This window comes from Emys orbicularis, chromosome 7 (genome assembly GCF_028017835.1).
Source record: "Emys orbicularis isolate rEmyOrb1 chromosome 7, rEmyOrb1.hap1, whole genome shotgun sequence".
NCBI lineage: Eukaryota > Metazoa > Chordata > Testudines > Emydidae > Emys > Emys orbicularis.
Window position 1 is genome coordinate 14,740,007 of NC_088689.1, and position 288,358 is coordinate 15,028,364.

Here is a 288,358-nt window from a genome sequence, read left to right on the forward strand (position 1 = left end):
GGTCAATGGATTAAGATCTTTCCTCTCCTAATCTCGAAACTGTGCACTTACATGAAACTGCTTTCTTCTGTTCATGCTTTCCATAATTATTTATTGAGACCACGAGTGACCTTAGCACAGTGTAAACATACAAATATTCATGGATCCTGTTCTACAGAGCATACAATCTAGTATAGACAGAGAGGGATTTTCAAAAACACTTAATAATAGTAGACTAACTACCACCCATTGGGGGGCCGCAAGCAGGTTTCAGTGGGTCCGCCAAAATAAGCCAGAGAGCAGGGCCAGCGTTAGACTAACTGGGGCCCAGGGATGAAGCCAAAGCCCGAGCCCCATCGCCCTGGGCTGAAACTGAAGCCCAAGCAACTTCGCTTTGCGGGGCCTCCTGTGGCAGGGGCCCCCAGCAATTGCCCTGCTTCCTACCCCCTAAGGCCAGCCCTGGCTTTGAATCTACTGGATATGCAGCGAAAGCGTTGTTGTGGCACAGGCGGGCTGTGGAGTTTTAGCATGTTGGGAGGGGCCTCAGAAAGAAAAAGGTTGAGAACCCCTGGAATAGGGAACTGGGGACAACAAAATCTGGCATGTGGCCAGGAGAGGAGTTGTGCAGAGCTTTGAAGGAAAGGACCAGAAGCCTGAACCTAATGCAGCAGGAGAGGTGAAGCCCATAATGGGAATCAAAGTTGACACCAACATGCCCAAACAACGAGGAGAAGCTGACTTTGGCAAGTCACATGAGGACCTCAACTGAGGAAATCTGTGATCATGCAAAACAAGCATTCAACAGAAAATGATGGGGGTGATGCATTTCGTTAAAATCTTCTAAAATGTATTATCCTAATTTCAATAAAAATGACGTTGTGAGAGAACTGAATGGATTCAAATGCCACCTTTTACAGTTATGGGGCCAGATTTGATGCACCTGAGGCGACAGTCCTGTCCTCCTGCATAAAACTGAGCAGCATAAAGGCTGCTCTAACATGCAGTGACTGTCCATGTCCCAAAGCAGTCACGCCAGCTCCTGGTGATAGCTGTGGTGTAGGGATACCTTAGCCACAGTCGCTACATTGGCTCAGAGTGTGGGGAATAGGAGCTGTTACATTAGCTCTATGCCACCTGAATATGCCCCTATGTTTATAGATTCCAAAGCCAGAAGGGACCATTGTGATCATCTAGTCTGACCTCCTGCATAACAGGCCATAGAACTTCCCCACCAAAATTCTTTTGAACGACAGCATAGCTGGAAAAAAAAAAAATCCAATCTTGATTTTAAAACTGCCCATGAAGAGCCCATTATTAAATATTTGTTCCCCATAAAAGTACTTATAGGCTGTGATCAAGTGACCCCTTAACCGTCTCTTTAAGATAAATAGGTTGAACTCCTTGGGTCTATCACTATAAGGCATGTTTTCAAATCCTTTCATCATTCTTGTTGCTCTTCTCCAATTTATCAACATTCTTCTTGAACTGTGGACACCAGAACTGGACACAGTATTCCAGCAGTGGTCACCCCAGTGCCAAATATTTAAGTAAAATAACCTCTACTCCTATTTAGGATTCCCCTATTTATGCATCCAAGGATACCATTAGCCCTTCCGGCCAGTGTCACACTGGGAGCTCATGTTCACCTGACTATCCACCACAACCCCCAAATGATTTTCAGAGTCACTGATTCCCAGGATAGAGTCCCCCATCCTGTAAGTATGGCTTACCTTCTTTGTTCCTAGATGTATACATTTATATTTAGTGTATCCAAATGCATATAGTTTTCTCATACCCAACTTACCAAACGATTCTGATTGCTCTGTAACAGTGACCTGTCCTCTTCATTACTTACTTCTCTCTAATCTTTGTGCCATCTGCAAACTTTATTACTGATGATTTTATATTCTCTTCCAGGTCACTGATAAAAAATGTTTAATAGGGTAGGGCCAAGAACCGATCTCTGAGGGACCTCATTAGAAACATAACTGCTTGATGATGATTCCACATTTACAATTACATATTGAGACCTATCAGCTAGCCAGTTTTTAATCCATTTAATGAGTGCCTTGTTAATTTTGTATCATTCTAGCTTTTTAATCAAAATGTTGTACTAAGTCAAATACTTTAAAAAGTCTAAATATATAACATCAAAACGATTACCTTTATTAATCAAACTTGTAACCCCATAAAAAAATTAAGTTAGTTTGACAGGACCTATTTTCCATAAACCCAGTGTAGGACAGATCCTCTGGGGCCTGATAGGCTTTAGGGAAACTTTGCATCAGTGGAGAAGCAAAATGTTGCCCTAGCACAGGGCAGGGTCTGGTTCAGGGGCTAAAATGTGCTAGACATTCAGATTAAAAGCTTATCACGCTGTGTACTGTAAAAAAAAAAAAAAAACTAAACAAAAAACAAACTTATCTGCTAAATTGGTGTCATTCAAATATGAGCCAATGGTTTATATTTCTTTAAGATAGTATTATTAAAGCTTTAACACAACAGTTCTATGAATAAAATTAGTCATGCTCATGCTGGCCAAACTGCAAATACTGCAGTGCCGTGGTACTTGTAGCCATAAAAATGATTAACAGCTGGCGCATACAGCATTTTGCTATTTTACATAGGTGTGTGTCATTTTTGCACCACACTACCCTGCTATACATTTTTGCAGCCCCAACACTACCAATATACGTACTCTCATTTAGCAATATATTTTTTTTCAGATTCCTTTTTCTCCAACTGTTTCAGCGCTCCATAGACTACAAAAGATGTAAGCATTCCTGGTATGACAAATCATTACTTTGCTACATCATATTCCTTCTTATAGTGGAATCCTTCCTGCTTAGGTTCTTCCTCGGAACATTTAATTTAAATGTTGCAATACACCAGATTTGCAACTAACTATGTGTAAAAATATGTAATATACTGTCATCTAACAGATGGGTGAATCTGCTTTCTACTCTTCCCTTTGTCAGCTGTCTGCTATAACAGCATTATAGTTAACTTCATCAAGCCAGAGAGACAAATCATTACAGCCTTTATTTAAAAAAATAATAATTTACATGAGGGGAAGGAGAGTATTGGAGTTCCCAGCAACTCTTGGCAAGCAAAGCAACAAAAGAGCAAAGCAGATATCTTTAAGATTCAACTAGTTTTTCAAACGATGTTCTCTTCAAGAGTTTTCAAAATGGATGCTCTTGGACATTCCCATTTAAGGTGCACTGCAGATGAACTATTTTATTCAGGAATATACTCCTCTAAACCACATGCTAATCCCATATAAACCCAGACCTTTATTTTTCTCTACATCATCATCTAGAATTTCATTTGTGCAGAGACTGGGATTCAAAGTTACAATGTTTTCAAACCTCTGCAGCACCCACATGGAGAGGAAGCAAGTACATCACACTGGCTATATTTTATTCCTCTATAATTATTATTTGCATTCTGGTAATACCCATACTGTGCTGGCACCCTTCACAGACATATGCATACACATTGTAGTTCCTGCCCCCCAAAACATCATTGTTTTATTCCTATGCACTGTAATTACAAATGGACCTTTATTTTTATTTTTTTTAATTATTAGAATCCTCCTGAGCTGGATAAAAGGAGACCCAGAACAGCTCCTGCTTTTGATTTTACAAAGTCAAAACCCCATGTTCAAGGTTGTGCAAAACTGCCTCTGGTTTTATCCCATCTCTGAGACTCCTTAGATTCGGAGCTATCTGGCTGCTCCAGGATGCTGAAGATATGATGTGATCCAAAGGGGGGGAAAAGGTGATTCTTATCACAAATCCCAGGGTAGATTGATGCACTGACAGGCCTGCCTCTCTATTAGTCTAAGATGCTGCTTTCCTTTATTTCAATCGCAGCAGCACCTGACTTGAACTACAAAGCGTGCCCTTGCCCAGAGTCTGACCCCGTCCTGGGAGAGGAAACTGGCCAGTGGGAGACACGGGGAGAGAGGCCTGGGCTAGCTGGGTGCTGTACTAGCCTTTGGGAAACAGCTGCTGCATTGGCAGCTTTGTCGGGGTCCGATCGCCGCTGGCCCAGCCGCGCCCCACCGAGCCGTATGTGCAGTGGCTCCGGGGGGCAGCCCGGGGACAGAGAGGAGATGGGCAAGCGGGGGCATCACGTTCCTCCGCATTGTTTTGTCACCTGGCTCCCACCATCAGCCCCCTCCGAGTCCCAGCCTGCTGCACTGATTCCCCTCGGAGACAGCGCGGGATGAGCAGCAGCGGCCCCTCCAGGGGTCACGTCAGGCTAAAACTCTCGGGAAATGCCTGGCCACCCCGCCCAGGAGAGCCCGGCTGCCCGGGGGAAACCGCTCGGCTCCACGACGCGACTGTATGTGAGCATCGATCCAGCCCCAGGCCAGTATCCCCTCCCCCTGCCGGGAGCGGAGCGCTCCCCTGACTCAGCAGCGCGGCACTGGCCTGCGCCCCCGCGCAGCCCTGCCCCGCACCGTCCCGGGGACCTCTGCGCTGAGCCACGCGGAGGGCTCGATCCAGCTGCCCGCGCGCGCCGCGCACCCAGCCGGCGTCCGAGCGGTGGCTCGGCGGGACGGGTCTGGCCCGGCCCTGCCCGGGGCGCTACATGAGACAGGGTCGGTCGGGGCTAGCGCCAGCTCCGCACAGAGCCATTTCTGCCCCGCGTAGCGCGTGTGACGCCTCCCGCCGCCGGTGTCCTTCAGCGGCAGGGAGCCCGCTGCACACGCCGAGCGTAGCGCACTCCCTGGCGGGACACGGCTGCCCCAGAGCCACACTCGTGCCCGGCCCCTTGCTGCAGAGGCTGAGGTGAGCCACAGCCCCAGGCGCATTCCCGGGGAGCTTTCCTGCATTGCGGAGGGGCTGGTCCGTGCCCGGCCGGCAGGGGCTTCCGCGCTGCAGGCACAAGGGAACGCGGCTCCTCTTACCTGCGGTGCCGCCCTCCGTCTCGGACATGGCTGGAGCCGCCTCTCGCCCCTCTCCGTCCTGCAGCCAGAGCCCAGCAGCCGCACGCGGGGCGCCCCTCACTCTGCAGCCGGAGCCATCGCCGGCTGCTGCTTCCTCCTCAGCAGGCTGGAGCCCAGACGAGGCTTCGCTCCTTCCTCCCTCCCCCACCCTCGTAGCGCCTTCCCACAGATGGTGCAGGGAGCCAGAGGGACGGCGCAGCGTTTGACCCCTGTGCTTTCCTGCGGGCTGCAGGACTACGACTGCTCAGATTGCTGCAGAGCCCCTCCCCTGCAAGCGTGCGCTCGCCCTCCGCGTCCCCCTCAAACAGGGTACCCCAGGCTGCAACTGACAGAATCGCTTGTGGAGCTGCTAAAGGACGGAGAAGCTCAGGGGAGGGATCCAGGCTAGCTTTGAATGTGTGTTTCGTTGTCATTGCTATCGCTGTCGGTGCGCCAATGAAGCTGACAGCGTCATGAGGCTAGTTCTACACTAAGCACCCTGCACATGGCTGAGTGGTTGGACACTGGAGCATGCTGCTTATAGTATGGGCTGGCCTTTGTGCACAGAAAAACAACAACACTGCAATAGGGAGTTGGAGCTAGGGCAAACGTCATTTGCAAAAGATGCACTGGGTATTTGGCTTTGCATTTTCTGTGACGAACGGCATTGCCAGCCTTGAACGTTCAAACATCATGAGATTTTTAAAAAAGAATGTATTTGCTTTCGGGCTTTCAGGCCTTTAGCATGCACTCGAGACATCTTCAAACTCTTCTCCACAGCCATAAGGGCTAGAAAGTTTCATTAGGAAAATCTAAAAGTAAGCCAAGAAACTCAAATAATCACATCACTCCATGAGCTGGGGATTCAAAAAAATCATCAAATATTTCATGCCTCATGCTAAAATCATGAGTTGTCAACATTGGATAAGAGTCCCTTAAAAGCAAGAAAATAAAATGAGGGCTAATTTCCTACCACGAAAAATAAATCGTTTAGTAGAAGAAAAAGTTCTGAAACTCCATTAGCCTGATCCTCCAGTACCTTGTGTCCTGTGTGGTTATTCACACCCATAGAAAGTAAATCCAAAGTGGGTGTTAATGTTACCAATTTTGATTGTGCAGCAATTACATCTACTTGGCACTGGTATAAATGACCACACAAGATGCAAGGCAACGCAGAAACAGGTCCCCGGACCTTGGGTTTAGAGAGTGGGATCTGTAGAAACACTTTAGCCATTGGATGGGGTCAAGTATCAGAGGGATAGCCAATACTTCTGTTAGTCTTAAAGGTGCCACAGGACCCTCTGTTGCTTTTAGCCATTGGCTTATCTCTCCTCGTACTGACTTTAGGTCAATGACTGAATGCTTACAAAAATTCCACCCAGAGTTTCTACTGAATGATCCTCCCGTTAAAGCTGCCCCTCAGAGAAGGCAGGGTCCTTGTGAAACCCCAGAAGACAGCGCATCCTTAGGCAAACCGCACATATGGCAGGACACCTATGCAGCATGCCTGCTCCTTTCTGCTGCCAGGTCTTCCATACCTCCCCTGTAGCACGATTGTCACAGGAGCCTTCATGCCATTAGCTCTGAGCCCTGTGGCTATGCACTGTCCCCTCTGTGAAGGAGGAGCTGTGGCAGAAGATTTACAGATTTACAATAAACAGATTTACAATAAACATGTGCATCTGACAGTTATTATATTGATGAGCCCTTTATAAGCACCTAGAAAGACAGACTTCAGCCTAAAAATCCACTGTGTGGCTAGGGGAGAATGCAGCACAGTTACTGCTCCCGACCCTGCCGCCTCCTCCTCTGCAAAAGTCAACCATAAAAAGGAGCTTCCTGCACTGGCAGGAAGAAGAGAGGGAAGGAAGCATGCAGTATTCTCTCCTGAGCAAAGAATTGGAGCTAAAGAGTGTCTCACCCCAATACTTATACTAACCATCAGCTGACACTCTTGCAGAAGCCCCAACTGCTCCAGGTTCACATAAGGATCTCCCAGGGAGGTGAGTACACTATGCCACAGAGCTGCTGCTTCCCTCCCCCTTTCCTCTGCTCCACTCATGCAGCAGAGGAGAACATCTGGCCTTTAGTCTGCTTTAATTATATATTTAGAGTCTGGCTCAAAATTTGAACTGTTATTAATCAGCATAGGAAATAGGAAACAAAACAACTTTCATTTAATGTTATGGTTTCCTGACAAGCTAAAAATTTCACATACAATTAAATACACTTTAACTGCAACTGATCTGTGGCTTTACAATTATGTATTTAAAAAACAAACAAAAATCTGGCATTGCAGGGAAAATATGACATACAAGCAAGTTTTCCTGTTTTTCTTTATCTTTGAAGCAACCAAAATGCCCACATAAAAATAGCATTTGCTAGATACAAACATCTTTTTGAATGTCAAGGCAGTGACTACATTACTCAATATCCTGCCAGGTTGCCTAAGTTACAGACTCAGTTGTAGGTGTTGTGAATAATGCGGAAAGAGCATATCCGAATGTGTGTAGCAACTGGTTACAAAAATCAAATCTTTTTCTTGTACACTTAGCATCACTGTTAAAAATCTAATGAGTTGAACCATGTCAAGAAATCTACTTCAGCTAAAATATATGTCCCCAGTCCAGAGCAAAAAGCGTACACAAGACTGTGGCACCTTACTTTTTCTTGAGGCTTTATCAATAGAGAAAACTAGGTTATAGAAAAATAAAGGGGTGAAGGAAGGATCTTTTCCCTTTGCCATTTCTCTCCCTCGTGAACAAATAAAAAGAAACATTTTGCATGGTGGAATTAACTTCCACAGAAGGTCATTGAGCCTGATTTGGGGCTGGGAAGGTTTCTTTTCTTTTTTTTCTTCTTTTCTTTAGGAGGTTTGGCATTTTTATGGTCGTTTTGACATGCTGTTTAGAATTTGTGGTTTTAATGGCTGAGATTCTGATAAGCACAACCAGAAATTAGTCTAAATAAATAAATACAAACACAAAGATAAATATTGTGAATTGATTTCTAAAAAGACTGGTTAATTATATGACCAGCAATATCCTCTGTAGTTATGAAGTCTCAAATAAGGTAACCACCTTATGTCCTGATGCATGGGATTTGATCACTGCATGGGAAGAAATTCTTACCCTCTCCAGTACAGTACTGCACCAATTGCTGTGTGTTTTATGGGGGAGCAGAGATGGGGAGGGCAGGAGAGGAAAGGTTTGTTTCCCCCTGAAGCATCAGGTATTGGCCATTCTCAGAAGCATGATTCAGACTTGATGGACCATTGGTATTTCCAGGGCATCCATCAGCATAGAATCTAAGCACCAAATCCTGTAATTACAATTTACAGCTATCTGATCATAACTGATGCATCATCAACCTAATAATAGCTAGGCATGTGGGCTATGTTCCATCCCTGGTCCCTACTTGGAACTGGGACTTAATACATCATTTTTTTCACATTTACATAGCACCTTTCATCCCAAATGATCCCAAAGCACTATGCAAATTTAAATTGATACATAGATCAATTAATTCAGCCATACTGATATGTACCTACCTCTGGGGTGAAACACAGCAACTGTTCTCACAGCACACAGCAACTCTACACAGCACTTCAGGGCAGGGAGTGAAGAATATTCTACCAGCAGAATGCATTTAATGGAGCTGGATTATAAATGACCGATTCCAACTCAATACCCATTTCTCAGTCAGTCAGAAATGTTAAGCAATCTAATCTTCAACAATGCGCCTGCTGCATCAAGCCAGCTTTAAGTGACAGATTTTAGGGCATGCTTATACTAGCCTTTTGTGTCCCCAGTTTTTCACCATGACTGCCATCAGTTCAGTTCCACTGGTGGTAGCAATGGTGAGTGCACTAGTACAGCCAGGGTTCCAGGTGGCTGCTGACATTTTATGCCCTGTGTGATTTAACCCTGCTTACAGCATGTCTATCTGACATCATGCTTACATCACTAGGATGCCACGGCCTTATTTAAGCCAACACTCCCACGGTTGCTAACACTGGTGGAGCTGAACTGGTGGTAGCACTTGTGAGAAATTTGAAGCAAAAGAGCCAATTGCAGGCAAGACTTCAGACTGGGGCTAGCCTAGGAAAGTCATTGACGGTGGACCCAACCCTGTGTGGCCTCGGCACAGGAGAGATGACACTAAAACAAGAGGGACTTGGATTCATTGGCAGAAATGAATAAGAGTAATAACAACTCTTTCTAAACTATGACTTTAACAAGTGCTGTCAGTCTCTCACTCAAACACTAATGGCCATACACAACCCGCTATCCACACACACAACTCCTGTTAGCATCAACTGAAATTGCCTGAGCAAATCAAGGGCAGTATATAGCCCTTTTAGTGTTTGTGACAGCAAGACTGACAGAAGTTATTACAGTCAAACACTAAGGGCCATATAATACCCTGAAGTCTACCACACAGCTCCTATGGGTGTCAGTTGATTATATAAAGCCCAAAAAATACACTGAATTTAAAGGAAAGTTGCATACATTAAACCTGTCGAAAGTAATGACAGCATGACAATCCCTGACCTAGGGCATTGTCTACCTGCTCTCCTGGTATTCTGTAAGCAATGGATTCACAGTCCAAAGAGCCGTCACCGTACACTTTCTGGAACATATGACACATTCTCTGTCTGATTTTTTGGTTGGATTTTCACAACTATTATTTCAAATTCCCCATACTTTATGCTGACTGTAGATACTCTTCCCAGATCTCAAGACTTTTAAAATTCCCTCAGTTCCTCTTGGTTCACATACCAATCTCCTCCTCCTTCTAATATGTCTCTCCTCAAGAACAAGTAGGCATTGGAGAATCTTCTCCATTCCTAAAACCATTTCTTTGTATTGCTACTTGGTCCTTTGCAAAAGGTAAGAAAGCCTTGGATGAAAAGACTAAGTGGGCACATTGAGGCGGATGAGTGGTTTCTCCAAGAGGAGTATGTTCCTCTTATCCCCTTTCTCCAGTATCCGTCCGTCTGTTTTATAAAGTTACCTATCCCTGTGGTATCAGAGCTGTGTATGAAAGATGTACAATTCTGAATTCTTGGAACAGATTAACAGAGTAGGCTTTAGGGCAAATCTACTATGTTGAAGATATTATGAGAGTGTTTCCAGTGCTCATATGATACAGACTTCAACAGCACAGACCTTCTATCAAAAGGTTTATTCATTTTTAGGGAAATATTTTCAAAGGCACAAATGGTAACTAGGTGACTAACTTCCATTGCTTTTTCACTTTTTATTTTCCTTTTTTCCAATCTGTAACTTTTCAAAATGGCTCCAACTTTGAAAAAGTTGCAGTGGCCAAAGGAAAAATGATAACACTGCAACTTTGCCAACCTGTAGTTTTTCCAATATTGAGTTATTATTATGTATTAATTGTATTGTGGAGCATCTAGAAGCCCTAGTCATGGACTCATTGCGCTAGGTGCTGTACAAACACAGAACAAAAAGATGGTCCCTGTCCCAAAGAGCTTACAATCATGCTGTACCTGTTCGGTGGGGAAAAAATGGCTGTCAATCAAATCCAGTGCCTTTTGCCACCACTAACATTACTAAAAAAATTAAAAGAATTGGTGATAAGGGTGCAGTTTACATGCATTATATAACTTACTGTGAGCACATTATTCTATGAGCATACACACCCTATTGTGTATATATATATAGTGAAAAATTCAAGAGACGTTTCATATTATCTTTAAAAGGTCAACTTAATTTTGCCTCTGCAATGACTTCTTTTATAGCACATTTCTTATTGTAGCTCCTAACCGAAACAAAGCTGCGTATGTGTAGGGCACAATAGATAAACACAGTTTTGTTTACAGGATATGTAAGATGCACAAGAATTTGTATGCTGATTATAGAAGGGCTAAGCTCTGCAGCTCCCATTGAACTCAGGAGTTATGAGTGCTCAACACCTTTGAAAATTAGGCCACTCGACAGATAGGGCCAGATTCTGGCACCCTTACTCACTATGGCCTCCATTCAGGAAAACTCTCAAGCTTGTGCTTAAGTGCTGTGCTGAATAGGGGGTATTGTGCTGTATTTTCGTCTGCAAATAGTCTCACTGATTTGAATAAGACTACTCAAGTTGTAAAGTACTACCCGATGTAAGTAAGAGCAGCAGAATCTGGTCCTTTAAAAATATCCCCAGCAAGGAGTGACTTTAAAAAGGTAACATTGGGTGGTGTTGGGGGGGAGAGGATTCAGAAACTGAGCAACATCAACAAACATTTAGTCACACAGTTGTCATCACAGAAATACATAAAGCACCAGACTCTATCTAAGCATGTTTTCTGTGGTTCAGTTAAATACCAGAACAAAAAGCAGCAATGCTGCAAGTTAATCAGCACATGATGCTCAAAAAAAATTAAATAAAACTGGAAAATCTGCAACTTGGAGGGTATAAAATTTCCACAAACTGAATAATCTCAGAGAAAAATATTGTCCCAGATTTAGTTCCCAAGAACTGTTTTCCAAAGGCATGTGTCTGGTTACATTTTTTCAGATCATCTGAGAAGATGTGTTTAGAATATGCAAAAACAGTAGAAGAATGTATCCCACCAGAGCCTCAAGATTAATAGAGGATAAAAGAGAATAGTATATCATAGCCTTATAGTGTGCATTTCAAAGGTCATTAGATTTCACCTTCCCTGTCTCTGTCTCTGTATCACTGAATGAGTAGGAGGCAAGATAGATATCACAGTGAGATACACATTTTGTGTGGAGGAATAAAATAAGCTCAGAAGTCAACTGAAAAAGCAGCAAGTGACGTTCAATGGTGGTATTGGCAAGTAAGTGAAACAAAATGATTAATTTTAAAACAAGGTATTTACCCCATATAGTGAATCTTGCACCTCTGACCGAAGCTTGACCAAATCGGTTAATTAATGGAGGTGGTCTTCTAACAAAAGTAGGTGTGTATTTGATGATGCTTAATAAGGGTGGCCCTTTGTATAGTTTTCACTGTAGTTAAACTAGTAATAAAACATATTTGTAACTAGTTTAGAAGCTCTGATACAGGGTTTCTATATTGTCATTCAAAGAAGGGATATTACTTTTTAGCAAGGTGGTTGCCCCAAGTACTAAACTTAGAAATGACACTTGTAATTAAACATTTAAACATGGGTCTGAGTCACCACTGTTACTCTGGTTTTAAGATGGTGGAATGGGGTCCCCCTGGCAAAAAAAAAAAAAAAAATATGGAGCAATTCAGAGGTGAATCAAACCTTTATTCTCAAATAGAATTCGGTGTTTATTTCTGATTTGAATTGTATTTCACCATCCGTTGGGCTAAGCAAAAGTTATAGCTTTTCTCATAAGGATGAACTACAAATTTGGGTTTCTCAGAGCAAGGAGTTTCATGGGATAAATAAGATTACTCCTGCATCAAAAAATTAAAAATTCTGTGCACAATATTTTCAAATTCTGCAAAATTCTGCTTATTTTATTTGTCAAAATAACACAATTTAATCACACCAGTTTCAATTATCTTGAGTCATTTATTTCAAAATACCTGTCAGCAAGTATGTCTGTAACAATACAGACAACAAAAAAGATTCAGAAAATGTTTTTTGACAAATAGATTCCTTCCTAGGCATACAGAATTAATACAGAACTGCGTAATAATTCATTTAAACTACAATATAGAACCATATTTCCCGTACACACACACCAGAAGCAGTGTAAAGGCTCGGGGGAGTCAGGGATAATGGAAGAGCTAAGGGAGAGGGAAATAATTGCTGGGAAGGACCCTGGGTGTGAACTTGGAGGACTGTTGGGTATGGGTGGGAAAAAAGTATGGAACAGGTTTTTTGTGGGGCGGGGAGGGACTGTTAGGGAGCTTCCCCAGGAAAACCGTGGCTGACCCCTAGCCTCTCCCATTCAGTCAGGCATATGTGTCCCTCCACCCCCACTCAGACACCCACTCCCCATCCCTATGTAGCTCTGCACCCCCTCCCCCATCACCATGTGGCCCTGCACCTCCCTCCACCCTGTGGCCCTGTGCCTCCACTCCCATTCAGCCCTTACCCCAGTCTGTCCTCCCCCACTAGTCCTTATGAGCACCTGTCTGACCTCGCCCAACACCCCACGCTGTCTGTCTCCCCATATCCCTGTCTGCTGACATGGCCCGCTGTGAAGAAGGCTCTTTCTCTTCCCTAGCAGGCTGGGAGCTGCTGCTGTGTTCTATTGCCATTGCTATTGTTCCATATCTGCAGGAGATGATCTAAGTTTACTTGGTCCTGCCTCAGCACAGGGTGCTAGACTTTATTACCTCTTGAGGTGCCTTCCAGCCCTACAGTTCTATGATTACCTCTGAGGGAAAGAGAAGAGCTATTGGACCAAGTGTTGCTCTCATTTACACTGGTGAAAATCCAGAGTAATTCTATGGACCACACCAGTAACATGCAAACAGAACTTTAGTTAAACCAGTGCAATATAATTCTCTCTTATGTTGGTTCTGTTTACCTCTTTAGTGCATAGACAAGCCCTATATTAACTGGTGATGAGCAACACTCCATACTACACTGAAGGATACACCTCCCCCATTTTAATTCTGAATCACTGAATTCCCCAAGTGTCTGACTTAAAAGATGGAGAGTAATACTCTTTCATGTGGAAAGAAAATACATCAGTAAGATCCAAAGTCTGATAGTGCTCATTGAAAAGAGCACTGAATAAGGAGAGGGAATTTATAATGAATTCTACTGACCTCCAACAGACATTTGGCAGCATCAATAGGGCTTTAACTCTGGGAATTCTTATAGTTTATAGATGGAGATAGAGACTAATCAACCAAAAGCCAGTACCCAGGTCAGAAACAGAGCTGGACAAATATTGCAAAGAAGTATTTGTGAACATTAATCTGGCTACAGACTATAAGTTGGCATCAACAGGCTTTGCATCGTTTTAGATTTATTTTCTATGAACATTCATGCCCGTGATTTGTGTTTGTAAGAATGTTTTTAGAATGCAAAAGTGTAAGCTGTTTGTGGAACGTTATTCGCACAAAGGTTTGCGACAATTGTATTCATATAAAAAGTGTCATTTATCCAGTCAGGGAGTGGAAATATTGCCATGTGACTAAAGTGACCTATCACACACCATGAATCAGGAAAAACAAAATAGAGACTACTCTAATAGCAGAAGTGAATATTTGGGACTGAAATATGTTCACACAAAGTATTCAAACAATTTCAAATAATGAACAGATTTGTAAAAATCCAAGTTAAGGACAATTTGCTAACAGATAAAGGGCTAAAATCATCTGTAAATTAATAATTACAAATAATTTGCTCAATGCTATTCCGAAGTACTGAAATGGATAGTGTATTGATGATTGTTACCAGGGTTCCTCCAAAGTCCTTAACATGTAGCTTTGTCTTCATTTCCGATGACCACACATTTCCTCTCCCAAAATCCTCCCTCCCCCCACACTGACTCCAATTTCAAGAAGTCCAAAATAAACTTTGTTTAATATCTAAATTTCTCACACTCTAGGTGCCAGCCCTTGAGACCATCTGGTAGCTATCTTCTCCCTTGAGCACAATCTTTTCATGGAATTGGCATTTCATCAGAGACAGAAGACCAGATCACTCCACCACTAACTCCAATGGTCTGCCATTCTGAAATAACAGATCAATCCCAGTTTTCAGAGATCCCTAGATACAGCTGTCTAGAACTGAACCAAAAGACCTCACACCAACCAGAAAGCCAGTCCGTTCCTGTGAATTTAAGAATTTAACATGAATGGTTGCAAATAATAATCAAAAAGGCCATATTCTGCAACAGGAACAGTACTGTCAAAGATAAGTGGGACATGACAATCCTTTCTCTAAGGAACACTGTTCACCTTATTAGAATTAGTTTCACAGAATAATTTTTTATATAATTTTATATAAAGGCTGCCTAAAAATGAATACTGGAATGTGACACTACTGCTGCTTTTGCTACATAAACATAGAACAAAAAACCCACCTCTTTTTCTTTCTCTCTCTTTCTTTAACACTATTCAATGCAAAAGAATTACTAGGCTGAACCACAGATTCTGTTCTTGGTTACAATCGTGTAAATACAGAGATACTCCACTGACTTAAATGGGGTTACATAAGCATAACTGGGATTAGCCTCTCTCTCTGAAATACTTGTTTTGACAAAGTGCGGGTAATGCTATGATTGAGATAAATATGCTATGTATGTATCATCATTTAAATATAGCAAAATTGCACTAAAACATTTAAAGACCAGAAATGTCTTTCCCCACTGTTACATCCATTGGGTATGCTCACAGTACTCCCAATAAATATTTCTGATTTCAGTCATCCATGCCAGCAGAAAAGAATGTTGTTAATGTGTCTTCTAACATTTAGCCTAAACTGCTTTAGTCTGCTAATTTAATAAACCAAGAATTTATTCAGAAGAAAAACTAATACTCCCCTTAAAATGTTTGCCACAAACTACTTTTTCTTATTATCAGAAAGATGATGCTGAAGTTCCTATAGGAAATGCACTGACGTCATATTCATCCACATCTTCACTGATAAAAAGAGAAAAGTATCATATTGACATGACTAGCTGCAACAAAAGGCAAAAGGTCTGTTTCCTATTTCAGCTATGCGGGCAACCATCTTGCAAAAGATGCATCTGATTATTTTATACATTCTATATGGCCATATCTGAGATCAAACTGGGACTCATGGACCTACTCAGGTCTGCCTCATTATTCGAAGATCCACAGAAGGACTGTGATCACAACTTTAATACATGGCCTCATCCAAATCAATTGAAGGGCTCCAATTGACTTCAATGAACTTTGGCTCTGGCCCCAAAGCACTGGTGTTACAAGTACACTGATATCTGGACAAAATATGGTGGAGTTAACACAAGAACCTGTGTTTTCAATACAGTTACTATTTAGCTATCACTTTATTAATGCGTATTATTTCATAGTAACTGCAATTTTTTGTATCATCAGAATAATGGTCATACAATTTGTATTCACCAAAGGATGGGTTTTTTTTTTCATTTAAAGTATGCTGCCTGGTGGGACATTGTTCTAAGTCATTGTTAAAAGGGGAACGTAAGCTGAAAAGAGACAAGATTGACTTCAGGATCCTGCAAGCCCAGCTGATCTTAGCAAGGACACTTGGAAACCCAAGCAGATCAAATGCACAGAGATTTATGTGAGCAGTCCTTTGACTATCCTGCCTGATATAAGGTCGCCTGGCTTAAGAGGAAAGTGTTTTTAAAGTGAGTTTACATGTTTGTTAAAATAGTTTTTGTGGAAAAAAATATGTATGTTTGGACCAGCTGAAAGTCCAGTCAATAAGTCATTTCCAAAAATAACTGCTTGCTCGACCCAGTAGCTTGAACAGTCACAGGAAGAGGAATAGTTGGCACTATTTATAAATAGTCAAATGTGTGTGAAAACAATTTTTACAATACATTTGACATCTCTCAGCCTATTGCTGATGATAGCCATGTAGTTCAAAGCTGTGACATCAATTGTATTGTATGTGAGCCCCCCACCACAAAAAAGGATTATGAACAGTCTCTGGCTGCTTTTAGATTGCTGAGCATAATGGGCACAACCTTACATTACAAATTTAAACCGTGGGGGACTCTAGGAAGGAGAGGCCACCTTTAACAAATGCCAGGCAGTAGGAAGAATTTCACAGCAGAGTCAACCCTGGCTCTTACTTGGGTGTTGCTCCAACCCCCCTCCCATCCACATATACAACCTCTGAGCCAAATTTGTGGTGTTTTTAACCAGGGCTAGTTGGTCCATCCTGGGGTATAGGCTAACACCCAAGTGAGGCTTTCACTTGGGCTGGAACCTGCCCATTCTGCAGTGAGGATGCAAGCTAAAGCACTTTAGTGCTGATAGTCCTCCAATACCTTCCCACTGTTCCAATCGTGGGCCCAAAAGGACTGACAAGTTCTCCTACAATTCACTGGGAAAGAATCAGAGTGCCTCAGCTTACTGCAGGCACAAGATCAATGGGATGTGTGCCCTGAAGTCCTAGCAACACACACACGTGAGTGCAGCACCAGTGAGGACACAGTAACTTGGATACAACTTTGCAGTGCGGCTGCTCACATGAGTTAGCTCTGCAGTAAAAACATATCCTTCTTGCCTATCAGAGGCCAGGCAGCCCTTACTTGGGTAAACTTCCACTGACTTAAATGAAATGTGAAATATCTGATTTCAGTGGGAGCTTGTCTGAATAAGGATGTCAGGGTTTGAGAGCAAGAGTATAATTTGAAAGGCAAAGAAAGAAAACCACTCTCATTTAGTATCTGCTAGTGCAGTGCCTAGCACAATGGGGCCCCCACCTGGATAAGGCCTCCAGGCACAACTGTGGTGGTAAAGAAGAAAAAGAAACAAGAAATCAAGCGATTTCAATAGAATCCTTCTGCTGCCAGTTGAAGGAGTTTCCCAGCATATGTAAATTAAATGCAGAAGTTCAGCAAACTAAAAATACAAAAGCAGTCACTGTTTAAGAAAATGGAAATCGCACATGCTGAGGAACATACAGTGAGAAGTGACTGCACAGAGAATAGTGCCGAGAGATAAGAATACTGTTTTCTAAAACAAGGTCACTGCAGAAAAGGTTTCAGATTCCTGTCTGTGTTTATAGCCTTTGGTGTCAAGCTGTCCAAAAACAGATCCAAAAGGATTGACTTTGTAAAAGTAAATTTTATCTGTCATCCCCTCTCTCCCCCAAGGTGCTACTCTGTCAAGGCCTATAAACTTCAATGTGGATACATTATGTTGATGAGATGTGAAGTAAATAGCTATAGGGAAACAAGTTTGCTTATGTCTAATACTGCTTTCTGTTCACTGTGAGTTCTGAGGGGCTTTTTCCTTAGATAAATTAATCGGGAAAGATATTATTTATAAATTATATTCCAAGTTACAAACTGAACCTATAGACACCACTTGTGTGAGTGATGCAGCTGTTTCAATGCGTAATGAAATATGTTATCGTCACATATTATTCTAGGTATTTAAGAACTAGCTGAAGCAATTTTGGAACTATTATTAGCGATTATATTTGAGAACTCATGGAGGACAGGCAAGGTCCCAGACAACTACAGAAGGGCAAACATAGCACCTATCTGTAAAAAGGGGAACAAAGAGGATGCAGGGCATTATAGACCAGTCAGCCTAACTTTGATACCTGGAAAGGTACTGAAACAAATTAAACAATCAATTTGTAAGCACCTAGAGAATAATAGGATTATAAAGAATAGTCAACATGGGTTTGTCAAAAAAAAAAGCATGCAAAACCAACTTAATTTTCTTCTTGGACAGGGTTACTGGCCTACTGGAAGGGGGGGAAATAATAGATGTGATATATCTTGACTTCAGTAAGGGCTTTTTACACATTCTCATAAGCAAACTAGGGATATGTGGTCTAGATGAAATGTCTATAAGGTGGGTGCACAACTGGTTGACAGATGGACCTGAAAGAGTAGTCAGTGGTTTGCTGTCAAAGTGGGAGGACGTATCTAGTGGGGTCCCACAGGGGTCAGTCCTGGATCTGGTACTATTAAACATTTTCATTAATTATTTGGATAATGGAGTGGAGAGTATGCTTATAAAATTTGCTGATGACACCAAGCGGGGAGCAGTTGCAAGTACTTTGGAGGACAGGATTAGAATTCCAAATGACCTTGACAAATTGGAGAATAGATCTGAAATCAACAAGATGAAATTCAATAAAGACAAGGGAGAAGTACTTCACTTAAGAAGGAAAAACCAGATGCTCAAGTACAAAATGGGGAATAACTGGCTAGGTGGCAGTACTGCTGAAAAGGATCTGGGAGTTATAGTGGATCACAAATTGAATATCAGTCAACAATATGATGTAGTTGCGGAGGCATCTAATATTCTGGGGTGTAGTAACAGGAATGTTGTATATAAAACATGGAGGTAATTGTTCCACTTGGCACTGGAGAGGCCTCAGATGGAGTACTGTATCCAATTCTGGGTGCCTCACTTTAGGAAAGATGTGGACAAATTGGAGAGAGTCCAGATGAGAGCAACAAAAATGATAAAATATTTAGAAAACCTGACCTATGAGGAAATGTTAAAAAAACTGGGCATGTTTAATCCTGAGAAAAGAAGACTGAGGGGTGACCTGATAACAGTCTTCAAATATATTAAGGTCTGTTATAAAGAGAACGCTGATCAATTGTTCTCTATATCCACTGAAAATAGGACAAAAAGTAATGGGCTTAATCTGAAGCAAGGGAGATTTGGGGTAGATATTAGGAAAGCTTTCCAACTATAAGGGTAGTTAAATTCTGGACTAGGGTTCCAAAGGAGGTTGAGAAATCCCCATTATTGGAGGTTTTTTAGAACAGGTTGGACAAACACCCATCAGGGATGGGACTATGTTCACATGGTCCTGCCTCAGAGCTGGGGCTGAACTTAATGACCTCCTCTCAAGGTCCCTTTCCAGACCTACATTTCTATGATCATATTTAGGCTTGGAATGATTAAATTTTTATCGATAAATGTCTGTAAACATCAATTTCATCATACATACTCTGCTCAATGAAGGCAATGGCCTTCGCCCTGGTGGTCATGAAAGTGTTTGCCCAGGTGGAGATCCTTGGGAAATAATCACAGATCAGGGCACCAACTTTATGTCCCAAATTATGAGGGAACTGTGTAGCCTGTTGAAGATAAAAGCTTTAAGAATGTCCGTGTACCATCCCTAGTCCAATGGGCTGGTAGAGAGATTTAATAAGACTTTGAAAAGTATGTTGCAGAAGTTTGGAGCCTTGGAACCTCACCACTGGGACCAATTACTTCCATTACACCTGTTTACCATCTGCAAACTCCCTCATGCATTGACGGGGTTCTCTCCATTTGAATTACTATACAGGAGGCAGCTAAGAGCAATACTAGACTTTCTTTGGGAGACATGGATGGAATTATATTTCAAGGCCACAAACTTGGTACAGTATGTGCTATGGGTGAGAGAGAGGTGTGGTCCCCAGTTCTCACCAAGTCACAGTGGGAGAAGGCCTGCAGACATCGCAAAAGTGGCAGATCCAAAAATTCGTCCAGTTTTTCTACGTGGTGTTTTCTGCAGTTCCAGGGACTCACCTAGTGTTCCATCACAAAGAGACCGAAACAGGGAAAAGGTGAGAGAGAACTTTCAGCCATTGCCGAAGCACACCTGGGAAATGGTACAGCAGGAACTGCAAGCTATGTTAGACCTCGGGGTGGGGTCCAAGAGTCACATTGTGGTGAAGCCCTATAATGTTGGTACCTAAATAAGATGGGTTGACCACATTCTGCTTCCAGAACGTGGTGTCCAAATTTGATGTCTACCTGATGCTGTGGGTTGACAAATTGTTAGAGAGGTTGGGGCTGCCAGGTATATCACTACCCTTGACCTAACCATGGGTTACTGGCAGATCCCCTTGACTCCGGTGTCCCAAGAAAAGATGGTCTTCTACATGCCGTTTGGCCTATATCAATTTAAGAGGATGCTGTTTGACCTACATGGCGTGGCAGCCACCTTCCAAAAGCTGATGGACAAGGTGCTTTGGCCTCATGATCAGTGTACAGCCGTGTACATCGATGACTTCATCTATAGCAAGTCTTGGAATGAGCATTTAAAACATGTTACAACAGAGTCTTACAGGCCCTCAGAAGCTCTGGATTTGCAGCTAACCTTTCCATGTGCCACCTAACTAATCGAGAGGTGATGTACATGGGGTATAGAGTGGGGAAGCCTGCGCCCCTTGGTAGGAGAGGTCCCAAGCTTTGGTGCAATACCCTGAACCCACCACGAAGAGGCAGGTATGACATTTCCTTTGACTGGTGGGCTATTATAGGCATCCCAGATTTTGCCATGATTGCAGCCCTGCTGGTGGACCTGGTGAAATATGCAGCCTTCAAGAAATTAAAAGAGCAACCGATTCAGGAGCCTGTCCTGTTCCACCCTGATTTTTTCAAAATCTTTAGTCTTGCAGAAGGATGACTCTGATGTCAGCCTGGGAAGTGTCAGACTCAGTGACAGAGATGGAGGTGTTGGCTGTAAAATGGGCCATTAAAGCAGTCCACTATTACTTATGGGGATAGCCCTTTCAACTTGTGATGGATCATGCACCCCTCCAATGGCTAACCTCCATGAAAGACCATCACCTGCAAATTATGCGCTGGTACCTCTCACTGCAGTTGTATAAGCGTGAGGTACTGCATCAAGCCGGAGGTGACCACAAGAACGTGGACTTCTTTTCATGGGACAAAAGACCCAGCTGCACAGAATGAACCCGCGGTGCTCAGCCTGAGGGGAAGGGCGTATGATGGGATTTATAGACCTCACACTAAGGTAAAAGGAGTGATGGAACAGTATTGGGAGATGAAGCCCCACCCTTCAGCAGTTGCCAGGCATGCTGCCTATGGAGGATCTGCTTAAAAGGGAGCTTCAGCACTCTGGCTGGGGGAGTATGGAGGAGAGGTTGGGTGGCCAAGCCTCTAGGATTGTTCTGGAGTCTCCAGGAATTAAAGATGAATCTTTAATTAAAGATTCTATTATGTGATGAAACTTCCAGGAATACGTCCAACTAAATTTAGCAATCCTAAAGAGAGCTTGGCTAAAAGAAGGTGGGGGCAGGTTGCAGCCACTGAGGCACAAGCAGGGAAGGACAGGTACTGTCAGTAAGACTTGGCCAGAATCGCCCTTTCCCCGACTAAGGGGGGGGACAACTGGACTCTGAAGGTGAGCTGGGAAGCATCCCCCCTGCCCAGCAGGAGCCCTGAACTACTGAGATGGTGTAAGCAGTAGGCTGCAGCCATACCCCAAACGGAAGGGAAACAAGGAAGGTAGGAATTGGCCCAGGGAGGCTGATCTGGAGTGGCAGCCAGCAGGGACTGAGCCACCTTCGCCTCTCTCCCCTGAGGCCATGAGCTGTGACCTGGTGGAGAGAGAGGGTCTGGGTGCCCTTATCGTTCCCTCTTCTCCCTGGCCACCTGATAATCCCAGAGGACTCTGGCAGGGAAGACAAACTGTAGCTTTGCTGCCGGGCTCCCAGACTGCCTGGAAGAGGCGCCACAGGGCTTGGAGAGACTGATTGGCTGCGGCCTGACCACGAGGGCTGCCGACCCCTGAGAGAAGCCTGGTACACCATCCCTTTTCCTGATTCTCCTCTTCCCCAGTCCAAAAGAGGTCACCCGAGTCCTCCAACTCTTTCCCAATCACCCACAGCAACTCTTTATAATTGAATTCTTGCCTACAATTCAGTACATTGCAGTTAATACATTTGAATACAATACATCTCCCTAACACCAAGCAGAAATGACTCAATTGAAACCAATGGATTTTACATCCGCCACTCTGGTAGCCTAGTAATAGAGCGTTGTCTTGGGGGCCAAATCCTATGAGATGCTGAACCCCTGTGACTCCTAATGACTTCAGTGGGAATTTCATATTCTCAGCACACCTTAGGGTTTGGCCTTGGCTGGGGAGGATGTTCAGGGCTCTGGCAGACCTCCAGAGAGGCTTCTTCCCATCGCTCCTATCCCAAATTCTCCCATTCTTGGAGGTTTGGTAAATTTTTTGTTGTGTTTTTACACTGAATATGTAAAATTAGAGAGGAAGGATGGTGCAGTGGTTAGAACACAAGCCTGGGACTTGGGAGACTTGGGTTTAATTCCCTGCTCTGCTACAGATGTCCTATGTTACCTCGGGCAAGTCACTTCATCTCTTTGTGCCTCAGTTCCCCATCTGTACAACAGAGATAACAGTACTTCCCTACCTCACAGGAGTATTGTGAGAGTGAGTACATTAAAGATTGTGAGGTGTTCAGACAGCATAGTGATGTGGGGGCATAAATATCTAAGATAGATAGTAGAAAATCAGAGGGTACATGTACATTTCCATTTTTGCAAAACTGGGGGGAAAAGTAACTTACAGATTAGCTAGCCCTTCATCTAATTTTACAAACTGTGTTTCATTTGCTAGCAGTAGTGACCCACACAGAGTTTGGCCAAAAGATGTCAGTATCTTTCCAAGACATATGTATGTAAACTAGGAAGAGAGAGGGAAAACAATAATGTGAGCCTTTAACGGGATACATATCTGATTATTGTCTTTTTATGCAGGTTATGATCAGTTACTAGTCAGTCTGTCTCCCTGCCTTGGCTCTGCAGCATAATATAATCTTACACATACACTCCAATGCTGCAGAAATGCCAGATTTAATTTATATGCCTGAATCTGAATACACTTAGAATGCAAAGCTGATGCCAAACATGGATTTACAACTAAAATAACCAAAAAGGAATAATGCATTAGTATTCTATTTTTATACTGCAATGCAAAATGTTGTAATTGTCACGCTTACCTGTATGGCATCCATCCCAATGAACCTACACATACAGCCTATTAAAATATTAAGTCCAGATTCTCATACTCTAGCTCCTGCTGAGTAGTACTTTACTCCATCTAATCTACTTCTCAGCATGAGCATGGGTATCATAATCTAGCTCTTCTCCTAGCATCTCTTTTACATAACAGAAACTCACAACGCTATGTAATGCAATTCCAGCACCTTAACTGACACATATAACTAAGTCTACGTAACACATGTAGGTAAGACTGAATTGCAAAATCCCAATGCTAGGCCTGCAACAGCTGAGAGAGAAACCCAAAGTTGTGGGGCCACCAAATCTCAAACACAGTCTTTATTCACTGAATCTGATTTAAAATGTGAGGTATACATACAAAATTAATTAAAATCTATACACTGTACAATTGGGTCAACATTTAAAACTAAAATCCATGCTAAATCCTCACATCACCCCCTCTCCCTCATCCAATCATTTTCACAGGAAAACCTGGGAGAACATAAAAACTTTGTGGTGTGACCCAATAGATGTGGTGTGACCCAATCAATAGATGCTGGTGGATCAACAGGGGAACCAAGGGCCAAAGTCAAGAACCCCTCGCTAAAGACTCCGTCTCCAGCTCCCTCTTGTTTAAACCAGGGGGCTGTTAGTCCAAGCCTCTCGGGTTATCCCACCTGCTGTAGTGTGGGAGAAAGGTGCTTTCAGAATCAATCCGAACTAAAATCATGTAGAGCTTTATAGGATAAAATCAACATCTTTAAACAAGTGAGCAGCCACATTCCACACTAGCTGAAGTTTCCAAGTTATCTTGAAGTGCAAGACAATGTACAGTGCATTGCACTAATCTAATCTGGAGGCGACAAAGGAATAGAAAACTATGGCAAGGTCCATATGTGAAAGGAAAGATTGCAACCTCTTGGGCAAATACAGACGATAAAAACATTCTTGGCTACTGCTGCTATCTAAGCATTCCAAAGCAGCCAAGGACATCTTCAGAATAATGTGATGTGATCTTTAGAAACTCCTCTCCAACTATCTAATTTGTTCACACAGTGCTCAATTCGGCCCTCAGATAATTCTGCATAACTCCCTTTATTGTCAGTCAACTGAATTAAAAGTGTGTAACCAAAGGAAGAAATGGAAATCTCCTAATTACCAGATTACTGTAGACAGGCCTAAACTTGACTGTCAAATCTGAATCAGTTCACAGTTTTGCTGAGTGGTTTAGATTTGCATCTCCAGCTCCAGACACACCTGATGATTTTGGTTCCCTGGTGGACCCAAAACTGCCAGCACATTAATTTCTAGTTCCGATTTAGTGGCATCTAAAATCTCACAAGAATATCTGCCTCACAAGATTGTGAACCAACAAAGACAGACAAAAATCTTGTGATTATCACTGCTTTAATTACATTTAAACCACTCAAGATAACTGCAGTCTCCTGAGGTCAGCTGACCTTGTGAGATTTTTGCAAAATTGTCCCAAAACCTCACAAGGACATGTGAGATTTCTGCATTGTTGAATCCCTTATTCAGTCTGAAACCTGAATGCTATGTTAAACCTGGTTCCTAACACTACCTCCTCAGCCCACTGATGCACAAAGTGGCCTCCAGCTTTGTTTCAATGCCACGATCAAACCAGGTAAGCAGTCAATCCCCTGCTGTATATAACATGCTATGGTTAGTGCTTTTGTCACAGTGTCCATTTTATTATCATCCCCACTTATGATATCTGAAACATGGGGCACAGCTCATCATGGGAGTAGTAATAGTTAAAGATCAAAAGGATAAGCAGTCAATGCCCAATATATGCCTGAGAGGTGGTGAATGATGTGGTGGCTACCCATTATCTTGCTCAGTTAGATGTGCCTTTTTACCTTGACAAAGTCAAGATGGAAGCTTAGCTAATTTAGGGAATAGGCCAAAGTCTGCTGTCAGTTATATTGATGTAAATCACCAGCAATCTCATTGACTCCAAATTGACATCAGTATGAAGACAGAATTGGGCCCAGCGTTTGGGAGACAGCTGCACAGGTTGCCGAGATTTCAATTTAAGAGAATGAATCTTTCCAGAAGTCACCCAGGTTAGCAGGGGAATGTCTAGTTGGCATCTTCAAGACTAATACCAACTTAAATGCATGACTAAAGTAGCAGGTACTGCAATCTTCAGAAGGATATATTTTTGCATTAGCAGTCTTGCCCCATACTGTGCACAAACTGAAATTAGGAGTTTGATCTTCCAAAGCAAACAAATGCAAAAACATTGAAAGGTGTAATTTGAACCACTCACACTGCTGAATTCTAAATTAAGTTCAGTCATGCTGTTAGATGACCTTGGTGTCACTGTGGATAGCAAAATGTGCAGTAGTCACCAAATAAGCCAACAAAATGTTCAGCAGCCATCACAACAAACAAAATGGTAGACAGTATAAAGAACTGCATAGAAAATAATACAGAAAATATTATAAAGCCATTGTATTAACCAAGAGGACACCTTCACCTGGAATATTTTATTTGGTTTCACTCACCCTCACTTAAAAGATACATCAGAAACTGGTGTGGTACAGAGCTGTGTGACAAAAATACTTAGAGGTATGAAGAGTCTTCCATGTGAGGATCGATTGTAAAGATTGAGAATATAGAGGACACATTGCATACAAGTGGAGGACAATGCTCCAGTGATGCACGACACATTAAGTAGCTATATAACACATTGTAAATCACAGCTTGTGTGTTCCAGGATTTTAGATTAATTAATAATAGATAATGGACTACCATTTATGAGTGCCTCATTGCAGCAAATACCTTCAGTATATCAATTCAAGTACACCACATCAAGCCTTCACTCTGCTTAGTCAAATGGCTTAGCAGAAAAATCAGGACAAATAGTAAAGACAATTATAAACAAAACCCAAATGCTGGCAGAGTCAAGGGGTTTCTATTGTGAGAATATCACAAAACACCTCTCAATGGTTTATTAGAATCATTGACTCAGAGACTTGTGAACAGAAGGGGGAAAACCTTAATGCCAAAAGCTTATTGAGTCAGAGACAAATAAGCATGAAGTAGCTACAGAAGAGCCATAAAGCCAGGAAACTAGAAAAGAAAAAATGCTGTAAGAATGCCAAACAGTTACCCCCATTGCAAGTGGAAAAGAATGTTAGATTTCAACCAGAGAGTGGCTTGCAACCTACCAAGTTAACAATTATACCATACACATCAAGCTCATACATTATAATCACCCCTGAAGGTCAGTCCAATAAGAGGAACAGAATATGTGTCTAGACAAAATGAAGGAGGCCACTGGCTCTCTGGTTCTTGAGGACATCCAAGATGCTACTGGCAGTGTTCCTGTGCTGGCAGAAGTAATGCGTGACAATGAAACATACAGGAGCAGCAGACACAGGCTCCAGATGATGGATCCACCATCGCAGCTGAACAGCCACTGCAGAAGGTTTTGAGAACAAAAAGAACCCACATGATCAGAAAATCCTTGAGGTTCAGAGCTAGCAGCTACTGACAAAAAGGCAGAATGATCTCATCTGTTTAGAGGGCTCAGGTTGCCTATTCTGACCTTCCTTCTAGACCACTCAATTTCTGTGTTTGATTAAACAGTTTGAGATTATTGATGGTAGGTGATTTGTGTTTCATTTACATTTGATTTTTTTAAAATCAGGAGATGTAACAGTAGCTGCTGGAGTCTGTGGATACCAACCCCTGTCTACATGACATGATTATAACCTTTAGTTGCAACTATGATAGTGACTGGGAGCAGGGACAATAATAATAATATGTTCCAGTGGTTTCTAGGTCCTTGGGGAGCAAAGCAGGACATTATGTGATAGAAAATGGTCTCTGTAACACTTGATTGTCCAGTATCAGGTCAGACACACACCAAAAGGTACCTGCTGCTTTTGTCATCCCTCAGGTAACTCCCACTATAGGCAATGAATGAGCAGTCTCCAACTGAGGGTAGTGCTTTCAAAGAGCATTCTGCCCTTCCCTAGGCCAACCTAAAAGAGCCTTAAGGCTAATATGTGGCTATGTGCATGAGCAAATACCCAACTCAAGCCCCATCATAGACACTATTATTTAATCAGGGGAAGATTTTCAAAGACACCAAGACAACAAGGCTCCCAGCTCCCACTGAAAGTCAGTAAGAGCGAGTTGTCTAACTCCCCTTGAAAAACTCCCCCTAAATAAGTTCACTGGTGTCTACAGTAAGGAGTCCTAGATCTCGTTTACCTTAGATTTATCTTTTGCTCTTCACATTAGTTGTCTTGTATGATCTTGTAGGTTTCATTTGTTTAAAATGCTTCGATTTTTTCTGCTACTGAATGTTTTAACATTTGCCTTAGTTGTTTCTCAGAATAACTGGTTTAATGGTCTTTCTGCTGCCCTTTTGGCTTATTATTTATTTAGCCTATTCAGAATCATGCTGCTTATTTAATCTCTTGCTGGGCCTATTGTTCTCTTCATGTTACTGTATTATTTGTTCAGCTATATTAAGATGACTGAAATGGAGAAACAGGATTAAATCCTTGTTGTTAACCTTTAAGACTGTAACAAAGTCTAATGACAATTGGAGGGAGTTCGGAGAAGAGCAACAAAAACGATTAAGGTGCTGGAGGGACTGATTTACAAGGAACAATTAAACTACATATATTTAATTATTTTCCATAAGTGGTCGCTAAAGAATGTGGGGTTGCGGTGTGAAGATATATATGATACCATCTACAAATATTTGAGAGATGTAGAGCCAGATTCTCAGCTAATGTAAATCAATACAGCTTTATTGAATGCAGATTCTCAGTTGGTATAAATGAGTTTATCTGGCCCGTAAACTCTAAGGAATTATTTGGTGTCATTCAAGGAGTTATAACTATGAATAATGGGGTGAAATTAAGAAAATGAACATTTATGGTGACTATCAGGAATTTTCCAGAAAGTAAGATCTAGGCAATTGTCCGAAGTGAAGGTGCTTGCACAGTTACATGTCGTCACAACAAACCACTAGAAAATATCCTGTAAGGAACAATCTGACACTGGCAAAAACAGGGGACTACATGACCTCATTGGTCTCTTTCTTCTCTGTTTTGTAGGGTTCTATGGTATCCTTTTTTGGCCTGAGAGGTTTTCAGAGTCTTGTGGGTTGTATCCAGTAGGAGAAGAAATTGACAGGGGTGCAGGTATTTCTTTGGTGCAATCCTATTTATTTACAGAGAATGTACATAAAGTTCTGTTACCCAGAACACAGTGAGAATCAAACATCATGAGAGTTTATTTGCTCACAGTTCAAAGCCTCTTTTCAGACAGCACTTTTCTCATACAGCTCTCTCTCTCTCACCATCATTCTACAAATACTTCTGTCTGGTTGTCAGGCTTGCTGCCCTCTCTGTGTGCTTCTGTGGTATTTCTGCTGCTTCTCTGTCTCACACACACACACACAGCTGCAATCAAAAAATCCCCTGCCTCATACAAGTACTGTAGTGCAAGCTCTTTATCGTGAAAGTGCAACTTATAAGTGTAGATTTTTTTTTTTACATAACTGCACTTAAAAACAAAACAATGTAAAACTTTAGAGCCTACAAGTCCACTCAGTCCTACTTCTTGTTCAGCCAATCACTAAGACAAACAAGTTTGTTTACATTTACGGGAGATACTGCTGCCTGTTTCTTATTTACGTCACCTGAAACAGGTGAGAACAGGCATGGCACTTTTGTAGCCAGTGTTGCAAGGTATTTATGTGCCAGATATGCTAAACATTCATATGCCCCTTCATGCTTCGGCCACCATTCCAGAGGACATGTTTCCATGCTGATGATGCTCGTTAAAAAAATCATGCATTAATTAAATTTGTGACTGAACTCCTTGGGGAAGAATTGTATGTCTCCTGTCCTGTTTTACCTGCATTCTGCCATATATTTCATATATGATGACCCAGCACAAGTTCATTTTAAGAACACTTTCACAGCAGATTTGACAAAACGCAAAGAAGGTACCAATGTGAGATTTATAAAGATAGCTACAGCACTTGACCCAAGGTTTAAGCATCTGAAGTGCCTTCCAAAATCTGAGTGGGACAAGGTGTGGAGCACACTTTCAGAAGTCTTAAAAGAGCAACAGTCAGATGCAGAAACTACAGAACCCGAACCACCAAAAAGAAAATCAATCTTCTGCTGGTGGCATCTGACTAAGATGATGAAAATGAACATGCGTCGGTCCGCTCTGCTTTGGATCGTTATAGAGCAGAACCCATCATCAGCATGGACACATGTCCTCTGGTGTTGAAGCACGAAGGGACATATGAATCTTTAGCGCATTTGGCACGTAAATATCTTGCAATGCCGGCTACAACAGTGCCATGAGAACGCCTGTTCTCACTTTCAGATGGCATTGTAAACAAGAAGCAGGCAGCATTATCTCCTGCAAACTGTAACTAAACTTGTTTGTCTGAGCGATTAGCTGAAGTAGGACTGAGTGGACTTGTAGGACTTATTTTTTGTACATAATTCTACATTTGTAAATTCAATTTTCATGATAATGAGACTGCACTATAGTACTTATAATGGGGGAATGGAAAAATACAATTTCTTTTGTTTTTTTACAGTGCAAATATTTGTACACTTTGTATTCTGTGTTGTAATTGAAATCAATATATTTGAAAATGTAGAAAATATCCAAAAATATTTAAATAAATGGTATTCTATTATTAACAGCGCAATTTATCGCAATTAATTTTTTTAATCGCTTGACAGCCCTAGTTTGGAGGCATGGGGTTCTTAGTGAAGGATTCCTAATACTGGAATTTGCTTCTCTCTGTCTACCAGAACCCAAATGTATTGACCTTTGGATCATGCTGCAAAGCTCATCTTTTCCCCTGGGCTTTTTTCTGGAAGTGGATCAAACTGGATGGCAGAAGAATCCTGAGGAATGTGGGGCTGGTAGGATCTCTTATTTTAAACCCTTGTCCTAATTTGTATGTTACACTATTTAATTGTTTTGGACCCTTGTGCCAAGCTGCAGCTGAACATGTTTTAAAACAAACAGAAATAAATAAGTGGGATGGTGCTAATATGCCATATCATTTCTTTCCCTGTTTATATTTTCTTAGTTTAGAATAGCAGTGGTGATTAACGAAGAAGGCATTTCCTGACAGTTGATGCCCAAGGTAAAGGGTGACCTACTAGACATTAGCTGTCAGGAAGTGCTCTCCCCAGCAATTATTATTATCATCTAATCAATGCTAACAGAGATCATATTTCAAGCACTCAACCCATTCTTTTATCACTATCCTCTGGTTGTGATTTAATCAATACTCCTTCCTTTCTTCACCTCAACAGAACAACACTGGCCACAGAAGCACCCAGAATCCCCAACTGTTGAAGCAGAGCTATATGCAGGAATCTAGACCCACCCAATGATATTTTGGAGGATATCTTTAAAATACAGCATAATTGAGCTCTTTCCTTGCCCTCCCCCATCACAGGCCAGTCCAACTTCTCAATAAAGACAAGAGGAGTTGACTTCAATGGAAGCAGAAATATGGAACTATATTTGGCAGCCCCAAAAGTCTTCTAATGGTCATGGGATCAGAGATTCTGGACTTCAGAAGAAACTGTAGATTAAACCCCCCTGAAGTTGCTCTTATACTCCTGGATTTATAGGCTCTTTGTGCATCTATTTAACCAGATCCTCATTGTGAAAATTCTCATTTCTCAGTCAGTGGCCATGAGTTACAGTTTCTAAGAAATTAATAAAAGCACATTTTGTGAAGTCACATACAGAGACTGTGAAGCCGGCTCCTAGCCTATATCCTACAATACACTGCCATCATGTGGTGCAGTACATCAATTACAGGATTCTCATAATACACCAATGCATTAGCCCTAGTATATTTTCATAGGTCTTTCATATGTCTTATTTCTATTAATCCTCCCAATCTTCTAGTTTAAAATTACCTTACAAAACTTCCCCATTAAAAAGTAGTAGCACAATTTTTTTTTTTCTAAAATCATATGAAAGGTTTTTTTGCAAAATTAGACTATAAAAATATTTTTATTTGGTTTTAAAATTTGACTAACTCCAATTTCTGGGTATAACTAAATTTAGCTGATACCACATATACTTTGCTGAAACATGCAGCGTTGGCATAAGAATTATCCATCATGAAACCTAAATTACTGAGTTCGGCTATTTATACATAGTGAGTATGTCTGTCAAAAATAATCAGAATGAGTTAAAAATTACATGAACAACATTTCAAAGTGAGTATTCTTAAGGCTATGTCTACACTAAATCTTATGTTACCATAACTTTCGCCACTCAGGGGTGTGAATAAAATACCCCAGGTGACATAAATTACATCAACATTAGTGTTCCGGTGCACAGCGCTTTGTCGGCAGGAGAGCTTCCCATTGGCAGAGCATCTTCAGAAGACGTGGTGCAGCGCTGCCACTGCAGTGCTGTATGTGTAGAAATGCCCTAAGTATTACACCGGTTTCGGTCAATGCATATGTATGTGTTTCTACTTATCTAATAATGTTTCACAATTTTTTTAAACCTAAATGACAGTGATTGGCTTCCTTAGATATGCCCCATCTCCATTCTCTCCTGACATCTTGCTGTCCTACCACTTAAAGGACCGTGAACCCAAACAGCCTGCCCATGGAAATCAGTGGAAAGACTCATTAGCCTCAATGGGTTTTAGGTCAGGCCTGTAGGGCAGAGCAGAGATGTGCTAGTAAGGGGGAGCTCCGACAGACATTGTACCTGAACTCTACAGAATGTACGAGAAGGTGCAGCAAGAATGGCCCTTTGTACCTAATCAGTTTTGCTTGCCACTGTGGAGATGGGCAGGGGCAACAAATGTACTAACATGGGGGTAGGGCTTAACAGCCAGGAAGGCTCCTTGACCTTTCCTCTCCTTTGCATACTCAGGACCAGATTGTGCAAGTTCCATTAACAATCTGGTCCTAGGTGCTCTGCACACAGCCATGCATGATTTCATTTTGTTCTTTACGGTACTTAAGAGCCAAGACTGTATAAAAACTCCATCCAGCTTCTGCAATGCAGGGAAACCAATGACAACCGTGAAACATACTTTGTTTTTCACTTGTGGCACTGAAGTTAGAGTACTTATTAAATTGGTGCTAAGATGTCATACTGGTGCAGTCATAGCAGCACAGCCTTACTTACAAAGGGAACAAACCCTGAGAGTTTGTTTTAAAAAAAAATCTCTATATATTTTGGATTACACGGATTCTCATACAGATCCAAACCAACGGGAAGTTAATCTGGTATCTTTTCGTGTAGCAGAGACCAGTAACTTGCTTTGGAGGAGATGGAATTTAGACCCCATAATGGACACCAGTGTAATTACATGTCTATGGGAGAAGTTTCTTCCTAACACTTAATCCAAATACTATGTTCTGAAACAAATTGGGACTGATACTCCTTGTAACCTTTAGATAATTATACAAATATCAAATCCTGTGTTTTTCCTTTACTAGTACCTTGTGGCAATGAGTTCACATTTGTAAAACAAAATGTTCTTGTTTTAGTTTTAAATCTGTTGCTTTCTAATTTCATTGTGCGTCCCCGTGTTCTTGTATTATAAGAAAGAATACATAGGGATGCCCAAATGACCATCATTCATTATGTTGCATATCAGTATCTGTAGTCACTTCCTACTAAATAATCCTAATCTTTATAATCTCTTCATACAGAAGTCTTTCAAAGCCTCTAATCATTTTCACTGTCTTCTCTGGTCCTTTCCTATTTCTGCCATATCTGTTTTGAGACGGAGTGTCTGTAAGCGAACACAATATTCTAGGTGAGGGCATACCATATAATAGCACTTTATAGTCTCAGCATTATTCTTTATTCCTTTTTTGATACCATTTAAGATTTCCCCCCCTATCCATAGTGATGCCCAGGGCCAAGATTCTGTGCTCAGAGTCCCGGGGGAGGGATGTGCTAATCTGGCTTTAATTTGCCTTTGCACCCTCCTGGTTGGGGGCTGCTCTCGTGTGCACAACATAATTTAGACAGCTTTGGGAGCTAAGTTACAGCAGCCTTCTCATTCAAGCCCATGGGCTGCAGTGCTACCTCATATCTCTGCGGTGTCAGGTGCCATGGCGCTACCACCGGCCCATCATTCCTATTTTCCCTTCCCTCTCCGCCAGCATGCCAGGACGGTCCTTGGAGGCAGTTTTACAATGGTCCTACTCAGTGCCTGCTCTGGGGGAATCCTCCCAGGGCTGGAACCAAGACTTTCCGAGGGCCCTTTATTCCACTCCAACCCTTTTACAGTGTTGTAAAGGGGCTGAAGCAGGGTGAAGAGTTCACCCTGGTCTATTTTCCTGAGCAATTAATCACTAATCACTTTTGAAAATCTTGGCCTACCTTATTACAGACCTAACCCATGCTTACTATAGGGCCTACTCCTGCTTCCATGGGAACAGGACTCTGCGCTTCATGCAAGAAAAGTATTGTAGAGTCAGGCCTTTGGCCCTTATACTGCCATGAAGATCAGGAGTTCCTTCACAAACAGATGCTGTGAAAAGATGCATCATAAATTGTTAAGAAACTCCATTGCCCCCAGACAGCATTAACATTCCACCAGGGAACTCATTTACAACAAGAATTATAAACTCCCAAGAGTTCAGTACTTTTTGAAGGAATTATGAGAGACTTCTCTAATGCTGCCTTTGGGCAAACACCTAACAAATCATTTAAAAGTGAAAAGGAACCTTGTCTTTAAATCAGTTTTTTAATTTATGTTTTTAATTACAAAGCTTTGTTTTATTAAATTAACAGATTTTTTAATATTAAAGCATTGCTTTGCAAGGGAACAAATACTGTCTTACTAGTCAAAAAAATGCTTTTTTGACTTCTGGGAGAAGTATTTGTTCATTTAAAAACAGCACAAAAATATTTTAAGTCACTCAATGTTTCGGTCAAAAATGACTATATAGAGGTGAATTTCAAGCAACTGATATCTGTAAAATGTATGTTTACGTTTATTAGAGACAAGCACAAGGACTCGACTACAAATCTAGTTTCATTTGATTTTAGTGGCATTTGCAGTTCATAAATTAAATATGGTTTCAATCACTTCTTCATTTGTTAACTGTATACTCCCATCGTTAATAGGCTTAATGCTCATGAAGAACTTTTCTTCATAGAGCAGCTTTCAAAACCTCTACCAGTTTTCTCCACTGGAGATGGCGATATGTACCTTCAATATTTCCTACCTGTCAGATTTCTCTAGAGAACCTCTGTACTCGTCATGCTCTCCATTTTCTTACGATAGCCCTCTCATTTTCAAGGGCATGCAAAATCCTAATCTAGTTTGGAGGAGATAGCAGAAGCACAAATTCTACTCCAGGTTATCCATTGAGATATCATGAGATTTTCAATTAAACTTGATTCAGTCTGGATCTTTTCAGGCCTGATCCTACACCACAGACATACAGCTGATTTTTGCCATTGACTACAGTAAGTGCAGGACTTGGCCTTGTGACTCTGGTCAAAGGTAAGGAACTTAGCTTCTCTTTCATCAAGATGACCTCTTTTTTTGGATGACATGCCAAACAGAAGTCTTGACAACTTTTGGTCATTTAAAGACCACTCTGCAATTTTCACACGAGAAGGGGATATTCTATTCTGCTGCCTTGAAAATATCCCTCCATAGTTTCAGTTTGCTAAAGTATTCACTTCCTGTCATCAACTGTGTAATGTTGCTATGCACTGTTAAACAGTTGCTGTATTTCATTCCAGAAGTGGCTGCATTCCAGCAGAGGATGTAGCAATTCCTGTAGTATGTATAACACAATTTGCAAAGTGCTTTGGGTTCCTTCCACATGAAAGGTGCTTTAGATTTAAGATGATCATGTTGCTTGATATACAGGTCTTAGTAGAGCCAGTTTTGTTACACTGAATTTGATACAGTGGTGACCAATGAAAAATCCATCATGCTTTCTGCAAAATTCAGCAGGTTCTGTAATTCTCTCTTGGCAGGAGACAAAGTGTTAGGTTGCAGAACCCTTACAAATTCCCTGCTGGACTCTGAAAGTCCCGCCCTGCAGGGAATGCTACTTTCCAACAGTCTCTACACAGTCTCTGAAAGAGTTCAAATTCTTTACACCAATTGAAAGTATTTCTCATCTCATTTGAATGGCAGACTGAATGGAGATATTTGAGAGGTCTTTGTCTCCAGACATTTTAATTGACTTCTTGGCTGCAGTATACTGTAATTTGTATGGAAATCTGCATTTCTCAGTTTAGGCCGTCCTGCAGTGGTCTAAGCATAGTCATGTCACTTAAGAGGAACACTTTATGAACCACAATTTTCTCCCTTCAAATTATATCTTTTGATTTAGGAGGCCCATGAAGAACCTTTCCAAATACACACAGAGGTGAGGACCTGTCAGAACACAAAGCTTTGATAACAGTCTATATTGACTCAAAATATGAACACTTAAGAAGGGCTCCCAACAGAATAAATAGTTAATGGCCTGGAAAAAAAATTCTACACTAATGTACTTCCCATAGTATCCATGGGCCAAATTTAGCCTTGGAGTAAACAATGCAACTTTCATTAGGCTGCTAAGTTACATTGGCAGAAATGGTCTCCTAGGGTCTGTTCTGTTGGCAGGGGGACTGGTGGAGCCAGTGTTCATATTGGTGGAGCCAAGTGCGCTTCCCTCCTTATCCCTTATGCTGGGGGATCTCGGGAATTCCCCATTGTCCCATTATGTTAGAGTTCCCAGGTGATTTTTGTAGCACAAAACAGCTAGAAAGGAGTTGGAGATCTGGCCCATTTTTTCCTGGTAAGCAATTAATTTCATCAAGAGACGGACTCATCCGAGAGTTCTTTCCCCCTTATCTGCCCATGACTGATGGATACTTTTAATGTTCTTACTCTTTGATTTGCATTGACTGCTGCACAGAATGGGATTTGGTTTCTTCTTTTGTTTATGTTGGCAATATTTGTGACCCAGTCTTTGCCTGCTGATTGGTTTCTCTTTATGGGTATTAAATAATATTTTAAAATACATGTTTGAAGATAGTTACTTAAGATGAAAAGATGAGAACTACATTGCTGAGGCATTTAATGCCATCCACCTGAGCAGCACTATAAAATGCTCCAGCTATTCAATGTGGAAAAGATCAGTAGTTAAGTTGTCAAAGCCTTAGGGCTGCAGTTACTCCTGCACTCCAGTTTTCTGGATTCTTTTCTATGTTTCCTCCCCTGGCCCTCAGGCACTCTGCGCTTAGGTGCATTATCCACACTCCTGGTCATTCCTAACGCTCCTTTCGTGTCTGATTTTTCACCTCATTTAGAGTTATGCCAAGCAGAAGCAGGGGAAGCAATGTACTATGGGTGAAATTCACCCTTGTTCAGAGAGCCACCATTTACATCCCACTTCAGGACTTAAGTGGGATTCTAGCAGTGCACAGGGTCTCGTGGGGGTTTCCTGCAAAAGAGGTAATGTCACCGTGGATGAATAGAAGCATAATGAATGAGTACATTTTAGGGGTTTCTTTGCAAGCTAAAACAAAAAAAAAAATAGTAAGAAAAGTGCTGAGAAACATTTTTATAGACAGGGCTCTAAGGCCTGGTCCACACTACCCCCCCACTTCGGACTAAGGTACGCAAATTCAGCTACGTTAATAACGTAGCTGAATTCGAAGTACCTTAGTCCGAACTTACCGCGGGTCCAGACGCTGCAGGCAGGCTCCCCCGTCGATGCCGCGTACTCCTCTCGCCGAGCTGGAGTACCGGCGTCGACGGCGAGCACTTCCGGGATCGATCCGGGATCGATTTATCGCGTCTAGACAAGACGCGATAAATCGATCCTAGAACATTGATTGCCTGCCGTCGGACCCGGAGGTAAGTGTAGACGTACCCTAAGAAAACAATTCAGGTCTAGGGGCTTAACATAGCAGCAGAATTTCCTCACCTGAATCCCCATCTGCAACAACAAATTAGGTAATTTTCTCTGTCTAATTAACCCTTCACATATCACAGATGGCAGAATACAGATGGAGGTTTCTTTAAGGCACAACCTCTTACATCAAATGGGACCGTTCACCTTCCAACACAAACCTAGCCCTGCAGTCCTTACATCCAAGAGCAGAGTTTTGCCTGAGTAAGGAATGAAGGATCAGGCCTCAAGCTTTCCTGCATACTGCTTAGTCCTATGTCAGTAACACAGGACTGCACTCATGCTGTGTGATGTCCCTCTGAGCAATCACAAGGCTGAAAAATGTGCGACCCTGCCACATACTATTTTAATTTCATTCAGTCAAGAGATTGCATATGCTGAAGTATAAGGATTTAGGTCTATACATGGTCTAGCCTCTTACCTCCAATCAAGCAAACACTGAATTACATTTTCCTATTCATAATTATAAAAGTGTCCAGTAGACATTACAAATAACCAGTCTGCCTGAAAATCTAAAGTAATAATTCAGACTAACCCTTCTTTTAAACAACGTCTAAATATAAGTGTTGCCAACTTTGAAAATCCCAGTGCTGCCCAAAGGCAGCTACTGTTATATCATAGATATAACATTGAAAACAACAAAACAGAATCTAGAATATTTAGCTCTCCTAGCATGATTTTCATCCGTAGATCTCAAAGTGCTTTTCAAAGAAAGACAAGTATAATTATCCACAATTTGCAGATGGGAAAAGCAAAAGACAGAAGTGACAGGACTTGCCCAAGGCTTCATAGCATGTCAATGGCAGATTTTGGAACTGAACCCATATCCACTGGACCACACTAGCTCCCCATTTATATGTCAAATTAAATTCAGTTTCATGCAGATTTCACCACTTGGTCTCCTCCATATAAGAGCAGTGGAACGTGTAGCCTTATGTAATGACCCTGTGGCCACGTTTCTCTTTTGTCCATGGCCAAATGAACTAAGGCCATCCTAGCCAAAAGTACATGTGTCAAGTACATGATATCCATTGTATGGGCACCAGGCATTACTACCTGCTGTCCACATCCCTCTGTATTTATCAGTTCCAAAGTAGAAGGTCTGGTTCTCCAAAGTGCCACAATTCCTCACTTTTGTTTACTTCTCCTTGCCCACCATCATCAATTACCTTCCCTACTGGTGTTGCACTGACCTTTAAGAACCTGAATTCAGTCCTGAAACTTATCAGAATTCAAGAACCCGGGATAATGATTCATAAATTTCTAGTAGGAATATTTACCTGTGAATACAACCTGCTCCTTCTCCTTACTAGTGCTAAGCTGACTTATCCTCTATTAAACCTGATTCTAAAGCATTTCAGGAGAAAAAATACCAAACACTTTCTCTTGCTTCCAGCATTCACATACAACCAAGAACAAGATACCCAGTGGAATCTCTGCCAATACATATACCCCAAAATGAGAGGCCTTATTAGAACAACCAAAGTGGGAGCTACCCTCTGAGACTCTAATCTTCCTTCCCCCAGCTCTTTTCACTTGTGCACAGTAATTGTTAGATATCAACTCAGTACATTCAGGTAGCTGGTGGTAATGGAGAATTCTGGTTGGAATCACCACCTGACCAATGTATCTGTTTTAAGTCTGGCCAAGGTGCCTGGAGACAAACCCACCTTGGTTGTCCTGAACTCTCCAGTTAGAAACCTCCCTATTCATTTGATTATCCTTCCTTAGCCCATCTCAAACATTTTCTTCACACAGCACTAAGGGCCAGATCCTGCACAATGCCAAAGTACTTCAAAGTGAGCAGGAGCAGGCCCTAAATTTCCAATCTATGTCAGCAAGGCGCGCACACACAATTCTACATAGCTCTTTGGAGGAAAATTTTCTTAAATTATTTGCCAGCCATACGCCATGAGCTCATTTCTAGCCTAAACTACAAAGGCCAACTTCATGAGCTCCATTCCACACACATAGGAACTAAAATAACCCCCAAACCTCATCAGGTCATTCTAATCACAGAAAGACAGTCCATTCTCCCCCCCACCCCACACACACACTTTTGGGTAAACTAAAGGCTTCTGACAAACGCCTAACAGAGAGGACTCCAGGAACAGGCAAATTTCATTGTCACATTTGCAGCACAGTACAATGACAGGAGGAGTATTCCATTTTCCTTGGCGAGAATCCAGCCTACTCAACTGTGCATTCAGGAACCGGATTAATACTTTATAGAACAGATCACCATTTCTATTACTTTTCCTGCCAAATAAATGCAAAAGCAGCTCTCATGTAATACACCTGGGGTATAACTATGCAAGAGAAAATGCACAGAAAAATACAGGTTTTTCCTGTAGCCAGATCTCATTAGTCAAAAGTTGGGAGGCTGAAAATGCCTCCTAGTGGCAGATCTGCAGCTGTGTATTTTCCTCCAATTGATGCCTAGCAAACTAGAAATAGGCATAACCATACAAACTCTGTCCCTGCTGAAAAGTAATAAATACAACAGCCACCTCCAAATTCTCAGGTTTGGGCCATAGCTTCTCCTCTTCCCCAGATTAAATTAAACCCCAGACGTCTAAAACTTACTTTTTATTCCCACTTTAATAGAACGTTCAGCAAATTCCAGGAATAACTTTTTTTTTTTTAATACTGTAAAAGGCTGAACATTCAGCTAGTCTAATGTGTTTAGATCTCTCAAGTATTTCATGGAGATTTGTTAAGGATTTAAAGTAACATAGTGAACAATGAAAAAGCCCGCTTCCCATCCATATCTGTTGAAAGCTATTTTGCGTTGTTCCTATGCAACAAAAAATAAGTGTATGTGTAGGTGTTCCATGTTTTACAAACCCTACTCCTTGGTTGTTATAAGATTAAAACAATTTTCTCCCTTGGTAAATGCTTCCCTTGAAAACCACTGGAAGCACATAATTCATCTGTCCATTTATAGCTTCAATTTTCTTCCGGGCACTGAAGAACTCTTGATTGTGATTGTTGTTTTCCCTTCTAAGAAGCCAATGTTGAACAAGTGACAGATAACACAATTTAATATTTCAGTGACCAAACAGATCAATTTTTCATTTATTCTGAAGTTTAAAAAAAAAAAAAGATAGTTAAGCAACCAATGTACTACAGTGAGGATTTTGTTTGGCAAATTATTCTTCTCTATCCAGAAAATTTAACAGGCACTCATTAAACCTGCAGGGAGTTTAAAGGTAGCTTTAGTACTAATATATTTCAAAAAAATACATTCAAAGATTTCCCTCCCCCCCCCCCCAAATCATTTTCTTCTCTGTGCAATCTATCAAAACAGTTTGGAGATACAGTATGTCTTTAGCTAGGAGTAATAGAAAAAGAAAAACGCATTCCCACAAAACACTGTAGATTTCAATGAAAAAGAAAGAAAAGTGGAAAAGGTGAATAATGTACAGTACAGTTTAGGAGGGAGGGAAGATGCATCTGCCTTTGGAAGAAATAAGGTGTTCAAATTGACCAGCTATGGGTTGATGCCCCCTACTCGCATTTCGCATCCATAAGAGCAGCTCTATAGTGACAAGACATCCTATTTGGATGCCTGGTTTTCTCTCTCCATCCACTTCTGTTCTATTTTTTCTCCTTGTAGCCTCCTGGCTTCTCTCTGCAGGGCCCAAACACGCAGTCTGAAGTGCGACCATATAATAGGTTATGGAAAGCAAAATGGGATTATACCATTGCATACAAGCTGGCAGCGTATTTGGACCCAGCAGAGTCATAGCTGGGCCTCAGTTCCAAGATGGCAGTGCACTGCATCCAGGGCTCAGATTAGAAAAAAAAAGTCCACCCACAAGACACACTTCGCCCTCTCCTCATGCAAAATTAGATGCCAGTCCCAGCAAATTGTGCAAATCTTTACGCTATGATCCTTTTATTTCTGCATGACTTTATCAACAGTGAAATAGCTAATGCTGACACATTAAAATGTTATCAATAGGCTTCAGCATCAACAGACCATTGAAATGAAAGGAAGACATTTACAGATCTCAAAACTATTCTTACAAGCACTCCGCAGACTTCGGTAGACATCAGTGCATTGATTTATACTTACACGGTTCACATTACCTTTGCAACCATAAGCACTTGGGAGTACTTTAAAAAATTTAAAACTTTGATTTGGGAGTGCAAGAAGGCAGACACTCGGGAGAAGTGCTTGCTCACCCTTTATTTATTCATTCTAGTGTATAACATGAAAGCAACAGAAAAAATAGCAGCAAATTCTGCAGTCTTTATTCCTTATCCAGGCAAATTTCCTGTTGACTCTGGGCTAGAACCTGCTATCTTACTCTTCATGTGGAGTAGTCATGTTAACCTCAAAGAAGATGTTTGTGTAAATTCATCAGAATATGTTCCTTAAACATGCATTTTGCTTGAGTAAGGTCTACAAGATTTGATCTTGTATGTATAATCATTGGTCTTACTGTTTATTCTCCTGTTTAAAAACATTAAAATCTTAAACTATATTCATTACTATGTTTGTGTGTAATTTCCCCCAATATAGCAACATTAGCATAGTTACAACAAATGACTTTCAGGACTGGTTAAGGCAGCCATTTATTGCCTCATATACTACTGGCAACCACATGTCATCACTTAATTAACTGTCACGGAATCTAATTAATTAGACAACACAGACTCTAATCATTCTGGAATTTGATGCATTATGTTCAGCTGGAATACCCTCTGTTCACAATGCACCCCCTAAAGTTTAGATAAAGACAATGAGAAGTCCTGCTTCTACTCTTATCTTGCCAGATGATCTAAGATAGAGTGAGAATGTTGTAGAATAATTTCATTACAGATTTTCTGTATCAGTGACTTTTTGCAATATAGTGGATGTTTTTCAGGCTTTGAAAAAGGTTGTAGCTTGTTTCACTGTTTTTTAAACATCATTTTAATCTATTGGCCAAATACATAGCTGTCAAAAATCTTATTGCCACCATATGAAACAAGATATTTCAATGTTATAAATTATTACAGCTGGATTATATAAAGAAACACCTATCCACTCCTGAAAAACTATTTTTTGTTTGAACTTCTGTACCAGCCTAGATCCTTGGATTACAATTCTTCCCAACCAGCAGATGGAGACATACCTAAATCTTTTGAAGATGTGCCTTGCAAATAATTTTCTGTCCACTTCTCAAGGCTTGTCTACACTTAGTGCTCCAGTGGCACAGCAGTACTGCTTAGTGAAGACACTATCTACACTGATGAGTTTCTTTTGTCAGCATAGTCAGTACTCCACCTCCCCGAGAGGCAGTAGCTGTGTTGACAGGAGAAGCCCTCCCGTCAACATAGTGTTGTCTACACTGCGGATTAGGTAAGTATAACTACGTCACTTGCGGTTTGGATTTTCCACACCCCGAGCGACATAGTTATACCGACATAAGCGTGTAGTGTAGTCCAGGTTCCAAGGTGCAACTGTTTGTGCCTTCAGCAGGTGGATAAGCAACAGACTTTGCAGGCAGACTGAATAGAAGGGGAGGATGGAAGCATGCCACTGAGGCCTAGAAGAGATTTCACCTCATTACTGTGTGCAGCTGCATCAACTGCTTACAGGCCCTTGGGGTCATGCACATGGTGGAGTCCAGCAAGGGATTCAGGGCCTATTCCAAGACAATCAGCAGTGTGGGTGAGGGGTGGAATCAGACACTCTTCAGGGCAGGAATGGTCTCATTTTGCCTTGTACACTGCTGAGAACGTTGTCCGTACTTAAAAAGACAACAATAATAATCCAGCAAGTCAAACTCATTATTAATAATGGTATACTGCTGAAGTGTTACCACTTGTGCATCATATGCAGTAGCTCCTACTCTAAAATATTTATTTCATGTGGCAAATTATCAGTTGAGCTCTAAAGTCTTTTAAAAATGATTTTTAATGGGTTGATCTACAAAAGAAGTACCCAGTCTATAAAGTCAGATTGTGTATGGCAATAGAATGAAAGTACCAATGGCAGACATGCTGATGAATTGGTTTGCTTGATCATTAAAACCCATCTAGCATAATTGTTTTAGCTGATCTTGTTTAAATAATTCCGTGAAGCTGCCAAGAGAGTTCAGGGCCAGGTCGATCTTCTATTCACATCATGCAAAGATCAGGCAGATAAAATCCAATCAGTTACCTGAGGATTCTTGCATTTCCATGTAATTATTCCCTGTTGTTTAAAGCTTCCATCTGGAGGAAAGAAATCTGTTCCCCTTATGACCTTTCAGAACCTCATAACAGATTCTGCTGATTCCATACCAAAATGAAAATAAAATCTAAAACATGAAAAAAAAAAATGTAAATTCACTAAGGGCCTGAACCATTGCTGACTCAAGAGAGTGGGAGTATTCCCACTAACTTCAGCGGGAATTGGATCAGGCCCTCAGTGTTCAGTCCTGGCCTGTACTGCACAGAAGGTTATCTCCCCACAAAGCAGCTTGGCACCACCTTTCCACAGCATTCCAGACAGTGAGTGGATTGGCTAATGCACACTACATCCCCACGGGCCATGTCTAGCCCCACCAGATAGCTAGTGCATATGCTGCAGTCTATGGCAAGCATCAGGCTTGGGCTGTCCCAACCTCTATATTGGAGAAACAGCAAAATACTACCCTACCCCCCAGCAATAAGGATCTGTCCTGGCTAGAAAGATTCCTGTGGCAGAGGATGCTTCCAGCTGTGCACGGCTTTCCTTCCTTTCCCTCCACGTAACATGATTTAACCCTACACGTCTGCTTTGTTACGTTCATTTACAAAAGACCTTACTTTGAAAATGCTGACTGAAAGGGGCTTCTTTTTTATTTACACAGCAGAAATGGAGGAGAAATTGTTATACTGAAAAGCAATAGTAAATAATCAAATGACTTCCCAGACCAATGCACACATGAAATAGCTATCAACAGAGGAAAGCTATCAACTGCCTACTATTTGGAACAGTATATATGTAAGTATTTTCAAATTCAACTGGGACATGCAGTTAAATTTAAAGAGAAAACAGTTGAAGTAATGTCAAGGTTCTGTTTTGAACCCACAAATGGAAAGAAAATTCAATTAAAGGCTAGCACTCTGTCCTTAATACAGCCCATTGTGTTTAGTTTGTCCAAGGTTTTCAGCTTAAAACATGGTGACTAGATTTTTATATGCACCAACTTTACAAAAAGCTAACTATATTAGATTAGGCTGCAGCAGTGTGACCTTTTGTACAAATTCCCTGTAGGGTCTGGGGTCAAGACAATATGCTTCCTTGAACTCTCCACACATGGATCATACAAAAATAACATTGATGTTGATCTGTATTTTGCTAAATAAAAATTAAAGCCAACCTGAATCATCACCTAGAAAACGGTTTGCATGGCCACCGCTTCTCCTTCACATTGGTGTATGGATCTTGGACGTACCTGTTCAGCAACAAGCTCCTGTGTACTGTAAACACCTGGAAAGCACACAGCATGTTTTTCAGTGCTCATCAGATAAACCACCACATGTACCTTCCATTTCAGTTCAAGGAGTTAGGTATATGCCTGGAAGAGGAACTAACTCCAGCTGATGTTAACTAAGGTCACATGCACAAGCCTAGATATTGGTATTGCAAGTGAAGAAATCAGACAACATGCAGCTGGTTATGATGATTCAAACAAGTGGCCACCACTGTATTTAATTGAACATTTAACGGAGAAGAATCCATTGCTATTACTTTGCAGCTAACCAGTTCAATGCCATGTTTATCAACTGGCCAGAAGGCCCAAATCTATTGTGGGAAGGCTAAACCTCTATTCAGGATGCTGGAACAATGAATATTACAGTAATATTGAGCAGTCAGCTTCCTTGTCTTTGATTTCAATGCCCTCCAGGACACTGAGCACTACTGAAGTATTCCCACATCTACAACACAAGCAAAAATACTTTTCCAACATAGTCCAGTTGAAAGGAAAAAATCCCCTCTGCAAATTGCACCATGGCTCTCTCTTGCCTGAACTGCATCTGTTCTGCATGCTGGACCATTATTAATAGCAATGAAATGAATGTTGGATATTCACTAGAGACCCACTGTGTAAATCAGAGAATTTTTTCTAATGTGGCTGGATAAAACAACTCCTGAAATATGCAGATCTTGCAGTTACCTCTTCACGTTAATAACAATATCAACATCTCTTTTGCCAACACTGTAGTACAGTCCTGATAAAACGAATATATGAACCCTTGGCTTTCCTCATTTATAATTATCTTGCTGCTTTAAGGATAGTGCTCCTTATTGGAAGAGAGCATTTCATAGGGTACAAGAACTGAATTACTTTCAGGAGCAGAATGTTGGTGCTTCACTCCATAGACTTTGCTGCCATAAGAGACATTGGCCCTGCAAATCCATTTGGGTTATGGGTTTCAATTTCCCACTGTTTTACAGGTACAACTTTGTTACATACAATGGAGTTGTATTTGTTTTTCCCAGAGTTGAATTTGGCAGACTTGTCTTACCTCCTGTGGAGGGTGAGGAACCCTGGTGGGCCAACCTTTATTCCACCTTGGTCCCACGGCCCGCCGGGGACATCGGTTGGCGGCTCCTTCACGTAGTCGTGAGCACAGGCATGTATCTGGCGCGGTTCACCCCCATACCCGAGGCCTGCCCCTTCTGCGGCTTGAGGGAGAACCTGGCACACGCCTACCTCGAATGCACCAGGTTGCAGCCCCTATTCCGGCTCCCCCAGAACCTCTTGTTGAGGTTCTGGCTGCACTTTTCCCCACACCTGTTCATTTTCGCACACCCTATCCGTGGCCCCACGAAGTCGCGAGACCTCCCAGTCAACCTCCTCCTGGCTCTGGCCAAAGTTACCATCTATAATACCAGGAGGAGGATGTTGGACGAAGGGGTATTATGCGACTGTGGGGCCTATTTCCGTTCCTCCCTGGTCTCACGCCTCCGGGCAGAGTTCCACTGGGCAGCGTCTGCTGCCTCCCTAGACACCTTTGAGGAGCAGTGGGCGCTGTCCGGGGTTCTCTGCTCGGTGTCCCCATCCGGTACCCTTGTTTTGAACCTTTGACCGTCACTCCACTCCCGGTTTTCTCATTAGTTGTCCCATGCAATCAGTTGGTTCCTGGGTCCAGTGGTCCATCCCGCTAGGCTGGGGGAGGGGCCTTTAGAAGTGGGCGGGCGCACCTCCCGGATTTTCCAATAAGGCCTTTTGGATGGGAGAGGGAATTCAAGGGACATTTTTTTTAAAGGAGTAAAGATATAAAACTCAATGTTCTATCTAATTCCAATTACATTCTTCCTACCTAACATTTAAAAAAATCATTGCCGTTGTATATTATGCATGCAATTATCAACACAGAATATAGCTTTTTAAATCATTTCCAGTCCTAAATTATTGTGTGGTGTTGCTTTGTGCTGTTAAACAGTTTACCCCAGAGCTGGCTGCATTTCAGTAGTGTACACAGTTATTCCTACATGCAGTGAAGTTTGGATTTTTCAAACAGTGCGGGGGACATGAAATACAGTTTCTTCAATGGAAGAGTTTCCAATGCAAATCGTTAAGAAAATTGTGAAACTGGATAAGCAAGTTTAGGATAATCTGGGTTCTATTCTAATATTTTGTGCCATCAGTATCTTTCAGGGTTATTATTTATAAAATATCACTGTTGTGCCTTGTGCTTTCAAGATATAGGGCCAGATTCTCAGTTAATGCAGATCAGTGTAGCTCTACTGAACTCAAAGCACCAGTGATTTACACTAACACAAGGTAAGAAAGTTCATGCCCCCAATGAGTTTACAATCTAACACGTCAGGACATCTAAGAGACAGAGAAAGACAGAGAGAATATTCTAGCAGGAGGTGGAGGGATAAGAGTCTTGACAAAAGAATGGGAAGGTTTTATTTTGATTTCTGAAAGTAATATTGGGTTGCAGTTATTTGTGTGGTCTCAAAATGAAAGGTTATATAAATGCAAGATCATTATTCATGACTGTGACAGCCTTTAAACTGTACAGCATCCAGGGTGCCTTGGCAGAGGTATTTAATAAGTGCTGGTATTATTAATTATATCTATCTGTGATTTTTAAGGCATATCTATTAAAGATAAATCAGTAAGAGATTTTTTTTCTGGACATCTGCATTCATTCCTCTCACCTGTTTTTAGATTTAGACTATGCAGTGCCTGGTTTCTGGAGCCCATTTTGTTTCTGCACCAATACCCAAGGTTTATTTGGAGGGCTGCTAATGACCTCCCAGAGATAAACGAAATTGCCGATTTAGTCAAGCCCATTCTTGACCTTGACACGAGACGGGCCAGGCAAAGGGAAGAGCTCGAAATAGAGTGAGTAAAAGAAAGGGAGATCAAACAAGAGCTCAGGTCTGGCCAAGACCCCCCCACATTCAGCTAACACCTGGCTGAGTTGGAAAACATGACCGGCACAACCTTCCCGTTGGAGCCGATTGAAGCTGTCAGCTCCTGGCTTGTCACCCGCTGTATCAAGAGGCCCCCAGGCTCACACAAGAGCCCTAATTAGGCAGAAATGGCACTTCTGCAACTGACCCGCCAAGACCTTTGGCAAAGCATTTAACATCATTAGTTAAGATTTTTATTTTTAAAAGTGTGAATGTAAATGAACAGCCAGTGCATTTCAATAGGGTTTGTCGGTGGCATCCTCCCCCCCCACACACACACCCACTCACTCTTTTTTGCATGAATAGTTCTCTTGTTTTCTCCAAAGCTGGCTGGGGATGTAGGGAAGAGTTTCTCCAAGGGAACTAGATACATTCAAAGCATAAACAAGCCCTGAAATGATGAGACAATCTCTTACCTTTTCAGGGGAGGATGGGGGGGGAGGGTTTACAAACAGAACTAAACACAACCAACCTAGCCATGACACGCGAAAAGCAGTATCCCAGGCTGGCATAAACATAAAAAGAGAGAAAAAACAAATAGGTGCATGTGTGTTCATATGTCTGCATCTTTATGTATTTGTCCTTTTCAGTTGTATGTGCGCACACTGACTGGGGCCCCGATTCCTAATTGGAACATCTAGGTGCCCTAGCAATACAAATGGTGCGTATATACACGACATATGTATAATGGGTAGGTACATGGGATTCAATTTAAAATTTTATAGCTAGCCTATAACACTGAATTTTCTTGCCATTTACCCACAATCATCCTCTCCCCTCACTTTCTTATTGTTACAATTGTTACCTGTGTATGTAAAACAAGTTTGGGAATCTTATTTTTATATTACAATAGGGCCTAGAGTCCCCAATCAGAACCCAGTGTACTAAGCACAACTTTAATGAGCAAAGTTAACAAAGTGCAGAAGTGTTTGCAGCATCAGGCCTAATCTTCTTAGATTCTTAAGACTATAGGTTCTACTGCAATATACAAAAATAATAAGAGATTCCCAGACTTATTTATAGAAGCAGAGAGCATGGAAACATATACATATACACATAGACGCACACACACAATACTTTGCTCTTTTTATCCATAGATCACTTTATAAAGAAGGTATTTCACACATACACTATGTTTTCTAAAGGTTTTAGCAATATCTATCAATCAATATTTTTAGCCCCCCCCCCCTTTGGAAATATATACTAAATAATGTACATGTCTATTTCTTTAAAAAAATAAAATAATGCAACTCTGGAAATTCTTCTCTGTAGGTAGACCCAGCCAGCCTTGTTTGGTGTGTGCTTTGTAATCACGGTAAATCAAACAGGTAGCTTATTTTGACTAGTGTTCAAAATGCTCATATTTGATAAGAAGCTGAAGGAGGAAAAATTCCTACCTGCCTTCCCAGATTAGGAGTGTAAAGGGAGACAAAATGCTGCAAGAACTACTTACTGACAATAATCAGTGGGTAGGACAACTTGCCCATCATAATGGAGCATTTAGTGCTTTTAAGCTAAATACCTCAGCATATTAAGCAAACAGAAGAAAAGCACGTTAAGAGATGTCAGAAACCTGAACTGTACAGTGCTTAGAAAGTCGATAGTGCTAAGGTGCCCATGTTTGACCCCCTTTTCCCTCACATGCCCATTCCCAGTCTAGCTGTTCAGTGTGGCTTCTTCTCTCCAGCTGGGGAGCTCATTAAAAAGCTCTTGCTTCCCGCCTAGCTTTGTCACATTTTCTGCAGGTGCCTCCCACTGTGGCCACAATGAGCTCTGGAAGGGAGGATTCAGAGCTGTCAACAACTACAGGAGGAAACTTCACACAGCATTGTCTTAAAGGACCAGCCTCATTGTGTGCATCCCTGGACCCGGCAGCACAGACACCAGCTAATGAGATGAGACCCTTTTTCTCTGTGTGTGTATCCCTCTGTTTCTCTTGCCTTTGTGTAATGATTTAACTTGATCGCTTTGGTCCCTTTTGGGGGGGGCTTGCGCCAGTGATCAGATAAAGTAATTGCCTGTAAAACACTGCTCTGCAACAACTACTATGTCTTTGGCTGAAAATGTCACTGCAATTGAAAAGCTCTTAGCACAGTTCAAGAATGAGGTTGCAAAAGAGAAGCAGCTGATGCATATAGATGCATCTATGTCTATATATAATACGTCTACTGTGCACCCAGCTCCCCTGGTGTGTCATTCTGCTTTCTGAGGGCCACTTTCAACAAATTAGCAGTTTGCATGGGATTAAAAAAAGTTAATAAACACACACACAAATCCAGATATGGAAATATTCTTCTCAGTTTCTTTAGTCCCACATGTCATTTGCTCCCACAGACATGAATCCTGGGAGGAGAATATTATACAGCTATAAATGCCTAGTGTATTTATATTTTCTCCGTGTTTCCTGGTCCACTGCTTAAATAACAACATACTCACAAAAGGGCTAATCTGAATGCATAGCCTTGGAAGGTTGACTCTGTGCAGGTGGTGAGAGGGGAGGGTCTGGAGTGAGGTAGGAGGACAGGGGATTATTTGGATACTGCAGTTACAAACTGCTATGAGTTTTATGCCCTCCCAACCTGTCACTTGGCGGCAGCAGTGACACACAAAATGTTCAGATCAGAGCAAATCCACATTTTGTGAAGCTTTGCTCAATAATTTTAATAAATGACCACTTCCAAAAGAATGCTGTGGTAGAGAGCAGGTTATTTAAATAAAATAGAACTCTTGCTTCTTAACTAATTAGAGTAAAATCATGAAAGGAACAGAAATAGCTTGCTTCCAATATTCTATTCATCTCCCTGTCTCCCAATTGGTGACAGCATGAATTTCTGCTAAGAGTTTTTGCTAAGATACATGTTGTGCATTGATGTAATACCACACAATTTTAAGGGCACTCCCACTGGAGAAACATAATTTTGTATCATTAGTTTTTCAACAGACCTATAGTCTATAATAAAAGATGAGCATATTATATATATATAGCCCCTAGAGATCTTGCAGGAAGAGGAGACTTGAGCAGTAAATGGGCTTTTTGATATTATCTTTACCATCATTACTTGCAGATAAGTTTAAACAAGAGAAAGCAAGCACTTGTGTGTTAGTTTATTCAAAATATGATCAAACTAAGTTGAATGTCCCCTTCAAAAAGCAACTTTTCCCAACTTTGTATATTCCAATCTTTAATTTTCTGTTACATACACACAATCATTTATAATATTCATGAGTACAACTGTCCCAAACCCATGCTTGTAAAACTTTAAAAACTTTTATATGACACCAAACTACCATATATTCCCTATATAATGAATGACTGTTTGAAGCTACTCAGACAATTAGAATGTTAGAATAAATCCTTTGGAAATTTATCAGAAGGCAGAGTGCAGGTGAGACTGCCAGAAGTACAATGCAATTTACTATATGGTCCTACAATTTGTCATATGGATAGTGTCATATGTAAATACTAATTGTAGTGTTTAGTAAGACACTCAAGGGGTCAGGTGAGTTGATGATGCTCAGACTTCTAGAAACATCCCGGGACTGATTCTGCAGTCCATTACATCAGTTTTATTCTAGAGGAACTCTATTGACTTCAGTGGAAAGGCCCATAATCCACAGTGTATACTCAAAGACTTATTGTAGCTATTAGGAGTCACTAAATCTTATCTATCCTCACACTGTTCCTATTGTAAGGACAGTAACACAATTGGTGCCCCGGAGCCTTAATTTGTTAATTTTCCAGGTACATCACAAAACTCATCTTTTTGCAAGGCTTTAGGAAAGATGTGGATTTCTTAGTGGTGGGATTGTAGACAATAAAAAGATGTAGCGGGAGCCTTGTTTTTTCTCCTCCAATGGGGAGTCTACTGACAAACAAATTGTGGGCCTGTATATTGGAAAAACTGAACTATTGTTTACGATGTTTTGTTAAGTAATTGGAGCTGCCTGGAGATGAGGATAAATTGTAGTAAATCCCCAGATAAATCCTAGTAAATAAATATAGTGCATATACCCTATATTACATATATAATACACAACAGAGTTTAGATATCTCAGCTACATCTGGTCCTTCAGTATGATGAATGATGTTAAGACATTGTAATGGTAGTATTGCCATTCATTGGATGAATTTAATACACCATTGTTTCTTTGCAGTGGCGAGATAAAGAGGATTCGGTAGAAGAGGGGTGGAGAATACAGTTCCCTCATACAAATAATTCTGTCTGCTGATTCCCAGAACAAACCACTGATTTCAGTCTTGTGTCTGGAGAGCAGACAGACAGAAGGACCGGGAAGACTGGCTCTGGATCCCTTGATATAAGTGTGACACATCTTGAGTGGAGGTGGCAACTGCTACTTTTGCTTGTCCTTAAGCAATATGGCCTTTGAATGAACTCCCATGACTGGCTGAGCTGGTGCAAGCAGTTTAAACACCATTTTCTGGCAACCCCTGAAATTATTTTTTACAGGGAGGAAACACCAAAGAAAAAGCCCAGCCACCTCCTATGGAACAAAAGCACAAAAAATCTGACAGTAGCTAGGGAATATAACTTGCTCGTCTGGCCTTTACTTTCACCTCATTATAGGCAATACTCAGAGGGGACCCAAACAAGAATTATAAAACAGAGAAACCAATATAATGCGAAAGAGGTTAATTCAGAGCTATGCTGTGTATTATAAAGGCAAAATTTAATTTAGAGTTAAATCTTTAAGAAACTAATTTATACAATTTTGTACAAGAAGGTACAAATTAATTTTGAGTTAAATCTTTAAGGAACTAATTCATAGATCATCTGAAGAAATGCCAGGTTTGCCTTTATATTTAAAATTAAATAGCAACACTTTGCACGTCTATAAAAATATTAATAGCATAAGAAATGTGTATACAGTTGCTTTCCAATTGTTGCAATATACTAGTTTTATCTTTTGTATATTTTTAAAGGAGTGGGTGATAGTACATTAACTGTTGGCACTATCACTTTGACATAATGTTTTGATACTATCTCGGTAAATACAATTGTGTATATTTATTACTTATCTCAGTCTGGTCATGAAAAGTCAACAGATTACATGTCCTCTCTCCTTGCTGTTTAAAGTCGTGTGGGTGATTATTATGACAGATGTTTGGATATTTTAAGTACAGTGTAATTGTTTTCTGGCTGAAGCTGTGACTGCATGATTGGTTTGCTCCACATACACCCAACAGAACACTGACCAAATGCACTGTATCACTGCAAGAAAAGGGTTTCCTGTCAAAACATATTTTGCATCATTCTCAAGTTTTTTCACTCTGGTTTTCTGTTGATATTCATAATAAATGAGAACTAGAAAGTTGAAGTCCTGTCTCTAGTTTAAATAGTTACTTTGCTGTGGCAGTGCAGATCACTGTAAGTACTATTATTATATTTTCCATTTCAACAGCTTTTCAATGCGCTGCATATGGTTGTTCTTAAAACGATACATAAGCACTGACCACTGAAAATGTAAAGCTTGGCCCTGCGTTCATTTCTCAGGCAAAATTCTGAATATACTTTTTGCATCAGACTCTGATCTCTGTTACACTGAAATCAACAGAGTCACTAGATTTATACCATTGTAACTTCCATCATTATCTAGCCCAAGGACAGAAAGATCAGGTCCTTATGAAAATTTGTTATGAGATTACACATATCAATGTCTTTACCATTCTAGGAATCTAAAGCATCAGGTCAATAATCAGTAGAATTTTTTTCTGCAAGTTGCCATATTACATATTTTGTGGTCACTCACCTGGTGCAGTTTTCAGTCATTATGTAGCGCTGAAGAATATGCTGTAAAAATCACATTACTCTGCAGTTACAGGGTTTTACTTTTCCTAAAATCCACAGAAGCAAGTAAAAATTACTACAGCTATCCATATATCTGATTCTTGAGTTCTGGTTATTGTCAGTGTTTTAATCAGGAAATGAGAGAAGGCACCTGCTAACTTGTTACTCCCTCCCCACCTCAATGAAATTATGTATGAAAGGGGCAGAGGGATGACTGTCAGCCACTGCTAGGGACTCAGAAATTAGGAAACTTTAAAGTTAAAGTTGCAAATGCAACCTTAACTCTGTCCCTTTGTGCAACAGAAGTAATCACACAATTCCACATTATTTCTCAAATAATATCATAAACTATTTTTTCTAAAATCTTATATACACATCTTGTAATATTCACACCACTAATTTCACTGTTGTGGCATTCCAGTATATCTTAGATTTCAAGCCATCTTCTAAGAGAGGATGTAGACATGCAAATCCCACTGATTTCAACAGAAATTGAATGTGCTCAGCGCCACTCAAGATTTGGCCATCAGATAATTTACACATTAATATTGTCTTTAAATAAATGTTATCAGTACTTTTTTAAAAGGGGTTAAATGACATTTACCATCCTTCTATGAGGTTTCACTTAATAAGGGTTATCAAGTACAGGACATGATTAAAGGCAACAATGGAAGGAGTGGGTACATAATTCAGGACCTCTTCGCTCCAAGACTTGTACAGTACTTCCCTAGGCTAAAGGAAGCTATTTACATCTGACTTATAGCAGGTCATGAGTAGGATCACATTATAGTACTGTAATATTAATTTCATATCCTGTCTGAAAATTATATTCATGTTCTGTGAAAATTAGTAGTAGTGGAAAAGGGATTACGTGAAAATTGAGATAAATATGTATTGCAGAAATCTGAATTAGTGGAATGGAGAAAATAGTACATTTTAACTTTATGATCTTACGGGCTTATCCCAAAGTGATAGTCAAATTTTTGCTTCAGATGGTGCCATAGTGTTTGTGACATCCACTTTGAACTACAATCTAGTTGTGTGTCAAGTAGGATAGACCATCATTCACAGCATCAGAGCTTAGGAAAGAAGGTTAAAAGTTCAAGACATGCCCCAAGTGATTAAGGTTGTAAAAGTCAGGGATGTACCCTGGGAAACAATGTGATTTCAGAAGAAAACATGATTACTCATTTTGTCTCCAAAAAACCTATATATATATACATATATAGTATATATGTAAGAGAAAAATAATAGGAACTAATTCTGTGTAAAAATAACAATATTAAATTATCACCTTGCTTTTGAATTCCATAATCCAGAAGTTTCAGTTCTCTTGAGGAAAAAAGGGATAAAAACTGTTTTCCCATCAGTGATTTCCAAAAGCTGAACACCCAGCTAATAATTTTTCTCTATCATTATGATATTAACTTTAAAACACACTTGTAGTTAGCTGTAATTTAAAATTAGTTATTTTCAATATATAAAGGATAGTTATTTATAACTATTATATGGGTCACTGGCTCACCTGTAGTGACTGTGTCTCCATGTTCAGTCACACTGGTCACCAGTTCAAAAGCTTACAATGGAGATAACTCGCATATAAGTCTCCTTCACTAAAGGTATGCTTAGTTCAATGACAAGCCACTGGGTCAATAGAGCTCACTTAAGTGTAGGGAAGAATATTTCCTCTCCACTGCTTGAATTGCTATGTGAAATTTTGTGTCACACCAGAGATTGGTCAGGATAATCAGTGGTACATTCTGGCCCTAAAATCTACACGTGTTGGACCTATCTCCATGTAATTAATTAGAACTGTATGCTTGTAGAAGTGAAAAATTTGCTGAATATATCAGAGTCTGGACTCCATTTCAAAAGTGCTCTGAAAAAGAAGGATCAGCTGTCTCTAAGCCATTTTTTCCCCAGTAAAAATCTGATTAGTTCAGGGGAGGCCAGCTCACCCAAACCCTCCATTTACAAACTCAAATATATGTTCCGCTGTTTCTGCTCTACAGCTCTCTCACCTTAGTTGTGGGTTTCTGTGGGGATTTTTGTTCTGTTTTTAAATTTTTGTTAGTATATGCTCTTTGAATAGGTTGCAAGCTTATAAAGCTATCTTGCTCTTATTTTTGAAATAGTAACATCTTATTGCTACAAAGCATAACTGATTAATAAAGATATACATTTCTGTTTATTTCTTTTCTCATCTTAATAATATGCTTGAAATAAGAAATTTCACAAGGATCTTTAACATATAAGCTCTGTGTATGCTCACAAGTGCATTGCCTCAACAGACAACAACATTGCCAAGAGAGTCATGGTTTATTGTGTCAATGATCCTTGAACTAAGAAGCTGTTAAGTAGGCCTTGACATGATCGCCATAAATAGCCCCTTCATAACTTGTGTACAATGGAATCTTGTAGTAGGCCTTGAAATCATAAACTGAAACTGCTCCTTACTATATCAATAATCTGTATACTAAGGAAAATTAAAATCTACACATTAGAATCCACAAATAGATTAGAGAAATTTGAGGCCAGTTTTCTGTAAACTTAGAAGCTGCTCATGGTATGGGGAGCTAAACAATTTGGTGGAATATTTCATTTTGGATTCCAGTGCTCTAGAGCAGTGGTTCTCAAAGCCGGTCCGCCGCTTGTTCAGGGAAAGCCCCTGGCGGGCCGGGCCGGTTTGTTTACCTGCCGCGTCCGCAGGTTCGGCCGATCACGGCTCCCACTGGCCACGGTTCACTGCTCCAGGCCAATGGGGGCTGCGGGAAGGGTGGCCAGCACATCCCTCGGCCCACACCGCTTCCTGCAGCCTCCATTGGCCTGGAGCGGCGAACCGCGGCCAGTGGGAGCCGCGATCGGCTGAACCTGCGGACGCGGCAGGTAAACAAACCGGCCCAGACCGCCAGGGGCTTTCCCTGCACAAGCGGTGGCCCGACTTTGAGAAGCACTGGTCTAGAGCAGTTCAAAATTAGGGTTTAAAATACTCCTTTTATTAAAACATCTTTTGGAGAATGAGCATGCTAAATGAAAGGCTACTAACTCTCATATTTTAGTCCTAAAACCATCTTTTGAAAGGTCTGAGCTACTGCTGCCTTGGGCATACTGGTTCTGGCTTTGTAATATTGTTTTCTATTTGTATTATTTCGCTATGATACAAATATATACATACATCCTCTATCTGTATTAGGTGTTCGGTAAAGATGTAAATGATGCAATCAATTTCTGAAATATAAAGAGAAAAATCTTTTTAGGTATTCTTCTGAATTATGTGATGTATATGAGGAAACCTGATGATCCTATTAGACTATTATTTAGACACTGAAGATGGTCTAAGAGAAAGAAATTGTACCACATCCCTTCACTGCTATACATACTCAAACAAAAGTTATCCAGTCTGTGAACTTTTTAATCTTACATGTTTACTAAGGCATATAACTTTGTTGTAATGTAAATGGATTTTTACACACTGCAGTACTGATGGCAAACTTGCAATATGTGTGTTTCTGTAATTTTAATCCTTAAAATATTTTTTAAATTACAAAAATTTGAACTTCTCATTATGGAAGACCAAGAAAGAACTATGATATATGGAAATACAATAATGACAAGTGTAACAGGTGCCCAAATTCCTCCTCAGTTATAGGTGTGCAATCCAGTTAGCTTCAATAGGCTGAATTCATCCATGATATACCACCACTCAAATTCTACTGAGAAAGGAGGTGCCATTTGTACATAGTCATATATCAGAGCACAAATTTGTACAAGTGACATCTCTATCCTCAGCTGATCTTTTCCTCGCGGTATTTAGTCATATCTATTTACTTTAGTAACATATACAAGTTTTTTACTTACTTACAAGTGTTTTACTTCTCTTAGCATGGTAGAATCAACAAAGCTAAGAGAAAGAGTTGAATTCCTTTCAATTAACACAGCTGTTTACTGAGTCCCCATTAATTACACCAGTGCAAGCCTACTGACAATAATAGGGTTGCACAGGCATCACTGATAGCATGAAATGGCTTTATTCATCAGTTAACTACACAATAATAGGTAGGATCATAGAATAAATCCTCCTTTTACTACATACCTGCAACTACTATCAGTGTTAATGGAAATTACAAGGGAATAAAGAAAATAAAAATTAACATGATGTGTATCAGTAAACTAAAGTGATAAATATTTCTAAGAGAATTTTTACTATTATTTCAAATGGGTTATTCAATAAGAACTAGTAATTGTTAAAACTGCTTTCTATTCACTGCTTCCCTAAAGTTAACCAGCAGTGTTGGAAAAAAAGATCTCATCAAAGCTTTCGTTCAATCATAGGTAGCCTCAGAAGATGACTGGGGGCTTTATCACACCAATGCTTTATTTACAGCCTTATAGAAGGCATAAGGCAAGAAATTAACATTTTAGTCATCTGAAACGGAGTTTGAGGAATTTTATTTTCAATTTGTTAGATTGTAACAGTGGGAAAATCCAAATAGCTCTCACCATGGCACTTCCTTTAAGGAATGCCTGGGGTCGGTTCAGAAGATTCTTCTGAGAAAGCAGACATAGGAAGAGGGATTATGTTTTCAGAGAAGTACTGTGATATTTCAAAGGCAAAAGAAAATAACTGTGTAGGGATTTTTCTTCATTACCACCCACCCCAGAGAAGTGAATATACAATGAGCAAGGTCTATTGGTTTTAGAACTGAGGAAGTGTGCCGCTAATAGCATTTTAAGTATCTCCATTTTCAGTTACTTCAACAAAATTACCAACGAACTGGGCAACAAAGTGGAAGTTTTTTGGTGAGAAATTGTAGACTACAAATGATCATTCAGGCTGTGAAATGTTTCTTTTTTCATTGAATGTAAAGGATTTTTAAAAGCAGAAGTAAAGTTACTGGGGCACTTGGCAGCTTTGTCCTCACTAGATATTTCACAAGCTATAATCTGTGTCTCTTTCAGAATGTTAATCTTGCGCAATTTTGTTGTTCAAAGACTCTTTTACTACAAAAGGGAACTCGCTTGCAAGTGTCTAGCATTAAAGATCATAACCAACCCCTGGAAGAGTCTAAGAGAGAGCGCGGACCCTCCACCCCGAAAAAGAAGAGTTGTAAACATCTGACTCTCTAACCACAGCAAGCCCAGCAACGTGGCAGTTTATAGCCAGGGCAATTCCACTCCTCTTCCTTAATGCCCAGCTGTTCACACTGCCATGGCACCTGCCACCTCTATGCACTAGTCCCTGTAGCCCAAAGGCCACTTATGAGGCAGAGCAAATACCCTCATCCCCGTTTGGCTCCCGGGGAAAGCTGAAGGGCCGGTAGGTGACTTGCCCAGGGCCACAGAGCAGCTCACTGGCAGAGGCGGGGAGAGAACCCAGGAGTCCCGGCCCCCAGGCTGAGGGAGGCCGAGAGCTAGGAGAGCGTGGGGGAGGGGGAAGGGGTCCGACCCCCGACTCCTCCCAGAGGGCGCGCGGAAGGCAACCGCCCCGGCGGCAGCTGTCGCGCGAGAAGTCGGCGCTGAGGGGACGCGCTCCGTCTCCTAGCAACAGCTTCCTCAGCCCCATGGAGCCCGGCGGGGAACGCGAGCGGCGGCGGCGGGACCTCCCCGAGCTCAGGCACCAGGCGGCCGAGTATTATCGGAGCAACGAGGTCCCGCAACGGCTAGAGGAGGCGCTCAACGCCACGTTCTACCTGCGTCCTGCTGACCTCTACGGCCATCTGGTACCTACCGGGGGGGAGTAGTGCGCGGGGAGGGGGTGGCTAATGCGCAGGCGCTGCACTACCTCGCCCCGCCCCCCCTTGACAGATCCCATAATCCCCCGCGCAAATGGAAAGTGGGCGGGGTAAGGTTGAGGCTAGGACTTCTGCTCAGCGGGAGGGAGTGAGAACGAGGCTTACCCCCTGTAGCAGGGGTGGAGGGATGAGGCAGGTGGTCCTGGGGGTACCCAGCCTCCTGGCCTGGGCTGCTGCGGCCCTGCTGCAGCATCACCCAGTGGGCACTCCAGCCTCCACCTGGCTGACCTTCCCGTGAGATGGTGCTCGAGCCTAAGGGTACCAGCTCACATCACATTATCGCCAGGCTCAGCTCTTTGCTATTTTTCATAAAGCCTCAGCTCCTGGATTCTCGGGATTAGGTGACAATTTCAATTTTTCACCAAAAGAGTTATCAGCCCTTCTGGTTGTGGAGCAAAGCTTAATAATGAGACCTACCTACCTGCACCCTAGCAGCCCAGAAACCAGAGGACAAAATGACCCTTCCTTTTATTTAGCTTACAACAGATTTGTCACAGTTTGAGGCCTGGGGCATGGTTTTTGCACGCTTGGGTTTGTCACTGCTGGAACGGCAGCATTAGGTGGTCCCTTAACAGAACTATTCAATCATGTTAAACTAGCTCGATTGAATTTTGAACTAACAAGAGATTGCAAAGGATTTTTTTCTGAGACTGCAGGCAGACGCTCCCACAGCCACAACTGTTGTGCAAACCTCTGCCAAACATCATAAGAATGAAGATAAAGGGAATCTGGTTAGTTTTCACACTGCTATTGGTATTCTGATCCCTGTGGGCCTCGGTGAAATGGACAAGAATCAGGCGAGCTTTACCCTGCAGCTGTTCAGCAAAGCTCTGGCCAGCAGCAGAGAACTAGTGTGGCCAATAAAATATCCTCTCAGTATAATAGTGGAATGGCCAACACCATACTCTAGAAGCTGTTTTTAAAAGATTGCCTTCCAATGCTTCCTCCTACACAAATCTCTCTATGATAATGAAGTCTTACATCTCAGGCATTATTCACTGCATTGTTCCATGTTGACCTCAAGTTTCATTATCTCCCCGATAAGGTGTGACCACTAGTTCTAGATCGGGGTTCTCAAACTGGGGGTCGGGACCCCTCAGGGGGTTGTGAGGTTATTACATGGGGGGTTGCGAGCTGTCAGCCTCCACCCCAAACCCCGCTTTGCATCCAGCATTTATAATGATATATAAAAAAGTGTTTTTAATTCATAAGGGGAGCCGCACTCAGAGGCTTGCTATTTGAAAGGGGTCACCAGTACAAAAGTTTGAGAACCACTGTTCTAGATTATGTTTTACTAGAAAGAAGGTAAATCAAACAAAATTCTGTCATGCTTGTGATAGTTGATTTTTTTTATGATACTTGTTAGGTATACCTCTGACTCCTCACTGCAGCTTTCAACACTGTGTACCACTCTATTCACCAGGATTGCATCCATAGCTACGCTGGTGTTTCTAGTTTCCACATGTTATGGTTCACTTCCTACCTCACAAATCACTCCCTGGATTTGGTGATGGTTCCTCTTCTTTGCTAAGACCAGCTCTCTTTAGTTCTTAGTCTTGTCTTGTCTTTTCCCTCTTGGTCATTTACCATATTAACACAGATGGAACTCAACTGTAAATAACTAATGATTCCTATGGCATCTTGACCAAGTCAGCTTGTGATATCACCTACATATTCAGCTGAAAAAAAGCTGAGAAGATGAAATGCTTCTCTTGGGCAAGAGAAGCATTCACAAACAATCCTTTTTTCTCTATCCTCATTCTTGAAGTCAGATCTCTCATTTGCTTCCTCTATAAACTTAGAAATATTCTTCCTCTAATTAACTTATATTATGAAGGCAAAAGTGATAAGGCGGGTGAGGTAATATCTTTTATTGGACCAACTTCTGTTGGTGAGATAGACAAGAGACCAACAAAAGTTGGTTCAATAAAAGATATTATGTCACCCACATTGTCTCTAATATCCTGGGACCAACACAGCTACAGCCACACTGCATACAACAATGAAGGCAAAAGTGGCAGACATGATGCACTCAGTAACAGTGTATGCACAGCCCTGCATATGAGAACCTCTTTTTGAAAGAGGGTGGCTTTTTTGAGCCTCCAGGATTGTTTGATAGTGTTTTTTTCAGAAACACTTAGAGCTTAAATGGGATCTATAACATTTTACATCTTCAAAGTACTGTACATTAATATTTACTTGACCAGTTAACTAATACATTAAGAAGTGTTACAGGATATTTAATGCTCCTTTAAGGCCAGATCCTGTGAGTCATCCTCCAAATGGCTTTAGCAGAGTTGTTCCTGAGTAGGCTCTCTCCTCTGCCTTTTCCCCTCTGCTTTCTAGAGACAGACAGGTACAGTCTTTTTTCACATGGCTTATTCAAGGTCAGAGTGCCCTACACCTGCAACATCAGAAACTCCTCAGTGGGCCATCAGGCAGTGAGGGGCTTATTTTGTGTGTCAGTTTCAGGAGTAACTGCACCTGTATTCCTCCTCCATGGTCCACTCCAGGATTGCCCAGTCTTACAGCCATCACCTGGCTCTGGGCAGGGACCCATGTTCCACACCCTTCTGACCAGGAGCTTTAAGGATGCACACCCCCTGCCAAACACTGTGATATCCTCAGCAAGCCATTCGGTCTAACAGCCAGCACCTGTGCGTTGCTTTCTTTCTGAGGGCTATGAACAGTGTATTGCCAGCAGTTACAAGGGGGTTCCAAAGAGGATGGATCTAGACTGTTCTCAGTGGTACCTGATGACAGAACAAGGAGTAATGGTCTCAAGTTGCAGTTGGGGAGGTTTAGGTTGGATATTAGGAAAAACTTTTTCATTAGGAGGGTGGTGAAGCACTGGAATGGGTTACCTAGGGAGGTGGTGGAATCTCCTTCCTTAGAGGTTTTTAAGGTCAGGCTTGACAAAGCCCAGGCTGGGATGATTTAGTTGGGAATTGGTCCTGCTTTGAGCAGGGGCTTGGACTAGATGACCTCCTGAGGTCCCTTCCAACCCTGATATTCTATGATTCTAAATGTTTATTTTTTTCTAATTTTGGATTATCGTTTTTTATTTAAGATTTTTTTGATGATCAATTTGCATTTTTAAGATTTTTTTTATTTAACTATTTTTTATTTTAACAGCTGTGCGCTTGGGTTCAGATTAGGGCAGTGCTGACAGTGGGGATGCAGGAGGTCCTTGTGAAGCTGAGGGGCCAAAGACCCAAGGGTGCAAGGTGTGGGGTAAGCTTCAGTTGTCCTGGCCCCCTGCATTTGGAGTAGAGACTCCCAGCCAGGACTGGTAAGGAGGAGCATGAGCCCCAGCCACGGGAAGGCTACCCCGCTGCTGAACAGTTCCTGCCTGGGAATGGCTCCCACACTCTTGGTTGGTGCATGAGCGAATGGAGCCATGATAGCAGAGCTGCAGAGGGTTCCCTGCATAGCTGAGGGGCCAGTGGCACTGGATCCCTGCAGGCACAAGGTGCAGGGAAGGCTGGGGTCCTGGTGAGGGAAAGCAGAGCTCAGGCCAGACTAGGGCCACGAGGCAGAGTTGTCATCCAGGGACAGAGCCACCACCATGTCCGGGGACAACAACTCCACGTGTCTGCAGGGATTGGATGTCACCGACCCCACCCACTCACTCACCAGCCAGAGGTGTGGGAGCTGTTCCTGAGCAGGAACTGTTCAGCAGCAGGATGGCCTCCCCTATAGCTGGGGGGCTCATCCTCATCTTTGCAGTTCTGGCTGATGGTCTCTGCTTCTCTAGACCAGGACAACCACAGCATCCCCCCGCACCTTGTGCCTGCAGGGATCAGGTGTCACCAGTCATGTGGCCATGCAGGAAGCCCTCTGCAGCTCTGGTGTCATGGCCCTGCTCCCTCGCTACAGTGACAACAGAGCTGCAGGGCTGGTGACACCCAATCCCTGCAGGCACAAAGTGTGGGGGAGGCTGCGTTCCTGGCAGGGCAGAACAGAGTCTCTTAGCACTCCTGTGCCACAAGGGCTATTAAGGGCTCCCTGTACTGCCACAGGAGGCATTCAGCAGTGGAGTGGCCTCCCCCCTGGCTGGCACCAGCTTACTTACTCCCATAACAGCAGGGTTGCAGAGGGCTCCCTGCACTGCTGCAGGGCCAGCGACACCAGATCCCTACAGATGCCCCATCTGGTACCAATTGATATTTTTTCAGTCGACTGCAGTGTGTCAGCTGAAATGGATGTTTACTGACTGTTACTGATTAAAACTGAATCCTGCCAAGCCTAATTACAAGTTACCATGCAGCTTTTTCTCAGCAGAGCACATTTATTCTTAGGGTAAAAGCATCACAGAGAAAACATAAAAAACAATGAAAGTTCTGACATGCTTATTAATAAACATACCAGAAATCATCCATCCGTCTTAGGGGGCCCAGATAGGTCAACACTCTTCCAACCCTTCCCTCCAGGGTTGGTGTCCCCCTAGGATCTATGGTCCTGTCCATTTGCTGAATCAAAAGGAGGTCACAGGTGAATTCAAACTCATTCTTTTATACCAAAAGCCCTTTCTTTGTTTCCTAGTCTCTGGAAAACCCAGCCTAAAGCAGTATATGCAAACCACCCCAGGGTATGGTATGTCTTGGAGTTGCATATAATCCTAGGAGTAGTCAGCTCCGACTGTTTGTAAATTTCTGGAGGAGCTGTGGTAACCCTCCCCCATGAAGTAGGACACAATCATACATAAACCATTCATAAATTTAATACAATAGTCCCCAGATATATGGCATGGGGCTGTAATACCTGTCACAATATGAACCTGAATAGAAATGAATAGTGCTATATAGATTGCCAGCAGTAAGTATAAGCCCAGGTTCTAGAGTGGCTGGCTCTTAAGCACACAATATAGGAGTAAGAATACTAAAGTATCCTGATGAATATCAAGACACAAAAATAGATTTACCCAATGATGGATTTAATACTAACATAAAATGAAAGACTTATTTACACAGAAATTGATATTTTTAATCAAACTCTCTCTCTTCTTCAAGGCTAACTACTTCTCTACATTTTCAAAACCTCCAGTAATATGCAAATTAATTGGAAGGAAGGTCCTTGATGGAGTTGGTCGACCAACATTAGAAGTGGAAATATTTTGCACAGTTAAAAACCATGAGAAGGTATGAGCTACATCTTATTTTGTTATATATCCTAACAGGACATTACAGAGAGATGCTCATCTCCACCATTGTTAATGATGGGTCATTTTAATTCATGAGACAAAATGGAGGAGTTAAATGTGGATCAAGTTCCTGAATGAATTACTTTTGTAAGTCAGAAGTACCAAAACTCTGGTGAAAATTAACTACATTGCATTACCCCTGACTATTATACAGTATTTACTGTTTTTGGAATAATAATGCTTTGTTTATATTTTAATTTGTAACCCACATCTGATATTACATTTATGTATGTTGTCGTTTGTCATATAATTGTACCCTGGTCCTTGCCCTGTTATACTGCCATAGTAACCATAAGCAAAAACTCCTCTTGACTCCAATGGTGACAGGAGATAGCTTTTAGCATTTCTCAGACTTGGACCCTAATTTAACTCATCCCCCCTACATAACATGAGTTTTGGAGTTCTGTGTCTTGCTTTTCTTTCTTTAAAATGTCTCAGTGGCACCTTTCTCAGTCTTCTTACACTGGTAATATGCTAGATGAGGCTCCTGTCCTGCAAACACACACTTATGTGCTCAGTAGCCCCACAGAAGTCAACAGAATTACTCATGTGCTTAAAAATATACATATATGTGTTTGCAGGATCAGGGCTGTCCCTGTTCTTGGAGATAGCTCTGCATGTTTTTTACTGTACATTTATTTTCATTCATATGTTTTGAGCTACATATCTTTCTATTCCTATTACACAACTGTATTTCAGAAAAAAAGCATGCAGTCTAGTATTAACACAGTTCATGTGAATGAACAGGTTTTCACCCTGCGAGTTTAGGGAAATGTACGTTTCACTCCATTCAAAATATTGTTGTGTGTTCCAGAAATTCAAGACTAGTGCTGTGTTCCCCTCACATTAGCATTATTCCACATTAGCATCCAGGGTTTTTCCATAGATGGCTGAATAGAGACACTGGATTTATGGCTTATTACAACAATCTATATCCCACTAACAACCCGCTACCCCCAAGCTTTTTTTTTTTACCCCTTCCCACCCCCCAATGAATGGAGGGATGGTAATAGACCCTTCACCTTGAATGGTCCATTGAAACATGTGTTAACTAGTTATGCTAAACAACCTGTTCCACCTTATATATAGCTGTGATACTCCTTGAACTGAAGAAAAGCTCTATGTAAGTTTAAAAGCTTGTCTCTCTCACCAAGAGAAGTTGGTCCAATAAAAGATATTACGTCACCCACCTTGTCTCTCTACTTCACTACAGATGGTAGTTGTTTACACTCTCCTAGAAGTAGAGCTATGATTTACAGTAACTCCTCACTTAACGTTGTAGTTACATTCCTGAAAAATGCGACTTTAAGTGAAACGATGTTAAGCGAATCCAATTTCCCCATAAGAATTAATGTAAATAGGGGGGATTAGGTTCCAGGGGGGAAAAAATTTGCCAGACAAAAGGCATTATATACATTTTAAACAAGTAATTTAATGCAGGTACTGTACTATAGTTGGGAGGTGCCCCTGCCTTACCCTACACAGGCACAGCCCACAGGCACTGGAGATGAGGCACGCAAGGAGGCTGAAGGTGCTGTAGGCTAGGAGAAGCACGGTGCGCAGCAGCAGCTTCCCCTACTCTGAAAGCACCAGGGGCAGGGGGCTCAACTCTCAGCCCACCCACTCCTCCCCTTCCCCCAAGCCCCCATCCTTGACCTGCTCTTCTCCCCCCCCCACCTCCTCCCCCTTTACTTCCCACACTCCTCCCCCCCTTCTAAATGCTGCAAGCCAGCTGATTGCCACGGGCAGGAGGCAGGGGAGGGAGGGGGGAGGCGCGCCGAGTCCTCGCTCCTCCCCCCTTCCTCCTGCCTGGGGCAATCAGCTGGCTTGCGTTTAGGAGGCAGGAGCGAGGACTTGGCGCAGGCTCCCCCTCCCTTCCCCCCGCCTCCTGCCCGGGGCAATCAGCTAGCTTGCAGCGTTCGTTCGGGAGATGGGGAGGGAGGGGGAGCCTGTGCGCCGAGTACTTGCTCCTCCCCTCTCCATCCTGCCCCCAAAACGCCGCAAGCCAGCTGATTGCTGTGGGCAGGAGGCGGGGGAGGAGGGGGAAGGCGCTGATCCGTGGGGTCTGCCGGTGGGCAGGAGATGCTGTGGGGAGGGGAGGGGGGGCGTAGGGAGGTTGCCAGCTGTGGAGAAAGCAGGCAGCCAAACAACGTAAGAGTGGAGCATTGCACAACTTTAAATAAGCATGTTCCCTAATTGATCAGCAACGTAACAACGAAACAATGTTAACCGGGACGACTTAAAGTGAGGAGTTACTGTACTTCACTGAAAATGCTCAGAAAAGGAGACAATTTATGTATTTTTTTTTAATCCAGTTTGAAAAGTATTTAAGGTTCATTTTGTCTAACATCCTTAATGCAGAGTATCAGCGGGGTAGCCGTGTTAGTCTGGATCTGTAAAAAGCAACAAAGAGTCCTGTGGCACCTTATAGACTAACAGATGTATTGGAGCATAAGCTTTTGTGGGTGAATACCCACTTCGTCAGACGCATGTGTCTGACGAAGTGGGTATCCGCCCATGAAAGCTTATGCTCCAATATATCTGTTAGTCTATAAGGTGCCACAGGACTCTGATCCTTAATGCAATCATCCTTAGGAAATCTGTAAAGGATGCACAGTAGTTAGTCACTGATCAAAATGGAGTTCATTTAAAGGTCACATTGTCATTATATGACACTTTTGACTGCAACAATAGACATCTCTTGTACCATGATTAAGGTTAAGATTCTGTCACGGGTATTTTTAGTAAAAGTCAGGGACAGGTTGTGGGCAATAAACAAAAATTCATGGAAGCCCACGACCTGTCCCTGACTTTTACTAAAAATACCTGGGTGGATAGAGAGTGACAAACAGTGCTGCTGGGGCTTTCCTCTGCTCCAACCCTGCTGCTGCTCCTGCGGCAGGGGCTGGCCACTGCTGATCCAGCCCCACAGGGGCTGATCCAATCCCAGCTGCTGCTCCAGTGGGCCGGGGACCACTGTTCCAGCAAGCCTGGGGCTGGCCAACTGCCAGCTATTCTGGGGCCACTGTTCCGGTGGCTCCAGGGCTGATAGCTGCTCTAGCTCTGCCCCAGAAGACGTCACGGAGGTCCCGGAAAGTCACAGAATCCATTACCTCTGTGACAGAATTGTATCCTTAACCATAATTCACCAGCATTTATACTTGTTTGATACTGTCATTCACCCTCAGTTGTTAATGTAATTTATAGGCACATCTTCCTATAATATTGCCAGGTAAATAACACTTATGAAACTTATTTTGGCAGATGCTTATTTCAGAAGAGGAAATGGATGCAAGGTTTTGAATTTTTTTTTTAAGTTACCTATGGTCATCTTTTTTTAAATTTTGTTTTGTACATTTGGCAATCTATTGTCAGTAATATTTGTAAAGAATTTCTATTGCTGAAAGATCTGGAAAAACACTAACTTACACAGAGACGTTCACACTTCAGCAGACCTGAAGAGCTTTGAGTAAGCTTGAATGCTTGTCTCTCTTGCCAAAAGAAGTTTGTTCAATAAAAGATATTACCTCACCCACCTTGTCTTACAGTGAAAATAGCATTCTAGTGGTTAAAACACAAACTAGGACTCCTGGGTTCTATTCCTGGTGCTGTCACTGTTTTAGGTCCAGATTCTGCAATCTGATCCCTATCTCCACGCAAAGCCTCACTGAATTGGGATTGGACTGAGACACCATTTAGGTGTAAGTTCTGTTGGCATTGATCAGATCTGCAGGCTCAGGGCCAGTCACTAACTCAATCTGAACCTTACTTTACCATCCTATAAAATGAGTGTAAAAATTATGTGACAGGAGAATTAACACATAAGTAATATTCATAAATGGTTTGAGAATATTAGATGGAAAGCTGTAAGTGCAGACGTACGAGAAACCAAGAAAAAGCCTGAATTACGGGATCAATTAAGTTGCTGGGGAGGGGGGATATGTATAAGTCTATATCATTTTAATCTTTTAAAGTGACATTTCAAAGTTAGAAATGGAAGAGTCTGTAATCTTTTCACAATCATTTTGCAGAGCATTTGTTCCATTGTGGTCTCTTCTCACTCTGAAATCCTTGAAAATGCTTCACCTGAAGCAATTGATGCTGATGAGAAAGAAAGAAATGACTCTATTAATAGAGCCCTGGAATGGATAAATGGATCACTGAATGAAATGCTCAGAGACCTGCAACCTGCTGACCAGTGTAAAGTTGATGAGCTGCTTGGGTAGGTCTTGCATATTATTTCACTGATTTTTACTGTAGTAAAACAAATTATTGCAAATAATTGTATTGTAAATAAATAATTTGCGCAAAATCTCAATATTTTTTCTAATGTTATTCCTAATTCTTTCTACACAATATTTCTAGATATTATTACCACTAGAAGCCTTGCACTATATTATTTCCAGTGCTGTATATTTATATAATGTGAAGTTCATCCCAGCCTGCACAAAATCCAGATAAACCAGCATTGTGCAGAATACAAAGATGGGAGTTAGGAATACACCTCCAACACACACCCACCCCTGCTTTTGGACATGACCTGGAATATCAGCCACAGTCCCCACATTGGACCCATGTAAGGAACTGATCCAGTGCTCACTGAAGTCAGTGGGAGTCTTTCCATTGATTTCAGTATGCGGTAGTACAGATCCAGTGGTCTTTCCCTCAGCAGCTCATGGAGCTTTGGTTGGAATCTTACTCAGCCAACAGCTCGGCCACTGCCTCTAGTGTCCTGCAGGACATAAGTGGTGTGAAAGGCCTTCCATGGGCCCTCAGCACTGAGATTAATTTCCCACATAGTGTATTTACAAGTCTCTGGTTTTGATGGAGTACTCTTTCAAAGTAGACCACTCTGAGAGGCTATCTAAGGCTCTTACCTTGGGATCATTATCAACCTCCTTTTGTTTCTGTTTTAAGTTTCTGATTTCTGTTTTATGCATCCTTGGAAAATACCTATTCTGTAATCAAGTTCATTTCCATTTTTCCAAACAAACTTCTTCTGATCTTAGAGAAATTATGAAGCAGTGGAGAATGGTAATATTTTTCCATTTATAACACATTTATCTGGTCTTTCGTAAGAAAAAAATATAAGTGTCCCAAAAGGTGTTTTGATTTTCCTAGCATCAAACCCTCCTGCAGATTTAGTTGAACAGTTTAAAAAAAAAAAAAAAAAGTTTGTCTTGGGAATTGTCTAATACTATTTTTCATGTACAATATATAACATTTTTCATCCCAAATCATACTATAAACTGAATTTCTTTTCCTTCACCAAAACCCTTCTTTATGAATGGAGTCTCACTGTAATAGGAGAGGGCCTATCTGGCTAAAGATTGACTGCTCTTCACTCTGGGAATGGTGGTATGACTTCCCCTCATCCTCTGTAGTTGTAAGAATTACTGGCAGCTACCTCTTGGAAGGGATCAGCCTTCTAACAGGAGCAGCTGCAGGAAGACTGGGAGCCAGGGCTTCCTTTCTACCTGTTGGAATGGAGTACCTCATATACCTGACAGGTATAAACTGTTGCATTCCAAGAAAATTAGCTCTGTGGAACATGCTTAGTGGAGTGAAGCTTCACTATGGATGAAATTCATCTAATTGATGGGGCCTGAACAAAACATTGATTTACCACTTATATGGCCTTATTCCCACTGCACTGGGGTGAATTTCACGCTATATGTTGCTTCCATTGTATACAAACAGCTAAAATACAGCCGCTTCTAAAAAAGCAGCCATATAACCAGAGCTCAACTCTAGAGAAAGATGACCTTCTGGATAAGCAAATTAAGCCAAATCCTGACACTTTGGGGAAGTGCCATGGGATTTTTAATATCCATGCAAAGCAAATAAGTCTTCCTTTTGAGGGTCTTCTCTGTATAGAGCTCACATTATTTACGTTGGAAGGATAAAGAGCAGAGTCAACCTTGCTGGGTTTGAAGGTGGTTTTGCACTTCAAGCTGGTTGTTTAGACCACTAAGCCATCTCCTTTCAGTTTCAATTCAATAGGATATGAAATAGCTGAAAAATGAGGTTTAAACTAAACAGCATTGCCACCCTCATTCGAATATGTATACTTTGCCCTTCTGTTACTTCTGTCCAAAGTTTTCAAAGTACATATCTATTAAGCCTTATAACATCCCTTTGTGATGTGTATTATTAAACCTATTTTAGAGATGGCTAGATTGAGGCACAAAGAAGTTTATTGACTTTCCCAGGTTCACACGAGGAGTCAGCAGCAGAACCATGAATAGATCTTACTTCATCTCCCAGCATGTGCTTTTCCCACTAGCCCATGCCTGCTCCTCATTTACCTAATAATATTCTTAAGCAACTGTGATAAATGAAGGTGGAGGGTAGCTTCCTTTTATGGAAACCCAGCCAGTTAGCTATAAAATCCCTCTTGGTAGCTGTTCTCTACCTGCTTTACCTGTAAAGGGTTAAAAAAGCCCATAGGTAAAAAAAGGGAGCGAGTACCTGACCAAAAGAGCCAATGGGAGGGCTAGAACTTTTTAAAATTGGGAAAAACTTTCCCTTTGTCTATTTGTTGTTGTTCTCCGGAAAGAGGAGAGACAGAGCAGGAACCGGGCTGAACTATGATGTAGGAAACTTTAAGCCAGGTATGAAAAACCATCAGATCATACCTAGAAATTGCTTATCTGAAGCCCCAGATATGTAAATAAGTCAAGGACGGTCTAGGAAGACGCGATTAGGTTTATTTGTTTTATTTCTTATTGACTCCTCTGTGCTAACCCTAGGTGCTTTTGTTTTGCTTGTAACCTTTAAGCTGAACCTCAAGAGAGCTATCTTGATGGTTAATTTTTGTAATTGTTTTTTTTTTGATCTAGCAAAAAACCTAAGTTCTAGATGTATTTTCTTACTTTTTGTTTTTAATAAAATTTACCTTTTTTAAGAACAGGATTGGATTTTTGTGTCCCTAAGAGGTTTGTGCATATGTTGTTTAATTAGCTGGTGGCAACAGCTGATTTCCTTTGTTTTTCTTTCTCAGCTCTTCCCTGGAGTGGGGTGTGAAAGTGCTTGAGGGTACCCCACAGGAAGTAATTCCCAAGTGCACCTTTCTGTGTTCTCAAAAGGCTTTTTTTTGCATTTGGATGGTGGCAGCATCTACCCATCCAAGGTCAGAGAGAAGCTGTAACCGTGGGAGTTTAATACAAGCCTGGAGTCGCCAGTATTAATGTTTAGAATCCTTGCAGGCCCCCACCTTCTGCACTCGAAGTGCCAGAGTGGGGAATCATCCTTGACAGCAACTAATCATATGCCTTTTCTTTTCCCATCAGTGAATACTTTGCAAAGAAGGTAGAAGAAGAAAAAGAAAGAAAGGCAATTGAAAAGGAAGAACAAGAAGCAGCAATTTCTGCACCTGCATATGTTCCAGCTGTATCAGCTGTAACACCATCTGGCAAAAAAAAAGGAGTCAAATTAGGTTTTAGTTGATTTTCTTCTAATATTTCTTGCAAGATAGTAATCAATAAAGATGCTAGCATACCTTCTGTAGCTCCCCATGGGCACTGAAGGGTAGCAGTGCTTCTCTACAGTGCTTTTGTAACTGTATCCCAGACCTTCCTGGCCACTAGCTGCAGTTCCTCTCTCCCAGAGCACCAGTCAGCAATGAGAATAACTCATCTCCACTGCAAAGCTTGGGGCCGGGGGAGAAGAGAACAAAGCAGGCTCAGTCAGCCACATGGGATAGTGAAACTGAGCCGCTTTCCAGGTCATGATTGGCCTAGCCGGGGGGGCGGGGGGGTCCACTCTTCATCCTGGGAATGAGAATGGAGGAGGATGTGAATGAAAATGACGGGGGAGGAAGTGGAAACCATAGGAATAAACGGGAAAATGCGAGTGGAATGAAGATGGGGAGAAGAAACAATGGGGGAAGAGAAGAGATATTGGGGAACACAGAAACGGAATGAAGAAAGGGGGACGAATGGAGGTAAGAAGGCAAACTGAGAATACAGAGGAAAAGGGAGGGGTCTGCAAAGAGAGGGAATCAGACAGTGAGGCAGTGTGGAGAGGAAAAGCAAAAAGAATAAAGATGACGAAGGGGAGAGGGAAGAGAAAGTGGTATGAGCAAAGGAAAATGGGTGGTAGAGACTGAAGGTAATAAATATATGGGCAAAAGTAAGGAGCAAGAGTACTTACATGCTGCCTTCCTCAGAGAAAGGGCCTCCTTTCTATTATCTTCTTTCTGTGGAATTGGAGAGTGAGCCATCACCTCTGCTGCTGATGATGCCTTATCATGTTTATCTTGTTAGTGTCTTCTTACTTATCTTGTAAGATCAGTGTAATTTCTTGATATTGTTTTATAGATATGCACATTAATGCAAATATTCATCTACTTTTCAACTTAGATTATTAGATATGCTATCCACAGTTATCATTGTCCATCCTCAGATGTCATCTTTTGCTTCACACAGTAGTTTTAGTGGGTTTTGATACCCAACTGTCATTGACTACTTAGTTTCAATAGTTATAATTGATTTCTTGCTGAATGTAAAAATTGAAAAATTTACACTTATTTAAGACAGTTTTGGCTATTAGAAGTCAGTGGGTATGGCTGCTGACTCACAGTGAAGCAGTAGCAGATACTCAACTGCCGTTAGCTGGTTTTAGAATGTACTCTGTCTGGTTGCATGTGGCACAAAAGACAGTTTCCTACAAAGAAACTTTGGAGAACAAAACAACTCTTTGCTTTAGCTTTTGATCATTCACTTACTGCGTCCCTATTTGTGCTACTCTTTACCCTGTGGGTATAAGTGGTGTAGAATCTATCACATGCTGTAAATGTAGTTCAGGTCCTATTTTGGTGAATCTTCACTTACAATACTATAAATGTACTCTGTTGCATTTGTATTTTGTTACTGAAAATTGCTCTGTGATTCTTGTATGAAGGGTCAGATTTTCAAAAGAGCATGTATTTAGGAACCAAAATAAATGATAAGATTTTCAAAGGAGATACGTTGGATGCTGAGCACTTTTGAAAAATTTAGCCCAAATTGTGGGTGTTGAACACTTGAAAATCTGGTCTCTTCAGGTCATGGCTTAAGGGTGCTATATTCTTCTTCTTAATGTTGCTTAGCAGAAAACAGAAGGGGCACTTTGTCTCAATGAGCTTATAATGTAAACTAGATAAATGCAGAAAATGATGAGAACAAGAAAGGAAGGGAGGGATGGATGAGGTTTACAACAAACAAAGAACATGCAAAACATGCTTTGTGTATGGAGCTTGAAAGATCAGATTATTACATCTAAATACAGAGAAGAGTAAAAGATAAGATGTAGAGATCAGTGGTTAAAAGCTAGCTGAAGGAAGTGAATTTTGAGGAGGGATTTAAAATCAGAAAGGAGGTGGAATGCATTGTGCAGTTGGAGATCAAGATAATCCCAAGTGATGAGAGCTGCAAGATACAACAAAAAATGCATTGATTAATTGAAATAAACATCAAATTAATATTTAAGATCGTATTAGTACGTCAGTTAATATGCATAACATTTAAATGGCAATATTTTACTTATTTGTAGGATGCTGATATTGTAGGTACACAACTGAATTTTAAACTGAGAAAACATTTAGTAAATATTCTTAATCACATTAGGGAAGAAGAGTTCTGTTGCAGAGAAACCAATCTCACCTGCAGAACCTATTGAACCAGTGCTCTGTGGCAGCATAGCCATTGGAGGATTATCACTTGCTGTTGCTAAAACTGGTGCCACCATTAACAACACACCTTTGTACTTACATCTTGCATTGATGAAACATGATCAGGTAATTGTCAATATATATTTTTTTCATTTTGTCTCAGCTGTAGTCACTGTTCCAGAGTTGTGTACTTCAGGAATGTTCAGTGAAAAGCTGTATAGTTTGATGTCCATTGTCAGATGACTCCTTATATGACATAATCCAAAACTCATTAAGGTCAATGGTGGGAATCTTTCCACTCACTTCATTGGGCTTTGGATCAGGTCTGTAGTGAAAATAAACAAGAAAACGCTTGGTTAAACAATAAGAGTTAAACAGTCTTATTTTCACATAGCTTTCTCAATTTCAGGATTTGCCTAAGGAGTTGACTGTGCCACCACCAATGGTCACTCTGTTGAGCTGTGGAAAATCATCATCTGGAAAACTGAAGTTAATGAAAGAAGTGATGCTCATACCACCCACAGAGTTAACAGTTAAACAAGTACTGTATGCTACTATTTTCACTTGCAGTTTATGACATCATAATTTATTGACCTCATACCTTTTAGATACAGTCCTGAGAAAGTGATTATTTATTTCTGTTTATGGGAGAGGGCAAAGTTCCTTTAACAAAATGTTATTGCAGAACTGAATAGTTGGAATATGGAATGTTTTATATTGCAGATCTCCAAATATAAAGTATGTGTGTCTAGTGGATCACAGGAATCAATTCAATTAAAAGCAGCAGCAGAGTTTTGTAATAAAATGGGAGCATATAATAGGCTTGTATAAAATGAAACTTGCCATTCATAGGTAATAAATCATATCATTCAGTGCATAGCACACAGGTAAAAGATGACTCCAAGAAAAGTACACAATAAGATATAAAAATCTTTACCAACAAATTGTTTTTAAAATGAAACGATGTAGAAGGGAAAGCAAAGAAGAACAGAAACCCATTAAAGGGCAGGAAGGGTGGATAAGGGCAGGCTGGGTCAACACCTTATTTGCGTAACAGTATGTGTCATTAAAGAATATATCTGCACAAGATGCCTACATTAAAGCTGTACTTTCTGTTTTGTATGCCAATGACCTGAACAAAGTAGCTGAGCTTTACTGTTGTTGTTTATAATTGTCACCATAGCCTATTGACGGAGTTAGAGACATTGTGCCTTTCAAAGGCATAATGCCTCCTGGGTGCTTGACGGGGGAGCAACAAGAGATTCTTTGCTACAACATGCAGTAGCAAGCATAGTGTGCCCTCTGTGTAGTTATGTTATCGACTGTGACCTCTGCCTCCACTAGTGCACCTGTTTTAGGCATGATTAACAGAATATGAAGGCATAGGATTTATGAAGGAGGAAGGTTAATCTTTTCCTTATTCAGTTGAAGAGGAAGGATGGTCTTGTGGTTAAGCAGTAGACTATGACTCAAGATTGGGGTTTGTTTTCTGACTGCCACAGCCTTCCTCTGCGAGTTTAACCTCTTTGTGCTTCCATTCCTTGCTTGTAAAATGGAGATCACAATACTTTCCTACTTCAGAGTTGTGGAAGATAAATACATAAGTGTTTCTGAAGTGCTTAGATGCTAATCTCATAGGGCTTGTCTACAAAAAGACACTCAGAAAAATTAATCCAAATTAACTAAAAGTGTGAATTTAAAGTAGGTTAGTTAAACTGTATTAAAATCCTGGGTGGACACTTTGATTCAGAAAGTGAATTACTCTAAAGCAAATTAAGACCATTTTAATTCTGAATAAGAGCGTCCACCCAGGGGTTTCATGCAGTTTAACTAATCCACTTTAAAACTTAATTCAGATTAATTTACCAGAGTATCCCTGTATAGACAAGCCCATACATAGATAGATCTAGGGAAGTGCTGATTAGTAGGCATGGGCAGATATACAGATGATATTTGATCCCTGAATACCATCACCCCAACAAGCTTGTGATCCTATCCACTGGGGACTCTTTCTCTCAGCACATCCGCTTAGCTGAAGTTATATGGGGGTGGAGCATAGTCAGGTAGCCTTCTTTCCTGGTGCCTGCATCACTTTTTGAGTTTTGGGGCAGTCATCTAGCTTTTCCCCTCCTCTTAGATCTTAAGGGGGCAGACCAATGTGTCTGCTGGTTGTTAATTCAAGTAGGGTTCTTCTTAGGGTTCTGCCCAGGGCCGGCTCTAGGATTTTTGCCGCCCAAAGCAAAAACAATTTTGGCCGCCCCTCCCCCCCCCCCCGTTTTTTAATTACCCCACCCCCGGCCCCGCCTCAGCTCCGCCCCTTCCCCAAATCCCCAGCCCTGCCTCCTCCCCCCCAGGCTCTCAAGCCTAGGAGGGAGGGAGGGGGAGCAGCGGCGCGCGAAACAGCTGTTTCGCGTGCCGCGGCCGCTCGGGATCTCCCCCTCCCTTCCAGGTTTGAGAGCCTGGGAGGGAGGGGGAGACCCCGAGCGGCCGCGGCGCGCGAAACAGCCGATTCGCGCGCCGCTGCTCCCCCTCCCTCCCAGGCTTGAGAGCCCGGGAGGGAGGGCGAGTAGCGGCGCGCGAGCGGCAGCGGAGGTGAGCTAGGGCGGCCGGGGCACATTTTTAGGGGCGGTATTCTGGCGCCGGCCATGCCGCCCCTAAAAATGTGCCGCCCCAAGCACCAGCTTGTTTTGCTGGTGCCTAGAGCCGTCCCTGGTTCTGCCTACTCGCATTCAGCAAGACAAGGACTCATTGGTCCTAGCTCCACTGCTACTGGCCCTGTAACATTGGAGAAGCTTGACCAAATCAGAAGGCCATGGATAGTTTGTGATTTTTGTGTGTGCTAATCAGACCTACAGAATAAAAATTTGCACTGGAATGTGTGCATTAGGATCTAAGTTTTTTTTAAATAATTTTTTTCTCATGTTTTTATTTACATTCTTAATGCAAAATAATAATTCTGTTTTGGATGACTATTGTTATTTAATTTAAAGGGTATTGAAAGGCTTCTGGAGATTCAGAAACAAATGATGAGATTGCTGGATCCTGTAGGCAAAGGGGTAAAATAAAAACTAATCCTAATTTAATAACTTGTGGAGTTAATACTGTTGATATGCTTCATATGGCCTCTCTAATACTGAACATAAGATTTATTATTTGACATTCATATCAGTCACCTGTGTATATTGAAAAGCGGGCCTTGTATCACATTTCTATCAGCTTTGTGGCATTAGGGTGACCAGACGTCCTGATATTATCAACCCTGATATTAGGGGCTTTGTCTTATTTACACAACTACCCCCCCCCAAAAAAAAGTGTCCTAATTTTTCACACTTGCTATCTGCTCACCCTAGGCACAATATAGTAAATGCATTTATTTCACACACCACATATTATACACACATTATAGCAGAGGAGTAGCTCTACTATAGTTAAGATTAAGGCCAGCTTTCAGTTTAAAGCTTGATTGTTCTAAGTGCCCTAAAAACTGTAGGGTAATTAGATTGCCTTGAAATTTGGTTTGCTTAATGGGGTGGTGAGGTAAGGTCAGTGATCCAAATTTGGGACCATTTAACAAAGGTTTTCTGAGATATAGACCCCAGAAAAGTAAAAACAAAAAATAGTATTTTATGAAGTTCACAGTTTCTAGCAATTTTGAAGTTTAAAATCGACCCTAGGCAGAAATCGAAGAATGAACTGTAAACAGTTGTGAAAAATCTGCCTCTGCCAAGAGTGTTTTTTGAGATATGTAATCTAAGTGTAGCAGAGTACTCAGAAGGTGCTGTAACTATTTTTGAAAAGAAAATAAATTACACATGTGAGTGCTCACTGGGAGGGAAGGGGTGACGGGTGCAAGAGTAAGTGGTAACAAGGGAAGAGAGGGTTGGGTCTGCAGTGAGGGATGGGGGTATTATGGGGAGGGGAGATAAATGGAAATGGGTGGAGGGAAGGGAAGAGGGCTTGTGGGCTCAGCTAAAGAGGAGAGGGTCGGAACTGGGAGGGTGGGAAGGGAAAAGACAGGAGGGGTTGGAGAATATGAGGGGTAGCAGAGGAAGTTGGGGTTTTAGGGAACTGGGGGCTTGTCAGCCCTTCTGTGTACATGCTGGACTATGGTGGAGCTCTGCACCTCAGCTCTACACCATTGCTGGCTGTGTATTCTGGGATCTGGGGGACCCTGCTCATCTTTGGGTGTCTGAGCCCCTCTCCCTGAAATCCAGAAAATGAGTAGTTAAGATACACCTCACCTCTGTGTGGAGTGGGTGGGGATGGGAAGGGCTAGCCAGAGTGTGTGGTGGAGGGAGCCCCGTTTGGAGGAGGGTTGGATTGGGTGGACTTGGGGCATGGCTGGGGAAGCCTGACTGAAGCAGGGGCAGAGTTCCAGCTTGGGATGAGTAATGGGAGTGAGGGGCCTAGCTCAGTGCAGCTTGGGCTATATAACTAAGGTGGTGTGCCACCTTCCAGTAAGCTGCTGCCTGTGATATGTGCATGCAGCAGCACAGAGCAGGAGATAGCAAGGAGCAACTTCTGGCTTCTGAAGTGCCAACTAATGGCTTAATGGGATGGGATGGGAAGCTGGAAATGTTGGTGGAGGGGCTATATGTTGTGAGGAATGGTGGGATAAAGGATGGAAAAGGAGTGAGACACACCAGTCTCTCAAACTTTTAAAATTATTGTAACCACCATGCATTAAAACTATCAAGGTTTGGGGACATAGACCATGGATGAGTTTTCTATGACCGGCCCTGGTAGCAACTACACATTGCAAACGTTTCAAAGCACAACATTATCCCTATTCCACGACAATAAAATGTATAGAATGGGGGAGGAGCTATGAGGAATCACATTGCAACTATGTGACCTAGTGGGAAGACTACTGGACTGGGATTATTATTAGCTCTGCCACTGGCCTGCTGGGAGACTGTGGGCAAGTCACTTCACCTCTCAGTGTCTCAATTTCCCATCTGTGAAATGGGGATAATGACGTAAAGTTCTTTGAGGTCTACTGATGAAAAGCACTATATAAAACTAGTTTTTTTTAATTATTACCTAGCCACAGAAGCATATCCGTTACAAACCTAGGTGAAAACTACAACTGTCTGAATGAACCCAAACATCTACCGACAAACATTTCTCTTTGTTTAAAAAAAATTAGAAAATGGCAATAAAATTCATTAACACAGAGTAAAGGTTGCCTGATGATATCTCGTGCACTTCCAGAACATTGAATTCAGCAAAACTCAAATGTCTGAAAGCCAGGAAATAAGAGGTCAGGTAAATGCTCATGCAGCCTTAACTCTACTCTCTCTGAGTGGTGCCCATAATACACACACTCCCAAGTGCTACCTGGACTTGCCCTATACTCAAACACACAGCCTACTCCCCCTAAGAGAGTATTACACTTGTCAAATTTAACAACCGCTTCACACCCTTTTACAACTCCTTCACACTTGCACATAAGATACCACCTAAACCTATACTTTCCCCTATCCAACATTAAACCCACAGAGTTCTTTCATATCTCACCTTTCTACTGTCAATACCCATGGCAAGAAGCCCCCAGTGCCCTGCTACTGACACAACCTACACAATTCTGTATTGAAATGATGCAGATTGGAACCTCAAGGTACCCATAAACCTCTCTCCTTTGATAATATACATGAGGGGACTCAGACCCAGATCTCTTCATATCAGAATCACAGCTCTTCCAAGCTACTCCATTTTATTCCTCCACCATTTAGTACAGCTACACTTCACAGTGAATGCACCTGGAGTGCATGCAGATAATTTCCAGTGGTTATTGCCAGCTCTAGGGGGCATTTATCTTAACTCTGTATTTCCTGGTTTTCAGAAGTTTTAGTTTCACTGCACTCGACATTCTGGAAGGGCATGAGCCAGGCAACCTTAAGTGCGTTAACAATGTATTTTGCCATTTCTCTCTCACACACACACAAACAAACCCCTGTTTGGTGACATTGAACTTTAATCAGAAATGTAGAATAGAACATTTTCACAAACACGAGATAACCAGCTATTCCATTATCCTTACAAGAAAAACTGCAATAAGAAGGAACCACATTCTAACATAAGTACAATGTAAAAGAAATGACCCTGATCCTGCAAAGACACGTTTAACTTTACACACAAAATAGTTCTACTGAAGTCAGTAGGATTATTGACAAAGTGTGTAAAGTTAAGTGTGTGCATACATTTTTGCAGGATTGGGGCCCTAGTTATTCTTCATGTGCATAGTCAGTCCAGATCCACACTTTTGGGAGCACATATGCAGTTGGCACAGAAAGTGAAAATTCTCTGGAAAAGCAGCAATGCACATTCTTCATTGAAATGAACATTTGGAGATGAGTTATTGTGTGGTAATAAAACAATATCATTACTTTGTACTGTACACAGAATACTCCTCTTCTGTGTTTTCCAAACTAATGTTTTCTAACCTAAAGGAGTACACTTAATGTTATGAGATCAAAGTTGATCAACTCTTTTTTTTTCTCTTTTCTCTCCCTGAAATAATTATGTAATTCTTGGATTTTCCCAAACAAAACTGCTTCATTGCTTTTTCTTCAATGCCAACAGTCCAGCCCTCAGCTAACAGACAGTAAAAAAGGCAGTGCGCGTAGTGCAGTGAAAAAAGCTCCGGTAAGAAAACAGATTTTAGTTTTAAGCTTCCAGAGGATTATGATGAACAACAGGAAGCCCAAACATTCCAAGTTATAAAATGTTCATTGACAGTGGCCTTTTTAAAAGGTCAAAGTCAAGACTTCTAAATTCCAGATAGGACACATTTTGTATAATCTAATAGGAAGTGTTTTTTGGATTCTATTAGCTAACACCGCCCCCTCCCCCCCAAAAAACCCGTGAGGGGGTACTCCACGTGGTTCATCACATGGAGACCCTGATGCATCATATGCATAGGGGAGGGATTTGGGAGGCCAGTGAGGAGGCAGAGAGCATGACCCTCTCACTACATAGATCCTTGGGACAACTGCATGTAAGGATTGTCCCTGTGCGTTGCTTCCTATCCCTGGCAGCACAACTACCTGGGAAACCACTCTACCTTTGATTTACCAGACCCCTCTGAAAGTAGTAGAAAATTGTATTGTCAAGCTTCTATTTAGGTATTATAAACAATTAAAATCAAAGCTATTAAAAGAGCAATGGATTTTGGGGTGAGGATTGTTATACTGAAGTTTTGGGGCTTTTGCTTAATATAGAAGGGTGTTTTAGTTTCATTCTTTTTTAGCCTGAAGAGGTTGATAAAATGGTATTTTGAGAGTTGGCTGTGCAGTATATAAATCCCCATAATGCATGAAATGTCAATATACTATTTTAATCAAAAAGCACATTTTGTTTCTTTAGTAATTTAAATCATCCATATAAGGGACTTCTGGGTTTTGTTTCTTTGTGTCTGTATATAACACAATGCTAGCAGGCACTCATTTAGCCTATAGCAGTTCAAGACTCAGTCCCTGTTACATCCTGGTTCAAACATAGTCTGTTTTCCAGGGCAGATGAATTTTAGTCTACCTTTTTTGCTTTACTTAAACAGTTCACAAGGATGAAATAAAAGACGGATGTCAAAGGGCTTGGCTATGCTACAGATGGTACAACAGCACAGCTTCGGCACTGCAGCTGTACTGCGGTAGCCCCATAGTACTATAGACACTTGTTACAGTGACATTTTCTCCCGTCACTGTAGTTAATCCATCCTCTCAAGAGGTGGTAGCTAGGTTGATGGAATAATTTTTCCATAAACTTAGGGTATGTTTGCACTGCAGTTAAAACCCAGTGGCTGGCCTGCGTCAGCTGACTCAGGCTTGCCGGGCTCAGGCTAAGGGACTGTGTAACTGCAGTGTAGATGTTCGGGCTTGGACTGGAGCCTGAGTTCTCAGACATTTCGAGGGAGGAGGGCCCCAGAGCTCAGGCTCCAGTCCAAGCCTGAACATCTACACTGCAGTTAAACAGCCCTGCAAGCCCAATCCCTGCGAGCCCAAATCAGCTGACACAGACCAACTGCGGGTGTCTAATTGCAGCATAGACGTAACCTTAGTGGTATCTGTACTGGGGCTTAGGTCAGTTTAACTACTTCTCTTAGCGACATAGCTAGGTCAACCTAAGTTTTAGGTGTAGACCAGGCCTCAGGAGGAAGCAAAAATAAAGAAATTGAAAAGAAACAATTTAGAGAAATCATATGAAAATACAAACTTAAGCCTTATCCTGGGAATATGATAGCATTCAGGTGGACTGCTTCACTCATGCACTATCCATTGCAGGATCATATTCTGATCTTAATGCTATATCTAGATAACTATGAAATAAATTGCCTTTTCACTTCTTCCATCCCGGTACAAGACTCTATCTCACAGTAATCTGAACTGTACCCATCTTTCCAAATTTTATATTTGATAGAAGGTCCCCAACTCAGTCTCTGTAGCTAGTCTTCTGCTCCTTCTTAGGGGTCTTACTCCTTCAAGATCTCTTGAGTTTAGGCAGAGACACTGTGTCACCTTCCAACTAACTTCTTCCTCAACAGAACCCAGTTCTGCTGAGTTACCTTGGCAACCTCATGATGTCATTCTTTAGAATCCCAGGTCTACAGCTATTATAGTTATTCAGATCAGCTGTGCTCAATCTGTTTAGGCGGTAGCATCAGTTTACCAGTCTAAGATTTCAGCTATACTTGCTAGTATATTCAGTAGTACGCGCTGTAACCTGCTGACAAGCATGGGCTATTGCACATGAAGGAGTCCAAGTTCCATTGTGGGACAGAGCACTCACAAATGAATTTGTAGTACAGAGGCTCTACATCAAGGTAGAGCGGGGGGAGCCTGAAGTTCATATACCTGTTGTTAAGAAAGAATAATTTATTACATAGACATAGTCCCATGAGGTCTCTGAAGGAGAGCTCTATGTAAGCTCAAAAGCTTGTCTGTCTCACCAACAGACGTTGGTCCAATAAAAGATATTACCTGACCCAGATTGTCTCTCGAATATCCTGGGACTAACACAGCTACAACACTTGTTTATTACATAACATTCATAGTAGTAGAGTTTATAAAGCAACACAACTTTTGTAGCTGATTAAGCACCAAAGCAAAGCTGAGACACTTTATTTAGTACAAATCTGCTTATGGCTAGTATATTCCCACATCAGAAACATTTTGCCTGATGTTCAACACGATAAAGACCATAACATAGCTATATTTCCCGCAACATTTTGTTTCCTCATGAGGGCTTGAAAGAGCTGTACTACCTCTTGAATGTTCCAATGGTGTCACGTTGGGGTAACGGACAAGGATAACTGAGAGGGAAGTGAGTTTAAAATTTAAATGACAGTTGGAAGGAACAAGGAAACAGTTGTGTGGAAAAGGCATAATCTACAGCAAGGAAAACTTTTTCATAGCATGCACCACTTCTTAATGGAGATTGGGGGGTGGGGAGGATCCACAAGGCAATCACAGATGTGCAGACCAACTCCCATTTGTAATTTCATAACAGACTTTTGGCAATTACAGAATTTGCTTATGTGGAAAGGCAATATTAAGAGAGCTTTTACGGTATTTTGGTGGTCTTTTAATGAACTATAGTAGCTGGAAACAGGTGAGCCAGAACCCTGGGACCAGCCATAGTTCCACAGACTAGCCTTCCTTCCATGGACCAGCTTTTGGTAACCTCTCCTTATATAGGGTATCGTCCATAAGATTTTCAGTATCAGTTGTGAGAGGAGAACGTTATATTTTTCTGAGCTGAGGTTGACTGAAATCCTACTGTCCTATAGCTACAAATATGTTAATATAGACATTGTTTCTGTTTTATTTCCAGCCATCAGTTTTAAAGAGAATATCCCATTTGGGGTGCTTAATAACAGGGTGCGATAGTCTAGAACAACCTCTGATCTTACTGCAAACAGCTTGCAGGAATCTAGGTCTGGAACTAGGAATAGATGTACATTTAGCAATAAACTGTGCTGCTCATGAATTGATGGACTATGTAAGTTATTTTTAATATCTCTTTTACTGATTTTAAAGTGATTGTGTATTGTTTCTTACTTATTTTGCGGTAGCACATAGGTATCACAACCACATTGTGTTAGGCAGTGTACAAACACACAACAAAGATAAGTCCCCTGCCCTGATATACGAGGCTTTGAACATGTAGCCCCCGGTGGTGTGCACCACCCAAGACAGCAGAAAATGTTATGGGTGAGTGGCGGGAAGCAAGCTTCAGGGAGACCACTCAGTTGTCTCATCCACTTGTGTACTATGCAGCATAGCTCTGTAGTGACTCTGCACATGAACATGGAGAACAAGGGACAGCTAGTGTGATGAGACATACCCATACCTACTAACAGAATGGGTACCCGGGAATAAAACCTTGCGTGGAGCAAAGCACACTGGGCCATAGCAGCTATTCCTCCTTATGACCTGGCGTAGCAGCTGTGGCTCGCTTTAGAGACACTTGGGACAGTTGTGGCTAAGTCATCCATCCCTTTTCATGTGGGGTGTGGCCCATTATTCAGGATGTGGCCTTTAGAATTTAAACACTGAAAGGCTAATTGTGCCAGCCAGCATTACTCCTATTTTTCTTTGTTTGAGACTTTTCTGATCAATCCTTGTCAACTGTAGCAATGCTTTAATGGTTAAATATTCACTACTAGTTAAATGGAGCATGCCAAATTTATTTCACTTATGATCTAAACTGGATGTGAGTCCAAGTTTCCAAAAGAGCCTTCATTCATACCAATGTGCAGATTATATGCCTAGATTCCATGCTCCCCTCCTTGCCTTTAAATGTCTAAATAGCTTCATATTCTGCAAAGTAATGGATTCCTGCTGTAATCCATTCACACTATTCTCCTCCCCCCCACCCCTGACCCCGTATTTTATTGTACAACACCTGTTGTGCTTTAAGACTATACACACATCAAGGTGTAGGGTACAATCTACTCTGTAAAAACAAAAACAAAAAAACACTTGCAGCAGCGAGCCTCAGATGTGGGCTCGTGCTACAGGGCTAAAAATAGCAGTCTAGGTGTTCCTGCAGGGGCTGAAGCCTGAGCTCTGAGACCCAGTGCTGGGGGTGAGTCTCAGAACCAGGCTCCAACCTGAGCAGGAATGTCTTCACTGCTATTTTTAGTCCCGTAGCACAAGCCCTGTGAACGCGTTGCTGCAGGCTTTTTGTTTTTCTTGCAGCGTAGATGTACTCAAATACCTGTTCTGTCTGGCTTAGTATTTAATGAGGTTTTTAATGTTTTGCTGTCAATGACAGAAACCCTTCATCTTTAATATCAGACATTTTATAAGACGCTTGTGGCGTGTAACAGAAACCGTGCCAACTGAGGTCAATTTGGCACACCCAGAAATCCTATTTTAAAATGAACAGAACCTTAAACGATTAAACAACAGGAACTGTCATAACATTAATGGTGTGTGAAAGTGATGAAAGCTAAAACGTCTCCTGTAGTTTGGCATTCTGCCATTAATTCTACCACTACCTAGACAGTATTTCCAACCTCAGGTGTGCCAAAATCATGAGTCAGGTCTCACAAATCATAAGTATGGCATAAAAACAATATATTTTGCTTCTTTTTCTTTGCCCTCTGGTTTCTGAGCCTTTAGAGTGCACTCATTTCACGTTTTCAAGATTTTTTCTGCACCCATTAGGGCTAGAAACTTTTTTCACCAAAAAAACCAAAAACAACCCAGAAGTTTTTGTGCAGTGTCTTTATTCAGCAGCAGAGGCTTTCAGAAAAATGCCAAATAGTGTGAAGCTCACAATAAAATCACGAGAGTTGGCAACACTGCCTAGGACATGCAGAGGTCTAAAAATAGCATGAGGTAAACGCCATCCACCTCACACAAAGCCTGAGTAAATAGCTAATGGTCTCTGGACTGAAATAAGGGCCGTGTACCCTGCACTCACCTCGGGAGGGTTTTGTGGCCACTGGATATGCATGAGTGCAGTGGAAATTGTTTACCACAAAATTGCTACCATTTTTATCTTTTACACATTTAACTTATGTTTTTAGACCAAAGGAAAATATGAAGTACTGACTGGAACACTCAAGAGTCCTGATGAAATGGTCGATATGTATGTGGACCTAATTAATAAATATCCCTCTATTATTGCATTAATAGATCCCCTGAGGAAAGAGGTAAGACAGATATTTTGAAAGCTTTTAGATTATGCTCTGGGAAATATATTTTCTAAAGGAAATAAGAAGCCATACATAACCACTCGTGGGTGAAATTCACTCCTATCCAGAGGGCCAGTACACCATTTATACACCACCTATATCTTACTTAATCCCTATTCTGAGAGCTTAAGTTGTACATATGTGATGCATAGGCCATATGTTAGCTCTTTGCACTGAGCTTGCATGTGTTTACCAAAAATTAAAACCATGAGGAAAAAGTGGCATTTTTCACTCTCTTGGAGACACACAGAATGAAAATAGATGTCAGACTTTATTCACATGTCCACTAATTGGTGATAATGGCCCTTACTTTATATACATTTGACATGACACTTGATAGAAATTAATCCTGATTAGTGTGAGCATAATGCAGATATACAATACATAATGCATTTTAAAGAATTAAATGAAAATGAAGTTCTGGCAGATTCCACTTGCTAAGCCACTGTCATTTTAATTACACATCCTTTCTTGGGTGCTCATATAGTATTTTAGAAGCATTGCAAAAGTGAAAAACTACTTGTGCAGCAGGAAAAAAGATTTAGACATAGCTGTACATTCCTAAGAATCATTTAGTAATGAAATAAGTTGCTATGATACTATCGCACCAACATTTACACTCATACTGCAATATAAACCTATATTTGACAGTGCTGCTCAACAGAGTTAAAAGGAGTGGTAGAACCACATAGAATTAACTCGAGTATATTAACATTAGATTTAACTACCAATAAAATCAAAATTAGAAGAGATATATGGATGTGGCCAATTAATAAATCATAATTAAGTAGAACAATATTAAATATGATATTAAGATATATGTATATGGATGAAAGGGACAGATTTTATAAATTTAAATATCAATGGTTTTATCATTGTTTCCAATTATGTTAATATTTAGGTTTGCCATATTTCAAAAAGACAAAAACCCCACTATAGCCATGTAAATATATTTTCCACAGTTCTGCAGCCACATCATTTAATGTGGAATCTATCCCTTGGAGAAGAATTGTGCACCAAATCCCTAAGCTTTCATTTAAAAACAATGCATCTTTCTAGCCTTCATGCTTATGAAGAAAACCTTTAAAATGTGAACCAAGGGTAAACCAATGCAATGTTGTCTTCCTGAATCTGCTCATAGCCTGAAACAATAGCTCTGAGAGGAGTGAACTGCTCCATTCATCTCAATGAGTTGTTAACTCTGAAACCTAAAAGGTGACCATTTAAATATGAAAGTTTAAAACAATTTCATGGCTGATCATCCTAGCAGAAATGTATAGCTAGCTTTGCTTCTCTCACAGTTCTAAACTGACTCACGCCCTTCCCAAGGTGCTAGAAGCCCAGATTGTTCCTTAGCTGCCCAAACTTCCAACTTCCCCTGACAGCTGCTGTGATGAAGTTATGTGCTTTCAATATAAAAATCTGCAGAATATCAAAAATTGAATATGGGGCAGCTTAAAATAGTTCAGTATTTAACAAAAACAAATGACAAAGCTTATTCACAACACAGCTTTGCCACAAACATTTGAGCATTTTAGAAGTATCACTAATCTGGACCCATTTCTTCCGTCCATTCTTATACAGCAAAACACTTTAGTGAGTGCTAAACTTTAGGCATGTGCTTAAGTGCCATTAACTTCAGTGTGACTTAAGCATGTGCTTAAATGCTTTGCTGAATTGGAGCCCTACATAGTGCAAATTTCTAATTACAGATACAGATTCTGTATGTGTGATTGGTAGAGCAAGAATTATGAACTGAGGAAATTCACAAATCTCAAATACATCTGAGAATTTTTACAATCTATTCACAGATAATTTGTGAACAGAAAAAAGGCAAACTTTATTTGCTGTTCTCTCTGAGTCTGACTGCAGCTCTTATCTTCCTGCCTTGATACATGTCATCAGGCTGATTATATGGCTACTTCCTGTTTCACTATTTCAGATTTAAATGAGATAGAGATTTTAAAATAAATAATTTCTAGCTATTTAGCCTTATTTTATATTGGATCAAGTGACTGGAAACTATTTTATATTCCGTATCAGAGGGGTAGCCGTGTTAGTCTGAATCTGTAAAAAGCAACAGAGGGTCCTGTGGCACCTTTAAGACTAACAGAAGTATTGGGAGCATAGGACCCTCTGTTGCATTTTATATTCCATTAGTTTTCTTTTAACCAAGTCTGCAGGAGAGTAATCTGGGTAGCAGACTCCTACATTCAATTCATTTTGCAGTAATATATTAGCTGATGCTTTTTACCTGTGACTAGCTCTCTTCTTGCCTTTAGCAAAATCCCTACAGCCAAACAAAATGCCAGTGATATATTTGATTTGTGTCTGCTAATAAAAATAATTTCTCTGTGTGAATGATAGCCCTGGGGCAAAATCCTGGTCCCACTGAAGTCAATGGCTGTTTTGCCATCAACTTTAGTGAGGTAACGATTTCACGCTTGGTGTTCCCTATGCTCCCCCTCCCCACCTTATTTTCACCCCTCAACATTTTTTTTGATAGTTGTTTAAAGGACAATTTAGGAAAACAAATCATTTACTTTACTGTTTACCCAGGATGGCCAGCAATGGAGCAATATATGTAATACTGTTGGTTCCAGATGTTATTTGATTGCAGAAGATGCAGCCAAAAGTATTTCTAAACTTGTGGAGGATCAAAATATAAACGTACCAAAATGCAGTGGTCTTATAATAAAATATACAAATCAAACCAAGATATCTGACCTCACAGAACTTACCCGACTTCTAGATGGTGAGTAGTGGAAAAGTCTGAATTTCAAAACCCTATAATGAATACATAAGACAGCTACACTTATGCAATCTATAAATATGTAATATTTCACATTTAAATACAGCAGTTGACAGTTTAGGATGTGCTTGTTAAAAGAAATTAAAACTCATGGCTTGATTGCCAAATATATTTAGGAGTTCATATATTCTGAAAATATTTAAGGAATGCTTATAATATGTTCCAGTGCTTCAAATGTACCTGAGTCATACTGTGCATGTCTTGAATGTGTATGTATTTTCAAGCTATGTCTAAACTTTATATATTCGGACACCAGAACTGAAAAACAAACAAAAGCTGAACTGGAGGAAGCTGAAATGTTGCCTGTAACAAACAAACAAAACCAGATTGGTCCACAAATGTAGTCTAGACAAATAAATTAATGATTCTCTGTTATTGACCCTTGGTCGTTACTGTACATAATACTTGTGGGGGGGGTTACATTTGTCAATATCGTATTTTGTTCTTTATATGTTCCCAGAGACTTTATGATGGATGCATTTTTATATATCTAACTGTTCCCCTCCTCCCTAAAATAAAACAAAATGAAAAACCACCATGTCAAAAATCAATGAATAGTGAGCTTTAGGATTTAAATCACACCAGGTGGGAGGGCTGCTTTTCATAGTGAAGAGGAATCACTTCTGCTATGCTAGAGAATACATTTAGAATTAGAATACAGTACCTAGAACCCCATTCTACCATCTGGAATACATTGCCAGAATGATCAACTTAGCCTGTAGTAGTTATAAGAATTAAAGCACAGATGTTAGGTGTCACCTTAGCCAGGCTGAAAGGAAATACACCTCTACCCCGATATAACGCGACCTGATATAACATGAATTCAGATATAACGTAGTAAAGCAGTGCTCCGGGGGGGCCCTGCGCACTCCGGTGGATCAAAGCAAGTTCAATATAACGCGATTTCATCTATAATGTGGTAAGATTTTTTGGCTCCCGAGGACAGCCTTATATCGGGGTAGAGGTGTAGATTTAACAAGGTAAAAGGAGAAATAATAAAAATTCAGACAGGTATTATATTGCAACAATTAAACTGATATTAATGTGTACTTTTCTATCAGGAGAACATTTACTCCATCTTTCCCCTATTTGTATTTAACCTCAGAGCAAGCCAAAGGACTTAATGTATAAAAAGTGAAATCTATATTTTTGTGAAATATATAAAATATTTACTAATGAAGGCTAAAAACTCTTATTATATAGGTCAAAGACATATTGCCATATTAGGAAGTCCAGCTGGAGAATCTTCTGATGATAGCCTTGTAGATCTGGTATGTATTGAAAGCTGTTCAGTTTCAGAATTGCTAAACCATTGCTTTTATCATGAACTGGTATTTAGGAGAAAGGCTGTCTGTGTTTGAGTAAGGCATATAATCTATTAAAAGGTTTTTTTTTCTTAGATAGTCACCTTTTACAGAGAGTTAATCTTTGAACTTTTTTTTTTTTTTTTAAAGCAAGAAAATTGCCAAAGCAGGATAAAGAGAACATACTTAAAAGTGTGTATTATCTATTTGCTTGCATTAGTTTGTAAAAATGTAAATGAATTACTGAAATTATACCTGAGTAGTAACAACAATCTTGCATAGTACATCTTAGCTCTGATCTCTTTGTATTGACATTGCATTTGCAAATAAAATTTCATTTCTTATGACAGTGATTAGTGTGCAACTCCAACTACATCTTTAATTAAAGGAAGGTTTTATTCCCACATAGAGAGATGAGAAGTATTATTGTGAGTAGGGTTTACTTTAGGACACCAAGTTAAATAACTAGGAAGAAAGTGACTTCATTGCTAAACCGTGGAATTTTAAAATATGCACTTTTTTGTCCTAAGGCTGTTGGCCTGAGTGCCAGGTTTATCAAGTTGGGAGGTCTTTCCCGTGGAGAAAGGGTGACCAAATACAACCGCCTTCTTGCTATAGAGGAAGAACTGGCCAAGAATGGAACACTGCGTATGAGCTTCTTTCTTACTTGTTTTCAGCTTGCAATGAATAAGAGAACAAAGATTGCAGGAGGAATGATTGAAACTGCTCCACGGGAGGGAAAAGGAATGAAAAGACTATAAATAAGCAATGACAAAAAACTAGGATGGCACTTGCCACAACATATATTGTTGTCCTAATGGATTATCTGTTTACCTGAATGTTAAAATAGTCCCCTTCTTGAGGAGTAGCCTACATCACATTTTTCAGCAGAATTAATTGGTTAGAATCTTCAAGCCCATGTTGGCAAAAATAAGATAAAAATTAAATTAAATTAAATTAAGGTTTCTCCTCACAGAAAATTTTAGCCAAAAGCAGATGTGTCGCAACCAAAGCTTCAGTTTACAACCCATTTCACAGTAATATTCTTTACAAAAATGATGTTGAAAAAGTTCAGGTTGCATGAATAAGCACTCAAAAGTCAGGAAATGCTAATGTTAAGGATGCATGTGCAACCTTAGCTGTGCTCCTTATAGGTACCAGGATGCATGACATGGCCTGCATCTTCTCTCACACTAGTTTTATGCTGGTATAACTTCACTAACTTCAGTGGAGTCACTCCTGATTTTTACCTGTGTAAGTGAGAGAATAAAAGCCCAAAATCTTTAACCCTTTGATAGCGTATTATTTCTTGACTAATATCTCAATTTTTTTTCACACAACTTTATATTCACATGTGTAGCATGTGATATATTTTCATTCTTTTATACTTGCACTAACTCTAGATTTTTCTTAGTCTAAGATATGTATAACTGACAGCACCCATGTACTCTACATGTTCTTTACAAGTGTAATAGCCTTCCTTATGTTCAATTCAGAGGGTGAGGCAGCTAAAGGAACACAGCCAATTTATTTTTTTGGAGGTAAATAAAATGTTTACCTATTATTAACAACACTTCAGATTATTAAAAATATATATATACTACTTACTTTCCCTACCACCACCATGTTTTGCATTGGTCTTGGCTGGGACTATGAAAAAAAAAAATCAATGAAATCAGTTTACTTTACACATATGTAAAAACTGTAACAACTAACAGAAATATAGTAATATAATAGCCCAAATATAAGTTCACCATGTCCCTTTTACTAGGAAAGGGACTTAGCTGAACATGCATGTGCAGCACAACCTTTCTTATGTGCATTTCAAGTGATGGGGCAGTTAACTACAGCGGTATGAACTTAACTGGCTCATCAGTATTTTAGTACGCAGTACTTTAGTACACTAAACAAAAGATACCAAGCATTGACAAATGTTTAAAAATACACCTCATAAACTTCAGCAGTTTCCTGCAGATAACACTGCTCTAGCAGTAATAAACCCCAGTAGCAAAATCCACATCCACCTAACTACTCCCATCTCCACATAGATCAGGGAGAAGGGATAGACCTATCACTGTGCCCTGAAGATTAACCAATTCAGGCTGTTATAGACCAAGGTTCTGATCCTGCAACCAACAGTGTAGGGGTGAACTGCTACACCTGCATTTAGCCCCATTAGACTCTAAGGGCCAGATTGCTGAAGGTATTTAGGCACCTAAAGATGCAGATAGGTGTCTAGTGGGATTTTCAAAAGTGCCAAGGCATCTGGGAGTTAGGTGCCCTGCCACTTTTGAAAATCCCATTAAGCACCTATCAGCATCTGTAGGCACCTTAATACCTTTAACAATCTGGCCTAGCTGCTCTGTCAGTTGCAGATCAGACCCAAGGGAGGTAGTGAGTTTTCATTCATATTAAAACTGTGTACTTACATAAATTAAACATAATACATGCATCATTTGGGATTATATTTTTTAAATCTAGTGTAGTGTCTGCAAATTTGTTTAGAACAATCAAGAAACTTTTTTTCCATTGCAGGTTCAGGAGAAAACCATGAATTTGTTGATTTTGCTGAAGAGGCACAAACAGCAGAAGAACTTCTCGATGCACTCCCTCCCACAGAGCAGGACCCATGGCCTTCACAGCATTCTCAGCCTCTGCTGGCCCAGGACCAAAATCCTGTTTCCTTACATGGGAGTACACTGCATCTCAACGAGGCTACCAAGATGGACCCATCCATATTTCCTTAATGACTGTTTGGCACTAAGGTGATATCAAAGGTCTAGTCCATCAAGGTGCTGAGCGTCCTCAGCTCTCATTAAAGTTAATAGGAGTTGAAGGTGCTCAGCACCACATAGGATTGGATCCTAAATTTGGAGTTTTCGGTTCTGATGATGCCATTAGATCTGTGACGAGGGAATCATGTGCTTGTATGGAACCATAGTTAAGTTTCCACATGGTTGCAAGGATTTCCCCCTTGTGCAGATGCAATAAGGCGAGAGCTCTAGTGAATTCTCAGTGAATCAAACTTGATTTGTTTGATTGCCATTAATTCTACCCTGTTACATCTAACTTACAATAAACTACTTTTAAATGCCTGAAGTTCAGTGATTACCGGTACTTTGTTTTCATTCAAACTCATCCTATTTTGATAGTTTTTGTACCTGCACATGTTTTATTAGTCTCTAATTCTGATGTAGCTGCTCCACCTTGTATTTAGCTGTGACACCTTTCCCAGACCAAGAGCAGCTCTGTGTAAGCTCAAAAGCTTGTCTCTCTTACCAACAGAAGTTGATACAATAAAAGCTATTACTTCACTCACCCTGTTTCTATAATTCTGCTATAAGACACTGCACTACTAAAATAGGTGTTTATATTTCTTTGTATATATTTTAGCCAGGGTAAATTTGTAACACAAAATAATCCTACAGAGTACATCATTTCTTATTTTAGATATTCCATAACACTTATCTGAAGATACTTTGTGTGGGATTTTCAAAAACAGCTCCACACTGACCTATCTCTGCTCCCATTGACTTCAGCAGAAACAGAGTTAGGTCAGTAGTGAGAAGTTTTTGAAAATCTTACCCATCAAATCTAAAACAAGATTTTGGAGTACTGAATGTTTTAATAGCATTATTTTCTCTATACTCTGCATAACTATATTTATTTTAAACAATAACGGTCTATTGATTTTAAAATGATGCCTAAGCTTTATATATAACAACAAACTATGGACAAGTAATAAGCAAACACTTTATGAAAACAAAAAAACTTGACTGTTATGCTATTTCATCACACAACACATCCTCAACACCTCTCGTCAGCCTGGTGTACATCAGGAATTTTGCCCTGATTCTAGTAATTGATGGCCAGTTACATCAGTGTAAACCCCAAGTGTAGACAAAAAGAGCTGCACTTTGCACAGGTAGAAGAGGTTACCCCATTTTCAAGTAAGGAATAACAACAACAAGACTTCACAGTGTCTGGGAAACTGTCATTAAGATTTTTAATAAGCAACAGTGAAAAGATAATTTATATCAATGTAACAGAAATAGTTTACATAAAAGAAGTATTTTTTTTAAAAAACTTCTGTTTTAGGACAGCTTGCGGTTAACATATACAGCAGTAGTAATAATTTGAGGAAAAATACATTTATAAAATTTTACATTTTAAATTCAGTGTAAGCAGATACCTAAGTGTAAAATCAACTACTAAAAAAACCACAGAAATGTAGATATACAATAAAATGACAAATTTCCCCAAAGTTAGGAAATACATTTAGTTGACTAATTAGATCAACCCCAAGATTTGCTTAGCAAACATGCCAAAAAAAAAAAAAAGGCACAACTACCACATTCATGACTATCATTTTCTTTCTAAAAGAGAAGCACCAGACAGCTCCATGCAAAGCCAAGCTAACAAACTGAACACATTCATCCTTTTCAATAGTTAAAATACTATCACTGTTTCTTATGGGCATTAAAAAAAAAAATCTAATAGTGCATACAAGTATATTACCACTCAACATCAGTAACACCAATCTTCAGTTTAAATTAAAAAATAAATCCCTGATTACCTTTGTTTGTTCAATGTAGTAGACAAGTAGAGTGAAATATTGTGCTGATTTTTAAAAACGTCTAAGGAATGGGGATTGGTAGTGAAGAGTAAGTTATATACCTGTGGCTCTATCTTCATTGGAAAGAAGGGCTGTGATAAAATGTGGTACTCACATGATAACACAACTCATGCCACCACAGTATAAGGCTTACAAAGATCACGTTGTAAGTTTGTGTATTAGTAATATTGGACCTGCTCTTGAAGTCAATGGGAGTTCTGAGTGCAGATCAATTGCAAGATTGACAGAGAGCCCCAATCCTGTATACATTTACTCAAAGGAGTCCAGTGACATTTATTATTTATTACAGTAGCCCCTAGAGGCTCCAACCAACTTCAGATCTCCACTGTGTTGGGTGCTGTCCGTGCCCTGAAGAGCTTACAATCTAAACAGACAAGATGAACAAAAGTTGGGAGAACAAGACGGGGAACTGACGCACAGAAAAATTAAGTGATTTGCTCCACAACATATAGTAAACTGTGTCAGTAAACTGGGAACAGAATCCAGATTTCCTGAGTCCCAACCCAGTGCATTAACCACAGGCCCGTCCTTCATCTTCAGCTCAAAAGGATTTACATTTACTTCAGCGGGAGTTGGCTGAGGACCATGAGTTGGCTCATTAAGCCAGACTACAATGGACTCCTATGCATAAGGATTATTTACATGTGTAATGATGTGCAGGAGTGGACTGTCACACTGTGATCTAGTAAAGGGTGAGTGGAAATGTCCACATAGGCACAGCTTTTCAGGATTGGGCCTTGTTCATTATTTTCCTATCACACTCTATATTGAGGACCTCACTCCACTGAAATCAATAGGAGTCTTTCCATTGATTTCAATGGAAGTGGGAACAGATCTTAACAGAGTTTCAATTCCCAAAGGCTAAGGAAGCATCAGTTTAACATTCTAAATTTAGAAACAGTTACCAAAACTGGTACCAAACTGGCAAACTGCACTGCCTGTTTTCCCTGCTCGTGTCAACCGTTTACTGGAGAGACCGTTTCACGTTTGTGCTTTAAAATAGCCTGTGTGGAGATGTTAGTGAGAAGGAGATCAGTAGAAGCCCTGTATTAAATAGGTATCAAAACATTTTTAAGGCAGTGTCTCTAAAACTGATTTTTATTGATATTACCCAGTCTAAATGAGGAAAGGTACTTTTTTGTGATTACCTACTTAGGGCCTGATCCAAAGCCCACTGAAATCAGAGGGGGGGCCTTTCCGCTGACTTCAGTGGTCTTTGGATCAGTCCCTTACTGGCCTTTACAAAGTGTCCAGTTGTTAACACTAAAAAAAAAAAAAGGGGGGGGGGGGATTTTTTTGATAAAATTAAAAAACAATATTGTGAGTAACCCATTATCTAGGAAAATACACATACGAGGCCAAAACAAAAAGGGATTTTGAGTTGTATATAGTTATGTAACCTACTAATGCATATACCAAAACTGCATACAATAGGTCATTTCAGTAAGCTATTACTGAATATAGTTCTGAGTGCAGAATATAGCCCTTGCCAATTCACTTAAGCAATTTACACTTACTGAGAAGGACTTCCAAAAGTCTCAGCCTTTTAGCATAATAATTAGCAGTTAGAGCTGTCTGACTCTTTTGCTTTATCAACACTAGTTTCTTTATATAATTGTTTATTTTTTTCTTCTTTCATCTTGTGTTGATTTATGATTTTTTCAGGCATCTGGTCTTTGGTTTGTGCTTCACTGGCGGAAACAGGATCTAAAACTACAATGGATTCCGTTTGATTTTCACTGCTAATAGCTTTTCTTGCAAATCCCACGTAACTAGGTGACCTGGGAAGAAAAGTAGAATAAATAAATACACAGATAAAAGGTTTCTTTATCACATTTTTGGAACAAAAGTGAGCAGAAATATATTTAAATTATTAACAGCATGGATGACCAAGGCAGTTACATTGTACAGACAATGACACACAAGTATAATAATCAGTTAATATACTAAAAACACTATGAATTTAAGAAGTAAACTAGGAAAAATTAAGTTATACAGCAGCAAACAAGGGCTTTCAGACTATGAAGGAGAAAGTCATTTTAAGTGACATTCTCTTTTCTGTGATCTCTCTACACCAGCTCATAGCTGGACCCCAGGTTTTAGGTTCTACATGTCAGCCAGGGAGGTGGCAGTAAATAAAACTCAGGATTTTCACACCATAATCCTGTGGCGAAGTAGGGAGAACCTGGCTTCTTGTCCCACATCTGCATTCTGCACCCTTGAAGAGGATGAACACAGCCTCTGATGTCCTAAACTCTGCCACATGCTAGAGAGGCAGACCTAGATGGTCAGATTTTCAAATTGTGCTCACCACTCTGCATCATTCTCAATGTAGAGTACTTTTGAAAATCCAGCCTTGAGATTCACTAACATGCAGAGGGTTATAGGCCCAGATTCTACACTTTTTGACATAGGCTTATACTCTGATAATTTGCTGTGGGGAGATCCTCACAGGAAGAAGAATATTTGTGGGTGCTTGCCTAGGGAGACCACCACGAAGCAAACTGTAAGGGCTTGCCTACTTTAGGGAGTTTTGTACTAGTGAAGTTACATGCGTGCAAACCCCTAGTGTAGATAAACTGCACCAGTGTTGAATAGGGCTAGCACTGGTATGACTTAGCCTAAACGAGACTACGGAAGGGGTCTACATGGGGCAGCTACATCCTTGTGACTAGGTAAGCATGGGCAGATGAATTACATCAGTGCAAAAATCCCAAATGTAGATAAGCCCTAGATTCACCAACAAGTTGGTGACTCTGCTCTCATGGAAGAGCTAACTACACATGACCGCTGGGTTCAGCTGCACATGCTTGCCTGGAGCTGCCAGTAAGTGAACCTGAATATTGAAAGGAAAAAACTAGAATCTACTGAAGGAAAAGAAGTTAATGTGATGGTTCCATCTCTTATGAGCTGCCCTCTCATGTGACTGTTCTGTCTGAGACAGAAGAACAACAGGGAGAGGGGGCACCTGGTTCAGCAACTGAAACTCAAGTGATGAGATTTCACAGGCTCCTACCTGACTGACAGGGAGGTAGTAAATTCTGCAACCTGAACTGATGCAAGTAAAGTCACAGAAACGGCAAGTTGCACTGAAGGTTTGTATTCCACACCCTAAGAGTGGAATTTCTCATCTGTTTTACGCAAGAGACAAATGTTTTGCATCTACATTTCAAACGGCACATCGTTGTTTGTATTTAGTGAAATTCCACGTTCAAGCGACCTTCACAAGCATCATGTCTAACATAAGAGCTTCAGTACAAGTTAATTAATTCTGAAATTGGCACGAATAGATACAGTTGCAGACTCACTTGAATACAGTCAAAACACACAAAATTAACAAGGAAAATAACGCTTATTTTATGCAAATGATGCCTCACGCAAGCTTATTTTTGCTGAAAATACAAGGTGGGATATTTTGAACATTATAGTGAATGAAACTTTTCAGAGCAGTGTAACTACAAGAGGGTTATTTTAGAAAGTGCTACCTCTGAAAAGCTGATTGCCCAACACTATAAAAATGGTCAAAGCCATAAATGCCACGTTCATTTTTATTTCACTTCGGAGGTAACTATCTTTCAAATCTCAACAGCTGGACTATTTAATACAATCTGGTGAATCAAAGTATAATTCTTCACTGGGCTCACAGCAGGGAGCCTGCATTAGTGCGTGGCAGCCATCCAACAACTGATGCGCAGCCAAACACTCTGAAGTCTGTTTCACTTACAATAAAAATGGATAAAACTGCAATCATATTTACCACCTTCAAGGACAGAAAAATGAAAGATTTAAATCTGTCGATATAAAATAGTTTAATGGAGAAATCCAGTGATTAAGTCCAGTGTTATATTTTCTAGTGTAAAAGAAGAATGACTATTCACAGTTCGTTTTACTAGTATTTCCTTCGTCAAATCCTTTACACAGCTACATCAGTTTGTCAGGACTGCTGCTAGGGAGTGTTATTGTTTAAATTATAAATCCCATTTATATATCTCACTCTTAACAGTTCAAATAGAACTGAAATTGGACATGATAAAGTTTCAGCCCAAGAGTAAATATAAACTCATTTTTAAAAAGTGAAGAAAATTCCATGCTTTGTCACAAAAACCACACCAACTTTTATTGCCAGAAATAAAGCTTGGGAGAGCAATTAGTGCATAATATGGTTAATTGTCTTTTTAAAAAATATATATTACTACAAACCAACTGAGATATTTACTTCCAGCTCTATACAAAGCCTCTTTCCATCTTTCCATTCAGAATTTTATTTTGGATGTCAAACTCAAATTATTAGTTGTGCAAATATGTGTTGAAGACGGAAATATTCTCTGAGTTCATATTTACATAATAATAGTGCTTAAATCCACACATATTACATTTTTCAAAGCGACTAAATGTTTCTAATCTATTATATGAAATCTAAATACATTTTTACATGATAAACAGTAATATAACTGACAGTCTAATATGTCAGCTCCCCTGCAGTTTCGAGCAGGAGTGCTTGTAATTTTAACATAAAAATACCCACATTAACACCGTGACACAAGCCAACAAAAGCAGTAAAACAAAGAGTTATGACTGACAGTCCATCTGAGAACTAGTGCCACTACGGCTTTTTCAATGATTCTGATCTTGGGGGCAGCTGCAGAATAACAGGACAAACTGAGGACCAGTTCAGTCAGCTCTGATGTGGATTTTCCTTTTTGTCACTGGTTTGCACTGTAACTTTAAGATTATTTAAATCTGGTTTTCTGTTAATTATATCATTTTGTTATAGACATTAAAAGCCAAAGACTTCTAAATACATGTCTGGACAGAGTCTTGATCATTTGCAAAAGCACAAGCCCAAAAGGAGAACATTAAGAGAATGAAAACACACTGTTGAAATATTCATGTTTTGATCCCACATTTTGATGACATTAACACAATTCTACACTAACTATGATTTCAGGATTTCCCTATTAATTTACCATATCGAAGCAAAATCCCCTGAAAAGTGTGTTATCCTCATGCAAAACTAAATATGGTGTGAAGCTTTATGATAGTTGTGGACTAGATTACCATCATATTGTGGGACCACTGCAGCTTACACTACCTAGAAACCAAAACTGTGACTCAGGTTCGGTTTTGAGTGTTGTAGCCGTGTCAGGCCTGAGAGACAAGCTGGGTGAGGCAATATGTTTTATTGGACCAATTTCTGTTAGTGAAAGAGAGAAGATTTCCAGCTACACAAAGCTTGTCTCTGAGACTTGGTTTGTCATTTCTTTGTCTACTAAGAAAAACTTCCCTAGAACCTCTCCCAGAAACTAAGGTGAAATTCATTCCTCTACTACAAAACTTAAGTAAATGGGCTTTATGCACAGAATTGAACAGGGGGTCAGTGTGTGTGACATTTATCTCCCTCAATCCACAGGCAGGTCACAAGGCTACAATGCAACTTTCCAGGGGCTACTACTCCAACCTATGTGCCCTTTACAACTCCCTAAGGCAGATCAGTAACCTGTCTCCCGACCCAGTGACCCCCTTCTGCACCAGGCTATTTAGGGAAGCACAGGCCCACTGTAGCCGTCTACGGAGGTATGGCAGACATCAGCTGGGGAGTAAATTCATCCTTAGAGCGTGAGCATAGCAAGTGCTGCAGAAATGCATATGAGAACATTTCAGAATCTGTAGCAGAGAAGTGAATAAAATGCAAAGGACTAAAGGCAAACACCCATTATATTAGTACATAGAGATAATGAATTTTCACAAAACCTTCTTTACACTCTAGTTCTTTTCAAATGTGAGTTTCAGGAATGTAGAAATTGCCACAGTGGATTAGAAGAGTGGTCCAGCTATTCCTTTTTCCTATCTCTGACAGTTGCCAATACCAGGAGAAAGAAATCTTCTAACAGACAATCACAGAATACCTTGCCCATGTTGGAAGTTCTTTCTTAAGCCTAGGCAGGTAGTAGTTAGCTACAAGGAATTTAATGCTCAACAGAACTGAATTTTTAGAAATACTCCATAGTCAGTGGGCTGGATTTTCAAACCACCTAAAAACCATTGTCACTTTTATGCCTGTCGTAGCGTGTACTTGAATAATCAGTGAAAGTCACTGAAACGGAATGGTTTTGAATATTGTTTCAGTGTCAGCACTGTAATTTAGGGTATTTTTTATACATACATATATACACATATATACATATATACACACATATATATATATACACACATATATATATATACACACATATATATATACACACATATATATATACACATATATACACATACACACACACACACACACACACACACACAGAATCTATGTCAGCTACTTTTAAAACTAGTTGTTAAAAATAAGAAGATTCTCAACTTCCAGAACATCCCATTGTCCTCCTCATTTTGTTGTTCAAGCTTAATTGTCCATGTTCAACCTGCACACGGAAAACCTTTGTAGTTGTGTCTCGCTGAGGCCGAGCTGTTTCCTGCAGTGTCAGTAGACAATTCAGTGGTACTAAGATTACAGCTGAGAGAAGGAGAACAAATCCTTTAATTGTATAAAATCATCAGATTAAGCCTTCCCCTCTGTGTGGTTCATTCTGTTAACTGAGTCATCTACTGCCTGGAAACAAATGTTTACTAAGTGCAAAAAAAAAAAAAAAAAAAAAAAAGGAAGAGCGAGGCACACCTTTCCTTTCTGTGTGTACACACCACAGGAGCCATGGGAACTCCCTTGGCTTCCAACCGAACAAAACATTAACTAGTCTCTCTTGAGGAATTGCCATTAAATTAGACTCCTGCTGGGATAAATGTTTGGGAGGACAGTTGTATGGGGAGTCGTCTTAAAGTTGAGCTAAGGCCCTCAATTTCTGTTTGTGACCCATTCCTTCCTTTGCCTCCCCCGCCTCAACCCCGATTCCAAACCAGCTTATTAACAGCTTCTAGCCTTCACTTTGTTAACCTGTTGTATTGAAATCACTGGACTGATAGTCAAAAACAAAGCATTGTCCTCTGAACTAATTTTTCCAAATTCTGAAATATGAGCAGTTAGTCTGTCTGTTTACAGGGATGTTTTAGAACTGACTTGCATCTACTCACGTGAGGCCCAGTTCTAGAATCCTGGCTCAGACTGTGGAATGCTTACATATATAGGAGTACTCCAATTACTTTATTTTAAGTCACTATCTTGTAAGCACTTATACACAAGTAACTTTATTCATGTGTTTAGTTCCATTTAAGCCAATGAGTGAAATTTTGGCCGCACTGAAGTCAATGGCAAAACTCTCATTGAGTTCAGTGAGGCGTAAGTCTACTAGTGTCAGTAAATTATTCATGTGTTTGGATTGCAAGGTTGGGCCTTCACTGATTACATGATCCCCTTCTGCAATGGGACTACTCACATGAGTTAAAGCTACTCAATACGAGTAAAGGTTGCAGAATTGGGCCTTTAATATTAGCTAACATTCTTTAAGTACCACTCGGACAATGAAGCAAAAAGCAATACATCATGCAGGACTGTTTACATGATTTTTTGATAGGGATGCTATAGATCTTTGCATTTAAAGTTTGGTTTGCTCTAAGAAAAACAGATTATACAGGAAGAGTTCCTGTAATTAGGGAACCTGTACTCTTGCATGGCAGGCTGCACTGTAGGTTTCAGTGACAAAACACTGAAAACAATAATAAAGGTCAAACCTTTGTCAGTGTTTAAAGAAATGTAAATGGTAATGAGATGGATCAAGCCCCTTATCTTGGGCGGGAAGAAGGACAGTGACAGTTGATAATTTGCTTGTACCTCTTGCTTAGGTGTCTGGTCAAAGCAGAGTGTTGTTTGTTTCTTACCAGCCTGGTTAACCAGGAAGTAAATCTAGGATGCTGCTTAATTACAGTGTCAAGTTGTCAGCTGTGTTAGCAAAATGATTTTGCCCTGACTTCAGTCCTCCTTCCAAAGCAACATACATTAGGGCCTAGGGCAGGGATCGGCAACCTTTGGCACGTGGCCCATGAGGGAAATTCGCTGGTGGGCCGGGACAGTTTGTTTACCTGTAGCGTCTGCAGGTTCAGCCAATCGTAGCTCCCACTGACCGCGGTTCACTGTTCCAGGCCAATGGGGGCTGTGGGAAGTGGCGGCCAGCACATCCCTCGGCCCACGCAGCATGAAGGGGGAACAGCACAAGAGTCCCTACACGATCTGTATTCCATTGGAGGATCCTCCTTGACAATAGCTTTGGGACGGTTCCCCCCAGTTAGGCCAGTTTACACCAATGGAACAGCATACCTCACTAGAGAACCTGGCCCACAGCATTTGTATTGGTGCATTAACAGATAGATTAAAATTAAATGTGTCTTTTAGGTTCCCACAGAATAGGCAAGCTGCAAAATAAATTAAGCTTCACATATGCTTTTATAGCACGTAACAACTGTGACTGTCAACACAAGATCCTTTTCACTGTCAATTCACCACGCATTCTGCAAGACCTTGGGCCTGCAATTATTTCATTTCCTTTCTTGCAAATGTAATTTCCACTTAGTTTGGTGGAATAAAAGGTAGACAAAAGGTGGTAAGAGTCACAGAATTTTCTGATTAAGATTATCTGTTCAAAATGGTAAAAATCTATAGACTAACAATGCAGTGTTTCTCAGAAACTAACTCACCTCTACTGAATTGACTCTGTATCAGGGTACTGGTTAAAAAAAAAAAAAATACAGCTACACCGTTGAGGTCAAATTAACTCTTAAACACATTGAAATCAGAAAGATAAAGAGTAAGTATAGATCATATTTCTGTTAAGGACTCTTATTGAATATAATTCAGTGGAGGAAGACACCTGATTGGAGAGGGAAATTTGCTTTTAAAATTCAATCAGGATTAAATAAAACTATAAGGCACAAAAAGGATATAAGGCCTTTCATTAAATAAAAAACAAAACAAAAACCAAAGAGAGAGACAGAGAGAGAGATAAAAGCACCAACAAGAGAATAAAGCAAATACCAGTTCACAAAAAATATATCTGAATTGAATTTCCAGTTCATTTGTCCCGATTCTCCCCTTTGAACTAAGCAATGGAGACCTACGAGAATAGGTGTTCTTTTTCTACTGATGGAACAGGAAATCAGAGGTTTAATTAACCATGATTATAATATTCTGCTGATCTGATTTGTCTCACCTATTTCCTTTTTCTTTAAGTGACAGACTACCTGACAGACTACCTGACAAACATCCTGGCAAGAGAACTAAAGCAAATCTGCAGACTAATTTCAAAAAGAGGTTTGCATTGTTATAAAACAAACTGATCCTCAACCGGATCCGTCTGAAATGTATATTTCTGAAGCAGGATTAACTCTTTGATGCTTAAATGGCACTTTGAAGCTTCAATCTGTTGTACCAAAAGAATCCTCTGTCTGTTGTGCCAAAATAGTATCTCATTCTACATTTTCTTTCAGCATCTAAATCCTGTGACTTCCGGATAGTTAGACATTTCCATTTCCTGCTGGTAAAAGTTATTTTGAGATTGTGAAAATGTGCATTCCTTTTGGTCCATTGGGGGCAAAAACCAAAACAAACACTTTTCAGTTGGTCAGGTTTATTTGATACTAATGTTGGATTTACAAACTGGCTGTTTGTTTTTTAAAACCAAGAATACACTGCCCACATGTATCCCCTCTTCTTTATTGAGAATGGGGAAAATACCTAAAGTGAAACATTTTGCTATTCCTCAAAAAGTCTCACTATCTTTGTAGCAAGAGATCCTGAATATCTCTGGGCAGTACATTCACTGACTCTAGGGTGAGAAGAGCCTTGTTATAATGGAGAGTTCAATCTCCAAGTGGGACTGAGAGATAACTTGTATGGGCAGTTACATATTGCACATTTTCCTGATTAACAAAGTGATGTAAATAGCATAAATATACACCAGTGAAATAGGTTTGGCATTAACATATGACTGCATGTCCATATATAGCATTACTTACTGAAATGTAACCTTAGAACTTGCGCTTCCTTTCATTTGAAGAGACCCTTCGCCTGACTCAGGTGTTTTGGAGCTGAATTCTGCCTCCAGAGTTTTCTTGTTCAATGCTGTTTGTGCTGTACTGGATTCTGAACCTAACACTGGCATGGATTTGGATTCTGATGTGGCCAAGACTCCAGCCGGACCTAAAACCCAAACAGAGTTTAGCATTTTTGTTACCCCTGCTTGTCATGGGTATTGAATCACAGATCAGCTCAATGTAATTCCAGTCAGTTAGGTAGGTCAAATCGGTTCCTTAAAGAGTAGCTTCTAGTTCATGGCAAGTGTTGAAATGCATTCCATTTAGAATCAGCCTCTTTCTCTCTACAGTGTCAAAATGCCATGGCTCAATGCAGCCAAGCCTAGGATTTAGAAGGGTCCCAGAGGAACTACAGAACCACAGCTGCAGACTGAATTCACTCAGCTGAGAAGCGTGGACTGGTGAGTATATTGAAGGTGTTAATGTTTCTCTTTTCTGCTATAAAAGGATATTTGAACAAAGCTTTAAAACCATTAAAAGCTGCCACAAATACTTGTTCTTTGGAGAGAGTGAATTCAAGATGGCGGTCGTAAGCCATCATTCCCCTATTTTACATTAGTTTATGAAACACACCTTTGCAGGAAGCACAAAGCAGCAAAGTCAGTCCAAGGGCTTCAGTAATGCTGCCTGAGCTCGGGAGCAGAAGGTTTACAAGGGTGGGCGGAGAGCACTGAGAGACACTTATACTAGAGAAAATCGTGATGGCAGAGTGCAGCTATTAAGGGGAAGTGGATCAGTTGGGAAGCAATTAGAGCTCTCCCAAACAACACTGGGTGAACCTGGAAAGGTCTTAAAGACAGAGTAATTTGGCGTTTAAATAGCTTTAACACAAGTTCTATAAAACTCAACAGTAGGACTATGAAGGACAACTTACTACTGCTGTCTTGCTCGGCTGTCACCTTCCTGCGCCGTAAAATTCTTTCTAACTCAGTTTCATTGCTGTCTGGGTCTGTTTCAAGAGATTTTAAGCTTCTTGAACTGGTGGATTTGTTGAGTGTTTCCTGTAATAAGAAATATTCATAGAAGGTCATCAGAACACAGGCCCTTCCAAAACAGTAGATAAGGTCAAACAAGTGAAACGGGTATTGGAGATGGTAAGTGTTATCATTTTAGATTAAGTAACAGTTCTGCTTGGTCAGCACTCTGAACCAGGAACTCCTGATTCTAATACTATCACAGAGCCCCTCTGGGACACTGGGCAGGTCACTTAACCTTTCTACCTCAATTTACCTATCAGTAAAATGGGGAGAACCATGATTACAGAGCGTTTGTGAGGCTCACTGGCCCATAATCAGCTCAGGAGGAGGCCCCTGGCAGTGGAAAATTCCATCTGTGGGGAAGCCTGCAGGAAGACCTGGGCTGGCCAAAAAGGGGGTAGTGCTGGCAAGGGAGAGATTATGTCTAGGTAATTTAGTACATCCACTGAACAGACTCCATGAAGCCCTGACCTCGAGATAACGATGCCCTTTCCTGGTAAATCCCACTCTGTAGCAAGGAGTCAGGCTAGCTCTGAGTGGGTAAATCTGGTGGAGTATTTCTAAAGCACTATGTAAATGCTAAGTATCATTCCTGGAACAAACCCAACTATTTACAGAAATACTAAAATACTCCCATGTAAAAGCTGTGAGAATCTTAACAAGATTTTACAAGAGGAATATCTTGTTAGTAACAAACCTTCTCTATTAGCTAAAAGCCAAAGAACCACATTTAATTGACTACTACAGTATGCAACCTTTTCTAAATGAAGTTCACTCCCAGGTAACACACAGTGTCTTACAAATCAACATGCTAAACTGCCCTACTATCCAAGGTTATAGCAGGTTCACTTAATTTACAAAAAGAAATACCCACTATGCTCGTGCTGATCTCACAAATCCTTCAGTGCCCACCAAAAACTCAAGTATTTCCATAGGCCTGGCTGTGTCTTTTGGTGGCAGTATCAGATCTCCTTTTAGCATGCACAGAATACAGACCAACGTCATTGCTGCCTTATACTGAGACTAACACTTTTGTAGCCTCTGGCTTAGGCCAAAAGGCAGGGTCTTATTTTACAGCCCTCCTAAGAAAAAAAGTCTTCCAAAGCTGAAACCTCTAAAAATGCTGCCACTGGAATTTTAACTGGCACAAACCATGCTCAGCATGCTCCTCCAGTCTGGCTGGAGTTACACTGCCACCTTGTCAAATACCAAATTGACTGTAAAATTGCCCTAAATGTTTATAAATGGAGCTCAAAATTTGGGACGTGTATTTATTGCTGTCTCTCTCTGAGCCTCACCATTGTTTGTGACCCTTGTAAAGCCTGTTTGCTAGCTGGCAGCTGCAAAAAACACATTTAGAGACCCACACAGCATGTTTTCAGTGGTGTATCCCAGCTCAGATCAGGCGAGATCCAAAATGCTGTGTCAAAAAATCTCAGGACTAATATTTAAAAAAAAACAAAAAAAACAAACCATCACCCCAACAACCTCCTTACGGACAGAATCTTTCGTATGGTACATGGGCCTGATTCTCAGAAGTGGTGGATATGCTCAAGGGGAGTTGTGAGAAATCACTTAATACACTAGGTTTACCCACGAGGATGTGAAGCTCATTTGCATGAAAGCAGCAATATGCATTTATTCACTGTTGAACTGTGTTACTAAGTGAGTATTAGTTGTCAAAAATTATTATTAAAACACGGCAATCCAGCTCATTCCTCGTAATATTACACACATGTGACAAGAAATAAAGTTACAAGAAATAAGGTTACACGTATTCTTTCCAGATGTTTATAACTACACCACTCTCACTGTAGTATCTCAATGCCTCCCACCAAGTTTAAAAGAAATTCACTAATGGCAATGGCCTTAATTTTTCCCCTACTTCCTTCTGATGGAGTCTGGGGTACTCTCTCCCTCCCCCATTTCCTTCTTCTCTTCTCCTCCAAATTCCTTTTCTCTTTTTCCTCCAGCTTGTCTTCACCTCCTTTTGTTCCTCCTCTTGCTTCTCCCTCCTTTGCTAATTCTAGTTGTGTCTGTGAAAAAGCCAGGCCAAAAGAGTGAGTGTACAAAGACCTTGAGACCTGTGGTCATACAGATATCCTCCTGTATGAATGCAAAGTCTTGGACCTGTTGTCAGACAAGCCTGGTCTCGCACTGTCATGAGATTCTCACTGAAGTTGATAACTTCATAGCGTCTCACAATTACTCCCAAAAGGCATCATGTATCCTTTTAGAGAGACATGGGCAGACAATTAGTCTTGTGGGAGTCCACAAGGGAATATTCTGAAAGTGGAGTTACCTGGCTCTGATCTCTGGGACAACATGACCAATATCATCTGTTTCTAGGCCCTGCATTGTGCAACTCATTGCTAACCAGTTGAGCTTATGGACCTTGAGTTGGTTGCTCGCTGTTTTGAGACAGCACACAACTGGTATCTTCAGCTCAGTCCTATTCACTCTCTTCTATGAATCAATTGCTCCCTTGGCACTATTTTCTGATATGATATTGCCTTCCTACAGAGTTCCACGCCAGGCATGAACGATTGTTACTTATTGTCATGGCTGCTAGGAAAAGTTTGGTCCCCAGAAGTGGTATATTTCTTCAGAGAGTAATCAGTGAAGAGATTCAAGATACAGTGTTGTACATGTACACTCATGAACGGGGGTATTAGATTGCAAAAGCAAACAGCAGCTTATAAGTCACAGAGGCAGCACTACTTCCAGGACTCCATCAAAACAGCTTGTCCCTCAATAAGTTAAAATATTTTACTTTGTAGCTATTCTGAAATTAACTGAGCTGGGGCATTATTAATGAGTGATAGTCCCCAGCACTGTACTAACGTTACAGACCTAAAAGTAAACCAAAGAACTGAGTTGCTTTCCTTGAACTCTGCAATTTACAGAATGAATATAAATGTGTTTATAACAATGATATGGAGGTCTGCATGGAATGCACAATTAGCACAGTAACAACAAACATGTAAGTATTTATTTCTTCAGTACCCACCCCCATGTTTGTCATCTGACTGTGCATAATGATTAGTCTCAAGAATAGACTAGAATTTAGTTTATATAACACCTCTCATACTCTAAATATCCTGAAGAGTTACAAAAAGCATTGAGCTAGATACTCATAGCACAGCGATCATGGGTCTCCTCTTGTTCAGATTGAAATCAATGGCAAAGGACACACTGAGTTCAGTCATGAAGAAGCAGCCCTTGACAGCAAATGAAACAGCCATTATGTACACTGCAATAGCTCACTTGCAGCCTTGGACAACAGAAGTTAGCTCCTAACGGAATGCTAGCCAGGACATCAGGGTGATCCTCCAGTCTCTTCACAAAGGTGCCATTGGATCTTTAACTTACAGCTAAAGAATAATTTCTGCCAAAGATGGACAGAACTATCTCCAGTTTAATGCTACCCCAAGATTGCCACCCTTGCTGCAAATTCCCCTTTCTCAGCACATCACACTAGGGGCTTGAACTCAAAATCTCCTGGACTAGAAGAGAGAGTAACCAGGTAAGCCAAAGATGGTGGCATAAAATATTGTTCCTTGTTTTAAAATACCATAGTAATGGCCCCTAACACTGCAGTAGCAATGCTGTCAGCTGTAGTATTTTGGACCATTGCTGTACAATACTATAGTATATATTAATAAAGGTTATGTAAATTCTAGCATTGATTGTTAGGAACTGCAACATTGCCTATTAAGCATGTGTGCAATAATATTAACAAATTATGGATAAAACCCTGGGCTCACTGAAATCTATTGCAAAACTCCCAATGGCTTCAACGAGGATAGGACTTCACTCTATGCATCTGCTGAAGTTACACCTCAACTTTTAACTCTCAGGACTAGAGAAGCCAAGTAGGAGAAGCTATGCTGATTTGACTCTTATTCAATACAATTTAAGCACCTATTCAGGAGAAGCAGCTACTGAACATGTACAATGTACAGTGTAAGTACATTACAAAACAGAAATAAACTGAGCGCATTTTGTTAAAGATGAGCAAAATATCAAATAACTGCTTTATGTAGTGACAATCAAATACATATATGTAACTATATATATAAATTTGTATATATTTATATAAATAAATACAGATAGAAAGATAAGAGAGTTCTAGGTCTTTAGATATCTATATCTATTCAGATATCAAGAAAGAGGGAGTCAGAGAAATCTTTCTCTGACTCGATTTATATCTATCCATCCGGCCTCAAAATGTCCTCTCATCTCACACGAAAAGAGAACAACAGAATGTAAACAACATGTGTTCTTACCAGTATTCCCTTGAGTTCCTTCACTGCACTATCAGAGGCTTTTGGTTCTTCCGGCTGTAATTAAACAAAACACACACATCATCAAATCTGATTCTGCAAATACTGACTGTGCAAGATGTGTGTGTTTGTTTTGTATTGTATTTTAGGACAAACACCACATGAATCTGCAATGGGTTTGCTGGCAAGGCCTATGTAAATTTATTAACTCACCACCCCTCAAAGTGGGACATTTAAAATTGCTAGTATTTCCGAAAATATTCCAATGCTTGGAAAGATATTAACTAGGAATTAAGGAGAAAATGAAATAACTTGAATTCTAGCGAGTATACTTTAGTAAATTTGAATATTAACATTTTAGCATAAAAACATTAAATACAAATGAATGCAACAGAACCAGGGAGTTCAAATAAAGTCCCCTTTTTACTACTACTCTCCTTGATTCCCTACTTTTAGTGGCGCCCCCACCTCTCCCACACCACTAGAGGCAGGACAGATGTGGAAGGGAACTGGGGAGGGGCAGCCTTCTTTCCCATCTCAGAATCCTCCTCCCATTGGGGTGGGGAGAAGGGAACACGGGAATTTAGAGACAGCTACTGTGAATGGCAACAAAGGGGGAGTTTTCTTGCTCCGTCCTCTGCCCCATACTGTTCATATTAAGACAGACTATTGCTTTCGTCAAACCAGTGCCACATCATCATAGAACCCTCCCTCTACAGCCACTTGCAATGTCCCCACCCTTTTCCAGGCTGTCTCATGATGCCCTGGCAACAACTTTGGGTGCCATTATGGGAGTGGATGGTGCTCAGCACCCTGCAGGATTGGGGCCAGTGCACTCATTGGAAGATGCAGGTTCCCTGCTTTTCTTAGGATCAGGCCTGCTGGGAAGCAGCAGTACAATGGTAGCTTTCATTCAGACACAGCAGAACAAAATCAGCAGGTTAGGGTCTATTAACTGAGTAGCATCTACCCCTTGAAATATTTCTGAGTGTTAGGGTTTGGTTCTTTAATTTTTTATTTATTTATTTATTTATTTTTACAATAAATATTCATAAGGTTCTCTAGGATACTAATTTCTGCTCTTTTCCTTTCAAGGTACATAAATCTGACTACCTTAATTATCTTAATCCTCTTAGCCAAATGACACATTTTAATGAATGTGAATCCCTTTGTGTCATTATATTAGTGAGAGCAAGGGACGGGCGACCGTGAAAACAAGTTAGTTACAGCTAACAAATACTGCCCCTGCCTACCCACCCTGCAGGGAGAAAAATGGAACAACAGATCCAACTACTATCCAGCTGCACTCTACCACTGGTATCTTGCTTGCACTTATTGCTTGAGGTATTAAGGTTCATCTACAGTATTTCAGCCCAAGTGTCTTTAGTTCCCTTGAAGTCAACAGAAGTTAGAGGGCAGTCAGACAGTGCTGAATGAAGGCAATGCAGGGCCCCAGGCACACCTCTACATATAGGTCTGGCAGAGGGCTCACTATACTGTAACTCATATCAGCCCTGACATCACCTCGGTTGTCACTGTGACTCTGGCAGACCAGGTGCCAGCTCATGCCAAAGCCCCTAGGTCTCAGTGAACACTGCCAATTGCATAGCTGGAAACCAGTCTGGCTCACCTGTGTATTAGCATTATTAAAACAGATAAGTTTATAAGGACGTGTTTAGACTTTAAGCAATGCTCATAGGATACTGCATGTATTGATCTCACTTATAACATCTGTACCCCATGGTATAAAGTTATATTGAGTGTTCGCATTATACATCTCCGTAACTGGGTAACTAACCAAAGAGGAAAGGAGCATTAATTAATGTAAAGTGCTGGTCCCCCACACAAGAAGCCCCACTGAAACTAAATGAGCCATTGTGAAATAAAGACTTTGCTGATTGCCCCACACACACCGTGAAGAGGAGACAGGTGCAAATACTTGTCCCATGAGTTTGAACTCTGGGGGCAGGAAATAAAAATCCCTGACCAGAAGGAACTGTATCACTATGCTGCTTGGAATTTGGAGATGGAAAGGGAGCCCCAAGCTGCTACGCTTGGGTTAGCTCTAAAGGACATAGAAAGCTTGCATATTGCAGCAGCTTCTATGATGTTCTGGAACCTAAAACTGTAACTCATTATGTTTACCTGCTTTAACCTTGTAAATAACTCTCATTTCTTTTTTTCTTTGTTAATAAATCTTTAGTTAGTTTATTATCGGATTGGCTACAAGCGTTGTCTTTGGTGTGAGGTCTAAGATGCAATTGACTTGGGGTAAGTGACTGGTCCTTTGGGACTGGGAGTAACCTGAATATTGTAATTTTTGGTGTAAGGGACCATCTATCACAAAGGCAAGTTTGCTTGGGTGGCAAGATAGACCAGAGTACCCAAGGGGACTTTCTGTGACTGCATTGTTAGGCTGCTATAGTGCTTGAAGAATTAACACTTGTTACTTGGTTGGTGAAATCTATGTATAGGACTCACTACCAATTTGGGATTTTTGCCTTGTTTCTTGGAAGTCTGCCCTGAGGTTGACTCCAGACAGCTTGACAGTCATAATATGTATCCAAAAGATATCTTGTAAGGTATCATATGTAAACTGGTGATGTGCTGGTCAGGAATACATTGCATGAGATATGTATGGATTATGTGCAAAGAGTTATGTATGTGTGCTCGGAGTATGTTCTTAAAATGTGTTTTAGAGGCAGTGCATAAATCATGCCGGCCCTAGACAAAGGGCTGTGGATTTACCTGTCTCACTGGCTTGATTACAGGCAGAAGATTATGAAAGTATATTTACATATAAGGTAAACAAAGCAATCAAGCTAACAAGCAGCAGAGGAAACAGCTTATAAACACTCTGGGGCACAGAGTCTATACTCCCAGCAAGCCTTCCTAGCTCTTGAGGCAGGAAAATATAAAGAGGAGCAAAAAGACATTTTAGTTATCCATCCCATAGGGGACAAAGGGGACATCCCCTTCTGATTCTATGAATGTTGGATCCTCTGACCTGGAGGGCTGGAGATGCTGGTAACCTGATGTGACTAAGAAAACTGCTTAGGCAAATAGAACAGGAGTACTAGTGGCACCTTAGAGACTAACAAATTTATTTGTTATGCATCCGAAGAAGTGAGCTGTAGCCCACAAAAGCTTATGCTGAAATAAATTTGTTAGTCTCTAAGGTGCCAAAAGTACTCCTGTTCTTTTTGCGGATACAGACTAACACGGCTGCTACTTTGAAACCTGTCAATATGCTTAGGCAAAGATTGTAACTTGCTAAGATTAAGATTTAGCCACTAGAAAGTGTGTTTTGTTTGTAACCATACCTGTCTCTTCTTTCTCTTGCTAAGTATCACTTAAATCTCTGTTCTCTGTTAATAAATGTATTCTTTGTTTTACTATTAACCATCTGAGTGCTGTTATATTGAAGTAAAGAGTGAGTTCTCAGCTAGCCTAACAGGCTAGTGTGTGCACTGTGTCTTTGGAGGCAGCAAACTTGACTGTGAGCATCCAGTGAGAGGGACTGGACACTGTAAAGACACGTCTCTGGGGACCTGCGGAACTGAAGTTCACCGATTGTTATCTGCAAGGCAAGGATTAGCCTGGCAGCGTATCAAGGGGTTTGTTTGTGAGGCCGGCAGAGTGGCATGGCATGGAACTGACACACAGTCTAAGCTCAAGCAAAGCTCTCCCTTGTTGAGGCAGAGGGGTAACATAGTGGCTTATAGTTCTGGGTGCCCTGAGGAAAGTGTCCCAGGGTCCCTCAAACCCCACAAAGGGGCAGCAGGACCGCAGCCAAGCAGGGGGCTTGATTTGCCTTGGCGATGGGTGTGGACTCAGACAGCTTCCTTTGAGGCTCTAACAACTCCTGTGCCCTCAGACATCACTGTATTGGTTACACCTAGCTCATGCTTCCATTTTTTTCTTTACAACATGAAGACTAGAAATATAATTTCTTTTAATGAAAGCTGGAATTCTGATGTCACCAGAAGACTCTCTGAGCTAAGGCTGTAGGTAAGAACCTGAAGGATCTGGGCCTTTACCTTAATGAACACTCTGAGGTCTGATCATCCTGCAAACACTTATGGTCACGAAGACCTTCTCACATTAGTAGTCCCACTGCGTTCCAAGTTACTCGTTTGTGTAAGCACAGAATTGTCAACCCAATTATTCAAAAATCACGAGTAAGGTCTTAAAAAAAAATCAAGAGATCTTTTTAAAATGTTTGGCTTAAAAATTCTGGGGCATCTTGGATGCATTGTATTTGTTATCTAGATTCTGAGCTTCTCCGTTTTACTTGGGATTATATTTTCAAGCTCACCTCCATAAGGACCATAAGGATTAGAAATGTACTTTCTAAAAAATACCAAAACAAAACATCAGTCTCTCACGTAATCACATGACTCCGGGAGCTGTAGCTTTATGAAAAAACACCAAGAATCACATGAACTGTGACAAAAATCACAAGAGCTGGCAAGACTCTCAGCATTTCTAGGATCCAACTCTTTCACGGTAGTGAAAAAGCTTTACTTTTTGGCACAGGGCTAACTTTTCATTTATTTTCTTAAGATAATTGCTACTTTAATCAACAGAAGATTTACTTAGCTTAAATATAAACATTTGAAAACCACTATCCCATTATCTTACTTTTGCGTACAGGCTATTTCAAGCTTTTATGCAGACATTAAACAACACTTTGCTGCAGACAGGTTCACAGATTACTGCTGTGTCTTGCATAAGGGGAAAGAAAAGAAATACTGATGAGATGGAAAGTACACTAGTCTGTGTTGTTTAAGGATCAAGTCTTTTGGAACATTTCCTTTACATAACCCAATTCCCTTTCAGATTGTTATTTTTGTTCAGTTTCCTCATTGTTACGTTTGCTTAGGATTTCTAAAAGAGTAGCCTCTATTGTATTGTTAGGCTTGAGAGGGTGCTCTCTTTTAGTTTCAATCTGTATCAAGACAAATGCACCCAAGACCTTTCTGGATACTTCAAATACCAAAAAGACATTGTGAATTTGGAGAAAGTTCAAGGAGGATCAACAAAAATGATTTAAGGGCTGGAGGAATAACATGAAGACAAAAATAGTGCAATATTTATAGCTGGACTACATGATGACTAAGGCCTCTATGTTCAAAAGTGACTCATGATTTTCAGTGCTCAATTCGGGAACCTAGAAACTGAGGCACACAAAAATCACTAGTCACTTTTGAAAACTCAGGCTTGAGGGTGTACATGTGTACACCTGGGCATAGAGGGAGGCACAGCAAGTGTGTGACTTTTGAAGACTATCGGAAGGGGGCGAGGGAGAGATCATAAACTTGAGGTCTGTTAGACTGACTTCCTAAGGAATTGAGCCATTGCTTGAGTCATTTAAAATTGCACTAGACAAAACTCTGGAGAACAAACTGTCAGAGAAAATCTTACACTAGCAGGGAGATGAATGAAATGACAAAGCAGCTATTCCATCTCTAATTTCTGTGATTCAATAATAGCTCTTTCAGATTTACCTTTTAAAATTACATTTATTTTCTCAATTATTTTCTCCTCCTTCAATCTTTTAGGCTGAATGGTTTATAGTCCAACAGTTAAACCCACTTCTTTACCTTATTCTGGTCAAACAACAAGCAAAGTAAAAGAAAAAAAACAAACAAATTGTGCTCTGATAAATGTATTATGGCACATTTCATTTGTTTTCAGCATACATTACAGTACCAGGCTAATATTGTTCTAACTTCCCCCAGTGTAAGACTAAACACACAAAGAAACCACTGTTTAATTATTCCAAACCTTTGTCTTAGGTCTGCTTGACTGATTAACTGGCCTTAGGTGAACTCCCTTTTTAATTCTATCCATCATTTCTTCAACTGCTTGTCTCTTCAGGTCTCTTACTTCTTCCCCTGTTCATAAGGTATAGATAGTGTCAAGTTAAAGATACAAGGTACACCACTACCTCGATATAACGCCACCCGATATAACACGAATTCGATATAACACGGTAAAGCAGTGCTCGGGGGGGGGGGGGGCTGCACACTCCAGTGGATCAAAGCAAGTTCGATATAACATGGTTTCACCTATAACGCAGTAAGATTTTTTGGCTCCCAAGGACAGCGTTATATCGAGGTAGAGGTGTATTAGGAAGAAACAAAGAAAACACTCATTTTAAAGAGATACATTATAAAAATAAGTAACATTCACCACATGCTGCAAGTTATAAATATAGTTAGTAATTTAGTCACGAAAATCAATGATCAAGCAACGATTAACGTGCAATGCAGATAGCTGTATAACTGAAAAAATTCCTCATGTCAGTGAGAGCAGGTGGAATATATACACACTATATATAATCCAAACTTGCATCCTTCCTCAGTTTGGCTGTATTATTAATGTAAATGAGAACTAAATTTAAACATAAGCCTTTTTTAAAACTCAAATCTTAGCTGTTCATGGGGTTTTCCCACAGGACCTCCTCTGTCCCAGCCCTTAGCTCCCCTTACCCCAGAGAGGCACCCCTTACATCACTTTAAGGTATGTCCAGATGGCGATAACATGATCCACATGCTAGCAGAAGTCAGAAGAATCTACTTTGTATCTTTTTACAGAATTGTAGCACCTGGATTTAGGGTGACTCAGGAACCTCACAATCATATGCAGGATCCTATGGACAGTTCCTGAGTTGCTGTACATTGTTACCGCCCCATTGCCTTCAACTGAACTATGACAGTTTACACAAGTTGATGATCTGGCCCTCAACCTTTCCATCCTGTTACAGTCAGATCATTATTATTTATTATTTGTATGATCATAGCACCTAAGAGCCCCAGTCATGGACCAGGACCCATTGTTCTAGGTGCTGTACCAACAGAAGAAAAAGATAGTGCAGTATATAAATTCAGGTCTGGAACCAGGGGGCTGATCCTGAGCAGTTGGAGATGCAGGTCTTCAGACCCCAAGAAATTAGCAACCCTGGTTAAATCAGGAGGTCAGATTCTGATCTCACTTAAAACACTGTAAATGGAAACAATCCCATTGGCTTCATTAGAGTTGGTCAAGATGGTCAAGTCAGTGATGCTTACAGATGAGGCAGTATCAAGGCCCCAATTCAGCAAGGTACTTAAGCACATGTTTAACTTTAAGCAATGGGGCTACTCAATGTGCTAGAAGTTACAGGTGTGCTTAAGAATCTTGTGAATCCGTGCCCAAAAGTCTTAAAAGAAAAAAAAGTAGAACTAAACAATGTGGCATTGATATAAAAATGAAAAACCTAAATACCACCAAGGGATCTGGCTTCCAAGAGACCCAACAGCAGACCTGGCTCAGACCTGTGAAATGTTCAAGTAAAACTGAAAGTCCTATCTGATGAAGGTGAGCTTTTCATACTAGCATATCGATGCACTAGAAGACATGACTAAAACCATGTAATTGCACCATACGAAAAAGGCCAACCTAATTAAGAGAGACAGATGGAGAAATACGGTCAACACTATTAAAATCTGCTGTAGTGCCTAATATAACAGGAATTTTAAGTAGACCCTCTCTCCTGGTAACACTGAAGATCCACAGAAGGGCAGTTCCTGTACTGTATATCAATTTAATGCCAGGTTTTAATTTCCCAAACAGTCTGTTTCAAATGTAAAAGCTTAATTGGCTGTGAGGAATAGGAACCACTCGTTGTAAGTCCTTAACAAGGGTCAAAAGAAGCCTGAAGTTAGATACAGTAACCAGAGTGAGAGAGACCTTTTTTATTCTTTTTTATGAGCACTCAACCATTAAGGGAAGAAGCAATTTATGTGTGATTGAAGAAAGATCAGAACTGTTAAAAAGTTTACTAATAAATAATGGAAGAATGGGGTGTACTATTCACAGTATTTCCTGCAATCACAGCTGGTAACAATCAATGAAAAGTTATAATCAAAACATCTAAAATGCTTGAAGTTAAAAAAAAACATGATAAATGAAGACAACATAGGTCTAGCATTATTGAACAGTTACTGGAAAAGAAGATTAGCTCTTTATAAGATATACAGCTACAAGGTCATTTCTCTACTAGTATCTGGACCGAGATCACCAATCTCATTTTTCATGGGCTCGTAAACAGCTAACATCATAGACTTCCTGTGTGACCTTGGCCAAATCACTTAAAGGCTCTGTTCCTCGGTTACCCCTTCGGTAAAACAGGAACAATAATACTTCCTTTTTCCCCACTCTGTCTTGTCTATTTAGGCCACACAAGCAGTAACAATCCCGCAAATAATTATCTATGTGCTTTCTTTATGTGCACAAGGATTAATGGGACTACTCACCTGCATAAAATTAAGTTTGGGTGTAACTGTTTTACAGGACTGGGGTCTTATAATGTATGTTCTTCAGGGCAGACACAATCTCTTACTATGTGTATGCACAGCACCTAGCACATTTGGTCCTCCATGTGCTACTATCATATTACTACGAACAGATAGTAACAATTATTAGTCTTTACTAACCTGTTTTGCATTAAAACTGGTGCCAGAGGTGAATGCTTCCAAAATAGGTGGGTTGTTGAAAACTACTTTTTAATTTTTTTTTTTTTTTTTTTATTTCACACAAATATTGTTTGAATTTTCTAACAAGTGATCCACACGGCTTGAAATAGGATGAGCCATACCTGATTCTTGCTGAGGAGCTCTCTCTTTTTTGATCACAGTGCTGCTAGGATGAGACCTCTTACGAATCATGGACATAAGGGACCTTTTCAGGACAATTAAAATGAAGATAGTCACACTGCTTTCTCTTATGAGCAACATCTGTATTTTTAGCATTGACCCTGAACATATGTCATATATTGCAAAACGAGCCAGCATTGAACGCTTGCTTCACTGATTTATAATTCTCCTATTTACAAAAGAGGCGTTAATCATTTCCGTGAAGAGACAGAGGTGAAGCACCCCTACAAATACAAAGATATTATTTACTTTTCTTTTATTGTTGCCGGGCATCATGCAAAACACTTAAGATCTGAGTATTAAAAGGTAACATGGCATTGTGACACGTAACAAATTAAAGCCCTCCCGCACAACAACAAAAAATGAAGGATTGCACATATTAATGTCAAGCATTATTCTCCAGAGGACATTGCTAGAGGGTGATCATATCACTCCCTCATTTTTCAATGAATATTTGTTGGCCTACGTTTACCAGATCAAAAGAAAAAGCAGAGCCTATGTGTTGTGTTCAAAATAAATAAATAAAAACCCCCACCATGATATGCACTGTGAAATAGATACCTTCAGGCTAAGTATGCCCCCAGAATTTAGGGGTTATTTTTAAAATAAAGGTTTACAAAACTTATGACCAACAGAAGTGTTTAATTGCATGGATTAGAAAAAACATAAAACATTCCTCTGTAGTGTTTGCAAAACAAGCACTTCACCATTATGCTAACACATGAAAACCTAAAAGTGAAAAACTAGAAACTGATCAGAAACAAAATGTGAAACTGACCAGTCTATATTCATTGTCTAAGTTGAAAGAGAAATGCAAAAAGAAAACAGCCACCCTATACAATTCAGAGAAAATTCTCTCTTTAATATTTTTTCAGTTTTAATTTCAGTTATTAGTAACACAGAGGGAATTTTGCTTTTAAAATCGTGTCTTTGAACTTGGAAATGTACCCTTTTATCAAAAACACTGTAGAGATGTTTACACTTCTACATAATCTTCTATGGCTAAATGTTATCTGTATATTCCTCATATACTACAAGAACATATCCCAAGAATACTTCAGAATAACATTTTTTTCCAGTCAAGGAGACTGCCGTACAAAGAAATACAGTTTCATTAAATAATATTGATTCCTTATTAAGGTAAAATAATTTACATCTGGTTCATGTCAAGTTTTGAAATACCCATTTATCTTTTAATAATCGTAAGTTGATGATGAATATTCTACTAATACTTACATTATTATTGCTGTCTTTCTTTGAACTACCTGTCATGGCAGCTGTAGCGTGTATGTATGTATGTATATATATATATATATCATTTAATATAATTAAAAATAAACTTCTGAAAAAAACCCACTTACTGCCCCATTAGTCATTACAGATTTTTTTTTCTGGCAATCTGTACTGTTACATAATATGCAAGTTCTTTTGGTTCTACAGACAGTACTCCAGAGATGATACACTTAGGAATGATTGCAGACAGTCTATTTCATCTTGTTTAATTGTTCATAGCCTTGAAAAATAATCTCTTTATGTCACAATTTAGCTACTTCCAATGTTAGGACACACTTCAGTGTTTCTCTCATCATCAATTCCAAGGTCTAGGCTTGAAATTTTCCATACCATCTCAAATAATTACACCTTATTGAAAAGAAAAGAACTGAACTAAAGATTCAGAAACCTGTCCTAAAATAATGATGTATTTAACTCCTAACTTTTAAAGCAATCCATAAAATATAGCCTGAAAATGTAGCAGTGTATGACAGTTACTCCGCACTCCCGAAATTCCTTCATCTGAGCGTCAGATCACATGTAAAAGTTACTCTGCGTTAGCTACTTTCGGCACCCTGATTACCTATGGAATTTGTCTTTCAAGGAGGTGCAGTTTTGTTTGTGGCATGGGAGGAATTTACATACTAAACATTCTATTCAAATGTGTATATAACTGTAGAGGAAGTGAATAAAGTGGTTGGATTGTGTAAAATAATTAAGCAAGTCACGTGAGCTAATGAAAGGTAAAAGCAGCAAGAGTCCAAATATGGCTGTTCCGAAATATATTTTACAGAATCAGCTAAACAATGACAGAGCAGGGTTGAATTTTCATTGCTGAGCATTGGAATTTTTGTACATTATTCCAATAACTTAACAAGATTTGCATATGTTACATCTAGTGCAGCATGACAGAAAATTTCATTTTTAAACAAACGATCTATTAACACAAAAAGCAAAGGCCAAGATTTTCAAAAATGTGTGTGAAGTACGACTTCACTGGCAGATGGCAAGTGCTCCGCAGTTTTGGAAAATCAAGCCACTTACTCAGGTGTCTAATTGTATGCCTCTAGACTGAGATTTTCACAGGTGAGTTGAGCAAGCCAGCAAAGCACTGGAGCACATACTTAACTTTAAGCATGTGAATAGTCTTAATGTAGGACTCTTCAAGCACTTAAAGATCATGCAGTTCAGTGCTTTGCTGGATTTGGTGCCTCACCTGTCAGTAAATTTCAGTGGGATTTGGGTGTCACTATGAAAATCTTGTCCAATCTGTTGGATGCTTAGAAGGCTGATTATCCTACCTAAAACCTGAGATCCCACAGATTTAGCTATTTCCATCATCCACACTGGATAGAGAGGCAGACGTACCAAACCCAGTCCTTTTGCTTGCAGAGAGTACCCTAACAGCAGTGATTCAGATAAGCACTTCTCTACGTCACATAGGAGTCTATAACTACAGCTATCAGATAACAGGAAGAACAACCTTCCAAATTCAGATCAAAGAGTTATCCCTCCTTCCCCAAAAATCAAGGTCTAAACAGGCCACTGAACTTGAGTACTTCTTGGAGGACGAACACTAATTGGGACTGGTCAATGCGTCTAGCTTGTCAGCCAAATATTGAAGACAAGATGTCCAGCCGGTTGAGAGGAAGAAAAGAAGTCCAGAACAGCTAAAGAAAGATGGTTTATCACTGCTCAGTCTGCTTGAGTTCAAAACTGCTCAGCCTACACCACTGCTTAAGGAAAAACAGTTTCCAAATATCTTGACTTACAGCACTTACCGAATTGGATTGGGAGGAGGGGGAGGAAGCGGAGGTGGCGGTGGGGGCGGAGGTGGCGGTGCTGGATTTTCTGACCTGTGTATTCGTTTCTGGAGTTCATCAACTGCATGAGAGCAACAGAAAAGCAGAATGAGTTCTCAGTAAAAGCATTTCCCCATCTGCTACTGGGTGATTTGAAACCAGAGTCCTCAACAGAAGTTCTGCCTGTAAAGAAAGCCACCAATTCATTCAAAAGCAAAATGGCAGCACTTCTCAATGGCTGATCTGCTATCACACTGGGTCAGTGGTAGTTTTTGCACTCATCTTCACCAAGAACACTGATCTAGCTGCATACAATTTCTACAATCAAGGTAACTTCTGAGAATTGAATGCCTAGCTGCATAATATTAAACTCTTCATACACAATGATTGGAGCCTTAAGGAGAAACCAGAGTGACTGCTACATTTCCTAGTTGTGAAAGGGACATCACATCAACTGGAAATCTGGTCAATTTAAAAAAAAAAAAAAATCATTTCAGTTTCTACTCTTTACCGTGCGTCGCTTTGATACATTTTTGCAGGTTTACAGTCATGTTCTTTAAAACATGTTTTTTTGTTCTGTTGCTATGTGAGAGATCTACACAATCAATGGGGGAAGCTACCCCAGTACAAAGGGGAAACAGTGAAAAAAATATATTTTTCTTTAATGTCATTTAGTTACAATAAATCTTAGCAGCTGTTTCTAAGTATAGAGGGAATTTCAGACAGATGGATGGGGTGGGACTTCCAAAGTGGATCCTCAATTCCTATTAATTACATTTTAATTTAAATTCCTCAGGTAGCTTTAAAAACCCATCTGAGATTCTTATGTTGATGGTGCCCTTTTTAATAATAAAATATGTAAAAGGGAAAAGGAGTACTGTGAATGCACATTCAAATCTACTTTGTGCTTTATGTAAATGAGTGATGTGAAGTTTAAATAATCTCCGTATAGTCATTCGTAAAGAACCTACTATCATACAGAACAGCACCTATCTTTACTGAAAATCATGTGCAATATTCACCACACCAAACAACACTAAAGACTATTCAAATGACTTCAACAGGACTACTCACGTATCTCCAGGTAAGCCTGGGCTTGAGCCTCTGATTCAGGAAAGCATTTTGGCCGGAACAGGGATGGACTTCAGCATGTTTTTAAGGGCTTTTTTGAATCGGAGCCTGACTTATGGGTTCCCCATAGCAATATAGGACTGGAAAGGACCTCAAGTCATCAAATCCAGACACCTACTCCATGGCAGGACCAAGTAAATCTAGGCCATGCCTGACAGGTGTTTGTCCAACCTGTTCCTAAAAATCTCCAATGACGGGGATTCCACAACACCCTTTGAAGCCTATTCCAGTGCTTAACTATCCTTACATATACCCTTTTCCTAATATCTAACCTAAATTTCCCTTTCTGACAATTAAGCCCATTACTTCTTGTTCTATCTTCAGTGGATATGGAGAACAATTGATCACCGTCTGTGATGTTGCACTCCATATGATTTTATACAAATATGCTAATCACAGAATCATAGAATATCAGGGTTGGAAGGGACCTCAGGAGGTCATCTAGTCCAAGCCCCTGCTCAAAGCAGGACCTAATCCCAACTAAATCATCCCTGCCAGGGCTTTGTCAAACCTGACCTTAAAAACCTCTAAGGAAGGACATTCCACCACCTTCCTAGGTAACCCATTCCAGTGCTTCACCACCCTCCTAGTGAAAACGTTTTTCCTAATATCCAACCTAAACCTCCCCCACTGCAACTTGAGACCATTACTCCTTGTTCTGCATCTGATACCACTGAGAACAGTCTAGATCCATCCTCTTTGGAACCCCCTTTCAGGTAGTTGAAAGCAGCTATCAAATCCCTCCTCATTCTTCTCTTCTGCAGACTAAACAATCCCAGTTCCCTCAGCCTCTCCTCATAACTCATGTGCTCCAGCCCCCTAATCATTTTTGTTGCCCTCCGCTGGACTCTCCAATTTTTCCACATCCTTCTTGTAGTGTGGGGCCCAAAACTGGACACAGTACTCCAGATGAGGCCTCACCAATGTCGAATAGAGGGGAATGATCACGTCCCTCGAGCTGCTGGCAATGCCCCTACTTATACAGCCCAAAATGCTGTTGGCCTTCTTGGCAACAAGGGCACACTGTTGACTCATATTCAGCTTCTCGTCCACTGTAACCCCTAGGTCCTTTTCTGCAGAACTGCTGCCTAGCCACTTGGTCCCTAGTCTGTAACAGTGAATGGGATTCTTCCGTCCTAAGTGTAGGACTCTGCACTTGTCCTTGTTGAACCTCATCAGGTTTCTTTTGGCCCAATCCTCTAATTTGTCTAGGTCCCTCTGTATCCTATCCCTACCCTCCAGCGTATCTACCACTCCTCCCAGTTTAGTGTCATCTGCAAACTTGCTGAGAGTGCAGTCCACACCATCCTCCAGATCATTAATGAAGATATTGAACAAAACCGGCCCCAGGACCGACCCTTGGGGCACTCCGCTTGAAACCGGCTGCCAACTAGACATGGAGCTGTTGATCACTACCCGTTGAGTCCGACAATCTAGCCAGCTTTCCATCCACCTTATAGTCCATGTGATGAGTGTGAATATAATGTAACTGGAACATGCTTCATGACAAAGGTCTCTTGTAAGGTATCATTACAAAGCTTATAATCTACTGAGTGTGGTCATCCTATTTGTATAAATGTATCGTTCTTGTATCTGAAACTAGAAATATGAAATATACCTCTGAAGTCCTATTGTCATTATGCAAAGTGTGGGCCATTAATGGTGGTTTGGAATCTTGATGGCTCAAACTAGGAGTCATCAACTAGGACAATTGGTTGTAAATGGCTCTGTTTATTTTCAAGCCTTCCTGTGAGTCAGGCCAGGAAGAATGAAGGCTTGGGGTCTCACAGGACAGGTGACCATGTCACCTGGTACTGGAATCCATCTTAAACCTCATGCTTTTCCATTTAGAAGGAGGGGTGCGGACCCAGAGAGACAAAAGATTCCCACCTTGTGCCAAAGCTATAAAAGGGGGTGGAACAGAACAAAGGGGGCTACCAGTCATGAGAAATCCCCTAGTTACCACTTGAGCTGGAACTAACAAGGATTGTACCAGGGGAAAGGATTGGGCCCAGACTAGAAAGGAGTCTAGTCTGTGAAAGAAGCTTATTGGAACATCTCTGAGGGTGAGATTTACCTGTATTCAGTTTCTTAACTGTATTAGGCTTAGACTTGCGTGTTTTGTTTTATTTTGCTTAGTAACTTACTTTGTTCTGTCTGTTATTACTTGGAACCACTTAAATCCTACTTTTTATACTTAATAAAATCACGTTTTGCTTATTAATTAACCCAGAGTAAATGATTAATACCTGGGGGAGCAAACAGCTGTGCATATCTCTCTATCAGTGTTATGGAGGGCGGACAATTTATGAGTTTACCCTGTATAAACTTTATATAGAGTAAAACGGATTTATTTGGGGTTTGGATCCCATTGGGAGCTGGGTGCTAGAGACAGGAGCACTTGCTAAGTTGTTTTCAGTTAAGTCTGCAGCTTTGGGGGCGTGGTTCAGACCCTGGGTCTGTGCTGCAGCAGATTAGCGTATCTGGCTCAACAAGACAGGGTTCTGGAGGCCCAAACTGGCAGAGAAAACGGGCTCAGAGGTAGTCTCTGCACGTCAGTGACAGTCTCAAGGGGGTCTCTGTGACCGAACCCATCACACCATCCTCTTTATAATAGCCCTTAACATATTTGCAGACTGTTATCAGTCCCCCTCCCACCCAGTCTTCTTTTCTCAAGACTAAACAGGCTCAGTTTTTTTAACCTTTCCTCATAGGTCAGGTTTTATAAACTTTTTATCATTTTTGTTGCTCTCCTCTGGACTCTCTCCAATTTGGCCACCTCTTTCCTAAAGTGTGGCATGCAGACCTGGACATGGTACTCCAGCTGAGGCTCACCTGTGCTGAGTAGAGCAGGACAATTATCTCCCATGTCTTATATACGACATTCCTGTTAATATGCTCCAGAATAACAATACCATTTTTCACAGCTGCATCATATTGTTGACTGATATAAAATTTGTGATCCACCATAACGCCCAGATCCTTGTCAGCAATAATACCACCTGGCCAGTTATTCCCCATTTTGTATTTTAGCATTTGATTTTTCCTTCCTCAGTGAAGTTCTTTGCAGTTGTATTTATTGAATTTTATCTTGTTGACTTCAGACCAATTCTCCAATTTATCAAGGCCTTTTTAAATTCTTATCCTGTCCTTTAACATGCTTGCTACCCCTTCCAGCTTGGTGTCATCTGAACATTTTATAAGCACACTATCCACCTCATTATTCAAGTCATTAATGAAAATATTGAATAATACCAGATCCAGGACTGACCCCTGAGAAACTCCACTAGATACATCCTCCCAGTTTGGCAGTGAACCATTGATAACTACTCTTTGAGTAGGGTCTTTCAAAAAGTTTTACACTCACCTTATAATAATTTTATCTAGACTACACCTCCCTAGTTTGCTTATGAAAATGCCATCACAGACTTTGTTAGAAGCCTTACTACAATCAAGATATATCACATCTACTGCTTCCTCCCTACTCACTAGGCCAGTAACCCTGTCAAAGAAGGAAATTTGATTGATGGTTTGGCATCATTTGTTATTGACAAATCTATGTTGGCTATTCCTTATAACCCTTTTATCCTCCAGATGCTTACAAAAGAATTGCTTAATAATTTGTTCCAGTGTCCTGCCAGGTATCAAAGTTCAGCTGACTAGTCAATAATTCCCCAGATCCTCTTTGCTCCTCTTTTTAAAAGATAGGTACTATGTTTGCCCTTCTCCTGTCTTCATGGACCTCACTTGTCCTTCACAAGTTCTCAAAGACAAATGCTATCAGTTCCAAGATTGCTTCAGCTAGTTCCTTAAGTACCCTGATGAATTTCATCAGGCCCTGCCAACTTGAGTACTTCTAACTTATCTAAATATCCTTTAACCTGATCTTTCCCTATTTTGGCTTGCATTCCTTCCCCCATTGTTGTTCATTTTAATTAATTGTGTTGAGTATCTGATCTGACTTATAGTAAAAATGCCTACCCAACAATAACCAGAATGACCTTATTAGTGTCAGTATAATAATGACAGCCTGAGTTACATTTTCATAGCATTGCATATGACAGGCACACACAATCCCCTGTAGAAAATAATGGTATTTCCACGTGTATCTCACAGGTTTTGGACATCTGGCTGCCTTCTATCCACATTGCACATGAAACAAACTGTGCCAGAATCAGAATCTGGTGGAAGCCTGGGATCAACTTTCAATTTCCCCACTCTCAGAGACATGCTCTAACGATGGGAAACTTACTCAGGTGTTCAATTCTCAGCATCTTAGAACTTTCATTTAATTCTTTAGGGAAGAGCAAAAACAATGATCATGAAGTTGAAAATTTATGGAAAAACTAAACTATCTAAATATGTGTACCTTGGCTAACCAATGACTCAGAGGGGAGATAATGGAATAGAATGATATGACAGATGTAAAACCAAAGGATGGAAAGGAATTATTTAGTTTTCTGTTTTTTAAACTTAATCACACACCAAATTTAGGATGGCTATCAGGAAAATACCATGACAACCATGTTACCTGGGACTTTTAAAAATAGACTGAAAAAGCGAGCCCTAAGAAAATATATTCTAGGGAATTTTATCTGCTTATGTGTGCTTATCATCCTGGTAAGCGAGCATCTAACAATCCCACATTGATTGTGAGATGGACTGCATGATCTAATACGTCTTTCCAGCTAAATTCTATGAGTCTATGATTAATTTGACACACACAAAATTGTAAAATATTTTTTCCAGAAGCTCACACCACCACATTGGTATGCTTTTTCTCTCTGACATTTTCCATCTACACATTCCAGCTGTGTTTGGAGAGTTAAACAGTAGTTCACCAGCTGCTAACTATATTTTGAATTTATTATGAAATGGCAATTTTAAATAAAGAGAGTTAAATTACAGTTTTTAGCATTTAATAGGCATGATGCTGTAAGCTGGTCAGGCACCATTCTAGCATATAAGACTTTGATAACTAAATTACAGTCGTTGTTCCATACTGTACGTACTGTAAGTGATTTTTGTCAGTGTTCTGGAGGCTTTGATTTAGCCTATGAACTGGACAAATAGCAGTCAGAAAGTCAGACAATTTTTTCAGTCAGATAGTAAGGGGATAAATATTTAGCATGATGCACAGGGAATTAGACACACAATTCCCATGGATTTCAGCCATTAAAACCCACAGGAGTCGTGTGGTTAATTCCCTGTGCCAAGCTCTGAATACAGTATTTACCTTTTAAATGTCAGTATCAGAAGAGCCTATAATATGAGGAAAAAAACCTCACTTCAGCAGGAGTTGTTTTCTCACAACTCAGTCTGAAGGGCTAAATCATTCCTACAAATTCACTGATAACTGCCAGAGCAAGAGTAAATGCTTGTGTGATTTCCTAAGTTGCTTGATAACTTCCATATATGGAATTTTTCCACATATGGAAACATGAACTCCCCCCCCCATCATCTGTACAATAGGGGTGCTACATGATAAGCCATGGTGTATTGTGTGTGTGTATCTCTGTGAAAGAATTAACAGAATGGTCATGTTCTATTTATTTATGTCTTTTGAGTCAATGAAAGATACAAGTTTCAGCTGAACTTAAAAGGATTATCCTTTCACATGTAAACACTGCATTGAATCTTTACTTACTGTAAACTCGGAGTTACCTAAAGATTTAATTTTATATGCCTGTGGAAGGTGAACAACCACCGACCATGCTGCTTAGTGGTCAAGCAGGAGGGTGGCAGGCCATCTCCCTCTTGAAAACACAGTCCCGTCCTTCAGTGCCTCCCCCATCTCTCCAAGAATTTCCAGTCCTTCCCTTTAACATGGGGACTTGGGGTCTAGGCCCTTGAACAGTCAAGGTCTTTTCCAGCTGGGTTCTCAACCCAGGTGAATGCTCTTGTAAATGTAATATCCTCTTGAAGTGGGTATGGGAACCATGGCCCACCCCCTCCACTGCTCTGGCCCAGGGCCCTATGGCGGGCAGCTACACTCTACCTTGCAGTGCTACACAGCTGCCCCCCAGGCCATCTCCTCAGCAAGCCTCCTTTAGCTTCCCACAGTAAATCAGAGAAGTCTCTGACCTGCACACTCAGTCACCTGACTCTCCTTTATAGGTTTGCAGAGGTCTGCGTTGTCAGGTCTCAGGCAATGAGTTCCTGGCCAACACTTCTCCCTCAGAGCAGCTGTCTGCTCCCTTCCACTGCCCCCTGCCTCTGAGCTGCTTTGCTTCCCTTTTTAAAGCCCCTGCCTCCAGTTTGTGCAGGCCCTGCAAGTGTGGCTGGACAGGCCTGGGACCAGAGCTGTTCCTTAACCCCTTGTTCTCCAGTGAGGTTTGTATGCCTCATCGCAATGCCACAAAATTTTAAAAGATTTTTCTACTGAATAGATTCTAGACATTATGTTGAGTTGAGTCACTGAACTTCATACTGTGAAACACAAATTATGCACAGATGTTCATGGCTTTGTCTCAAAAGTATCATGTATAATTCTATTAGGTCTGCACCAGTAACACTTTTTAGAAGTGAAATTCTCTCCTTAATTTAATTAAGTGATTTTACCTGAATGCTTTAGGTTTTTAACTTTTTCTTCAGAGTTCTGCCACTTTAGTTCCAACTCCTTTTTATCTTCTTCCAGAAGTCCCAGCTGCTGCTGTAGACAACTGATCTCCTTATGTAGTGCTTCATTTTCTAGCTTCTCTTCTAATTCTTTAACCTGCGGGTGGCAAACATTTTTGTTACAATAAAAAAATAAATGCTCATTCTGTCTTTTGCCTTGATGAATAGCTGGGCCATCTATCAGACACTGTAGGCCTGAAGAATATGAAATTGGCAGAAACACTGTAAACTGCAGTAATATACATGAGAAGTCTTTTTAAGCAAACATTTTTGAAAGAGAGCCACAAAGACGTTTTTTCTTTAGAGATTTAATCATCTTATTTGAACACAGTTTCCTCAATTGAAGCAAACACTAATGTGCTTTTTTTTTTTAGTTAACTGCTTCTGTTTAAAGGTTATAATTTAAACTCACTCCTTCCGCAGTTCATGCAGTTGTCAATGGATGAACTAACAGAATGACATCAGATTGAGTGGCAGCATTCAAGTATGTTGAAGCAATCACTTCCATAGCTATTAAATATATACAATTTGGTCTAGTTTACAAAAAATCAGAGATTTTCTATAAGCCGGCTATTACACCTCAAGTATGTTTTTAAATAAATATATTAAGTGAATGTATCTTTGGCTTTACTGTACATGTGAAAGTACAACTACTGAGCATTACCCTATGGCAGTGGTCCCCAAACTGTGGGGCGGGGGGCATGGAGGAATATTCAGGGGGGCACGGCAGGGCCCAGGCCAGACCCCGGGGGGGTTGAGGAGGGAGCACCACCCAGCCCTGCTCTGCCCCCACGTTCAGTTCCCACCCCCAGATCCGGCCCTGGCTTTGGCCACCGGCTCCCGGCTCCGGCTCCGATTCCAGCCGCAGCCCCCAGCTCCCAGCCCTGGCTCTGCTCCCAGCCACGACTGCAGCCCCGCTCCCAGCCGAGGTCCCAGCTGCAGCACCAGCCCCACTCCTGACTGTGGCTCCAACTCCACTGTGGCTTCCGGGGAGGGGGGCATGGACAAAAAGGTTTGGGGACCACTGCCTTATGGTATACACACACTGAAAACTAAAGTGATTTATAGGTGCAGATCCTCAGCTGGTGGAAATGGTCATAGATCCACAGATACCACACTACATAGTCTTACTTCAGAGATGCCATCTTCCTCATGCCTTTCATAACTCTGGGGCTTTCCACGGCACCCATATACACAGCATTTTGTATAATTTCTATCTGTTTCTATAGTTCCCCGATACTGTGGGATTTATACTTCCTTCTACTGCTCTCATTTTCCTGCATCTCTGGAACCAGGAACCACCTTCCCATTGCAGGATGCCTGGATCCTGCCTTCTCTTCATTTAAATCCTTCCTGAAAATCACTGCTTTCCCCAAGGCACATAAATATTAACGCACGTCAATGTGACATCATATCACCCCTATTAATTTAAAAAGCAACACTCAAACTTATCATCCATTGAGTGTCCTAGTGCTTTGGTAATCCATACTAGCACATGCCTTTATCAGCGTCCAGTGGCTGGTTCACAGAAGGGTTAAGTGCCTACTTCGGCTACCAGCTAGTAGAGTCATTCCTTTACCTCCAGTGTTAAAGGAGCATGCTTTCAAGACCTGATTCAGGAAAAAACATCTTTAACTCCATCCCTATTCAGGACATACCGGTAATTTTAAGTACATGCACATGCTTAAAGCTAAGCATGTGCTTACCTGCTGTCTTGAAGAGAGATGCTTTCTGAATCAGGGTGTAAGTGCTGAAGATTGTGTGTTCAAACCCTATCAATGACCCAAAGAGACAGGGGATAGGGGAGGGACCAGATCTCTGCATTTAACTGTGCTGGGCACATTTAATAAATGGCAATTAATAGGAGTTTTGAGAAGCTATCTAAAATCCTATAGTAGGTGAAAAATCTTACACTACCTTTTGCTGGTGTTGATGTCTCTCTTCTTCCAGTGTTTGGGTCAACTTGGCATTTTCATCTAAAGCTTTCATAAGCTGCTGATCAGGAGCAGAATTTTGCAGTAGCAGATGACTTTGTCTTTTCAACTTGTTTTGTTCAATATACATCTGCCAAAAACAACACCCCCCAAAAAAACTGAATGGTTAAGTAAAGTCTCCCATCTTAACTGGAACCAGATAAATAATAATAATAATAATAAACATAGTGAATCCTCTAGCATTGGTTAAGAAACTCGGGGGTGAGGGGGGGAGAGGAAGTTTACAATAGCTAAGCGCCTAAAGTGTCTCCTTGTTAAGAGAACTATGTCATTTATTATTAAAATTGTGTGTGTTTGCAACACTTGGAAATTAAAGCTCATAGATGCTTTAAATTAGTATTCTCTTAAGAGATTAAAGTTCATTTGGTATACAAGCACTTACACAGTCAGTTCTTCACTAGATGAGAAATTCAGTCACTGGGATAGGAGCCAAAGAGCACGGGGTCTGTAACAGCGACCATAGAGAGGCTCATGCCCAATCTAAGTGTCAGGTGGTAGATTTTATCCCCCAAACACTTGCCTAGTTCCCAACACAAGGCCCATTTACTGGGTGGTGGTGGGGCATGTGTGTGTTCGTTCCCAACACAAGGCCCATTTACTGTGTGTGTGTGTGTGTGTGTCTGTGTGTCTGTGTGTCTGTGTGTGTGTAAAGAGAGAGAGAGAGAGAGACAGTGGGGAGGTGAATTTCACCCCAAGTCTATGTAATCAGTCACCATACCTACTCCACACAGAAGGTGGTGAGTTTTAGTGTGATTTTAGGCTAGTACAAATGGGGCTCAGAGATACTCTCAACAACTTGTCTTTAAAGCCATTGTTCCCCTTTTAATTTTGAACTGTCTACTTCTTTCCCTTTCCCAAATGTTGATACTTTTGATTTGGAGAATGTGGGGGGAAATAATCAGGTGGGTGTCACTTCCAGGCCTTTTAAATAGGCCACTGGGCCCTCGAAAGGGATTGCTCAGGCCTTTGCACTGATCAAATATAGAGGGTACTTCCCTTTGTCTGCTGGAGAGCTCCAGGGAGAATTCTGCTTTCGTGCAATAAAATTACCCAAGGAGCTACCCCTGCAGCTCTATGCTGCCAATAACATGGGGCTGTGCCTGAAGTCAGTGGGGGGTTGGGTGTGCAAGGAATCCAGGATTGGCCCAAAGAGAACCCGATCTTTGTAGCAGAAATGACAAGTGTAACTAGGAGAGGAGATTTCTGATGAGAATGCTGCGTTTTGCACAGCCAGTGTTTATCCTATGGGAGACACTTTCGATCATTTATGAAAAACACACCCTGAGTACAGTGATTGTCCCCAAATTGCTGAAAAATTGATCCATTGTTCAGCAGAATGATTTATGACCAAAATTATTATAAATGCAAAGCTCCATGAAATCTTGACAGTTTCCCTCACTGCTTATTTTCTGGCCAAAGTTACTAGCACAACATTCTGACGAACTATTTCTTCCAATCCACTATTATTGGACTTTACAGTATATTATTAAAAAAAAAAAGAAATGCAATCAGATGTCTCTGTATTTATTTATGTAGCTGAGTTTTCTAGCAAGTTTCTATCCAGCACTCTGTTGGGCTATATAATGTATTATTATGAGGTTGATAATAAAAAGGGGCATCTACTGACCTTACTGAACTTAAAGGCCTTGTCTACACTCCCACTTACTTCAGTATAACTTACATCGCTCAGGGGTGTGAATAAGCCACCCCCTTGAGCGACGTAAGTTACACCAACCTAAGCACCAGTGTGGACAGCGCTATGTCGGCAGGAGAACTTCTCCCACCAACATAGCTACCGCCTCTTGCGGAGGTAGTTTTATTATGTCAGCGCAAGAGCGCTCTCCTGTCAGCACAGAGCATCTTCACCAGACATGCTTTAGCAGCACAGCTGATCAGTACAGCTGCACACTGTAGCGCTTCTAGTGTAGACTAGCCCTAACTTTTGATGAAGTCTAGATGACTCAAATGCAACCCGAGTGCAAAAACAGAGAGAGAATCGATGTGGCCTTAATATTAAAAAAGCCAACAAAGAACACCTCATTGGGTAGAGCTATGCAGTGGGAAAGGCACTAAAGAACTGAAAGCACCCAATGAAGAGAAAACTATGACTACAGGCTCCAGTCCTCCACTTATATAAAAACAGGGACTGTTGTGGGGGTGTGGGACCACAACACAGCAGAAGTTAACATCCTGCAACAACTGCAGTGACTCTTCTCTGAAGCAAATGGTTTATCTTCCTCATGGTGACTTACTGAGTAGTGGGCCAGGATTAGGTTTAAGTCAGCCTTACCCCATCCTTTCAAAACAAATCCTGGTCCTCTTCACCTTCCTTTAGAAAAGAAGAAAGCAGAGAGCACAGTGCAGCAAATGGATCAGAGATTTCCTCTAGAAACCTCACTACATGGAACTAATTGTCCTGTGAAATACTTATATACTACAGTGATGGGTGCTATACAAAACACTAAGATGGGCAGATGGCTGTATTTCTGACTAGGGAATGCACAGCCACTTTGCATTCCCTTCTGCACACTGAAACATGGTCAGGGGCCGTATTGTCCTACAAATATATCTTAAAAAGACCCATTAAACAATACTAAAACTGTGCCACAAACTGACCAAAAGCAAAGAAGAAATTCAGATTTAAAGCTGGCTGCCCATCCAAAATTTTGAATGTTTAGCAGGAGTTCTTGGTAGCCCATTATATTACATATACTTGTTTTATGTATTTAATCTCCTCATCTAGAAAACCCATCTTTGAAGAGTAATAATTTAACTGCTTACAGGTATTTCTAGAGCACTCCTCACCAGAGTATAAAATCTATTGTCTGCCTGGGAGAGCAAGCCAATTGAGTCAGGTAAAGACATACAGCATTTAATGTCTACGGATTCTCATTATCTGACAGTGGAAGGGATCTTTGACCCTGATAGGGCAATGAGCTCCACCCTGGCACCTACGTAGCACCCCACTGACTTCAGTGAGGGTCTGCATGGATCCAGTGATCTGGCCACACAGATCCCTACTGACTCCATTGAGGTGGCATTCTGGGTCACATATTATGGAAAATAAAGGATATATTAGAAAAATTGGCTTCTATTTTACACCCCCATTTTTACACCTAGGATCTGTTGGTAGCCTGAATGCTTTCTTTTGTGCCTATAATTGATGCTGTCTGCAGTTTACTGTAGGCACTAAATTAGAAGCAGAGTGAAAACTTTTTAAATATCTCAAAAAAAGCCATACTGAAAATCCAGCAAGCAGTTATTGTGCAAGAGCAGAAGCCACTTTTAAAAGGTTTAATTTCTGTGCCATGTTATTTTGGTTTGCACAATATAAGAACTATTAGGCTATCTGCTGGGCTAATATTTAGCAAGGTTTCATTTTTCAGTTATACTAGAATGAAGCAACATTGAAAATATGTACATTTTAAAATTGCTTCTGGATTGAAATATTTTATGGCCACTGTCAGCCTGAATCACCATTTTATAATTCATCCATAAACCTATGTAAACAAAGGGAGGAGGGAGGGATAGCTCAGTGGTTTGAGCATTGGCCTGCTAAACCCAGAGTTGTGAGTTCAATCCTTGAGGGGGCCATTTAGGGATCTGGGGCAAAAATCTGTCTGGGGATTGGTCCTGCTTTGAGCAGGGGCTTGGACTAGATGACCTCCTGAGGTCCCTTCCAACCCTGATATTCTATGAAAGGTTATTAATGGAGAGGATGTCACAGCCTTAAACTGTGATAACACATTTCCAGTAAGAATTACAGGCTTGGTTTATTGGAAGGAGAGAGCATTCTTTACTCAGAAGCTACATTGACTCAATTCTTCACCAACAGGAACTTAGCATAGTATAAGTAGAGTCATGGAATCAAATTGATTGCTGAATTTTGCATTGCCCTGCACCCTGAGTTGTGGTTTAGGATCTGATCCAGCTCTACTGTAGTCTATGGGAAACTTTCCATTGACTTCAAAGGATTCCGGATTGGGTCCTCAAATGGAGTGAGTAATGCTACAAAGCCATAATGGTAGCATTTTACACTCACTTTGCACTGGTGTCTGTGATTTACAGGAGAGGCAAGGTAAAGAAAATTCAGGACTGGGAACTTCAAAGTTACACCAGAGATCAATTTGGCATCTGGAGTCTTGAAACCAATAATTCCACTGATAAACAACAAGAAGTCACTCAGTCACACAGAATAGTTGCCCCCAGTGAAATTTAAGTCATCTCTGTAAAGAAAAACAGAACATGAGAAAATAGCATAACGGTTTCTCTATAATTCTGTTGTGGAAAAATGTTTAGCAGCCCAAATTAAGGTGCATACAATATGTTATTAATAGAGCTGGTCACAGTTTTTCAGTCAAAACATTTTCCTGCTGAAAAACGGGATTTTGTCAAAAAACTCTGTTTTCATGTGAAAAATATTTCAAATTTTTTCAAAATTTTCCTGACAAGTTTCAAAGCTAAATGAAAATTTTTACTTCAGAATTGAAAATTGAAAAACCTGAAAAAAAAATTCAAAATTCCAGATTTCTGTCCTTTCACTCCCAAATCTAAAGGAATGAATAATGGCTATAATTTGGGGAGGGTTCCCTTTGTGCACTCTAACTTTTCTAAACTACCTCAGCTTTTGAAAACCTACTGAGTGGCAAAAAGAAACATTAAACACTGCAACTTAGCCACTCAGATTTTGAAAAAACAGAAAATTGTAATTAATTTTATTTCAAGGTTTTCCTGTGAAAATCAAACACTTTCTATCAAAAAAATTGAGTGAAAACTTTTTGTTCAAAAAATTGCACAGAAAACTGTCTGGGTTTTTTGACTACCTCTACTTTATTACTTTCTTAGCATCACAGATAATGTGCATTGTGCTTATAATATGGAGAAAGGGAGATTTCTACGCCAAAAAATGCTTACTATGTATGAGCCTGATCCTGTAATCATGCATGATTTATTCACATGAGTAGTCCCACTGATTTAAAATATTATACCTATGCTTAAGTACTTGCAAGATCAGGCCCTAAATTAAGGGAACAAAACAGGATAGGACTGAAAATACTGAGTGAAGCAGAATGAGAAGGTAAAATATGATTATACCCTCACTTGGGAGGTCAGTTTATCTGCACTAAATAAAAGACAGTTTTTATTATATATAAAAATTAAATTTCCAGGACCATCTAATTAAAACACATTTCAGCAGCACAGAAACCTGCATGTAGCACCAAAATATCAAACAAAGTGTTTGTTGACGGCAAAAGAACTACTTGAAGGGATTATTTGATCTGTGGTGGGATTTAACTAGCTGATCGATTAGTTCTCACTTTACCACCTGTGAGACAATTATCTGCAGAACATCCCAATCAACACTCGAAGCATAAGCCAGCGCTAGGGGGAATCTACTGAAACTACTACTACAGCTAAAGAAGGCTTAAAGAGAACAATAAAGGGCACCTCATCCAAGATCTCTAAATATTTTACAGAGGATGCTAAGTCTCATTATTCCTATTTTATAGATAGAGAATTTGTGGGACCGAATGTCTGCAACTTGGCCAAGCTCAAGCACCAATCCAGTGGCAGAGTTGAGACAAGAATCAATGGGATTTTGCCATAGACTTCAATGGGACCAGGATTTCCTCACAGGTGTCTCAACTCCCCATCCTCTGACCCTTACACAATTCTGCATCCTGTGCACTTGATTTTTATGTGGATGCCAAATTTGAAGAGGGAATTCTTCCTGTTTAGAAGAGTTAAAATGTAACACTGAGAACTTTGATCCTTATCTAGGTAACATCCAGATTCCAATTTGAAGACTTTCAAAACTAACCCCCCACACTGCAGCTCAGCAAGATAAAAAAAAAACACTTTAAAGCCATGTGTTTCCCTACATATGTACACATTCGGAATATTAAATATTGGCACTATTTTCAGAATGTTCCAGCAAATGACCCCCTTCGTTATAGGCTAAATTACAACTTGCACATTCCATGCTTGATCCCTATTTTGGCAGTCCCATGGGAAGAAGGGGGCAAGATTCCAACTCTCTGCCAAACTATCGATCGACTCTGGTTTCAAACTCTCAGGCCTGCTGCTTGCTCCACTCACTCTAGATCCCAAAGAAGAACTGAAAGATCACTTTCATGGAGTGGGAACACTTAACTACACTTTGCCATAACCTTGGGGTGCAGATGCATTATAGCCTTGTAGTTTTATGTCAAACCTGAACAGGTACCCAGTTCTGGAACAGGACCCCTGCCTATGTTTGCTAAGTAGACGGGCTGCTGCTTATTATAACAATAGACATAAACGAGAAAGGTGAGCAGTATGGATCAGTTAAAGACTTTGTGTTGTCTAGTTGTTCATAACATTTTATTATTTTGTGGTTCATTTTTTAAAGGATTATATTAATTTTGTACTTTGTTAAGGACAGTATCAAATTTGGTGGTATTTTATTAATTAGTTAATAGTTGTACAGGTTGAATCTCTCTAGTACAGCACTCTCTGGTCCGGCAACATCCGTTGTCCGGCATGATTTCATTTTATGTTTTTCATGCTTTATCTACTTATTTCCTTGTGCCAATACAGTAAAATTGTGCAACAACACTTTGTTATGAAGAGAGCTGGTAAGCCTTGGCTAGGCGGTATTGCAAGCGTTGTTCCATTTATTCGCCTCGGCGAGATAAAAATAAAGAGAGACCCGCTCGCTACAATATTGACCTCCTGTGGTTCAGAAAATTCTCTGGTTCGGCATCGGTCAGGTCCCCAGGGTGCCAGACTAGAAAGGTTCAACCTGTACAACCTTTTTAAGAGGATACGTTCTATACAAAGTGCCAAGTGCTGCATTTATTAATTCTATGGGTCAAAGGAAAGTGGCCTAATTCACCGCGAACAAGGCAGCGGTTGTCGTTAGTTCAACTAAATGTACTGCCTTGTTCCTTGCCCATTGCATACTTTTCCCTGAACAGTCATTCAGAGATTGCATTTTAAGCTGCAGATGGCTGAATCCTTACCAGAACGGTAGCACCCACAAAAACACAGCATCACAGTGACGGGGTGTACCAGGCCTTCAGGGCCCCTTACTGGAGACCCTGCTGCTCTGCCACATCCCGCCCCAGGAAGCAGCAGGGTGGGAGGAAAAGAGCAGCAAAGGTAAGTCCTCCAGGGCTGCCTAAAGAAGCCTCACTAGAGCATCCATCTTGGAAACTAGAGAGACCTGCTACTCCAAGGGCTAACAACAGCTAATCAGAGCCCAGCAGGGTCAGATAAAAGGAGCTGCAAAGCCTCAGCAGGTCAACTCTTGGCTGGGACCAGTGGAGTGAAGAAGGGTGCTCCTCTCTGGCCAAAGGAGCCTGATAGTCAGAATTTATGGCTAGCTAAGCTTACCTAGCTGGGAGAGAAGGACCTGAGAATGGTGGCCCTGAGATAGGGCTGGGGATAAAGGGTCCCAGTAGGAGGAGGCCCTAGGAAATAGCAGTGAAGGACTGAAGTTGAGCAGCATGTGAGCTACTGTGTATACAGTCCCTGGGTTGGAACCTGGAATACTAGGCAGGCCTGACTTTCCCTAGCTACCATAGGTAAAGTGGTGTAGACCTCAAGAAGGGGAAAGGGCTTATTTGATATTCCGAACAAGGGGCTGCATTTAAATGTCCCCAAACTGGGGCTGAAGACCCTAGCAAGGGCAGAGAAATGGTTTATTTATGTATTGGACTCTTTAATACCCCAGCAGAAGGGGTTCACTCAGACATTGCGACTTGGCCAGAGGGCCAAGCTACTGAAGACCTCCCAAGGTTGGCTGGCAGCCTGCAAGGGACACTAGGGGCGAGAAAAGGACTGTGGTACCACTCCTGGTCATTTGGAGGTGCGTGCTCCATTACACATCCTTACAGTCTTCTCAGTATGAGAAATTCATCACCAAGTCATACCTTATCTTACATCTATAATGCATCATCGCCCACAAGTCCCAAAAAAGAGAATCTCTTACTGCTACTTATTTATGTTCTCCAGTTAACATTTTCCCGTTTTAGCATCATATAGAATGGATTATATTATTCTCTATATTCCTAAAGCACCCAGCCTTGTTGTATTCGGATGCCACTGAATCCATTTAGAAACAGATCAGATGCTTCCTGGAAGAGGAGCAAATCTCTTAACCCTCTTCCCAACAGATTAAATGGCTGACTTCAGAGGACTCAGATCTAGGTGGTACACTTCCTAGCGCACACAGCTGTGGCCATTTCACAACTTTCTTAGATGAAAGCTTGATGAGAGAGATTAGTCTTGTATCATGCTCTAAAGGTGGCAAGATTCAAGCTCAGGGTCTAAGACCTAAACATATCCCTCCTCTATTTCAATTATTTTCAGTTCAACCAGCTAGGCAGTGAATTAATTATTGTTACTAGACTTGGTAGGATTACCTTATCGGGTAAAGGTCGATTTTGTCATATACACATAGAAATATTTCCTCAGAAGATAACCAAAATTTAAACACAAAGAAAAATGCTGCTGGAAAAATTATTAAAGTTTGATGTAAAGATATTTACTTTCTATAGTTTGACATGAGATGTTGACAATTTGTGTTTTAACAGTTACAAAGCTCTGACTTTTTGAACCTCAACATCTACTGTCATTAAATAATTCTTGTCCGACTCCCCCCATTATTCCCTGCAATGGTGAACATTTAAATAAAAAAAAATGCTTAAAAATAAACAGATATTATCCATCAAAAATTAAAGTTTGATTCTGCCAAGCCTAATTATTACATAGCAGCTTTTGTTAAACTGTCCTTGGTAATACATAGATGCAGGTACGCATAACAGAAAAGTCTTTCCAGGAGCACAGGTCTTGCGGTATCCACTTGCAGACATGCCACATGGTCATTATAAATGACTCAAATGCTATTAATGGCTCTAAACAAGAGTTCTTGTGCAGCTCAACACACTCAGATCTCTGACTCAATTGCATGCAATCTCATGAGGGGCACAGGTCATCATCCTTTGTAGCAATTATGACAGTCCTTCTTAAGAGTCACAAAAATAATAACAGCATCTGTCCTTTTTATATAGGAAGGTTCAATCCTGGATTAAATAACGTGCCAACCAAGCACTTTCACAGGGCCCCATAATGAGAAGGGGCATCCTGAAGGTAACAAAGTTAAATACAGACACTGTACTGTACAGTTGATGTATACATACAGACACATTGTACTGTATATACACACTTAAAATGCATCTGTAATGGTCAGGGATTGAGAGGAAAATTAAAGCAAGCTGCAGGCAAGGCATGATACAGGGTTTTTTAAAACCTATATTAAAAAGGGGACTATAAAATGTGAATTTACCTCTGGGTAAAGCCTAGGTTGGCCTCTTTAAATATAAAAATATATAATCCAAACCATTCTGCTGCTCACTGTAAACATTTACAGAAGCCTGTTTCTTTCAGCAAGGTTTCAAAAGTAATTTCAGGCGCAGGTATTGCATAGGAGCCAATGAGAGATGCTAACAAAGTGTCTACAAGTACTTTACAAGTATCATTGCAAGGCAAGATACATGCTTAATAAATCTTTTATATTAAATATTTTATTAAGCAAATGCGATTGTAGCATCAAGATCCTTAGCTCTGCTTCCTACACCCCTCCCGCTTTCCAGCACTGTCATATCTTCCTTTTCATTTGTGTTTATGGTACCTAACACAGTTTTCTTTCCTTTGTGGAATATTGCTTTTCAGGTCTAGCCTCTACATTATTGCTGTGGCCTTCAAGATCCCCTCTATGTGCCTTTGTTTTCTTGTATAGCATTTCACAAAAAACTGATAAATCTTAAAATGTCTCTTAAAACATGACACTAGCATTTTGATTATGCTTGCCAAGATCCCTAGGTTAACAGCCCTGGCTTATTCAGGTGGATACAGATTTTCTATTCCCTCATCCATCCCCCTCCTTTCCCCCCCCCACCATTTATTTAGTTCTTTTATTCAGATTCCTGTAGCTTTTACAAAGGATGACTCACTTGAAACCCTTTTCCTTTCTCCCCCCTTCCTCACCACAGCTGACAATATTTACTCAGTTTCTTTAGAACCTCTAAAGAGAATGAATTCTAATGTTTGAAGTTACATCATTTTTGATTAATTAAATACATATTGTGGTGGTGCTAGTAGAACGACTATAATTAAAGCTGTACTGGATTTTTTTTTTTTTTTTAATCAAAAGCTTGGATTTTCAAGTGTTCTCATTCTTATGTGTGTGTGCGCTCGCTCTCTCTCTCTCTCACCTGCACCTAGCACACATATTCCCCTCCCAACTCCCTGCACTTCAATGGCAGATCCTCATCACTTATAGCAAAGACAAGGGGCATCACACATAAATGCACCCTATTCCAGCTGTCTGCATGGTTTCCTGACTCCCGCTATCTCAGTAGTAATGGTACCCTAAGAGTGTCACCTGGGAGATGCATAACCATGCAGGGAAGGGTTTGATTTGAATGGGTGGGCCCTGTCCTGCACCTACTGGACATGAATAGCTCCCACTGAAATTAAGAGGCGCTGCAGGTGTTCAATCTAGATTAGATAGATAGATAGATAGATAGATAGACCCATCCACCCACCCACCCTTTAGGTAAAGGGCCTCTATTGTCAAAATAAAAAGCCAGGACAATATTTCTTGGCTCACAAAATAGTCATACAAAAGACAGAAGTGCACTATGATAAAGCGTATGTGCTGGCATTACTATTGCCAGGTCATTACTCAACAGTGACACATGCATATTACTCAGAGTGGTGGCTTATTTCCAGTAAAAGTGTTCTGAATGAATTTATCATGAAGCTCTGAACAAGTGTGGTTAACATTAACGTTGAGCGAAAGAATGGCTTTGACAGCGTCTATGCTCACTCCAAATACTGTTCATCACAATGAACACTCGCTCCACTGGCCTGTATGTTCCTGATATACTCAAAGCAAGTTCTACTCCATTTAGCAAAATTTTTATCACATATTCTACAGTTATAAAGAAAAAACCCACCTGACTGACAAAATGAGACATCAGAGTGCTTCAAGACATCCCAAAAGATATTTCTGGCATAGGCGCTGACTCCGTAGGTGCTCTGGGGCCACCGAAAAAAATAGGGGGTCCTCAACACCCACAGGGCCGGATTAATCTTTTGTGGGCCCCAGCACCCGAACTGGGGCCCTGCCCTCTGCTGTGCCTCGAGGCCCCACCGGCCGCTTCACCCCGCCTACCGCTTCACCCCACCCCCACTCGGCCTCTCCCCCCCAAGGCCCTGCCCGCACTCTGCCCCTAGGCCCCACTCCTGCTCGGCTCTTCCCCTGAAGCCCCACCCCCACTCGGCCTCTTCCCGAAATGCCAGAGCTAACATAATGCAATCATTACAAAATCATATCCAACCAATGGGTTAAAAATCATATTTTGTTAAACACATTTCTTCTACGACCCCAATCCTGCAGTCAGCTGTGTGAATGGATTCTTGTGTCCACATGAAGCCCCACTGAGCTTCACATGATTGCAAGGATCTGCTTACATGGATGTGACTGCAGGGTCATGGTCTGTGCATTTAGCACCACCTCAGATTATTAAAGGGATACCAACTAGAAATCGATGTCAAAATTATTAAAAGTAGTTTCAAATACTCCTGTCCCTGAGTCCCTCTAAAAATGCTGATTTTATAATCATATTTTCCAATATTTTAACATGTTTTTCTCTCCCCTGCTGCTCATGAAAGACCAAAACTAACAATAGGGGAAACTGAATATACAGGGGAAACAGTAAAATGAACTTCATACTAATTGCTGCTATCTTGGCTTGCACACCAGGGATTAAACAAGGGACCTCTAGTGCTGAAAAGCTTAAGTATAGCACTTGAGCTAAAGAGTCAGGCTCGCCAAATGAGAGCTGTGACAGACCCATATCCTCTATGGCAGTGTTTCTGAAACTGGTGTCGCCGCTTGTGTAGGGAAAGCCCTTGGCGGGCCGGGCCGGTTTGTTTACCTGCCGCGTCCACAGGTCCGGCCAATCACGGCTCCCACTGGCTGCAGTTCATCGCTGCAGGCCAATGGGAGCTGCTGGAAGCGGCGGCCAGTACGTCCCTCAGCTCCCATTGGCCCACATCAGCAAACCGTGGCCAGTGGGAACCGCGATTGGCCGGACCTGCGGACGCAGCAGGTAAACAAACTGGCCCGGCCCGCCAGGGGCTTTTCCTACACAAGCGGCGACTCCAGTTTGAGAAACACTGCTCTATGGGTTGGTCACAGAGGAGATGCAACACACACTGACCAGTGGGTTATGCTGTCAAATGCATAACGTAAATCAAACTGAAAAAAACAAAATAATCTGAGGTGTTATTTGTAACAACAGATTAAAAATTAATAAAGGAGTGATTTTAAGATGATAGTCCCGCTTTTAAGAGAGAAAAGAATTTATACATATACATTACTTTTTGCCACTTGTTTTCTTTGTTCTTTATTCATTGTCAGAATTCAGTAAAGTAAAAAAAGTAATTACTTAAACTTTTATGCCAGTTTCTACAGTCAATTTCACTTTTATGTTCCGGTGCACTGGCACAATACTGCAATGTTTGGGTAACAACTTTGCAGGGCAAAATTTGAATCTATACTAAAACATAGCTTACATATAATTTTTTCATATATGAAAATATTTCAGTTCTGTAGGTACTTTTGTTTTGTCTTTTTTCATTCAGTTTAAAATTCTGGGTCCATAATACCAGACAGTATCCCTGTACATTTTGACAAATATCCTAGCTCTGTAGATACAAATGGCTTATCTCTGACAGAGACAACAATCTCTGCATCATCCAGTATTCAGAAGTAAATAACTATGCTGCACTTCAGAAGGGAAAGCTAAAGCAGTGGTAAGAAGTGCAAAAGACTTAGCAAAATGTAGGGTATGAAAGGTGATCCTTAGGGCTTGTCTATACTTATGCGCTGGTTCGACGGCAGGCAATCGAACTTCTGGGTTCGATTTATCGCGTCTTGTCTGGACGCGATAAATCGAACCCAGAAGTGCTCGCCGTCGACTCCGGTAGTCCTGCTCGGCGCGAGGAGTACGCGGAGTCGACGGGGGAGCCTGCCTGCCGCGTCTGGACCGCGGTAAATTCGAACTAAGGTACGTCGACTTCAGCTACGTTATTCACGTAGCTGAAGTTGCGTACCTTAGTTCGAATTGGGGGGTTAGTGTAGACCAGGCCAGTAATCCTATATGTTGGTTTTCAGGATATAAAAATTATATGGACATAATGGCAGGCAAACATGGGGGGGAAATGGTAATAAAACAGCAGCAATTGTATAGTCCCAGGAGACTTAAAGGAGGAGAAAAATTGCTGCCATTTACCTGTAGTAAGTGTGATGAGTAAGTTAAACTATCCTAAGAACAAAGTATTTAGAGCAAGACATTTAGAAGTAAATATTTTTATTATATATATAGACAATAATTCACTTCAGTTTCCACATCTGTAACTGCTTTTGTTTTGAATTGAAGTGGAGTTTCAGGTATGGTTTTTGATCTATAAGATACTATTAGGCCCTGATTCAAAACTCCTAAAAAAATAATAATAATAACCCAATGGAAAGATTCCCATTGACTTCAACTGGCCATAAATGGCCAGAGAGGCTCCTACCTGAGACTGCCCATCTCACCTTGCCATATTTCCACAGTTGTGACCAGTGGAAGCATTCAAGCTCCAGGTCCCTTGATATTAAAAGAAGAGGGTCTGCTAGCAAGATGTTATTCAAGAGCCTCAGGACTTTGGAAAATTCTCCCCTTCTTGGTCCAAATAGACCCTAAGGGCATGCTTCAAAGACCATCTCTTTCCCTAGGCTTTTGTGGTGGGAAGGGTGTGTGCTGAGGGCCATATAAGAAAGAATGATTGGCCTCCTTCAACTTATTCTTACTCTATTTCTGTTGCATCCACTAGTCTTTTTTTTAATACAGTTTTCAAAGGAACCATAGGTCATTCATTTCAATCTAGATGGTCCAATCCTGCAAAGCCTTAAATACATGAGTACTCCTGATTCAGAGAAGCAGTCCCATTGAAGTCAATGGGACAGATCCTAAACTGAAGTAAATTGTTACAGCTTTGAAATCATTGGGAGTTAAATGCCTAGATGCTTTTGAAAATCCCACTAGACACCCATCTGTGTCTTAAGGTACCTAACTACCCTTTAATGTCTGGCCCTATACACTCTTGTCTTTGAAACTCTTATATTTCTCCTTGAATATTTGTACTAATGAATAGCTGGGCCAATTACTCAAATACAAAGCTGAACAGGAACTAGAAGCAGTTATTTGCTGTGCGTGCAGCAGCAATGCACACTAGTTTTGGAGCTGGAAAGCCTTATAAGCATCATGCTGTCAGCAGAGACCCTCTCTTGGCTTTTGGGCTGTTGGGATGGGAGACTGAACCTGGTACCTCTCGTTCTAAAAGCATGTGCCTCCACCGACTGAGCCTGCCAAGGCCGTAGCAGGCTCATCAACCTCTGTATATGGCCCAATGACCAGCAGCAGAACAACAAAGCATAGCACTGTGTGGTTGTGGGCTATACTCACAGTGTCTTCTTCCCCTAAAGAGTTCCCAGTTCTTTAAGCTCATTCATAGCTTACCTAGGGCTCTCAGATCAACAAAGCCTGGGGGGTTTGGAGGGGTTTTTTTTGTTTTTTTTTTAAAAGAAACAACTTTTTCTATTACTCTCTTCATCTATTAAGCATTATGAATATCCAAACCAAGACAAAGGTGTAGTTGGCAAACACTGCATCCAATAAACATATCCATTCGCTTCCGTAATCTCCCAGTCAAAAAATGCCCTTACCACACAATATGATCACTAGCATAGTGGGTGTAGTTAGATGCGCAGGAGTTATCAAGCAGAGATTTCTTGAAAGACTTGGTTAAAAGAAAATAAAAAGCCAGCCAGTTGCCCAAAAGAAATTTAGTGCCCAGGAAAGCACATTCTATTTGCCTGCACCCAGGTGTTCAAAACTGAATGGACATTTCAAATCAGACCTAACATACTTCTACCGTTCACAACACTGCTGTTTTGCCAACTCTTATTTTACTGTGAGCCTTGCAATATTTGGTGTTCTCCTTAAAACCCTGGGTTCCAGAGTCACATGATTATTTGAGAATCTCAGCTTCTATTAAAAAAAAAAGTTTTCTAGCCTACATAGTTATGGAGAAAATGCTTGATAACATAACCCATGTGTACCCTAAAGCTCAAAAACCAGGAAGCAAAGAAGAAGAACATTATTTTTTTAAACTGCATGAGTTTTAAGCCAATCTCACGACTTTTCAGTGCTTGGGATTGGCAAGATTGCACTAGAGTTTATCAGAATTCCCATGGTGAACAATACTGCCACCTAGAACAGTAGTTTTCAACCTTTTTTCATTTGCAGACCCCTAAAAAATTTCAAATGGAGGTGTGGATCCTTTTGGAAATATTAGAGCCTGCAGACCCCCAGGGGTCGTCCAACCACAGGTTGAAACCCACTGACCAAGAGGGTATTGGGACAGTTATCACAGACATTTCATAATGTTCTTTCAAAGCTCATTTTCTTCATTTTCACAACACTGAAATCTAATTATGCCTCTCCCCAGCACAGATGATTGTTTGAAATCTTCACCAACACTGGGTCTTCTCTGAAGACATATTCCAAACTGCAGACATATTTGCATCTATCTGAATATTGTGCTGTGTCATATTTCTTTGGCTGGGTTCATATATTTTGCGAGTAAAAGTATTCCACTCCAAACCAGAGTGAAAAAAGAAAGTCGTCCTTGCAACATTAAGCCGATATTCTGGGAATATAAATTCTCATGTTATGACTGTCTGAGCCATCTCAAATTTAATAGCAAAATTAAAAAATGAAATAGAGGGAAATGTTACATTTTACCAATTTAATTTATTAATATAAATGTATTATAGTTTGCACTTCTAAGGCACTTACCACGTAATGATCCTAAAGTGTCTTATGAACATTGTAGAATTATTCCTTAAACATACCTGTGAAGTAGGTATTGTTAGACCAATTTTACAGGTGGGGAAACTGATGGACAAAGGTTAAGTGACTTGCTCAAGGCCATAGAAATGGTCTGTAAGAGGTCTGGGTTCCAGTCTGCGTTAGCCATAAAACCATCAAAACCTGTTCTCACCTCTTTGTATTTTACAAGACCCATATTTTATGGAATTCCTTCATCTGCAGGATTTCTGTTGATCTACCCACCTCTTGTGCAAATGACTCCGCTTTCTTCCGTAAATTCTTTTCCAACTCAAAGTTTTCCTGGAGTTCTTCATATTCTCCCACTGCCAGTACAGACACTATTTAAAAAACAAAAACAAAAACAGACAAAGCTGAATAAAAACAAGCTAGCAAAGAAATTAACAAAGATACAGTTTGTTTTATCAGGCCATGGGACAACATTGCTCAATATATTTTGATTCCTTACAAAGAATATAAAAATGTGTAGTTCTATATGTCCATATTTCTACATTCATTTCCAACCATCTATACTATTCTGATTTTGTTTTGCCCTCCTTTTCTTCCCTAAACTTCCTCTTTATATGCGTAATCACTGAACTATTAGATACTGCATTATTTCCTTCTGGTCCTAAGCTGTTGTGTAGTGTTGCTATGGACTGCTACGTAGTTAAACTCCACCCAGAGATGGCTACCTTTCAATGGTGGGTGAAATGATACACACAATTTACTTATAATTTATGTACGTCCGTGTGTGTACACGGGTGCACATGCTCCCCATGTGTATATACACATCCCAAGCTTTGTAATGTTTGGAAAGTACTTTGGGATATTTCTTGTTATATAAACATAAAAAAAGGACATTATTTCTACTATTTTTCTCATGTCCTGTAACGCTGGCAGTACACGGTACGAAATTGACTATATACCATATCAAATTCTCTAAATTAACTTTTCCTCCCATAAAATTTCCAACAATACTTATTCATGAATTGAGACCTACTAAGTATGCTATTCCCCCAACACCGTTATCCATCCATCTAGGCTTTTAATAATGGCACCCACCACTGTGGCTAGTTAAAACCAAATCCATGAAAGGTCTCTGGCTTAAATTTCATTCCTATTTTCCATGAGGCTGTTAAGCTCAGAAAAAAATCAGCCCATGTTTTGCTTCTCTCTCCTCTCCTACCTCTCCCTCTTTTTCTCTGGTAACGATGTTGCAATATTTCTAGATAAAGATTGTTATTTCAGTGTTGTTGTATACCAGTGAGCAAGGGATAAGAGGAGGATCTGCCCATTCCCCCACCCACGTATTACAGGAAGGAATAAGCAAGTGCACAATAGTACTTACTCTGTCATACCTGGACTCAAGTAAGCCTGTAACGAGCACAAGGATGTAAATGGGGTCCTATTCCCCTGTGTCAGCATGCTCCACCATCTAGCCCTATAAGCGTAATACTCAATCCATAAAAGATTGTTGCATATTTTGTAAAGCAGCCCGCATTTCCAGGAAACTGACATTTGGCTACCAGAGATTAGTGGCTCTGTATCAAGGGGTCTCTTTACATCAGAGACCAATGAGATTGCAACAAGAAGGTAATATCAGTACTATTGAGTGTAACGTATTAAAACAATGGTTATGCAAGTGAGACTGATATTGCTGGCTAAAAAAAGAGCCATAGTGAGGCCAGGCATTGTGCAAACTTCCTCATATTGTTCTGCCCATACACCTCAATCCTGACCTGTGAGTAATATCAATAAACCCTTAAAAAAAGTCTCTTAATGACTACATGCACACATTGCTCTCTCAATGCACTTCAGCTCTAACTGACTAAGGACTGGTTTCCAGAGTAATGACATACAATTTCAAACACCACCCTCGGTAAATCCCCTGCCTCTTTGGAGACAAGCTTAACTATGTCTAAAGCAAAGCACTGTCAGTGGTACTTTGTGACATGGATTATAGGCTGCTAAAATCCAACTGATTCTCAAATTACATTTAAAAAAGAAAATTCTTGAACAAAACAATTAGAAAAAATTTACGATAATTCACCAATCCTGGCCAGAATAATTTATTCCTTCTACATCTACAGAACTCTGCAACAGAGCTGCATGGTATACAAGAGCTAACAGGAATAGAGTATATGAGAACTAGCAAATCAGTAATCTCCAGCGCTCTGCTAGCTCACACAAAGGACAGAGGGATCAGTGTATGGTCAAGTAATTTTGTCTGCCTATGTATCCTATCTTCTAGGTGGCAGGGCATTTCTACTATGTGCATCACCACTCAAATAACTGAAATACATTGCTATACTAGACACTGGTCTGCTATTAGCCTACTCCGTTGGATCTAGGCAGATGGATTGCCCTTCTGCTCAAGCACATGAAGGTATTTCAACAAAACATTGTAGAAGGTGTTAAGAAGAGCCCCTGCTTTCATCCATCACACCATGCCAGCAGACACTTCCTTGGCACAGTCTCTCACGCTGATGATGCTTTTAGGGTACTTCCACATGGCAAGCAGGAACCTGCAACAGCGAGTCTCAGAGCCCAAGTCTACAGACTCAGGGATATGGGGCTCACGCTACGGCGTTAAAAGGAGCTGTCTAGACATTCAAGCTCGGACTGGAACGTCCATACAGCTATTTTTAGCACCGTAATTTGAGTCCCACAAGCCCAAGTCTGTAGGCCTGAGCTCTTAGACTCGCTGTTGTGTGTTTCTGCTTGCCATGTAGGCGTACCTCTAGAGTCCTCAAAGCGCTGCCTTCACGTTCTCTGATGCTCAAGCAATGGAATTGCAAGTGAAAGTGAGGAAATACATAGAATCACAGAACCACCGGGTTACAAGGGAACACAAGGGTCATCTAGGCTAACACCCCTGCCAAGATGCAGGATTTATTGTGTCTAAACCATCAAGACAAATGGCTATCCAGCCTCTTTTTGAAAACCTCTAGTGAAGGAGCTTCCATGACTTCCCTAGGCAATTTGTTCCATAGTTCTATTGTTCTTACATGATCTATGAAAGCTTCCAGAAAGCCCACTGATGTTTCTGCAAACTCTTTCCCTGTGCTCAATAACGGCCTGTGGGATTCACAAAAACAACAACAAATACAAGCATTTCCTGCTAAATATTCAAGCCAACAGCAGAATCCGGAATTTCACAACACTGTAGAAGGGGACAGACTACACTGATCCTGTGTACATCTTCCTATGACATCATAAATTGTCTGGAATCCCCACTACTTGAGAGACCACATCTGTCTGTCAGTGTGACACTCGCCAGCTGATGGATTCAAATTAATAGTCCCTTTTCGGTGTAAAAGGACAGAGCTGGTCAAAGAACATTCTGTGAGAAGACCGAGGCCTTTGGAACTCACTGTGCTCCTTTGTGTGTAGTAGCCTGAGTCGGAAGATTTTGGGGGGGGTGCTGCAGGACCTACCGACTACCTGTTTTCCCATGGGAGTTGGTGGAGAATGATTGTGGGGGAATGATTTGGAGAAGACTTCAAACAGGAAATGGTGTATGAGTGGGGAAGATCGCTCTCTTTGAATATTGATGGGTGTAGCCCTTGTGTGTGCTGTTTTGAATGTAAAACTTTGCAATGCATCAGGAATTGTAGATATTTAAAATTAAGTACCTAAGTTAAGAGGAAGGTTGGTCCTTGTGGTTAAGACAACAAACTGGGACTCAGGAGATCTGGGTTTAATTTCCACCTCTGCCACAGACTCCCTCTGAAATCCTGGGTACATTCACTTAAATCTCTCTGTGCCTTGGTTCCCCATCGCTCACACCTTTCACCTGTCTTGACTATTTAAAGAATGAAATTTTTTTTAGAGAAGGGACTGTCTCCTACGTGTTTACACAGTGCCTAGCACAACATGGCCCGAATGTCACTTCAGTCACTATGAAGATAAATTACAACACAATTTAAGAAAAAGCTCTGCAGATTATCGGGAGATAAAGTAGCAAGGGAGGAAGATGGTGAAAAAACAATATTGAGAACACGCACCTCGGTTACATTTTTCCAATAGTTTCCTTTGTTCATGAACTTCTGCTGTCAGAACAGCTTTTTCTTCCTTTACTTTATTTACCTAGAAGAGTATAAATAAAACACAAACAGATGAATAATAAATTAGTGAGAATCTAATTAACAGCATAATATATTATTGCATCTTATTTTACATGCAGATTTACTTTGAATAGTTGATTTCTGACTGGAGGGCTTACTTTCGGCTTCAGATTGTAATTTTCAAAGGGGTTCAAGGGAGTTCCCCACCTGACTCATAGATATTTCTCTCCTCGAGATAATATTGTTTTCAAACGTTATGAAGTACTGCAGAACCAAACTGGTCTTTTGGAGATTGCATTGCCCACTTTCATGACACACACCAATTACAGCAGCAAATACAACATATCTGTACTTCTACATTGTCTTTATCCTGACAGATTCCAAGGTAAAAGGTTAAAAAGTTATTCGCTTACCCACTATTGACTGAATTTTAACACAGGCAAGCTACAGTTATGCAATTTGGGGGGGGGGGGGGGGGAAGGGAGACAAGGGGAGGGAGAGGATGTCTCTGTTTATTGTCCAAGAGCTGTTGCTTGGAATATTGAATGCAGGTGTAGGGCAGACAGGACAAATGATTATAAGCTGTGATTTGCATCAGTACATAGCTTAGCCCAGTTTGAAACATGTTTAGTTCTATATGCCATCGGCTCAAAACAGCCCCTTTGCCTGTCTAGTTACATTGGTGAGTGACTGCTGATGGCTAAAAATCAGGGCAAGATCCAACGCAGACAACACCACAGTTTAGACCAGAGAATAACAATCCTTGGTCCACAAAGCCCTTCCTGGACATCCACACAAAATCAAATAATTTGGGAGTTGGGGGATACATTAAGGTGGTCAGTGAAAGGACCTGTCTCTTACGAAGTCGTCCATAGTACAACAAGGTTGGTGAACCCTCCGATTAGATAGTATTCAATTAACTTCACAACTGACAGTTTTCAACCAACACTACATACAAAAGGTACTGAATGCACACTAATGGTCTCGCCTTCCATGCTACAATACATACTTCTTCAATTACTTCTACAAGTTTGCGCCTCAGGTTTTCCAGTTCAATGGCCAAGGTCTTCTTTTGCTCCTGAACAGATATAATTTGATCTCGCAGCTCTACATTTTCAGGAGGGGAAAAAAAAATATTTTTCATCTTATACTCGAGGGGGTGGGGTGGGGTATCCAACAATTATGTGGATACAGCCGAGCATGAAACACACTGGGCTGCAAAGACAAAATATCAGTCATAGCCTAGGTTCCATAAATACATACACAGACACATGCTTCTCTTAGGTGTCATACAACAGATCTGCAACGCGGCTACAGTTTCAGATTTGCTCTACCAAGGTAATCTCCCTTGTCCAGTTCTTTTATCTTTGCTTTTACTGCATTCTGCTGAAAACTCTTTCTGAAAAGCAATATGCTATTATGGGTGCAATGCTGCCAGATGCTGAAGACCCTCAGTCCCCTCAGGAGATGCTCAGCACCTCACAAGATGAGGCCATGTGGCAACAGAAAAATATTTTTAGAGGCTGCCTGTAAAACAAATTAATGCACTTGAATTCCTTTCGGATCATGATCTCTTTCTTGTCACAATAAGATATAAACAAACAACAGGCACTTAATACTTTGGGAGGTTTTCTGTGAAGAAATACTCCTGAATAGCTGCCAATTTATAACCCTTGTGACATTATTTGAAGTGAGTCAGCATATAACCTTTTTACTGATAGAAGAGCTAATTCTAGTAATTTTCTCCTCGGAATTTGTTTCTTAATTTACTTCATATTTTGATAATTAAATTACAATGGAATAAAACATTGGATTACAATCACTTCTTATTGGGAGCATAAGGGCTTAGTTTAAAATTGTTGCTTAACACTAAAAAATAAGGAGACAAAAGATAGAGACTTACTGGTTCTATTAGTTCTCACCAAACCCTCTGATTCCCCACCTGCCTTCCATTTTTCATAGTGCTGCTGCTCTTTGAATACCAAACCATTAGCTTCAACATCTGTTCCTAGTCAATTGCAGACTGGGCAGAGATGGTTGCTGGACATACTGGATATTGCATATTGGGAGCAGTGATTAAAATTATTTAAAATCCCTGGAAATATTGGGCTTTTCAAACTTTTTCTTTTTGTCTGAATAGCAGCCTCCACCCTGCTCTCTCTGGGATGGGCACCTGGGGAACTTTCCATGCAAGTGGCTGGGCAAGTACATTGGCAAGGATTGGGGGTGTTTTCTGTGTGTTGTTTTTGGAGCAAATCAGCAAAGATCTCCCTGCTTAAACAAACGTGATCTCCCTCCAGCCAGTGGGACAATACAACCCCTCCTACTACAGTGACTATTATACCACTGCTAAAATACTTTGCACTTCCATTCAAGAATCACAAACATTTAACAAATGTTAAGGAAGGCTCCCAGCACCCATGTGAGGTAGGCAGGATTATTTATTATCCTTCTACTGTGCAGAAGGAAAGTCTGAGGCACAGGGAGGTTGTAACTTGCCCAAGACCTCACAGTAAGTCAGTGACAGAGCAGGGAATAGAAACCAGCTATTCTAACTCCTGGAAGACAGACCACATTTCCTTGTATAATGGCATCTTCAACAATGACAAGAGATACAATGCATCCCTCCCTTTCCCTCCACCCTCACTGTGCTTATCTGAACCTTTGACCTTTCAGTTATTCTCTCCTCCTCAACTTTCTTAGTACCCTTCTCAGTACCCAACCAGACTTTTCCCTGCTCCCTCTCTTCTCAACCTCCAACAGGATCCTTGGCTTCTTTCTCCAAGGGGAAGTACTAGGAACTCTGGAGTTCGATCCCAGTTCCGACAGTGATTCGCTGTGCAGTGTTAGACAAAGCATTTAACTGCTCTGTGCCTCAGCTTTCTCGTTGGTAAAATGGGGAGAATCATACTTCCCTACTACACGGGGGTGTTTTGACAATTATCTAGTTCATGTCTGCACAGTGTCTGATCTTTACATCCAGACTCCTTCTTCACTAGCATAGGCTGCACCAGTATAGTAATTAAGTGAGGTCACACAAGTTAAACTGAGAGTAATTAACACGATTAAAGCTCAGGACCATAAAACACTCTGTAAGTAGTAGGATTACTGCTATTGCGATTAGAAAGAGTAGAGGTTCTTTTAAAAAGGGAGCATTTTAACTTGTCTCATAATGCTGAATTGGGGAAATCCATACATGCCCTTTGTTAGAAGCCATGCCATCATAATCAACACAAGCTTATGCAGAATCAGGCTGGGAGGGAAGCTCTTATTCCAGTAGGGACTGCTTGCAAAAAAAGAAAAGGGAACTCAGAAACTTACTAATAAAGTAGAGTTCTCTGGGATAAACACCCTTTGTCACCCTCAAGCTTTGCTGTTTGTCCCAGTGCAAAAGTCCCTGTTTAACTCACTTATTTTGGTAGTGCCTCACGCAAAGTTAGATGGACACAGGGTTTTCATGGAAGGAAATATACAGATACCAAATGAAAGCTGGCAAGGAACGCTGCCTTATATGCCTACTGAGGAAACTTTACACAAACAGCAGCTGAAATAATGCCATAGGTGACCCTGCCCTCAGTCTTTCTGTGTATGTAAAAAGTAACAAGTGACTGACACATCACTGTTACTAGACTAATGCAAATGTTTATTTTATTGAGTCAACAACACTGAAAGCTCTCACCTGAGTGTAGGACTACTCCGTCATTGCATTGTAACTTGTTCTACAGTATGTATGTTTGATATGGTAACAGTTATCCTGCACAATGCGGTCTATGCAACAGCAGAGCTCACCTTTCATTTGCTGTTGACAATGCACCGAGTTGCACGAACCCGAGCTACCTTCAGTTTCTGTGGATGAATCATCGTCATCAATGTTAATTTCTTCTGTAATAATATCTGGCCCCAGTTTAGCCATATACAACATGCTAATTCTTTTCAGGGTCTTATTTTCTTTGTTCAACTGAAAAGTAAAGATACACACAGTATGTAACTAAGTATATTCTTTTTCTTCTCTATTTTAATCAGAAGATTTATCAATCAGCAGCAAGCAAGACAAAATTCTATTACTTTAAAACATAGCACCTAACACTAAAGAGGGGCCCAAACCATGAAGTTTGGCCCCCTACTACTTTGAAGTGGTTTGGATCTGACATTATGGTTCAGTCAGGCCCATTTCTTACTTCATATAGGAAATGTTTCTCTCTGGTACTCCTGGTTAGTGAATATCCTAGATAGCCTCAAATCAATTAATTAGCATGCTTACTTTAATCCTATATATTGTGATAGCTGCCTCAGCTGCTGTCCTTCATCATACATTGGCATTAATAAAAGTGCTTAATCCTAAAGAAGTCATAATTAACTTCTAATTATTTTGATGCCAGAGAGTTAACAACATAGGTTCAATATATGTAAAAAGACAGTCATATCACAGAATTTAAATAATCGAATACACTATGGGTCATAACCACAGGCCAATGCCCATCCCCAGTAGTTGGGTTGGATGCTAAGCAGATGCATGTCTGGGAAAGAACAATGAGGGAGCTTAAATGCACCCCTACCATGAAGCGAGTTGGTGCTGGCAGGAAGAACTGGAGGATCCAGATAGCAATAGATTCTTCGGTCTCCCTCCCAGCCTTTCCTTGGTTGCTCCACATCTGTATTCTGCCTGCATGTACATAGCCCCCCAAAGCTAAGCTCCACAGTGCACAAGGGGTGTGCAATGTTTGCATGCCCATGTGCCAACATCTAAGCAACCCTCTCTGCCCCCACAGAGATCAGGTCCAGATCTGCCCCCAACAACACACAATGCACCCTGGCCTATACAATCTGAAAAATGCAGCCAGTGACCATACTTCCTCCTTTGATTAGAAGGGATACCCTACAGTTACTGTACTGGGGAAATGATCCTGAATTCTTTACCTAGGCAAAACTCCCTTCCATAAAAATGGGAGATTTGCTTGAGTACAGAGCCTCTTCAAACACATCTCACTTCCAAAGACTGAAATAAAGGAAGCAGAGGAATCTTGCACGTTTTAGTCAGCACATACTAACAAGCACATCAGCCCTACTGGACAGTGCAAGTCTTTTAACCACCCATGTGTGTCACTACGTATGTTACAAATAATGAACAGAGGAGAGGAAAGTTACATACATAAATTACTTTTCTTAGTTATATGCTGATTGACTACCTTATGAATTCTAATATCGTGTCATTATGCAAACAATTAAGTAAATACTTCTGGAAAGTACATTGCTAATGCATCTAAATTAAAGAGATTTCTTGTTGGTGTGATTTCTGCCACATCCGAAGTAGTACTCTGGGCAGGCAAAAAAGCAGCTGGCATTGCTAATGAAATTTGGTTCAAAATTGCTGTAATCCATTTTCTGATGAAGTGGCTCAGATGCATTTTACACAACCAAAAATACATAACACAGAGATAAAAACATTCTTTAATAATAATGTACTTCTGATGAGATGGAATATAGAAAATTACACACTTGGTAAATTCATCAGACTAGATGCAATCAACAGAGCACTGGAGGTCACCTTTTGCCTGCCCTCGGTTAGCTTTCATGAACAATCACCTGAAATGTAATGCTTTGGCCGACTTTTTCATTTGATTCATATACTGAGATGCCCATTATTCCTTTATGTCACATGTGGGATAGTTTTAAACTTGTTTACCATTTAGCCCAAACACACATAAAATGGACTATAAAAAGTAATGCTCCATGAATTACTGGTATCTTGCTTGCTATTCCAAAAGCATAACTAAATAGACACTTCTAAAAGGACGGCACCTTCCATCAAAACAACAAATACATTTTACAGTGTTTCACATATGAATTATAGTTTTTACTATCTTAAAGCTATTTCATATCTCAAAGAAGGCAAACAGGCATCTGCTGTGCTTACAGAGAGACACACACCCCACCCCCTTCTTTCAGAATGAGATCATGAAATCAGAATATAGATATAATTGAACAATTGTATTAATTGTTCTCACCTTAGAAGCCAAAGCTTCAGCACTTTCACGGCACGTCTTTTCGATTTCAAGGTGGTTCTGCATACAATTTACTTCCTCGATAACCATGTGAGAAACTAGAAAATGGGAAAATGTGTTTTTTTCTTACAAAGCTGAAAAAGCTGACTAATTTTTTACTGTAACTGACACTCATCCCATGATTATGACTACACTGTCTTCCACATCAATAACGTTTTTAAATGGTTTTGCAAACTCAGAAAAGCACAGCCCATACGAATGCATGTAGAGAGGAAAGGTTATGAAAACAGAATGAGAGATATACTTTGTAAGCAGCAATCAGAATATTATTAACCATGCTAGCAAAATTATAATTACAGAAGTTTCAGATAGCTAAAAGCAAGTCATAAATTGACAGGTTTTTAAGGCCAGAAGGGACAATTTTGACAATGATCATCATTTATTAATTGTATTGTAGTAACATGCAGGAGCTCTAGTTGGACCAGAACCCCATCATGCTAGGTGCTAAACAAATAAAAGAAAGGGGGGGGAAGAGGGAGAGAGAGTCTCTGCTCCAAAGTGTGAGTTCCTTCAGAACACAGGGCACTCACATGGAGTAGTACCTTACTCCACAAGTGGGCTCACTGACTTCATGGAGACCATTCCAGGCATAATGTAGGATTCTGTTGTTGGCTGAACACTGTATCATAAAAGCCACAGAATGGGCATGCCACACAGCTTAGTTAGTACTGCTGTTGAAACTTTAACTTGGGCATTTCCTGACTTTATTTGTAATTTAAACTGTGCAATTGGAACAATGCAATGACAAAGGTTTTTGTATTTTAATTATTATTTATGGCTTGAGTTCTCTCTGTGCCTGGCACTGTACGAACATAAACTAAAGACTTTACAACCTGTGCTCCCAGTCCTGCTACAATACACATAGGCAGACCCCAACACTCACATGGATCCTTTTGTGGGACTGGGGCCTAAATAAGATACAGTGATGATCAGATAGTAACACACAACAGAAATATCCACATTAGAACTTTTGAGATCATGTCAGAGTGATTGTGAAATAGGCAATTTGGTATCTGAGCACCTCACAATGTTTACATGTATTTATCCTCAAACCCCCATAAAACAGGAAAGTACTATTATCCCCATTTTACAGAGGGGGAACTGAGGCACAGAGGGACTAAAAGGGGATTTTCAAAGCACAGATGGCAGTTAGGTGCCTAACTCGCATTGACTTTCAGTGAGCGTTAAGCACCAGACACCATTTATGGCTTGGAAAATCTCCTCCTCTAAGTGACTTGCCCAAGGTCACACAGGAAGTCTGTGGCAGAATAGGGAATTGAATCGGGTCTCTCGAGTCCTCAGGTTAGCGTCTTAACCACTGCACCATCTTTACTCTGAGGGCTAGATTCTGACACCCTCAGTGTCCTGGGGCCCTCATTCTGCAGCTGATTCTGTGGTGGCAGATTGCTTTCCTTGCATGGAGTCAACTGCAGAATCAAGACTTTAATATGGAAATAGGACTATTCACAGACTATGATACTACACAACGTCAATAAGGGTAGCAGAATTTAGCTTGAAGAGAGGAAAACTGAAAAATTCATTTGTATTATTTAATCGCCAGGAAGATATAGAGTTAAAACGTAACAGCTTCATACACTAAAGAAATAGATATATTTCTTCCCCCGAAACAAGCTTGAGAATTGTGACTGGAAAAATATTTTCAGACCATGTAGTTCATTAGACAAAGATATAAAAAAAATGGGAACAGACACTACTAGTGCCCAGACACCACACTGATGGGCACAACACAGATGAAATAGTTTAGGAAGATAGCAAAGTGCTGTCAGTTGAGAAGTTTTACCATTATTTTACAAATGTACTTTTGCTAATGCTATTTAGTCAATAATACAAGAAAATTTTATGTTTTGAAGTTAAAAATAACTTAGAGATTATGGGGCAAGTCTTTGGCTATAGGTGAAAGGCAGGCCATGCAAGTTGGGCCAAAGTGACATAAAACACTCACCTTGACGTTCCTGATGCTGGGACCACTATGTGCAGTGTTAGTCCTCCAGCATAAATAAGGCTTTGTCCACACTACGCACCTTTTAACAACACAGCTGTGCTACTACAGCTGTGCCGCTAAGAGGCACGCAGTGTAGCTGCTGTTTGTCGGCAGGAGAGAGCTCTCCTTCTGACAAAAAGCTTCCACTTCCAACGGGGCGGCAGGCAGGAGAGCACTCCTGCAGACAAAGCGCTGTTCACACCGGCGCTTTTCAACTGCAAAACTTTTGTCATTCGTGGGAGTGGTTTTTTCACACCCCTGAACGACAAAACTTTTGTTGTTCAGTTTCCAATGTAGATAAAGCCTTAAAGTAGCCCCTAGTCTGCTCTAATTTCTGCTGGCCATAAACAGCCTGAAAAGACCAAAAGAACAGCTGGATATTTGCAAAACATTGAGGAATCCTGGCCAACAACCTCTATCTATCCTCAGACCATGTCCCCTAAACTGGCAGTAGAGAGAAGAGGAACATGGGAGTTCCTTGATCATTGTGGAATCTCATGCGCTGGGGTGATCTTTCTGTGGCCAGTTATGCTTGCTTAACAGAAAGACTACACTCTTGGTATGGAGCAAAGGTGCTGCCCTTCACTGGAGGATGTGGAGGAACATATTTTAAAGAGGAAAACTTAAGAAATTGACTATTGGTGCTTTTCCTTTTGTTGTTGTTGCATCATAAACTCAGAAATTGAGGACAGATGGATATATTATACTGTATATATCCACCAAGAGGGAAAGAACCTTATCTCAAATCCTGCATGCAAAACTAGTTAAAGTTAGGAAACCAGGACCAGGTCACATAATACAACTAGAGATTACTCTTGGTTCACTTAAGCTTAATTAACCTGCAATTATGATTAAACTCAGGAAAAAAAATTCTTTCCAAATTAAATACAAAAATATATTACTTCCTAAATCTGCCCAAAGTTCTTATTATGTTAATATTAAAATTCATAAAGCAGCACTAAGTGGCCAGAAACATCTCTAACCTTGACGTTTTTTCAGAGGTAATAATAATCTGCAGCAAATGCAGGCCAGCCAAAAACCACTTAACTAATTAGTAGTTGCAGTCACCGAGAAAACATGAATCAACACTGTTATTACAAGTGGCACATTTGAGTGGCATCTAATTATGACTTGATGAGCACGATACTTGCATTATCAACATTACTACTGCATCCCATCAGGGACTAAAAGCTGCTGATGGCATTGACTGCGAGAAACTCCCACTCAATGGTACGGCAGCACCCAACAATCTCCTTGGCAGGGGCACCCTCACTAAATGACACGTTAAGCGTAATTACTGGTAGACATTGTAAATAAACAGGATTGGAAGTGAAAATTGTACCAAGTGCATAAGACACAATCTGACACATTGGAAGTGGCAGCCTTAATTGAGAGTTTCTTTGACTGCTCAAGATCATTTCAACTGCATTTCTCGGAGGACAGTGATTATAACTGTGGAGACAGACGGCATAATGGTATCAGCACTGCTGACAGAGCAGTGAATTAAATTGTATCTGCTGTTGTGTGAAAGCCTTGATGAGAGGTACAGATCCTTAGTGGTCTTATCATTATAACACAATGGTCATGTTGTCATCAACCTTGCTGGCTCCAATTGAAAAGAAATGATTGTGTGTTGAAGCTTTCCCCCCCACCACCACCTTCTATCTCTTGTGCTGAATAGAACCAATTTTCAGAGAGCTATGAAATCACGCAATAGGGCCTAAAATGCAGCTGCTTGGCATACAAACGGGGCCCCATTAAACTGGAATCACACACAATATGTGTTTATGCCAGGAGAACAAATAGAAGCTGAGTACAGGCCAAGTTTATTCACAGACACAAAGCCGGTGTAGCTCTTCATCAATATAATTGCCTTTTATATTGTCATTTAAATAATGGGCTCTATTATTGCCTTAAAATCCTAATATTCTTGGCATTTTATCACTATGTTTACAAGGTATGTTCTTTAAAAACGTGAAAGGAAGATAAAGGAAACCTATAAAATTTTACATCAAATATTACTTTGAATTTTAAGCCTTAACTACTTGACATTTTTGTCACATTCTGGTATTCACAGTATCATAACAAAAACCCAAACAGGCTGCGTTTTTTTCCACAGGAATTAGACTTCTTATTTAAGAATATCCTTGCCTTATGGAGCAATTATACAAGATCATTTGAGGATAGTAAAAGTTACCATTTTTTAGGTTCATTTTCTATAATGGTATTTGTGAACAATTACCAAAAAAAAATTAAATTAACTTAGTCTCACACTGTATATTTTTGTGTGTGCTTTCCATGTCCTGTATTTCTAATGGTCATCATGCATTGACACAAACCAGACATAACAGACCAAAATCCCATTGTAATGGTCCCTTATGAGGAGCTATTCCACTAGGATACTTACACTCCCATTAGCTGTGCTTTGTTACTTCCAGACACCATACAGTGTCAATAGAACCATTACCATAAAAGTGTAAAACTGATCTTGACATTTTTCACAGAATAAAATATGACTTGCTATAAAAATTACCAAGGGACATCGGTAATTTCTTTTCTTTTAGCAGCTTGACTCCCTTCCCACCAAAAAACTCCAGCTACTCAATTTACATGGGTATAATAGCTATTCAGTTTACATGTGTATAATTCCAGAATAACTCAGCTGAGGAGACAAAGCAGAATTTGGCTACTATCTTTTGAGCTCTTACTCTAAGTGTTAATATTCCCATTCAAATGCCTACTTACTTTTTTGAAACTCTTCAAGTTTTTTGACTGCCTCATCACGCTCTTGTTTAATTTTGTCGCACTGTACAGGGGAAGAGAAAACAGGAATTCAAGTAAAGCTGTGAACATGGTCATATAATTAATAATCTGTACAATATTAATGTAAAGCCATAGGAAAGAGGGTAAGGAGAGATAACGTATATGAACCTATAAAGCAAGTCTTTTTGCCCTCAGTCCCCCAAGATCTGTGGAGCATCTGTATTTAAAAGTTGTTGTCCAAGATGTTTCAAATCACAGCTGACAAAAAACCCTCTGGAGTTCAATCAGTTTTGTTACTAGTGTACTGTTACTGAAACAAGCACAGCTAGTCTGCAATTATTTTAGAAGTGTCACATTGACCGGTCCAGATGTTAGTAAATTCTATCATACATTTTACAATAATAGAAGTAACATTAATGGCATGGGAGATATACATTATATTTATCAGAGACGCCAACCGCTTTTTTGCACAGTGTCCTACATTTCTATACAAATATATATAGAATATCTGTATCTTGGGGGTTTATACTGCTGCCCATCACCACAGTATCTGAGTGCCTTCCGTGTAAACTCAACCGCAATGGTGAAGTCCATAGTGCACTACATAAAGTCTCTGGCACCTCTCCCTTTTTGGGATCAAAACTGTGTTTAGGATTGGTGTGTGAGAGGGGTGTTTTTGTGGGGTGTGTGTGTAGAAATAGGGGGTGCAACAGTTTTAGAGCAAAAGAGGTGTCGGTGTTCTCAGTGTCATTCTTATGATGGAAAGGCTTTTTCAAAGGAGAAGAATAAAATGAACACTTAATTGGTAACTTGCCTCTACAGCTTTCACAACTCCATATAATAGATATAATTCCAAGAAATAATGAGTATAGCTCACGTGACACATACTGTAAGTGATCATCCAAATCATGGAAAACACATTACTTTATGGGGAAGAATGACACCATTACAGAAAAATAGATCGTCATGAGATTTTTCCACATAACATACCTTACATACTCATGTAAGTAGGCAGTGTTCTTGTAGCTGTCTTGGTCCCAGCATATTAGAGACACAAGGTAGGTGGGTAATATTTTTTATTGGACCAACTCCTGTTGAAGAGAGAGACAAGCTTTCGAGCTTACACAGAGCTCTTCTTATTCCCGGACCTGAAGAAGAGCTCTGTGTAAGATCAAATGCTTATTTCTCTCATCAACAGCAGTTGGTCCAATAAAAATATTACCCACTCACCTTCTCTCTCTAATGCCCAGTGTAAGTACATTCTTTCTCACATGTAGTTATATAGGACCACAATAACTAGAGATGGAAGGGATCCACCAGATCAGTATCCTTACAGTGTAACTATATTTCCAGATTATACTTTCAACATTTCAGAAGTTCATGACAGGTTAAACAGTTTTTGATTTTTAAAAGAAAAAAAATCGTTATATTTATGTTTCTATTTTCAGTTTGCCCACTAGGGGCCCCACTTCCAGACAACTAGGAGAGGGGCCCACAGCAACAAAGGGCCTGATCCAAAGTCAGTCAAAGTCAACTGGAATCTTTCCATTGACTCCAATGGGTTTTGGATCAGGCCCTCAGACAGGACCTGCTCTTCAGCAGAAGGGGGTGCCACAGAGGATGTCTCCACCGCAGCTGGAAGCCAGGCCTCAGCAGAAGCTGCAGAAGCCACTTTGGGGGCATCCTATGGAAAACATGAGGAAGAGGAGCTGCACTGAGCAAGTGACTGCTTATCTCAGGGGTTCTCAGACTTTTGTACTGGTGACCCCTTTCACACAGCAAGCCTCTGAGTGCGACACCCCCCCCCCCCACATTAAAAACACTTTTTTATATATTTAACATAATTATAAATGCTGGAGGCAAAGCGGGGTTTGGGGTGGAGGCTGACAGCTCACGGCCCCCCATGTAATAACCTTGTGACCCCCTGAGGGGTCCCGACCCCCAGTTTGAGAACCCCTGGCCTATCTCAACATGTGAGGTGAAGGGAGTGTGAGTAGCTGTAAAGTGGGGAGAGGATCAGACACCTGTTGCGGCAGGGTCGGCTGCTGCTGAGGAGGGTAGTGAAGGCAGGAAGGGGATGGAGAAAGAAACCTGTAGTGATTGGCAGGGAGCTGGATGGGATTGGGAGCTTCTTACTGTAACTGCTGGGAGGAGGGATACAACCAGCTCCAAAGCAGCTAAAGAGGGAGAAACAGCCAGGGGGAAAAGGCTGAATGAAGCGCTGTCTCAGTACCTTCTGTCTTTTTATATATAACGACTGAATCTTTTCCCCAAAAAAGAAAGGAAGGGAGGGGAAAGCAGAGCGACACCTCAGTTTCCATTTACTAGGAATTAAACGAAGGTCTTGTTGCTTCCTCCCCTCCCTCTCAGTTTTCCCAGCAGGAAGCCTCTGTCCTACCTCACTGCTAGGAGAGGGGCCTGCACAAGGGAGGTGGAGAAACGCAAAATAAGATATAAAAATTACGCACTTAAAATTGTTGTTTCACTTGCCACTGTAGATCACCGCTATCTTAAAAAGGGATTCTCTGTGATCCACTTCCAGCTAGTGCTTAGTACTATAGAGCAGGGTAGGCAACCTATGGCACGCGTGCCAAAGGCGGCACGCAAGCTGATTTTCAGTGGCACTCACACTGCCCGGGTCCTGGCCACCGGTCCAGGGGGGCTCTGCATTTTAATTTCATTTTAAATAAAGCTTCTTAAACATTTTAAAAACTTTATTTACTTTACATACAACAATAGTTTAGTTATATATTATAGACTTAGAGAAAGAGACCTTCTAAAAACGTTAAAATGTATTACTGGCACATGAAACCTTAAATTAGAGTGATTAAATGAAGACTCAGCACACCACTTCTGAAAGGTTGCCGACCCCTGCTGTAGAGCAATGACATGGTGTACTGAGCCACCACACCTCACCCAAGAATCTCAAAGGGAGTTTTTCCAGCGAGTTCAATGGGCACTGGTTTGGATCCTTGGTGACTTGCCCAGGGTCATCTTGAATCACTGCCAGTCAAGAATAGGACCCAGAAAACCCAATGCTGTCCCTGGCCCTAACCACTAGATAAAACACCCTCCAAATCTCCTAGTAAAACATTTTGTTAAGATAATGTAACAACAAGGAAAGTTAATGACCCAGTCCTCCAGATCTTTACCCACATGGGTTGTCTTTGCACAAGCAGTCCCCGCTGAAGCCTCTTTAGGACTACTCACATGAATACGGATTAATTACATGACTAAGGCAAACACTTATGCACACGAGTAGTCTGACTGAAGGCAACGTGATTACTCACATGCACAGTTATTCGTATGTGTTTGCAGGATTAGGGCCTACAGGCTTGGCTCCTAACTTTCCAAACAATTTCCATTCTAAGTCATAATTTTCTCACACAATTTCATTTGCTGCTGTTATGCCTCAAGACAAAGACAAGGGGTTTTGCCATTGATTTCAGTGAGGGCAGCAGCGAGCACACTGACTTCAACCGTGCAATCAGATCTACACAGGAAGACCCTCCATCCGATCCCACCCCAGTCAAACTCCATTGAACTTACTATGAAGATCAGTCCATCCCATTTCTTAAAATGAGGGAAAAAAAGGGTCTTCTTTTACTTATACAAAAAGTAGAAATAAAAGTTGCAAATAAACATGGACATCTCAGAAAACAACATTTTCAGCTCAAGAAACAATTAATATTAATAAGTGATAACAATGCAGTTGCTTATCACAATTTAAACAAACCAATCAACCTTGCATTTAAAAGAAGAAAATGAATAGTTAAGGACATCAAATCTAGAACTGCCAGTTGCTCCCAAAACCATTATTCTTTCTCCAGTGTTAGCAAAATATAAAACACAATAAATAATCCTGTTGAAAGAGAAACTTTCAAAGTATATACTTTATGTTCACATCAATAATCACACTGATCGGCATCAAATGCAAGAACACATGTACATAGCATAACCATTCATTTGAAAAGTGTGTCATTGATTTAAAATACATATAAAACTTTCTTGTGAAACAGTAATTGTAAGTACTTTACCAAACCTTCTGCTGTCAGTATTAAATAACAATTCCCATTTAGCAGTAGTCTTTAAAAGAGAAATGTTTAGATACCAAAATCAAAAATGGGTACATAAGAAATCACCAACATCCATGGGTCTGAGGTAAGTCTTCTTTGCTGTGATAAAATATGAATTTAAGACAGCTGTGTTTATGATGTCAGTAGCGTAATATTTATAGTGTCCTTACTTGGGTTTTTTATTAAGTAATGCAACAGATTATTATTATTGTTATTTTATAATTGTCACTTAACAACTCAATCTGAATTTCTTAGCAAGCAAACAGAAATCTGTTGATATTTTTAAGAACTAGATCCTTTTAGTTCAGTTTACTGAATTAGTTTTATATTAATTTCTCTCCAGGACCTGATCTTTCAAGAGCTGGTACATGTAAGGATCATGCTCGAGAGACTTGGCAACTGGCTAGTACTAAAGTTTAGATTTCTGCCTTCTGGTTATTCAAGTTACTAAGCAATTCTTCAGTAGCAATTAGCAGATCCTCTAGCTGCCTGCAAGTCTAGAGCTGTGGAAGGTCAAAGGCCTTCTGTTTTTCTGAAATTTCAGTACTCCTAGCTGGTAGCCATGGAATCTGCCAGCCAGCATTCCATTTTTAAAGAAAAGATCATTTCTAATGTAGCTGACTTCTTACAAGAGGAAATACGTGAATACTGAAGCTATCCATGCAGTATAGTATTGGACATGTTGGGAGAGGGATGGAAGACTTCAAAATTGACCAGCATTGTGGGTCAGCATAGCACAAAAACTGTCATTGCCTATTCTACACTCTGATCCTGCAATGTGACGAGTTTAAGTGGTTGCCTGCACCCGCGTCGAGCTCCACTGACTTAAATGAGACGCTGCATGGACACATGAGCCCACCCGGCAAACCACACTGGAAGTCTGGAGCCCTAGGGTGTAATCTGAGCTGCACTGATGTCAGTAGGAATTTTGCATTGATTTGAACGAAGCCAGAATTTCACCCCTAGATCCTTGCAACTGGCTCAGTTATCCAGCTATGGGTCTGATCCTGCACCCGCTGACATCAATGGCAAAGCTCCCATTAACTGCAATGGTTCAAGATCAGGCCCTAGGTGAGAAAAGACGACTTATTTTTCACTTAAAACAAGAGAACAGTCTTTCTGAGCCAAGTATTAGATAGAATGGCTTAATACATTTTAACTCATCTAAATAATCATGGGAGTTTATTTATCCTAGATGTCTGGCTGCATCAAAGTTTACTTAGTCATCGTACAGTGAATTAAGCCACTTCCACTGCTTAGCCAAAAATTCCTTTTTTCTTGACATGGTCATTTTATGAAGAACTTTAAAATGTTACAATTTTAGTGAAAATATCAAATTAAAAATTAAGTATTGTCCAAGAAGGAATCACATGGCATTTGCCACATTCAACGTAAAGAGAAAGAGGCATGCCATCAACATAGGGATCCTTCTTCTTTGTTTCTAGACAGACGGTTGCTAATAGGAAATTCATTTTCAAACAGCCAAGTAATTACTTTCCTTTTCCCACTACAGTACCATGTGCCATTTGGTCTCAAAGAAACTGCATATATACAGCAAACACAATGAAAACATACAGTTTCCCTTTTTAAAAAAAGGTTTTACTGAAATTTAAAGTACTCCAAATTAACAATCCCTGCTCTGTGAAAGCCACGCAAGGAAAGGGAAATTAACAATACCAAACAGTATCAGAGATACTGTATTACATATACTGTTTCTTGAAAGGTATCTGTCTCATTCCCTTTTCTACTGGCAGGGTGACAAAACACTGCCCATGCTGATGCACAAAAGTAGTTCCTGTATGATTATCTATAGCAAGTATTCATAAATATTTATTCATTCCCTGACTTTGAATGCTTCAGTGCTGCATATTAAGTGTCTATGGAGTGGGGGTTAGGTTGACTGTTAAATTACCTTGACATCTTTAGTTCTATTTTGGTTTTGTTTTTTAAATAAAAAGGTGACCTGAAAAGGAAAATAATCAGGGCTGTGCCTTTTTTACTCCATTAAGAGGTGTAAACCAGGCTGGAAAGGAATTTTTTTGAGGAAGAAGGGGGGGGGGGGGGAACAGATTATTTGATTTTACCTTAAAATATTAGGAATGTCAGTGTTATTTTGCTGGATAACTCACTGGAGATCTCAATGCTGATTGTGTACTTCCTCACACCTTAATAGGATGGGAGAGGGGGAATTGTTGAATTTTTGACTAAGATATCTTTTCTCCTATTACTTGGGTGCTTGAGTTTTAAAATGTTAGCCAAAAAGTGTTTTAAATAGCCTGACTTAAAACCACTTCCTCTCTCAATCAGGTTTTCCCTGGTGTCTCCAACATCATGATCTAGTTCTTCATAGAATCTTCCAGGGGAAAACAGGATAGACAAGACCTTAATTTCCAATATAAAACCAAGCAGGAAAGAACCTTAACACAAAACAAAAGTCTTTCAGGCCTTCTTTCTATATTAAAGATGTACAAAGGGCACAGATCTAGTTTTCATTTTTCTTTTCAGGTTACTTTTGAACATAGCTGTTTGTTGTGTGATGAACTCTGCTTGAATTTCTAATATATACTAAATTCCTTTTTCCAAGAAAGAAAAATATCTAGCACGGCATCTTCCATATTCACAAAAAATGTACATCTTCATTTAGGGAAAATGGCCAATAAACTGTGGTAGAAGCACATACACTACTACCTAGCTTTTATATAGTGCTTTCCAGATGCAGGTCTCAAAGCAAAGTAGTTATCTGTCATTATCTCCATTCTACAAATGGGCAGAGATGCAGAGGGGTGAAGCAACTTTCTCAAGGTCACAGTGAGAGAATGGCACAGCAAAGAACAGCAATCAGAACTCCTGACTTCAAGTTCTATGCCCGGTCCACTGGACCAGTGGTTCTCAACCACGGGTCTGGGGTCTCCTGGGGGGCAGCGAGCAGGTTTCAGGAGGGCCTCCAAGTAGAGCCAGCATTAGACTAGCTGGGGCCCAGGCAGAAAGCCAAAACCCCACTGCATGGGGCTGAAGCCTGGGGCCCCGAGTCCCGCCACACGGGGCTGAAGCCTGAGCAATGTAGCTTTGCAGGGACCCCTGTGATGTGGGGCCCCTGGCAATTGCCCTGCTGGCTACCCCCTAACACTGGCCCTGGCTTTTATCTGCAGAAAACCAGTTATTGTGGCATAGGTGGGCTGTGGAGTTTTTCCTTCTGAGCCCTCTCCTCCAACATGCTATTAAAAAGGTTGAGAACCTCTGCACTGGACCCTGCTTTCTCCCATTCTCGCTAAGAGCTTGATGCGGCAAAGTCCGGAGCATTTTTACCTTTATCCTGCAAAGAACATAAGCACATGCATAACTTTAAGCATATAAGCAGCCCCGTTAAAATAAAGTTAAATGTGTTTAGGTGTTTTGCAGAATCAGGACCACAATGCTCAGCACTAGAGCTAGGCAAAAAAAGTCATCAAAAACCAAATTAATTTTTACTTTTTGGGGCAATTCTGAATAATTATATTTATTTTTTTGCAAAAAAATTCATTTTATTGGGGGGAAGGGAAGGAGGAAACCTTTGACAAAAAATGTTGATCAGTCCTGCTGGAAGCTCTATGAAGGCAGATATAGAATCATAGAATATCAGGGTTGGAAGGGACCTCAGGAGATCATCTAGTCCAACCCCCTGCTCAAAGCAGGACCAAACCCCAGACAGATTTTTGCCCCAGATCCCAAAATGGCCTCCTCAAGGATTGAACTCACAACCCTGGGTTTAGTAGGCCAATGCTCAAACCACTGAGAACTTTCACTGTTTGCCCACACTCTCCCCACCCCCGCAGCTACTTCCCACACTTTCTTTTATTGCAGATATCCACAATAAAACTACTTCCTCATTTACATGGTACATTTACTGAATGGCAAAAACACCACCACACTCCACTTCATTTTAACTAATCAGGTCCCCCCACCCCGCAGTCGGCTGTTCATCCGCACGTAGTCCAGGTTCACGATTTCCCACCACTTGGAGAGTCACAGGCACCTCTGCAGAAGCCTGAAGCACACGTCCCTCCTCCTCAGCCAGCCCAGACTGAGCTGGGCTGCCTCCTTTTATCTGTCCCTTCCACCTGGACCATGCGCAGCAGGGGTAAGGGGTCGTGGTCTCCAGGCTCCACAGTGATTAGTCAGGCCCCGTTAGCCCAGTGCGGGGTTGGTCTACACAGGCCAGGCACAGAGCCTCCCAGCCCGGGTTGACACATTATGGGTAGTGGGGCTTGCCCCAACACTCTAAAAATAGCTGTGGCTTGGGCTGGAGCTCGGGGATCTGAAGTTTAGGGAGGATGAGCTTCAGAGCCTGAGCAGCAAACTTGGTGCACTCCCAGAGTCACTGGCTGAGATTTCGAAACCAACTAGGTGATTTAGCAACTAACAATTTCCATTGAAAGGCCACAGAGCCCTCAACTGATCTCAGTGGAAGTAGCGGGGCTAAATCCCTGAGTCACTTGGGAATTTCCAATGATTCTGAGACCTCCATTGCTTTACTTCTTACTTTAAGAAGTCCAATCCTGCAGTTCTGACTTGTCCATATGAAGTCCAGGGGAGTTTCACCTTCATCAAGGCTATAGGATCAGGCTCATCTATAATCTTTAATTCCAGTAAAATGAATTAAAAATCTGGAGGGGTGACTGATTTCAAAGGCTTTTTTTTTTAATTGCATTCCTACATTCACAATATATTTTTAGATTTTTTTTTAAATAATATGCATTTCATAAACGGTTCTGACAAATGAGATTCAGACCTAGGAGAAGCAGATACTTTTGAATGATTTACTTGGTCTACATTCATATTTAAACCACTTTTACACTGGGTGCTGCTGCACCCAACGTTAAAAACGTACATAATTTTCTAATGTAGACAAGGCTTGGCTGTGTGATCATTGGGATTTAAATTTACAGTTCAGGTATTGGAGGCATAAGGCCAAGAAGGATCTTCCTACATCCTTGAGGCACATGTTTGTCTCACAACAATCATACACATCGCTGTATGTTATTCTTCACCTCTAGCGTACAGTTAGCCTTCAGCTGCTACAACAGACAATAAAATTCCCCTCGATATACTTTGACTCAGCTGAAGTCAGTAGACAAACAAAGACTTCCAATATCTAGTACATTAGGTGTTAAGGAAACATATTGCAGAGTACAAACCTCCTCTTTCTTTTTGTTGTTTGCTGCTCTAAGATCTTCATATTCACCAATAGCTACAAAAAAGAATAAAAAACAAGATTAACATATTTTAGTAGTACACTCATGGCCTGATTCCATAGCTGCTCCATGCACAGAAATCCCATTGACTTTCATATTCATTCATTTTAAAGCTATCACGGTTATCTAATCCAGGGGTGGCCAACCTATGGCTCCGAAGCCACATGCGACTCTTCAGAAGTCAATATGCGGCTCCTTGTACAGGCACAAACTCCGAGCTGGAGCTACAGGCGCCAACTTTCCAATGTGCCTGGGGGTGCTCACTGCTCAACCCCTGGCTCTGCCAGAGGCCCTGCCCCCACTCCACCCTTTCCCACCCCCTCCTCTGAGCCTGCCATACCCTCGCTTCTCCCCATCCACCCCCCAGAGCCTCCTGCATGCCACGAAACAGCTGATCGGGAGGTGCAGGGAGGGAGGGGGAGGCGTTGCCGGTGGGCAGGAGGCTCTGGGAGCGGCGGGGGGTGTGTGAAACTGATGAGGGGCTGCTAACATATTACTGTGGCTCTTTGGAAATGTACATTGGTAAATTCTGGCTCCTTCTCAGGCTCAGGTTGGCCACCCCTGAAATCTAACCTCCTAGGTTACACAGGCCAGAGACTTTTACCTAATAACTCCTGCCTTAAACCCAATAATGTGTGGTTGAACTAGAGCATCTCTTTAGACTTCAGGAATCTGTGGAGTGTCTGCAGAAGAAGATGTGTCCTAAAGATCAATCAACTTCTTCAACCAACAGGGAGTTAGACAGAATCATAGTGACAGGGATTCATGGTTTTAAATCCAAATTAGAACAGATTATGGATCAGATATTGTTTTAGTGCTGGTGTCTCATGAATCATCCTATCCGAGATACTTTTATGGCTCCCATTACTGTAATCTCGGAGTACCTCACAATCTTTAATGTATTTATCTTCACAACACTACTGTGAGGTAGGGAAGTTCTATTAGCCACATTTCACAGATGGGGAATGGAGTCAGGGAGAGCCTAACTTCCACTGATTTAAATTGGGAGTTGGACACAAATACCTTTAAAAATCTGACCCTTAGTGAGTTTCCCAGGGTCACACAGGAAGTCAGTGAAGAGGGTGGGCATAGAACCTGGTCTTCAGAGTCTCAAGAGAGAGCCCAAACCACTGGACCATCCTTCCATCCCAATCATGAATGTAGTACATTACCGGAGAAATAGGAATTCCAGCTTCCATTTTATTGTAAAAAGCCTTTGCTTTATACATCTATTTATAAACAACATTTGTTTGCTCAACCTGCTGTGCACACAACTTTGCTGAATAGTTGCTTAACCTCAATGCAATGACCACTGTCTTCTTTGACCTATTCCCACCCCACAGTTTTGTTGTCCCTTCATTGTGTCATATGTGACATTACATATTTTGGTCTTCAGGACAGGGACCATGTGCAATTTATCTGTCTTCTGAGGTACTGTGGACACTTTGTGGAAATAAATTAAAGAATACAAAAAGAAATATGGTGTAACTCTCGAGAGGGATGCATCATTAAACACAGCAACCAGAGTATTTGATTATTCTAGCCATTGTTCCCACCTTACCCACTTAACCACTCAGTATCTGTCACTATCTTTTCTTTTTGTCTTTACAAGAAAGTGGCACTGGTTTAACTTAAGGTGATATTTTTAAACTGATATAGTTAATCTGGGGCAAAAGGCTCTGTGTGTCTGTTTAAACCAGATTTATTTCAGTTTGCCTTAGGCTACGTCTTCACTACCCGCCTGAATCGGCGGGTAGAAATCGATCTCTCGGGGATCGAATTATCGCGTCTCGTAGGGACGCGACAATCGATCCCCGAATCGATGCTTGTACTCTACCAGCGCAGGTAGGAGTAAGTGCCATCGACGGGGGAGCTGCGGAGGTCGATTTGCTGCCGTCCTCACAGCGGGGTAAGTCAGCTCGGATACGTCGAATTCAGCTACACTATTCGCGTAGCTGAATTTGCATATCTTAAATCAACCAACCCCACCCACCCCCCATAGTGAAGACGTAGCCTATGTCAATTAGGAATGGTGTTTAAAACAAAATAAGGGTGTCCACACCGCTTTTTGCACCAGTTTAACTAAACTGGTTTAAAAACCAATTTAAGTTAAATTGATGCAACTATCTCTTGTAAACAAGCCCAAGATGGTAAACTCGTTGGCAGTCTGCAAGAGTGTTTTTCTATCTAAGGTACTTATATATACACCCTCTGTCCCCACTACTGTCTTATCTAAGCACTTGTCAATTCTTTTTAATGTATCTATCTTTATAACGTTCCAGTGAGGTAGGGAAGTGCTATTATCCCCATTTTACAGATGGGTAACTGAGGCACGGGGACTTACCCAAGGTCACACAGGAAGTCTGTGGCAGAGCAAGGAACTGAATCCAGGTCTCTCAAGTTCTAGGCCAGGGCCCTAGTGACTGGAGCATCTTGCCTCTGTGTGTCTGCAGATTAGCTAACTGGAATCAGTAAGAGCTGATTGGCCATATCAACTGCAAAAGGTAATTCAAGGATGCTGGTCTCCTTAAAAGTAGCTTAAGCTATGTCTACACTGCAGGCAGGAGGTGCCACTGCAGCACGTGTGCACAAACACAAGCTAGCACTGATCTAGCTAACCCATTAAAAACTAGTAGCCACAATAGTTCAGGCAGCTACATGGGATAGCCACCCAAGTACAATCCTGCGCAGGTTACGTACTCTGACAACTAGTCTGTGCCACTGGGGCTACACTGCTATTTTTAGCAAGCTAGCTCACCCAAAGCTAGTTCAGGTATGCGTACATGCACTGCAATCACACCTGCCAACTGCAATGTAGACACGCTCTTTGTTAGCCATTTACACGAGCAGCTGATGAGAACATGTGGCGAAAACGAATGCTCTGGGCTACTAGAACAATGAATCTACCTCCATTTCCTAACAGGTTCTCACCCTCACACCTTTGCTTGGCTGCAAACAGTGGCTACCCCAAAACCACAGTGTCTGTACAGAGCCACCCAGGGCTTTCAAGGAGAAAAGCACAACAAAACCGCTGAAAACGTGACCACAAACCACATGCAAACTCACCAGATAGCTGCAGATCTGACAGATAAGGAAACTATATGGGAAAAATATACACACAGAGGAAACAGAGCAATAAAATTCTCTCTTAGGGAATTTAAAAATTAATTGCCACTAGCTAATATTCTCTTTATAAGAAATTTCTGGGTTTACTTTATGACCATGAAAGAAGAGGTTTGTAATCTCACTAGACCCCAGCCACAGATGTGAAAATAAAGGTTCTTGTTGTCTTAGTAGGTATAGCTGTTTGGAAAATGCTAACGGTTTCTAGGTATATTTAAGGATAATGCAAACTAGGTACGTAGGACTTAAAATGACTGGATACACAAACCAGTTTTAAGCCTGGAATTCCTACTGCGTTCCATCCTACTGTTTTGTTAGCCCCATACACAAAATCAATCAATCAAGAACTGTCAGGCCATGATCTTTTATTGTCAAGAAGTTGCCCCCTTTTCCCTGTTTGAATACACCTGACATGGACTCAGAAGAACCTTGTTTCATATTAAGATCTCTGTTAACATTATATGGATGACAGCTTCCAGAGGACACATGTAGGCCCCTTTTAGGGAATCTTTAGGTGAAGCATTCTTAATAAATCTCTTCCCTAAAGTAGCTCAACAGTACAAGCTTTCTTTAGAAGTGACTTCACAAAAGTTTTAAAAAGTGGATCTATGCTGTGAATCAGATTCTTGGTTAGAGTGGAACAAGGGTGGCCCTTAACAAGTATCCGATGAAAGATGCAACAACCTTTTTCTTGTGGAGCCTTCATGCAGATTTTTGTTTTTTAAGCGTCACGTATAAAGTCCATACTGTATGCACTTGGATACCAAACAAAGTTCAGTGGCATCCCTAATTCAAGTTAGCCAGGATCAGATGTCTACAAGATTCACTTAACTCTAAAATTCCACGTGTCACTGATAATCATCTTCTTATAATTCAACAATGTATTGGGTAAACACATGACAATTAATAATAGTACTATATACTTATGTAGCACTTTGTTTAAAGTCCTGTACAGATATTAATGACAAGCAGGCAGAGAATAGATTATAGATGGAGAACAGAAACAGAATGGTGAAGTGATTTGCCCAAACCCTCATGTTAGTCAGTGGCAGATCCAGGATTTTATTCTAGCCTATTAAAGTTCTTCTACTATATCCATCATTGTGGTACCTGAGCCTTTCAAGAGTTCCTGGCTCCCAGCCCTGTGCTATTTCATCCTGATCATACCAAATGTGAATTAGTGTAAAGTAGAACATCACTAGTCTGCACAAAGAAACTGGTGCTCTCTTCCCAGTAAAGCGTCACATTATGAACAACCGTGGTCAGAAGAGGGAAAAAGTGGTGATGCTCTACCCAAACTATTCCCATAAAATTCTAAAATAGCTGAATGAAAGACTCAGCAGTGTAACATCTTATCACTGTATACTGTCTATATTGTAAACATTAACTTTCAGAATAACCACCTCACATCGTTTTTATGTATAATAGGGATATATCACACTTCTCATAGTTACTGTCATTCTGATTTCAGTTATACTAATGTAAATAAGGATTAGCTAATTTAAGTCAATGGACTTAAATTAGTGTAAAAATCAGTGAGATCAGAATGATGCCTACTGTTCCTGGCTAGCTGTTTGCAGACTCAGGAACACATGACTGCTTTGGTTCAAGTCTGCAAAAATACCATGGGGCCACCAGAAGAGTGCTGATATGCTGGCTCACCACCACCCTGCTGAAAACACCTCCCCCAACTCTATTATTATTATTTAAAATATTCAAGTCACAAATTATCAAAATGATTGAACAAAGTACATTCTGTGCCTACACACTGATACCATGTTCACTTGGTCCCAAAATTCAATTGTTCACAATGAATCCCCCCGGAAACGTTTATTAGCGAGGTTCTGCTAGGCTGAACTTTAGCAAACAACTAAAGCAAAAGACAAAAATATAAATGTAGAGGGTCACTGTTTTACTGATAATGAGGTTAAAGATACATTTTCCCTGGAACTGGGTGCGCTAACAGCAGATCATTATTTGATATTAATTTATTACACAAATGCTACAAGTGGATTTATTACTGAAACAATGTCATAAAAGCAGAAGTATGCGATGATGAATTTGCTTTACAGTTAACGTTAGACAGACACGCCTATGCAAATTATATAAAAACTGCTCTAGTAGTGCTCTCTATATCACCCTTTTTTGCAGTTGCATATAACTTTTTGAAATGTTCACCTTTTGGGCCAAACATTTCCATGCTTAATCTCAGCCTACAGGTGTAATATTTTCTGTTTGAGCAAACTCCATTCAGCTGATTTTGAATAGATGAAAAATCCCCATTTTAATGTTAAGACTCTTTCTCCCTCCCCAACTCTTGGACAGTTTGCAGTTTTCTGGGTTAAAAAAGTCTTTATTGACAACTAGGTGTGTATAGGGGTTGGGGGAGATTGGTTATAAATTCACTTTCATGTGTGGGTGGTAATAACTTGTGCTAGTACCATTTACCATCATAGCCAACGTCACTATGGACTGAAGGTTCCCTTTGTAGAGTCAGATACTCAGCTGGTGTAAATCAGCGTGGTCCCATTGACTTCAGAGGAGCTACACAGAATTACCTCAAGTAGGGATCAGCCCACATGATCTGACATGCTCTTAATTCTCCAGCAGGAGGGAGCCTCTCTCTAATTTATAAAGCCCCTAGCACATCTTAATGCTCAGAAGACAGAAAACGCAATAGTATTTGTATTGTATACAAAATGGTAGTAACTTTAATTCTGTCCCCTTTTAAATATGCATAATAATGCAGCCTTTAATTACCTAATACCTCAAAAATATTATCCTATTTTTTTCTTGCAATCTTTAGATGCACTAATGCAAGTTGCTCCATGAATGCCAGACAGACACCATATAGAACATACACAGTAAAACGTACTCAGACAATATGAAGTTATAATAAAGGAAAGCATTATGTGTTGACAAACGCAAACATGTACAACCCTAATTCTAAGTGGTCAGTCCTGCAAGAGGCACCCAACAGAGTCAATAGGAATCTTGAGGGTTGGACCTTGCAGGAGTGAAACCTATGTCACTATTAGCGGTGTTTCATTCATTTAACCTTACTCTAAATATTTTATTAGTATCTCGTACAATAAGACGTTTCCTACATGGAAACACATACATTATTTCAGCTTACAGAAAAATTCAGTTTCCAGTTTATTTGATTGTGAAGTTTGAAATATACTGAGAGCTTAGAAATTAACAGGGTACAAGTATTGTATACAACAAATTCTTGTGTGAAATAAAAAAAAACATATTCTACAATATTTCACACGTCAGTGAAAGTAATATTTGATCTTTAAGGATGTTTGAGGATATGTCACATGAAAAACAAGCCAGCTAAACTTATACACAGACACAGTAAAACAGGAATCATAAGCCATATAAGCTGTTAATGCAACTTATCATATTCCTCTGAGACAGCTTGCAAGACATACCACTGAACAACAATTGTTACAGTGCAGTGTCCAAAGAAAACAAATAACCTAGTTAAGTGTACTATGCATACATGATCATAAATCAGAAAAGAAGTTATATGGGCAGTCTAAGCCAATGAAGATCTTCTAGTATGGTAAGCAATCAATAAAATATTATATTACATACAAAGAGCAACATTGAAAATGTTAAGGTTCCTATGGCCTATTTAAGGATGCACCAGCAACCTTATTCTGGCATTTCCTTACTTCTGAGTGCTAGACTTTGCAACCTTACATTCCTTTAATGTATTTTTGGTATGTAATTTTCTAGATTTAAAAAAAACAAAGCAAACTGAAACAGAAATTCTACCATGTGGAACCATATTGATTCCCACATGGTTCATCAGCAGAGTTAGAATCTTTAGGTCCACACCACAGACCTCTGCCACTTGAACTAATAGAGTAACTGACGGCAATAGTAGGCTGTCACCCTCTGTGTAGGCTAGCACTGGCAGGGGGATGAGACACTTTGCAAGTGGGTTTTATAGCTATTTGCTGACAGAAATGGAATACAGAGACTCTGGAATCCTGGGTTCTATTCCAGGTTCTGAGAGGAGTGTGCTCAAGCGGTTACAGACCCTTCTGCACATTCCCCTCTAAGCCTGCCCCCACCCTATCCTCATCCAAATCTCCACTCCCCACTCTTGGCTACACATGACAGTCCCAGCCCCCTACCTCACCATTTCCACTCTTCCCCCTCACCAGCCTGCTTGGGCCTGGCTTAGAGTTGCTAGGTGTCGGGTTTTCAAAAAAGGACCCTGGCGGCTCCAGTCAGCACAACTGACCGGGCCGTTAAAAGTCCGGTTGGAGCGGAGCCGGCTAGCTCCTTACCTGGCTCCGCGCAGCTCCTCGGAAGCAGCGACATGTCCCTTGGCTCCTAGGTGTAGGGATGGCCACGGGGGCTCCACATGTTGCCCCTGCACCGAGCTCTGGCTCCGCAGATCCCATTCGCCGGGAACCACGGCCAATGGGAGCTGCAGGGCCGGCGCCTGTGGGTGGAGGCAGTGCACCTAGAAGCGAGAGGGAGACATCGCCTAGGAGCGAGAGGGAGATGTCGACGCTTCCAAGAAGCTACCCAAGATAAGTGTCACCTGGCGCCCGCACTCTGCCCCGTGCCCCAATCCCCTGCCCCAGCCCTGAACCTCCTCCTGCGCCCCAACCCTCTGCCCCAGCTCAGAACCCCCTCCCGCATTCCGCACCCCTCGACCCCAGCCCAGAGCCCCCTCCTGCACTCCAAGCCCCTCATCCCTGGCCCCATCCCAAAGCCCACACCCCCAGATGGAGACAGAGCCCCCCCTGCACCAACCCAGAGCTCCCCTCTCGCATCATGAACCCCTCATTTCTGGCCCCACCCAAGAGCCCACACCCCCAGCCCAGAGCCTGTATCCTCTCCCACAGCCTGAAGCCCCCTCCCACAACCTGGAGCCCTTGGTCCCACATCCCAGGCTCCTCCTACACCCCAAACCCCTCATCCCCAGCCCAAAGCCTGCACCCCCAGCTGGAGCACTCACCCCCTCCCACACCCCAACCCCCTGCCCCAGCCCAGTGAAAATGAGTGAGTAAGGTGGGGGACAGCGAGCAACGGAGCGAGGGGGGGGATGGAGTGAGCAGGGGTGGGGCCTCAGAGAAGGGGAGGGGCAGAGGGCGGGGCAAGGGTGCTCTGTTTTTTGTGATTAGAAAGTTGGCAACCCTGATTCTGACTTCAAATCAGACTGTTTTCTCCTTTCAGCCTGTGTGCTAGTATGGGATGCAACAGGAGCACAGGAGACAAAGTCTCCCTCAGTTCCTGTGCCTGGCACCACATCAGTCCCGGATGAATGGAAGGAGCAATTGCAGGAAGAGTTCTTCTCAGTCCCTGGCGCCCCAGGATGAAGAACACTCAGTACCAATGAAATCTTCAATGACTCTACGCGTCAAATTCCAACAAGTCTCTACTGACCATGTGTGAACTGCAATTTTCAGAGTCTCATTAGTTGGCCACATTCAGGTGGATTTTCAGAGATACAGCAAAAAAAGCACATCTCTGAAACCAGACTCACTGCACCACCCTACCCTGCCAAATTTCAAGTTCTTGTTCCAAAGCATGCAGGCACTACAGCTTTAAAATGAAACTGTTTTGTGGGTTTTTTATTTTTAAATGGGCAAATCATATTTTTCCCTTACTTCATTTTGAGAAATGACTGAACAGTTTTTGCTGAAACTTTCCAAAAATTCAGCCTAAGGCAGATACCAGGTATGGAAAATTAGGCTTTACAAAGTAATAAGCAACCAAAACCAGGGTCTTACAATGGAAAGTGTTGGGCAACATTAACAATAGGTGGCAGTACCTACTCCAACTAAAATCACACGCTAAAATGTTTGCATGTCTAATGTTTCACATTTCCCAGCTTGGGAACATTCAAGTAACCTCAATGCTATATTAGTGTACGTTTTTGTATTTTTACTTTAAAGAGGTTCAAATGACCTCCACAGAATATGGCTGAGTGTCCTTCCATGTCAAATCAACCAAGGATTCCACTTAATCAGAGTTACTAGGTTGAAATGATCATTTAATCAGATGGTAAATAAAGCTGTCAAGGAAAGCAAAGCTCAGTCCATCATCTGCTCCTCTAGATGAGTATCTAATCTACACCCAAAAAGGTCTGCAGCAGATCCAGCATATACTGGCAAGAGTGCTTTTGCCAATATAGCTTACACTGGTTCTCTGAATGAAATAAGCTACATTGGCAAAAGACTGAGTCTCACCAGTATAAATGTGTCTACACTAGCACCTTTGCTGGTATAGAAATGATGTTTAAATAAATAAATCACACGCTTACCCAACATTACTTAAGCAGTAGAAGTTTTATGTGCAGACCTGCCCTATGGGGGTGATGGTGTTGTGCTTGCAGTTCCTGCAAGCCTGGAAAGCAGGAGATTAGATCCAAGAATCAGACTGGGTCTGTCCCACAGCACATTTCTCAAACAATAGTACCCCACCATAGTAAAACAAGTATAGCAAAGATAAGAACTGTTAATCGCTGTTAGGGCATAAAAGGAGGATAACAGAGGCTCTACTTTATGTTCCCTCTTCTCTTCCAAACTCCACAGAGTCAACACCTAAAAGGGTTTCAGTTAAGGGTGAGTAGGTGTGGACCCCATTGGAGCCGTAGATAGCCCAATGGATTCACACTTAGTACTGCCAGAAAAACCATGTTATGCTCCCCATGTGCACTCTTGCAGGGTGGGTAAATTTGTGTAAGTGCACAGTGGGCAGCAATATAAGCAAAACTCATGTAGCAGCCACACTTTTGCAGGGGAAAGGAGAAAAAACAACACAGAGAATACACTATAAAGATGCCAATCATCCACAGGACTTGATCGTCCATTCTGTACAGATCTCCAGGATCCATGGGGCTGGGAAGCCTCTGCCATAGCCCCCATAAGCCGTCCTCTGAGAGGAGATTTAATTGGGAGCTTCCATGCTGGTTTACCTTGTGGAGTTTCTTGGAGTCCTGCCCTATCCTATGGTTTATACCACAGGAGGGTACAACACACAGCCCAACCAGTTAGAGGACATTTCCGTAGACAAAAAAATAATTAGAAACACACTGCTTTTTGTCTGTTTCTGGGCCTCACCGTATGGTTAGCTGCTTCAGCTAGAAAGAATGGTCAGTCTGCTAGTAGATAATAGACCAACCCCTGCAAAAGTCTGAGATTACCCGACATGCGACCAAAAAAAAAGAAAAAAAAAAATCAACACACAATCTATAGAATTATGGGTTCCAAGAATGGAATGAGGAAACTTCTGACTCTTCGATGAATTTGCTTCATTACAAAATAAAATGATCAAAATCCTCAAACATATTTGGTTCACATGTGAGTAGATTTTTCATCCAATCTATACATTTCTCAATGAATCTCGGATATTTTCCCACCTCTTAGTACACCAGAGATTGATTGTTACTCTCTCCAGTGGTGATCTCTCTCCAGATTTCACCTCAAAAAGAGGTGATGGTGCATCAGGCAGTAGCTTTTCCTGCACAGATACAGCACCAATGGGTCCTGGTCTTAAAAGGATAACGAAAAAAATATACTCAAACCTGTCAGAATAGAAGATAGGGAAGAAAACTGTCAGAATAATGAATTAAAGAGGATCCTCTGCAACCCTATGTGTAAAGAGAACCATGAAATACTGTGTCTAATGAGATTAGTGCATTATGGATGAGAATACAATTTAGAAGCCAAGTCATCACCAGAAAAATAAGCATTAATATCACCTTGAGTCTCAAGTGCTTCTAAAAACATGTATATAAACACAGACACGCAGACTATGGCACAGAGCCTGCAGATACTCAACTTTACATACGAGTGAAGTTAAGCACCTGTGTATGTATGTGCAAAGTGTTTGCAGAATCAGGGCCCAAGTTAGCATCCTGCAGACTCACAGTTCGCCACACTGAGAAGTAAATTAAGTGCACCATTACATTATAAAGCCTAATCATTAAGACTGTACAGAAAGCTTTATCTTTGCGTGTTCTTGAAAACCAGACGTCATTAATGACTGAAATTGAAATGAGAGAATTTGTTAAACTACAATAAACACAGAAGACATTCATGCAGGATTTGAACTGGTGAATGGCAACCACATGGAAGGTCTGCTTAAGCAGGGGCATGATTATAACAAGTTTTGCAATGGTCAATATGGAAAAGAAACTGCCCAACAGCCACGTCACCTTGATATGATACAGTATCATAGACTCATGTCCTCTACCAAGGATGATAATGAATTTGTCAGGTTGCATTAAGAGTTTGCAAGTGGCATATGTTTATGGTACTACTGAAAGATAATCCCACTGGACTAGTACAGAGTCAGTTCTTTGGGAAGTGTATGGTCCTGCTCTGTTCAAAGTTACCTGGGATAATTTTTTTAACAGATAATTTTTGGATATATTCAGAACTATCCAGACACACTGACAGCTGGGACAAGAGAAGTGACAGTTGTAAATTGGTATTTCATGAATCATACTATTGGCAAGTATGGTATTAGCTAAGACTTATCAGACAGATGAAGAAAAGCGTGCAATATAAACTGATATTTAAGATGAGATGGTGAGGATAGAGGTTAACTACAACAGTTTGCAAGGCCCCCAAGAGACTTAATGGTACTTTGAGGCTGTTTTCATCCAGTGGGCAATAACCCTTGGTATTTTAAGTGTTCGCCTACACTGTTATCCCTTTAACTTTGATGGCAAAGTAACAGTAGTGCTAATGGAGCCAAAGCTAACCCAAACCCATCTTTTGATCAAGTGATAAAGCACTATTATGATGCACTGGCTAACCCAGTTTGGTATGGTACCTAAAATTACTAGAATAGACAGTTTCTTCTGCAAATTGTAGTCCAACTACCTGCTTTCATAGGAACGTTGAGTGCCATTTAATGGAGCTGCGGTTTTGGAGAATTTTCTGAAATATCAATTATGGTATACCTGGGTAACATATATAGCAATGACTCTGAAAAAGACTTGGAAGTCATGGTATATAATCACCTGAACATGAGCTCCATGTATGATGCGGGGGGGTGGGGTGGGGGTGAGGGCTAATATGATCCATGGATGTATCAACAGAGGAACATCCAAGAAAAGGTCATATTACCTCCATATTTGGCACTGATGTGACTCCTATTACTCCTGGAGGGATTCTGTGGGACTGCGTGCCCGCAGAAATAGTCCCCCTGCAGAATTCCTGTGCTTCCCTGCAGAAAATGAAAGAGAAGTGATGTGGGGGAAGGAAGGGGGGGACGGACAACCATAGGCGCAGTTGGGGATGGGAGGGATTGCCTCCCCCAACAGAGGCGAAGCATGGGGGGGCACACGGAGTTACCTGCCACTGCCCCCCCTCCATTTCTGCAAGCACAGAGCTGCCCACCTGAAACAGACTGCGTCTCCCCTAGGGTGTCCAGACAGAAAATGTGAAAAATCAGGACAGAGGGTGGGGGATAATAGGCATCTATATAAGACAAAGCCCCAAATATCGGGACTGTCCCTATAAAATCGGGACATCTGGTCACCCTACTCCCACCGCTGAGCGTCTGCAGCTGAACGCCACCTCTAGGTCCTAGTGCCAGTTGTGCTCCCCTTCTGTGTCCTGGGAGCCTTCCTGTTTTCTGTGTAACGGTGAGTGTGCGTGGTGGGGCTGGGTAAGGGAGACCGGGCAAATGAGAGAAAGGGGGGTGGAACTGGGCAGGGGGAGAGGAATGTGGGACTGAGGGGAGGGGGATGGAGAAGAAAAGGGGATAGGGGAATCACGGGGAGGAGTGGGAGCTTGGCATGCAGCATCCCCTCAGCAGCACCTGGGGCTCTCCCATTAAGCAGCCCATCAAACCCTCACCTGACAAGCCCTATTCGTCCACACCTAGACCCCTCCCCCCCACTGATACCCAACCAGCTGCACCTGGACCCTCATCCCACCGGACCCCCCCACTAATTCCCACCCCCCCTCACCAAGCTCTATCTCCCCACACCCAGATCCCCCCTGCTGAGCCCCAAACACCTTCACCTGGATCCCCATCAGAGTCCCAATGCCCCTGCACCCGGAACTCCCAATGAGCACAGAAACCTTTCACCCCACACCTGGATCCCCCAAACACTAAGCCCCTCCACACTTGGATCCTGCTGGGCTGAGTCTGCCCACCCACACTGGTGCACCTGGCACAGAGGGGCAGGGCCCCGGGGTGTTTCTGGAGTAGGCCCAGCCCTTGCACTGTGTCAGGGTTATATGCAGCCTCACTGTTGAGTCCCTGTACTGGGGAAGATGGGGGCTTCAGGGTGATCTCCTTAATGCAGCCAATGGTTTGTGCTCCCCACTCCCATGTTGGAGCCACATTTATTTTTTGACAAATAAAATGTGCAGACTTTTGCAGAATATTAAAATATTGTGTGCATTATTTTTAATTTTTGGTGCAGAATTCCCTCAGGAGTATCCTACGGGAATACTGTGTCTAGTTCTGATGGCCAGAATTAAAAAAGGATGTTGATAAATTGGAGGGTTCAGAGAAGAGATATAAGAACGATCAAAGGATTGGAAAACATGCCTTATAATGAAAGACTCAGGGAGCTCCATCTATTTAGTTTAACAAAGTGGTTAAGGGGTCACTCAATCACAGCCTATAAGTACCTAGAGGTGGAAACAGAAATTTAATAAGAGGACCATTCAGTCTCACAGACAAAGATACAACAAGATCCAATTGCTGGGAGTTGAAACTAGACAAATTCAGACTAGAAATAAAGCAGGGCTTTGGAGCGAAGCCCGGAGCTGGCGCGCGGAGCAGCTCCGGAGCAGTGGAGCTGCAGGTTTTTGCCTGGAGCTGGAGCAGAGCCTGAGCACAGCTCCAAAGCCCTGAAATAAAGTGCACATTTTTAAGAAGTGAGGGTAATTAACCATTGGAACAATTGACCAAGGATCGTGGGGTATTCTCCATCACAGGCAACTTTTAAAACAAGACTGGATGTTTTTCTAAAAAAAAGATGCTCCAGTTCAAATAGGAATTAATTCAGGAAAGCCCTACGTTATACAGCAGTTCAGACTAGATGGTCACAACGGTCCCTTCTGGCTTTAGAATCTATGGATATGTCTACATTGCAATTACAAACCCACAGCTGGCCCTCAGGCTTGCGGGGCTCAGGGTAACACACTGTTTAATTAGGGTTACCATACGTCCGGATTTTCCCGGACATGTCCGGCCTTTTGGTCCTCAAATCCCCGTCCGGAGGGAATTGCCAAAAAGTCGGACATGTCCGGGAAAATAGGGAGGGAGGGGTCGTGGGGCTTGGGTCTGGGCTGGAGCCGCTGGGGCCGGAGCCGGAGCCGCTGGGGCCGGCGGGTGCTCGGCTGCCGGCCGGCACCACTTGCTCTGCCAGGGCCGGGGCCGGGCCGGAGCCGCTCGGCCGGAACCGGGGCCCGAGCCAAGCCGGCTGGAGCCACTGGGACCGGGGCTGCTCGGCCGCTGGCCAGCGCCGCTCGCCCAGGGCCGGGGCTGCTCGGCCAGAACCGGGGCCCAAGCCGAGCTGGCTGGAGCTGCTGGGACCAGGGCTGCTTGGCCGCTGGCTGGTGCCGCTCGCCCAGGGCCGGGGCCGGCGCCCCAGGGCCCAAGCCGAGCCGGGCCGGAGACGCTGGGGCCAGAGCCTCTTGGCCGGGGCCGGCCGCCGGAGGGAGCCGCTCGGCTGGGGGGGCCGGACTGGGCCGCGCCTCCTCGCGCCCACCCCCCCCCCCCAGCCCCAGCCCCAGCCCACCTGCTGCCTGCCTGCTTCAGGCTTCCCGCGAATCAAATGTTCGCGGGAAGCAGGGGAGGGGGAAGGGGAGGGGCAAGGGGGCGAAGCGTTCAGGGGAGGGGGCGGAGTTGGGGCGGGGACTTTGGGGAAGGGGCGGATTTGGGGCGGGGCGGGCTGGGGGCGGAGTTGGGGCGGGGCCGGGGCCCCGTGGAGTGTCCTCTTTTTGGACACTTAAAATATGGTAACCCTAGTTTAATTCCAGTGTAGACATTCAGGCTCTGGCTCTAGAACCCTGCAAGGTGGGAAGGTCCCAGAGCTTGGGCTGCAGCCCAAGGCCAAACATCTACACTGCAATTAAACAGCCCCTGAGCCCGAGTCAGCTGGCATGGGCCAGCTGCGGGTGTCTAACTGCAGTGTAGAGATACCCTATGAATCTACATTTTTACATTTATAGCAGACCCTGCTATACCTATTCAAATCACTTAATTAAGTTCTTTACAGGCTCAAACTAGTGAGAACACTCTACATCCAGAGAGTTATCTAGATTGAGATCATGTTTCTCTAAGGCTGTGGTTTTCTAGGTGGGGTCTGCAGACCTATGTCTAAGGGGTCTGTGAAAGGTTGTTACCACCATAAAACAGTGATTTTCAACCTGGGCGTGTGCAGGCTACGTCTAAGATTTCCAAAGGGATCCACACCTCCGTTAGAAATTTTTTAGGGGTCCGCAAATGCAAAAAGGTTAAAAACCACTGCTCTAAGATGTTCACGCTTTATATACTAGGCAACAGAGCAAGTCAAAGAATGGTCAGTATCAAGTATCCCAGCTGAAATACAGAGAGCTTGAAAAATCCACCAGCTATCCCCTGCTGGTGAGAGGGAAACATAGCTTGCATAAAAACAGCTCCAGTGTCCCTGTGTCCCAGCTTTACCAACCAAGATGGTCAGTTTAGTTATCTGATTAGTTCACACATCAGGTAAGATTTTCATGCCCTTGGGGGGAAAAAAAAACATTCTGGTGGAGGCTCATTATCATGGGGCAGGAATGGGGAGGGTTTGCTGAATGTTTTCCACCCTTTCAAATCCACAGGAGACTCTTCAGAAGTCCTACAAGAGATAGCAATCTGACACCATTCACCACTGTTTAACTGAAGAGAGGACTTTTGACCAAATTTGTATCTCTAACCTATAATGAAATCAGACCCCCGTGCTAGCAGCATTATGTTTGAAGAAATACCATTACCCACTCCTATACAAAGTGTTGGTAAGATTTCAAAATATTTATTCTAGTTACATGTTGCCTGCCGTTCCTGAGTGTCCCTAAAGCCAGCTTATCTCTATCATCTGAGGAAAGTCATAAATGTCTAAAATGGTTTCCCTTTTTCTCTTATCTGCAATATTAATGGGACAGTGTTAGATTAAAACTTTATATAAAAAGGAAGCAAGTTTAGTTATCAGTTTAACAATACTTAGTTCATTACAAATAAAATAACTTTTACAATTTTATTATTTAGGTTATTCACCTTTGGCATTTCCCAGAACTTCGACATGTCAGTAGAACTTTACAGGCCCATGTCCTAGTAAAATGCTGGAATATGTCAGATGTAAACTACAAGGGAATAAATGTTTAAAAATATTTTCCATTGGAATATTTTTTCCTTTTAAGAAAATCCCAAACTCACATAAGCGTGGCAATATTTCTATTGTTCTTAGGTTTTGTAGTAGCATAGTAAAACTCCCACATTTAAAGACAAATGTATATAATTTATGATAAAATATTGCTCTTCATCTGCATGTGACAGTGTCTCATTTCAAGAATAGATGTGCATCTAGGGCAGCACATACTTGAGCCATGATATCTTTTCCACAACCTATTTCCTGGAGTGCCATAAGCTCCATTAACTGTTTAACAGTGTTATGGTAGTCCGGCCCGAGATCCCTAGACATCATGGGTGAAATCCTGGCCCTATTCCAACCGAGTTCAGTAAGGCCGTGGCTACACTCAAAACTTCAAAGCGCTGCCGCGGGAGCTCTCCTGCGGCAGCGCTTTGAAGCGTGAGTGTGGTTGCGCGTCAGCGCTGGGAGAGAGCTCTCCCAGCGCTGCAGGTACCCACGAGGGGATTAGCTTACAGCGCTGGGAGCACGGCTCACACTGGCGCTTTACAGCGCTGTAACTTGCTGCGCTCAGGGGGGGTGTTTTTTCACACCCCTGAGCGAGAAAGTTGCAGCGCTGTAAAGCGCCAGTGTAGCCATAGCCTAAGACCAGGATTTCCCCACAAGTGCCTGTGAGGAATACTCCAAATGCGTAGTCATTTCAGCTATTGTTGGTATTTTGGAACCAATGGTGCTGATGGACAGCTGTGAGGACTAGTTGTTTAGAATAACTATCTGAATTTGTATATTTGGTGTTGAATTACAGAAATGTGTCCATTTAAGAATCATGAATGAACACTTATTGAACTTGTTCACAGGCTAGAATACAAGTTAGAGCAGCAGCAGATCCAGCAGTTGGGTTAGTTACTGGGAAATTAAAAAAACAAAAACAAACCACTTCTAAAACTATCTGAAGTCTTAGAGCTGATGCTCAAAAAAATTCAGCTGAATTTTGGTTAAGGATCCATCAAAGTTTCTGCTGTAGAGTGGAGGAGAGGGGGTAAATTCATACATCAGACTAAATTCATACACAATGTAAGCACCCATGCCAATCACCAGACCTACACCATTCCCACTCAAGAGAAGAGAAAATTGCATCATACTTGTTCAAACTAGGTTCCCCAGGGGCCAAGAGACAAAGAATGGTTTTGTTTTTTTAAAACCAACCTGGTTTTAAATTAGCTCACAGCCTTCTTCCTGGTTCAACAAAGGGACGGGATCCCTGGTCCACAGAGGGCCCCAATCCTTATGGTAGGGTTGGAAGTACTGGGCCTACTGAGGTCCCATAAGCTTGTTCTAAATTGAAACTGTGATGAACTTGCAATCACAATGTATCCCCTTGGAGGGGGATTTGAAGGACTGCTCCTGCTAGAATCCATAGGGTTGGGGTGGACTCTGGTAAGCTCATTAGAATGCACGTAGTTTCTTTTGTTGTTTTTAATGTTTTCTCTGTAATGCTTTTTTTACCTTAAAAATAAAGTAGGCTTGCCTAGGAAGCACTGTGTGGCAGTTTAAAACTGTAGCAATTACACGTATTAACCATCTCTGAAGAGAAAGCAAGCAGGTGTCCTTAGGCAACCTGTCTGTGTTGGGAATAAAACGGTGAAGGCAGGAACTATGAAGCCCGGAAATACCTGGGTGGCAGGGAGAGACATGTGGGTCTCCACCTTGGAGGGCAATAGCTGAGGAGTTGGAAGTCTGAAAGCGAGTGCCCTTGTTGCATGACTGAGGGGAAATACAGGTGTAGTTGCTCTGAACTGTGACAATATGCATTCAAGAGACCTCAACATCTACAGAGCTGAAGCCCTGGATGCCTTTATGAAAAGCAGAGGATAGCAACTAACGCAGGTGTATCAAACTCATTTGGTAACAAGGGCCAAATTCCATTTTCAATTTAACCTGGGACTCTATGCCACTCAAGGCACAAGAGAACACACACTGATGTCAGTGTGAGGTTTGCACCCAGATCAAGAGTGGATTATAATTCTCACGCAGTGAATGAACTTTTAGTTGTCATTATCTGTTCAGTACTTTAACACATCCCACCTTGCTCAGGGGGACAAGTGACTCTGGAAGTTAGTTCAGAAATGGCAAGGAACTGTAAGGTTTTAGCTTCCCTTAGAAGATGGTTGGGTAGCTGGATTCTTACCTCAAGAAACAAACAGCATTTCTGCACAGAAAGATTTTGCCTAATGAGCCTTCTTTTGGAAGATATGTCTGGGGTTCACTGGGGGTCCATTGTAGGAAATTTATTTGGGCATTTGATATTGGGTTTATTGTACATGATTATTTTTCACTTGCTGGGAGGAAGAAAGAGATAGGTTAACCTATGTACATCTTAAAATATTTCATTATCCCATCAGCCCACATCTATTATTCCAATGCCAACTGCTGACCTAGCTACAACAACCAACCAAGCAAAAATAGGTGGGTGCTGGAAGGTGATGTATATGCCGTGAACAGGGAAGAGATTAACCATTAGAACTATACAAGCCTTCACAGGGAGTTGACAGAGAGAGAGAGAATGGGGATCAAGAGAAAATCTCAATTGTTAGGAGAATAAAACAGGCCTCAAAGTTAGGCCCTCCAATGACTACCCTGGTTGAAATCGCTCCCTTACGGCCCCTTTATTAGCTCCATGGTTGAGACGTGAAGCTGATGCCCAAGGTAATTCGTTTGCAGCAGTGCTGTTCTCCCCACCCTTCTTCTGAGGCTGAGTCACACATCAGCGCGCCAGGAGCTGCTCAGGCACACACCCGCCTAGCCAGCGCCTGGCCCCACTTGGCACAGCCTCGCCTGCTCCGCTTCTTTAATGCCAATCCCCGTTTGCAACCGCGGGGGGGAGGGAAATGAAATGTCCCGTTGCACGTGGGCTCCGCTGGTGCAATTGTTCTATCGCCTGCCTGACCCTGCCACGGAGCCCGAGGCAGCAGCCGCTCCCTGAAATGCACCAGATCATCTCCCAGCCCGCGGCCGCCGCTGTCCGCGCGCCGCCGCCTTACCTTGCGCTTTCAGGCTGGTGAGAAGCTCCAGCTGCTTCTCCTCGTCCGACCCGCTCATGCCGCCGGCTGCGCCCGGAGCTGGCCGGGGGGATGCAAAGAGGCTGGGGCCGCGGCCACTGCCAGGCAGGCAGGAAGGGGGCTCTGCGCCCGCCCGCTCCGCACCTCACCCCGCCCAGCGCAGCCTCACCTGGGAGGGACCTGGGCGGGGGGGCGCGCCAGACACAGCCCCGGAGCAGCGGCGGTGGCGGCCCGGCCTCCTCCTGCACATGCTCAGAGCGCCGCCGCGGGCCCAGTGAGCATGTGCGAGGGGTCTACACGCAGGCTGCTGCTGCCCTTCCAGGCGCTGGGCCCCCAGTGCCCCGGGAGCTGCAGGGGGATGAGGCCCAAGACAAGGAGCACAGTGGGGAAATAAGGAGCCACGGCTGGGGAAGCAGGAGAGCTGGGGGGGGGGCAGCAAAGGGGTGAGGCCAGCAAGGGTGGCTGGTGGGAGGATATGCTCCTGCCACCCGTCAGAAACTGAACTGAGGCCCGGTATCGCTAGGGCTATATAATGAGACAGCCCTTGCCCCAGAGAGTTTGCAATCCAAATAGACCAGAGGGTGGGAGAAAGGAAGTGTTATCCCTGTTTTACAGACCGGGAACTGAGGCACAGGGAGGTGAAGCGAGTTGCTCAAGGGTCTAAGGCCGAGGTAGGAACTGCACTCAGCTCCCCCAGATCCAGTGCTTTAAGCACAAGCATGTCCTGCCTTAGGACAGACTCAGAGCAGATGAGGGTGCAGGAGGAAGACATGGCATGTGGGAGGCACAGGGGGGGGGGGGAGGAGATGGGCGGATTCAGTGTACTCTTGGGCAGAGCAATGTAAAAGTAACATGTTGGGGCGGATGAAAGGTCGAGACTAGTTGAAGTCAGGAGTGATATAAAGGAATAGGCTTTAGCATTCTGATTTTGATTTTTATTAAAGAAACAGAAACGTGCAAGTGTCATAAAGAATCTAAATGTACCCTTAATAATCATCGCCCCAGGGCAGTTACCGCTCACAATAGCAGATCCCATGCTCATGGGAAGCACGTGTTTGCTCTTAGGTACGTTTAGAAGAATTTGCTTTTTATTTTCTATAATTGACACATCACTGTTTATTTTTAAGCATTTTCCCTATTTTTATCCATTTACATTTTCACAGTTGTAGGAAATTATGGGGGTGGATGGACAATTATTTAGTGACAGTAGATGTTGAGACTCAAAAAGTTAAAGCTTTATAACTAGGGCCCTACCAAATTCACAGCCATGAAAAATGCATCACAGACCATGAAATCTCATCCCTCCCCCAAGAAATCTGTTTTTTTCTGTGCTTTTACCCTATACCAGGGGTCGGCAACGTTCGGCACGCGGCTCGCCAGGGTAAGCACCCTAGCGGGCCGGGCCAGTTTATTTACCTGCTGACGTGGCAGGTTCGGCCGATCGTGGCCCCCACTCGCCGCGGTTCGCCGTCCCGGGCCAATGGGGGCGGCGGGAAGCGGCGCGCCCCCTGCCCTATACTATACAGATTTCACAGGGGAGACCAGCGTTTCTCAAATTGGGGGTCCTGCCCAAAAGGGAGTTACAGGGGGGTCATAAGGTTATTTTAGGGGGGGTTACAGTATTGCCACCATTACTTCTGCACTGCACTCAGAGCTGGGCAGCCGGAGAGCGGCGGCTGTTGGCTAGGCGCCCAATTCTGAAGGCAGCGCCCCGCCAGCAGCAGCGCAGAAGTAAGGGTGGCAATACGATACCATGCCACCCATACTTCTGCGCTGCTGCCTTCAGAGCTGGGCGGCTCGAGAGTGGTGGCTGCTAACTGAGGGCCCAGCTCTGCAGGCAGCAGCGCAGAAGTAAGGGTGGCAATACCATACCATGCCAAGCTTACTTCTGTGCTGCTGCTGGCAGCGGCTCTGCCTTCAGAGCTGGGCTCCCAGCCAGCAGCCGCCGCTCTCTATCTGCCCCGCTCTGAAGGCAGCGCTGCCTCCAGCAGCAGTGCAGAAGTAAGGGTAGCTGTACTGCAACCCCCCCTACAATAACCTTGCAACCCCCCCCCCCCCAGTTCCTTTTTGGGTCAAGACCCCTACAATTACAACACCATGACATTTCAGATTTAAATAGCTGAAATCATGAAATTTACGATTTTTAAAATCCTATGACCGTGAAACTGACCAAAATGGACCGTGAATTTGGTAGGGCCCTATTTATAACCATTAAAACACAAACTTTTCACATCACATGTCAAAATATACAAAGTAAATATCCTTAAATCAACAAATCACGCCTGTCTTTACTATCATATATTGTGAGAAGCCTAATACAAAAATCTAAATAATTGGATTTTGAGTACTCAGTACTCAAGTACTCAGAAAAGTAAGAAAAATGCTGCCTATCTGAAGATTTCAATTATTATTATTGGAAATATTTTCCCATTGGTTTGTGTGTGTGTGGTGAAATAGACATTTACTGACATTTACCTATAAAAATCTAACCTCTTATGCCAGAAAGGGGCAGAAAGGAAACTCTTTCCATGCCAGTCCACAGTGCAGTTGTGTGTGTGCCATTCTGTGTACATTTAATGAGCTAATTTACATATTTGCATATAACAAACTTCCATTTATCATCAACGCACCTTCCCCTATACAGTGATGGGAAGAGGACACAAAGCTGAGCCATGAAGCTTGGCAAGGTAGGAGGAGTTGGGTAAAACAAGCAGGAAAGGTGCACCACTGGCACACACGGTGGCCAGGAGGAGCAGCTGCAGATCATTCCTCCTAGCATTCAAAACTTCCCCCCAACTTGGAAGGATGTTTGGATCAAGGATTTTGGTTCAGGCCCATCTCTGTTCTTTCCTGAAGCATAGTGTCTCCTCATGGGATAGCATGCTTCTGCCCTGCCCCCAATGTAGACCCATGCCTTAAAGGGTACAATTGAGCCCTAAGGTAGTGAAAATACCCCAGCTTATCCTGCCATTTTCATGTCACCCAATGTTTAAGATAACCAACCTGCAGAAATTCGGTTGAGCCTGTCTACCTTTTTCACTGACCTTGGTTAGTTTAGAAACCAAACATTTACTGACTGAAGTGTTAAACTTTCTGAGTAAAATACAGAAGTTAATGCAGTATATACAATGCATAACACACACCCCAAGAGTGAATTTAAGGTTGAACTTACTCTTAGAGACCAACTGCCAGTCATAAACTGCTGGAGCTGCAGTCCTGTGGTTCATGGTATCAGCAAAGCCTCTCAAGTGAATTATAGCTCTGTGTTCACTCCAGGAATATCTATTAAACTAGGGGCATAGCTAGCAATTTAAACTTTATTCTCACACTGACCAATCAATTGCACCTCCCTTTCCCTTCCTCAAGTATACCCATAATTTACAAAGGCATACATGTCATTACACAAAATATGCTCACAAACATAGCAGGTGCAATTAGATAAAGATATCCACAGTAAGAAACAAATGAAAAACAAACTCATAAGAGTAAACTACAAAGACCTGTTCAGTGTTTCTTTCTCCTCCCTACTTCTTCATTCTCTTGTCCTCTCTTCCCAGTCTTGTAGGATCTCTTGCAGTGAGATGTTCAGTTTGTTCACATGCACATCAAACATCTACTGTGTATTTCTCCACTTCCTATCTCATAGCTAATTCTTGATCATTCTAATGCCCAGTTCTGGAAAGAAAGCAGAAGATCTGCATGAACTTATACTTGCAGTGAGTTTTTTTCTACCTTTGAACATTCATATTTGTTCTTTATGTGTGTGAAGTTCTCTAAACTCCAGTGTGATATAGGCAGGTATTGTTTTTATCCCTTCATTTATAAAATGAGGTAACATCTGATACTGTACGAGATGCAGAGTACAGGAAAGATGACTGAGTAGCTGATTCAATCACCACCACGCTCAAGCCCACTAAGGACATGACTGCAACTGGAGTGCAAGAAAGATAAGTAATTGACTATTAAAACTGTAAATAAAGTGAACAGAACAGAACATACTCACTTCCCAGCAAATTTTAGATTAGCTGGATCCAACATGTCTGATTTTATGTAAATTGTGAACCATGTGTTCAATACATAATCATCAAAATCTAAAAATACACTGAGTCCAGGACTGCTCCCATTAAATTCAGGGGGCCCAATTCTGATCTCACTCCACTGACTGATGGAATTACTCTGGATTTGCACCAATGTCAGTAAGCTCAAAATCAGGCTCATTGACCTGGGAATAGGAATGATCACTCTATAGGAAATCACAGTCCATCCTGCACAGGAGGAATGTAAGAAACCCAGCTACAGACACCAACAAACAGGATTCCCCACTGCTTGCATTTCAGTTTTTCCTTCCTTGTTTATCAAGGAACATACGCTGTTTTAGCCTAGTACACAACAGTTAGTAAGTGAATGACAGATTGCAAATAAACATATCACCAAAGAACTGGACCCCCCTAAGATTGTAATAAACTCTGATGTAAACCTGAGATTTTCCCTTCCCTTTTATGTATCTATTACTTGCATGCTCTATGTTGAAATGTTTATAATGATATAGGAAAAGCCATAAACCTTTGTATTTTGTTTTAGAAGATTAGCATACAAATTCCTGGGGTTTACCTAGCTTCTTCTTATCCTGAACTACCAACCTTGCTCTGCATTAAAAAAACCGGAGCCACTCAGCAATCCCCTAAAAGGAATTCTAGGAGAAAACCATGGCTGAGCTGAAACGTACTCAGGGAGCCAGCCTCCCCTTGGTCATGTTAGTCATTGTGAAAACTCAACACACACAGATATTATAGTTCCAATGATGCAAAGACACAAACATTATTTAATGTTTTAAAGAAAACAGAAACCAGTTTAACGGTTGGCATGGTGGATAGTAGCTGAGTCACAAGGATCTTGAGATTGGAAGCAGAGGAGTTAAAGTGAGGAAATATGGTGAGGTCATTGATGCAGGTGTTGGTGACAAAAAATAATCAATAGCCACATTCTCTCCAGTGATGTAATGACATAGGTGGGGGGTGGGAAGCTCATGGAGTTGGCTGCCAAAGCTCCTATCAGGGTCAGTGTTTACTCCCCGCCCCTTGCAAAAAAGTCAGGGGTTTCATACCTCCTGATCTGGTCAGATTTTGCAGAAGCTTCCACAAAATTGCACTTTGCCTGCCCAGCCCCAATGACACCTGCACAGTACAAGTCCCACAGGAACCCATGTGTTATTCTAAATATAGGCTGTGTTCCAACCATGACATGCACTGAGGGCTTAATCCTGAAAGTTGATGAGACTACTCAGGCGCTTAAGTTTAAAAACACGCTTCACTGGATCAATGCCCAGCGTGCTCGCCCCATTGCACAAGCAAGCCTTAATCCTCCTTTGGGGAATTTCATTGTTTAAAGATAGACTCATATTTAAACGTTTCATTCACAATTTCTAACAACAGACTAAAAATAACCTTATGTACATCAATGAGTAATACTTTACAAACATATTTTACAATACAGTGTAAACCTCCCTCTCAAACATTTAATATATATTTCCTTCAAAAAACAACTGCAAGCTGCTGGAATCCCTGAATCCAAACTACACACTCATTGTAAAGAATCAGCAAGTCCCCTTCCCTCTATTTGGTTTTATTAACCGATGTGTGGACTGGTTTTCAGATGTTGAGCACTCACAACTTCAGTCCGAAGTCAAAGGCATCTGCAGATGCTCAGCAACTCCTAAGGCCTTGCTCAAAATTTGAGGCATCCAAAATCAGTTTTTAATCACTTTTAAAAATGTAAGCCTACATTTTCTTTTACCATCACAAAACTAATATGACAGTCCTCAGTATAAGTTAGAGCAGCCCTGGGGGGAAAGGGAGGAGGCTGTTATATGCCTCCAGTGCTGGAGACAGAATCTGTCCTGATGTTATGAAATAAGATACTCAGTCAAACCCTCCATTAAAAATATTTTTAAAATTAATATGTTACTATGGAATTGTGCCAAAATTTCATTTCCATAATTCCATATTAGATCTTTATTAATTAATTATTATTATTGACTTGGACCTATGTCAAGTTGTAATACTTTAAAAAATAAGCATTTTGTGAAAATATTCACAGATGCATCATTTTAATAATAGCCAGGGGAGGCACCGCAATATTGTTTCTTGTTAACCAAGTGTTCCAAAAAGAGATTTTGCTACAAGAGTTTCTTTTTATTTAACACACAAAAGAGAAAATAACTCTCCTACTAGACAGTCTGATGATTCTCCCATATTGTAAAAGAATTTATAATATTAGCCTGTAACATGAATACACTTCATCGCTTCAGGGTTATTTAAAAAAAAAGAAATTGAAAATGCCAGTATTGTGATTGGGGTTTTTGTTGTTGTTGTTTGCCAGTGTTGTAACCTATTAAGAACAGAAGAGGCTTTTGCAGTGAGTAAAAGCAAATTCACATTCATCACAGGGTTTCAGAAGACCTAAATAATTACACAAAGGATTGTTATTACTTCATGAAAGACAGTAATAATAATTACACTGAACTTTGAATTTACATGGCAATTTCATTGGAAGTTTTCAAAGAACTCTACAAAAGTGGGTATTATCCCCATTTTATAGATGGGGAACCTGAGGCATAGCATGGTTAAAATCTTGCCATAGTTCACATGGCAGTCAGTGGCTGAGTTGGGAATGGAATCCAGGGGCCAGATGACTCACTGCCATAGAAAATTCTGTAGTAAGAAGCCCTTTAGGGAGGGGAATTCTGAAAGGTTCACCTTAAAACCCATACAATTAAGGTGGAGTTCCACACTCACGTACCCCTCCCCAGAATAGGCGGTAGATTGGCCCCCAAATCACATGTATCCTCTCAGATCACGGGGCTATCTGTGGGCAGTAAGGCAATGGGGCTGAGGGGAATGAACATGCATCATCCCTCTAGCAACACAAAAGGTGCTTTACATTTTCTGTGAAGCCCTCTCTTTGCAGGGGTGATTCAATACAGGCTCCATGAAGTCTTGGGTTGGAAGTGGCCCACAGACACTCAACGTTTGTATTGAGGGGGAAGGCTGTCAGCTGACTCGGGCTCACAGGGCTTGGGCCGCAGGGCTGTTAAACTGCTGTAGATGCTCAGGCTCAGGCTGGAGCCCGAGCTCTAGGACCAGGTGATGGGGGAGGGTCCCAAAGCCTGGGCTCCAGCCTGAGCCCGAATGTCTACACCACAATTTTACAGCCCCGTGAGTCTTAGTCAACTGACATGGACCAGCCATGCAGTGTAGACATACACTTGGAGTCATTATCTGAGGGATGGGATGGGGGCTTTGGTTTGTTGACAGCCCTTCAGATCAAATCAAGGCCAGATGTCCCATCCTGGAATTCAGACACTGTTCTGTCCTTAGCACAATGAATTTAAACATTTTTTTCTGAGAAAACCTAAGATGTTGTATCCAATTATTTTTTAAGTAGAGATTCAAGAAAGATAATTTTCCTCAGCTGCTCTGGTTAAGGTAGCAAAGTATTTTTAAAATAGCCTATCTGTGGCAGGTATATGGCCCCCATCATTCGAGTGCCTCACAATCTTTAATGTAACTCATCCTTACAGCATCCCTGTGAGGTAGGGAAGTACTATTATCCCCATTTTACAGATGGGGAACTGAGGCACAGAGGGACATCTTTTTAAGTGCCTAAAGATGTGATAGGCACCTAGTGGGATTTTAAAAAAACACCTAGGCACCTACGTGCTTTTGAAAATCCCACAAGGCAACTATCTGCATCTTTAGACACCTAAGTACTTTTAAAAATCTGTCCCTAAGTGACATGCTAAAGGTCACACAAGAAGTCTGTGAGAAACAAGAACTTGACAGTGGGTCTCCCGAGTCCCAGGCTAGTACCATCCTTCTTCTCTTGACAGTATGAAGATACTGCAGTACAGACTGATTTTAAATTAATTCAGGAGCGAGGTTTCTATTTTAAACTAGTTAAAATTGGTTGCTGCTCATTTTATTTAACTATGCATTTTATTGATCTTCAGTGTTGACAGAAACTGGATTATAAGTGACACTGTATACTGAAGGATCAATATACAACAGCATGAGCTACATCGCTCTTTCTTTTGGCACAAATATACTAAGAGGCATCTCCTGTACCAATGAACGTTGGTCCTTGGCTTCGTATTTCTTCTATTATGATGCACACACTGCATCTATCTATGATTCCTTTTAAAGATGGAGAAAAACTAGGATGTAATAATCAGTCCCCCTCCCAGTGAAAACTCATGACATGCTTATGAGAAGTGGATATTCTGAAGGATTTGCAAAGTCTGTTCGCTTTAAGGAATGATTCACTGTTCAGAGGTCTCTGCTCCCACATGGCTTTAGCACAGATGATGTTTTTCTACTGTACCAGAAAAAAGATACTCTGACACATTTGTTCAGACTTCTTTGTTGTTATTTCTTCCCTTGGAGCAGTACACAGTCTTATAACTGAAAGAATACTCTTCTCATCTGCAGTTTCTCCTTCCGTTGTGAGAGAGACCTAGGATCATCCTGTGAAGTTGGAGCAATTCTATAGCATTTGGAATGCCCAGATTTAGGGACTGCTATGTAAAGGGCAGGAGTATTCATAGAAGTGTGGGAGGAAGAGCAAAGAGATGCAAGGAACAACCCCCCAACCAACTTCTACCCTTGTGCAGGAGACAGTGACAATGTGGAATTCCACACTATTAGCATCAACAGCAGCATTCAAAAGGGGCAGGGCCCTACCTCTCCACTCTGCATTGGCCAATAGAGCTTGCCACGCCTGGACTAGACTGCACGATGCATTCAGTTCTGCGGTGGTGTTACTGTTGCTGCTCCTGCATGTGCTCCTTGGGAACGCCCAGGAGGAATATTACCTGAGCCAGCAAAAACTCCTGCTGGGAGCTTCCACTGCAGTGCAGCCCATGCTACCACAAGCTTCACCTTTAAACCACAATCTAGCTCTAAATGCTTTATTCCTATACTAATATTTCCACAAGAAAATTAAGTGTCAGTTGTGTGTGACCCCCAATAGGGAAAAGGCAGGGCCAGCTCTAGGTTTTTTGCCCCCACAAGCAAAAAACAAAACAAAACAAAAAACACCCTCAGAGAGCGTAACTGCCGAAGCTGGAATGCCGCCCCTGAAATTGTGCCGCCCCAAGCACTTGCTTGGTTTGCTGGTGCCTAGAGCTGGTCCTGGGAAAAGGGCAAGCACAATGCAAGGCACTATCCCCACCCCAACTACACCTTTGCACAAAGGCTTGTCACATTTCCATTCCTTGCACTCCCTGACTCAAGCACCAGGAGAGTTTAGTGCTAGCAGCAGCACTGGCCTCAGCAAAGTGAGCAGGCACACTTGTGGTGGTATAAACAAACCAGTTGTGTAGTTTTTAATGACATCATTCCCCAAATGGCAATTTACGTAACAACAGGAACTATTCTAATCATTGGCTAATCCTGGCACGCCTTATTCACCTCTCCTAGCTCATGTAAACCTTTGGAATTTCAAAGATATTTCAAGGTAATAAGAGACATTTGCTGGCCATCTTCCAGATTCTTTTGTAAATGCGGTTGTTGTTAAATACCACTTTTTATTGCAGTCACTGGTAACAGCATTTGACAGCCAAATGCTCTGCTTATCTGATTAACTTCTCTTGGGGTTAAGATAATTGACTTGGTTCTACCCGTGAAATATTCAGTATGACATATCCATGTACGTTATCTCACAGGGATTCAGTTTTTCTCTTTTTGTCTGTGTGATGAGGTGCGTGCCCCACACAAGTCCTGAATGGGTTAATGTGGGCCTGAGAGGCCAATTAACATACCAAGCTGGATCTGAAGGGAGAACCAGGTTTAAATGATCACGAAGCCCAGGTGGGCATGAGCTGACTGGTTAGTATAAATAAAGGAAGTTTGTAGCAGAAGGGGGCTACACAGAATCTGGGAATAGAGGGAGTGTGAGGAGGAAGTCCTAGGATCATAGCCAGGCCAGAGAAGACTGGCAAGCAGCCAGGGGCAGCATAGAGCAGGCTCCAGTGGTAAGCCCTGCTAATAGGGCAGGATTTGGATACTTGTTAGAGTTTATACTTTTAGCTTGGGATTTTTATTTGGGGTCCCAGGGGGAGGGCACTGAGAGTCCTGAAGCAGAGAGAAAGGAGAACCTAGAGAGGTTGTGGGGGAGAAAGCCTAAGGTATGAAGAAGCCCAGGGAAGCAGCAGCAAGAGATGGACTGAGTAGACCTTGGCTACTGGTTATAGGGGCCCTGGGCTTGAACCTGGTATAGTGGGTAGGCCTGGGTTCCCTTACCTGCCACTGGTAGGGTAGCATGAGGCTAGAGAAGGGGACAAGGACAATAGAGAGCCCTGAGAAAAGGGGGAAAGGAGTAAGGACCACAGGGCAAAGCGTTGCAGCCCAAGACAGGATATAAGGATATTGAACTCTTATTTTGTTGGACTCTCTATTACCTTGGAAGGGGGAGAGGAAGTAGTGACCTGGCCGAAGGGCCAAGTAATGGAAAGAGAGAGCACCACAGCGCTGGAGCAATGCTTGGCAGGGGTCGCCATTGGAGGGGAGAGGTGCTATGCCATGCCCGGCCAGGAGGCAGCACTCTAGCACTAAGTGAACCCCTTCACAGTCTGTTTATTTTAACTTGGTGAATAGTGCAAAACAAATGCAAGTTGTTATTGTTGTTTTTTTAGTAACTGGGTTTATGCACCTTTTGAGATCAGAGTCCACAACTACCTTAGCAAAAAACTTTGCTATCAGGAGAGTTTGTGGAAATTAGTGAATTGTAAGCAACTGGTGATTGCAGAGCCATTGGCCATTATCTTTGAAAACTCATGGCAATTGGGGAAGGTCCCGGATGACTGGAAAAAGGCTAATGTAGTGCCCATCTTTAAAAAAGGGAAGAAGGAGGATCCGGAGAACTACAGGCCAGTCAGCCTCACCTCAGTCCCTGGAAAAATCATGGAGCAGGTCCTCAAGGAATCAATTCTGAAGCACTTAGAGGAGAGGAAAGTGATCAGGAACAGACAGCATGGATTCACCAAGGGCAAGTCATGCCTGACTAACCTAATTGCCTTCTATGAGGAGATAACTGACTCTGTGGATGAGGGGAAAGCAGTGGATGTGTTATTCCTTGACTTTAGCAAAGCTTTTGATAGTCTCCCACCGTATTCTTGCCAGGAAGTTAAAGAAGTATGGGCAGGATGAATGGATTATAAGGTGGATAGAAAGCTGGCTAGATCGTCGGGCTCAACGGGTAGTGATCAATGGCTCCATGTCTAGTTGGCAGCCGGTTTCAAACGGAGTGCCCCAAGGGTCGGTCCTGGGGCCGGTTTTGTTTAATATCTTTATTAATGATCTGGAGGACAGTGTGGACTGCACTCTCAGCAAGTTTGCAGATGACACTAAACTGGGAGGCGTGGTAGATACACTAGAGGGTAGGGATCGGATACAGAGGGACCTAGACAAATTAGAGGATTGGGCCAAAAGAAACCTGATGAGGTTCAACAAGGACAAGTGCAGAGTCCTGCACTTAGGACGGAAGAATCCCATGCACTGTTACAGACTAGGGACCGAATGGCTAGGAAGCAGTTCTGCAGAAAAGGACCTAGGGGTTACAGTGGACGAGAAGCTGGATATGAGTCGACAGTGTGCCCTTGTTGCCAAGAAGGCTAACGGCATTTTGGGCTGTATAAGTAGGGGCATTGCCAGCAGATCAAGGGACGTGATCATTCCCCTCTATTTGACATTGGTGAGGCCTCATCTGGAGTACTGTGTCCAGTTTTGGGCCCCACACTACAAGAAGGATGTGGAAAAATTGGAAAGAGTCCAGCGGAGGGCAACAAAAATGATTAGGAGGCTGGAGCACATGAGTTATGAGGAGAGGCTGAGGGAACTGGGATTGTTTAGTCTGCAGAAGAGAAGAATGAGGGGGGATTTGATAGCTGCTTTCAACTATCGGAAAGGGGGTTCCAAAGAGGATGGATCTAGACTGTTTTCAGTGGTACCTGATGACAGAACAAGGAGTAATGGCCTCAAGTTGCAGTTGGGGAGGTTTAGGTTGGATATTAGGAAAAACTTTTTCACTAGGAGGGTGGTGAAGCACTGGAATGGATTACCTAGGGAGGTGGTGAAATCTCCATCTTTAGAGGTTTTTAAGGTCAGGCTTGACAAAGCCCTGGCTGGGATGATTTAGTTGGGAATTGGTCCTGCTTTGAGCAGGGGCTTGGACTAGATGACCTCCTGAGGTCCCTTCCAACTCTGATATTCTATGATCTATGAGTGGAGAATATCCAGCTTTAGTTCCCATTAGAGTGCTGATTGGACAGGATTTTCAGGCATATTTCAATGGCTTATAAAGCCCAATACTATATTCTTTATGCAGGCAAATCTACTGAGGTCAGAGAGAATTTTGCCTCTATAAATAATACAGGACTGAGCCCATGTTTAAATAAAATGATGAATATTTACTTATAGAGGCCTCAATCCTGCAAGGTACCTTTATAAAACACCTTCCATATGCATGTAGACATTTTATAAGAGGATCACAAACACAGTATAGAACAAAAAATAACAATACACTTTCAAAGGGGGGCATTAAAAATTCCAAGGGAGTCACTGATATGAGGAGCAACAGTGGAAGTCCATCCACCAGCTTAGAGCTTGCAAGAAGCTGTGCCCTTGGAAATTGCCAAGGGAACAGAGGTATAACAAACAATGAGTAAGAGCCAGAGTTACAGCATGTGCAGATGCACACACTTGGAGTCAAGTTTCAAAAATAAGAGCAAGCCAAGGAGTGGAGAACTTTGAATGCAATTGATAAGAATGTGAATTCTATACTCAGGTTAGCCAGCAAAACTGCCTCAAACCGAATATTGAAATGGTAGGGTAAAAATGCTAGCAGAAGGTTTGCTTTTCATGATTTGTCTCTATTTGGGCCTGATCTTGAGAGGTGCTGACCACCCTCAAATCCCAATGAAATCAATGGAAGTTGAGGACAATTTACAGCTCACAGGCCTTATACTGTAATCCTGCAATTCATCATGCACAAGTGGACTGCTATGCCTGCACAGAGCTCCATTGAAGCCAACTTGCAGAAAAATTCTGCAAATATTTGTTCAGATTTTAAGATCTCATTTTGTGTTTGTGCTCCATGGATATCCCTAATGAGGGGGTTAGCTAGCATAAATGTTCATGGAAACAATGAATGTAAGGAAATACTAGTGAATATTCACAGAAAAAACTCTGAATTCATGAATGCAAGTATTAGCATGAAGACTGTTTCTCCAATCAGGAAACAGAAAGATACCATGTGTAGCTTGGAAGACACAAATTGTAAGCTGAGAGAATGTCAGGACAGCTGTACTAGGGAGGAATATGAAAAGTTACAGTGGAAACAAAAAGATGATTTAATAAGTGCTTACAGAGTTCTTTGGGAACATGAATTTAAAGCAAGGGAACTTCATATAGATCAGCTCAGTGGTTTGAGCATTAGCCTGCTAAACCCAGCGTTGTGAGTTCAATCCTTGAGGGAGGGATTTGGGGATTTAGTTGGGGATTGGTCCTGCTTTGAGCAAGGGGTTGGACTAGATGACCTCGTAAGGTCCCTTCCAACCCTGATATTCTATGATCTATGATAAGTGTTATAAACAGATGAAGAAAGACAGAGGAACATAGATGCGTCCTCAGATGGCAAATTGTGACATTTAAACCTGAACTAAGCCCCTCTGCACCTCCTTATCCAGCTAAGGATGATTGGGATGACTGCTGTCAGCAGTACGAGTATGATTTCAAGAATTCCTGGATTGGGGACCCTGTTAAAGCCCTTAACTGCATGAAACCGCTTCCCTGAATGGCAGGATGCAGATGCTGGTGTGGAGGCTCTGGGAATGGTGATGTAGAAACCCCTTCAAGCCCAGGGTTGCTCAGAGATCTCATGGAATTTCTTCCTCGCAATAAACAAGGGACTAATGGAAGTGAGAATGATGGGGATGGGGATTAGCCAGATGGATTAGATAAAATTAATCTTTGCCTGTCTGTATGTGCTATTATGTTTACTTAATAAACTTGATGGAGCATAGCTATCTGATGAGTTATCAATAAACAACCCAACACATTACCCATGTGACATATCAAAACAACTCCCATTTTGAATACAGAATACTTGAGACAAATTGCTTGCAATAATCTGCAGATAAAAAAGTTGTCCTCAGAAAAGATTAGGTAAATAATTTAAAGTAAATTGGAGAAAAGAACAATCTGCTCACAGACAATTCACAAACAGAAAAAGAGCAAAGTTTGTCTAAAGTTATTCATTATGAATAATTTGCCTAACTCTACTGATTGCCAGAGCTCTGTGTCACTATAACAAGTGCTTGGACCCTCACAACCTATCTTCTCCTTTTATTTATTTCTGGAACTGAAGTAACAATCTGATGACAATGGGGCTGCGTAGGTGTCCCTGAAGGGATACCAGTAATTTAGCGCACAAAACCTTTATTGATGGTGGTGATGAGCAAGAAGGAAAGAAATCTGCTTGGCTGTCAGATTCCAGGCTGAGTTTGAAGGATTGACAATTAGAAAAAATCCTCTTGCAAACTAAGAACATTTGATCTGAACCCAAGAGTCAAGAAACTGGGAATCCTGTGGTGTTATTTTTTGCAGAGTATAGAACTTCTCTTGAAGTACAGCCATCTTCTGGGTGAAATGTACCAACTATTTAAAAGAATATGGTGGCAACACTGAATAACAGTGTAGGGAAGGAAGTGAAGAATTTCTGATCAAATAGAAATTTCAGGAAGAATTTTGATGGGCAGAATACAGCTGCCCACATTAGAACTTGGCTAACCCTTCCTATACTTGCTAGAAGTGTTGTGGGATCTTTAAGAGCTACAAATGGTCAGGAGCTCAGTTTTACATCCAATTAAAAAACCCAACCCAAACATGTGCTGTGCTAGGTGCTCAGTACTAGCTCAGATGGAAGAGTATCACCTACTGAATCAACCATTCCAATCCTTGCAACTCCTCAGTTTTTCCTTGAAGGTTTAATATCCATATATAGATAAGACCTGGCTTAAGGAAGCAGACAAGATCACAGCTCATGGCTGTATGACTAAAGTTGTGGCTTGAAGATATTTACTATTTGCATAACAGGCATTGTGTGTGTGTGTGTACACACGTAATTGCTACACAGATAAACAAGTCCTAATAGTAACCATAAAGAATAAAATGGCAATATATTTGAGTATATAATTAACATCATGAATAAGATTAAGTGGATCTATCTGCTGAGGTAATGTAAATTTTCCCATCAAAGCAAATCAAATCAGTAGTAAATAATAACTCTAGCACAGTATATCTGTGTAAATATAAGCTGTCATTGTTTCCCTAAGATGACAACTAACTAATCAACACATATTCATAAGCAGATTATAATGATGATTAATAATAAAAAGCAAATAATTCATATTCATTTGAAAAATTTACCATTTGATTAGAGACCTTGGCATGATATTTCCTAGTCATTCCCTTCTACTATGGCATGCTTCATCTGCCTGGACAATGAAGATGGAACACTGATTGGAGGATAAATCTGAAAAAGACTAAACACAGTTGGTATGGCATTTTAAAATACCGTAATTACAGTGCAATTAATGGTCATGCATATTTAATGCAGAACTAAAAAATGTCTGCAGTCACAATTATAACTACTCACCTTTCAAAGCAGTATACCATATTTCCATGAATGTTTCTAATATTCCTCTGTTCTAATGTAGGTGAAATACATATTTCCATATCTACAGGACTAGATAGGTTGTGAGCTGAGACTGCTGAGATTTGCACAATTCTCAATGTTTTGCTATCTACTGGGACAGCTAGTAGAAAAGAAATATTTGTGAGTGTTAGTATTTTATGATGATTCAACAAACACTAAGGCAAATGTGATGGATGCCATCTTGGCCAACATGCCAGGGACTTCCAGAGCTAAAAGCATGAGTTGCTACAACTTGAGCTAAAGAGCCAAACATTCTTAGCAGGGGAAGAAACAGACACATTGTTTGGGATCAAGCACAGAGGGGAACCTGCAATACAGAGTCACCAGTGGGTTACACAAAAACACGTACACATGCAAACACAGTTTGCAGTGGGAAAGGCTCCCCTGGATTTCAGAGAATCATAGAAATGTAGGGCTGGGAGGGACCTCAACAGGTCATCTAGTCCTGCCCCTTACCTTGAGGCAGGACGAAGTACACCCCGATCATTCTTGACAGGTGTTTGTCTACCCCATTCTTAAAAACCCCCTCTAATGATGGGGATTCCACAATCTCCCTTGGAAGCCTATTCCAGAGCTTAACTACCCTTATAGTTAAAAAGCTTTTCCTAATATCTAACCTAAATCTCTCTTGTGGCAGATTAAGACCATTACTCCTTGTTCTACCTTCGGTGGACATGGAGAACAATTGATCACCTTTCTCTTTATAACAGCCCTTAACATATTTGAAGACTTATCAGGTCCACCCTCAATCTTCTTTTCTCAAGAAAAAACAAGCCCAGTTTTTTAACCTTTCCTCATAGGTCACATTCTTTAAACCTCTTAACATTTTTGATGCACTCCTCCAAACACTTTCCAGTTTGTCCACATCTTTCCTAGTGTGGCACCCAGAACTGGAGACAGTACTTTAGCTGAGGCCTGATCGGTGGCAAGCAGAGCAGGACAATTACTTCCCCTTTCTTGCATACAATACTCCTTTTAATACAACCCAGAATTATATTAGCCATTTTTGCAACAGCATCATATTTTTGTAGCCAGTTTTTTCCCCATTTTGTATTTATGCATTTGATTTTTCTTCCTAAGTGTGTAATTGTATTTGCGTTTGTCTTTATTGAATTTAATTTTGTTGAGTTCAGACCAATGATCCAAGTTGTCAAGGTTGTTTTGAATTCTAATCATGTCCTCTACCCTGCTTGCAACCCCCCTTCCAGGTTGGTGTCATCTGCAAATTTTACAGGCAGTTTGCACTCCATTATCAAAGTCATTAATGAAAATGTTTACTAGCACTGGACACAGGAGAGACCCCCTGGAGGGCCCTCCAGTTTTACAGCAAATCGCCGATAACTTCTCTTTCAGTATGGTCTGTCAACCAGTTGTGCATCAACCTTGTAGTAATTTTATTTAGATCATATTTCATCAATTTGCTTATGAGAATGTCACCTGGGACTGTACCATAATCCCTACTAAAATCAAGATATATCACATCTACTGCTTCCCCCCATCCACTAGGCCTGTAACCCGGTCAAAGAAGGGCTTTGACTCAGACTTTATAACGCCATGTTTGAAAGACATAGATCTCTTATAAATCCAAATATTGGGCCAGGTTTGCTGTAAGAGGCTAACCTTTCATAGAGCATAGAGATTCAAACAAATGTGGACTAATGGATACTTTTTGGTGGAAACCAGACAAAATTCAGCAGTTTCAGTTGAGCGTTTCCCTGAAATCAATGAGGCTACTCGTGTTTGAAGTTAAGCATGGAATTAAATGCTCTGTTGTACCAGGGTTGAAGTGCTTATCACCTTTCAGGAATGAGCCCATAGTGTCAAATTTTCTACTGAGGTAAATGTACTTCAGTGGAATTTAACCTTGTGACAAAGGGGCTGTCAATAATTTATATTTTGTAACAAGGGAAAATTGATGAGAGATTTTAAAAGATGCAAATCTGTGCTACCTCTGTGATCATCTACAATAGAAGTTGGATACAAGAAGATGTGAATCTGACAATTCCAACAATGATGGACATGCAAATGAAAGTCAACGTGTTAGCAATTATCTTCGAGAATTATCTTACCGTACAGGATAAGAATTCAAAAAGACCTTGATAAATTGGAGAATTGGTCTGAATTCAACAAGATGAAATTCAGTAAAGACAAGTGCAAAGTAGTTCACTTAGGAAGGAAAAGTACAAAATGGGAAATAACTGGCTAGGTGGTAGTACTACTGAAAAAGATCTGGGGGTTATAATGGATCACAAATAGAATGTGATGCAGTTGTGAAAAAGGCTAATATCATTCCGGGGTGCATTAACAGGCATGTTGTATGTAAGACATGGGAGGTAATTGTTCTACTCTCTTCGCCACTGGTGGGGCATCAGATGTAGTACTGTGTCCAATTCTGGGCACCACACTTCAGGAAAGATATGGACAGACTGGAGAGAGTTCAGGGGAGAGCAAAGAGTCCAGGGGAGAGCAACAAAAATGATAAGACATTTAGAAAATATAACCTATGAGGAAAGGTTAAAAAAATGGGCATATTTAGTCTTGAAAAAAGAAGATTGAGTGGGGACCTGATAACAGTCTTCAAATACGTTAAGGGCTGTTATAACGAGAATGGTGATAAATTGTTCTCCGTGTCCACGGAAGGTAGGATAAGAAGTAATGGTTTTAATCTGCAGCAAGAAAGATTTAGGTTAGATATTAGGGGGAAATTTTCAAATATAAGGGTAGTTAAGCTCTGAAATAGGCTTCTAAGGGAAGCTGTGAAATCCCCCTTCCTTGCAATGTGAGACTTAAAGTCAAACTGCCTATATCCTGAAACCAGTGCTGAACCTCTCAAGCCTCTCTGGTCACTTATGAACACTCTCCAGAGTTCCACTTTCTGTGGGTGCTATAGGGTACAGTTTAATTCTTTGGGGACCGCATGGCACTTAAAGCAAGTAACAAAGGTTTGCAAATGAACTTCTTAAACACACAAACTTTACTCTTAGACTGCACAGGAGAGTTACAGTTCTATGGCAAAAAATAAAAGTCTGAATGCAAACCCTTCCTCCTCACACCCTCCAAGTTCTCACCTCTCCTGAGAGTTCTTGTGTTTGGTCAGTGCCCATTGAAGAAGGCAAAACCCCTCCTGCCTACTCTCCTCCAGCAGTGTCTTCTTTTTCTAGCAATAGACTGGCTCCCTTGCTAGAGAGCATGTCACTTCTAAAAACAGTCTGTAACACCTTTTCTGATTCTCTGCTTCTGCTGGCAATTTTCCATGCTCCAAATCCCCATATTGGTTAGTGGGCAGAGTCAATGTGTCTGCTGGTAACAACCCATTGTCCCAAAAATGTAGGGCAATTCGAGATTGATGGTCTCTGTTTCAACTTCCCAGACAAAAGTCTGTTTCTGCTAGTAAATGGAGGTTTTAATCCAACTGCAGGTTACAATCTAAATGATATTTCACAACATAAAAGGAATTCATAAATTGGCAGACCTATTCCCCAAACTGCCAGTTTTACTACTATTTTCTCTTTATTTTTAATAAATCTTGTTTTTAAAAAGACTACTCTGGTACCGGATAACTTCATGCAGACAGTACCAAAGAAATGTTCACCCTCTAAGAGGAGGTGCTGAAGGGTAAGGACAGATGCAGTATGTACAGTAGGGCCCCCTCCTATTGAGGGATGGAAACACAGGAGCAAAGCCTAAAGACCAATAAGGAGATGGGATTTGCTGGGGCTGTGCGAGACACACCTGTTTAAACCAGCAAAGAACTGGACCCTTGATGTGCAGAAACTACTCAGTGTGTTGGGGCAACAGTGGAGATTTTTATAAATTGTATATTGATAGATAAAAGACCTACATATTGCTCTTCTATAAATAATTATTTGAAACATTTCTGTAGCAGTACTTACCAGCAATGGACACTGCTTTGATATTTTCTAAACAATTGTAATAAGTTACCCAAAAGACTATGAAAAAAAAATCACAAAAATACGCTATTTTTTCTTTAGGAAAGGGGAAGATCCTTTAGCTCTGGGAAAGGAAAATATATTAAATGCATCTCTGTTCAAATCAAAGTATCTTAATCATTCAGGTGGCATGGTAGCAAATCTCTCAGTGCTTTGTGAAGCAGGGACAAGAGTGACTTCTACATGGCTGGATGTTTATCTTGTTGGCTGTTTTGAACAGAACACACTCATCCGGCGATATTATGAGAGTGGCACTGAAAAAAGAGTTTGTTTTATTCCTGTAGTAACTTACCCCTCAAATATGCAGGGTAATTCTAGCCCTTATTCTTTGATAAACAGCTAATGTAATGTTGCAAAAACTAGTAAATCCAATTTAGTGGAAGCTGAAATACATGTTGGTACTATGGTCAAGGTCTATTGGTAATGTTCATATTATGTTAATAGACTTTCATTATGCATATTTATTGAATTCAGTGCCACAGTTACTTTGCCTGAATTTTTATTATACAGCTAGATAACAGTTACCTTCACAATTTAATTTGTACAGGAAGGGCACATCACGCCACTTATATTAAGCTATTTTGCAGCTTATCAGCAATAACCTGTTGCCCTGCTTCCATAATACATATTCTATAATGCATTTATGTGCAACTGTAACTATCTTCACACTTTGTTTATCTCTTTGAATTGAACTTTACGTACAGCCTAACAATATTTGGCATTTTTGACCCTGTTGCAGAATTTTCCACACTCTGTTTAGCACATAATTAGGGTCACATACCTATTGTTTGAAATGAAGGGCACCTGGGCTCTCCCTCTCACAAATTTCCCCCCCTTTTAATTAGAGCTGTCATGTCAAGTTCTTTACTTAGTGCTGAATGCTATTGTGCGGCATATCACCTGACGACACTTTTGGAGCTGCTAGACAATAAATAAATAAATAAATCAGTAAAAATACGTAGGCCACATACTCATCTGATGTAAATCACCGTAGCCCCTTTGCCTTCAATGGAACTACACTGATTTACACCAGCTGAGTATCTGTCCCTCCATGTTAGCTTAGCTCATTGAAGTCAGTAGAAAGACTCCAATTAAATTCAGTGTGATTTGGTTCGAGCCCTTAGTGAAGGGTGACCATATGTCCCATTTTGCCCGGGACAGTCCCTTTTTTAAGCCCTGGCCCAGCCGTCCCAATTTTTTTTTGTTGTAAAAGTGGGCATTTGTCCCGTTTGCTCTTGCCAACGTGTCAAAAAAATGGGGTGCGGAGGAATGTTCCAGGGGAAAGGGAGCTGCGATCTCAGCCCCACGCTGGGGGGCAGAGGGAGGCAGGGCTCCAGCGGGGGGCAGGCAGGGCTCAGGCAAGCAGCAACACCAGCCCCAGCCTCGTGGGGGAGGCAGGCGGGCTTGGGCAAGTGGCTTGGGCCAGCCACATGAGGGGGGGAAGGCGGGAGGGGCTCCGACCAGTGGCTTGGGCCAGCCCTTCGGGGGGGGGGTGGGTGGTCTTGGGCCAGCCCCATGCAGTGTCCCATTTTCCTTTTGGGAAATATGGGCACCTTGCCTTAATGAGGCAGAAAAGGGCTGGGGGTGGGGGTGGTCTTGGGCCAGCCCCATGCAGTGTCCCATTTTCCTTTTGGGAAATATGGGCACCCTGCCTTAATGAGGCAGAAAAGGGCTGGGGGTGGGGGAACATACATATGCAACATGATTTCCATAAAGACAATCAATGACAAATCCTTATACCTATCTATCAAGGTATTTCTAATGTGCCCAGCACTCTGACATCTAGGTACCAAGAGTATTAATTATTTGTATGCCCTTTGCCAGAATGGAGCTTCCATTTTGCTGACCTGCACTACCACAGAGAAGCAGCTGATGAAACCTCAAGCTCTGTTACTGTTAACACTGTCAATTCAAAATCAGGCTGAGAAAAAGAAAATGGAGAATGGGTCAAATTCATCCCCCAGTTTAACTTCACTGGGTCATGTTCTGCCCAGATTTACCTCCTGTTGATTTCAATGGAGTTCCAATGGGGTAATTCAGAGAAGTGGACTCTTTGTCTGCAGTGGAATTACACTGGGGATGTATTTGGCCCAGTGCATTTGTGAACACATAGGAGAAAATTCTCCTCTCTGGGCATGTCTACACTTACCTCCGGAGCGATCGATCCAGCAGTGGTCAATTTATCGCGTCTAGTGAAGACGTGATAAATCGACCGCCGAGCACTCTCCTGTCGACTCCGGTATTCCACCGGAGCGAGAGGTGCAGGCGGAGTCGATAGGGAAGCGTCAGCAGTCGACTTACCACAGTGAAGACACCACGGTAAGTAGATCTAAGTACGTCGACTTCAGCTATATTATTCATGTAGCTGAAGTTGCGTAACTTAGATCGATCCCCCCCAGAGTAGACCAGGTCTCTCGGCATGGTGGAGCTCATTTCCTAGAGTCTGCCTTCCTCTTCCATGCATGGAAATCCCACAGATCCCCTTAATTCTTCATGGAACACAGAGCATTGTTGCTGTAGCAATACAAAGGAGCCAGAATAGGGATCTGGCCCAACATTTTCTAGATGCCAAATAGATTTTAAAGGGGCTAAAAGCAAGAGAATATTGTGAATTCCAGCTTACAGAATCTGGAACCGAATGACAGATATTAGAGGGGGTAATACTTATTCCGCCAGGGCATCCATCTCCCAGACCGCACATTCTGCCATCTATTTTCTAGTGGGTTTTGGTCCCAGTTAGTTTGGAACATTCCAAACAATAGGAGACTATTCCACAGGCTAACTTATCCATGTAGTTCTACTTCAACACTTCCAAGAACTAGCATTAGAACTCACAGTTTAGCAGTACTAATTCTGTCTCATTATACTGGTGTAAGTCTGCAATAATTGCCTTGATCTTAAAAGGAGTCATCAGTGGATTTGCATCAGTGTAATTGAGAGGATTTGTACCATTTTTAGGACATTAATATATCTTTAACACCATATCAATAAACACAAATGTTAAAAAATATGTTCTCATCCTGCCAGGACTCTATCTTTGCATGTCAGGATACTATCAAGGTTCCTTAGTAAAACCGTATGGCAAACCATGCACATTTCTTGGCCACACTATATCTGGCTCTGATCAAAGACTTCATAATGGAAACTAAAACTCATCATCGGTCACTCAAGATTGCACAAATATTTTTTTTTAAATGCTTCCGTTATGGAGCCTATAATTATTAATAAATAAAACCCCACAGACCTATAAGGAAACAACGCGTTAGCAGACAAAATGGAGGACATCTTAGAGATCATTGTTTAAACAAGACCAGTGCAATATAACAATCTGCTAATAAATCAAAGAATTGATGAACTTCCTTGCAAGGTAGGTTATGTCAGTGTAAGCAGGGTCTGAATGAACTGTCCCCTGACAGCTAGTTGGGGAGGGGGAGAGACTTCAGGAGCAAACTGAACACACCTGCTCTGCGTAGGTATCCAGCAGACAGGAGTTGTGTGGCTCCAAGTGATCAACTTTGGCTGGTGTTGGGTTACAAATCACTTTAGTACTGAATGCAGAGGTAGTGAAATGTTGTTAACATTATTGTATGAGTAAAGGGGAGTAGAACTGTGCTGAACCTGTCCCGATTGAGGGGTCACCCTCAGTTGAAAGGGACTCGCTAAGTCAGGGGCTCAAATGCCAGACCCCTGTGAAAGTAAGAGGAGTGGGAACTGGTGTTGCAGCCAGGAGATGTGGTCTTTCCCTAATGGTCCCCGGTCTGGTTTAACCTGTTCCTCCCCACTGTTCAAACATAGAATTAAATAGGCTCCATTAAGAGTCTTTTGTTATGTAAAGTGCTCACTAGTGCTGAAAACACTTTTGGTGGGACAGCATTTCTGCCCAGCCTGCACCATTAAGCGCTGAAAGTCACTAAGAATTGGGTGGATGCTCAAGAGACTGACCTACAGAGGTCACAACAGAGGCAGGTGGCAGAAGATGACTGGCGAAGTGGAACGAGTGACTGGCGAGGCGGCAGCAGAACAAGGGGCTGGCAGGGTGCCCAGCGGAGAGGAATCGCAACGGCCAGCGGAAAGGAACTGTGGCTGGCGGGGTGGCCAGCCAGAGCAAGTGGTCAGATGGCAGAGCAAGCAAGATACCTTCTTCTCCAGGTGGGAGGTGAACTCACACAGATGCATCTCTGAACTGTGGGTCCTCACTGACCACGGATAACCACAGTGAGTGGGGTATGGTGAGGGAGAAGAGAGGGGCACAGAAAAGGAACTTTGAGTTCTAGAACTGAAGAACATGAGGCAGAAGACACTGCCCCACACACCTTGGGTTGAGTGTCCTGCTCACAGTTTTATGATTATGAATCCTGCTTGTAGCATTTTCCCTAATGTTGGGTGATTTCCCTGCTTTTATTAAAAGTTTCTTTTCTACACTCAGCCTCTGTGCTTGCGAGTGGGGAAATATAGCCTCTCAGAGGTGCCCAGGCATGGTGTCAAGTATCAGGGGGTAGCCGTGTTAGTCTGTATCTACAAAAACAACAAGGAGTCTGGTGGCACCTTAAAGACTAACAGATTTATTTGGGCATAAGCTTTCGTGGGTAAAAACCTCACTTCTTCGGATGCATAGAGTGAAAGTTACAGATGCAGGCATTATATACTGACACATGGAGAGCAGGGAGTTACTTCGCAAGTGGAGAACCAGTGATGACAGGGCCAATTCAATCAGGGTGGATGTAGTCCACTCCCAATAATGGATGAGGAGGACACCTGCACATCCAACCGGACAGTCCCTCCGCAAAAGAATAAATGGACACAAATCGGACATCAGGAATGGTAACATACATAAGCCAGTAAGTGCGGAGGGACTGTCCGGTTTGGCCAATGTACATGGCAGAGGGGCATTGCTGGCACATGATGGCATATATAACATTAGTGGATGTGCAGGTGTCCTCACCCACAACCACTTCAGATTTGGGGACAACTTATACCTTCAAGTCAGTGGCACTGCTATGGGTACCCGCATGGCCCCACAGTATGCCAACATTTTTATGGCTGACTTAGAACAACGCTTCCTCAGCTCTCGTCCCGTAGTGCCCCTCCTCTACTTGCGCTACATTGATGACATCTTCATCATATGGACCCACGGAAAGGAGGCCCTTGAAGAATTCCACCTGGACTTCAACAATTTCCACCCCACCATCAACCTCAGCCTGGACCAGTCCACACAAGAGATCCGCAAAAGAATAAATGAACACAAATCGGACATCAGGAATGGTAACATACATAAGCCAGTAAGTGAACACTTCAATCTCCCTGGTCATTCTATTACAGATTTAAAAGTCACTATCATTGAACAAAAAAACTTCAGAAACAGACTTCAAAGAGAAAAAGCAGAACTAAAATTCATTTGCAAATTTAACACCATTAATCTGGGCTTGAATAGGGACTGGGAGTGGCTGGATCATTACAGAAGCAGCTTTTCCTCTCCTGGAATTGACACCTCCTCATCTATTATTGGGAGTGGACTACATCCACCCTGATTGAATTGGCCCTGTCATCACTGGTTCTCCACTTGCGAAGTAACTCCCTGCTCTCCATGTGTCAGTATATAATGCCTGCATCTGTAACTTTCACTCCATGCATCCGAAGAAGTGAGGTTTTTACCCACGAAAGCTTATGCCCAAATAAATCTGTTAGTCTTTAAGGTGCCACCAGACAGGCATGGTGTGTAATTTTCCCAGGTTACTGGGTGGGGGCTCAAGCCGGTTCCGTGTTGTATTGTTGAAAAGGAACCCCTAGATATTGAACCCGGCCCTGGTTGCTGCCGGCTCCACCTGGCAGAAGGGTTATATCAGCTAAGTGCCTGAAATGCTGTCTAATGTCTCTGTGGAAATGACTGCAAGACAAACAACATACGCTCTACTGTTTTACCTTTCTCGTCTTGTTGAAATCAAGAAAAGATGGAAGGGGGCGGAAGGGGTTAAACATCATTCCTCTTCCCGTGAAAGAAGTTCCTGTGAACCATTAACGAGATTAACGAATAAACAGGCAGCAAGCACTAAAAATAAATAAATAAATGAATGGAGCACTATAGATTTACTGCAAGTTAATAAATTTGAAGAGTCAACAAGAATACCACGGTGGAGAAATTCGAAAGAGCAAAAATATTGCATAAGAAGAGAAATCTGAACAAAGCTTCACAGCATTTGCAGCATCCACTATCGCTATGTGATATAGTTGTCCTGAGAAACATAGGGTGTGTCTATACTGCATCTGAGAGTGAGCCTCCCAGCCTGGGTAGACAGACTCGCCTAGCAGGGCTTGAGCTAGCGTGCTAAAAATAGCAGGGTGACCATTGCAGCTGGGGCTGGAGCTCCGGCTCTCAAGGGCCAGGTGAGCTTGAGAGCCTGAGATGCAATGTCCACACACGCTAGCTTGAGCCCTGCTAATACAAGTCTGTCTGCCTGGGCTGGGACACTCGCTCCCTGCTGCAGTGTAGACATACCCTAAGGGCCAGATTCTGGTGATCTGATTTACACTGGTGTAAGTCTGGAGTAAGTACTGCCATTCCGATTTACAGTGGTGTACAGTGATTCAGATCAGAGAGCCAGATCCTTAGCTGGTATAAGCCAGTCACTTCAATGGAGCTCTGCGAATTTACACCAATTACAACATCTGAGGATTTGGCTCCATATTTACAACAGTTTCTCACTGCCTCACATGATCTACTTCATCTCTCTCTGTTCTCTGTGCAATCAATTTCTTGTATTGTTTCATTTATCAAGCCCTCAAGATTACATGCTATGCAACAGAGAATATTACAACCTCTCGCTATTACTGTGGTAACCACTTGCAGTCATGTGCTCTGATGCCAAATCAAATGTCTTACTTGAGACGCTATGTTCTCTTATTTGCTCTCACAAACGGAGGGAGAAGACATATGTGTAGACTGCATGGTTTTCAATATGCAATCAGAGTCTGCAATGACACCTAGGGTCGCCAATTTTGGCTGGACGTATTCCTGGAGGTTTCATCACATGACACAATCTTTAATTCCTGGACAATCCTGGAGGGTTGGCAACCCTAGTGATACCTGAATTGTGTTTGCTGAGCCCACAATTAAGCAGAAATTTCAAATTTGGAGAGAGGGAGTCCTTCTTTGGATCAGGCCTGGGGCAAGATTTAATGTCAACTGTGGATTTTTAGCCATCATATAGTTCATGGGAATGGTTAGTTTTGTAAAGCGGCATGTTAAAACGGCTTGCTTTGTTGAACAGCACGCTATTCATGCTGTGAGTCTCGATGCTTTGACTTACTATGTTCTGAATCTGCTGCCTTCGCATCCGCTAGTACTGCTGCTACTGCATACTCTTAGGCAAAGGGCCAAGTGTTCAACTCTGAATCATCACATGCCAAGATAAGAAACGTGATTTTAAAAGCTGAAAAGAAAGACTTACTGGTGCAGAAGATCAACGGAAAGAACAGATTGCTCTGTGGCATAAGACTTCCAAGAAAGAACCATAAAAAAAACCCAGACAAGATACAAAATGAACCTGTTTTTTACATTACTGCCTTGAAATTCTGCATACGGAACAGGAGGGAACTCAAACAAAACAGGTTACCTTTGATTTTAATAATAGGTAATTCTGTTAATTTGATGGGAATTAAGATACAATGTTTCACTCACTGATTGGTTTCACTTAAGATCTGGTTTTCAGAATGTTGCTGATGTAATTGGGAGCTGCTGGTGCTCAGTACCTCTGAGAATCAGACCATTGGCTCTTTAAATAATACCAAGTGGGTAGTTTCAAATTTCATGCTAAAAGTTACAGATTTTGTAAAAGTCAACTTTTTTTACAAGGGACTCCATCTTCAGTGATTTTGAACTAGCTGCCATACATTGAATAGAATAAAGTTTTACTATTCCCAACTATAAAGCACAATAAAATATGAATAAATACATAACTATGCAACTGATAAACACACAAATTATAAACATGTCAAATAAACAAAACACTTCACCTCTATTCATTCTCCTAATGTAAGACTAACTATAGACAGTGCTAAGGTTGCCTGACAATTTCTGTTATAAGACCCTGTTTTCAGTTGCCTATAACTTTGTCAGACTAACTGCTTGGGCTCTCTGGCTGATTTTTTTTTTTTTAAGAAAGTTTAAGCAAAAATGGTTCGAGCCATTTCTGAGAATGTGATCAGGGAAAAAATCCATGATTTTGCACATGTTAAAAAATTCTTACAACTGTTTCAGGGAGATGCAATAATGCCACCATGCTCGGAGCAGGGTCTTGAAATTTGGCTGTGGTTTGCCCTGGTGTCAGGGAAGTGCCTCAGCCTTTTATCATCCTTGTGAAACCCTGTCTCAACTTGGCCAAGGTACAGGCCTCTGAAAAATCTGTTTGCACATATTCAGTTGGGACTTGTTAGAGTTGGCAGCTATATTCTCTGAAGATTCTGTCTTTACTGAGCAGGATCCATCCCCTCACAGCTCCTACATGTCAATCAGATAGAGCATGTCTTTCCTCAAGAGTGACTGAGCATGCTCCATCCTTGGGTTGCAGGGGCTGAGCCTGACTTTCCCTGAAGTTGTTCCTTTGCACTGCTGGTTGCCTCTGTGGCACTGGGCACTACCATGTTAGGAAATCTTCCCATTGGGAGAGGTGGAATTCCTAGGTACCTGTGGTGATGTAGTGGCCCCTATCCCTAATTGGAGAGACTCTCCTACTATGTCCCTGTAGGAGACACTAGTGGAGTGGGCAGTCTAGAAATCTGATATCCAGTGCAGTGGGGAGTTCATCTCTGGTGGCCCCATTGTCTGAGAAGCACCAGGCTTTGTGTTTCTTTTAGCAATCTGCCAAGACAAGTTTTTATCCCAAGAATAGCAGGAACTGAGCTGAGCATGTGCAACATGGGCGGGGGAGTGCTGTAAGCTTCACTGAGTTCGGAGAGGAGAGACCCTTCCAAGTGTTCACAGATGTCAGATGAAAAAACCCCAAACATTTATCAAGGGAAAGTAACCTCTGTTCTTAGGGGATCTGACTTCTTTACTTTGGGCATGAAAATTGAGTCTGCCCAGCTGTCTTTATTTCCAGGGTTACTTGAATGCCCATCACTGAAAAAAATGATATGGCTTTATTCACTGATTTTTTTAAAATCAAAGAGAAGAAATAAGTGTTTCTTTGCATTGTACAAAACAAGTATGTCAGCTCAAGAAAGCACAGAGGTGAAACAAGATGACTTTATTGTTGGCTGCTTAAAGAAAACACATCACTGCCCCTAATACATTAAGGAAAAGTGTTTGAAAAGAGCTCACGGTTCCATAAAAGATTGCCCTTAAGCCCAGGCACGTGAGCCCAGAGGTCTCTGACATGAAAGTGGTGGTTGTGAAAGTTAAAGCTGTGCAGTATCAGCTAAGCAAGGGAAAGCACTGCTGATCTGGTAGAAAATGTTCTGATTTTAACTGCTGGGTATTTCTGTTGCTTATTTGTTGTTGTTTTTTTCTCCCCATCTTTCTCTCCTGCTTCACTCATTCTTCTCCCACATTTAGATTCACACATTCCTCATATAATATGCGTGAGCAACAATCCATCTGCTGAATGTTAACTTTGTATATGCTAGATGCGGAAATTGTGTTACATTACTTTTCTGTCTACATTTTTTTAAATTGTGATCTTGATGTATAAGGGTCAGATTCTCTTCTATTATTTGTATTACTGTAGCACTTAGAAGCCTCAGCAATGGACCAGGTCCCCATAATGCTAGGCACTACACAGATTCAGAACAAAACACCCTGCCATAAAGATCTTACTCTTGTCAGTTACATTGGTGTAAATCCAGAGTGACCCCAATGAGGTGAAGGCAATTACTCCAGATTAACAAAACAGATTTTCAATTGATTTGAGATTCTTGTTGTCTCCATTTTTTGGCATCCAATTTGAGTGTTTCAGACCTAATCCTGAAAATTCGTGACTCACCCAAATAATCCTTACTCTTGTGAATAGACCAACTGACTTCAATGGGACTGGTCGTTTGAAGAATAGTTAGATAAAACACTGTAGAATTCTCTAAAATTTAGACTATGGTGCCCTCTGCCCAGTTCCTGACAGGGCCGGCTCCAGGCACCAGCTTAACAAGCAGATGCTTGGGGCACCCAAGGGAGAGGGGCGGCACCTGCGGCAATTCGGAGGCGGCAGGTCCCTCGCTCCCTCTAGGAGCGAAGGACCTGCCGCTGAACTGCCGCCGCCAATCGCAGCTTTTTTTTTTTTTTTTTTTTTTTTTGCCTGGGGTGGCAGAAATGCTGGAGCCGGCCCTGGTTCCTGAACATTTAAAACATATTTAGCCAGAAAAACTGATATGTCAAAATAAAAGTGTTACTCAGTATAACACGGTACCAGGTATAACTGCTTGCATTCTGGCTCCAGTAACACATACTCTATGAATCTATTGACTTACAGTCCTAACAGCCTTCTCACAAACAGGTTTTTGAGCAACAGCATATCCATGCATATGTCTCTCAGCCTTTTCTAAAGCAGCCAAGTACTCAGACACTTTCTTTGGAACAAGTGCTTGGCAAAATGCTTTTACATTTTACCTCTTGCAGTACCTCCATATAAGAGCTACCTCTGTCAAAATAACTAGCACATGCTTGTCAGACTGGTGAAGAAGCATTCTGCCATGGCTAGTAACAGATAAAAAGCAACAGTGCATTAGATGGAAAATAATTAACATTTAGGCCCATACAGCTGACGTAAAACATCCTGTATTGTTATGTCACAAAATGGCTTTTGTCTTTTCAAACAACACATATCTGCACTTAAACTAGGGACAGATTTTCTAGCCTGCTGCATTGGCACAAAAGGTCTGGAAACTGGCCACCTCCACAGCTGAGATTCCCTGCAGTGTGTCTTCTGCTGGCATAGAGCCAGTATAGCAGGCTCATACGCCTCCTTGCCTTCCTAGCTCTAGCATAAAGAGTGTATGTGTCAGCTATTTTCAGGGAGTAGATGATCCCTTCCGGTATAGGTTAGAACAGCTCATGTACCAACGTAGAGCTGGCATAAGAAACCACACCCAACTCTTTTGCACTCAGTGACCCCTTGCTGCACCTGGGCCAATTTCTTCATTTTTTAAGTTAGTTTAGTGCTCAAGAAGGGTGCTGGATTGATTATACTGTACACTTAAATGCTTTTTTTAATCTACGGATCAAGGTTAGCAGTTCAAGTTTCCTGAGTGCACCCCGTTTTGATAAGGACACCTGTACAAGTAAGATGTTAAGTCTCTACATTCATCCAGTCCTTAGCCTCCTGCTAAGGCTTCCAATGAGTACCAAGAGTGATTGTAACTTTTGCTGGCCTGAGACCACCAACCCATTTTACAGCCAACAAAGAGCCAGTGGATGGCAACTTTCTGAAACTATACCTAGCCGTATAACTTAACCCGAAAAATACTTATCTGGACCCAGATTTGAACTGGTGATCTACAGGTGAAAGGCATAAAATATAAATATGTATGTCCTTCCCCTCCATGTCACTCCAAAATATGCACCCAAACCTCCTGACCCACCAAAAGCCAGGCACACGTTTAGGAAGCATGGTCAGTTTCCTATTCCTGCTATTTCTCATAGTCCATATTAGCTTTCCCTGGGCTCCTTGTGGTGCAGTCAGTATCCAGATACCACCAATGAAGTGGTTATCTGAACCAGGTGTTCCAGGATAGGTACCATTATCACCTCACCTGCCTCTACAAGAGGTCAGAATGTTGGCTTCTCTTCAAGAATATAGTGCAGCAATTTTCCTCAGTACATGCAAAGATTCTGGTCCTGAAGACACTCAGAGGTTTAACTTTATACACGCGAGCACTCTCTTAACTTGACACAATCCCATTGAAGTCAAGTGCAAATGCAACTTAAGTATGCTCATGAGTGTTTACAAGATTGGGCCCTAAGGTTCAAGTGCTCTACTTAAAAACAAGATTTATGAAGAACAGAAGGAGAAAGTCAGATTTCAACAAAAGATATTGTCTACAGAACACAGCCACTCCTGTGCTTGGGAACAGCTAAGCTGGGTAGTTTTAGGTTAGTTGTAGTACAATGAAAGTTTTAATTTTCTTCTCCTCTTTCAGCCTATCAGAAACACATTCCCCTGATTTGATTTTCTTTGTACAGCCCTGTTGTACTTAACGTTTCAGATTCTTTGATGTGCCCACACCCCATTATGCAAGTGGCATTTCCCAGGGTCTGTCCCTGAAATCAGGATTGTATTCAGTTATTAGCTATTATTATAATGTATTATTTGTATTAAATAGCACCTAGAGCCTCTAACTGAGCCTGATGCTGCACTCTAATAAACACTGTATGTGTGTACATGATGGACGGCCCCTGCCCTGAAGAACTTACAACCTAAACAGACAAGGCAGATAAAGTATAGGAGAATTTAAGTATTATTATCAGTGCTGTGTCTAGACAACCTCATTTGCTGTTTTCCTACTCCCCTTTTGCATTGTTTTACCCCCAATGAGCAAACACCACCCCCATGGCAGTGTTCCTTTTGCACTGACCTTAATGGCCATGCTTGGCATGTTAAATGTCTTGGAGACACTACCCTGAAAACAGCTCAGTCTGCTTTTAAAGATGAGGGCTTCTATAATTCATTCTTATCATTGACTCTTCTCTATCGGTATCTCAATTATGAATCATAGACAGCGTAACTAGTCTATCATAAATTTAAAAACCTATTGAAGTGAAAGAAGAATTTAGGGTATTAAAGTTGTAATTCATAGCAATCAAGTCTTTTAAAAGATATTTAAAATTACTGAACGTAATTCACGAAGCCCTGAGAACTGCTTTCTTCTTGATTTATACTGACATAAACAAACACAGAATACTAGGCCAGCTTATTGACATATTTGAAATCATTGAAATAAACATTAAGGAAAAATATATCAATAAATAAAACACCATAGTAAAATCCAATGGCGCAGTTAAATATTTATGAAGTGTTGTGTGTTTGTAAAGAGTGAATGCCAGCAAATACCACTATTACTACTCAAACTGCATAGTATTCTGAACTGATAGGAATCACATACATTTTAAATTACATCTGCTATTTAAATTACGTTCAGAAGTGTGCTCTCCGTTACACTCATGCTACCCCACTGAGATCAACAGGGTGTCACAGGTGTCCCTGAGAAAAGAAATTGGCTTAATCAGCCTACCATGCACAGGACTAATTCATAACAACACATCAGTTAGGAACAAAGGTCCAAATTTTGCTGCTGTTATGCCAGTTTAAATTCAGAATAACTCCCTTTACTTCAGTGAATTTATTCTGGTGTAGTTCAGGATAGAATTTGGCATTCTCTACATGAGAAAATGAATAGAGATACGGGGTGGCTTGGGGGATTGCTAATGGGAGAACGAACCTTTCATCAGAACTGGCTGAAAATTTTTTGACAAAACTTTTTTCTGTTAAAATTGCTATTTTGTCAAAACTAAAATGTTCCATGGAAACGTGTCTGCTTTGACAAGTTTCAGCAGGAAGATCTCTCAGGTCCATGATGTAATTTCTGGTCACAGAGGAAGAGGGACCCCAGAACAACTAATAGCCTGGGGGGTCGGGCACTCACCCGGGACACGAAAGGCCCAAATTCAAGACCCTACTCTGCCTGATTTAGAGCAATGACTTGAATGTAGGTCTCTAATATTCTAGGTGAGTGCCCTACCTATTAGGCTACTGGTTATTCTGGAGCAGGTCTCGCTCTAATTTTTTCCATGAAAATTTTTGAAAGTTCTCATTTCTATTTCATGTTGGAATGAATTTTTTGTTGTTGAAACATTGACATTTTTCATGAAATAGAATTATTGCTTTCCAGCCAGCCCTACTTTTCATCTCTGAGGTGATGTTTCAAAGCCAGTCAAGCGTGAAAGTCATTACCATCGGATAGCTGCTGTGTGGCCTCTAGGAAACGATCTGTGATCTCAACCCAGTTCCAAGTGGAAAGGTGTCTGCATAATAATTGGCACTAAACAGCACCCCTGCTGGCAGTCTTGCCAGACAGACCAAGATCAGATAGATATGGAGGGGGGCAGGATAGCTCAGTGGTTTGAGCATTGGTTTGCTAAACCCAGGGTTGTGATTTCAATCCTTGAGGGGGCCATTTAGGGATCTGGGGAAAAAATCAGTACTTGGTCCTGCTAGTGAAGGCAGGGGGCTGGACTCAATGACCTTTCAGGGTCCCTTCCAGTTCTATGAGATAGGCATATTACCTGTAGGTCAGTTTTAAAACCCCTCATTGATGGAGGTGGCTTTCACTGCCAGTGTCATTGCTGTACATGCTTCAATACAAAACCACAAACTGGCATCACAAGTACTAAGGAATGAGAATTGGCAGTCTCTGCTTCTAGGGCCTGATTCACCACTGTACTGAAGTCAGTGGAATTATACCAGAGTTGAGCAAGAGTAGTACAATGAGGAATCAGGCCCCTAATCAGTTTAAGCTTTGGGCATAAGATAAATGAAAGGACTGATTCTCCACTGCATGGTCTGTTCTGTTCTATTCTGTCCCCAATACAAACCCATCACCATGGTATCTGAGAGCTAAATCAGAATGGTAGTGTGACAACCACCATCCTGACTGAGATTGGGGATTAAACCAGGAACCTCCAGAGCTAAAAGCATACCCCTCTACAGCTTTTGCTAAATGCCAGGTCCTCTAGCTAGGAGATGTAACAGACTGATAGCCTCTGTAGACCAAGCACAGACAGGTTTACACGTATCACACACTGATCAGTGGGATACAGCAGCATTTTACACTTACTTTGCACAGGTGTAAATGACTACGCAAGGTACAAGGACAATGGAGAATCAGGCTTGAAATATTTGTCCCTAAAAATGATGTATCAGATGTGTTTGAAGCTATTTATTACGGCATGATGGAGTCTTTGGACACTTGTGTAATATCCAATGAAACATTAGGCAACACACTCTTAATTGGATCTATACTTCAGAGCCAATCACTGTATTATTGATTTATGCTGAGAAAGGACAGGTCTATTATCAATTTTGGTAACAAATGTAGTTACTCTATATGTACACTTAGCTGCCAAATACAAACTGGTGTATGGTTTTATTCTTCTTATACAAATTAATCACTCTATTAATGGTAAACATGAACAATATTTAAAGGACCGAATGTAAGTGACAAACAGTCTCAGCCATTTAACAAAAGCAAATGTAATAATGTAAAGGAAAAGAAGAGACTTGTAAAAAAAAAAAAGAATAATGAAAATGGCATTCAGAAATCCATTAGCAAGAGGCTATGATGCTTCAGGGCTCTGGAAAAGTATTTTAAATGTAAGCAAAGACCTTTGCTTTTAAAATCCTTAATGAAGATATTAAAAAAAAAAAACCACCTAAAAGCCACTAGAAAGTCTTGAAAAACAAGACCATCAAACTAGGCTAACACCTTCATTCATAATGGACTACAAGTCAATAGTGTTGTTCTTAGTGAGGTTACAGTGGACTGCCATTATCTGAGTGCATGACACTACAGGCCTTTTGTCCATTTTCTCCCTGGCCTGCTAATATTTAGCAAGGTTCGCTTTGTTTATTTGTCTCTTCTACTGATAAGGCAGCAATGGATGCAATGGTATTGTTACCATTCTGCCAGGTGTTGTCAGCAGCAAAAAAGGGTTGGATTCAATTTTCTAGGGGGTTTCCTTAGAGACTTAAATAACATTGACTCGAGCTCCCCACCCAGAAACCTGGGAAATTATATATATCACCCAGGGCATCCTGGTGGTCAGTTCTTTCTCAAGCACTGAGTCCAGGGGTTACAACAAAACTAACTTTATGAGGGGGTGCAAGGGGTGTAAAAAGAAAGACGACAGAATGAATTTGGGAAAACCAGCATTTAACAAATTCTATGATGTAAGACCTCCCCACCCCAAGGGAGTCTAACAGGGGTCCCAACTTCAGACCTCCTTTGGGTGTCGGGAGTGGCTGATATTTTCTGGCCACTTCCCTCCTCTCCGGCTCCCTACTCACCGTTAGTTGTCCTGGGCTGGAGAAGTCTGAGGATTCTAGCTGCTCAGTGCTGCCGTGACTATTCAGGGGGCACTACACCCTTACCCAGCTGGAGTGATTTCAGCTTTATTTGCTGGGCAATGAGGTCCACAACCAAGTCTCTTGGGCAGGCTGCTGCTCTCTCAGGTTTGAGCCTAAGCTGCCTAGGTCTGCTGCCACCTTGAGCCATCCATCCCCTTGAAGTGCTGCAGCCAATCTGCACCCTCCGTCGCCTCAAAGGAGATGTTGCCAGTCTGCTCTGTCCACATTTTGCAGTCTCAACTCAGCTTGTAGGTGAGCGGGATCAGTGGTATCTGAGACCTTTGTCAGAACCTCCACCACCAGAGAGGGACTCTCAGCAGCAGACAACACAACACAATACAACAACCAGCCCAGCCCAGCCCTCTCTTTCTCTCTCCCGCACCCCACCATCGGTCTGTCAAGGCTCCCTTACCCAACTGTGCCTGACAGCCGTCTGTCAGGGTGACCCTAAGCCCATTCAATGACAATGTCTTGTCTTTATATTTCCCAGCAAGGTCAATTGCATTGCATTGCCCCCCAAATACAAAACTGAACTGTATTTTAACCAAAATGCCCTAAAATGTCAAACAAAATAAAATGCAAATGAGGCCTGGCCCATTCAGTCAACTCTCCCTGCCCTCCAACAGATGGGGGCAGATATCTCCCTCACCAACCCCTCTGCAGTTTGTAAGCAATTTTGGGCTGCTCTTGTCCCATTTCACCAACAGGGGACAGCACTGAGCTCTCTTCTCTCTCAGGCTTCAGGCCCCACAGTGAACAGTACCGTTTAAGTAACTGGGTTTTGCCAAGATGGATAAAATACATTCAGAGAAAATCTCAATATATTAAAAATAAAAAATGCCAGAGCATAAAACAGCATTTGCAGGGAAACAGATTTAGGAATCTGAATTAGACAGTACTTTGGCATCCACTGCAGCTTGAACTGAAAAGGTTAAACTAATCTCCTTCCTCCTTTAACTCCTTAAGCACCTTGCTAGTAGGATTTGAGATTTACCCAGGGCACCCCTCCTACCCCATGCAAAAGGATGAAGGACGCATACACCCAGTATGCTGTACCATCATTGAAAAATGTTATACCCATGGGCAATAAGTTCATGTAAGTTAAAGCTGGTCACATTTTTTTATTAGAAACTTTTTTTTGTATGAAAAATGGTTTATTTGTTTTTTTCAAAACTGTAAAATTCAGGACATCATTCACTATATTGCATCCAGTGGTGAAATGTTGGGGGTGGGGGGGAAAGACAGGGGGAGCAAAAGACTGAAATTTTGAAATATCAAAATGTTGTTAATTTTCAAAAAGCTGCATAGCAAATATTTTCAAAAAAATAAAAAATGTGAACAAAAATAACTTTAAAATTTTAAATTGGGAGCATTTTTAATCTAAATGATATATATTAGTTAACAATGCTGGAGTATCAAAGATAAGACATTAGACTGTCCCTGAGGTGAGGACTGTGGCTTAATACTAATATTGTGCATGAAAACTATTGATTTGAAAATTAGCATGTGATTCTTAACATTGTCAGTTGTGTGCTTGCAGTACTTGGCTACACCTCAACAAACTAGGAAAAAGGGCTGATCTTCAGACAGTTTGCCCTCAAGAGTAAGCATAACAAGATATTTGTGAGCAACCAGGCACCACTGAACAACCATGACCGTCTTTAAGACTATGATTTGTCTGGTGAACAGGACTCCACTTTGGAGTAGTCATTTGTAGCATTTCACTTAATCCACCACCTCATGGGACAAGACAGCAACAACTACAAAATCCACCCTAAAGCCACAAAGTCCAATTGCTTTTCTATTGCTTTGAAGTTACACCCATGGACATTTTTAAAAGTGAAGAGGGACAAAATGAGATGAACTTCAGCGAACAAAGAGGTCCTACCACAGCAAAAAAAACCACATCTCCTACCAACTTCAGGTGAAGAGATGGAAACTCTAACCAGCAGTGTGTGTTAGCACAAGGGGAGAGGAGCAAATCCCAAATGTAGTCAGCTCTCAGACAAGCTTGTGGGGGGGAGGGGCAATGGACTTGCTGGTATTGGTGTCAATGGGGATACGATGGGTTCCTGTTTCACAATTTGTACGCTTTGCTTCTATGTTTTAAACGCAACCAGTACAAAGAGCTTATTCTTTTCTGTTTCATGCAGGGAGGCCAGGGTAAAAAGTGAATCTCTTGTTGAGGCGGTGCCCTTAAACTGCATTTGTTGAATATTAATTATGTGTTTGTGGTTACTGTCAATCAGCTAGCCTCTAGGGATATAGGGAAAATCTGGGCTGGCATTCGTAATTCCGTGACATAACTAGGAACTGAAAAGCTCTGAACTTTAATATCAAGATTTTTATAGTAGGAAGGGGGGGAGGGGAAATCTCAAAATATATAGTTGTGTAATTGTCACACAATCTCTTCCTCCAGCATCCATTCCATAACAAACCATCAGTTTGATGCTACTCTGAAGTCATAGGACACCTTTTTTTGTACAGTCACAAGCTGCTATGCTGGCTCTATCCTTTCTGGCTGGCTTGGGGAGTCATAGAGTCCCCTCACACCAGCACAGCAGTGCTAAAAGGGGCAGTACCCAAACCGAGACTCAGGACTCCTGATTTTGAACCCCCAAATACACATCTCTCCCAGTTTCATTTTCATCACAAAGAAAATAGAAATAAATAGAATAAAACAGAACAAGTATCAAATGAGAAGCTGCCACCATATTGACCAACCGCATGACTCAGGGAAAGCATCTTACATTTGAATACATAGAAAGCAGGAAACTTTCAAAGTTGTAAGACCTTTACTCTTGTGTTAGTCCTCAGCTTAATGAATACATTGATTTTATTACAGTATATATAATGGACTTGATGGGCCATTAGCTATTCTAAAACAAGTCCATTTTTAATGCTCAATAGTGTCCATTGGTCATTTGTTATCCTATTCCTTGTAATAAATAACCTTATGTGAAAGTCAGTTGCAAAACTCACTCATTACAATGGATGGGTATCACACTATCTGGAGTGGTTCATGGCCAGGAGTGCCAGCCCCACGGCAGACTGTCAAAAAGCAGGGCAGACATCCCAAGTTGGGGGCTCTATAATTAGATTTCACTAACCCAGTAACAAATGTGAACTCCTGGATCACAGCAACACAGAGTCACAGACAGTCCCCTTGGGCATTCCAGTCTAGCTTGCCACTTGGGCAAGCTAGACTTAGTGATAAATGGTCACTTATACCAAAGGTCACAAAATATTCAGGCTGCTCCCAAGTCCCAAGAGACCCATCACTTACTCCAAGTCAATTTGTACCTTAGATCTCACACCAAAGACAACACTGGTAGCCAATCCTATAGTATGTTTCCAAAAGGTAACTGAGATGTAATCTGTCCACTGAATGTCTTTTAGGGCTAACCCAGGTTGACCTTGGGGAACTCTGCTTTTGTTTCCTAGTTCCTGCCCCTGAGAGTTCAAACAGCAAAGAGATAACCATTTCTTTTTGTGAGCATCTTTATATGCCCTTTCCCCAGAGTTCAAACCAAGGGGATGAGAGCTCCTGCATGTAACTTCTTCATGGGTGGATGGGGCAATCAACAACGTTTTTATCCTTCAATGGCCAATTTAGTCTTGATAGTTTTTCTTGATGGGTGGAGGAACCACTCTTCCTGCCTAGGTTCATAAGTTCAGAGCAGGCATGTTTACAATTATAAAGCAAAACTTTCATATTACCTTACAGCGTGAGATACAGACATAACATGTAAGAGTAACGCATGCATCAACTTACAAGCATTTTATAGAGTCCAAACACATCTTTACAAGTCTAACACCTATTGAACAATATTAACATGCAGGTGAGCTGGTCTGGTTTCCAGCTATGAATTAGTCAGTGCTCAGCAGATGCCTACAGCCTTGGCCAGAGCTGACACCTGGTTTACCAGCATCAGAGTGAAATAAGGATGTAAATGTAATCATTTACCTAAACCTTGTATAAAGCCATATGGCAATTAGTCAAGAAAAGTGAATTACTTAATCCAGTCTGTAATTATACATTTGTAATCAGTTCAAAATTAGGATTCATTTTAACAATCCCAGATTAAGACCTTCTGGGGCTCTAGGTAAATTCTGAAGTTTGAGGCCCTACTGGTCCCCTCTTTTCTTTACACCAGCAACTTAAACCTAGTTTAGACATGATCCTCCACTCGGCCACTGACCCACTCACGTTAATTTTCTTAATAGTCAAACCTAGGTTAAACATATAACTCCATGATTTAATTTGAAACTACATAGGCTTTGTCACAGTCCTGGCTGAGCACCCCCTGCTGCTGTGTTTGGACCCACATGCTGTATCTGTGTGCTTTTAAGATCTCCTGGGATACAGGTAGACTTCAGGCACTATTTCTTTCTTTGGCCTTAGGATCACTCCCTAGGCAGAGCCTGTCTATCTAGTACGTCTCCTCAGAAGTGGGACACCACGGTCCAGCTGCTCTAGGTCCCAAGACCAGTGCCAAACCCCACAAGACTCCCCTGTATCTTAAACACACCTTCCCCAGAGCTCCCACCCTGCTGGATGCCCTGGTTAATAGTTTATCCCTTCAGGGATAAGTGATAGTTGAAGCCAAAAAGACACAGATTTTGCTGAGGCATTTCTAAACCAATCATTCTTTACTTTAGCCAGCACAACAGATATAAAATCTAGGCAAAACAATACAACACTGCACCATTTCCTGCCTCAGTTTCCTCACTGCTCTTGAGAGTTCCTTGGGACTGGGACAGAGTCCTTTCAGGATCCCAAACCGCCTTTCCTGGGCCTAGGGTTGCTACCTCTGAGGTACAAAACTCCAGAAAATCCAGGATAATGCTTAGCCCATAAAATTGGACAGTTGGCAGTGTGTACTGATCACCCTTATAAACTTCTGGGAACAGCTACCTCAAAAAAAGGGGTTATCCTGGGAAAACCTGGATCTCACTTCTCCAGTTCAGGCTTCTCTGGACGATGAAACCACCTCCCCAGTGCCTACAACCACTTCCTTCCGCTTCAGCTAATGCAGCAGTCAAAAAGGTTCCCTCCAGGAACATGCCTTCTTTGTTCCTCCACTTGAACTTCTTAGCCTCTCTGTCTTTAAAAGCCGGCATTAACACCTCTGTCTCTTTCTTCCCCTTTTGGATATTTTCCACTGTCCTCTCCTCTCCCTCCTCTTGAGATGTGGAAATAACTGGTTTTACCTAGACTGAAGCTTCTCAAGTGTTCTGCTAGGCAGCAAGGTGTATTCAGTTGTTGATGGTCCTTAACAACTGTCCCATCAGAGGCCCACACACAGGCACCACTCCCCCCCTTTCCTTACCACCAAGAAGCATGATGCAAGAATACAATAAAGACAATATAAGGCACAGACATACAGAGTTCAAAGTTCATAATTTGTTCATAGACATGTCCCCCAAAGCATCACAGGCTTCTTTGATTTTTTAGCTATTCTTGTTTTCCCCACATTCAGCTACTGATGGTGTCCATCTTGCAAACAACAACAAATCTAATGTGGCCAACACCACAGGAAAGCCAATATTCTGCTTATCAACACCCATGTGACTAGCAGTGATCATCCTGAAGCTATTACATGGGTGTTTTGCTAGACAATACCTTGGCTTTCTTATGAGTGTGACTGTCTTGGAACTCTGCAGTACCCTGGCATTCTCCAAGTAGCATACAAAGTAGTGAATGCCTGGTGCTGTACAGTTTCTTGAAGTAATTTTAAATGAATATGGCTTGTACCCTTAATGGACATTTTTTTCCTGCTGGAGGAAATTAGGTTTTAAAACAGTAGTTTTCAACCTTTTTTCATTTGTAGACCCCTAAAAATTTTCAAATGGAGTTGTGGACCCTTTTGGAAATCTTAGACATAGTCTGCGAACCTCCAGGGGGTCCGCAGACCATAGGTTGAAAACCACTGCTTTAAAATAATGAAAATGCTAAAATATTGTGATTTGTCGTACTTGCCTTGTGTGTGATTTCGAAGAGTTTGGTCCTTTTTGTTTCAGGCGTATTATAATTCTTGCCATTTAGTGATTACCTTTAAATTCTGCAAACCCCTTTCTGCTGTGCGGCGCTTTGGGAGATTGTCTGATGTGAAAGGCACTATTACACACTGAACTGATTATTGTTGTTTGTTGCTGTTAACATAGACAAGAAGCCTCCTGGCAGGCAAACAACTTCTTCACTAATAAGTATTCATAATTTGTATCTCAGCAAAAGACGTAAACATATATTATCATTAAATAGGCTGTAATTTTAATTGCTTATAAATGTTATTAATTCTGATTGTGATTATTCAATAGGTAATAAAGATAAAGGCTGTCAAAATTAATTAAGTACATATTCATTGAATTCAAGGTAGCTTCAGTTTCTTTATTGCACAAATACAATTAACACTTAATATGAATCTCAGTAAGTTACATAATCATGTGACTCAAAATAAAGGGAGGATACAACCTTGGCCTTTTACTTTTTACATGGGAAAACATTAATGATGCTGACATTGGAGACAATTAGACAGTGTTGGCCAATTGTTTTTAGTCAGCTTTCTCTCACATCTGTGGTGTCTACAAGCAAGAAGGGCCATTGTTTCTGCAGGCCTCCGTCGCGCTTTGGCTTTTTGTGCTAACCGTCAATCTCTTGGTGAATATCAAAGCTGTGAGGAAATTAGAACAGACCAGCTCTACTGCACCACACTAAAGCTTAGCAGGGTGCATGCACTATGCTACTAATTAGGCAGTGGCCAACAAAATAACCTGTCAATGTCTGCTTGCCATTTCCCACACACCTGCATTTCATACACTAATAAGCGTACAGCTAGGGAGAGAAAGGGATAACTGCTGAAGTGTGAAAAATGAACAAAATATAACAATGTTTCTATCCCCACCTATACTACTGCCAATTACCATTTAACATGAGGTAGAATCAACATGTTGGAAGAAATACAATACAGTATCTGAAACTAAAGAGGGGGTAGGAAGGGGTAAAGCCACACATAGAGTATGTATTAATGTTTGTTATAAAATGTCACACTAAATGGAATCTGTAGTTATTTATAAAAACCAGGATGCTGGAAATGATCATAATTAGGGGTTTTTTGTTCTCCTCAACTGAGGTGGAAATCCATATTTGACTGACTTAAGTAAAATAAATGAATAAATACCACAGGACATGAAAGACAATGCACGTCTATGGGACCAGATCCTCAAATGGTGTAAACTGACCTCGTTCCACTGATGTCAAGGGAAGTAGGCCAATTTGCACCAGCTGAAGATCTGGCATATTGTTGGTGTTCTTATTTACTTTTATAGGTGCTTTACTTGAACTGGTTGTTGGTATATTTAAATCTTTTTCACATCATTCTCTTACAATTCTTCCTTTTAAAATTATATTAATCAGGATGACAATTGTAGTTTTTCTGATGGCGTTATTAAATCTGAGCGATTCTTATCTATAATGAACCTTTTCCCTATCAAAAATGCTGGTTTAAAGTAGAGCTAGTAATGACTTCCTTCTATAAAAATATAGAAATTGCATTATTAATTATTATTATTATTATTATTATGAAAGAAGGGGGAAACGCTTATGCTGTGATTAGAAACACTGTGTTTGAAAAAGTCTCACCCTAAAAATGCAGAAGGGTTTTACCACAAACTTTATAACATGGTATAAATCTAGAATTTCAGGAAAAAAACACTTACAATCCGTTGTAAATCACTAGGTTTCTTACAATAATAATGCACACACCATGTATTTTGTCCTTTCTCCTTTCCTTTAATGTCTGATAAGATTCTGAGGGTGATGATTTAAAGGTGATATGGAGAGAAAACAATGAGGAACACAGTAAAGATATGTAGTCAGATCCTCACTTGATGTATATCTGCATAGCTCCATTAAGGTCAATAGATCTCGGCTGACGTCCACCAACTGAGGATCTGGCTCAATTGAATTGAACAGTTCGGTCTTTGGGCTCTTTATTATTTTTCTCTATTAACAAACTGAAGGGGTATAAAAGCAAATTTACTTATATAAAACACTGATTCCCACCCCCATACACCCACCCACTCAAAATTGTCTCATTTTTCTGTAAACAAAAGGTTTGGTGAGTCAGGTATCCCTGTGATAGCATTCGCTTCAAAAGGCAATGGGTTTTAAGACTGTATATCACTTTGCAGCAACAACCCTATCTGGTGACTTTAAAGTATAGCTGCATTTAAAAAACAGAGGGACTGATGCAATGTGTGGATGAAACTGTTTTTCCTTCACAAGAAAAATCACTTCATCTCAATATGTAGTGAAAAACGGCTATATTGTTATAGTAGTCCTTGATGGAAATCATACAATAAAGGCCAATATTCAAATGGTATTTGTTAGATACTTTTGAACACCACTCTGCCTTTCATTCGACTTTATCCAGGAGCAGCATTTTCAATTATAAATAAAAACTTTCTCCGCCTCTTCCCACTTGAGCTCAAGTACAGAAGGCCCCTATTTAAAATGCAGCTCCCGAGCAGGCCACCAGGCCGCCTGTTCAGCTGCCAGTGGCTTTTGTGTACAAAGATGTTAATTGGTCCTAATCCCCTCCTAGAAGCTGTTTTGGTAGCCTGACCTGGCACCCCAAAGGACACCTTGGTGTGAAAAACTAAAGGGCCCATTCAAAAGAGAGTGAAAAGCAGCACTGAGCATTCCAACACATTTTAATTTCAGGAATTATAAAGGGGAGGGTGTAGCTAGAGAGGTGGGGGGCTGGGGAGGGGACACACATCATCGGTCTGGTTCTGAATAAGTCGTACAAAGCTTTAGTAACAGTGAAGTCCTACAAACATTCCCTCTATTCAAAAAGCAGAAGCCTGCCTGCATTTCAGTTTCAGATTCAGATTCTCAAATACTCCATTTGGTTTCTTTAAACCTATAAGCCATTTCTCTATATCTCAAAGGTTTGCAGAAGGATAGGAAAACAAGAAGACATGCCCCTCCCCTTCCCCAAACAACCCAACAAACCCCTTCTCTCATCTTGCTAAATCAGAAGTGGATAAGTTCAGGCCAAAGTACGGTTCTGTGTTTATTCTGCATATCTATTGTTCTACACAAATGAAGTTCAGCATATGCCTTAGTGAAGACATTTTCATTAAATACTGCCAGAGCGGGGTGGGAGGAGGGGGGGAGCACAGCTATTGTGGCAAACTTATAATCAAAAGTACGTAAGAAACATTAGATATAAACACTCTCCCTTACGAAGTTGTAAAATACTATCTGTGCAGCAAGCCATTGTACAAAGTATACATTTACAGCTTGGGTGGCAAATTATGCTAATAGAATGCGCAAACCTCAACTGTGAGGTTTTGAATTTTTTGACACAGTTCACAGATCAACTTCATAGGTCAAAGAAGTTTGCCTCCCACAGCCTGATAAAGTAGAAAGATATAAAGTGTGTGTATTATTATAATAGTTCTGAATGCCAAGTTTTCAACTAGAATACATCTTGGATATTTTCATCTTTGCATTTATTCATAGTGAGTATTTTTCATTCGACACTGCTCTAGGCAAGGGCAAAACACTTAGAAGACGCCTTTCATGAAAACATTTCAAGGTGCTGAATATAAAATCCAATGAAAAAGCTCCCATAGCAAATCAATATACACAAAAAGACAGCTATGAACATAGTGTAGCAATTCTTGCACCAAAGAACAGCTGCTCCGATGTTCTTTTTAATGAGTGACTGTAGTCTTGGAAGAATTTGAAGTATAAAATAATAGATTCCCATCACCAGTGCAGTCCCGCAGCTCAAAGATCTAACATAATTAGATACTAGAAACAAAGACCAAAAAAATGGTTGCATTATTACTGTAAGTCAAAAACAAAAAATGTCAGGGATACAGTAAGTATATATGATCCATCTGCCCATGCATTGCAGTTTCATGACTTTACAACACTGAATCTTTGTTAACGGAAGAACTGGGAGGGCAGTCTTTGTTATTTTTATGTTCTTAAAAATATTAAGCTGGGCATCTCTATATATATCAAGGACAAAAATACAGCATCTAGTAATAAACCTTGATTGGTGACCTCAAGGAGCAACTTCAATATGAATCAATAACAATCATCAACATAATAACTACAACAACAACAACACTTCTGCCTTGACACTTTATGTTACTTCCTTTCCTGGAGAGCCGCTTGAGATCTTTTATGCAAGATCTGTCTTAGAAACAACACAGGGCCACAAAAGAGCCTTAAAGTGTGGGCCAAATAAAATGTACCCCAGCTGGATATATCCTCACTTAGGAGCTGAAAGGTTAAAAGAAGAACTCAAATCCTTGTTATAAACTACACACGCAGGTAGAAAGCCTGTAATGTCCATCTTTACAATGTATTTACATTAGAGAGACAAGGTGAGTGAGGTAATATATTTTATTGGACCAGAAATCTAAATCATTACCAGAAGACATCTGACACTGGTTTATTTATGTGTGTTTTTAAAAGCATTTTAATTCATCTTTAAGTGATGGTGAAAATAAAGGCAAAAAAGGAGAAATTAATAGTGACTCAAGAGGTCACGATTTCAAAAGCGCTTCAATGCTCGGGTGCCCGTCATGAGACACTTTAAAGGGAGCAGCTATTCAGGAAGTGCTGGGCACTGGCCCTCTGAAAATCAAGCTTCTTTAAAGTGTCTCAAGTGTGCAACCAAAAATTGTTGACTTCAGTGGAGAATGAGAATACTTGGCCTCTGGCAGGAATCAGTGATAAGATTGGGCCCTAAATGTCATGAGCACACAATAAAAAGAAAGATACAGGAGTTTAAATGAAAAAGCTGAAGCAAAATGTTGTGAGTGGCCACCTCCCCATCCACTGAACAGATGAGTCAGTCTGTGTGTTGGTATTCTAGGAGAGAAATCTTAGATCTGCTTACAAAGTTGTAGTACATTTTTATGACTACATTTCTGCTGTTGAATGAGCATGTGTAGCTCCTCTTGGACGTCATTTGGACTTGCATCCAATGGCAGGTTTCATTTCTTAGTACTTCTATCTGTTTAATTCAGTTCACCTAGGCTAATTACTATTTCTAATACTAGTTATAGCAATAATGGTGAACGTGATAGATGAATAGATATTTCCAAACTGCTGAGGTCAGCCGTTTGCATCTTTTTCAAACAAGAAACATTTCACATTGTGTCAAGTATCAGAGGGGTAGCCGTGTTAGTCTGGATCTGTAAAAGCAGCAAAGAGTCCTGTGGCACCTTATAGACTAACAGACGTATGGGAGCATGAGCTTTCGTGGGTGCATGCATCCGACGAAGTGGGTATTCACCCACGAAAGCTCATGCTCCGAAAGCTCATGCTCCAATACGTCCGTTAGTCTATAAGGTGCCATAGGACTCTTTGCTGCTTTTACATTTCACATTGTGTAATATTTATTCCCGTTTCTTTGCTATATTTTTCTACAGGGCAGTATGCTTCTGCTGTAGATGAACTGCTCTTTAATCAAATCATAATTCAGAGGAAAAGGCTCTTCTCTGGAACTTTTGGAAAGAGCATAAGGGTAAGAGGAGATACCTAGAGGCAGGAAGACATAGTAACTTAAAGAAGAATATTAGAGTGTGGATCCTACAGGCTGCTGAGCCCTTCTGAAAGAATTAACCTGAGATACTAGGGTGACTGTGCTACAAAAGAAGCATAGCAGATAGAATCCTGGCCCATAGACACGAAGGAGAGTTTTAGTGTCTATATGTGATTAGATAGATAAAGTAGACAGAGCCAAAACACAAGCACTTTCCACTTAATAACTGATCAGCACCTGTGCAGAGAAGTGTCCAGCCATTAGGGAGAAAGGTGCCTGGTGCTCTGCAAATTGAACATAGCAATATGCCCACTCTGAGGCTGTGTCTACATTGCCACTTTCAGCGCTAAAACTTTAGTCGTTCAGGGGTGTGAAAAAACACATACCCTAAGTTGAGGAGGAGAAAAAGTGGGCATGATAGAGGTGCAGAGAGTGGAAAGATATAAGCAGAGCACAGGTGCCCCCTGCAACCCAGTGAATGTTATGGGCTTTATGCAGGAATTACTGGGTGAAATTCTCTAGTCTGTTATACAGGAGATCAGATCAGATTGTCATAATGGGCCCTTAAAAATCTAGGAATGTGAGTCTGAGTGGAGATTGCTTTTAAAAAGAATAAGCAGTTATTACTACTGACTGGCAGTAGGAGTATCTCATTTGAGTGTGCTGAGGAGATACATTTAGAAGAAATGAAATGCAGGGGTAGTCACAGCTGCTATCAATGCCTCGTGTACACATGTACTGAATACAGGTTTCTCGCAGGCCCACCACTGTGCAGGGCCTGCCTCCGTCACCTAATGTCACTACTGTCGATTGAAACAAAGCACCATGCTCAGTAGTCCTGCTACTGATTCAGTGTTTCTGTGAATCTTCATCCACACCTCTTCAGAATCAAGCCCTAAATTAGAGATAAAGATAATCTGTGTCAAATTTTGCACACAGCGCAGTTGTTTTGGCTGTAAACTCTTCCTAACTGTCCCATCACAAGGATGTTCCCATTGTAAGTGTACAGCTGACATAGGGGCTTATAGGGGAACAAGGACGAATGGCTAGGGAAAATGTAGTAGTTGGAATACACCTATGCTACACCAGTCCTGGGCTATGATTCTTGTGGCCTTTACAGTGTAGTTGCTCTAACATAGTACAGGGAGAACAGCATGCATAGAGAAGCATCGGGATCAAGGCAGGGCAAAGCTTTAAGACACCTTTGAACACCCCGCATTCTGCTGTGATCTGTTCTCTTTGGCTGTATCTGAGGATCTGTCCCCAGGTATGAGTTGCATTAAGCAAATGCAGAACCCAAGGAACCCAAGAAAGAAGTGGTTTCCCATTTTGTTTCTTTCAAACTCATTGTCTTTCTTTGCATCAAGTTTGGTGACTTGTTCTTTCCATTTCAATTTGGGCTGATATCAAATTTGAATCCAATGTGGGAGTTTGCTTAGTGATAAAACTGTTTACACGCACAAAAACGCATATTAGTGTTAGAAGATGATGGAACTGAAAACTGTAGAATCTAATAACCAGATCATTTTAGGTGAACATTTTACTAGGTTTCAAGATAAAAGGTAGACAACATTGCTATTCAGATTTTACTAATACATATTTCTATGATGCTCATCCTTCTAATATCTATGCACCTCACAAACATTAATAAATTAAGTCTCAGATTACCCCTATCAGATAGAAAAAGATCATCTCCTTTTTATAAATGGGGAAATTGAGGCACAGATATAATATGACTTGCAGAGGCGGATTCAGAACCAACTTTTTCAAACTTGGGTGCCTCTCATTAGACACCGAAATCCATTCAGAACCTACTTGTAGTGAACTCTGATGTCGAGAAACTCCAGCTGGTGGAATGAAGGTCTGGGTTGTTTCAATGCATCACAACGTACAAACTGTGGGATGATTATAGTAGCACTCATCTTATACAGATTGAACCTCGCTAGTCCAGCACTCTCTGGTCCGGCAACATCCGTGGTCCAGCATGATTTTAGTTAGCTGGATGTCCGCTTATCGTGGGTGTGGCCAAGTTTCCCATGGTCCAGCAACATTTGTTTACAGCCGCCAGTCCTGGCTCTCAGTGTTCTGTGCTGTTATTTAGCTCTAATTTACCCCAAATATGTCTTCTAAGAGACCAGCAAGCCGTGGAAGTGTTGGTAATGCTGCTAAGCATTAGCATTGTCAATATCGATACAGCAAAAGATAGAATTGTTGCAGAAATTGGAAAAGGGCACATCGGTATGTTGTTCCATTTATTTGCCTCTGGGAAATAAAAATAAAGAGAGACCCGCTTGCTACAATACTGTATTGACCTTCTGTGGTTCGGCACATTCTCTGGTTCGGCACCAGTCAGGTCCCCAGGGTGCCGGACTAGAGAGGTTCAACCTGTAATGTCTGTCAATCAATGACTTCACTCTAAGAATTCTTCATTCTACTTAACTATCTAGTTTTTACAAACAGTCGCCTAGTACTGAAATTTTACTTATCTAAAGATAGATACATCTTCTGGACCTTGTCATTTTAATTAGTTTCCCTCCCTCTAAAATAAACAGACCAGAAGTAAAAAACAATCAACATGTGGTTTCAGAAAATCAAACCACTACTGCTCCCAAAAAGCACTGCATACACAGTGCATGTAAATTGGCTTTCCGCATTAGCATTTCTTTCAAATAATGAGTGGATCTAGTTACATTTGTTTCACCTTTCAGTTATTTTGCCAATTTTCCTTTTTCAATTGAAAAAAAAATTCCTTTCCCCCACCCCTCAGAATCAAAGCTGGGGAAGGAAGGAAAAAAGCTATCGGGGGGGGGGGGGAGGGAGGAGAGGTGGGAAATGCTAACAGTTCCAAGGCTGTAATTACTTTAGAAACATAAAGGTCTATTCTCTCCTTGCTGAAAAAGGAGAATTACACACACAACGACCATTAGCATTAATGGGACTCACCTACATAAATCCCTAGCACATCAATGGGAGACTAGATCCTGTATAAGTATTGGAATGGAGCCTTTCACTGTTTACTCAAAGGACGTGTGTACCATAGTGTACTCTCTGAATCAGGATTGAGTGGGTCAAAGCTCTATCTGACACAGTTCATTGTCATTTGCCTCTTAAAGGGCAATTTTCAAGAAATTATTAGGTAGTGGCATCTTAATATCATGCTCTGCTACCTTTTACTTATTGCCTGACAAAGGCAGAAGCTGATATGGTATAAAATATTTTCATAATGGATTTTTCCTCTAGTTGTATTTCTGTTAATATACTGTACTATTTCTCCATAAACAATGACATGCACCATTTGTATATGTATATAATAAAACCAAGGCTGGATCTCTATTACTAGGGCAAGGCAAATTTATAGTAAAAAATTTTTTTTGAGGAATTTAGCTCTTGAGTTGTTCACAGATTTGGTTGTTATTCAGTGATTTTGTGACTGTCACACGAAATCAAATTTTAGTCTACAGATTGTATGTGAACTGTGTTCCCATATGTCTTTGCTGTTCATTGTTATCAGTGTGTGACTGGTCACCTTAGTACGTGGCATTGTTTCTATCACCTCATTGGATGAGTGTAATTGTAGCAAAGAAGGGAGAGTTATGAACAAGCTCATATTGACTTTGGAATATCACAAGTGGAAAGGGGGAGCAATTTTTTTTTGGAGTTAGGAGGAGTTGAGCTGTTGAGATTAGGCAATTTTTAGAACATTACATAACTTGATTTTTCCAGATCTCTTAAATCAAACCTTGTCTGAAACATCACGGCTACAGAAATCAAGCCATAGTAACATGGCTGAGATCAGTTGCATGTCTTGTTGAATTGTTAGTGCCAGGGTTCTGGCCTGGGAATTTGGGACTACCGTGCATGGTACTGTGTTGTTGTTAAGCAGTGTGCCCATCTCAAGTACAACAATATTTCCAAATTGTATCAACCAAGTGCATGGACTGAAAGTGCTGGCCTCCATATCATCAGTTACCCATCATTCACCATTATCAATGGATTCCATTCACCTGTATGGCATAGGAGCTCCAAACTGCATCTATAGAAAGCATTAATCTTCGGGGACGACAGGTGTCTCGTCTCCCCCAGGAGTTCATTCAGAGGAAGACACCTTTTAGTCCTCACTAGGGCTCCATATGAGCTCCATCAACAATGTCCCCAGCTGTGTCTAATCAGCATATTTCCTGGCCTTCCTCTTCGCTCACCCTTTTTGGCTGGTCCTATCCAATAACAATCATCTAGTCTGACCTCCTGTATAACACAGGCCGTAGAACTTCCCCCAAAATGATTCCTAGAGCTTATCTTTTAGAAAAATATCCAATCTTGATTTACAAAAGGTGTCAGTGATGGAGAATCCACCACAAACTTTGGTAAATTGTTCCAATGGTTAATTACGCTCACTGTTAAAAATGTATCCAATATGTCCAGTCTGACTTCGTCTAGCTTCAAGTTCCACCAATCTAAAAACCAGGCCCTTTGCCTTTCTGCAAAGGAAACACAATGAACAGAAGGTTGCTAATGGCAAGGTGGGTTTTTGCAACGGTGCACGTTCCTGCCAATGGCACCAATGAGATCACCATATCATGTCACAGAGAGAAATCATGCATGACTGTCTTGCCAGGCTTTCCGGCTCAAATAGAGGGGGTGCCAGGGCCATTTATACAGTGAATCCCTGGTCCCACTGAAGTCGGTAGCAAAACTCCCATTGACTTCAAGGTGGCCAGGATTTCACTCACAAAGCGTGCATAGGGTGGAGGGATTAGATTCCTCTTTGCTGGTCCCATTGTGTTCTTTGGAGCTGCTTCTCCAAGGATCCTTCTCTTCAGTAAACATATTGCCCTTCCTATGAGACTATCCCTCCACTGTGACCGGAAACATAAGGAAGCCCAAATTCTGCAGTTCTCATTCAGACAAAAATGCTCCTAAATTAATGGGAGTTTTGCCTGAGTAAGGAATGGTGCATTCAACCCTGTATGGATGCTTTGGTAGAGCCACTTCTGGGAAAGGATGGAACCGGATCTTAGCAAACACAGGCAGGCAACAAAACTTAGGCAGAGTTTAGGGGGAGCCATAAAGCTTATCTTTGACTCTAGTATTAAAAGATGAGTTCAGCAAAAGAACACTTGAACTTTCACCTTTGGTGTCACTGTACTGAGGATAGTAGACTTCAGTGGGTGGGAAGCCAATGTTATTTCACGTTTATTAAAGCTTTGCATTCTTTTGAAGTATGAGGCATTGGCCATAACTTGAGATAAGATACCAAACTTACTAGAGCAATAGTCTAATCGGGTGGTAAATGTCTATGCTTTCCCCAGCATTTATCCCATCGGTGAGTAATAGTGAATAGACTCCTCAGGCAATGGTACAGTTTACAGTCAGCTTTTCATATTTATGCTATTTCCCCCCCATTGGACACTTCTAATGCCACCTCTGGAATCACACACCATTTCATCCATGTTGTGTATCTAGTTCAGCAGCAGTACACTAGATAGGATATTTCCCCCCCCCTTTAGTGTCAAAAGCAAAGCTCAGCCTTTCAAGGGTCTACTATATCACAGAACTCTCTCCCTGCTCCCAGTAGGCCCTGAACTTAAATGTAGAGTTAAGGATAGCGAAAGGAACCATTGCGCTCATAAAGATGCGTTCAAAATGATCTCATGAGGTTCAGTCTGACACAAATTGATCTTTATTGCCTGATATGATTTTCCTTGAACACCTGTGACAATCTGCTGTATTGTGAGTTACTGTATAATCCCTCTCAGCCTCAGCAAGTGAGACTTTTGCTACTGCTAAGAGCAGTGTGAGAAAATTTCCTGACACAGCCGCTTGTCTGCCTTATAAAATCCTCAGGATTCTGCCAATCCAAGCCTTGCCTAACAAACAATGAACCCCAATTCCCGAGTTCCCCAGAGACGTCTTCCTGAAGCACCCAGACCTCTCCTGAACACTTACAGACATTAAGGTCATTGCTCCTTTAAAGAGATAATACACTGGGGATCTTTAATTTAACTGGGATTTGACAAACACTTATTTCAATCACAGAACTGAACTGGTTTATAGTAAAAGTAAAACAAGTTTATGTAACAAACACATAAGATTAAGTGATATCAGGTATAAGAAAAAGATAGATAGGGTTACAAAAGTAAAAATACACTTGTAAGACTAAAATCTGATTTGACAAATTAAACTCTCTTTTTCAAATAATTGTTTCTCACAATCTTTTCCCCCAGCATTGCTGACCAGACTCTCTAGCCACAACCCATCACAGATCTCAAAATGCTCGGTTCCTTTGCCTTTTCAGGTGAAGGATACCAAAAGGACTTTCCGTCCTTGCTTATATCTTCCGAAGTTCAAAGACTTTGCTTTAGGAGGCAGGAAGCCCTCCTGGGGCTGCAGCTTGCTGTATCCACCAGTGAGTGGATACCATGTTAATTTTTGCAGTCTTCCTCCACCTCCCATTGTGATAGCCTCTTAACTACCTCCCCCACTCGCTATGTTGATGGCTTTGTTTACCTTTGATGTAAATGCATTTCCAATCTCTCTCGATTTACCTTGGATACACATTCCTTTGCCTAGGGTGAAGTATCTTATGTCCCGCCAGACGCACATTTTAAGAACATAATTTCAGCACATTTGTAATTTTGTGTATGTTATCTGTACATACCCCACAGAATAGTATTAATGATCCGTGAGTTAAGAGTTTTCCAATGATACATTACATGCCACCTTTTAGATATAGTTTCTGACAATGGTGTGTTAGGTATAGTGAGAACGTCAGGCCTGGCAAGAGTAGCTGACGCAGAGTAGTGAATTATCAGTTGGTCTCTGTGTTACATACGCACAAAGTTTGGCCTTCACAATCCAGTCTAGGCCTGCCGCTCCCTGTGACAATCCTTTCAGAGTGGAAAAATAGAGCCTGATCTTGCATGGTACTGAGAACTTCCTGTGAGCAGTTTATTATTATCATCATCATCATCATGTCATATATGGAAGGCAGCACCTAGAGGAGCTAACCAAGATCAGGGCCCCATTGTCCTGGGCATTCTGCAAACACAAAGTCTCTGCCCAGAAGAGCTTACAATTTAAACAGACAAGTCAGAGAAAGGGTAGGAGGGAAAACAGAGGGGTGAAATGACAGTACCTTACCCATTAGTTTGTTCTGCCTCCAACCTACCAGGGCCCAAAGGTGGGATGTAATGTCTAAGAAAAGCCCAAAAATAAGGGATGCCCACCAGTAAAAAAAGATATTATCCATGCAGCATAATTAAGATACGTGGGATTCAATTCTTTAGCATAACCAACTCTTTCTCCAATCTCTGTTTCATGATTCTTCATATCGGATGTAAATACTTTTCAATGATAAAAGTGAGGAGACACAGAGGGAGGGGTGTGTGTATATATGTGTGTGTATATACACATACATATACACACACACACACACGGAACTTTTGAACTAAAGTAAGTGGCATCCCTGACAACAAGGAACATTTGAATTGTATACAATGCCTACAACTCCCAGTGAAATTGTCTAAAATGGTGGGTACCTCTGGAGTGTGTCAAACCCTGGTGCTACTGAAATGCCTGTATCTTCATACTGGGACGAATTTACTGTTATATTTTCCTTTTGTATTAACTACTAAAGTGAGTTGGTTACCATTACTAGAGCCAAATTCTGCCAAACCTGGTCTATCACACTTTGAGATGTGGTCACAGATCCTGAGGAAACATATGTACTTTAAGACAGCTTAATAATACACACCACATGTCTAATTATGTAAAAAAAGTACAGTTATTCACGTCTCACGTATACAATCATTTAGAAAAGGGTTTAGAACATATAACATTGTCCCATAATACAAATTCTATTGAGTGAAATAAACCATGATTGTAATGGCTAATAAATCCTCTTGTCCTCCAAGAATTGATCCTCCTTCTATATTTTTTACTGATGCCAGCTTGGAGCTTTAGATTCCCTCTCACCATGTATGTTTGTGCCTCGTGCACAGTACTTATATTTCTTGCAATAGAGCAGAACGACCTCAAATTCTTGGTCCTTTTTAACTCGCAAAGACAAAGCAAGGTTGCAACACTTAACTAATAATCCTCAGTCAACAAAGGCTATTATGTCAGTTGCCAGTCTCAGCCCTAATCACTGAACCATTTTTTATTTTAAAGAAACACACAATTATCTAATTCATTATAGATATACTGTATGTGCTAACCTAATTTTAGCCATATAATCTCATAATGGATATCAACGAATAGAGGATTAGTCAAAACCTATTAATAAAGAGATATTAAAAGGAAATATGTGAGGGCCTGTTATATGCACGGTAAGCCCCAAATTCTATTTCCATTGCCCAGACTGAGTAGCTGGACTGGATGCTGGGCATCTCAATGGGAGCAGTAACTCCCTAATACTGTGGAGTAGAAGCAAATCTACCCTGCAGTTATGAGTGTAGCTTTTGGTTTGTAGCAGCCTCCCTGTCTTTGCACCCCCATTCTGTGTAGCCTAATGGCTCAGTGGCAGACCCACTGGTCCTGCCCCCAACTCCAAAGGAGCTGCTATGTGTGGCTGTACAGAAAACTGGCCTGCACGGCACATGTGGAGTGTGCACAGCTAAGTAGGAATCAGCCGATGCTAGCGTGACTCCTGAAAAAAAACATGGTGTTAGAGCAAGGAAGCAGCAGAGCAGGACAGAAGGGACAGATCTCTGTATAGACATCTCTGTTACAGCATTTCTGGGGTATTCTGGGGTTAGAAGGCCACACCCCTTGCCCACTAACAATCCCCATCCAGGCTCATGGTAGATTTAAAAAAAAATAAAAAATGATTTTTTTAAAAATGGATTTTTTAATTTCAACTGAATGTTTTAAATTAAATACAGGCTTATTCATCAAAAACTATTTAAGATTAAATTTGAAATGGACCTAAATGCCTACATTTACTATAATGTATTAAAAAATTAAATTAAATACAAAAAATAATATTACACAGTACATGTTTGCTGCCAAGTTTTAAAGCAAGTCAGCCCACTGAACTGGTAGAAGTCACTGGCTAAGGATCTGGAACATGAATTTGCTGAAGTGCTAAACCAGCTTTTGAAAGCAGTAGCCTCTTCTGCTGATGCGGAGATAGAATATTTTCTTCATTTCAGTTCATTCAATTCATTCAGTTCTGTGACTAGGTCATTCCAAATTGAGAAACCAATTGGGAGCTGAAAAAGCAAGAAAGCTATGAATAAACACTAGGTGTGAGAGGCTGAGATCTACTAGTTCTAAAATCTTGAAGGACATGGTGACCAGAAACAATTGATTCAATTCATTAATTACAGATAAGTAGTCTAGATGAATAAATCACTTAGGTTTATATGCAAAGCATGTTTTGATAAGAAAAAAGTTAGGTATCCAGCATACATAACGTAGCTTTATTTAATAATAATTAATAAATAAAATGCTGGTTTTGTGCATTTTAATTGAATTTCCACACAAATAGAGCTTGACACAATTTGCAAGTAAAAATCAATCATATATGAAGTATATTAAACATTAAATTGAAAATGGTAAATGTTGCATTTCTTAACATAAAAAAAATAAGAATCTGAATAAATGTTAGTTAGGCTATCTAAAGAAAAACGTGTACAGATATAGTGTATCCTCCTGGCTAGCAAAAAGAAGCACCAAATTCAAGTGTAGAATATATTTGGTTGAAAAATCAACATGTTATAATGGTTACCAATGACAATCAACCTGTCTTTAGGAAAAAGAACTAAAAAATACAAAACACAATTAAAATGTATGATTTAATTCAAGATTTTCTTCTTGCTGATTTAAATCACGATTAAAATTGGAGATTTAAATCAATCCAGCCTGGCCAGGCTCTTGAAGGGATAACGGCCAGGGAACTCTGCAAGGTGAGCCTCTCAGAACATTCTGGTTTGTTTGTCTCCCTCTGGTAGGCTTCACATAGGAAGGGGTGGGGGACACCATCTGGCCCACAATTACAGTATACTCCAGTTTACCCAAAACCCTATTATCTGAACCTCTGCATTATCCAAATCCCTTCCTTGTTCCCACCCCCAAAACAATTGCCTGGATGCAATTCCCCCACTTAGCCACCCTGCCCAGCAACACCCTCCTAGTCAAGCCCCTGCCACCTGTGTGCAGATGTCTGCATGCACATCCTTTCCCCTGGCCTCCTTTATGTATCTCTGCCATGGTGTTGCTCTTCACCTGATCGGTGTCGTAGCTCTGGCCCTGGCTGATGCATCATAAGGTACCCAGCTCCCTCTTCAGCGTAGCCTCCAAGCTGCTTCCTGGGTGGCCCACAGGAGCCAGTGCTGCCCCACGAAGCTGAGCAGCTGCAGGAGGAGCCCAGGTGATACGGAGTCTACTGCCTTGCTATTACTCTGCTTAGTGACAACAGTAAAGGCTGTACCCTGTCCAGCTGTTTCTGACTGCAAGGGGAAGTGTTAGGGGGGATTGGGGCAAGAGGCTGCCTTCTCAAATTATCTGAACTCCAGATTACCTCAATAAAATCACAGTCCTTCTGTGATGGAATACACCCCTGTATTCACGCCCTACACACTCTTGTGATAATCTTTGTACAAAATATGCCTTGTAAGGTATCATTTGAAAACTTATCATTTGCCAGTCAGTATTGTCTTGATAAAATGTGTGTGGCAACATTATATGTGACATTATAAGATGTATGATATTAACAACACATGTTCCAAAGCCACAGCCCTACCCAGGCAGAAGTCAGGTTTGTCCTAAACAAAGGAAGGAATGTGTGCTTGCCTTAATTTGCATTTAAGATATATACAGAGTCATTAAGCAAGGAGGAAAACAAAGGAAGTCCAAACAGGTGGAAAAAAACCCAGCAGGGAATATCCTTCCACATATTCTGTTTGTCGCCTGAGTCTAAAGTGGAAATGTTTTTCCAGAGGGGGACTGAAACTATAAAAAAGCAGGGACTAACACCCCCACCCACCCCCCCTCTCTCTCCCTGCCCATCACATTCACTGCACCTGAAGAGGCAAAGGTACCAGTCATTGGACTCTGAGAGAGGGGTCTTGACCTGGGAGTTTGGTCAGTAATCTGCTGGAACATGTGGTGAGAAAGCTTGCTTTGCAATGAAATTAGTTTCTTAAGTGGATAATAGTAAACATTTTATCTTTATTTTTCTTGTAACCATTTCTGGCTTTTATGCCTCATTATTTGTATTCACTTAAAATCTCTCTCTTTGTAGTTAATAAACTTGTTTTATCTAATCCATTGTGTTCAAGTTTAAGTGCCCAGGTAACTCCATTTGGGGTAGCAAGTTGTGTGCATATTATTCCCTTAAAAGAAGAATGGACTCAATATATTTGTATTGTCCAGGAGAGGAACTACAGGACATACATTTATGGGGGGAAATCTGGGACTGGAGGTGTGTTAGAGTCATCCTACAGCATAACCAAGGCTGGTAAGAGCCAAGGTGTGGCTGATTTTTAGGGTTTCCTTCATCTTAAACCACTTGAAGGAATAGAGGGTTTCTACTGACTCACATAAATCCCATGGTAACTTCTCACTGAGGGCATGATCCAATGCCCATTAAAGTCCATGGGAATATTTCTACTCACTGCAATGGGTGTTGGGTTGGACCCCCCAGAAGGGGCATATTTCAAAATATTGCATTTAACTTTTTAAAAAAAATATATAAAAATTTTGGTGCTGTGACCAGAGAAGTGACCAAAAGAGATGAATAGCTCCTCTTCCATTTACTGCCATTGCGTTGTCTCACTTTTGAAAATGTAATTCATTCAAAACATAATATTGCACTGAAAGCAAGTGATTTCTCTGTGAAAGTCACAGAGCCACACAAAGGTGTGGAAGATGCCTTGTCTACCACATACAAGCCCTCAGCCACGGTATTCGACTGGCTTGTCCCAACATTGGCTGGTCTATGAGTAGCAGCACTAGTACAAACCCCTAGAGCAGGGGTAGTCAATTATTTTTTGTCTGTCAAGATCCAAATTTCTTGGTCAAGGTATAGTCAAGATCCAGACTCCAAAGAAAATAATAATAAAAAATAACATTAATGATAAGTAAATTCAAAGATTTCAGGGTCTGTTTAAAAGCATCTGGTGGTCTGTATTTGGCCTGTGGTCCACCTATTGATTACCTCTGCCCTAGAATAATTAGGCAGAGCTGGGATTTGCATTGGTGCAGCTTATCCCTGCTTGGAACCAAGGTAAAGTGCTTGAGAGCAAAGATCTTCACATGGATTCCCCTCCTCCCAGCCACCAAGTCCCCTCCCCGCCCCAAGTAAACTAATAAAAAAGCAATGATAGGACATTATCAAGGAGAATATTAGAGGTATATTTGTTTGATGTGGCTGGGATGGGTGGTTGTCCACAATCCCTCATTTGATATCTGTGCTGTTTATTTCATAGGACTTTTAGTGTCAAAACTCCCTTTGTTCCCTGGAAAGCAGATTATCTAACATCTGCCCGCTACATGGTTTATAGTCCCTTCCTCTGAGATATCTGGTGCTGGCCACTGTCAGAATACTGGACAAAGTAGACCATGGGTCTGATCAATAAGGTATTTCCTCTATCCCTATGTGGCCTACAATCCCCACTGCTCTAGGCTGTTTTACAGGACAACTCTGCACACCCAGCTGCACTTTTTGGGGTCTTCTGCACTCTGTTCAGGATAAATTTACACTAAGAAAACACCTGGAAGAGACAGGAATGATGCTACTGTACCAAGACAAGGGAGGTAATTTATTTATCTTGGGATTTAATGGGTTAAAACAAGACTCCAGAAAGTGGATTCTCTTAAAATGTTCCGAAGAGAGGCAGAGCACGTTATTTCATGAAGCCTGAGAGTTGCCTCGTTGTTGTGATAGAAGCAGCTCTGTAGACCTTCTAAAAGTACTGGCTGGACCAGTTTGAGAACTGCTGGCTGATGGGATTAGTTGTCCCTTTATTCTGCACACTTAACTCCTGTTAACTTTAATGGGAGCTGCACATAAGCACTAAGAGGAGATCATGCCCTCCAGTTATTTACCTACTTCTGCCTCATCTCTTATAGTTTATGCTATTGTCACAACACATAATTCAATGGTGTCAACTGCAGTTCCCAGTAATTGTGTTTGTATTTCGAAATGTATAGCATGTGTGTGAAATTTAACAAAGGGTAGGAGTCACTTATTGCGACTTGGGTTGTTTATTTTCAATAAGGGAGGCAAATTTTCATCACTAAATACTGCTGCTGCACAATCTACAGCTCATGGGCTTTCTTCTGGGCTGCTGGTGCCCTCATCAGCTCCTACAGCTAATGCATTGCAGTAGCACGCCAAGACCTTCCCCCTCCCATAAGAATGGCAGCTCCATTATGTTAAGTGCTGTACAAACAGAGCTGAATGGGAACCAGTGCAGTGTTGTGTGACTAACCCACCTGGTTCTAAAAACAGAAACCAGTAAGATCACACGTTTTCCCTACCGGGCCCAAGCCACGATTGATTTGTACATTGTGTTCTACAGAGCTTTTTCTATTCCACTTTTAAACAACTCTAGGGTTGAGGCTTTAGTGACATACCTTAGGAGATTTCGCCACAGTCTGATAATAAACTCATTCAGAGGAAGTTTCTACTGATTTTTCAAAGCTACATTTTCTTAATTTCACCCAGGGCTCACAGTCAGCCAGCTGGGAAGGGAATGTTGAGGTAGAGGGGGTGCTACTAGGGGAGAGAAAAAGGCTCACAGAAATTGTTAGGGGAGAGAAGGAGACATTGTGAGTGGGCCTGAGTAGAGTTCCACTTCCACCCACTTCTAAACACTTCTACACATATTTGAGATGGCAACATTGTATCCATTCAAACACTACAACCTTGTGCCCATTCAGAGCCATGCACTTCAACATTGCACCACCCATAAAAACAGAACCATTGTACCTGCTAAAAAAGGCCTCATTCAAATCTGCTGTTGTTTTGAAAGTTACATATACTGGAAAGTTACTGATTTGAAAGTGAATGCTCTTTGGAGAGTGATTCTGCTGGAAACACAGCTTGCCAGAGAATAGTATCATTGCTGAGATCCCCTCCCTCGGGACGATCATCGATATTGCTCTGTGAGCCAGTGTCGAACAGGAACTTGTGATGTTATGGGAAGAGAGTCCTGGGTTTAGGGAATCAAGAGTTCTGAGTGTCTGTGTTTGCTGGATGTGCTAAAAAATCCTCTTGCACCTATTGGCCACTAGCAAGAGACGTAATCACACACGCCTACTTAAATCATCATACTTACACTCTTTGTCCCCAATCCGTGTGCCTTTCTACTGGTACAGCAGTCAAGGGGAACTTGATGTCAATGGCAAGGGCTGTGTATCAGAGGGCAAAGTGGAGATATTCCACCTGTTGCTAGCACAGCAACACTTTTTGCTGCAAAAATGTGCTTTATTCCCAGACCAACATAAATAAAAAATGCAGTGTATTTTATATGTTAGTGCAAGAAATACTGCCTTAGCCAGTGCACAGGCTAAGGCATACCTACACTTCCAAATACAAGAGTTGCGCTGCACTTTTTTGTTTTTGCAAGTACAACTTAACAATAGATTACAAAGCACATGGTCAAAAATAAAAAATAGGGGGGTGGACCTGGTGCACAATTCATATCTACACCTAAATTTACATAATTCTGGGATTTAGGACCTTTTTTAGCATTTTTTTTTTAAACACATCACTTAAAAAAAAAAAAAAAAAAAAAACCCAAATGTTAGTGAACTAATAATGCACAAAACAAAGTTTAAAGCTATATACTAGCCCTAGGCATTTCTCTCAGCCCCATATGAGTGGCTGTTGAGCCCTGAACCAAAAGGCATCACTGCCCATCTTTCAGGATGGTGAGGTTTTCAAGATCCAGCATTAGTTTGTGGCTTACTACTACATAAGTTGCAAACCCGGAGACCCTTTAAAGTAGACCATACCAGTGAAGAATTTGACTGCTTCACAGAATGTGATAATGAAATTTGGTGCCATGTGGGTGGTGGAAAGCACGCACAATTTGCCACTATAAAAGCTCCAGGGGTTAGACCAATTTCACATTAAGGGAGGTCCAGGTTTCTAAAGTTTTCTTTCACAGCTGGAGTCCCAGTCACTTGTTGAGTGTCTGTCTTCATACAATATTTACAGTTCATTTAAAAGTTGGCTCAAACTTAAAATTAAAAAAAAAATCCAAGCTCGGGGCTGAAGTTGCAAAAACTGGCAAATTGTATTAGGGCTTAGATCCTGGAGTCCTTCTGCTGCTAAAACCCTTGTTACAGTAATGAGAATTTCAGGTACACAAGAACTGCAGCATCAGGCCCCCACTGTTAAAGAATATGGAACTTTATATACCGTATCTATTTAAAGGTCATGTTAGGTTTCAAAAACCTCTCTCGTTTTATGCTTTCCAGTGGATTTTCTCCAAATACTGTAACCAGTATCAGGGCTGGCATAGAGGGGCAAAGTCCTCCCACCAGCAGATGGAGACAGTAAAAAAGTAAATCTCTTTTCATGTCACTCCCCTATAAAGGGCTGGCTGCCTAGTTGTTTTCCTGCATCCAGCCCCTGGGGGTAACTTTTCTTTCTATGTCAATTTTCAGTAAACACTGCTGTGGTATATAGAAAACTCTGTTAAAGTTATGGACTGTCATTTCACATGTCAGGGTTTTTTCCGGGTCTTGCTTGCAGGCAAGGGAAGTGTGCGAGATGGGTCCCTCAGTAGTCAGTTTGCAGCCAGATAGCTTATAGTAAGGTGGGATGAGTTGTGTCTCTGTGATTTAGGGAGCAGCCTGCTTTGTCTCTCTGTTTTGGGTTCTAGCATTCTGTTGCAACAAGAGATTTTATGCTTTTGTATAACTTCTCTGTGTGTATGCTGTGAACAGAACAGTTGCACTCCATCCTCTCTTTTCTGCCAGCATTAGTTATTAAAAAGTTATACTTTCATAGAGGAAAATGTTAGTTTCCCTTTTGACTCCTATCAGAGCACTCTGTGCATGGGTCTGCGTATTTGTGTGTGCGCTCAAACGTGTTTACATAGGAATTACCACACCAGATCAAAATAGTAGTCCTTCTAGTCTAGTATCCTGTCAGATGCTGCTGTGGACCATATGGTATAACCCACCCCTAAGGGAAGTGTCTTCCAAATCTTGTCAAATTGAAAGGTTGACCTGTAGCCTAAAGCATGAGAGCTTATAAATCATAGAACTGTAAGGGACCTCGAGAGGTCATCTAGTCCAGTCCCTGGCACTCATGGCAGGACTAATTATCTAGACCATTCCTGACAGGTGTTTGTCTAACCTGCTTTTAAAAGTCTCCAATGATGGAGATTCCACAACCTCCCTAGGCAATTTATTCCAATGTTTAACCACCCTGACAGTTAGGAAGTTTTTCCTAATGTCCAACCTAAGCCTCCCTTGCTGCAATTTAAGCCCATTGCTTCTTGTCCTATCCTCAGAAGTTAAGAAAAACAATTTTTCTTCCTCTTCCTTGTAACAAACTTTTACATACTTGAAAATTGTTATCATGTCCCCTCTCAGTCTCCTCTTTTCCAGACTAAACAACCCCAGTTTTTTTTCAATCTTCCCTCATAGGTCATGTTTTCTAGACCTTCAATCATTTTTGTTGCTCTTCTCTGGACTCTCTCTGATTTGTCCACATCCTTCCTGAAATGTGGCACCCAGAACTGGACACAATACCCCAGTTGAGGCCTAATCAGAGTGGAAGAATTACTTCTTGTGTCTTGCTTACAACACTCCTGCTAAAATGTTTAATCCTTTATGAATCCTACTAAGTTCTTGGCATGTTTGAAGATAGGGCAGCCCACCAGCTGCCCTGCCACCCCACCATTCTTAATTGGCTTGGGAGATGTGGCCCTTCAGTTCTGGGGTAAAGGTGAGGCCAAACTGAAGCTCTGGACCTGAATAACCTGATCTTAGAAGAAATTTGAGTCCAGACTTCACTGTTGGTTCAGTCTGTATAAGGAGCCAACCCAATATCCCAGATTGACACTCCTCAGCTCTTTGTAACCGGGGCCCAATTCTCATGTTTAGAAAGTCCTATCATGAGTTCACCAGCAGACTGTCTTGTTCTATTACTTACTCAAGACTAAACATGTTGCCTCCCAGCCCACGTAACCCAAGTACAGAAGGAAGAAAACTGTTTCCTTACCAGCTGCACATTGTACTGCAGTCAGACAGACAGACAGAAGGTCAAATGCATAAAACAATGGACACAATGTCCCGGTCAGAGTGCCATCTAATGGGTCATAACAAAACTCATGACTGAATCATGAAAACATTGTGTGAAAGCTCACCTGTGTTTTCCTTTTCTTCTTCTCTCTCTCTCTTTTGACTACAAGATGTTGCTTCTTGTTTTCTATAACTTCGCCTTTGTTCAGCCAGCCCATGTGACCTGGCATTTATTCACTTTTTTTTTTGAAGTCTAAAAAAAAAAAAAAAAAAAAGGGTCTTAGATAAGGTTTCAATGTCATTTTGAACTCAACAATGCATCAATAAAAATCTATGCTGCCCAAGGTAAAGAGGTTCTGCCTTCCATCAATGCCTATTGCTCAAAAATCATCTCTACATCCTGAGCTGAAAGGGTAGATGCTTCAGCTATACTTAGTGAAGAAAGCCATATGTTTCTCCACACATGCTTTTCTCATTATTACAGCCTTGCTTGAACAATTCTTAAGCAATATGCTGCTTTCAGAAGGTGGGTCCTGCATGCTGCAGTCCATTAATCTCTTCATTTTTTCCTAAGAATCTACCCTATGCTTGTTCTAATATTGACACTGCTATTGGAATTCTCACTGCCTTGGCCAGCATAGAAGGATATTGCAGAATGATAACTTCTTACTGGTTACTTTGATTTCTCCTAGCATCTGAGTGCCAACCTGGACATCTCACGCTGCTTCATTATGGAGTTAGGACTGTTTTAAGGATTTTTTTAATGCAGATGTGTGCGTATATCTATAAAAATATAGACGTTGAATTGCTTGCAAAAGCTCTAATGGCCAAATCCTGTAATTCTTTACTCATACGAGATGTCCCATTGAAATCAATTGGGGCTTTATATGGGAAGTGATGTTCCAAGAGCCTTACTTTCTCCTGGATCCATCAGGCAGTAGGAAGATTTAAACTCACTGTGTGGACTGGCAGAGAGAAACTAAATTAACAAGTAGGAAATTTATTATTTATCCTGGTCCTACATATAAACTTGCTTCATTTCTGGCTAGTCTGACCTGAAGCTATTGCTTTGAATATATTCTAAATATAGAATAGCTGTGTTATTAATAATAATAATAATAATAATAAATAATGTCTGGAGAGGAATCACATTTCCCTCAGGGCCTGGGAAAATCATGTGCAACATCATCCTGGAATGTATGAAGAAACAGATAGATCTCCAACTTCAAGAGCAACAAGGAGGTTTTAGACCACATTGTTGTTCTCAGACACATATAGAACAAAGTGTGATCTATATAAGGATTTTGCTGTCCTGATTAATTTTAAAGATTTCCAGAAGGCTTTTGACAGTGTACACAAGGACAATCTTTGGAAAAATATGGCATATTATGGAATACCAGCAAAAATAATCAGAATCTTCAAGGCTCTGTATGATAATACCAAATGTGCAGTTAGAGATGGTGACAACATCAGCCAGTGGTTTGCAGTGACAACTGGAATAAGGTAAGCATGTTTTATGTCCCCACTGTTGTTTTCACTGGTCATTGACTAGAGTCAGGAGGAGAGTAACTACAGAATACAACTGAGAAATTTTATGGACAAATGATAAAGCACAATTGAATGACCTCACTTTTGTTGATGACATTGTCCTGCTTAGTTCAACATGTTGCTTAAGAGAAGAAAAGACCCATCTTTTGGCAGACAAAACCAAACAAGTTGTATGTTAATCAACAAGGGGAAAACAAAATATATGGCTATCAATGTCCCCAAAACAACCATCAAAGTAGATGGAGAAACACTAGATGTCAGACATTTTATCCATCTAGGGAGTGAGACATGGAATGATGGGGACACCATGCTAGATAATTAAGCAATAAATATAAAAAGCAGCAAACAACTTCCATAAATTTGAAAAGATTTTAAAATGTAACATGATTGGCCTGGATACAAAAACATAGATTTTAACACTGGCACCATGTTTGCCCTCCTTTAAGGAGTAGAGTCATAGAAATCGAAAACAGAAATTGATAAGATTAACTCATTCCAAAGTAAATGCCCGCAGAAGATCTTCAGAGCCCATTGGACAGAGTTTCTTGCAACATCATAAATTCTGATTAGAGCAAACCAACCTAAAGCATCAATACGGGAAGAAGACAGTGATGGACAAATTTAGGAGACACCAGCATGACTTCCACATCAAATTATAATATGGAAACTACCTGGGAAAAGCTAGAGGACGACCAAGAGAAAAAATACACGTAACAATAGAGGAAGACGCTGAATCGATGCTTCTGAGTGTCATGTAGATCAACAGACCAGCACAAGACCAAAATATGTTGTGGAAACGGATAGATTCCCTATGCACCTGAGGTTGTGGGAGGATAAAGAAGAAGTAGCAAGGCTGGGATTGCAATCACTGATGCTGTTTTGAAATTCCAAAATGTAAATGTAACGTTATTTTATAAACTCTGATTAAATCATTGTCCTTGATGAAAACAGATGCTCAAACATATAATCTCATTACTGACTTATTATTAAGATTTTAATCAACAACAAATTGCACATTAGATCCACTCTTTGGTGGTGCATTCAGACTCTTTTTATAAAAGTCTTCTCACTGGGTTATATGTACAGCTACCACATAGGATAAGCATATCACTGTAAATACACATTACTGTAGAAGCAAATAAAATACATAATTTTCATTATTTATTATCTACAGAGTAACAGTGGTGTATGGCCCCTTACAGTGTACAAGCAAAGGACCAGAATTAAAAAAAATTGGAGTGTATTTTCTGTCTTGAATACAATCCAGCCAAACAATCTACCCAAGGCTTTTGCTGTCCTGACATGGAGGTTCAAGATCATTATGCAATTGGTGCTGAGATACAAAGCTGAAAGGCACGGTTAAATACCATAGACAGATGTGATTCATTCCACAATGCTTTGAAATCTACACTGGCTGGCAGGATGTGGGAGGTTTTGGCTCCTAGTTTTATTTGCTAGCTGAGTGTTCTGTCAAAATTTTGCTTTGACAGAAGGCAGACATCTCTCAAAGGTAGTGCCCAATAGGTTGGAGAGTTGGGGAAGGAATTCTGCCCCGTGGGAGGACTCATCAGTCCATCATTAGCCAGACAGTGAAGGCACTGTCCTAGGTTCTGAGCAACCTCCAGGAGGATGACTGGAAATGGCCTGCTATTCATAGTAGCTTTCTTTGAGACACCTCAGGTAAGTGAGCTCGCATGACATTGGGCAAGAGGTACAGATGTACCTATTTCTGTCCCTTTGTGATCTCCAGTGGGAAGAAAATGGATCTGAGCACCACCTTAATTTATCAAAGAGACTATACAAACGTGGGTTTCACTCTGGAGCATGGGGATGGGGAGCTGTTTACGCAGCATAGAAACTACAGAAAGTCTTGCCATGCCACTTGGCTAGCTGCAGGCCACTGTTCAGTGACGTGGTTGGCAGGCCACTGATATGTTTTTAGTGTCCAATGTTACTCGGGAAAGGATTTGCCTTCCTCAGGGGGTGCTTTGGAAAAAATAGAACATGCATTCCCTTAGCAGCCAAGGCTGGCATGACTGGGCTTGATTTCCAGCCTTTGAGCAGATGGCATTCTGACTGTCAGCAGTTCTGCATAAGGGCATCCTGGGAATATTATTATTATTACTATTAATTTGTTTCTATAGCCCATCGGTGCACAGGGCACTGTACAGACATTAAAGAAAACAATCCTTGTCTCAAAGAACTAGATTACAGGGCCTAATTGGCTGCACTGGCACCCTGGGTGATTAATTTTGTTCCCCTTTTCTTCTAGGGTCAGGTATGTTAAAACCCCTCTCTCAGAGCACTTAGAACTTTAGCCACAGCTTTATATACTGGTATCAAAAGTAGGTGACAAACTAGAGCCAAGACTCACAACTTGGTTCCAATATTACCAGCCTCAGAGAGAGAGATGCTCTGGAATCGTTTCTGGCTGACACTTTGAGATGTATGTGTTACCCTGTGACACACCCAGTATTCTCTATTTTCCAAGGCCAAACGGGAAGGCTGTGGCTATATTACTAGCGGATTGGGTTGGTTACCAATCCACACCCAAAGATTCACATTGGCAGGTATGGGAGTTCTACACACAAATTCTAATAATAGCCTTTGGCTTCTTTCATTCTAAATCTAAATACACCTCTACCTCGATATAACGCTGTCCTCGGGAGCCAAAAAAATCTTACCGCGTTATAGGTGAAACCGTGTTATATCGAACTTGCTTTGATCCATCAGAGTGTGCAGCCCCGCCCCCCCGGAGTGCTGCTTTACTGCGTTATATCCGAATTTGTGTTATATCGGATCGCGTTATATCAGGGTAGAAGTGTATTCCCTTTTGAACTATTAGCTGAAATAGATTTACAACAAATAATTTACTCAATGGGTTTAGTCTTTTACCTACTAATCAGCTTTCCTCGAGTAACTTTTTGGATATTTTTACTCTAGGCTTTGATTGTAACTCTTGGAAATTCAAGCTGTGCTATTAGAGACATTGCATGGTATTGTTTCTGTTCCCTGACTGAATGAATATGCAAGCATTTCCAGTGCAACTTCTTGTACATAAATTTAAAATCCAATTTCCAAGAATACTCATGTATGTAGCTGTGAAATGCATTTCCCAATCATCATTTTGCTAGTAAATCTCAATAGCACAAATGTACATGGAAACTTGGTACAAATGTGGCTTATAGTGAGGGAGAAATGCACCACTGTGTATAAGGCCATCATATGGGGTTATGTACTGAAAATTAGCTTTCATGAGATTTGAATGGTGCATAAGCTTTGTGCTGGCCCTCTTCAGGGGGCTTAATTTAACATTTAAAAATTTGAAGCAATATTCATGCAGCCTTTTTTTCCCCCACTTTTCACACAGCTCTTCTTTGAAACTTGAAATAGAATAGTTTGCCTAAGTGTGAATGACCTAAATGAATCCCAAAATAGAATAAGTAATGTCATATCAGCTATGGAAATCTGTTTGTCTCACAGAATTCTTTCAAATTCTACATCACTTTGTCCCCAATCCTGCAAAGACTGGAAGTCAATGGGGTGATTCATATGTGTAAAGTTAAGCACCTGTACAAGTCTTTGCAGGTTCATGGCCTTATAAGTAGTTGGTAAATAACCACCACTTTATTTCTCCTGGTCTTGTGTTATTCACTTATAAGACCATATCAGAACTGTATAAAGGGAAAAGCGTGATTGGAAATATGTATAGGGAACACATTTGGATGGATTGTAATATCACCTATCTTAGTACTGGGGAGGAGGGGGAAATCTATTCCCAAAGATAAGCCACTCAGTAAAGAATAATAAGTACAATCCTTTTTCATTTGAAATGCTTCTCTCCATGGGGCCAGTAATCCAAGACTATTTCCATAAAACTCTGTTGTTTTAACAGCTGCGTCTGCAGTATAAGGTTTCACATTTGAAGCCCTAACACAATTAAAGTCCTCCCCACTGGCTGATGAAATGGCTTCTTATTTACTAATTCCCCTCAATAATCATTTATACATGGAAATATTTGAAGTACTGTGCCCAGAGAAATATGGAGATGGTCTTGGAGGGTACATGCAGGATGTCTCTGTCTGTTTGTTCCTTCTTTACTCCTTATGGCAGATGCTACATTTTCTCACTTTATTCTTTGTTTTATGGTCGTACTTAGAGGCCTTAATAAGATCAAGGCCACATTATGCTAGATGTTGTACATGTTGCTCACATCTACAAAGTGAAGGGATATTCACCAAAATATTTAAGTTTCTCAGGGTAGATCACACCCTCTTTCCACCCCTCCAACTCGCCTACATATTGCAAGAATCCATGGGGGTGGTGGGGTTTGGGGAAAGAGAACTGTGTGAGGCTCCCCAAATGGAGTTTTCTCCAAATAGGTCCATGTATGTATGGGGTCAGGGGTATCCCCACTCTCTAGAGCCCTCAGATTCCCCAAGACCCTTGTGGATTCCAGGGGATACGTAGGCAGCCAGGGACATCTGCACAAAGATTCTATGCCTCTTCACAGCCTCCAGCAGGCATGGTTCTACTGGAATGTGAAGGGGATACTGTACAAAAGTTAATACAGCTGAGGGATGCATTATTTATGGGGCAAATTTACCATTGCAGGGCAGGAGGCAGAGGGAAAGAGATGGCTTTCCACCTTAGCCCCAAACATGCTCAATCTTGATCCTCCCCATCCCACACCCAAACCATATTCTGCAGGCTCCAGGATAGTGCCAAATAGTGCCCCAGAAGCTACTAAACCTTGCTTCTGAGCATGAGGGTGGGTTTCCCCTCCTCAGTTTGGATGCTTTTGATGGGATGCATTTTATAAATGGTTTTCACCTTTTGACACCTCCGGAGCACTAGGAATGTAAGTGAAGAGTGCTACAGTTCTACAAATTAGGATTCTTCATCTTAAAGATGAACTGAAGTGCTTTAATTTTTTTTTTTTTTTAAGAGATGCTTAAGGATCTTAAAGATGGATATGATCCTGCAACTCTCTCTCAAGCGGGTAGTTCTGTTGAGAATCCATCTTTCCCTTTATTTTATCCAACATATGTTAGTTATGTGTATTTTAACTCATTGAGAGACAGTGAACTTTCCTTTGACGGGAATTGAAATAGAAGAAAACATAATAGTACAATGTGCATGTGTGTGTGGTTTTACTGGCCCATGCCTGAACAACAACATAATTATTTTGGTGGGAGACATCATATTTTTAGCTATAGTAGCAGAACACCAGCAGAGCAGTGCTTAAGTGAATCACAGTGTATATTAGACTAAAGCCTGTATCGAGCACACAGCCTTGAGTAAACGGGCTAGGGAGGTCTGCTGTCCTCCAGGGAATGGAATCTTCTCCCCCACAGGCCACAGATCAACAGCAGAGTCATTGCACAGCTGACACAACAGCCATGGTACTGCGGTAGCTCCTGCATCCTAGTGGATATTCTAGTACCCTCAATGGAAATCTTGGTTTCCTTTGTTTTCTGCTGGTCTCTGTTGACTTCTCTTGGAGAACTAGTAACCTCAGGAACCAGTAGGCAAACAGACCTGTTGTTGTTCTGTTCAAAACCTAGGTACTGACTGGAACAAGTAGGATGTAACTGAAACTTTTCAACTGGGGTGGAATGGCTAATGGATCCACATGGTCACAAATTCAATGGTCCCATCACTTCATCAGCCAGTCCTCACCCTGGAATTTTCTTCACAGTGAGCCCCTGCAGTGCTGTCTGTCACTGCACATCACAGGAGGAGACAGATCCTTAATGCATGCGTTAAGTGTCCAGTCCACCTTACATCCTACTCACACAGCAAAACCCTACCGTTTCCGCTGCCTTCCATGCCAATGCGTGAGGCAGGAGTGCTGGATTTGCCCCACTCACAGGGCCGGCTCCAGGCACCAGCCCACCAAGCTTGTGCTTGGGGCGGCACCTGGAGGGGGGCGGCACGGCGCTCTGGCCGCTGGGGGGAGAGCAGAGCCCCCGCCGGGGCTCGCCGCCCTCCTCCCAGGGCTCCGGCCGCCCTCCCCCCCCGCGCCCTTCCCCCGGCCGCCGGGGTGAGAGCGGAGCCCCCGCCGGGGCTCGCCGCCCTCCCCCCCGGCGCAGGGGGGGGGCGGCCGGAGGCTTTTTTGCCTGGGGCGGCAAAAAAGCCAGAGCCGACCCTGCCCACTCACTTCTGAAAGTATAGCAAGAACTCCTTTATACTGGTTCAGAACAGCAGAAATACAGGGGACATGCTCAAAATTAAAATTCATCCCCAGAATAATTAACAATGGTGTCATTGTACACAGGGATGAATGTGTCCCCATTTATGTTATATTTCCTTATCATACGTGCACCACTTTAAATTATGGAAAGTGAAAAAATAAAACCCAACTCACTTCACACTCTTCCTCCCCTCCCCTCCCCTCCGTTTCCGCTTTGTATTTGGGACAAAATAGATAAGTCAGTTTGATGTCTAGTCAGGTGCACTTTCTGGTTCTAGTGAGTCGGCACAGAGATGTACTACCTCTGTTTTAACTAGATGCACCCACAAAAATGGTATCCCTATTTCGTAATAAATAAGGGCCCTACCAAATTCATGGTCCATTTTGGTCAATTTCCCAGTCATAGGATTTTTAAAATAGCAAATTTCATGATTTCAGATATTTAAATCTGAAATTTCACAGTGTTATAATTGTAGTGGTCTTGACCCAAAAAAAAGGGGGGGGGTTGCAAGGTTATTGTAGGGGGGGTTGCAGTACAGCTACCCTTACTTCTGCACTGCTGCTGGTGGCAGCGCTGCCTTCAGAGCGGGGCAGCTGGAGAGCAGCAGCTGCTGGCTGGGAGGATGGCATGATATGGTACTGCTACCCTTACTTCTGCACTGCTGCCTGCAGAGATGGGTCCTCAGTCAGCAGCCGCTGCTCTCTGGCTGCCCAGCTCTAAAGGCAGCACAGAAATAAGGGTGGCAATACCGTGCACTCCTTTTTGGGGCAGGACCCCCAATTTGAGAAACGCTGGTCTCCCCCCGTGAAATCTGTATAGTATTGGGTAAAAGCACACAAAAGACCAGATTTCACAGAGGAAGACCAGATTTCATGGTCCATGACGTGTTTTTCATGGCTGTGAATTTGGTAGGGCCCTAGTAATAAGCCATATGGACATGGCTGTGTGTATGCAACTCACCCATCAATGTGTTATTTGTCCCCCTCTGAGCCTGGTCCAAGAGGATATGGATCTGTTACAACTCACAGCTACAGAGTTTGGCTCACTAGCTTAATGTGTAGAGTCTCAAACTTTGAGGTCTGAGTCAATCCCAGTGTCAGCCAAAATGCCAGGCTGTTATATAAGGGATTGAATGCTAGACAAGTCCCCACTTGTGTGATGGTCTCCATCCTAGCTAACACCAGGGCATTGAACTGACCAATGGGCTACATATATTTGAAGGGAAGAGGAGTCTAGAACTTGGGGACCTATTAATTTATTTCCCAATTGAAAGGAAAATGTTCATAACCATAACTAAAGAAAGGCAAAACTTCTTCGCTAGCAATTGTATTAAGTGCAACTTGCTAGAAATGTTTCTTAAAAGGGACTGTTTACATTAGAAAGGAAACAAGTAAGAGGAGACGTGGTGAATGCTCTACAGAAGGTAGATTAGGAATTTCTGTTCTCCCTCCCTCATAACAAGAACAGGAGACATTCAATGAAATTTAAAAGGTGGGAAATTTAAAACTGATCAAACAAAATACTTTTTCACACAACATAAGATGAGTCTATGGAACTCATTGACACAGGAAGTTGTTGAGGCCAAGAACTTAATAAGATTCAAAATGGGGCTGGGCATATATATGGCTATCAAGCATATCTACAGTTGTCATAATTAATTATAACAAAAAGATTGGTTTAATTCCTGAAGCACAATCTCTATTAGAGCCACACTTGTGTGTGGTTGGTGGTGGGGCAGATTATCCCAAATCTGCCTACTGTGATGTTCTTACATTTTTCTCTGAAAAGTACTGGCCACTGTCAAAAGGACTAGATGGACTTTGGGGTTGATCTAGTATGGCAGTTCCTCTATTTATATTTTGATCCTGGAAAACATACCTAGCATATTGACAGTATTACACAAATAGCTCTGGGGCACCTAGCTTCCTTGGGAATTTTTTGGAAAACATCTGCCATTTGGTGCAGCCTGGTCTATTCTAACTATTGCTATTTGGAAGTGTGTTTATTATCTCTAAGTGGATGAATTCATCAGAGTCAGGGAAACCATCCCATCCTTTCCTTAGGTGGTAGGATGGAGCGTGGGGAGAAGGTGTCCTAGAAAACATCCAATTATATGACCACAATGTTGCCACCATTACACAGCAAACTTTACAGGGAATATTATGCCTTTTAGACTGAACTGCTTCAATAGATTTTTATATATCTATATAAGTATTGTTGAATATATATCCACCTGCATGAATCATAATGCAGAATTAGGGCCCACGTGAATTAAATAAAGCAAACAGGAAAAAAGTAATACTCACACAGCAAGAAGCTCATTGTGGGTGAAATTCACCTACATTGTGAAGAGCCTGGCCTGAAAGTCCTGCAGGTGTGCAGCAGAAGCCCTTTGTGGATGGGGAATGGGAAGAGTAGCTAATCAGGGGCCCTCTGCACGTCTCTTCATGTCACCAGGTGTGTTCTGCACTGATACTAATAGGCTAATATGGGGGAGGCTTGATTGCAGGAGCTACTAGATCTGCACTTAGGCAGAGCCAATGGCACAAAACCCTTGCACAGGGGGCCTAAAGGGGCAGTTAGTCATAAAGAGTCTGTGTTGCAGCCAGTGCTGGGCCAAGGCCTTTAAAAAACCTATATGAACATGCTTTGAGCCAAAAAAATGGTATTTGCTTTACCTCTTTTGTGCTCGCTTGCCAGGGATATTCTAACAAACAAATTTGCTAGCAGGAAAGTCCAGGATAGTGGCAAATTTCAAGTGAATATTCCTGGAAAGATAACACTGAATTTGTAAACACCAATATTCACACCAGACATGTGATTTTAAGAGTTACAGTCCTCCAGTGTGGAAACAAGCAACAATACAGGTGACATTGGTTTCCAGTCAAAATTAGCCAACCAGACTCAAATGTCAAAAGCTTTCAATGAGCTGTTTGCCAACAGTGGGCTCAGGAGGATGAGCTGTAGAAATTATTCAGTGGATAATTCTGAATCTCAAATAAATGTGAGCAGCTGGCAGACAATTTGTGAACAGAAAATTTAAATAACTTACTAGCTATGAACTACTTGCTCAGCGCTAGCTATAGCCTCATCACCTCCCTGTAGGCTGGGACTGGGCTTAACAGAGTTTCCCTCACAAAGTTGATTCACTTTATGAAGGAAGGGGTGATGTTTCAGATCAAAGCTAGTGTTTTGTTGATGCGTTTAACCCACATTTATACTTAGGGCTCTGTTTAACCCACACCTTAGTGACTCATTGTACAGGGAAAAAATCTCATTTTCCCCCAGTATAGCAGTTTCATATATAACCATTGGAAAGCTGGCATTGCCCCATAAATGGGCATAGCTGACACTGCATTGCATGTTCTACCTGGTTCCTTGGCCTGATCCTGGAGTTAAATGGGAGTTTCACCTGTGTGAGGGCTGCTGCAGGACCAGGCCCTGTGTCAGTCTACCCACTGGGTTTGGCTACACAACAACAGATTATCAATGCCAGACTCTTAATTCTCAAGTCAAATTAGGTGCTAAATGTAGGTTTTACAAAAGCAAGGTTTCATTCAATCTACCATCGATATAAATGTTTCCATTATTTCCTTTTTAAAATCCCCTGGAGATAGTTTTGGGGTTTGTGTTTATTTGCCTTGGCTCTAAATATTACCCCTACATTGCATGCTGCTCAAACATTGAAGCATTTGAGGTCAGATGCTACTGTGATGGGCAACCAAAAAATAACTTTGACAGAGAAACAGACACAGGTAGGGCCGGAGACCCAGGAATTGAATCTGATTAGCCACCGCAAACCTGACAAAGGCAGTTTATGTTTCTTTTCCAAGCTTGAAAGAAGTGCAACAACTAAATAATCAGCATAAAGTAGCAGCGTCTAGCTTCGAAACAGCCCTTACGTTTTAATAAAGGAAGCTATTATTGATGACACAGAAAATGAGATATAGATATATATGGATTTAACCAGTCCTTTTAAAAAACAAACCTACAGGTGGGATTTCCTTCTCTCCCCACAAAAATTAGCTTAACATTTCACGTATAATTGCCTCGGGGTTTGTTTGATTCATTGTGTTGAAAAGCAAGGGAGGAATTTATAACCCTAACCCAAGGCGATCAGATAATGTTTAAAAATAAAACAAACGGAAAATCTACTCCCCGTCCCCACCAATCCACCTGGAACCTAAGGGTCTGACAATAATCAGGGTCAAGTAATACTGGAAATCAGACTGCCGAACTGCGGAGACTAGGTGACTGACGGACTATCTTGAACTCACCCTCCAACGCCTTCTGTAACACCCCGGCTGTAATGGGAGAACAGAATTTGGGTGGCTGGAATTTAAAGGGAATAGGCAGAGACGTGATTTTAAACAGATCCCTCATTTAAATTCTTGCTCCAAACCACACGTGCCCGACAGCGAATCTGGCAGCAGAACTGTACCTATATTTAAAAAAATGGATTGGCCTTTTACCCGTGCAACCAACAATAAAAACCCTTCCCAGCCATCATGTAAAGACAGGTGCTTCTGACTTTATTGCCCTAATCAAATGTGTCTGACTCAAGTGGAATGTGGATTATTTAACCTTCCATTGGCTCCAACAAACGCATTCTCCATAATGATCAAATACAAACTAACACAGGGGAGGATCAGAATTGCTTTCCACGGGCATGACTCCAGAGCTGTGAGTGGGGGACATGGCGAAGATTCAGGAGGATGTTGGCCTTCCCTTTGCTTTTTAAACCCGCAGGTTGTGTAGTGCTTGTATGGAGTGGGGTGTGTGGGTGGAATCCTGAAATGGACTTAAATTGTCTCCGAATGCTTTTTTAATTACAAATACACTTTTCATTATTGCAGAAGAGGGTTCTTTGAAAACAAGAACAGCGCACGGCGTGTAAGTGGTGGGTAGAGGAGGCCGATGTATACCGTCAGGGAGCTTCACCAATTTTAGGCTCTCAAGATAAACAGTTATCCTCAGACGGTGCCTTGGTTCAATCGGAAAGACAGAGGGAGGGGGAGATTAAAAGACAATCGTGGTCTTTTTATTGATCAGTTCATTTGCCAAAATGCAGTTGCAGTGCTTTTCGAAATGGGCTATAATATAAACGCTTGTACATTTCAACCGGGACAGACTCCATAGTTTAATATATTCATAACGAAGGAGGATGGGGGGAGGTTGGAAGCTGGGGGTAACTGGGAGCTGTTTTAGCAACAGTGGGGTTTTTTTGTGAAGAAAACAAAACTAATGATGTACACAATCTCTTCTCCCTTCCCACCGTCGTGCAAGGACTAAAACCGTGCACTATTAATATTAATTATTATTAATTATTATTATTATTAATTTTAAATACACCTCTAGAAAACGTAAACTTAGTTTTATTCTTGTTGGGAGAATCCTTCACCATGGTCAGCATTTTCTTTAGTTTGATTAATTATTTTCGTCTCTTCCAGGTTTAAAATAAAAAGTCTAAATCGACCCTCTAACAAATCGCCTCATTAAACAGCCAGATCCGTATTCCCCGATCATATGTGACGCGTCTGCAAACTTTTTTTTTTTTTTACTCTCCACTTGATCTTGGAGCAGTGTAGCTGTCCGCTTTGGAAACAACCCTAAAATAAAGATGGAGTGTAAACACTGCCTGGTAACTCCTAAAAATGCTACTGCTGGTGACAGGGGATATTACTGGGAAAACCCAGAGATGAAAAATTTCCTTCGGAATTTAACTTACACCTCCAGTCACAGTTTGATGCAGGGACTGCTATAAAAATTACCACCCCTCCTGGATAACTGAGCACAATTCTGATTTCCACCAAAAATCAGTTCTCTGTTAATGCTGTCCCAGTAATAATAAAAGATTCGCTGGTGCTCCGATCTGGGAGACATTTGCTATCCAGCAGTTATTAGAAAGTGGCTAAATACGTGTAGCCATAAATGGATTTGTGGATACAGAATATGGACTTTTTAAGAAGTGCATGCCCGCGTTGGACATTACAGCTTAGTTAGTACCTTTGATCTCAAGGAACTTGATTACACTTACGGGTCAAAAAATGGCAAACGAGAACCATAGGGAGACGACTGAGAACTGTGCATAAGGAAATCCAGAATAGGCAACAGTTTTTATTGCGCTTGAATTCCGCCAGCATTCTGCGGGAAGCCACGTGAATTGCAACCGACGTTGGCTTGGACTTTAAGCTATCTTGAAAATCTCTCTTCTTTTTATTTCCACACATCTCAGTTTGTAACAGCCCTGCATTGATTTCTCAGACAAAACACCCCCCTGAGCTCAGGATCGGGCTCACGGGATTCTTGCTTTACTGGAAGCCCTTTGGTTTATCATTAATATTCCATCCTCTTTCTCTTTTTTATATAAAGAGATTACATATGCACAAGGGTTGGGGAACTCCTATTCTGAAAATCTAGCGTAGTGTAGCTGCAGTGTCGTTTTTTAAATTAACACATGGGGAAATGATACTTGTTATTGGCCAGGAAAATACTTATTATTGGTCCGAAAGGAAGCAAGCCCGCGGCTTAATCAATTGAATCACAGTCCTAATTTAAATAAACAACTACATGCTATGTTTAGAGCGTTTTGTCTGTTTTTAAAACCGGTGTAAACTCAGCGATTTCATTGTGAATCCAAAGCTGTCCCATCTGTTCAGAACCAGAGGTCCAGAAAGGCAATCGACTTCAGAACATCCACTAGAAAGGATTTTTGACATTTTGCATCGAACATATCTGATGATAATTTTGGTGTTTTAAATATAAGACGAAAGTACACCTAATTCTGTCGTCATATAGATATAATATATTTCACTCTCACCACATAAATACAAAACATCCAAATATCCAAAAACATTCAGAACAAAAGTTAGTAGCAAGTTCTCGGCGCTCGATTCATTCATTATTTTCTCCACTATTGCCTAGAAACGTCAGACGTAAATAATTCACAATAAAATTACTATTTTGTTTTCTGTCCTGCTCTCTCGCTCGCTCTCCAGTTCTGTTTTATAGTTAATTCTCTAAACTACAGCAACCATTCCATTTTTTGTAATTATTTTTGGTTAAGGTTTGGTGGCACGTATTTATACAGTTTGTAAACGCCTTATATTAAAGGTTAAAGAAAGAAAAACTAAACAAACAAATTAGCTAACTACAGAATTCTTTTTTCTGACAAATTCAAGTACTGAAACTTAATATGAAGTAGATCAGAATGCTAGAGTTGGAATAAACACCTTGGTGGATGGAGAAAAATAACTGTAACAAGTATGCAAAAGGACAAATAGGATTGTTACATGGATGTATTTTTAAAAGATATGTTCTTTATATTTTACTTTAATTTTAGTCAAAATGTAAGTAATTTGTGAGAGTATTACGGAGGGAGGAAACCCTAAAGATGTTTAATTTGGATACACTTTGAAAGTATTGGAAACTCAATTCGAAAAAACTGCCATTTCAATAGGTATAGATGCAATCACGCCACCCTCTCTCCCTTACTTTTCCTTATTTAACATGTTTACTTTTACAACATTTTTATGTTATTTTTTGGTTCGAAGAACTAGCTCTTGAAACTAAAAAAAAGGGGCGTTGCATTATCTCGAAGTGAAAGATTGTTTTTATTAAAAACAATCTAAAGCCACTGTTTTCTGTATCCGCATTTAATGCACAGATTTTAAAGGCAGTCTGTTCCGATCCTTACAATATTCAAGATTTTTTTTAAAAAAGTTGATAGACTTTTTTTTCTGGACTGGATCTGTATCAAGGGCAAATATAAATAAAAACGAGGATACTAAACGGTTAATGTAGTGCAGTCATCATATACATATATGGGGCCACAAAACCTTGAGCAAATTTGTGCTTCGAGTCACTGAAGTCTTGACAACACATTTAAATCCACCTGATGGTTCCATTTCTATGTCAGTTTGTTTGGAAAGGACTTCCCCATCGGTTGGCATTGGTTTAATTCAGAATGCAGTCAAAATGGTTCTGATTAAACTGCAAACAACTCCCCCTTCCCATTTCCCCCCTCCTCCTCAGTCCGTTTCCCAAATAAAAACGTGGATCATCGTTAGGTTTGCATTGGTGTGATTCAGAATGCAGTCAAAATGTTTGGTTTTGAGCTGCCTGCAAACCTCCCCCACCCTGCCTTTCCCCCCTTACACCCTCCCACGCTAAAATAAAGGGGTCTCCATCACTAACAGTGGTGCTTCCCGGCTGTTTTGTCTGGAATCCGTTTATTTAGCAGCTAAACTCGGGTGAGGTGTTTGTCCACTTCATGGTTTCTCCTCTAAACATAGTTCCGTTCCTTGTTGCATTCGGCAATGAGTCTGGCTAGGAAAGCATGGTCGTGGGGGGGCTGTTATGGCAGGATGGTATGTGGAGGGGGGGAATGAAGGGAGGGCTGATGAGATGCTAACGTGTCATTATTCCATAAATATCGCCACAAATAGATACTATAAATATAAATACATGGAGTTACTCAGAGTCAGTCCAGGGCTTTTTTCTCAGCGCCTTCTTTATTGTTGGTCCTGGAGTAGGGCTCGAAGGCAGAGGAGCTCAGGTACCTGGCTGACAGTTCCTGCAGGTTTCCTGCCAGAGATCCGGCCATTGTCAAGGGATTAGAGGACAGGCGGCCGGCCACCGAGCCCAGGAGGGTGGGCACCGGCAGGCTGAAGAGGTTATGGCCGGCGCTGGGCGAGGCGTGGAGTCCCGCAGCCTGAGGGGGCCCAGCCGCGCTGCTCACCGCTGGCGGGTGCGGGGAGCCGCCCGCGGTCCCTGAGCTGGTGGTGCCCGTGGTGCCGATGGTGAGGCTGGGGGCCCGCAGTGCGGAGCCCAAGGCGCTGGTGGCGCAGGGGGGCAGGAGGCCGGGCAGTCCCGGCGGGGAGAGCAGCCGGCCTTGCTCCAGGAGCCGGAGGACGCTGCAGGTGGCGGCGGTCTCCGACACCACGGACCTCAGCTCCGAGTCTTTGCCTTGGTCCTTTTTCTGTTTCGTGCGCCTGTTCTGGAACCAGACCTTTACCTGGGGAGAGAGGCACAGGGTGAGCGGGGCGGGGGGCCCAGCCCGGCGGCCAAGGGGCTCGGGGATTGCGGCATTTCTCCATTTCCCCCCGCCCCGGCCCTGGGGCTGGACAATGAACGCCGGCTTGACCACTCCGAAACAGGGGGTTTACACTGCATCGGAGAGTCTGGGGCCGGGGGAGGGGAGGCGTAGGGAGTTGAAATGAACCACTCAGCAGCACTTTTTACGAATGGGGGGGGGGGGGGGGGGGGGAAATCCTGCCTAGGATTAATGAGCTCTGACTTTGGGAGTTGTGTAGCACCGCGAGGCACCTTAAAGGGCCCTGGTTCCCCTCGCCTGCAGCCAGCGGAAATATCGCCGTGGGTTTCAGTGGTAGCAGGATCGGACTCTTTAAATTAGTTTTATTTCAGAGCCAGCCTTAAACTTGGAGCGGGTGGCACACTCCCCCCCCCCCCGCCCCGGAACAATCCAGCAGGCCCCTAAACTGCACACTCCGCTCCTCTTCCCTCCCTGGCAGCGTGGCGTTATCGGCTCATCCAGTGACAGTAACGTGGTTCTTCTCTCTCGCTTCCCTTCCAGCTGCCTCTCTCACGCCAAACGAGAAGGTCATATGAGAAGCATCTCATAGCAGGTCAGAGCCCCATTCGCCCCTTTAAAATATGATTTTAACTAAAAGAAATACAATCTATATTTCTATAGCCTCCGAGACTGTTTAACTTGTCATACCTGTCCCACAGCAAAGAAAGGCTAATTAGCTTGTCAGCGGGATTTATTACACCGGGTGATCTTTTAACGACATACCAAACCGGGCTTTAGAAGTTTGTTCTTTTTTCGTTGACTTTGGGGTTATCCCCCCTCCCCTTGCACTTTTAATTGTTCGAACGGACATAACTATTCACTGACCAGTGCACAATCATACAGGGCACTCTGTTCACTGCCCTGTCAATAACTCCCCCCTCACCCCCCAAAACAAAACGAGATGCAGGCTCATGGGGCAGAACCTTTGCTATTGTCCACCAATCTATTTCTTGTAATAATAGGTAGGAATGAAAGATAAATACATCAGATTTTAATTCAGTGGCACATACAAAAGTAGGACTATTTACCAGCTGTCTATTTTCTGTTATGAAGCACTGGGGATTTTCTAGCGTTTTCCCCCAAAGTAGCTAATAATACAATTAATTTTTCTCTGTCGCATTACATTATCCTTCCCTTTCGCAGAGTATCTTCTATACAGTATTTCCTTCCCATGTCACCTCCTATGCTAGACACTGTTCCATACATTGCAGGAAGAGATCCGGGGACTCTAAATTACAGAGGGAATTGGTTCACCTTATTTTGCAACAGAGGTTCCGAGCGAAAAAAAAAAATCTCTAAAAAGTTAGAATCTCTCTAACTTTTTAGAGAGAGAGATTTTTTTTTCGCCCAGAACCTCTGTTGCAAAGTAAGGTGAGCCAATTCCCGCTGTAATTTAGGGACCTGACCTGCTGACCTGATTCTTGTGAGATGCAAAGAATACTTTTTGTTGTTGTCAAATTTGCACTTGAAAACTTAAAATATGGCCGGTGTTGCAACCCCCCCCGTCCAGGTAAAAAGGAAATTAGAAACAAAACAGAGTTTGTATATTAGTCAATTTTAACGCAGCACGATTCCAGCTCCCTTCATTGCCAAATTGCACATGGACAGGTTTTTTCCATGCGATTCTGTGAAAACACCTCCCCGCACTCACACACACTTCAAACATAAACAAACAAACAAAAATCAATGTAAAGCACATTAGCAGGCAAAATCAAACGAGAAGTTTAGAGGGGCAAGTAAATATATCGAATAGACAATCATTTATCATCTCTGTATTTGTTGATTATATGCTTGTCAGTAGCGTACTTTTTTAAACTGTTGAAAAGGGCATAAAACTTAATTCGAATCCACCCAACAGTTCATGGGAAGCATTGGAGCTGTGCAAACAGTGACAGCTGCCTGCATGCGGACTTGTGTTATGAAAGGTGGTTTGCATTGCTTACACTGTATCGCCTTCCAAATCTGGACACCTCCCACCCCCACCTCTCAGCCCGGAATTCAATGCCACATATTTGGAAAGCAACACCTCCCCCCCCCCCCCCCAGCATCATTCTGATAATGCACATTGTGTACTGAATGTCTCATCAGAAACCTCTTCGCCCTCATTTATTGAGTTCCAGAAGAGATTTGCTACATTCTGTAGCTCAGTTTGTGACCAAACCAAGTTGTCAGCTACTTTAAGCTATTTTCTTTCAGGGTGTAGCAGCTCTCTCTCTCTCTCTCTCTCTCTCTCTCTCTCTCTCTCTCTCTCCCTCTCTCTCTGTGTGTGTGTGTGTGTGTGTGTGTGTGTGTAAGCCTGGGTGTCAGGTTGTGTCTGAGGGTGAATATTCACAGATCACTGTGGTTATGGGTGGGGAAATGGTTTGCCACAAAGTGTGCGCCTGTGTCTGCCAGGAGGCCTGTGATCCTGTGTGAACCAGGCAGTGGGCTCTGGAAACAGAAGCAACCTTGGCCTGTCTAGTCGATGTAAGTCTGTGAGCAGGTGTTTATGTGGACGAGGCTTCCGCTGTATCCCTGAGGAGTGCTGGGACTCAGGGTGTCTCGGGAAAGGGGGGGAGGGGAAGAGGTCTCAGAGGTGCCCAGCAGCAGGTGCTTTCTCTGCACTACCTGAGTTTCCGAAAGATTGAGCTGCCGGGCCAGTTCGGTCCTTTCCCGTCCCACCACGTATTGGCACCTCTGGAACTCCATCTCCAGCCGGTACAGCTGCTCCGCGGTGAAAGACGTTCGGGTCCGTTTGGGGCGGTCCAGATCAAGTCCTTTAGGCAGAATAATCTCTCTTATTGAACCTTTGGCATCTGGCAAAGAAACGCGCAGTCACTTTACACCAAGGAACCGCTTTCGGAGCAATGCAAAGAGCTGCCGGGCAACTCACCCAACGCCAGGATCGCTTAGGTTAACCAGGCAGCAATCGGGTTGGGAAAATCAGGGCATCGCATGGGGCTACCGTACCCAGGAAAAAAGGAGGCGCTTGGGTCAGAGATCTGTAAATAATTCCCCCAGCCCGTCTTTCTTTTTAAGGGCGTTTAATACATTTCACTAAGAGATCTCAGTGCTGTAATAAACACCAACCGTTCGTGGGCCCTGTTCACTGTCGGGTTATTTGTTGGTGCTGCTGGGTTATTGTTATTATTGGCTAGCAAGCCAAAACGCAGCCGTATAGCAGTCCCTGGGCAGGACCATTTCGAGTTTACAAAATGTTTCGTTTCACCATGGGGCGGTTTGGGATTTTAAATGCATCTCGCCCCCTGAATGGCACGGGAGAGGCATAGTTATGGCCGATTCTTTCCTCTTTAAAAATGCCAGGAGGGTGAGGGGGAAAAAAATTAAAACAAACCACACAGAGGAGCCTCACTTTTATTTTAGCACCGGCCTAAAGAAAGCAGGACAAATCTTATTAGCACAACGGTCATGCTAGAGCTAGATTCAGATTACACTAAAGCATTCCCAGCCTTGCTTTCCGTAATTTTACCTCCAGAATACACTTTAAGTCATAGATAACCACAGCATTTCAATCTGACCCCTCTCTGGGGTCAATCGGTCGCGCAAGGATTAATTATTGTTTACAAGACCTGCTTTGCACTAATTTTATTATAATTCTATTCCCCTCTCCCCACACACCTTAATAAAACGGTAATTTCCACGGGTAATTTGTGCAGAGCACTATAAAATCATTTCATTAGTGGACCGGGAAATGATCCGAAGGATGGGGAGGAGGGAAATAAAAACAGTAAATATACAGAAACCCCATTCAGTCCCTCCTGTCTTCTTTTTAAAGCTATGTAAACAGTGATTGTTTAAAAAATAATTCTTCCACCGTCAGTTCCACCTCACATTATGGACACTGGGACAGAGGACACAGCAGAAACCCCTACATTTTATATATCCCCTCCACACACACAAAAATAAAAAAAAATCCAAAAAACCCACAAACAACACAAATGCACCCAGATGCAAAAGGTGAAATCCATTATTTTCTCCGGGCGTCTCCTTTCTAGTGTCCGAGGTGTGCAGAAGCAGCTAAAGCAAGGACTTTCACGTGGGGCAGGGAATCGTAGGTGTTACAGAATTTAAACAGCGATCGCCGTTTATTCATTGCATTGATCAAAATCACTCGGACATACCGTTAGCCCCGCCGAGGGGGACTTTGACACTTGCAATGCTCTCTGTAGAAGAGGGCACCGTTTGGAAAGTCTATGGCGAATCCGGAAAGGCTATAAATAATGTATTTCACAGCCACAACGGTTGGTGTTTAAGAGGCACCAAGAAAAAGTGGAAAACAAATGTAATGCAGATAAACTTTTCCCGTGAACCAAAGGAGTACATTAATAAAAGATACCCAAAAAAATAAAAATAAAATCAGACCCTCTAAAACAGCTCTAGACTTAGAACCACTTGCCACTGGAAATACTGCATTACAATCTACAGCGGGATTTCCCCCTCTGCATCCGTAGTAAAAGAGGAACATCTCGAAACCCCAACATATTTTTTTTTTATATAAAAATTCCGATCTCTCGCTCACACACACGCAAAATGCCTCCAAAACGCCTACCTCTAACTAGGATCCTCCTGCAATAGTCCGGGTCGGCAGAACTAGATTTACTTTTATTACAATCTTCCGAAACGGCCGAGGCAGAATAAGTCCCTTGTTGATCCTTCAAAAAAGAAGTAGAAATATTTCCTTCAGACCCTTTGCTTTCCTTGCCCTCTTTATGTCCGTTCTTCGAGACCCGGTTCGCTTCCGCCTCTGAATTGCATCTAACGTCCATTTTGTCTTGTTTCCCAAACATGTAGTGCAATAAAAAAAAAAGAAAAAGAAAAGAAAGTCTAGGTTGGATATTGCACAGCCTGCGGTCAGATCGGTGGGGATGTGGGAAAGCCCCTCTCGCCAGGAAGGGTCGGCTTTGAGCCCAACAGAAAGGCAGCTTGCTTCTTCCTCAATCCCTGCGTCCTAATGTGACTGTCCAGCTTCCCTGAGCCCCAGTGATCAGGTACTCAACAGTACAACTCCAAAATGATTTAATGTCTGCCTTATTACAGAGACATGTAGTTGTTAGACACACAGAGGGACTCGCACTCGCTGTTTCAATTGATTACGGGTAATTTTGCAGCCTCCACATTTAGGTTACCTCATGAATACACTAAATTGTTTGGATAATATATCAGATCGTAATGGATGGTTTGTGTGCTTGTCCCCAATCAAGTAGAGTTTAGCCAGTGAATAAACTGAAATGATTGGTCTTGCTTTCAGGAAACACACAATCAAAAGACTGAGACTTCCAGAAAGGGGGGGCGGGAAAAAAAAAAAACTTTTGACAAGATTCACCCTGAATTGTTAGCACCATTAGCAGCCATTATTAACTTTCTTCAGTCTGCCTTTGACCCTCCAGATTATATAGTGGCTTTATCCAAGACACACCAAATAAATCTGAATAAAGCTGCTAGGAAAGGCTGGAAAAATGCAGTTGCAGAAAAGCAGCCTGGAGTCTAAACAAACCAAACCAACCACTACACACAAAAAAGTTTTCCTCTGGAGTGGGTCTATCCAAGGAAGCCGAGGATCAGCCCAGCAGAAATCCTCCTGAACACATCTCTCCACAGACAGCCATCTTAAACTCCTACCTCTCCTTAATTCAGTTCAGATGCTTGCTTTCTGTGTGTGTGTGTGTGTGTGTGTGCTAATTCTGCACCTTCACAAACACTGAACCAATTGGTAGAGCTTGCTCATTGAAGGGGGGAAAAAAAGGGGGAAAAAAAAAGCCAGCTTTGTGTTCAGAAAGATCCAGGAGGGGAGAGAGGGAGAGAGAGAGATAGCCCGTGAAAAATCTCCACTGCGTGATCTACTAAAGGATAAAAAAAAAGTTTTACCCTGGCTATTTCATTGTCTCTGCAACAATATCTTTGAGAGCCGCAACAGCCAGTAATCCAATAAGACCATTGATTAGGCTACAATGATTCAATTCAAGCAAATGGCCTTGTGCAAAGAGCATGCTCCAGCCCTTCTTGTCACCTTGTAGGGCAGAAGCCCTCTTCATGCTGCTCTCCTTATTCATTCTTTTATGGGAAATGTAGAGCAAAAGGAGTGAAAGATGGCAATTATCTAATTGGACTATTAACAAACAATTCTCTGAGTGTGGCTGTCTGGCAATGGTGCTTGGGCGGGGTGAAAGGCCACATGTTGCACTGGCCCCATTCACAAAGAGTTTAGGGGCCGGAGGGAGAGAAAGAATTTTCTTTGAGAATTTTTCACACAAATCCAGGAGTGTCAGGTTTTCATGTCTCTCTGTGTCTGATTCTCTGTGTCTGAGGGGTGGTGACTGGCATCTTTACCCAGCTGAAGGTACTGTGCAGACCACTAACATTGCAAACAGCATAGCAAGCCAACATCAGATTGCAGCACCCTGCCCAGTTATGTGCATATTGCACACTGCTCAACTTCGTGGGTCTGATTCTGATCCTATTGGTGTAACTGCATTGACTTCAAAAGAGTTATTAGTGATTCATGCTGGGATAATTTAGTGCAGACCCTTGATCTATGGCTTAAGTTTAAACTAGTGTAAATAGGCATATTTCAGACCAAGAAATAAAATCAAATTTAAAAAGTGAATGCAATTTACACACACTTCAGATTATTCTGTCTCTAACAAGTATTGTTCAATAATTGCCCGGATCATCTGAACTAGATTTTTTTCTATTATAATTCTCAGAAGTGTCAGATGTAGATAAAGAAGTCACTCCTGAGACCTGGATCAGCTCCTGTGCTTTATATATATAATTAATATATATATTATGCAGAATGTCTCTAGCCTGGAACAGGTTTCTTTCTCCTTAAAGCAAATGAATTTCAGCAATTTCTGACGGTTTGTTATTATTAGTTATTCTTTGTTCTGCAGTAGTGGCTAGAGCTTCAAATCAACTGGATGCCCTATGGTGCAAGACACTTTCTAGATATTTAAGGAGGAAACAATTCCTTCCCCAATCTAAGAGCCCAATCCTGTAAGCTGCTCCATGCATGGATGCCTGCACAGGAAGTTGATAACAGACACAACAAATGGATGTAACAAACAAGCAGAGAGGTTAGGTAAGAGAGCAAAAGGTAACATAGTAGGAATATATTTTTGCATAAATGAGGTATATGCACAACATGCAGGTAGTGAGTTATATATCTATATGGTTGAGAAGCGTGGCAGTAGCAGTCCTGGATGGCCATTTGATTCTAAAAAATTCTGAATAAGACTATTATTTTAAACATTTGTACATAATAAATGTCCTAAGACAAAGTAGGTAATACAATGTTTTCCATAAAGATCTATTGTGAAATGTAGAGAGAGAGAGAAATTATAATTATATTTGTATAGGTGTGTGGGTGTGTGTATGACATTTCTCCCCCATGTTTTTAGTTATGCTAATATCTAGGCATATAGAATAATAATAAACAGGTAGTTATTCAACTCAGTTACACTGTTTGAGGCAGGGTATTTGGAGTTTAAACATCAGATTTATGTGCCATTACTCTGCCTTTCCTGCAATAAAGCACCGGATCCAAAGACCAGCGGAGTTAATGGGAATTTTGCCTTAAATGAATGATCTCCTATAGACCTGGCTATAAAACCTGTTTGTAAACATATAGGTAGCTCTATGTAACACTATTTAGAAAAATGTTTTCCCCCTCTTAAGTCAGCTAAATTTGCCTGCATACATTTAAAATACAATACAGATGCCTAGGGAGGTTGTGGAATCTCTGTCATTGGCATTTTTTAAGAAAAGGTTAGACAAACACCTCTCAGGGATGGTCTAGATACGTTTAGTGCTGGCTCAGTGCAGGGGACTGGACTAGATGACCTATTGAGGTCCCTTCCAGTCCTACATTTCTATGATTATACTTTCAAAAACCATGAAAATGTCTGGAGTGATAAATGATGGGAAGAATAAGAAATAATCATGGCCCCAGCCTACCTTTTAAACTCTGTGGGAACAAACTTCACCCACAGGGAACCTAATGATTTTAATGGGGGTCCACCCATATTCACTACATTGTAGGATCTGGGCCAATGTTTGTAAACACTGACTATCTCAGAGATCACTTATTAATTAGCTCCCCAGTCACCAAATTTGCTCTCCCCAACACATCTTACTTTTCCCATTACACTTAAAATAAATTTTAATGAATGTTACTTCTCCCCAAGAACTGAGAGAGATGGAGCCTGATTGTACTCTGATTGGAATTAGCATAAATCCGAATAACTCCACTGAGTGCAGAGCTGTGCACTTTATGCTGGTGTCAAACTGGAATTAGTAATATCAGGATCAGACCCAATTATCACTTAAAAAAAAAAAAAACCCTTCAAAATGATGACCAAATGCACAATACATGAACCCACAGTTCATTCTCTGGAAAATAGATTGTAATATTCCTTGTAGAACATGCTTTTGAAAAGCTTATATTAGTATATTAACTATGTTGATAATACTTAAATACATTGATCTACTAGATATACTACCACATTGATGGTTCCCTGCTCCCCACAGTTTATCTCGTTTAGTATAAAACCATGTGACAGTATAAAGTTTAGCCGCTGATTATGCTGCTTTTTTTGTCTGTATTCCAACTTCCTTTCCTTCAGTAACACAGAAAAGCCTTGATTTCTGTTGGTTTCCAGCTTTTTCTTTGTCTATGAAATATTCCTGGTTTAGGAGGTCTGAAGTACCAGAGCCTCTCTCATAGCTGATCTTGCAGCCAACATGTTACTGTTTATTTTAATCTGTGTGGCTTGCTAAACTGCTGTTGGGCTATAGTCCTTATGCCTGGAAAAAAAGAAAAAGAAAAAAAAACTCAGCAAAAGGATCTTGTGATGTAACCCACTTAGTTTATTGTGTAAAACAGACTCTTATTGGAATAGTTTTCCTCATGGATCTGAGTTTCTGACCATCTAGAGAGCCTGGTCTGAAGGTTCTTTGACATCCAGGGATTACAGGATCAGCCCAAATAGGCTTTTTCTTTGTTTGGAGATTACAGCCTCATTCGGTGATGACACTTGTCTCAATTCAGAACTGAGATGGACAGGTGAAGAGGTAGTGGATCTCTAGAGGCAGCTGAAAAACACAGAGCTTATGTGCAAATTCTGTGGACTAAAGCCTACTCCAGATGCAGCAGAGGGCGAAGGAACTTGTAACTCGGGTCCTGCACACTTTGCTATATATCTCTGCTCAACAGGGCATATGGGCAGGTTACATAGGGGAAGTAGGAGAGTCAAGGACGGTGGTACAGGATTCCACATTATGCAAAAATGAGCGTCCAGTGGATGAGGTGGAACCAAACGATACTCCAGCTTATGAGCTAGAGTAACAGATTCTGAGCAGGCTACTGGCCTCCTCCAGGGGACAGATGAATGAAAATATGGCAGGATAAGAATCCTGCTATCAATAGTTCCTACTCAAATCCCAACACCCTTGTTCATTGTGATAGGCGAACACATGAGAAACGTATGAGAAACTTCCATGGCCATCAAGTTGTTATTTAATGGGTGCCGACCGTCCACGTCACACTTTTGGAGAAGTTAGTCTTAGGAAGGCAGAGTGCACATCCCCATCTAAAGGGTCTCCTCTCTTTTCTACAGGTTTTGGTACTGTGCTCATCATTGTAGTATCTGAGCACCTTCCAGAAGTGCATTAAACGATGGGATTAACAACTGTCCAGTCAGGTTCATTCTTTCACTCATCTATTCCTTAAGAGTTGTTTTAACATATACATGCTGCTTTATGTTAGAGAAGGTACAATCTAAGAAGTGGCCCTTGCACTTGGGGTGGAAGGTGGCAAGGTTAGTGATGGTCCTTAGTTCCTGTGGAAGTTCACTCCACAGTCCAGGACCTGCGAACACTCTGTTTCCTGCACAGATGAGCTTTACTCTTGCAGTGGACAGTCCCATTGTGGCTGAGGAGCCGAGTTGTCAACCACAGTCCTCACCCTGGAGCTTTAGGCAATCTTTTAGATATCCTGGGCCCAGGACATTGAGAGCCTTGAACTTGATTTAATATTCTATGTAGAGAGCAGAGGACTGGTTTGATGTGCTCACAGTAGCCTATGTTGGCTTAATGCCCAGGTATATCTTGTTGCTCTAGTCCAGAAACATGCAAATCCCTCTACCATATCCAAAGGATATGAGGTGATGAATTCATCCTACACCTTATGTTCGCAAATACCATTACATGTACCACAGCAAAGGAAAGACAATTCTATCAGTGGACCTCTGTCTCATAAAAAGACCACTTCACAAAAGAGGACTATACAAAGAAAGACACTGATATGAAACAGGTCACAACTCAGGGTTCCAAAAGGCATTTCTTAACAAACATCTGCACAGGACTGTGATTCCAACCTATTACACATTGGTCATTCCATGCCTCTTCTGTGAATATGGGCTCTAAGCAGTTGCTAACTCAACTGTTTATATTAAATAATGACATGCAGAAGTTCTTAGCTACTCTCCTGAAGCAGTTACACTCGCACACCTGTTTACATAGATGCACACCAGCTTGCCAATCTGATACATAAATAAGAACTGTCTGGCTTTTTACTTCAGTGTAGACTTGCAACTATTTGCCAGATTATCTCTGCCTTGTTTAAATACAGGAACTAAACTGAACCCATTGGAAAGTAACAGTGACACTGTCCTGGACATGAGAAAATGTGAATCAAGATGCAATCTTATCTGAAGTTATAATAGGGGACGGAGAGGTTGGACTCTTTGGGTTTGTCTACACTGCAAAAAGAGGCCCACGGCAGTGAGTCTCAGAGCCTGGGTAAGCTGACTCGGGCTCGCAGGGCTTACGTGAGGGGGCTAAAAACAGCAGTGTAGGCATTCACACTTGGGCTGGGGCTCAGGCCCTGAAACCTGGAGGGGGGTGGGTCTCAGACCCTGGGCTCCGGCCCAAGCCTGAATGTCTACACTGCTATTTTTAGCCCCATACCATGAGTCCCGCAAGCCAGAGTCTGTTGCCCTGGGCTTTGAGACTTGCTGCTTTTTTAATTTTTTTTTTTTTCAATGTAGATGTACTCTTTGATCATAATTCCCAGCTCTGGCTCAGACTCACAGTGTGACGTTGAGCACAGAGCACCTGAGTGCTTATCTTCCCTATGCCTCAATTTCTCCATCTGTAAAGTGGAGATGATAATCTTTACATACCTCTCACGGGCATTGGGATGGTTTATTTGTATTTGTAAATCAGATTAAACATGTTATATTATGTACAAAAGTATTGCTATATATTGTCCAAAAAGTTCACATATATACACCATTTCTACTCTAGTGGTAACTAGAATCTAATCCATGTGTTGATCAGTGGGGAAAAAAATAAGATAATGTCCCACGTCTCCTATCGAGCAAATCTAGGGTGTTATCCTGCAAAGTTCCCATTAAAGTCCACTAGGGTACTCTGTTCTCCCTGCAGGGTCTGAGAAACTTCTATGTGTTTTTCCTGAATCAGGTATGCAAGATCAGGCCTGTAACCGGTAGCACTGCACAGAATATGGAGCTCTTGAGGTGGACAAGGACAAATCTGATGGGATTTAAAAATAAACACACAAACAAATGAAAAATCACCTTCCACTGGAATAGACTACTTAGCTAAAGCATACAAAACATCTTTGATATTAATTAAGACACTGGAAGTCAGCCTTTCTCCAAATCAGAGGCATACAGCCATCTTGAAATTAAAAGCAGTGATCTCTTTATTATTTCCTCAGCCTTTGGGGAGCCAAAGACTCCTTCAGATGGAGTATTTGTTTTTCTCCAGTGACTTTAGCAACAAAGGCCATTTGTAGTGTGATATTTTTCTAAAGGGGTTGCAAACTGACCCCATAACAGATAGCAGCAGTTTGAGGGGGTGTCCACACCACACAAGGCAGAACAGTTTAAATTAAGTCAATTAAGCTGGAAAAGAGTCAGCAAGCAATAAATCTTAATTAAAGATGAAGTTCAGCTGGGAAGTCAAGTATCAGGGGGTAGCCATGTTAGTCTGTATCCACAAAAACAACAAGGAGTCCGGTGGCACCTTAAAGACTAACTAATTTATTTGGGCATAAGCTTTCATGGGTAAAAACCTCACTTATAAAGTCTGTGGATGATACCAAGCTGGGAGGAGTTGCAAGCGATTTGGAGGACAGGGTTAGAATTCAAAATGATGTTGACAAACTAGAGAAATGGTCTGAAGTAAATAGGATGAAATTCAATAAGAACAAATGCAAAATCCTCCACTTAGGAAGGAACAATCCGTTGCACACATACAAAGTGGGCAATGACTGCATGGGAAGGAGTACTGCAGAAAAGGATCTGGAGGTCATAGTGGATCACAAACTAAATATGAGTCAACAATGTAATACTGTTGCAAAAAAGCAAACATCATCCTGGGATGTATTAGCAGGAGTGTTTTAAGCAAGACATAAGAAATTCTTCCACTCCACTCAGAATTGATAAGGCCTCAGCTGAAGTATTGGGTCCAGTTCTGGGCACCACAGTTCAGGAAAGATGTGGACAAATTGGAGGAAGTCAAGGAGAGCATCAAAAATGATTAAAGGGCTAGAAAACATGACCTACAAAGAAAGATTGAAAAAAACTGGGATTGTTTAGTCTGAAGAAAAGAAGACTGAAGGCAGGACCCTCTAGCAAAGAAATGCAGGTCACACCAGTGAAGCTCACCAGGGAATCTCCATCCCCTGGTATACCCGGGCACCATCTAGAGGCTGGGATCACATAACAGCTAGGAAACCCAAGTTTACACGGTGTCCCTTAACACTAGCATGTCCAATAAACTCAGGCAGCACGCAGAATTTGAGATAATGTGACAATCAATAGAGATGGTTGGAAAAATTTGAAATTACAACGCTTTTTTTGCAATTTTTTAAAATTAGTTTATCAAGTAGTGAGTTATATTTCTTTGTTTGCTTTTAAAAATTCATGAATAATTTCAAACCTGTTCCACAATTTTTTTCTGTATTTTTATCAACTTTCACAATTAGGAAACCTGGGTTACTGACTGTATAAATATTTGCCCTGAAACTCTTGAACTATTAGGAGTTGACGGTTGGACCATATGAAAAGAGAATTTTACCTACATTTACAATACATTATTGGATTTGACCTATGGCTTGGGCGCTGGGAGAATTTTATTACTGTTACTAAACACATTCCTCAAATGGGCACCTATAATAGTTCAGTATACCTACTAATGACTTGTAGGGGAAAGTGGATGAAGCGTTAGCAAGAGTGGCCAATATTACAGCTGTTTTGGTTATTAAAATCTGTGGAGGATTTGGGATGACTTCACCTTGTGATGGATATTTTACCTGATGGACATAAACAAACTGGGAGACTGAACAGCACAATGGGAGATTATGTTGATCATGGATAAATATAAGGTAATGCACATTGGCAATTATTAGCTACATTGCTCAAATAATCTGATGGGCTCTGACTTTGCAGGTGCCTCTGAGGAAAAAGACCTGCAGCATGAATCATCAATGTCTGTTTCTTCTCAGGTTTTTTTTAAGGAAAATATGTTGCTTGGATGCTTTAAAAGGGGGATAGAAAAGAATGCAGAAAAGGCTATAATGATAAAGAAATATGGTATAGGCCAGGGGTCGGCAACCTTTCATAAGTGGTGTGCCGAGTCTTCATTTATTCACTCTAATTTAAGGTTTCGTGTGCCAGTAATACATTTTAACATTTTTAGAAGGTCTCTTTCTATAAGTCTATAATATATAACTAAACTATTGTTGTACGTAAAGTAAATAAGGTTTTTAAAATGTTTAAGAAGCTTCATTTAAAATTAAATTAAAATGCAGAGCCACCTGGAACGGTGGCCAGGACGTGGGCAGTGAGAGTGCCACTGAAAATCAGCTCGCGTGCCGCCTTCGGCACGCGTGCCATAGGTTGCCTACCCCTGGTATAGGCTTATGTTAATACTGTGTTCAGTTTTGGTCAATTTCCCTTATGAAATATATAGCAGAGACTAAAAAGTTCCAGGAAACATTGATGAAAATAATTACAGGAATGGTCGGATTTATAGATGAGACGAGACTGCAAAGCCTAGAATTATTTTGCATGGAATAGTGAAGAATTAGAGGAGACTTGATTGTGTCAATCAGAATTATAAAGTGTGCAGCGAACATTGATCAGACCTTCTTTTTACTTTGACACATACGAGAACAAACTCCAGATTAAATGAAAAGGCAGTAAATTTGGAATGAAAAGTAAATGCTTCTCCACACATACAGCCAACCTGTGGGATTTGCTACTGTAGAAGGCAAATAGCCGGACTTTGCTACTGTTGAGGAAAATATCCTGGCTTGATATAAAAAAGGACTGGTAATGTTATGACCACTTCATTATACAAGCTAGGACAATGATTGGGTTTATCAAATCTCACAGGATGTAAACTGATCACATGCAGAAGGCAGAAAAGACCCCCCTTCCCAAGCTGTCCACCGACGTACAGCATTTCACAATCCAACTCCAGAAGGGTGTATTTTATTCGTTCTTTTCTTTTTGCTCTTCACTGAAGTATCAGATAATGGCTACTACCAGAAGTAGGAGGCTGGATTTGATAGACTAATGGTGCCACATGGGAAACTAATGGACCATTTCTTCTTAGACACTAATAAATGTTTGTAGGCTACCTTATTTGTCTTCTGGAAAAAACAAGACTCTGTTCCTTGGGGGATGTAAGCAGTATACCCTGTGATCGCTGTGGAACAGCAGCAGGGAAGAAAAGCCAGTCCATGTTAGATATAGGCCTAGATGCTCACTTCTGCTTTTGAAAGCAAATAGAAGCGCATGTCTAGGGAGACATGGAAAAAGCTGGGGGGAAATATTGCCTCCATGGCAATTTCCCCCAACTCATGGAAACCTCTCCACTAGTATTCTGCAAGGTTTAGACTTTGTAAATGCATAGATTCCAAGGCCAGCAGGGACCGTTGTGATCATATAGTCTGGTCTTCTGTATAACACAAACCATAGAACTTCCCCCAAATAATTCCTAGAGCTTATCTTTCAGAAAACCAGCCAATCTTGATTTAACAATGCCAGTGATGGAGAATCCGCCACGACCCTTGGTAAGTAGATATGAAGGATAGGCAGGAGGGTGGGAGCTCAGGGGGGAAAGCTGTTCTCCAAGGTACTATGCCACCCACAAATCTGTGGGGCAGTCCATTACAATTTAATGCAGGTTACCCTATGCACTATGGAATCTGTAGAGGTTCTGGGGGCAACTGCCAGTGGAAGATTCCTGAGAACAGTGCTTCATCTGA

The 288,358-nt window shown here is 41.4% G+C and overlaps 3 protein-coding genes across 3 annotated transcripts; 1 reads left to right on the plus strand and 2 right to left on the minus strand.

Moving 5' to 3' along the window:
- The first annotated feature begins 59,039 nt into the window (after nt 1–59,039).
- On the plus strand, nt 59,040–93,193 carry ENO4 (enolase 4). The gene is made up of 13 exons (XM_065408574.1): nt 59,040–59,198; nt 64,283–64,411; nt 68,505–68,695; nt 71,766–71,911; nt 74,082–74,251; nt 74,520–74,666; nt 77,116–77,181; nt 83,957–84,124; nt 86,163–86,288; nt 88,890–89,085; nt 90,346–90,413; nt 90,977–91,094; nt 92,982–93,193. The coding sequence occupies exons 1-13, from the start codon at nt 59,040–59,042 to the stop codon at nt 93,191–93,193; spliced, it is 1,896 nt and encodes a 631-aa protein (XP_065264646.1).
- A 3,447-nt stretch (nt 93,194–96,640) lies between these two features.
- SHTN1 (shootin 1) lies at nt 96,641–172,080 on the minus strand. The gene is made up of 16 exons (XM_065408126.1): nt 172,033–172,080; nt 162,765–162,825; nt 157,961–158,055; nt 155,745–155,913; nt 152,965–153,062; nt 151,896–151,977; nt 148,132–148,226; nt 131,820–131,966; nt 129,846–129,999; nt 122,133–122,235; nt 119,022–119,104; nt 116,168–116,277; nt 110,381–110,434; nt 105,989–106,115; nt 105,037–105,220; nt 96,641–96,863 (listed from the first exon to the last, which is right to left on the minus strand). The coding sequence occupies exons 3-16, from the start codon at nt 158,045–158,047 to the stop codon at nt 96,641–96,643; spliced, it is 1,716 nt and encodes a 571-aa protein (XP_065264198.1). The 5' UTR covers nt 158,048–158,055; nt 162,765–162,825; nt 172,033–172,080.
- Nucleotides 172,081–272,445: 100,365 nt separating this feature from the next.
- Nucleotides 272,446–277,844, minus strand: VAX1 (ventral anterior homeobox 1). The gene is made up of 3 exons (XM_065408522.1): nt 277,607–277,844; nt 275,665–275,852; nt 272,446–272,979 (listed from the first exon to the last, which is right to left on the minus strand). The coding sequence occupies exons 1-3, from the start codon at nt 277,842–277,844 to the stop codon at nt 272,446–272,448; spliced, it is 960 nt and encodes a 319-aa protein (XP_065264594.1).
- Between the last annotated feature and the right edge of the window lie 10,514 nt (nt 277,845–288,358).

Excerpts from the sequence above, each read along its gene's own strand:
- ENO4 (XM_065408574.1), top strand. The coding sequence starts at position 59,040 with ATGGAGCCCGGCGGGGAACGCGAGCGGCGGCGGCGGGACCTCCCCGAG. Across the intron at positions 68,696-71,765 it reads AAAGTTGATGAGCTGCTTGG|TGAATACTTTGCAAAGAAGG; the intron begins GTAGGTCTTGCA and ends TTTTCCCATCAG. Across the intron at positions 71,912-74,081 it reads AAAAAAAGGAGTCAAATTAG|GGAAGAAGAGTTCTGTTGCA; the intron begins GTTTTAGTTGAT and ends TAATCACATTAG.
- SHTN1 (XM_065408126.1), bottom strand. The coding sequence starts at position 158,047 with ATGGTTATCGAGGAAGTAAATTGTATGCAGAACCACCTTGAAATCGAA. Across the intron at positions 155,914-157,960 it reads CTGAAGCTTTGGCTTCTAAG|TTGAACAAAGAAAATAAGAC; the intron begins GTGAGAACAATT and ends TTTACTTTTCAG. Across the intron at positions 110,435-116,167 it reads CAAGCAGACCTAAGACAAAG|CCGGAAGAACCAAAAGCCTC; the intron begins GTTTGGAATAAT and ends GTTTAATTACAG.
- VAX1 (XM_065408522.1), bottom strand. The coding sequence starts at position 277,844 with ATGTTTGGGAAACAAGACAAAATGGACGTTAGATGCAATTCAGAGGCG. Across the intron at positions 275,853-277,606 it reads CAGGAGGATCCTAGTTAGAG|ATGCCAAAGGTTCAATAAGA; the intron begins GTAGGCGTTTTG and ends TTTCTTTGCCAG. Across the intron at positions 272,980-275,664 it reads TCAATCTTTCGGAAACTCAG|GTAAAGGTCTGGTTCCAGAA; the intron begins GTAGTGCAGAGA and ends CTCTCTCCCCAG.